At 45.8% G+C, this 285,180-nt stretch overlaps 8 protein-coding genes, 1 non-coding gene and 2 pseudogenes across 41 annotated transcripts; 5 read left to right on the forward strand and 6 right to left on the reverse strand.

Annotated features, from left to right (window-relative positions):
- The first annotated feature begins 12,748 nt into the window (after positions 1-12,748).
- Ppp1r13b (protein phosphatase 1 regulatory subunit 13B) lies at positions 12,749-101,117 on the forward strand. 3 transcript variants are annotated; one of them, XM_074067054.1, is made up of 18 exons: positions 12,749-12,948; positions 49,933-50,080; positions 58,699-58,818; positions 62,892-62,968; positions 80,171-80,272; positions 82,371-82,545; positions 83,591-83,787; positions 85,856-85,996; positions 88,421-88,601; positions 90,024-90,143; positions 92,397-92,566; positions 92,931-93,432; positions 94,459-95,222; positions 95,889-96,026; positions 96,094-96,227; positions 97,019-97,185; positions 98,747-98,946; positions 99,891-101,117. In XM_074067054.1, exons 1-18 carry the CDS (start codon positions 12,937-12,939, stop codon positions 99,930-99,932), a joined length of 3,390 nt encoding a protein of 1,129 aa, XP_073923155.1. In that variant the 5' UTR covers positions 12,749-12,936; the 3' UTR covers positions 99,933-101,117. The 3 variants fall into 3 exon arrangements, with proteins under 3 accessions (XP_073923155.1, XP_073923156.1, XP_073923157.1); XM_074067056.1 differs by lacking the exon at positions 12,749-12,948 and adding an exon at positions 13,698-13,901; XM_074067055.1 differs by lacking the exon at positions 90,024-90,143 and having other exon boundaries at positions 12,753-12,948.
- Positions 49,176-49,673, reverse strand: LOC109697515 (MORN repeat-containing protein 4 pseudogene; annotated as a pseudogene).
- On the reverse strand, positions 69,141-69,247 carry LOC141422003 (U6 spliceosomal RNA). Its single transcript, XR_012446672.1, has one exon. It is a non-coding gene; the product is annotated as a U6 spliceosomal RNA (small nuclear RNA).
- An 83-nt stretch (positions 101,118-101,200) lies between the features above and the next one.
- Zfyve21 (zinc finger FYVE-type containing 21) lies at positions 101,201-116,279 on the reverse strand. 6 transcript variants are annotated; one of them, XM_020181164.2, is made up of 8 exons: positions 116,078-116,279; positions 106,459-106,509; positions 105,812-105,980; positions 105,061-105,136; positions 104,880-104,971; positions 104,290-104,343; positions 102,026-102,174; positions 101,201-101,868 (listed from the first exon to the last, which is right to left on the reverse strand). In XM_020181164.2, exons 1-8 carry the CDS (start codon positions 116,213-116,215, stop codon positions 101,833-101,835), a joined length of 765 nt encoding a protein of 254 aa, XP_020036753.2. In that variant the 5' UTR covers positions 116,216-116,279; the 3' UTR covers positions 101,201-101,832. The 6 variants fall into 6 exon arrangements, with proteins under 6 accessions (XP_020036753.2, XP_073923158.1, XP_020036759.2 ...); XM_074067057.1 differs by having other exon boundaries at positions 102,035-102,174; positions 116,078-116,277; XM_020181170.2 differs by lacking the exon at positions 104,290-104,343 and having other exon boundaries at positions 116,078-116,277.
- Positions 116,280-116,594: 315 nt separating this feature from the next.
- On the forward strand, positions 116,595-130,672 carry Xrcc3 (X-ray repair cross complementing 3). Of its 4 annotated transcripts, XM_074067083.1 has the most exons (9): positions 116,595-117,001; positions 118,329-118,438; positions 118,706-118,858; positions 121,428-121,565; positions 121,924-122,136; positions 123,928-124,082; positions 126,833-127,045; positions 127,158-127,204; positions 127,281-130,672. In XM_074067083.1, the coding sequence occupies exons 3-9, from the start codon at positions 118,804-118,806 to the stop codon at positions 127,507-127,509; spliced, it is 1,050 nt and encodes a 349-aa protein (XP_073923184.1). In that variant the 5' UTR covers positions 116,595-117,001; positions 118,329-118,438; positions 118,706-118,803; the 3' UTR covers positions 127,510-130,672. The 4 variants fall into 4 exon arrangements, with proteins under 4 accessions (XP_073923184.1, XP_073923183.1, XP_073923182.1 ...); XM_074067082.1 differs by having other exon boundaries at positions 116,595-117,485; positions 126,833-127,472; XM_074067081.1 differs by having other exon boundaries at positions 126,833-127,472.
- Klc1 (kinesin light chain 1) lies at positions 125,319-190,463 on the reverse strand. Of its 23 annotated transcripts, none has more exons than XR_012445995.1 (18): positions 190,262-190,462; positions 163,565-163,826; positions 161,208-161,438; positions 158,064-158,142; positions 157,198-157,423; positions 155,864-155,951; positions 155,182-155,283; positions 152,446-152,619; positions 151,622-151,721; positions 149,113-149,162; positions 148,956-149,023; positions 147,099-147,207; positions 143,081-143,242; positions 136,693-136,823; positions 133,322-133,388; positions 130,409-130,531; positions 126,086-126,152; positions 125,319-125,734 (listed from the first exon to the last, which is right to left on the reverse strand). XR_012445995.1 is itself a non-coding variant. In XM_074067067.1 (17 exons), exons 2-16 carry the CDS (start codon positions 163,823-163,825, stop codon positions 126,093-126,095), a joined length of 1,881 nt encoding a protein of 626 aa, XP_073923168.1. In that variant the 5' UTR covers position 163,826; positions 190,262-190,462; the 3' UTR covers positions 125,319-125,734; positions 126,086-126,092. The 23 variants fall into 23 exon arrangements, 21 of the variants coding, with proteins under 21 accessions (XP_073923168.1, XP_073923166.1, XP_073923171.1 ...); XR_012445996.1 differs by lacking the exon at positions 130,409-130,531 and adding an exon at positions 130,736-131,424; XM_074067067.1 differs by lacking the exon at positions 130,409-130,531 and having other exon boundaries at positions 143,108-143,242.
- On the forward strand, positions 183,374-183,461 carry LOC141421800 (small nucleolar RNA SNORA51; annotated as a pseudogene).
- A 22,866-nt stretch (positions 190,464-213,329) lies between the features above and the next one.
- Coa8 (cytochrome c oxidase assembly factor 8) lies at positions 213,330-242,633 on the reverse strand. The gene is made up of 5 exons (XM_020157677.2): positions 242,499-242,633; positions 227,129-227,326; positions 226,310-226,373; positions 217,070-217,160; positions 213,330-213,627 (listed from the first exon to the last, which is right to left on the reverse strand). Exons 1-5 carry the CDS (start codon positions 242,619-242,621, stop codon positions 213,525-213,527), a joined length of 579 nt encoding a protein of 192 aa, XP_020013266.1. The 5' UTR covers positions 242,622-242,633; the 3' UTR covers positions 213,330-213,524.
- Trmt61a (tRNA methyltransferase 61A) lies at positions 227,128-273,681 on the reverse strand. Its single transcript, XM_020157673.2, has 5 exons — positions 273,534-273,681; positions 272,602-272,961; positions 270,156-270,422; positions 243,195-268,312; positions 227,128-227,326 (listed from the first exon to the last, which is right to left on the reverse strand). The coding sequence occupies exons 2-4, from the start codon at positions 272,930-272,932 to the stop codon at positions 268,026-268,028; spliced, it is 885 nt and encodes a 294-aa protein (XP_020013262.2). The 5' UTR covers positions 272,933-272,961; positions 273,534-273,681; the 3' UTR covers positions 227,128-227,326; positions 243,195-268,025.
- Bag5 (BAG cochaperone 5) lies at positions 243,285-248,121 on the forward strand. Its single transcript, XM_074067084.1, has 2 exons — positions 243,285-243,420; positions 243,953-248,121. Exons 1-2 carry the CDS (start codon positions 243,407-243,409, stop codon positions 245,322-245,324), a joined length of 1,386 nt encoding a protein of 461 aa, XP_073923185.1. The 5' UTR covers positions 243,285-243,406; the 3' UTR covers positions 245,325-248,121.
- A 5,142-nt stretch (positions 273,682-278,823) lies between the features above and the next one.
- Ckb (creatine kinase B) lies at positions 278,824-282,138 on the forward strand. Its single transcript, XM_020157675.2, has 8 exons — positions 278,824-278,947; positions 279,230-279,443; positions 279,632-279,786; positions 279,869-280,001; positions 280,323-280,494; positions 281,209-281,332; positions 281,482-281,671; positions 281,762-282,138. The coding sequence occupies exons 2-8, from the start codon at positions 279,251-279,253 to the stop codon at positions 281,938-281,940; spliced, it is 1,146 nt and encodes a 381-aa protein (XP_020013264.1). The 5' UTR covers positions 278,824-278,947; positions 279,230-279,250; the 3' UTR covers positions 281,941-282,138.
- Positions 282,139-285,180: the final 3,042 nt, after the last annotated feature.

Below are 285,180 nucleotides of genomic sequence, written 5' to 3' on the forward strand. Positions count from 1 at the left end.
GACTGAGGTTGGAGGCTAGTCTATCCAAAAATAAACCAGGTGTCCATGACGGTGTATGCCTGTAATCCTAGCTACTGGGAGGCATTAAGTAGGAGGATCATGGTCAGAGGTTGGCATTGGGAAAAAACTTGATACCCTATCAAAAAATTAAACAAAACAAAAAGGGCTGGGAGTGTGGCTCAAGTAGTAGAGCACCTGCCTAGCAAGCACGAGGCCCTGAGTTCAAATACCGCCAAGAAAATTAATAAAAAGAGTAAATAGCTAGAAGTGGGACTGTATGCAAACACACACACACACAATTTCATGAGAAAATACCTGACTGTTTTCCAAAGGGGCCAATGGTTTTACCTTCCCACCCACCAAGTGTCTCAGTGTCTGAGAGTTCAGGTGCCCAGCACCTTCACCAGCCCATGACATCAGAGTCTTACTCATTTCAGCATTTATTCCAAGAGTGACAATGATGAATGATTATTTCTCACGTGCATATATGTCATCCATCTCTCTGCTGAAGTATCTGTTCAAGTTTTTTGCTCATTTGTTTTGTTGGCGATTTGTCTTATTATTGAATTACAAATGTTCTTTATGTGTTCTGGATACAAGTTGTCTATTAGGTTTTTGTTTTGCATCTTGGAACTTTGTAACCAGAGCCCTAATGAAAACCACAATGATACCAATAAAAACACTAGCATTTCTCCTCAGGCTTCGGCCCAATTACTGCAACTGGTTCTCCCTTCCTAGGCTGAAACGTGGGGCTGGGGATGGAGATCCTGAAGACAGTTACCTCTAACAGACCAGTTCCACTGACATGAAAAATACAAACCAGGAGTAATTCGTTCTTGTTTAATCAATTAGAAAGCAAGTGTAATGTTTCAGCTTGGGAGTCCATCTTTACACCTTCTTCCTCTGCCCTCTCATCTTCCCCAGTGTGAAGGGGGGGTGGTGCTACCACACTTCACCCTCACTCAAAGAGAAGGCTTCTTTTTAGAGGTTTCAGCTTGCCTTTTTAGGGCCTTCATTTATTGCTAAGGTCATCTTTTTAATAGTTAGGATTCGTACCCCTGCTGGAAGGAGTATGGATGAATATCTCCACTTCCCAGTAGCATTGGCCTCATCCCCCGTTAACCAATCACTGTGGGCTAATTTGCATAAACAAAACCCTTGTTACAGCAGAGTGTCTGCACACAAATTGGATCAGTGAACAATATTTACTGAGCATAATATTGGAGTCCTGAAAAGTATTTTGAAAATGTATTTGGGAGGGAGAAGTAAGAGGACTAAATTCTTACCTGCCACAGTTAAGAGTCAGTCAATTATATCTCAAATGGAAAAATCAATAAATAGCAATGTAAGCATGATAATTAGAGATATGAAGATCAAACAAACAAAAAACCCTCAAAAGAACTGAAGGAGATTGTCCCTGGGGCATGACTCAGAGATGGGCCTAAGCTTATTATTTCTCATTGAAACTTGTATGTTATAGTTGTCTGGTTAAAAATCATATACATAAGGAAAAAAATCAAATACACCAGTGTAAAACTAAGCATACTGCATTGGGGGCGTGGCTTAGCAAGCACCCAATCACCAGCACTACAAAAAAGTAAAATGAAACAAACAAAAAACAACTAAGCATATTGTTACCATATAATCCAGCAATCTTACTCCTTAGTATCTACCCAAATGAATTGAAACTTGTGTTGGACCAAAAATCTGCACTAGGACCTTTACAGAAAAGCTTTATTTAATATTGCTCAAACTTGGGCTGGGGGGTATGGCTCAAGTGGTAGAGTTCCTGACTAGTGAGTGCAAGGCCCTGAGTTCAAACCCCAGTACTGAAAAAAACAAATCGCCAGACTTGGAAGCAATGAAGATGTCCTTAGTACATGAATGGGAAAATCAACTGTGACCCATCCAGACACTGGAATCTTACTCAGTGCTAAAGAGAAATGAGCTATCAAGCCATGAAAGTACGTGGAGGAACTTAAATGTCTACTATTAAATAAAAGAAGCCAGTCTGAATAAGACTACAGACTGATTCCAACTATGTGATATTCTGGGAAAGGCAAAACTATGGAGAAAGTAAAGGGATTAGTGTAATCGGGTTGACAGGAGAGAGATGAATAGGAGACTTTTAGAGCAGGATAAGCTACTCTGTATGATACTATGATGGTGGATAGAAGCCCATCTAAACCCGTAGAATTACACCACCAAGAGTGACTTGGATCATTACAGTGTCCCAACACTTCTTCATCAAGTGTAACAAATAACCACTGTGTTGGGAGTTGTTGATAATGGGGAGGCTGTGCCTTTGTAGGGACAGGGGGTATATTTAATTTTAATTTTTCTGTGAGCCTAAAACTGCTCTAGAAATAAGGTCTACTATAATTTTTTTTAAATCAAGTACATGGGCTATTTTGATTTTTAAAAATGAATTAATGCTAAATGCGAAAGAAAGGTATTTAGTCCAAACAGCTATTTTTGTATGTTTGGATTTTTTTAATTGGAATTTTAATCTAGGCCTTTCTGACTGAAATTACTAGAGAATTGAGTGCCAGACACTGGTAGCTCACACCTGTAATCCTAGCAACTTGGGAGGCTGAGATCTGGAGAATCAAGGTTTGAGACCAGCCCAGGTAAATAGTTCACTTAACCCTGTCTTTAAAATAACCAGAGCAAAATGGACTGGAGTTTGTGGCTCAAGTGGTAGAATGCTTGCTTTGCAAGCTCTAAACCCTGAGCTCAAATGTCAGTCCCACAAAAAAAAAAAAAATTACTGTGTTACAAGCAAAGAACATTAGAAGGCAATTTGGAGTTGACATGAAGCAAGTGAAACCCCATAACCTATACCAGAAGATGCGTGTGTGCAGGCCATGCATGTGTGTGTACACATGTGTGTAAATTCTGATCCATTGTTTAAGACCAACACTCTCAGCTGGGCGAGGTGGCTCAGACCTGTAATCCTAGCAACTCAGATGGTGGAGATCGGGAGGGTCAAGGTCAGCCAAGCAAGAAATTCCTGAGACTCATCTCAACCAATAAAAGCTGGTCATCTCAGCTACACGGGAAGCATAAATAGAAGGATCAAGGTCCAGACCAGCCAGGGAATAAAGCGAGATCCTATTTGAAAAATACCTAAAGCAAAAAGGGTTGGGGACATGGCTTACATGGTAGAGTGCCTGCCTAGCAAGTGCAAGGAGGCCTTGAGTTCAAATCCCAATACCACCAAAACAAAACAAAACCAAAAATAAAAAATCAACATTCTTCAACAAAGGTTCAGCATGGCCTTGACTGTGCTGCCCCTCACTCATATTCAGCTGAACGGTCCTTGCTGGATCAGGTAAGGTAAGGGGCAGTGACTACTTCAGTTCTGGGAGGTTAGCACAGCATCCTTCTGGCTGACTTCAGAGGAGATGGCTGACTTCTTCAGAAGCCTCTCAGGAACAGCACAGACTGCCACAGCCAGTTTCATTATCTCCAAACACCAATAGGGCCAACCGGCTGCCAGCTGCCTTCTCTGATGCTGGCAAAAGGGACAGATCACCCTGTTCTGGCTTGTGCCATGTCTGGGCCGGGGAGGAGGGTGTGGGCACAGAGGGACCCAATGCTGCTGTTCAGCTGGTGGAGGCATCTCAAGGTCAGGCTTGCAGCCCAGCACCCACAGCTGCCCATCAGTGGATAAATGGGGGACCTGAGACCTAGGACCCACTCTTCTGCAGCAGCTTCTCACATGGTGCAGGGGATCAGCAAATGTCTACAGGTTCTCACTGCAGGCCACACCCATCATTTTCTGTCATTCTGGCAAAAATCTTCTAGGTAGACACTGTTATTATCCTCACTTTATAGATGAGCAAATTGCAGCACAGAAAAGTTATGTAACTTGTCCAGAATAACACGGTCTGAACTCAGCAGTGGGTGGTCTAGCTCCCCGTCTCAGACCACAGGCACGCTGTGAAAACATGTCTTGATAACTCTTTCTCACGTTTATTCAACCAAATACTTACTGCAACATGGGTCCTGCTCTGAGCTCATAAAACAAGGCTGCCTGTGTGTACATGGTTGAGTGCAGGTCAGAGCTGAATTTGAATCTTGGCCTTCTGGCTCAGATTGGGCACCTCCATCTCCTCTCTGTTACAGGTCCAAAGGGAGACAGGAGAGAGTGAAAGAACTGAGAAGAGGGTCATTTTGGTCAGAGGACAGGGCTTAGAAGAGCGAAAGTCAAAATGCTATCTCCTTTACAGGGTCATAGTGACAGGCAAATAAGATAAAATCTGTTCAAACATCTAGGAGAAGTTCAATGACATTTTTTAAACTAAAGGTTAAATTTCAACATAAAAAAAATCAATTAAGGGGCACTGAGAAGTGGCCTTGATTCAGCTGTTTGGAAAGCTCACCCCAGACAGAGCAGGTAAGAAATCCTCAGGCTAGGAAATGCAGACAGGTCAGATAAGTTTTGAGGAGGGTTTTCTTTTAAGAGAGAGGATGGAATTAGCACTGCAGCTCAAGTTTGTGAAGGGACATTGTCCTCAGGAGTGGGAACCAAGGCTGATCTGGAAGCAGATGGCCAGTGAGAGTGGACAGAGCAGGGCTGTATGCTAGAGTACCAGCCTGGCCCCTTCTCCCAGGCTTCATTTTCTTCCCCAGCAGTGAGGACCTGTGACAGGGAGAACAGCAGGTCAGAGAGTTCCAGATGGGCCAGAAGGACAGGCAACTCCAATGGCAAGCTCTATGTGCCCACTCAGGGGATTACAGGCAGGCAGGGACCCAAAGCCTGGAAACAAGCAAAGGCACAAGAAGTACAAGTACAAGAAGGGAGTGGGCTGAGGACCAGAAACAATTGTCAGCAGTGTCATTGGCAGTGCTGGCAAAACCTCTCTGCTCCTTGATTACATGGGAAGGAGCCAGGAGATGGTCCCCCAGGATGTGGTCAGCCAGTTTAAGAGGTGTCCCCCCCACCGAAGGCCTCTCCACATCCTCTCCTTTAATTTTCTACTTGTCATCCTTGTCTCACGGACCCCTGCCAGCATTCATTAAACACCTATAGGTGCTGGGAAGGTTCCAAAGCTACCCAGCTCTGCTGGCTCATGCATTCATTCTTCACTCATTCACAGTGCCTTCTATGTGCCAGGTACTGTTCTAAGTGCCTGGGATACAGATATCCTTGTCCTCCTGGGACTTACATTCTAACAGGGGCAAAGGTAATAAGCAATACATATAATAAATGCGCAAACATAATGTTATTCTAAAAGGCTTTAAGTGTTAAGGAAAAAAGGAAAAAGTAGAGCAGAGTAGCCCCCTTCTCCTAGCAGCCTTTTGGCAGTACTGGGCTTTTCAACTCATGTTTGCTAGACAAGAACTCTACTACTTGAGCCATATCACCATCCCCTTTTTGCTTTAGTTATTTTTCAGGTAGGTTCTAACGTTTTTGCCTGGGGTTGGCCGCAGATCTTGATGATTCCTCTTAGCTGTGATTACACCAATGAGCTACCATGCCCAGCCCTCTAGGTAGTCTTGATGAGGACTGCTCCTCAGCCCACAGATGCTGCCAGTTGTATGGGATGGTGAAAACCTAGGGCAGTAGTTCTCAAAGTGTGGGTCCTGGATCACCTGGGAACTTGTTAGAAATGCAGATTCTTGGCTGGGATCTCCTGGATTAGACACTGAGGGCTGGGGCCTAGCATCTCCATGCTAGCCAGAGAAGCTTTGGCTCCAGGGATGAGGAGACACCACTGGCATCCTATGGTGTAGGGAGTTGGGCATGGGGGTGGGTGGAGGTGGAGGAGTGTCTTAGTTTGGGCTGCTATAACAAAGCACCATACACTGGATGGCTTACTAATAGCCGACATTTATTTCTCACAGTTCTGCATCTGGGAAATCCAAGATCAAGGTACCCACAGATTCGGTGTCAGTGTCTAGAGGGAGCCTGCTTTCTAGTTCACAGCATTTTTTCACTGTGTCCTTACTTAACAGAGGGTCCAGTGGTATCTCTCCAGCCTCTCCATTCATAAGGTCTTACAACTTAACCATCTTCCAAATGTCCCACCAGAAATACCATCACCTTGGAGGGTAGGATTTCAACACATGAATTTGGGGGACACAAACATTCAGTTCATAACAGGGGGGTGATTTTAAGTGTATTTGAGCTACCAGAGTAGAGGTATAACAGGCTTGTGTTATAGTCTGGGTCTGGAATGTCCCCTAAAGACCAGCCGAAGATCTGGCCCTCAGCCAGTGATGCTGGTGGTAGAAATGTTAGGGGTGGGACTAGTTGGAGAAAGTAAGTCATTGGAGGAGCCCTTCCATGGGTTGGCTGGCGCTCTCTCATCATTCTTCTCCCCCTCCCCCACCATGAGGTCAGCAACCTTCCTCCACCATGCCCTTCTGCCATGATGTACTGCCTTGCCACAAGCCTAAAACTAGCTCAGCCAAGGGATCATGGACTGAAACTTCTGAAATTATGAGCCAAAATAAGTCTTTCCTTCTTTCTGTTGTTTTTTCTCAGGTACTTGATTACAGCAACAAAAGCTAACACAGCCCAGCTTCAGTACAGAGAGAATACCGCAGTCTGGTTTGCCAGGTGTGGGGCAAGGCTGTCACGTGTGGGAAGCTGTAGGTAGGGCTACCAGGTGTGCCCACCACATGTCAGGGATTCATGATACCATGTATGGTCTTAGCAAAGAAGTAAAATGGTTAAAATTCAATTGTTCTTATGAATCAAGAAGACTCTGGTTCAGGAATGCACTGGTGGGAACAGTCTACAGAAATCCCCTACAAAGAAGAAAAAGGTCTGGGGCTTGTCTTTCCTCCTCAGGTGGGGGCTCTACTCTTCTCCCTGCTCTCTTGGACCCCTTGTCCTCCAAGCCAGAGGGGGTTCTGTCCAGTGAGGCACTCCAGTGGGAGGTCAGAGCAAGGCTAGAGAGCAATGTCAGGAAATCCATCTACCTTCTCCCTGTGGGGTGTCCTAAAACAGTCAGCCACTTGAACAAATGCCATTGCTCTCAAAGTCAGGCCTCCTCTTGATAGTCCCTCTATCAAGGATAGTCCCTTATCCTCTTGATAAGTCCCTCTTTCATTCACTGGAGACCTCCGCTCCCTTTTCCCTCCAGCTCCAGGGTGGGGATGGAAACAATCCCCCTAGTGCAGGTCACACAGACCTGTACAATCCCTGTGGTTCCTTCTTCTGTAGGCACCCCTCTTTGTAAATAAACCTCCTGGAATTTCCCTCATTTGCGGAAGCCATCTGTTTCCCTCGGGACCCTGATTGAAACAGAGTCATGAATAACAGTGGAAACTGGAGGCACCTGGCAGCTTCAGAGAGTGCAGGGCAGGGGCGGGTTAGGAGACTCGCACAGCTGCTGGTGGCAGGCGCAAAAGATGTTAGGAAAACCCGCAGTAGAGGCGGATGGTGGATGCTTAGGGTAGGATGCCTGTTGACACCAAAACCAAAGACCAGAGACTAAACTGTGTGTATGACAAACCTTTTGAAGGAAAGCTGCCTGTGGGCAGGGGATTTGGACTTACGTCTTTCAGTCTAGCACTGGGGCACAGGAAAGGTCAGATCATGAACAAACGAATAAATGAATGTGTCCGGGCCTAGCAATGGTCCTTTTTCTCTCCACAGGGGCCCGGGACAGATCCCAAGAGGAGGGGAGTGTGCGGTTTGGATCCCAGGGGGTGTGTGTGTGTGTGCTGACTCCAGGCACCCAACGCATCCTGGCAGGAGGGAGGCCTAACCCCGCAAGAGCCCCTGCCAGTTCCCAGTAGGTGTCAGCCGGGGGCTCCAGAGAGGGACGAAGCCCGCCCTGGGCTCCAGAGAGCACCTGGCCTTGCAGGGACGGGACGAGGCTGCTGCACGCTCGCTGCGTCCCGGGCACAGACGCTCCACCTCCCACCCCGGCATTGACCCCGCAGCTCCGGCACCCGGCGGCTGCGTCACAGGCCTGCCAATAAGAACGAGAACCTGCGGGTCGGCTTCCCAAACCCGGCCCCGAGGTCCGAGACTCCTGTGTGATCTCCCGACAGGAACGCCCTCCTGACTCTGAGGCCTGGAGTGGCGAGGGTAGGCTTTCAGTTGTATTTTCTTCTGTGGATGCAGCAATGCACTCCATCGGCGTTTGGTAGTGGACCCGGAGGCACAGCCCGGCACAAAACGCTCGAGACAGGCAGATCGCCAGCTGCTCTAACCTGGATAACAAAAACTCTTACTATTGCCCCAGAGGAGGGGTGGAGCCATGACTGGTTCACAGCCAACAGTTGTGAAAACAGGTTTCCCCGGGCAGCGTGGGGGCGGAAAGTGAGCCCAGCGTCCCCATTGTCCTTCTGCCCCACCTCCACACGAGGGGAAGGGGCTACCAGTGGGGCGGAGGCCGGTAGGAATTGGCTTGGTGCAGGTGAGGTGGGGAAGACTGTCCGCGCGGGGGTGGGGGGGAGAAAACATGATGCTGAAGAGAAGACCCAGTCCTTCAGGGGTTTAACTACCTTCTGGCCAAAGGTTTTGGGGAGGCACTCAGGGATCTCAGCTCAGAGTACCCGCGTTTGTTTTCCTCTTTAGAAGCTCCCTTATAGCAGAAGGGAGGCCAGCTTGGAAGCCAGGATGAGAGCTGAGGGGTGAGGACGGCTGGGATGGGATGAGAAACAGAGGTAGTTATGGGCGGTGGGTGGGCAGTGCCCTTGTTGGCTTCTGGCTGCAGCGTGAGATGGACTGCAGGGTGGGATGCAGGCCCAGGCTGGATAGAGGAAGGGGAGCATGACAACTCCAATTTCACCACCTGGACCCCAACCTCCAGCATTGGGCTGAAGCCTGGGCACCATCCTGAGTCCTTCCTTTCCCCTCTCCAAGTCTCATCCCAAATGGGACCCCCTCTATCTTGGTCGTCTAAGCGGCCTCCCTTCTCCACTCTTGTGACAGGCCAGCTGCCTTTCCATACTGGCCACTGGACCTTGAAAAACATAAATCAAATCTCATCTTTCCCCCTGGAAACTCACCAGGACAAAATCCAGACTGGCCATTGCACATAAATCTAAGCCTGAGTTCACCTCCACCCCTCCCCTTGTCCCTCCAGTGGGCCTCCCAGCACTGAGCAGATACTTTCCCTTCTGGCCTACCCTTCCTCTTCTTCATGCTTCCCCCGCTTCTAAAGGCTGCCTCCTCAGAATTCAGGTCTCAACTCAAACTTTGTACCTGCAAAATCAGCTGTCACACTATCTGACTTTATCATATTTAATACATTTGCCAACCTTTTTGTTCATGTTTACCATCTTCTCACCTCACCAGAACACAAACTCTGTGAGGACAGGAGGTCATCTGTCTTGCTAGAGATTCTGTCAGCAGGGCCTAGCATATAGGAGAAACCCAGTGGACACTAGTTAACTGAACTAGCCTACTGGTCCTTAGGGAACATTGACAGGTCTAAGAGGGCAGGTTGCAACTGGTGACCTGGGGCTCAGCAGTCTGGGAGGAGGCAGTAAGATGAGATCCCTGGGGAATCTGGAGAAACATGCAGAAGCATATGAACTGTGGCAAGAAAAGGAACATGGCAGAGTGTTTTTTCATACACAGAGAGGTAGATGAACAAGGACTTGGAAGAGGGCAGCTGAGGGTTTGGAGAGGCTGGGGTACACGATCTAGGTATTTGTTGTGGGGGCACTGGAGACAAACTTGAAGAGGTAGATTGGAGCCATGCTATGAAAGATCTTGCTATGCACTGAATTGTGCCCCCAGCAATGGGTATGTTGAGGTCCTAACCCCAGTGCATCTCAGAGAGCAACTGCATTCCCAGATACAGCCTGTAGGGAGGAAATTAAATTAAAATGAGGTCTTATGGCTGGGCCCCAATCCAAGATGACCAGTGCTCTATAAAAAGAGGGAGGTACCAGGGATATGCATACACAGAAAAAAAAAAAAAGACTATGGAAGAGCCAACAAGGGGCAGCCATCTGCAAGCCCAGGAGAGAGGCCTCTGAAGAACCCACACGGCCAGCATCTTCTTAGACTTCTAGCCTCCAACACTGAGAAATATCTGTGTTGTCTAAGCCACCCAATTTGTGGCATTTTGTTATAGCAGCCCTAGTAAATGATACAAGTGTTATGTTCTTTAAGTTTTGTTTTAATACAGTAAAATGTTCATATGATTCAAGAATCAAACATAAAATGTAACAGAAACCTAGTGACAAAGTCAGCATCAACAGGGATAACTCCTGTTGACAGAACGTGCACTTGACATGACGTGATGAGGATGATTCACCTCTGTGGTCTTCCTTCAAAATGCCTCTAACCTCAGCCTAATCACGAGAAAAACAACATGTATATCTAATAAGGAACATTCTACAGAACACCTGACCTGTACTCCTCAAAATTATCAAAGTCATAAAAAAACAAGGAATGTTCTGAGAAACTGTCATAGCCAAGACGAGCCTAGGGACACATGACTACATATGAGGTGGGGTCCTGGAACAAAGGTCATTAGATTAAAAAGTAGAAATCTGAAAAAAAAAGTATGGCCTTTAGTTCATAGGAATATTTAGATATTGGTTCATTATTTATACTATACAAATGTACGATGTTAATAATGAGAAGAAACTGGGTGGGAGGAGGTATACAGAGGCCCCCAACTTACAATGATTCCATTTAAGATTTTTTTTGACTTTATAGTGGTGTTAAAGTGATAAAAACACGGTAGAAACTGTATTTTTCCTGGAGTACCAATATTCAGTCCAAAGCTCTGTTGTAATTCTGGGCAGCAGAAGAGAGTTTCAACATGAGTCACCTATGTAATTGTCAGAGGAAACAGCCAACACTCTGGTATTATGCAGCGCGCTGCTAAGCTAGGATGCTTGTATGTTAGGGTTATAATGGCATTTTCCACTTAGGTATTTTTGACTTTGATAGGTATATTGAGTTACATCCCTATCCATCGTTAAATTGGGGAGTGTCACAATTATTCTGTAAATCTAAAACTGCTTTGAAATGAAGTTTATTTTATAAACAGTAACAGTGAAGCCTCACTCTAATTTCTGTCCCTTATCTACCCAGATCCCATTCCCACCTGCATTCATTACTTTATTAGTGAGAGTGGATCCTTCCAGAATTTCATTATGCAAATACGAATTCATACTGATATTCTCCCCCAAGGGACTTTTTATTTGCATTTAAGCATGTTTAATCATTATACTGTACAATACTTGAAACATACAGACAAGGAAGTGCAATGTACCCCCATAGACACATCACCCAGATTCAACAATTACTGAGAATTTGCCACTTATGCCTCAGCTATTCCTACATGCCTCACTCTATCTCTCTGCTGAATTGTTTTGAAGCACATCCCAGACCACTCTCATATGCTAGGATGTATCTCTAAACAACATGGCCATCTTACGTAACCCTAATTCCTGTATTCAATCAACACAGTTCCTGCCAGGCCTCTTGTGGATTTTGGTGTGGGTGATTGGGAGATACTGAGAGTTTTATGGGGTGAGAGTGTATGTGTCTGTGTATCCAAGTTCTGTTTGTGCTTAAAAGATTGAAGGCAGGAGTGTGTGTAGGATTGTTGGGGTGTGTAGGTTAGAGCAGGGGGGCCAATTATGAATGCCTTGGTGGAGGTTCAAGGTGATGTGACCTGCAGAATGGAGAGCAGAAGAAGGACCATCTGGAAAGGAGCCACTGGGCAGCCTGGCTTGAATGGACACCTGGTTGCAGGCTATCCTGGAGGATAAGGAGGGCCTTGCTGCCAGTTTGTATCTACAGGTCCTGCAGGCAAGAATGGGACCCTTGTGGCCAAGGCTTCCTTCTCTCATTTGAACCATCTTACCACAGATGGCACCTCTCTGCAGTTCCCTGAAAAGCTTGCCTGTGTCTGGCTTAGTGGGTACCCCTTCACAACTCATGGACATCAGTATGTCAGAGTCGGAAGGCACTTGGAGTTTGCAAAATCTAACTCTTCTGTTACAGATGGGGAAACGGAGGCCAAGAGAAACAGTGTAGTTGCCTGACGCCCCACAGGGAGGCAGAAGCAGAGCTGGAAATGGAGCCTAGGTCTCCTGATAGCAGGCCTAGAATCACTTATTACCTAAGCTTTCTCTTATCTCCAAGTCCTGCTCTCAAAAGAGATGTAAGAGATGTTCCAGTGTGAGGAAGTTTAAGAATCCCAGAGACATCTGTATGCTAAGCCTGCTTGCTAAGGATAGCATAACTACAGAATACAATTGATAGGACAGGTATCAAATGCCAGATTGTGCGAAGAGCTTTTCATACATCACATCTGAGCAGCCTCAGAGGCAGGCATTATTATCCCTACCATCTCCTCTTACAAAGACTAGCATCTGAGATACAGAGTGATGTGACTTGCCTAAGATCACACAGTGAGGGTGTGACAGAGGTGGTGCCGAACCAAGTCTGTCCAACTGGAAAGTCCACGCTGTCAACCACTAACCCCCATGGCCTCCAAAGCACAGGTGTGGCTCCCCACGAAGGGGGCTGGTGGTAACTCCCTGGTCTCCTCCTTCTATCTGCCCCCACTTAGAAGCCTCCAGCTTCTCTGAGAACCAGACAGGTTACCTGCCCTTGACCAACACCTGCTGCTCTCTCAAGTGGCTGGGCACTTCCCAAGGTGCTTTCTTCCTTCGGTGTTTGGGGCCATTCATAGGCCTCCATGTTCTGGATGCTCATGGAAGTTTAAGTGCTGCGGAGGGCAGTCCATCAGCCACTCGGTACCTTCTATCAGGGATCAGGCAAATGGAAAAATGTGGAGCGCTCAGAAAGGGTGCCTTCCCACTTGGCAGCCTTTCCTGAGAGTCTGCCCGGGGACCTGCCCTGGTGTGTGGCACTCAGGCTCCCAGGCTGGAGGGCGAGGTGACACAGAAGACAGGGCTGTAAGGAGTGACCTGGACCCTCGTGATGGGGACTGGACCCTGCCTTGGGACGTTCGAACCAGACCTCGAAGGATGTTGGCACAGGTGGGCACAGGCCTTCTAAGCGGGAGATCGCTCGCGTGAAGGGCCAAGGCTGAGAGCCGGCATGTGTACAGTAAGGCCGCCGTGGCCCAAGCAGGCCGCCAAGGACGCTGGGCGGGAGATCAAGGGCCCAGAAGCTGTGGGTGCTAAGCCTGTTCCTGGGTTTATCCTGAGCAATGCGGATCCGGATCACGTGGATACGTAAGGGGCACCCCGTACCCCTCCCCCCAGCCTCCGATGCACGGCCCCAAAGTGCGCTGGGAACCCCGGTGTCAGGCAGCGGTCACTTTACAGCTGCGTGTCCTACTATCCGCCCTCCACCTCCAGGCCTGCGATTCGAGTCCAAGCCTGTTGCGGGTTCGCTGCTGGACCAGGCCGGCCCTTCCCTCTCTGGGCCTCCGTCTTCTTTTCGTCCGAGGTGTCGTGGTCTCTCAGAGATTGGGCTCAGGATCCCGTAGCTACCTCACTCTCCCTGCAACTCCTCGTGGGGATGGGGGCGAGAGCCCGTGGTGCGCAGCGCGCACCCCTCCCCCGCCGCCTGGAGCGCGGACGCGCACGAGCGCGCTCGCACCTGGCCGCTGCCGGGGAAGCCCCGCCCACAGCCCCGCCCCATATGCGACTCGGCCTATCAGAGACGGCGCAGGTCGGCGGGGGGCGACGCGTGGGGCGGGGCCTGTGCAGCCTGCGGGGCGAGCCCGGCGGGCGGCGGGAGGCGGCCGGCTTCGGCGGAGGCGGCGGCGGCTGCCGGTCCGGGACGGCGACGCAGCGCGCCCGCCCGCGGCGCGACAGGGCGGACTAGACCTCCGCAGCCGGCCGCAGCCGCCGCCTCACCAAGGCCGGACCGAAGAGCGCAGCGGCGAGCGCGCGGCCTGTGAGGCGGCCGGAGCGACGGGCTCAGCGCCAGCGTCCTGTCAGGCGGCCGAGGGTCCGCCGCGGACCGAGCCAAGATGATGCCGGTGGGTGCGGGCGACGGCGGCGCTTCCTCCACGGGCCGCGCCTCCTTCCCCCGCGGCTCTCCGCCCCCGCGGGCCCGTGCGAGGCCGTGCGGGCGGGGAAGGAAGTGGCCTGGCGGGCGCGCCGGGCCTCGCGGGCCCCGGGCGAGCAGGTGGGGGCGGTGCCGGGCTGTCAGCGCAGGCTGGGGCGGGCTCCGGAGCTGGGTCCGAGGGCCGGGAGTCCGGGAGACAGGGGTCGGAGGATAGGGACGGTGGCCGGGGTTTCAAGGTCGGGAGGTCCTGCCGAGTCCCCGCGGGGCTGGCCGGGGAGAGAAAACCCGGGACGAATTAGGAGGTAGTGGTCAGCTTGGCCCGTGCCGGCGAGCGGCGAGACCGTGGGAGGTCTCGCGGCGCATCTGCGATCCTGCCTCGATTTCCTAGGGGCGCCTTCGGAGCCGGCGGCGAGGGCACCCCCGTGTGGTGTTCCCACGCTCGGAACCCACATTTCCCCTCGCTGATTTTGGAACTGGATTGTACTGAGGACTGCACTTTGTGCACGGATGCAGAGAGCCATCTTAGGAAACCCCTGTCTCGAGTCTTCCCCATCGGTACCTTTTGCTACAAATGGTGTGTCGTCCCTGTGTCCTGAGGTTGAGCGGGGTCGTTAGTGCTGCTGGCGCCTTTGTCCTGCCCTCCAAGATGGTTTCGGCAGGAAAGACATTGGCCCTTGGGGATGCCGCACTCCTCCGGCCTTATTTCTCTACCTGTGGTCCGAGTAGCTTTGGATGCTGAATTCTCCTTTTTTAAAATTTGGTTTTCGCGAAGAAAACGTTATGACTTATGAAAAAAATGTGGGACTGGTTGGATTCAGTTGGACGTATTCGTTTTTCTGAGTGCCTATTAAGTAAAATTTTCATTTATAGTAAAGTGACAACATTTTTCAGTCTAGAGCTACTACATTGAAAAATCACATTTCAGAAAGTACACTTTCTTTGCTTTTTTTTTTTTTTTACTTTAATACTGTTCTGCTATGCTGCACCCAAGGACATTTAGATTTTCTCTAAACCCCCCACTCTTTTTCAAGTAATTTCCTGATTCTTGATAGTCTCTGCTGTCTTTTTTGATTCCAATCTCTGCTGTTTTTGGAGTTTTACAGTTTGACCTAGTTGCTCCGTAGATCCTTCTTTGGCATTAATCTTGTAAGGATTCTAAACATGGTTTTAGATGAATGATTGTCTTGTAATAGAGAATTGGTTGCGCAACAGAAGATCTGGGGTCATAGAGTAGTTCGTACTTTTTAGCTATGTGACCTTGAACAAGTCAAGGTCTTTGAGCCTGGAATTACCTCTAAAGTAGGGATTAAAAACGAGCCAACATCTAAGAGCTGTCCTGAAGATCAAATAGGATGATGTGTCCAAAAGTGTTTGTCAAACATAATGCCATACAAATATTTATTGTTAATATGGCTTTGAACTTTCAATTTCTAATTTAAATCTCTACAAGATAAATTATTTGAAAACTGTTTCCTCCCTAATTCTCACTGGCTAGATTTTGAAAAGACGTTTGTGATATTTTGGAATTTTGAAAGCAGCTTTGGTTAAATCCTGTGATCAGTGTACTCATACTATAGTAATATTGAGGGATATTTATCAAAAGTTTGGCAGGTTTTATCATTGTATAGTGTTTAATTATAAATACCCTGCTAAGAAACTTGGCTACATTTTCCATATGGTAATTCAGATATTTTTACTTCTATTCCACGAGGTTAGAATTTCCAGTCTTCCTTAATAGGCTTTGTTTTTATGAAGTTTGTTTACCCAAATTACTCAAAATAATCAAATTAGTGCTTTCTTTTTAAAGCTCTGTTATCAACTGTTTAAAACTTTTTTTTGTTTTAAAATGACTTCTAGAAACAGGTGGTATTTCTCTTAATCACTCTTTTATGGCTATTACTTTTGTATTTCCTTTTTGATCCCTAAAAATACTAGTGGTAGAATTGAGTCCTTCCTCTCATAGCACAGTTGGAGGTGGTTGTAATTTTAATAGAAGTTTAAATACTTCTTACTTTATAATATCTTAAACTGTGTATCCAAAATGTCAATGAGATTTTTTGGGCTTTATTGTAATTTGGTGTTTGTCCTCATGATGAATCATCAAAGGAAGATAGGATCATATTTTGCCACTTGTATAAAGCAGCTCTGTGTGATAGAAATGTATTCTTTGAAATCTGGTGTGAATCCAGCGAAATTGTACATGTATAGCACACCTCAGTTCACATTAACACATTTCAAGTGCTCCAGGTTCCATGTAGATAATGGCTACCATGTTGAACAGTACACATTTAGAATATAGTTATTTATTTGAAAATTAGCAGTGTGTAGTATCTGTATGTACACACTGTATGGTAACTTTTAGTTGATCAAGTGGTTCAGTGTAGCACTGGGTCTCAGCCGTTGGAAATAAATGAAAATATCTGTCCAAGTTCTCGTCTGACACAATAAAGTCTTTGTAAAAGTCTTCTGGTTTGCTTGTTCAACAAAGTTCCATGGCTTTCTACTTTTAAACAGAATTATATTTTGGAATTTTCCCTTATGAAAATTTTCTCAGTATTGCATTCTGGTATCTGTGGTCACCTTTTTTATCATTGGATGTTACTTTAAAAATGTTTGCCCAAAGAAAAAAGGACTGTTTAAAATACTCTTCAGTCAGTTCCTAAGATCTGGGCCTTTGCCTACACAACTTTGATAGAAATAAGAGTTTGTTTTTTGTTTTTTGTTGTGTGTGTGTTGGGGATTGAACCAGGGCCTCTTCCATACTGGGCAAGTGCCAAAACACTGAACTGTATCCATAGCCCTAGAAATGGAAATTTTAATAAAAATGGAGTGCCTGATTCAGAGCATGGAAAGGATGAAATCTTCCTAGATTCAGCATCATTTTTTTTGGATGATAGTGGACTTTAGAAGTTGGTAAAATTTTGGGAAGAGATGAGACATATTTGGGAAGTGGGACTAAGTATACTTTTTTCTTTCCAAAAGAATGCTAACTTGAGCTGGGTGCCGGTGGCTTGTACCTGTAACTCACTCCTGTAATCCTAGCTACTCAGGGGGGCGAGGTCAGAAGGATCAAGGTTCGAAGCCAGCCTGGGCAGAGTTTGCAAGACCCTATCTTGAAAAAACCCATCACAAAAAGGGCTAGTGGAGTGACTGAAGGTGTAGGCCCTTAGTTCAAACCCTAGTTCCGGAAAGAAAAAAAAAAAATGCTGAATTGAGTCAAGGAAGACCTGTAGCTTTGAAGTGTTTTATTTATAAGGCACTCTGGTGGTCATGTTTTGGTAATGTAACTGTATAACTGGTCTCACTCAATTCTGTCCTAGAGCCCTTTCAGCATATTCACTTAGGATACGAGTTAACATTGATTTATGACCAATATTTAGCTTTCATTAAAAAACACTTATTTAGGTGTTTAAGTGAATGAATTTTCTTCCCAACTATGTAGAAACATTTTGAGGTTCAGAATAGGTCTTTCTTTTTTTAAACCATCAGCATTATATAGTTCACAAAATACTGAGCAGGAAATAGGGAGATTTTGATTGTGGTCCTCACTTATTATTAGTAACTGTGACCTTTGGGCTTAAACTCTTTGAGCCTCAGTTTCTCATCTGTAAAATTAGTTGGACCTCATGATTCCCAGGTGTTTGTAGTTGTCCTGTAGTTGATTTATAGCAGATACTTTCATGAAGGTCTCTGACATTCATATTGGCCCCATCAAAGGTTTAGGCAACCTGATCTTGTTTTGACAGCCTTTTGGTAAACTTATTACCCAAAGATCTTTGTATGATAGAATGAATAGTAAGAGCTCAGTGATTGTTTGCTCTTATTGTTAGTAATTCAGTTACTTGATAAGTTTCACTTTTTGCAGCCTAACTAAGAAAATAGAGCATCAAAGACTAAAGATTTTTTTTAAATTCTAGTTTATTTAAAGTAACAAGAACATATTACCATTTAAGATAATCAGTTTCCAGGCCTGGACTACCCAAAGATTTCTGAAGTGAAAGGCAAAACTTCAGTCATACAAAGATGTGAATATAAAAGCTTTTGTTACAGTTTTACTGAACTTTAAAATAGTCTAAATGAATAACTTCTTAAGACTTTAGTTCAGCCAAAAATCTTTGTGGCTATTAAACTTCCTACAATTCAATTTGGTAACAGTGAGCACTCAGTGCTAAGTGCTAAGGCAGTGTGTTATAGGCTTTAAGGTGGTGTCTCTGTATAGAGAACTGAAACTTAAGAGGTAAAGAAACTTGGCCAAGGTCCCCAGCTAGAAAACAAAGGGTCTGACTCAGATGCCTTTGTTCCTAGCCTTTGTACAGGCACTAGGGAGTTTGCTGTAGTCAAAGTATGTTGCTAGAGGTGCTGGTAAAATGAATTTGGCAAAAAGGGTTTTTCCTTTATGCTTGGGTTAAATGAAACTTAACATTTAAAAGAATCACAAGGTGAATCTCCCTGGTAAAAAGTGATAGTTTCATCCACTTTGCATTTACATTTAAATGTATCTTCTTTCCTATCTTAGCATACATCCTGTTTTTTTATTTTTTATTTATTTATTGGTGGAACTGGAGTTTGAACTCAAGACTTCACTCTTGCAAAGCAGGTGCTCTACCACTTGGACCACATCTCCGGTCTATCCTTAATGCTTTGAATGTTAAGCGTTGATGCTTAACAATTAGGATTTTTAGCATGATGGGAGCTTAAAATATCCCTGGGTTATTGTATTGAAGTTACATAACTGATTGTCAGCATGCATTTTTGTGTTTGCCCAGATGGAGAATAATTTTTCAGCAAAAATGTGGTGGGCTTTGGGTGCCTTGAAGTACTGTTGCCATAGTTATTTCATCACAGACTGTGCTTCTAGGGCTTAACCAAGGACTGGTGGTAATCAGGTTCTCTTGTGACATGTTCTTGGCTTGATTACTTTGCTTTATTTTGCTGCAAAGATAGCTGTATGACTGTTGTTCAGACTAATTGGTAAGCAAAAGCTGATGTTTCTAGATTTTGTAAAATAAAAATCTGCATGGTGACATCATGTAGAACAGTAAGAGGCCTGAAAAAATTAGGCAGTTTTCATTAAAATGATTAAATGGCATTTGAACTTATTGTACAGTTCAGTGTCAGATCTTATTCATGGCATTGTTGGTGTGTTAACAGAAAATGTTAACTGAAGGTTTGCCGGTGTCATGATTTATATCATATGTCACGATTTTCATCATCATAGCTTATGCAGGTGCAAGGGCCCTGTGGCAGGAGTATGCCCAGCATGTTGGCTACACAGAGAGACCTGTGTGGCTAAGCAGAATGAAAGAGCAAAGAATGGAGATGAGGTCAGAAAGGTAATGGGAGGGTATAATCTTATTAGACCTTAAAGCTACTATATAACACTAAAGAGGATGGAAAGAGACTTCCTTTTTAAGAAATGAAGTGCAGTGGTCTACTTATTGCATGTTAAGTAGTTCTAAGTAGCAGGCAGTACTTCAGTGATGTCACTGGAGCGACTAAGAGTGTGGACCCTGACATCACCATTTATTGGCTCTCTGATCTAGAGTAAAGTTATTCGACCCCTCAGTTCTTAAATTGAGGACAATAGTAATGTTTTAAGGATGATAGGAGGATTACCTGGACTATTACAGTGAATGGTACCTGGCATCTAGTAAGTGCTCAGTAAATGTTATTTGTAAAAGGTATCATTTTTTTTTTTTCTGGAAAGCTTTTTACCATCTCTGCCTTGGCCATATCCACCATTAGAAGCACTAATCCTGCTGAGTTTTTTTTTTTTCAGGCGGAAAGAAGTATAATTTACATATCACAAAGTATACTTTTTTATTGTCTTTTCTGCTTTCAAAAAAATTTGACCTTTTAATGAGTGTTCAGGTTTTTTTAGTGTATGTATAAGGTTGCACAGCCATTGTCACTACCTAATTTCATAATATTTTACTTGATGTATCTTTGCAGTATAGGTTGAATATCCCTTATCCATATCTCTGTAACCAGAAGTATTTTTAGATTTCACATTTTTTTTTATTTTGGAATATTTGCACATATATATATATATATATATATATATATGAATATATATATATGTATTTTGGGAACAGAACACAAGTCTAGACACATAATTCATTTTATGTTTCATATATCTCTTATATACAGAGCCTGAGGGTAATTTTACACGATATTTGTAGTGTACCTACATTTTGACTGTGACCTGTCACATGAATCAGGTGTGAAATTTTTCACTGTGGCTTCATGTTGGTGCTAAAAAAAGTTTTAGATTTGGAGAATTTTGCATCTCAGGTTTTTGGCTTGGGAGTCCTTAGCCTGTAGTTGTAGCTGTAGTCTTAATTTCTGTTTCTTGTCCTGTAAGTTTAATGAGAACAAGAGCTGGGTCTTTTTATTTTTCATTATACCACCACTTCCTAACCCAATGACTGGGCACATAGTTAGCACTCAGTAAATATTTGTTGAACACAAGAAGAAATGGCCTGCAAAGTAGTGTTGGACCTTATTGTAAATGTATGTGTGTGTGTGCACATGCGCCATGTCAGGGTTTAGACCTGATGCTACGGGTCAGAACCTCTAGAAATCACTGGGGTTTTTAGAAACTAGAGTGATACAGTCAGATTTGTACGGTAGAAAGACAATTTTGGAGACAGTAAAGGATAGAGGATCTGTGGAGAAAAAGAATAAAAGAAACAGGAAGAGCAGTTAGGAGACCAGCTGGTGCAGGTCTGCTTTGAGGACCTGAAGGAGTGGAAGTTCTAGCTGATAGGCAGTAAAATAGACCTAATGGACTAGGTATGAGTGTGAGTGCTATGGTGAGTGCATGTGTAACACGTGTGTGAGAAGAGAGGAAGGAAGTACAGTGACTGAAGTTGAGTATAACATTTATTGCTTCAGTGGCCGGACTTTAAGACAATAACTGAGAGTAACGAGAAGGAATAGGTTTAAAGAGCTTTGATAATACTGTATTTTATTCTGAGTGTTTGAGCTTGCAACTCCTGCCGTATCCACAAAGAAGTTACTCTTAAATCTGAAAGTAAAATAAAATATCAAGTAAACAAAAATCTTTTGCCATATATATATATATATATATATATTTTTTTTTTTTTTGGTGGTACTGGGGTTTGAACTCAGAGTCTCACACTTGCTAGGCAGGCTCTCTATCACATGAGCCATTTCGCCAGCCCTCTTTTGCCTTATATTAATTAGCTTTTAATGCTCTTTTTTGGGCATGGGGGTTGCTGCTTGAGCCTCTACAGTGCCCCACACACATTGCCTGATACTTGATAGGCTTCTCCTTCAGCCCACTGGCCCAAGCTTCCCAGGGCAGTGGCTGGTCTGGGCCTGTTTCTCTGTGTACCTTTTAAAGAGGTATAACTTGTGTCTACACTAAAACATTATGTCAGCCTTTTGTTCTATTGCTTTTGCTCTATTTAGTTTTTTGTTTGTTTGTTTGTTTGTGGGTTTTTTTGTTTTGTTTTTTTGAGTCAGGATCTCACCTGTTAGTCCCGGCTGGCCTGGTATCTTCCTGCCTCCACCTCCCAAGTGCTGCAATTAGAGGTGAGCACCACCATGCTTGGCTGTGTATTTACATTTTACTATCTAGTGATGTCCTTGAAAATATCAGTGGGTAATAGTTAACATCACAGATGACCAAAGCATAGGCAAAGGTTTTTGTGGTAGACCTAGAAGGAAGTGAGGACTAGTCAAAATGTGAAGAAAGATAAAGTAATAATAGGGAAAAAATAACAGTAGGAACAAAGAGCACTTTGTGATGGGAAATACAAAAAAAATTATTTTATTCTGTTTTTTTCTGAGACAATGTCTTGTGATGTAGCCCATGCTAACTTGGAACTATGTAGCCCAGGCTGGCCTTGAACTTGTGATCCTCTTGTCTCAGCATCTTTAGAGAACTAAAGATGAAACCACATAGAATAGTTATGAGGACAGCCTCTAAGAGCCAAGGCAGCTTCCAATTCTGGTTTTGCTACTCACTACTCTGTGAGTCCTTGTACAGATTATGTAACTAACCTCTTGGTGCCGTACCTTCTTCCTCTTTAAAATGGGTTAATAGCACATTTCATATGAGGTTTGTCAAGAGATTAGAGCATTGAGTATAAGCACTCAATAAACATTTGCTCTTCTTATATTTTCTGTGCAGCCATAAGCTTTCATGGTAGACAGGAATCTGTCAAAAAGAGTCTTATTTGTACTTATAACATGCTTATGTTCTTCCTGTTGAGAAAAGCTAGAATGGAATTGTGAAATCTATCATACTGATAGCACAGAGAGAATGGCTTACTTTTCTTAGAAATTAAAGTTTACCTTCCCTGACCAATACTTCTGTTATTTAGACCGAGCTCAGAACCAAAATGTGTTGCACTTCACCCAGTGTTCTACTAGTGAGCTAAAAAACAAACTCACTCCCTTTTGTTATAGTCAATATCTAGGTAGCACCTGATAGACCACCTTGTAGGACCCCTCCCCTTACTGTGCTTTACTTCTCTTTATAGTACTGTATCTGCTTGACATTTATTTGTGGATGCTGCATAAAAGCAGATTTTGTTTTCCCATTGTAGCATCCCCAGTGCTGAGGGCATTTCATGCGCCTAGTAGGCATTCAGTAGGTACTTGTTTACTTAATGAGCTCAACAAGCATCTAGGATGCATTAATTATATGTTGGGTCTGTACCTGCTCCCAGTGAGCTCACAGTGTAGGATGTAAACAAAAAATGCCATTTGAAAGATTAAAGTGGCAGAGGATCAGGAGCAGCAAAGTACAGAGGCAAGTGACATTGAGTAGGATTTGAAAGGATGAGGAAGAGGCTGAGTCAGGAGGCCAAATTGGGCTATAAATATAGTGAGACCCTGACTAAAAAAAAAAAAAAACAAAGTAAAACAAAACAAAGGATGAGGAAGAAATTGTGGATGGTGATTCCACAGGGCTGGTCGGTAGAGGGGTTGACATGGCAGAATACTGAGGTCTGAACTGGCATGGTGCCGTGAGGGAAGATATGTGGAGCATAAGGCCAAAGAGGCAGGAGGGAGGGAAATGAGGCTAGAAAACTAGGTGGAGTCAATCTGAGGAACATGTATAAGCTGCATTAAGAGTTTGAACTTGATCCTGAGGATAATATGAAACTGATGAAGGATTTTTTTATTATGGTAAAGTATTCATAATATAAAATTTACCATTTAAACATTCACATTATTTTGCACCCTTTACTACCATCCATCTGCAAAATTTTTTTGTCTTTATACTAAAACTACTGTTGAAGGACTTTAAGCTCAGTTGCAAAGTGCTCCAATTAAAGTTGGTGCTGGTGTATGGGGTTTGGGAGAAGAGTCCCTTATAGTTGTCGAGGCAGAATAAGGTCTCTGACCAGTCAAAATAGTTGTTAAAAAACCTGAGCATTGAAACTGAATTCAACTTGAAGGAGACGGCCTTAGATCCTCACAGGACCTTCATTTTTACATGTCACACAGCTTAGATTTATCTAGCTTCTTAGGCATGGGTGCTGCATGCAAGCGTGCTGGAGGGATGTAGCTGTGAGCAGACAGACAGTTGGAGAGTGCTGTCTCAGTCTGAAAGTCATACAGACACAGCTTCAAGCATGCCTGGAGACTGTTGTCTGAGGTGGGGAGGGCAGCCAGACCTGTCAACACCCGAGGCATCACAATTACAGATCACACACAGGGTGTAGTTAAAGTTCCTTGTGATACCTGAGTCATCAGAAAGAAGTAAGTAATATCAGTGATGTATACAGCTGCTGGGTGCATTTTAGATGAACTGTGTGCAGTAGAAACATGACTAGAACCACAAATGTAGTTTAAAAATTTCCAGGAGCCACATAGAAAGTCAAAAGATATAAGTAAAATTGGTTTTAATGTGTTTTATTTAACCCATTATATCAAAAATATTTCAACATGGCATTAGTATTAAAACATCAGTGATACATTTTTACATTCTTTTTCTTGTCTGTCTCAATTTTGATTAAGCACATTTTAGGTTCCCACTACATACATGTGGTTAGTGGCCATCTGATGGCCAGTGCAGTTTCAGATTTTGGCTAGCGGAAGGAGTTAAAGCCTCAGCTGTGCAAAGATGCTACCAATCCTAAGAGTTAATCCCTCAAGAATTATAAATGACTTGGGTCTTACTATAGTAGTTTTCAGTTACTGACATTTGCTTTGATGCTTGTAAAACTATTAAGAGGCAGTATAGAGCACTAGTGAGGGAGCACAGATGTGGGCTCAGACTGGGTTTGAATTCCAACTCTTGTCATTTACTAGCAGTGCGATCTTGGGTGAATAACTTAATTTCTGTGTGTCTTAGTTTCCTCATCTGTAAGATGAAGATCTTAGTACTACCTACCCTGAGTTTTATGCAGATTAAGTGAGTTGTTATTGTAGAAAGAACCTACAAGAAGACCTGGTATGTAGTAAGCACTATAGATGTGTGCCATTAACCCCAAAATACTTATCTTCAAAATGTTAATGGTTTTTATTTAGTACATGTTACATATTCTTACTTTGGAGACTGCTTAATTTCAGATAGGCATTTATAGTAAGCTGGATATGGTTGAACATGTCTGTAATCCCAGCTACTCAGGAGGTGGCGGCAAGAGGATCAAGGAGACCAGCTTGAAAAAGGTAGCTAGGCCCTATCTCAAAAACAAACAAAAGGATTGTGCGGGGGTGGGGTGTTGTGTGCATAGCTCAAGTGAGGCCCTGCATTCAATCCCCCATACCTAAAAAGTAAAACAATACAAAAACCCCCAAACCAAGCCCAGATAGACATTTATAAAAATGTTGGACTGTCGTCTCATAAGGATGCTTTCTAATTGATGCCTTTCGGCGATTAATTTTGTCTGCTGCAACATTTGAGTCCATCTAACAGCCATAGAAATAGTGTAATTAATGATTTAAAGAATTTAGGATTATAATTAAAAATAGCAAAATTTTGAAGAGATGATTTTAATCAACATTTAACTGCTAGTACTGTTATAATTAAGCTACTCAAGCTACTCTTTCTCTCTGAAATATTTTATTAGTCCTACTGTCTGGGGAGACTTTCTAGTTCTGTCCTACTTTTTACAATCACAGTATTCTAACACAGTGAATTATTTTGAGTTTCACTTTCTACTTTTTTTGTAAATAGAATAGAAAAGGGTAGCAGAAATAAAATCAGAGTATAAAAAGATTTCTGTTTAGTAGTTGGAAGACAGTGGAGAGGAGGTCCTGTACCACCTTGCAGAGTGAAACAGGCTAGACATGTAATCATATTGAAGTGTGCATGGTTGACCATCCAGTGTTTGTGTAGACTGCCATGCCAAATGGGGTCATCTAGTCAGACCATTTGCTGTCTGGCATTGCTTTCCAGTCTGCTGTCTCTACTAGAGCAGGTCTGCCCAACCTCTCATTCCCATCCATGGCTCCTTTCTGGTCCAGCCTACATGTTGCTTCCTTTAGGAAGTCTTTCCTGACCCTAGAGTCTAGAGCAGGGGCCCTCCTGTGGGAGCTCATGATGCTCTGCAGTTCCACACTGTAGTTTTCTGTGGTCTCTTACATTTCTGCTCCAAGTTCAGGGAGGGTAGGTTTGGGTCACTTTTATTGACCTTGTATGCCCAAGTTGGGCTTAGCAAAATTTTTCTAAATATATGAATGAGTAATCCTGTAACTGCATTCAGTTTATGTTTATAGACAAAATAGCTGTTGACTTTACACTGTGAATTTGGGTTTTTCCTTATATTGCAGTGTCTTGCCATAAAACAACAACAAATCAAACATAAGAGCTGAATTTTAATCTCTTTATGTTATTATTTGCCTCTGGAATTGAACAAACCCTCAAATATCCCTCTTAATAGAGAATAACTTGTGATCCATTTGGATTCTTGTCTTTTTTTGAGACAGGGTCTCACCATGTAGCCCAGGCTGGCTTCAGACTTGAACTCTGGATCCTTCTGCCTCCACTTCACTTCCCAAATGTTAGGATTATAGAAATGCTTCATAACACTTGGCTTTCTTGTTCTTTTTGAGAGTTGTTAGTAATTAGATACATACACTTACATAGGGTAATTAGGAGAACAGAATGGGATTTTTAAAATAATAGCAACAGTAGCTGCTCATGCTTTTGGTGTGAAGTCAAAAGTAGTTAAATTTGGACTAGGGGCTTGGCAGTAGAGTGCTTGCCTTAGCAAGATCGAGGCCCTGAGTTCAATTTGCAGTATTGCAGAAAAGAAAAGAAAAAGTAAAAAGTAAATTAAATTCCATGATGAAATTTAATGAAAAGTGAACTTTTGTATTTTGTCAGCTTTTTTCATTATGCAGTAACTAATTGTTTATCTCAAGCTTTATGCTTAATGACATTATAAAAACCTGTTTCTTAGCTGGGCACTGGTGGCTCTAGGTCTGTAATCCTAGCTTCTTGGGAGGATGAGATTGGAAAGAGTGAGGTTCAAGGCCAGTCCCAACAAATATTTTGAGAGCCTACATCTCAAATAATAACCAGAGCAAAATGGACTGGAGGTGTGGCTCAAGCAGTCCTGATTTGCAATCATGATGTCCTGAGTTCAAACCCCTGTCCCACCAAAAAAATAAAAAGAATAAAAAAGAAAAAAGATCCTGTTTCAAGCAATTTATGAGGTATTGACCAATATTCAAAGAAGTTTTGTACTAAAAATTACCAAAACCAAAATTGTGCAGTACAGTACCACTGAGTTGGCAGGACAAGACATAAACTGGAGATTCTCAATTTGGAGGCTCCAGTAAACATTTAGATCTTTACAAGTATCCCTACTTGTATATTCTACCTCCTATCCAAGTAGTACTGAGCATGATCTAAATTTACATGATTTATGCTTTTGTTTCACTGTATTTTTTGTGGCTGAAGCTTTATTAGCTTGTCATAAAACTATGGTTTATAATCTTTGTCCATATGAAATTAGGACTGTAGAGAAGGGCTTCTAAGATCTTTGGAGTGCTAACTTCTTGGGGTGTGCGAGTAGAACAGGGAGCTCTCCTGTGAAAGCTCCTTTAAACAGAGGTCCAAGTCTGAGTTGCATATGTTCCTAAGATCCAGGAAGGCCAGGAGGTGGTTCTATGCTAGGTACTGGCTCAACACTTGCTACAAATACAAACGTGTTTGTGTTTCACCTCTCTTACAGAGTACTGAGAAAGGTATGAATGGCCCGGTAGGGAAGATAAAGGTAGTACCCAAAAAGTGATGTACGGCCAATATTTAACTTTTGTTACGTGCTCACCTGGTGGTAGGCACTGGGACTTATGTCTTCAAGGCATTTGTAGTCTGCTTGACAGAAATATGCAAACCAAATACATGGTGGGGCAGGAGTATTTGAGAATGCAGTCTTGGGAATCAGGTAATCCTGGTTCCAGGCCTGGTTCTGCCACTTACTAGCTGTGTGACTTAGATAAATTACATACTTTTTGGAACTTATTTCCTCATCTGTAAAATGAAAGTAATAATGCCTATCTCCAAATTAATTATGGTGTGGTCATATGGAGATATAATATATAGTCTCAAAAATAATGAAGAAGAACTGTGTGTACTCCTGTGGGAAAATGCCCAAAATATACTGTTAGCTAAAAACCTAACACTGTACTTACCGTGGCCTCATTGTAAGAAAGAAAAATTTGTGGTGTAGAAAAAGGTGTGAAAAAATATATTCTAGCTTTAAAGTGTGGGTTGTGAGCAACTCTTATTTTTCTCTGTTGCTTAACACTTTAAAAAATTACATGCATTGTAACTTACAGTATATCTTAAAAAATCTCCTTCCCAGGATTTCTGGCAGGACTGAAAGATGTTCTACATGCAGAGTGCCCAGCACTAAGTCTGGCACACAAGAAGTGCCAGCAGATTAGCAGATTGGTACTGGACCAGCACAGTTATTGTTGGAGGTGGCAGCTGAGGAGGAAGACTGCTAGACTGCATGTGTAGTCCTTGACATCTGAAATTGCTGGGGCTTTGAATTTCCAAGGCTAGTTGATTCCCCAGATAGATGTAGGATCTTGGTTGTCAGGTAGGGACCAGATTCCATGAGCTTTATCTGGCCTCTGAAAGCCAGATGTAGGCTAGAGCTAGGTACGTGTGCTAAAAAAATGAATGAACACTGCCCTTCTTTCACTCTCTACCCATCATAACCCCCCATTCCCCTTTGAGAATAACACTAGTAACTCCATCGTACCTCAGAGGGAGGGAGGGAGAGTGGCCTGCCAAGTTGTGCCTGCTTTGAAAGATACCTGGGGTTCCTCATGGGCAATGCAGAGTTGCTCATGGGCTTTTGAAATCATCTCAGGATTTATTTTATTTTATTTTTAAATTTTATTGTAGGCACTGGAGTTTGAACTCAGGACCTCACACTTGCTAAGCAAGCACTCTCCTGGTTGAGCCACTCTGCCAGCCTTCATCTCAGGATTTAGATTCTGGTCCAAAGTGAGGTGTCAGGCCTCTGGAGCCTGCATCTCCATCCATGAGATGGGGCTGATATGACCCACCTGCATGTCATAAGTGGTTCTATTCCTTGTTCCTGTTGGATTAAGGAATTGATGAGATTTGTCTTTCGTTGGTGAAGTAGGTAGTTGGAATGAATTTTCATAAAAAGAGATATTCTTTTAGGTTTTTGATGTTTTCTCTTTAGACTTTTGTTTTTTTTTGGTTTTTGGCTTTTTTGGGTTTTTTGTTGTTGTTTTTGGTGGGACTGGGCTTTGAACCCAGGGCTTCACATTTGCAAAGCCAGTGCTCTACCGCTTGAGCCATACCTCCAGTCCTTTTTTTTTTTTAATTTGTTGCTTTGTGTTACTCATCTCTTGGGAGCATTTTGTTGTGGATGAAGCATTGTAGTTTTTCATACGTGTGATTATATTGGGTGACCATATATCCAGATGTGCAAAGGAAGGTCAAACCAAGACCTGTTGTCTTGGCAGTCTTATTATTATTAGCTCCTTTCTTTTCTTTCTTTTTAAATCAAAAGTGTCATGTTTGGTTCTTATTTATTGTCACCTCAATTATATCCCAACCAAATGTATTAGACTTAATTTATTTTTAATTAAATGTCACTTTCTAGAATCCCCTTGGTATTTATGGAGCCTTGTAATATTTTCAAGGCATATTTTTGGTATTTATTATAATCAGCTACCTTTTATTTATAATTTGTATTTGATTATATACTCCTGTGTTTATTTTGTTTCATGATTCTCTTGTGACAATATAATTTCATTTCTACAATTTTTAAAGTACTGGGGGAGGGGCAGTAGTTTAGCACCCAGAATTATTGTCAGGTACTAAAATAATTAAGAAAGGGAGGAAGTTAGATTGAGAGGATATTGTATGTCAAACTTTGTGCTAGACATTTCACAGACCTTGGCATTTTAATAGTAAGTAAACATTATAACCAAATGACTACTGAGAGGGAGGCTGCATGCTGGATTGAGAATCAAGACACCTAGATTGCTGGGTACTATTGCCCATGCCTGTAATCCTAGCTACTTAGGAGGCTGAGATTGGGAGGATCATGGATGGAGGCCAGCCCCAGGCAAATAGTTTGTGAGAACTCCATCTCCAAAATAATCAGAGCAACGTGGACTGGAGATGTGGCTCAAGTGGTAGAACATGCCTGCTATCCCTGAATTCAAATCCCAGCCCCACCAAAAAAAAAAAAGACCTAGATTTTAGTCTTGGTTTTGTTACTTAATAAGGTTTATTAGCTTTTGGGCTTCTGTTCCGTCTTTAATAAAATGGGAAAAGAGTGTTGCTAGATTAGGTTTTGTAATTTGGCTCTAAGATTTTATAGTTGATCTTTTTGACAGCCTAAATTTGAAGTTCTCAGCATATCCCTTTTAATTGAATTGAATACTTTTAAAAGATTGAGAAGCAGACCTACTTAATCACTAACTCAAATTACCAAAAATATTTTTCTATCATTTCTTCTTTCCCAAAAAACTTTAGTGACTATTGAAAAAAATTGAGGCACCCATATACTATAGTCTCAAATTTGCAGCTTAAAATTTATGCTTATCTTCTAATAAGACCAGTATGAATATACCTTAGGAAACAAATACTTATTTTTATGTTAAAATATGGATCCTTGTGAGAACATTCTGAGTGCCCAGCCAATAGTAACACATGAACTATTTTTGAGACCAGAGGAGAGAAAAAATTATTTTCTGGGGTGTGGAAAGACAAGACAAAAGGAAAGGTAACTTGCCACCCTCAGTCCCCTTTTCTCTCCTCTTCTGTATGGAAACAACAGAAGCTTTTAACTTGGTGGAGCTGGACTTCCCTGTGTTTGCTGAACAGAGGAGTGGAGGCTTTGACCTGGTGGGATGTGGGAAAAGGAAGGGTGTTCTCCATAATAGGACATGCCTGCCTTTGTAGTTGCTAGGAATGAAGCCAGGATTTTGTTGCCCTCTTCTCCCAGCTCCTCTCCTTGTTGTTAAACTCCATGCTGTTGGCAGGGCCTCTGAGGCAGTTGGTTTCATGGAACAAGCGCACCCTTTGAAGCCAGCCATACTTGTGTTCAGTTCTGAACTCTGCCATGAGTAGTTGTGGTGCCTGGGATAAGTGTGAACTTCTTTTTATACCTCAGGTTTCTTTTTGTAAAGTGATAATGGTAGTAGTAATGGTCATTTTGGATGCAAGTGGCAGAAACCAACTCTTGTGTAATAACCTCTTAGCAAAGAGGAGATTTACTGGAAGGATGTTGGATGGCTGAACAACCTAATCTTCAGATGGGGCAGGAATGGGATAGCCCTGGGGTCCTTGGCAGCAGGTGTGCTCGGGCCTTCTGTCTAGGGTCTGACCTCTTTCTCCTATAATCTTCATGGTACCATCAGCAAGGCTTGTCAGAGCTACCTTCACAGTCTACCACATGTTTCCCATGATATCCTTAGGGCCATCTCCTGGACTCTTACAGTGGCTTCTGAGAAGTTTTCGTATTTTATGCTTGTTCCTCTTTGGTCTGTTCTTAGCAATGCCAGAGTGAGCCTGAAAACCCCAGTGTCAAAATATGCCACTTCTTTGCTCAAAAACCTCTTAGGGCTTCTAATCTTGGAGAAAAAGCTCCTGGTTAGTAGTAGCTTTGTGTATCATCTTAACCTCTTTTCCCCTGGGTTTTTTTTAATCTGCCAAAGCTGGGCTCCCTTTCTCTGCCTTGGGGCGCTTTCAGCTGTTCCCTTTGCCTGAGTGCTCTTCATTCAGTCTGTTGCCATGGCCCACTGTTACCTCCTTCAGTGAAGCTTTTTCTAACAACCTTATTTAAAACTAAAATCACCCACACCCATCTCTTTTGTCTGCAATATGTTTCTCCATAGTATATATTACCATCCGCTATACTATATATTTTACCTATTTACTTAGTGTCTTTCCCAGTCTGTAGTAAAACTGCACAGGGACAGGAACCTGTCTGGTTTGTTAGTGCTGTCTTCAGCACATAATAGGCACTCACAATACTTGTGAAAGGAAGTATTTTTCACCAAGTATCTTAGTTGAGCCAGCAATGGCTAGAAGGATGGGCTATGTAAAATCAGGGTGATCCCTGGGAACTGATCCCAGAGAGGAGGGGAAGCAGTTGCCATGTTGAAGGCATCCCACTTGATGTCTTGGAGGTTGCTGGTAAGATGAAATCAGTTGGTATATGATTGTCTGGTAGGTGCTGAGAAAAAAATTGTTTTTTGCCCTTTTTGAAAACATACAACTGTCTGACTATTATTAACATTCAGAAATTCAACCGCATAATATAATTTTGTTTGGAAGAATAAAAATTATGGCCTAATCATAGGTAGCCTAATGTTTTACTAATTTATAAAATACATAATTCTCTGTTTAAAGCAAATGGTGGTAATTCTGCAGATTGTACATGTGTTTTTATAAGGGCCTGTGGTCCCTGAGCAGACCCAGACCTCAGGACCCAGGCCAGGTTCATACAGAGGTGAATTCACAGAGTGGGAAGGCACTGAAAGCTCACCTCTCATTTATGTTCTTTACTGGGGAGTTTTTTGCCTGAAGGCAGTCTGGGCTATCAAGTACGTTTGCCTTTGGATTTTACAATGATTATCTACTAATTTGCTCTTTTATAGTCATACATAGGATGCTTTGTTTTTCAAAGGTACATGTGCATTTATATGTTAAGTGAGTTCATTTTTAAAAAGTTTGATTTTATGTTCCTATATGATAACTTTTGGATAAAACTTATTTTTTTAAATATGAAATGAATAGCTTTATTCAATATTGTATTTTTCAAATTCTCCATATCTATAAATAATTTGAGAAATTGAATTGTCCCTTTTATATACCAAATTATTTTTCTTTTTTTAAAATTTTTAAATTTTTTATTGTATTAGTGTACTGAGGCTACACTGCGTCATTTACAAAATTTCTTACAATACATTATAGTTGACTTCACCCCTCCATCAACTGTCTTTATCCCCCCCCAATTCCTTGAATAGTTTCAACAGGTCTGTATAAAACTTATTTTCTAGTTTCCTTAAGATGAAGAGCTAGACTAATTTGGCTTTAAAGTGTCCATGAATCAGTGTGAATCAGTGTTTGTGTTTTTTTCAGAAATATTCAAGCAAAATGTAAGCTCTAGAGCAGACACTCTTGGGTTAGGTTCTTATCTCTGGTTGTTCCTTTTGTGACATTGGATAATCCAGTCTGCATGCAGGACGTGATCATCCCAGCACCGGACCCATAAGCTGTTGGAAAAGTTAAACAACATAATGTGAATAGAAGAAGGGGGCCTGACTCAATAAGCACTAAAATAATAAAAATAGTGGTTGTTTTTATTGTTAATAAGTGGCTAATGTCTTTTGTTGTTAGGTATTTTGTTATATATTTCATTCTGATTTTAAACACTAATGGATTTGAAAAAAAATAATTTTATGAGCATAAAATATTTATTCTGAGCACTTATTTTAGGACCTCGCACTTGCTAGGTAGGTGCACTGCTACTTGAACCACTCCGCCAGCCCTTTTTGCATTGGTTATTTTTGAGATAGGGTCTCACTCTTTCTCAAGGCTGGCCTGGACCGTGATCCTCTTATTTGTGCTTCCCCATGTATCTAGGATGACAAATATGTGCCACAGTGCTCAGCCATTGCTTGCTACCTCCCCACCCCCTTTTTTGATAACCAAGCTTAGATAAGACTTTGTGAATGAGATTAGCAAATTTAGTCTTTGTTTTGATAATGATTTCTAGGTCCTGGTCACAGTTGTTGAGCAATGCTAACACTAAATTCGTTCTTTCACGGAACTCACCTAATTAGGTGAAACTTTACCCCAAGTCACTCTGTTGTGACAATGGCAGTCTGTTTTGTTTCATTAGGCATTTTATCATGGTTCTGTCATTAGAGCCCACATTTAGATTCCACAGACCCACGAGACATGTGTTTAAGCATTTTCTCTTTGTAAATGACATAGATAATTTACAGGTAATGGTGCTTTTATTTTCCGCACTTAGCTTTTGCTTAGCTTTCTGGTGATGGGAAGCATTGTGAGAACAGCAACTCACAGTGTTAGAAGCAAATTCAAAGAAGCATGGCTTTCAAGAGCTGGCTCACATTGGAATGGGAAAATGGACAGGATTCTTTGTAAAAAGATGGGCACTTTGGGTTTTTCTTTTAGAAATTGTATTCTGATTTTGGTGTATCTGTATACATAACCATATGAAAGTTCTCTTCAGGGACATTATTTTGCTAATCGTCTTTATTTTAAGCTCAGTTTTCCTCCTGGCAAAAGGATCAGTAGTGAATTTTCACTACTTGTAAACACAAGAAAATGGAATTTGTGCAACTGTAAATGTTTATTATCGGAGAAAAAGATACGTATGAGGTAATAATACAATTTGTTGTAGTTTGAGAGTCTTCCTATGTAGCCCCAGCTGGCTTCTAACTCAAGATTTTCTTGCCTCAGTCTCCTGAGTGCTGGGATTACATACATGTGTACTGTATCTAGCTGTAAATAAAGTTATTTTCAGAGATAAAAATATTTTGCTGATTGTATAGACTGCACAGTTGGCAAAGCTAGATTCATTTTTTGTAAGTTTTATTGATATATAATTTAAATGCCATAACATTGATCCTTTCAATGTATACAATTCAGTGGTTTTTAGTATAGTCACAGAGTTGTGCAACGATCACCACTATCTAATTGCAGGATTTTCTTTTGGGTGATCCTGGAGTTTTGAACTCAGGGCTTTGTACTTGCTAGGCAGGTGCTCTACTGCTTAAGCCATGCCTCCAGTCCTTTTTGCTTTGGTTATTTTTGAGGTAGGGTTTCACTTTTTGCTCTGGACCAGCAGTCCTCCTGTTTTATGTATGCCAGTATATAGGAGGATGGCAGGCAGATGCCACCATGTCCAGTTTTTTCCTCATGAGATGGGGGGCAGGGTCTCACTAACTTATTTGCCAGGATTGGCTTGGAACCACAATTCTCTCAATCTTAGCCTCCTGTATAGCTGGAATCACAGGTGTGTGCAGTTATTGGTTGAACTGGGGTTTGAGGAACTTTCTTTTTGCCCAGCCTGGCCTAGAACTACAATCCTCCTGATTTTAGTCTGTAACGTAGCCAGGATTACAGGCTTGAGCCATTGTGCAAAATATTTTTAATACCTCCGAAAGAAGCACTGAACCTATAAGCTCATTATCTATCTCTCATTCCTCCCAGCTTCTGGTAACCACTAATCTACTTTGTCTTTCCATGGATTTGCTTGTTCTACACATTTCATGTAAAGGGAATCATTCAGTGTGTAACCTTTTGTATTTGACTTCTTTCACTTGACAAAATGTTTCCAAGGTTCATCCATGTTGTAACCTTTGCACTCTTCCTTTTTATGGCCAAGTAATATTCCACTGTTGTAAGTATACCTTATTTTGTTTAATCACTTATCAGTTTGGGTTGTTTTACTTTTTTTTTTTGGTACTTCTGGAGTTTTTAACTCAAGGCCTCAGGTGTTCTACCACTTGAGCCACATCTCTAGCCCATTGTGTTTTTGTAGTACTGGAGTTTGAATTTAGGGGTTCTGCTTGCTAGGCAGGTGCCCTACCACTTGAGCCACTGTGCTGGCCCTTTTGTGTTGGATATTTTCGAGATAAGGTCTTGTGAACTATTTGCCTGGGGCTTGCTTTAAACCACTGTGCTCTTGATCTCTGCCTCCTGAGTAGCTAGGATTACAGATATGAACATTGTACTTTTTGACTATTATGAATAATGCTATTATAAAGAGTTGTATACAAAATTTTGAGTAAGCATAGGTTTTTAATTCTCTTAGGAATATAATTAGTAGTGAATAGATAGTTTTAAAAAAAAATTGATATGGGGGCTTTGTGTTTGAGACCAGCCTGGGCAACACAAAGAGATGTTATCTCATCCAATACCCAGGAATATTTTTTGTGTGTAGAAAGAGGAAGTCTTGCTGGGTGCTGGTGGCTCACACCTATAATGCTAGCCACTCAGGAGGCAGAGATCAGGAGGATCACAGTTCAAAGCTAGCCCAGAAATAATTTGAGAGACCCTGTCTTGAAAATACCCAACACAAAAAAAAGTTGGTAGAATGGCTCAAGTAAGTTTGCCTGTCTGGCAAGTGTGAGGCCCTAAGTTCAAACCTCAGTACTACCAAAAAAAAAAAAATAGATAAAAAGAAAGAAAGAAAAGAAAGAGGAAGTCTTATTCTGAGAATTGGTAGCACACTTTATATAATTTTTTGAAAAATCAAAATTTGATTAGAGCATCTGTATGGTTTTAATCAAATAATTTTTTTTTTGGCTTTTTCAAGACAGTGTCTTGCCATATAGCCCAGACCTTGAACTTGCTATGTGGCACAGGCCAGCCTCAAACTCTCCATCCTTCTGCCTTAGCCTCCCAAGTGCTGGGATTACAGATATATACCACCATACCTGGTTGTAGTCAAAAAAAATTTTTTAAGTCATAGTTGATTAGTTAGGGAAAAAATACCCTGATTCTTTTTTCTGTTGCTCTCATGTAATGATTACATGAAAAAAGTTCTCAGTTTGCATTTGGTAGTTTTAAATATAAAGACTAGAGAAGACTTGGTTAAGTTGAGATGTTATCACATAAAGGAAGAGTATTTTATGCTTGGTGGTATGCTTATTAAAACTTTCACTGTCTTTATTTTGAAGCAGTTTGGAGTAGTGGTTCAGAGCAAAGCTTTGGAGTTAGATAGACTGGGGTTATATCCTGGCTCTGGTATTTATTAGCTCCGTAACCTTGAACAAGTTATTTAGCTTCTCCAAGCCTTTTTTCCTAATCTGTAAAATGATGAGTAGTACCTGTCTCACAAAGTTGGTATGGGAATTGAGAATGTACAGAATGTACACTGCAGTACCTAATAATAAGCACAGGAAATTAGTGATGAAAATGGTTTTTTTTCTAGTGCAGTGACTTTTTATTTAGTTTTATGAAATCCTGTTGGGTTTCATGCAATTTTTATAGTATTTTTCAAACTCTTTGGACCATGACCCATACTAAAAAATACCTTCTATAAGGTGACTCAGTTCTTATACATACCCACCCCCCACAAATATATTCATGTAGTTAAAAATGTCTACATGCATTCTTGCCAGGTAAAGTATACTGTTTTTAAAATTTTTTAAGTTAATAGACTTTTTAGAGCAGTTTCATACATAAAGAAAAATGGGACAGAAGGTAGTTTTCTATCACCGCTTCCTCCCCCAGGGTTTTTCCTGTTACTAGTATATTACACCCTTGTGGTAGGTGTGTTATACAGTTGATGGACCAATACTGACTTTTATGTTTTTTTTTTTTTTTGGGTGGGACTGCGGTTTTAACTTACTGCTTTGATCTTGCAAAGGAGGTGCTCTACCACTTGAACCATACCTCTAGTTCCATTTTGCTCTGGTTGCTTTGGAGATGGGGGTCTCTCAGACTAATTGCTCGGGCTGATCTCAAACTGTGGTCCTGATCTCAGTCTCCCAAGTAGCTAGGATTATAGATATGAACCACTGGTGCCTGGCTTGACATGTTGTTTACTAAAGCCCAGGCTTTATTCATAGTGTCATATAGGTGTGTATGTAAGCAGATGTATCCATCATTCTAGTGTCACATGGCATGACATCAGTGCCCCAAAAGCCCCTGCTCTTTGCTTGTGCATCTGTCCCTCCCTTCCTACCCCTGGAAGCCAGTGATCCTTTTACTGTTTCCATTGTTTTACTTTTCTAGAATCTCATAGAGTTGGAATCATATAGAATGCAGCCGTTTTGGACTGGTTTCTTTGACTTGGCAAAATTCCTTCAAGTGTCCTCTGTCATTTTGTGGCTTGATGGCCTGTTTCTTTTCATTGCTGAATAATATTCCATTGTTTGGATGTACCATAGTTTGTTGATTCATTCATCTGCTGAAGGACATCTTGGTTGCTTTCAAGTTTTGGCAGTTATGTGTAAAGCTGCTGTAACATTTGTGTGAAGGCTTTTGTGTGGGCCTAAGTGTCCTGCACCTTTGAATAAATACCAAGGTGCACTGTTGCTGGATTATGTGGTAGAAGGTATTTGGTTTTATAAGAAACCATCAAACTGTCTGCCAAAGTGGCATATAGCATTTTACACTTTCACTGGTAAGTTTCTCTTGCTCCATATCCTCACTAGCATTTGGTATGCCAGTGTTTTGGGTTTTGACCATTTTAAGTGAATAGTGGTATCTCATTGTTTTAATAGCAATTCCCTAATGAGCTGTGATGGTGAACATCTTTATGTATGCTTATATGCTCTGTGTATATCGTTTTTGAACAACTATTCAAATCATTTGCCCATTTCAAAAATTGGATTGTTTTCTTAGTTTTGAGACTTAGTTTTAAGACTTAGTCTTTCTATGTTTAGGATATAATTCCTTTATCAACTGTGTATTTTGCATATATTTTCTTCCAATCTGGGGCTAGCCTTTTCTCTTTTTTTCTTTCTTTTTTTTTTTTTTTTTTTTTTGTGGTACTGGTGTTTGAACTGAGGGCTTGGCAGTTGCTAAGCAGGCGCTCTATTGCTTAAGCCACACCTCTAGCTCTTTTTTCTCTGGTTATCTTTGAGATAGGGTCTTGCTTTTTGCCTAGGCCAGCCTGGACCTCCATCCTCCTATTTTAAACTTTCCACCATACCTGAGATGACAGGTGCATGTTACTGCACCCAGCTGTTGATTGAGATGGGGATCTTATAAACTTTTGCCTTGGCTGACCTCAAGTGGCTATCTGCTCAATGTCAGCCTCCCAAATAGCTAGGATGTCTTTTCATTCTTGTGTGTGTGTGTGTGTATTTGTGTTTGTGGTACTGTGACTTGATGCAGGGCCTACACCTTGAGGCACTCCACTAGCCCTTTTTTGTGATCAGTTTTTTCGAGATAGGGTCTAGAGAACTATTTGCTCTGACTGGCTTCAAACCACAATCCTCCTGATCTCTGCCTCTCAAGTAGCTAGGATTATAGGCAGGAGTTGCCAGTGCCTGGCTGTCTTTTAATTCTTTTTTTTTTTTTTGGCAGCACTGAGGTTTGAACTCAGGGCCTCGCGCTTGCTAGGCAGGCACTCTTACCGCTTGAGCCACTCCGCCAGCCTTGTCTTTTAATTCTTAATGCTACTTTATGTTTTTATGTTCTGTTCATTAAGAAATAAACTGGTTCTGATACACTGACACTGATTGATTTCACAGCCTACTGTAGGTCAGAACTTGTGGCTCGATACACAGTGTATGTTTTGCTTCTGTGACATTCATAATAGTGATGTCATTTTAGCAGAGATTCCCAACATTGATGAGCAGGGGATCACAATTGATACTGCCCTTTTTCATATTTTAGAATATTCTTTAACCTTTAGTGGAAAGGCTGGGAGTATGCCTCAAGTGGTAGAGTGCTTACCTAGCCAGTGCAAGACCCTGAGTTCAAGCCACAGTGCTGCCAAATAAAACGATTTAGAAACTATAACCTCAAAGCTTTAGTGGATAGATTGAATTCGTCCAGCTGAATCACCTCCATACCCTGTAGTCATAATATATCTTGGCATCATGAAAAACTTCATGAGTTTTGCATTCTTACAAGGTTTTAGATGATTCCCTCAAACTGAATATATTTTTAAACACTGAAAAAAACTAAGTGAGTAAGATGAAAGGAAGCTAAGATGTCAATATTACATTCCCAGGAATAATGTGTAACCAAATTTTGCCAGTTCAAATTGATGAAGGGGATCTTTATATGATGCAATATATTTTAATGTTACATTATTACAGAAAGTAAAATAGTGACTCAAACTATACAGAATTGATAAGATTATTGAGGGTCTCATGGCCATTTAACTTAGATTAGAAGCTGCTTAAGTATTTTATACCTGTCTTCTCAAGAGGGTTAAATATGTACCTCTACAGGCTTGTACTTCTCATTTATTTAAATTTTTTTACCACTCTCCCAAAGTCAATTCACTTTCCTTTCCAAAGTAATACAAATACCAATCATAGAAATTGAACTTAATTACCTCTTCTTTAAGTAATCTTTTTCCCCAGATTTGTAGCAGAGAGATACACCCCTGTTGCCTTGCAGCGCCACCTTGTGGAAAGAGGGAACGGTTTGGCAAGGGACATCCATTGTCTCTAGGTGTGAAATCTGTCAAGGATCATATACTTGTTTTGTTTAGGGCTTCTGACTTTCACACTAATGTTTTTCAGGATTTTTTTCTTCTGTCTGTGGAGTAACTCAATGGACAGAGTGGTAAAGTATTGGCTACCTTTTTTTTTAAACAGAAACCTTGAAAATGAAAAAGCAAGACAAACATCTACCCTTCAAGATTCAAAAAACCTACAAGGGAAAGACATTTTATATATAATTGCAGTAGTTTTTTTGAGTGCATAATATGTGCTATAGCAGTAGACTAACTAGAATTCCAGTTTTCAGGAAATGTCCTAGTGAGACAGGAAATAAGCAATTGAATATATAACATGTGTCAGTCATCGGTCTGGTGGTAGTGGGTGTGAAGGGTAAAAAGACAGTGATAGATTGGTGTTATTTTAGATAGATTGGTTAGGAAAAGCTTCCCTGATAAGATGGTGAAAGGAGAGGGTAATATGGCCATGTGAGTATCTGTGTGGAACAGACTAACAGAGAATAATAAATGCAAAGGCCCTGAGGCAGAAATTGACTTGTTCTGTTGAAAGAAGAGTAAAAAGGTCAGCATGGCTGGAGCAGGGGAAGGAAGAGTAAGGTAACTGGTAATATTAGAGCAGTGTGAATGTGTGTGTTGCAGGTTCTCAGGGCCCTATAGATAGTAGGTAGGACTTTGGAGTTTATTCTGAGACCAGAGGAAGCCACAAGAGGGTTTTCACCTCTTACCTCTTTTTTTTTTTTTTTTTTCCACTTCTGGGGTTTGAATTCAGGGCCTCATGCTTGCTGGTCAGGCGCTCTACCACTTGAGCTACTCTGCCAGCCCATGAGAGGGTTTTGAATGATGTTTTATGTCTGAAGGGCAAGAGTGGAAACAGAGACCAGTAAGGTTGTTCTTGTAAAAGCCCTGGCTTGGGGTAGGGGTCTTGGATGTGTTGTGGCTTGGGTAGGGCAGCGACAGTGAGACAAGTGATCAGGTTCTGGGTACATTTTGAAGTCAGAGTCAACAACATTCCTAATATGTGGCTGTGACATGTGAGAGGGAGAGAAGTCAAGCCAAGTCTGTTTTATGCTTCTTGCTCTGTGTGGATGTGCACAGACTCCCAGGTGTATGTTTCCATGTGTTTGAGAGGCTGATTCAGGGATGTGGGATAAAGCATTCAAGGTGATGTCTTAGACTTAGTTTTTCTTATAGCACTAATATTTCTGAGGTTTTAAATCAGTGAACAAAGTTGCAACATGTAAGACTAGAAGGAAGCTTACTGTCAATGCTCATATTGGGGCATATGACCCACTGGGAAGCTAAGAGGGTCTATGTGGTGTCCATCACTATCCTAATGGTATCCTTTCTATGACTTTTATGAGCTGCTTCCTTACTACCTACCAAATAAGCTATTATAAGTTACTAAAATTTGGCATAGCTTTTATCATCTTACATTGCATCAATTATGTTTGTCATCCCTTAGTTTCTTTTCCACTAAGAAGTAGAAGTAGGTGGTATAGGTAAGCTGGGAGAGTTAAAGGATTACTTGAATGGATCAGAAAATGATATGTCCTAAGAAGTATCATTCCTATTACCTACTGAGCACCTACTGAGAAACCAAGTCCCAGGGATAAAGGAAGGATCAGCTTCCCCCGACAGTTGTAGCAAATCAGTGGCATAGCCAAGGAGAGAACTTGAGTTCCTACTTGTAGGATTGTTCGTACTAAGTAGTAGAGTTATTTCATTTTCAGGAAGTCTTATAGGTCCCACTTTTTAAAAAACAGCTTTTCTAAGCTGGCTGTGTGGAAGAGCAGTCCTGTAGTCCCAGCATTAGGGAGGCTGAAGTAGCAGGATCATGAGTTCAAGTCCAGCTGGGCTACATAGTGAGACCCTACCTCAAAAAAAAGAACCAAAAAAAAAAACAAACCTTTTCTGAGATGTAATTTGTATACTATAAAATTTGCCTATTTTAAGGGGACAATTAAATGATCTTTTGTAAACTTACGATATTGTGTAACCATCACCACAATCTAATTTTAGAGCATTTCCGTCATCCAAAGAAGAAATCATGTGACTATTTGCAGTCATTTATCATTTCCATCCCCAGTCCCGGACAACTACTAATCTTTCCATATAAGTAGATTTTGACTGTTTTGGACACTTCATATAAGCAGAATCATATACCATGTAAGGTTTTTGTGTCTGGCATCTTTGACTTAGCACAGTGTGTTCAGAGTTCATCCATTGTACGATGTGCTGCATTTTCTTTATTGATGGATACAGAGTTGTTTCCTCTTTTTGGCTATTATGAACAAAGCTGCTGTGAACACATATATGCAGTGCTTTGTGTGAACAGATGTAATTAGGAGTGGGATTGCTGGGGCATGTGGTCCATTCATGTGTTACATTTTAAGAAACTGCTGAATTGAATAGTTTTCTATTAAAAACCAAGTTAGATATACCCACCTATGATGAGAAAAGTCAATGAATTCTAGAGCAATTTGAAAAACAAAACACACAAGAATGAAAATAAGACCAGTAAAAGTAAAAAGAAAAAGAGAAGGGAATTTGTTAGAAATAAAGTTAGTGATGGTCCATTTCCAAGGCAAGGCATTCAATCCTAGCCATTTATTTGCTTGCATATCAGCTTGTGGATGCTGGTGGAGGGGTAATTGAGATGGAACTTAAAAGGGGGAGGGGGTGAAATGAGAAAATAGGTAAAAACTGTACGTGCCAGGAGGCACATATCACAGGGGGACCTTCCTGCCACAGGAAAAGGCTAATACCACTTCTAAAATTTGACCAATCCAAGAGGGGCACATTTAAAAATAATCCAATAGGAAGTTAGGTGATTGGGGGCCGGTGGGGGGGGGGGATGAAAACTCATAGTACTCAGCCAGTGAGGAAGCTTCCAGTGTCTTCTTTTCCAGGCACCTAATCTTGCAAGATCACCATTAAAGTCTCACTCTCACTGTTAAAACAAAACAAAACAAGCAAACAAAAAACCTACTGAATCATTCAAAATGGCTGTACCATTGTACATTTCCAACACCAGTGTATAAGGGTTCCTGTTTCTCACATCCTTGTCAGCACTTGTTATCTGTCTTTTGATTATAGGATAGTTTCTACTTTTTAATGGCTTCTGTAGTCTTTTTTTTCTTTTTTTGTAGGACTGAGGTTTGAACTCAGGTCTTCATGCTTTGGAAGCAGGTGCTCTACTGCTTGAGCCACACCTCCAATCCATTTCTCTCTGGTTATTTTTGGAGATGGGAGTCTCAGAGTATTTGCCTGCTGGCCTGGAACTGTGATCCTCCCATTCTGACCCTCCCAAATAGCTAGGGTTATAGGCTTGAGCCACTGGTGCCTGTTTTGTACAGTCTTAATATGTATTTTCCTTTGATCAAGAACATTGTTTAAATAACAAGTTTGTAAAAAAAATTTTTTAAAGGATATATATGGATTACTTAAATTAGTGATTATTTGATTCTAATCAGTAATCACTTTTGTAGCTTGAATGTTCTTAAAAACAAGGACACGGGGACATCTTAAGTTCTTTATATGGTTATCTGGCTGTCCACCTGCCTTTGCCTCCCATCCTTTATTTCTGAGCACTACTGTGTGTCCAGGATTCTACTGAGGCACCAAGTTAGAGAACACGTCTTGCTCTCAGTGGCCTTAGAGTCTAGATCGTAGTTCTTTAAGCTGTTGTCAGTTACACACATGCACACAGGATGCAATACAGATGGTTTTAAGAAGTCACAACTTACTTTGGTGAGTCACACACTGTTCAAGTAAAGGATATAGTCAAAACTGTTGACAATTGAGTTAAGAATGTTGTGCTGGAGGTAGCCACAGTCTGTTACGGAGGAAGAGGGGGGCACAGCAGAGGACGCTGGGTCTCAGGTGAGTTGGGTGGGTGGACAGTGGTGTTTGAGCTGGATCGGTTTATGTGCTGTGTGTGTGGAGGGCATTAAGAGGGCAGCCTGTCATCATGTGTTGGATTGTTATGGCACATAGTGTAAGTCTTTGTTTTCTTATCTGAAGTGAAACATGTTCAGCATGCTAATCTTTTAGGGAAGGTAAACTTATTAGCCTCTTTTCTTTTTTCCTTTAAGCTCCCTAATCCTACTGGGCCTGCCCTATGTTTTATATGTATTATTAAAGAAAAAGTAACATTACTTATTAAATTGCTTCATGCCATCAATTGAGAAATATGTTGGAATTTCAAAGATGCTAAAATAGAAACAAAAACTGCTTCAAGAGTCAGTGCAATATGATATTTGTGCCTGGAGTCTTGTTCATTTTTTAAGCTAAAGAGACCTTGCTATAATGACATGTGCAGTCACGTGTCTTTTCAGTTTGGTGATGCTTTAGGGAAATGTGTGCTATCCAGGTCAACATCAGTTAATGTATTTTGAAAGCTTTAAAATCTGTCACAATTGTAATGAAATTAGCTTTGGATAATAGCAGTTAGGAAAATTGAATTTTGATAAAATTAGGAATGACAGGGTTTACTAAAGACTACAAAATGGAATTTGAAATACTGAAGTATTGTGTAGTGACTTTTAGATAAGTTATTTGGGAATTCTTAGCTTTTAAAAATAAGTGTTCAGACTTACAACCTTGCTGTTCTGCCTCTCCTCCCTCTCTCTTACCACATTGAACAAATTCATGAACTGAAAAATCTTGCCCCAAAAATAGCATCATGCCATCCTTCATTCTGACAGTATGTTCATAAAGATTTCTGCTTTTCAGAATAAGTGAGCACAAGCCCTGGTATTGCTTTATGCATGCCATGTGCATGAGACCCTGTCTTCCAGAGGCAGATGATTACATAAACATGTTACCAGCTCATATTACTAGGATGAGCCCTGAGATACCCTAGTGGGCAGAGGGGTAGGAGATAAGAGATACGGTCTGAAGAGAACCATGCATGGTGGTGTACATCTATAATCCCTTGGTTGGCAAAAGCAGAAGGATTGAGAGTTCGAGGCTAGTTTGAACTACATAGCAAGAAGGAGAGGGAAAAGAAGAGAGAGAGAAAGAACACTGAAGAACTGAGAGCAGTGGCATTTTTCTGGTTACTATAGTAGTAGCATTTAACTCTGATTTATAAAGCATCACTTGGGAAAGTACATTAGTAGGTCTTAAAAACCACAGGCTATGAAGTCACATTGAAAAATGTTTATAACACAACTGTAAAAATAAATGTACTTAGATAAGGAAGAGTATATTCTAGTTTCTTTTAAACAAAACTTTTTCAATTTTAATTTGTTTATCTTTGGGACACATAATTTGTAGCACTCACAAAATTGTATTCGTTATTGCACTATAGGCAAGTCAGTATCTTTTTTCCAGTTTTTTCCTTTTTTCTTTTCTGTGCAGTACTGGGGTTTGAATTCAAGTACTCTACCACTTGAACCATTCCACCACCAATCCTTTCCAGTTGTTTCTGATGAAATGGTTATAGCATTACTTCTGGACTTCTTTGATCTGATCTGGAATCACCTATTTTATTACAAATTCTATGGATTCTGTCTGTCTGTATGCAAAAGTCCCTACTTTAAAAATAAACCCTCTTAAGAGTTAGTGAACAAAAATGACTGTTTAATTTCTTTTTAAAAAATTGAGTGTGGGTGGCTGTAAAATAGAAGTGTGTAGGGGCTGGGGATGTAGCTCAGTGATAAAGTACATGCTTAGTATGCCCAAGGCTCTGGGTTTGGTTTCCAGCACTGCCTCTGGAACTGGTGAGGCACTAGGAAGGTCTCCAAAAGGGAGGAGACCTCTACTTGGCCCTTGGCTATAGGGTTTGTGATGTTGCTGCAAAAAGGAATTTTAGGATATGTTGAGGTTAGAGACCAAGAAAATTGATTAATAAAGCAAAGGAAAGGACAGTGCATACCCAGACATTGTATGGACACATGAAGATTGGTGTACTGAGTATTCTAACATTAGGGTTATTTATGAGGAAAAAGTGGGTTGGGTGTGGTTTAAACTTACCTGAGGGTAAGTACTCCCTTTGTTCTGGCACCACGTATACTGTTACACTGTTTGCTTGGGCTTTTTTTTTTTTTTTTTTTTGGCAGTATTGGGGCTTGAACTCAGCGTCTTCACCTTGAGCCACTCTACCAGTCCTATTTTTGCGAAGGGTTTTTCAAGATAGGGTCTCGCGGAACTACCCAAACCGCGATCCTCCTGATCTCTGCCTCCAGAGTAGCTAGGATTATAGGCGTGAGCCACTGGGCCCTTGTATTTTATACTGTTTTGACTATTACTTGGGCCCAGAGATACCAAGTCAGTTTACTAAATTTGGGTCATTGTGTCATAGATACCCATTTTCCTTGAGTATCCCTTTAAATAAAGGATGAGTTTCATCAGATGTTCCTTTCAAGACAGACGTGATTCCATTACTCTTTCTTTGCAAGCACTTCTATATCAAAGAAGTCATTTTACCATATATTTTGTTCCCTTCACAAGTATCTTTAAGTTACGCTAGTTTAGTTTGCAAAGCATAGTAATCATTTGGGTAAGTGGGTAAGATCACAGGGAGAGAGCTGCTTTTTTTTTTTTTTTAAATATATGTTGCAGCTCAGTGAGAGATTGTGAAGCATAAAGCAAAGAAAGTAATGCCTGTGTGCTTTTAATCAAGCTATTCACTAATAGAATGTTTATCTCTGAATTCCTGGCTTTTTCTCCATGCCTCTCTTTTTCTGGGGGGAGGGGGAGATTGTGTTTATGAAAGAGGGATAATGCTTTTTATTGAATAGTCTGGATGTATTGTGCTTTGATTATGTGCATATATTTTCTCAGTTCTAGGGAATGGTGGGGATTCTATCTTGTGTGTGTCATTTGTAGAGTCGAACAGATATTTGTGTGTCTACCACATGCCAGGTACTGACTAGGCAATAAGAAACTAAAGATTCAACAGCCAATTTCCTGGAAGGCATATCCAGGAAATGACATGTTAGTGTTCATTAAAATGATGTAATGATGTAATGATGAAATGATGGAAAAAGATACTAAATCACAAAGGAAGAAACTTTAGTCCTCCTGGAGAGAGGAGGAGGTAAAGGGATATTTTGTAGAGATGGTAGCTACAAGCTGAGTTTTGAAGAGTGAATAGGCATTTACGGCAAAAAGAAAGGAGACTTGGGCCAGAAAAAACTCCCTCAGAGTTGAGGGAGTAAGGTCTAGTGTGTGAGGGTCTAGGACCTGGCAGGCTAGGAGTATGTCTAGGTTTTCTCAGAGTGTGTTCTATGGAAATCCAAGCTCCATGAAATTCCCTGGGCACTGGAGGGGAGGGCACTTAGGGATTCATGTGAATACCACCACATTATAGTCAAAAAGAAAAGACCTGTTTCCTGTTTACATATACCAGAGACAATGTTTAGGGAAGGGCTACAGTTAGGAGTCAGGAGTCCCAAGGGTTTTAAGCCAGGAGATGACTTCACTTGCTTTCCTTGAGGACATGACCTGACAGTGAAGGAGGATAGGTTGGAGTGAGGGGATATCCCTAGAAGAAACCAGATCAAAACTGTTACTTAAAATCTGACCATCGTCATAAAGACATTAACCTAAAAATGTGGGCATTTTGGGTATTTCTAAGAAAAAAAAACAACAGCAATGAACTACAGTTGCATGTAGTTGACAGATTTTAAAGGAGAGGAGAGTTTTGGGACACAGGTCAGTTTTGTTTCTAACCTTGGAAAGATTAAATAGAAATACTTTGTAATACTTTCTGATTAAAGAAAACCTTTAGCTTAAATTGTGCTTTATGAGTATGGTTTTAAAAAAATCACTTCCAATATGATGTCTTGAAATAATAGTGAAATTTGGGGGGGGTGAATATTTTAAAAATAGCCAAGTAATATTTACTTTTTCCAGTGCATTATAATGTATTTTTATGATTAAGTCCATTTTTTTTTTTTACTGTGACATATTCATTTCATTGGCCATTTTTTCCTCCTTCTGGTGGTACTATGGTTTGAACTCAGGGCTTCCCACTTGCAAGGCAGGCACTCTACCTGACCTATGCCTTCAGCCCCAGTTTTTTAAAAATGGATTGGATTTTTAGTGTTTTGTTAGTAATTTTTAGGGACTCTTTATATATTGAGATTAGCCATTTATTTGTTTTATGAACTACAAATATTTTCCCCAGTTTGCTTTTTTTGAGGAGTGGGCCATATACTGGGGATTGAACTCAGGGCCTCACCCAGTTTGTCTTTTTTGCTTTGTAAAAGATTCTTACATTTAATATAATTGAATATGTCAGTCTTTTTATGAAACTGGTTTTTGAATTATAGTTAGAAAGGGCTTCTGGATTCTGGGGTCATAGAAAGGAATTTACCTAGGTTTTATTCTAGAATTTTTATTTATGTTTTTATGATTTACATCTAAATACTTGATTTATTAGGAACTTTTGCTAGTGTATGATGTATGATATGAATCCAGTGTTTTCCAGATGGGTGTTTTAATTGCTCAAACATCATTCATTCATTATGTAGTCTTTTTCCCTGCTTGATTTTGAGGCATTTGTTTTTCATTTGTCATTGTCTGTATATGGAATTGTGTCTAATTGTGGAGTGTCAGTTTGTCCTGTTATCTGTTTGTGCACTAGAGCAATGTGATGTTAAGGCTGTATAATATGTAACGATAGAGCTGGTTCTTTTCCAAAAGGCTTCCCTTTGGAATTTACTTATTTATTTATTTTACTTTTGTATCAGTTTCTTTCTTGACTATCCCATAAAAGGATCCTATGTGACATCTAAGGAGAGAGGCACAAATGGGGACTAGATTATCTGCCAAAACTCAGATGAGGAAGACAGCTTCTCAAGGGAGAAGAAAATAGCACTTTAGCAGAATCCTTCACAGGGGGAATAAGCAGAGACAGAGATCGGTCTGATTAGGTAAAGTGGGAGCCTAAAGCCAGGACTCCAACCGCAGTGAATGAGGGGTAACATAATGAAAAGCTCTGGCCTTCACTTTCACAGAGCTACTGTCCTAGCTAAGCCACCTCTATCTTTTTCCTTATTTTTCCAGGTCATTTTTATAAAGCACTGGCTGCAAATTGGGACTAGGATCATCTGCCCCAAATGTAGGCAGAATGTAGAGATTCTGAATCACTTAGCAGCAAATGGAGTGAAGGCTGCAGCAGGTTTGCACTGGGTAACCTAACCCAAGGCCTTAGGAACAAGGACTAAGAACAAATAAGAAAAGACAGCTCCTCTGTCCTCTAGCACATAAAGGGTCAGGGAAAGACAAAACTGCTAACAACTGCTGCAGGGTCTTTGGTCCAAAATCCTCAGTACTTTCCTGTGATTGAATTCCTAATTGGCAGGTTGTGGGGCACATCACAGTCTTCAGCTCCATAGTTATTCTCATGTCTGGTTCATTTGTTCACCTTTTTTTTTTATTCATATGTGCATACAATGTTTGGGTCATTTCTCCCCCCTTCCCCTACCCCCTCCTTTACCCCCCCACCCCTCCCTCTCCCCCCACCCCTTCAATACCCAGCAGAAACTATTTTGCCCTTATTTGTAATTTTGTTGAAGAGAGAGTATAAGCAATAATAGGAAGGACCAAGGGTTTTTGCTAGTTGAGATAAGGATAGCTATACAGGGAGTTGACTCGCATTGATTTCCTGTGCATCATTCATTCACCTTGAGTGAACAAGGGGACATTGGCTCTAACCGATATTTTTCTAGCTGGTGCTCAATGCCCCATCGGGCAGAAAGATTTCTGGCAGCTTAGAGGCACTCTGGGCCTGCTGAACCACAGCAGAACACTTCTCACGCTGCTGTTCTCAAACAGACCTTCAATGTGCGGTATTCCATGAGAACCATCAGGGAAAGTCAGCAGGCCAAAACCTCTACTCTGCCATTTTTAAATTCCCTCTCAAAGGTCATGTTAAATCAAATGAAGACTCCGACACCATTAAACTTGCCCTGGGCAAACTTCTCCTAATACCTTGAACCATCTGAGAAGGTCAGTACCCCAAAGCTATTAAAGAGCCCATTTTCAAAATGACCCAAGTAGATGCCACCATCTGCAAACATCAGTTGACCAAAACCATGTGTGCATCCTTCCTTCTCGCCACAAAATTCCTCCTCACTGGAGTATGTGAAGGAAACTTTTGTCAGGGTCATGGTGGCACCTTACAGAAGAAAAGGGTGAAAACTGGGTCCTTGCTTCCTAGGATTTCAGGTGTAAGCCACTTTCCCTTTGGGATTTTCCTGACTTGTCTTATGTTTTATTTTTCACGTGAACTCTAGAATCAGCTTACTTATTTCTAGAGGCTAATCCTGTAGCATTTGAGGAGGGAGGTGTTGGAGGGATCACTTTAAATTTATAATCTCTTTATGCTAAGGAATCTGAATTGTAGCTTTAATCTTTTTTTTTTTACAGATGATATTAACTGTGTTCTTGAGCAACAATGAACAGATTTTAACAGAAGTTCCTATAACACCAGAAACAACCTGTCGAGATGTTGTAGAATTTTGCAAGGAACCTGGAGAAGGCAGTTGCCATTTAGCTGAAGTATGGAGGGGAAACGGTATGTATTGGGTTCTCTAAAGATGACTATGTATAATTCAACATTTGTCAAATGGAAAATATTGCTTCTGGTTCTTAGTTGTTTGTGTTAATAAGGAATTGAGTAATAAAAATGAAAATGTATTACATGGGAGTAGGATTTTACAAAGTGGTATTTGTAAAAAAAGTAAATGTGCAATTTGACTCATACTATAGCTATTTAAGTTAAACAGGTAAGGTAGATCCAACTTCTATTTGAGGCTTCTCGTCTCATCACCACCTACCATATGAGAGCTCTGGGTCCTCTGAGGCCTTACTGTGTTTTCTCTAACTTGTGTTGAATTGGCAACGCTTACTTTTTTTGGATTTTTTGAGCTTTTTTTTTTTTTTTTTTTTCCCCAATGATTGGGGTAAAACCTAGAGCTTTACATGTACTAGGCACATATTCTACCACTACTCCACCCATGTTCAGGAACTCTTTTTTCTTTTTTCTTATAACATCATGAAGGCAGAAATATTATGTTCTCCCATATGCAAAACCCTGTAAAATTGCAACTTCTCCATAAATAGTATTAAATTGAGGAGAGTAAAATATGTCAGTGAACAGGGCAGAAAACATTGGAGGTAATAGGATTATAATACAGGAAATTCTGCAAAATAATTTGCACTCTTAAGAAGGGCTTGAATTTAGATAGGATAGGGTATCCTAAGTAAGGAAAGTTATGTGAACAAAGAAAAAATAAGGGAAACTGAACACAGAGTGCTGCTAAGACAGCTAAGGGACTACTGGGGTTGAGACCAGGTAGGCAGTAAAGCGGAGACTAGACTAGTTCATGTAAGATCTTCAGCACTATAGAGAGTTGTAGGTTTTGCTTGGCACATAGAATGAAGTTTGTATAGATTTTAAATCGGGAATGATACTCTGAAAACAATGGTTAGAGGAACTGTGATCAATTGGAACATGTTGTGTTTGAGGCAATAATGAGATAGGTATCCAAATAGGAATGTTAGTTTTTGTTTGTTTATGGTACTGGGTTTGAATTAGTGCCTCTACTTTCTAGACTAGCACTCTTCCACTTGAGCCATGCCCCCAAGCACCTAATGAAAGTGTTTAAAGGAGATAATCAAGTCTTTTAATCGAGTTTAGAGATAATCAAGTTTTTTAAAAGCCATTTCTGTCTCCTTGTTGAGAAATAATTCACAAACCATACAACTCACTCATTTACAGGGTGCAGTTCGGTAGTTTTAGTATATTCATGGAGTTGTGCAACTATCATCACAATCAATTTTAGATAATTTTCCTCGCTCCATAAGTAGTAGTGACTCCCTTTTCCCCTTAACTCTTTCAATCATAGTTAACCACTGTGATCTCTCTTGTTGGACTAAGATTCCTAAAGGCAGGAACTTGTCTGTTTTCTGGCCATCAAACTCTCAGTGCCCAGCCTAGGGCCCATAATAGGCATTTAGTAAGTACTTAAGTGAATGAGTCAGATGAGGAAGAAAAAGAATTTTCTAGTGGATATAATTCAAAAGGAGAGGGGAAAGTTCTGTAACAGACTTTCTCAATCTTTTCGCCCTGGAGGAACCTTCAAAGTGATTTTCAAGTTCCATAGAGTACTTACTGTATCTATAACTCATGGTATATTAGTGTGATCACTATGTCATAGATACAGTAATCCAATAGTAGTTATCCATACTTTTGAATAAGAATATTTCTTTTTAGATCCATGTATAAGTTTGCTAAAGCTGCCATACAAAGTACTATAGACTGGGTAACTTAATAAAAAATATTTTCTCACAATTCCAGAGGCTAGAAGTCTGAAGTCAGGGTATTAGCAACCTTGGTTTCTTCTGAGGCCTCTCTTAGTGACTTATAGATGTTGTCTTCTTCCACCTGTATCCTCATATGGTTCTCTTCATTTTATAAGGACACTAGACATTTTGGATGAGGGTCTACCTAGATGACCTCACTTAAACTTACTCTTTTTTTTTTTTTGCGGTAGTGGTGGTTAAACTCAAAGCCTACACCTTGAGCCACTCCACCAGCCCTTTTTTTTGTGAAGGGTTTTTCAAGATAGGGTCTCATGAAACTATTTTCCTGGGCTGGCTTCAAACCACCATTCTCCTGACCTCTGCCTCCTGAGTAGCTAGGATTACAGGCACGAGCCACCAGTGCCTGGCAACTTATTACTTCTTTAAAGACCTCATCTCCAAATACAGATCACATTCTGAGTTACTGGAGGTTAGGACTTCAACATAGGAATTTAGTGGGAACACAACTTAGTCTGCTAATAGTCTGTTAACTTGACCAGTTTGTCACCCTATTATTTTTGTGGTTCCCCTCCCCAAACAGGTGCCAATTCCAATATAAATTAATAGTGTAGGTAGACCCTTCAGTTTCCCCCATTTGTTAAATTTCCTATTTGATTTTTTCACCTTATCCAGTAATACCTAAAACTCTTACAGATTTCCATTACACATGATATGAATGACTTATATTGTATATTTCATCATATGTATAAGGTAGTTTTTTTCCACCTTAAAATGAAAATGGTGTTTAGTTAACCTTTCATACAATAAAATAGTGAAGCTTAGCTTACTTTTCTTGGTATTAATCTTTCCTTCTAAATATTTTATAAATTTGGTTTGGGGTGTGGCTCAAGTAGGAAATGTCTTGTCCAGCAAATATCAGGCCCTGAGTTCAACCACCCCCCCAAAAAAGAATCCCAAAAAAATTGTCAAAAAAAAATTCTTAAATGTTTTACAAATTCACTAATGGAGACAATAAATTTCTACTAAATAACTGGCTTAAGACAAATGGGATTTTATTTCTATTAAGTTATGTTCAGACTTTGGTAAATTTAATGGTTGTAAATTGATTTTAAATTAGCATAAAAAACATAAAAAATTGGTCAACACTGTCGATTAGTAAAGCAACTAAAATTAAAGCTACTAAAGCCATAAGCCAAGCAATATGAGTTAAAATATATGGCCTAATGGACCAGGAGTGTAGCTCAAGTAGTAAAATGGCTTGGCTACTGAGTGTGAGATCCTGAGTTCTAACCCCAGAACTGCAAAAAAAAAAGCCGAAGACACAATGCACAATATACAATATATAAAACCAAGGGGCGCAATTAGGTTGCATGTAGGTTTTGCAGTTTAAAAGGGCCAGTACACGTATTTTAAAAATCTTTTTTATCAGTTTGTACATATAAAAATACTACTTTTGAAACTAAAAAATATGGAACAAAATTCACTTCTTTAATATTCAACTTGTGCTTATGCTGTACAAATACTCAGTCCTGAGTTGAATTTGAGCTAAACAGACATGGATTTCATTTTCAATGAAGATATGAAGATAAAACCATCGATGTCCTTGCCCTTGGTATTTGTTAATAAGGCAGTACACATGTAAGACAATGACAACATCCTCATCACAACGTGTGTTGCATTTCTATCAATGGCAAGGTTTTCTCTAGGGAAATCTAGAACACATTTAGTAGAGGAGTGAGTCACACCTTGAATTTGTGAATAGATTGCAGCTCACAAAGTTTTTTTTCACAAAGGCTGTTTGTTTCATAGATGGTGCCTTCTTGCTGCATCCTCACATGCAGGAAGGGGCAAACAACTGTGATCAGTAAATTACTTAATCATAGTGCAAGTACTGTATATCAAAATGTGTGGGATGCCTGGGAATATGATGTCCTTATGTAATATTCCAACCAGGAGTAATCATCTGAATCTAATCATGAGAAGACATTAGATACACTTCAAGTTGAGGATGTTTTATGAAATATCTAGGCTATATTTGTTAAAAAATGCCAGTGTCATAAGAGACAAAGGCCAGGGAAATGTTTGAGATTAAAGGTAACTAAAGACATATCTCATAAGTGCTAGTTACATAACTCAAGTGGTAGAGAGCACTTGCCTAGGAATCGAGAAGTCCTGGGGTCAATCAATACTCAGTATTGTAATCAGTCAATCAATAAATAAATAAAATAAAGAAAAAAAAATCTCAAGTAAATGTAATGGGTGATCCTATACTGGAGAGCAGTGCTATAAGGATATTATTGGGGCAGTTGACAAACTTGACTGTAGAGTAGTTTAAATGTATTATATCTGTTGAATTTCCTGAATTTGATAACTGTACTATAGTTATATAGGAGAATTTTCTTTAGAAAACATTGGAAAATACACCAGGAATCATTAAGAGATAAAGAATTATAATATATGCAACTTAGTATCAGATGGTTTAGCAAAATTTATCATGTATATGTAAGTTATAGCTAAAATAGTACTTGCAGTAAAAATTACTTAAATCCATTCATTGAAAAATAAGCATCTGAAAGTAAACCAAAACACCCAATTTAAGAAGCTAGAAAAATAAAATAAATCTAAAGAAAATAGAAGGAAGGAAATAAATACTAAAGCAGGAAATGAAAAAAATGTGAGACTCAATAAAACTAAAAGTTGTTTCCTTGAAAGAATAAAATAGACGGATTAAGATTAAAAAGGAAAACAAAAAAAGCACAGATAAGAAAAAAGGACCTAACTGTAATTACAGCAGAGATTTAAAAAACAAATATAGTACTGTGAATAACATCAATAAATTTAATAAATTAGATGAAATATAAATGGAAATTACCAGGATTCATTCAATAAATACTTATTAAGCATCTGTTTTGTGCCAGGCACAGTCCTTGGCAGGGAGGGGTACTAGTCAATCAAGAGCCAAGATTCATGTTCCCATGGAATTTATATTTTAGAAGGGAAATAACAGAGTGTAAATGATAAATTAACTATGTAGTCTGTTGATGAGCAATAAATACTTTGAAAAGAAAATAATGGATAGGAATATTGTCTCTGCCCAAAATGAGTAAATAAAGAGGAAACAAGCATATAAAATGAATTGAATCTGTGATTGTCCCCAGAGACTTCAAACCCAGATGGGTTTACAGGCAATTTTCACACCTTCAAAGAACAGATCATCCCTATTTTTTATTAAAAAAAAAATTTCAAATGAAAAGAGAGATGACCACTCAATTCATTTTATGAGACCAGTGTAATTTCTGTACCCAAACTGAGCAAGAGTAGAAAAGTGTAAGCCAGCCTTACTTTGAACATGGATGCAAAAATCCTAAATAAAGTACCAGCTAATCCATTTCAACAGCATATTGAAAAATCATGGCCAAGTAAAATCTTTTCCTAGAAGACAATGCAAGAGATTCCAAGGTCTGTGAATAGGCTGCATGAGTGAAGAGCAGTATCACCATTTCAGTGTAATAAAAGAGAATGCCGTTCATGTTCATAATTATTAGCAAACTGGCAGAGAAGGGAGCACCCTTAATTCAATAAATTAGTGTTTTCAAAAAACCCTCAACTGTCAGCCTAGGCAAATAGTTCAAGAGACCCCCTTCACTAAAAGTAACCAGAGCAAAATGGACTGGAGATATGGCTCAAATGGTAGTGCACCTGCCTAGCAAGTATAAGGCTCTGAGTTCAAATTCCAGTATGGACCAAAAACAAAGAAACCTTCTCACTTGGTTCTGAACTATAGAAGCTTAACCATTAAAGCCAGGAACAAGAGGATACATACCTCAGTTTCTGTTCAACGTTGTGTTTGGAGGTTCTAAGCCAATACAACAAGATTAAAAAAAAAAAAGCAAGGTAAGAGATTAGAAAGGAAGAGCTGAACTGTCCAGATTTGGCAACCATTATTTTTGTCTGCATAAGAAAACCTGCAGATGAACTCATTAAATACAGTAGGCCACATACCTAGAATAGGAATATGGCAGTAATAATAATAACTATTATTATATAATTATAATAATTATTATTACACAATTATAATATATAACAAATATTTTATTACATATTATGTACAAATATTAATATTATATTATAATTATAATAATTATTATTATTTTGTGGTACTGGGGTTTAAACTCAGGGCCTGTACCTTGAGCCACTCCACCAGCCCTTTTTTGTGATAGGCTTTTTTGAGATAGGGCTTTGTAAACTGTTTGCCCAGGCTGGCTTTGAACCTCAATCCTCCTGATGTGTACCTCCTGAGTAGCTAGATCACAGGCATGAGCCACTGGCACCCACCAAGAGCCCATCCATCCCTACGCAGGGGAGACTTTGTAACTTTGGCTGACACCAGAGTCACCTGTGGAGTTTTTTTTCCAGTGGTACTGGAATTTGAACTCAGGGCCTCATGCTTGCTAGGTAGGCTCTCTACCACTTGAGCCACTCCACCAGCCCTGTAGTTATTAATACAATACAATAAATCACAATTTAAAAGACCATAGGATAAACAAAATGTGCCTGGAATATCCTAATTGTTCACCAGGGTAACAAAGTATTCAAAAGAAAAAAAAAGTCAAGGTCATGGTAAAGGAATACAGAAGCTAACCTGGAAGAGCTCCCAGTGATTTAAACTGGAACAAATTGAGCAATAAAGTAACATAATACTGAATTATAACTTAAAGCATATATTCATAAGTCCATGCTGATATAAACGTTGAATAAATAAATATACAGTTGGGGAGAAGGCACAAGTCTTCCTTTCAGAAATATTTCAAAGAACATATGTAGATACTCCCTCTTCCAGGAGGTGGAGCTCAGCTCTTCCCCACACTGGTCTGGGGTTAGTGACTTCCTTCCAAGGAACAGAGCAGGGCATGGAAAGACATAACTTCTGAGGAAGAGACCTGGCAGACACTACCTCCACCACCAAGGAAGCCTCATGCCATTGGAGACATACCTGTGTGATGCAGTGAGGAGGGCATTTCACCTCTGTGGGATTCTCCCCCCAGAAGCGAGGACTTCAGTCTCACCATGAGAAAAAGATCAGACAAATCCAAATTAGGGACATTTTACAAAATACTTGATCAGTTTTCAAAACCATGAAAGTCATGAAAAACAAGAACTGAGAAACTATTTTATCACAGATAGCAAGACTTATTTGTAATTGAGGGATTATGGGGCTGGCACAGGCATTGATCCATAGCCAACAGAATTGAAAAGACAACTCAGAAAGATCCTGTGCACATATGAAATCCTGTTCAATTCCTGTATCAGAGGTGGCTGTTACGTGTCTATGGGGAAGGGATAGATTATTTAATAAATGATGCTGGAAGAATTGATTATTCAAGCAAGAAAAAATAAAGCCAGATCTTTATTCTGTAAACAGAAATAAATTCTCTAAGGTGAACAGCAATACTTTAAAATTTATAGGCAGAAAAAGAGAGTATCTTTTTGACCTTAGAGTAGAGGAGGATTTAGTGTACAAAAAAACTAGCAGGGTGCGATAGTTCTCACCTATAATCCTAGTTACTCAGGAAGCTGAGGAGAGAGAATTGAGCCTGGAAGTTCAAGACCAGCTTGGGTAACATTATGAGGACCGCCCCCTTCCCCAGTCTCAAAAAATCAAAAGAAAACACACACCTCACACACAAAAACACCCTCAAACTAAAGTTGGACTGATAAATGTTTACATTTAAAATTTTAAAACTTTTGTACAAAAAAGATAACAAAATGAAAAATCTGTTGCCAAAAACTGTAACCATCTCAGGATTAGTGTCCAAAATATAAAGAACTCTTTCAAATAGCTAAGAAAGCTCAATGGTAGAGCACTTGACTAGCATGCACAAGGCCCTAGGTTTAACCCTCAGCACTGCCTAAAACAAAACAAAATCTCATATAGCTAAAAAAGAAGAAGAAAAAAGGTTTCAGAGTGCCTGCAATAACTTATAGGGAAGGAAAATGGTTGCATTATAAGCATAAAAATGGTACCTTAAAATGTATCAACTATATTAATGCTCTTCTCAAGTAATTGGTAAGGAGATATTTTGTTAATGAGCTTTGCTGTTTAAAACATTTTGAAATACAGTTAATTCCATAAAATTTAATTTTTAGTTGGGGACTGGCTCAAAGGGTAGAGTGCCTGCCTAGCAAGTGCAGGGCCCTGAATTCAAACCCCAGTACCACCAAAAAAATTAATTTTTATTATTAATTGGTAAATTTTGGTCTCTGAAAATGCTGACTAACTTCACAATAATGTTGTCTGGATTGCCAGGAAGTTCTCTGGTCAGCCTTTGCAATACCTCATTGCCACAAGTGACATTTTAATGAGTAACATGGTGTGGCCAGTTCATTTCATTTATTTAAGAGTGGGAGGCCCATCCTTTTCTGACAAGTTACATATCATTAAAGACTTGTTTTCCTTATTCCCTATTTAATGTTGCAAAATTACTTTTTTGTTTGTTTGTTTTGAGACAGGGTCTTGCTATATGTATCCCAGGTTGAAAGTTGGCTTCAAATTTTACAATCCTCCTGCCTCAACCCCTCGATTGTAGGAATTACAGTCATGCGCCACCCACGCTGGGTAAAATTACTTTTACATATACTTCTTGTGTTTATATGTTGCTATTTCCCATTAATATCCCTACTTTTGTTTATTAAAGTTAAAATTCTGTTCTTGGAGTGTCCTTGAATTCTAATATATGTGTGTGTGTGTGTGTGTGTGTGTGTGTGTGTATGCACAGTATAACTATTTAAGTTTACTTTTAGTTTTCACTTTTGGCTGGGGTCATTGTTTTTGTTTCTGAGTAAGTTAAGGTGTGGTCTTTTTCCTAGAGCGCCCCATACCCTTTGACCACATGATGTATGATCACCTGCAGAAGTGGGGGCCCCGCAGGGAAGAAGTGAAATTTTTCCTTCGACACGAGGACTCCCCAACTGAGAGCAGTGAACAAGGTAGATAAATGCTTTCTTTCCAATTTATTAACTTTTGCCATGCAAGTAGATTTAAGAAAAAATTGAAATAAATATCAAAGTAAGCTTTTCACACATTTTCCCTCTTCACTCACAAGTGGTGACAGAGAGAGTTGGTATTCCATGTTTCTTTGACTTCTGTTATTTCAGGTTATCTACAGGCATCAGCCCTTGCCTCCTTCTCAGAACCCCAAGTTGGTCAGATAATGTGCTCAAACACGTAAAGGGACTTGCTGTATAAAAGGATTGCTTTTGGTAAATACCAGATGGGTCAAATATTAGATCTTAAATAAAACCATGAAACAATTAGAAAAAAATTTTGGGAAATATTTTTTATTTAAAGAACAGACCATGCCTTTCTAAGTATAACATTAAACTATAAAAATCAAAATTGTTAAATGCATTATTTAAAACAAAAGCCAAGCACTGATGGCTCACACCTGCAACCCTACCTAGTTGTGAGGCTGAGATCGGGAGGATTGTGGTTTAAGGCTAGCCCAGGCAAATAGTTTGCAAGACCCCATCTCCAAAATAACCAGAGCAAAATGGACTGGAGTTGTGGCTCGGGTGATAGAGCACCTGCTTTTCAAGCGTGAAGCTAAAGACAAAACAAAACAAAAAAACACAACAAATTCTGTCTGCATGGCCATAAACGTCGTAACCAAAGTCTGCTTTCCTTCCTGTGTAAAAGGAATTCCTAAAAATTGTAAGAGAAAGAAGGTTGGTAGAAAAATGGGGAAAATGCTCATAGAAAAGGAAATATGTGTGGTCCTAGTGTTGGGTCTGGGGGATCAGAATACAAAAATGAGCCAGGGCCCCCACTGTCCATGAGAGCACTGTGAGCCCTACATCCTGTAAAGAGACATGTGGTTTCAAAAGTTGATGCCTCAAAATGCCACAAGGCTGATAAGCAGGAGGCTTTCACAGAACTGTGTATATGTTCCTGTAGAACACGTTAAGAGACCACTCCACTCCTGACTCCTGACTCCCCTCCCCAACAGAGTGTGTTCTTACTGAGATATGTCAAAAGACCACTCCACCCCTGACTCCTGACTCCCCTCCCCAACAAAAAGGACCAAATAAAAATCCCTCTTTGTAAACAACAGTGGCCACTGGTTTCAGGGCTCCACTGTACTGCTCTAGCTGCAGCCTTTTCCTTTCTCTCTAATAAATCCTACTTGTGTGCTGACCTTGCCGTCCCACAAGTCAGTTTGCTGCCTCACTGGCCAATTCTTTTGTTTAGTGAACACAAGGACCTTTGACACCAGTCTACAACACTAGGACATATGAAAAGATGCTGAACCTTACTCCTAATGAAAGAAATGCAGGGTCAACTGCACTGAGACGCTGTATTTCCTGTCATAGAGGCAAGAATCACACATTTGGTTACATAGTTGACAAAGGTGTTGCAACCCAGGCTCTGTCCAGCATTACTGGAGAATAGCAGTTGGCAGTAACTATCAAAAAAGCATAAAGCCTTTTACCCAGCAGGCTCTGCTTTACCCTGCCCTACCATGCCCTGTTCTGTTCTGCCCTGCTCTGTCCTGCCTGCTTTAAGCTGTCCTGTCCTGCTCTGCTCTCCCCTGTCCTGCTCTGCTCCTCCCTATACTGCCCTGCCCTGCTCTTCCTGCTCTGCTCTTCCTTGCCCTGATTTTCCCTGCTCTGCTCTTACGTGTCCTGTCCTGCTCTTCCCTGCTCTGCCCCTCCCCACCTCTGTTACTGGACTTCTACCTCTGGCTTATATTTTGGGGCCCAAGACTGCTGAGGGCAAGGCAGTTGTTAGCTATTGGTATTAAAAGAGATTACATTTGAATGTGTTGTATAGAACTGCAGGATATGGCAAGAAATAAGAGACATCCCTCAATTTAAAGGGTGGGAATTCTATTTACATGCCAGAGGATTGTGTAGAGGACAGTTATTTCAATACCCTTTTACACCTAGGAAGCAGAAACCTAGAGTTGAAGGTCATACAACCAGCTAATTGCAAAGCATAAACCAGGACTTGTGTGGGATGGAATTGGGGACAAGGCCACATGAATTCAGTCCTTGTCCTGCCATTCACTTAGGGTGGGACTTTGGTGGGTGACTTCACTTCCCTGTGCCTTGATTTCTGCATCTGTGGAGTGCTCAGTGCTTTGTGAAGTTATGTTGAGCAGTAATGAGGTGTACTGTGAAGTGCTTAGAGGTGGCTTGGAGCATAGTCACTGTATATTAAACGTTAGCTCATTATTCATTATTCTGACTTAAATGCAATATCATTAAGTTTCTTCTTTACCACCAGAGATTAAATGGTGCTTGGTATAATTTTAATGCTATGTGGTTTTAGTATTCTAGTTTCTTGATAGCTTGCTGCTTGGAAGAGACAATGATTGAATAATATTAACCAGCTGGTTCTGCTATAATTCTAGTACTGGGAAAATGTAGGATCAAAAGTTCAAGGCCAGCCTGGCTTATATAGTGAGACCCTATCTCAAAAAAAACCCCCAAAAAACAAAATAAACAAAAAATTAACCAGAATACCTTGTTCCTTAAAAATTCTGAGAATAACTAAGAAATTAACTTGCTCTGTAATCATATGTCATAGGCTTCATAATCTTTTCTTTTTCATTATTGCTTCCCCCAAAGAGGCTTTTTTTTAGTCCTTGTTTCTTGCTTGCCCCTAGTCCTTCCCTGGTCAGATACAGTGCATGCACCTTAATGTACTATGTATCTTCACTTGTACAGAAAAGATGAGGGTTATTTTTCTACCTTCTAAGAACTACCTTCTGGCACTATCAGTCTCTTTGAGAATGCATAATTTAAGATGAGGTAGTACATCCATAAAATAATTTTTTTCTTTAAACCTTTCAATGTAATAGGAAAAATAGCAAAAGATGTATGTTTTTCCTTCATTCTTCTCCCTCCTTTCCTTCCTTACTTTACTGTTCCAAGAATGTGATAGGATAAGCAGAAGTTTTCTCTAGTTTAAATTGATATCTTTTTCAAACAAAAATTTAATTTTTACAGAACAAAGAATTCATATGATCACCAAATTGAGAGGGTGTCCTGTCTCAGGTTTTTTTTTTTTCATTATTGTTGTGCTAGGGGTGCATTGTGGCATTTACAAAAGTTCTTACAATGTATCAAATATGTCATAGTTGGGTTTACCCCCTCCATCATTCTCCTTTATTCCCTCTCCCCCCATTCCTGGAAGTTTTAACAGGTCTCATTTTTTCCATTTACATACATGTGTACACAGTATTTGCACCATATTCATTCACCCTCCTACACCCTTTCCCTACCTCTTCTCCCTCCCACTGACTCCTATCTCAGTTTTAACCTTACTAATGAAGGTTAATTTTTTTTAATCTATTGCTTTCTTACTGGATAATAATAAACTCTATTTGAATCTCCTCTAAAATGTGAAAGCCTTTTTGGGGAAAAAAAAGTTTTCTAGAGACAAGGTCTTACTGTGTATCTCAGGCTGCCCTTGAACCCTCTATCCTCCTGCCTCAGCCTCCTGAGTGCAGGGATTACAGGCATGCATATGCACAACTACATCTAGCACAAAAAGTTAATTTTTAACTGTGGTAAACACATATAATGTAAAAGTTACCATCTTTGCCATTTTTAAGTGTTAAAAACCTTTTGATGACAAGTCAATTTCAAGATTCTGAGATAGAATGTAAAAAGGAAGATTTTTTTAAATGTTGGAGAATGCAAAATGTATTCAGTCTTGGATTTCTTGGTTTGGTTTTTTTTTTTTTTTTTTTTTGGAGGATGGGACTGAGGTTTGAACTCAGGGCTTTGTGCTTGCAAAGTAGGCGCTCTACCACTTGAGCCACACCTCCAGTTCATTTTGTTCTGGTTACCTTGGAGATGGGGTCTTAAGAACTGTTTGTCTCAGCTGGCCTCAAACTTCGATCCTCCTGATCTCAACCTCTCAAATAGCTAGGATTACAGGTGTGAGCCACTGGCACCTGGCTTGGCTTGATATTTTATACTTGTATGCAATAAATATTTGAATAATTGATGAAATGGGAGAATTAGTAAGCTTGGTCCTTTCATTTCTGTAGGTGGCCGTCAGACCCAAGAGCCAAGAACTCAGAGAAATATAATAAATGTACCTGGAGAAAAACGCACTGAAAATGGGGTAAGTCATGGTGAACTGAATTGAATTTTTAAAATTGCTTTTAGTAGTTCTAATATGTTTGGACTATAATTTATTTGTAAATAATTATTTGGGAGTAGAAATCATCATTTCTATTGAGTGTTTCAAACATTTTGTGAGGGCTAGAGGTATGGCCCAAGTGTAAGAGCTTCACTTACACTTGTACAAACTTCAGTACAACAAAAAAGAAAAGGGGAAAAAAAAGCATTTTATGAACTTATGAAAGAAGTAGTCCACTGGGTATGTTGACAACAATAATCCCAGCACTTGGGGAGCCGAGGCAGGAAATCTCAGTTTTGAATAGTGAAACTCTAAGTCAATCAGTTAATCAGTTGATTAGTCAAGCAAGCAAACAAGTGGTCCCTGAGTAGTTTTGCCAATCTACACTGTGGTCCCTGAACCAGGGATCTCCATTAGAGAAGGATCTTCTGACTGTGCAGCATGCGCTGCCCAATTCCTGTCCTGGGGCAGGGAATTGTGTGCCTTGTGCATATGTGGAAGCACAGAAGTCAGTGTCTGTCTGGACTAAATGTTGAACAGGCAAATAAACCTCACGTTTTCAAGTGTTGATGTTTGGATTGTTCTGTCAAGATTGAAAGAACAGTTGCTCAGTAGAAAAATAACTTCCTTTATCACTCCGTGCAGACGGGGAAAATAGGCTAAATGTTGTTATTGGTGAGGATGACACGGAGGTCTTCTTTTTTTAGGAATGTTGATGTGCACTGAAAGAATGCACAGAGAAATTTTTAGCCTGGTCTTTTCTAAGAATTTTAGTAATAACTTTTCCAAATAATTTTGAGACTAGAGGATTATTAGCTGGTTTCTTACTGTGGCTTTGTATGTATAGGTGTACTAACTAGGTATGTAACCTTGGGTAAGTTGCTTCCTAACCCAGTGCTTAGCCCAGTTTGATGCTGGTAAGGGCATGAAGTATGGAGTGTGAAGAGCCCATACACAGTTCCCTGGCTTCACAACTTCCTCATGAGCTAAATTTGAGCAAGTTACTTCACCAACTTATATTTGTTATTGTTCTTATTATTGAATAGTTATTTTAGTTCTTTTATTGGACACCTTTGTCACTCTAATCCAGAGTTTCTCACATTTTTGAAATGTTTGCTTAGACTTTCCTGGCCGATCATTCCAAATCCAAAAATCAGGTTGATGCTCAAAACATTTTGGATTTGAATTTTTGGATTAGGGAGGTTTAACCTACAATTAAATCTTTATTTCTTTGTACTATCAACTTTATTTTTTTTCTCTCCTTTTATTTTATTGTTTTTACATTTATTTACATGTATATACATTATTTGTGCCAACTCCCCCCTCCCCTCGTACTATTAACTTTAAGCAGAAATTCTGACCTCAGTCTTTTAAAATAAGGATATTAGTTTCCCCACCTTTTTTCTTCATCTTCCCTCCAACCAGATTTTTTTTTTCAGGTTAAGCCTGCAAATTTAACTTTCTTTTTTTAAAAAATTTTTATTTTATTCATATGTGCATACAATGTTTGGGTCATTTCTTCCCCCTTCCCCCTGCCCCTTCCCTTACCCCGCCTTACCCCTTGCTACCAGGCAGAAACTGTTCTGCCATTATCTCTAATTTTGTTGAAGAGAGAGTATAAGCAATAATAGGAAGGACCAAGGGCTTTTGCTACTTGAGATAAGGATAGCTATACAGGGAGTTGACTCGCATTGCTTTCCTGTACATGTGTGTTACCTTCTAGGTTAATTCTTCTGGAACTAACCTTTTCTCTAGTTCCTGGTCCCCTTCTCCTATTGGTCTCAGTTGCTTTAAAGTATCTGCTTTAGTTTCTCTGAGTTGAGGGCAGCAAATGCTATCTAGTTTTTTGGGTGTCTTACCTATCCTCATATCTCCCTTGTGTGCTCTCGCTTTATCATGTGATCAAAGTCCAATCCCCGTGTTGTGTTTGCCCTTGATCTAATGTCCACATATGAAGGAGAACATACGATTTTTGGTCTTTTGGGCCAGGCTAACCTCACTCAGAATGATGTTCTCCAATTCCATCCATTTACCTGAAGAACATTTCATTCTTCTTCATGGCTGCATAAAATTCCATTGTGTATAAATACTACATTTTCTTGATCCATTCGTCAGTGGTGGGGCATCTTGGTTGTTTCCATAACTTGGCTATTGTGAATAGTGCCGCGATAAACATGGGTGTGCAGGTGCCTCTGGAGTAACCTGTGTCACATTCTTTTGGGTATATCTCCAAGAGTGGTATTACTGGATCATATGGTAGATCAATGTTTAGATTTTTAAGTAGCCTCCAAATTTTCTTCCAGTCCAACCAGCTTTTTCAGCTGTACTAGGCTTATGTTGCCAAAGTTGACAGTATTTGTTTACTGTTACCTAAGTATAATTAAACCTTTTACACTTTGTCCATAGACTGGCTATAAGGTTGAAAACTGCTCAGTAGTTTCATTATTTTAGATTTTGCAGATATTAGCTACTATAGAGCCATGTGGTATGTATGCTAGATTATATTTTCTTCTTCGGTTTCAGTTCCATAATCTTTGTGCCACGCAGGGAGAAATACTCCTGGTGTCAAGATTGTAGATTCTCCTTCCTTACACTCCAGTCTCTAAAGATCATTCCACAAATCCTCATCTCATTCCTGCTATTTGACATATTCATCTGCTCCAAATCTAGAGCCCTGCAGAGGTCTGCCAAGTTTATCTGCTTCAAGACAGTATTAGGGATTAAACCTAAGGCTTCTGGGAAGTGCTCTACCTCTTTTTTTTTTTTTTAAGCTTTAACATTATTTGTTGTGCTAGGAACCAAACTCAGGGACTCATGTGTGCCTAGTAAGTGCTCTACCACTGAGGTACCTCCCAGTCCCAACACTCTACCCCTTGAACTACACCTCTAGCCCTTTTTGTGTTTTTATTAATTTTTTGGCAATACTAGAGTTTGAACTCAGGGTCTCACCCTTGCTAGGCCCATGCTGTACCACTTGAGCCACACCCACAACCCTTTTTTGCTTTAGTTACTTTTCAGGTAAAGTTTTGTATTTTTGATCAGGGACCAGCCTCCTACCTTTGGCCTCCCTTGTAGCTGGGTTGACAGGCATATGCTACCACATCTGTTTTATTGATTGAGATGGAATCTTGCTAACTTTTTGCCTGGGCTGACCTTAAATCATGATCTGTTCCCATCTTTTCCTCTTAAGTAGCTGGGATTACAGGCGTGAGCCACCATACCTGGCTTTGTTTTGTTTTTGAAATAAGGCCTTGCTAATTTTGCCTGGACTGGCCTCAAACTTGAGATTCTCCAGCCTCCACCTTCTGAGTTGAACAGAGGCATTGGTGAAAATTGTGACTCAGTAAATCAGCTAGACCAGGCGTTGGTGACTCACACCTATAATTGTAGCTACTTGGGAGGCTAAAATCCAGGAGATCATGGTTCAAATACTTCATGAGATCCCCATCTCCAAAATAACCAGAACAAAATGGATTAGAGGTGGGACTCAAAAGGTAGAGCAGGTGCCAGTGGCTGACGCCTGTAATCCTGGCTACTCAGGAGGCAAATAGTTTATGAGACCCTGTCTTGAAAAACCCTATCACAAAAAGGTGGGCTGGTGGAGTGGCTCAAGGTGAGGCCCTGTGTTCAAGCCCCAATACCACAAAAAAAAAAAAAAAGTAAATCAGGTGGGTTCTAGAACATCTCCCATGTGATCGTGTTGTCCTGCCAGCCAACATAACCTCCAGGCTACCAGGTATACACTAAAGTAAAAATTCAGAACTAACTTGTCCAACAGATTTTTGAAGATCCTTTTGAGATCTAAGATTTACCATGACCTGAAATTCAGGGATAGTGACACAAATACATTGAACTGGTGGTGTGTTGAGGTAACATGTATGTGTTTACATGCTATATGAAGAGTATTCAGAAACAAAGGATTCTAATGATACAATAAAGGAGAATGGTAGTTTTGATATGACAAACCTGTGATCGTTTCTTCCTTGATGAAATTGCTAACATGGAGATAATGTTACATTTTAAGATCAACAAAACTGAAACCTGAAACCAAAATTAAAAATGTGTTTGTACCCTTTATATGAGTTTGTAATTAGAGGAAGGTATGAGACCTCATCTAGAAGAATAATTTAGTGCTGGAAGCATCACATCAATGGCACTACTGTATTTTATGGAATACACACCTGCCTATTAAGCCCAATAGTACATTACTTTGTACAGTACTTTACTCTCTACCCAGCACTTTTATGTGATTTTTTTTTTTTTACAGTACTGAGGCTTGAACTCAGGGCCTTTTTGAGCCACTCCACCAGCCCGATTTTTTGTGATGGGTGTTTTTGAAATAAGGTCTCATGAACTATTTGCCCGGGCTGGCTTTGAACCGTGATGCACCTGACCTGATCTCTGCCTCCTGAATAGCTGGCTCACAGGCGTGATCCACCAGCACCCGGCAGAATTTTTTAATTAATACTATGTAAAAAACATATTTCCCCAAAAAGGTTTTTGTGTATATCCTGAATATAGAATAATGGCACTCTAAGCTTCTATCTCATGGACTGAGACAACTAAGAACAAATCAAGGGAAGGGCAGGATGCCAAGTTGGTGTGATTCATGCCCATTAACAGCTGCTGTGGCAAGAGACTAGAGAAGTTCTGCTGTCTGAAAATTGCAGGTCAGGAAGTCTAGCTAATCTGTGTGGCGGCTTGACTTTGTGCTGTAGGGACACACTGGTTTATTCTCATTCTATATTTCTGTTTTGGGGCTCCCAAGACCACCCCAGGTTTCATGATGTGCTAGCAGAACACACTGGTCTGATTTACCACAGCAAAAAAACACAGCCCAATCAACAAAGGAAAAAAGCATGCATGTTCTGCCTAGGAGTCCTGGAAGCACTTTGTCCTGTAGCTAACCTGACTTAAAATCAGTTTCTGCTTTGTTCTTGAACATCCTCCATGTTGCCAATGCCAGTTGGTTCTGCCTCCTGTATTTTCATCTAAGAATTTTATAGTTTCAGCTCTTACATTGAAGTCTGTGATCTGTTTTAAGTTAATTTTTGTGTGTGATGTGGGATAGAGATCTAGATTCATTCTTTTGCATGTAAATATTCAGTTAATCCAGCACCATTTGGTGAAAAGACTGTTCTTTCCCCCCACTGAATTGTCCTAACACCTTTATCAGTCATATATGTTGAGGATTTATTTTTGGGAGCATTTATTACTCATGTGGTCACTCAGTCCCTGTGTTTTCCACATGGTATCCAGGACTCAAATGTACCCGTCAGTTAACATTGTAATGGCCTAGAGAAAAACTTCTCGACTTTTGCTAGGGGAGGACGAACATGGAGTTAGGGAGGAGATTTAGGTATTTAGCTGCTTCTATTTCATTCCCCTTTCCAGAGGTACATGGTGTTGCCATGTACCTTCTTGGGCAACAGATGACTCTGTGATATGAATGAGTTGCTTACCCAGTTGTACTTCTGGCTAAGGTTTGTCTCAGATATCCTAGAGCACTTAACTTCTCATTCATTCCCCTGCTACTTACATATATTTTGATCATCTCCACTCCTATTACACCTACTTTGTGGGTCTATATTATACAGTATCAAACATCTCTTTAAATACTAAATTAGTGTTTAGGAACTGAATGAAATTAGAATTAAATAATCCTTCATTTTGAGTAAAATTATATGTAGGTTTCTTTTAAGTTCTCTTTTTGCTTTGTCACACTTATTGATTCTTAGGATTGGCATCTATTCTGGAACGTTCTTTAGAGGTATTTCATCTTTTTTTTCCTTTCCCTTTTTTTTTTGGTGGAATGAGTTTGAACACAGGGTTTTGCACTAGCAAAGCAGATACTGTACTGCTTGAGCCACTTGTCAGCCCTCATCTTTCTCATTCTTCCATTTTTTTTCTTTTGGATCTCTAATTAGTCATTTCATTATATTCTCCTGTCTCTTAATTTCTTTTTCATATTTTTACTTTTTTTTGTCTCTCTCTGCTCTGTTCTAGATGACTGCTTTTCTTTCTTCTTTTTATTTACTTAATTTGTGTGTGTGTGTGTGTGGTACTGGGTTTGAACTCTGGGCCTTGTGCTAGGCAGGCACTTTACCACTTGAGCCACACCCCAGCCCAAGGATGCTTTCTTTCTTTTTTTTTTTTTTTAATGGAACGCTTCACGAATTTGTGTGTCATCCTTGCGCAGGGGCCATGCTAATCTTCTCTATATTGTTCTAATTTTAGTATATGTGCTGCCGAAGCAAGCATGATACTTTCTTAAAATATACCTTTCAGGTAATGAATTCTGTCCTCGCCCATATCTGTTTGGTTGATTGGTACATACAAAGTGCTTTTAATGTTTATTATGAGGAAAAGACATAGTCTGAGAGAAAAATACTTGAAAATCTTATACTTGATAAAGGACTTATATAATGTTTGAGATCTTTTTTTCACCTACAAAGCTTTGCAAATATTCTAGTTTAAGTTGATAGATAGAACATAAATTAGATTTAAAGTACTGCAATTAAAAACAACAAAAATTCACTTCATTTGGGACAATTGAAATAAATCTTCCACTTTGTGAAGATCTGACATTAAAAAGGACAAAAATGCATATAAGATTATCATTCTATAATTGTTCTATTTTGCTGTTTTCATTCTAAAAATGTCTTTTTTAGAGAAAGACAGCTAGCCGGGCACATTCATGCCTAAGACATGTGTCCATACTGAACCAGAGGCTTCTACACCTCTGGTGTAGCTGATTAGGCTAATCCTTGGCAGAAAAGCAAGACCCTCTTCAAAAAAAAAAAAAAGAAAGAAAGAAAGAAAGAAAAAGGGCTGGGGGTGTGGCTCAAGTGGTAGAGTGCCTGCCTGCCTGGCAAGTACAAGGCCTTTACTTCAAACCTCAGTACCACAAGTAAATAAATAAATAAATAAAAAAGATTGTACCAAGTAAGGAAGGAAGAGAGAAGACTGGAACTCTCATACATTGCTGGTGGGAATTTAAAATGCTATAACCTGCAAAGTAATTTGGCAGTTTCTTTACATCTTAAACATAAATCTGTTATACAACCCAGCAGTTGTACTCATGAACGTCTATCCCAGAGAAAGCAAGCAAATGCCTGCAGGCTTGTGCATGAATGATCACAGTAGCTATCAGAGTGAGTTTTTAGGTAGTCAAAACCTTCAGGGCAGAAGCCAGCTTTGATGTTTCTTCATTGCCCAAGGTTCTGCTTTCTCTTTATTGTTGTGTTGGCTCAGTGATGCTTTTAAAAATATTTTCATGTTTTAGCCTAGTGCCAGTGACTCACACCTGTAATCCTAGCTACTCAGGAGGCAGAGATCAGGAGGATTGTGCTTTGAAGCCAGCCCAGGCAGATAGTTTGAGAAACCCTGTCTTGAAAATTCCCAACACAAAAACAGGGCTGGTGGAGTGACTCAAGTGGTAGAGTGCTTGTCTGGCAAGTGTGAGGCCCTGAATTCAAACCCTAAACATGTATGTATATGTCTTTTGTTGCATTTTAGATGCTGTTATCGTGAGTGTAGTTCAGGTGTCCTGTGGGAAACTTGAACCCCATGGTGTTTTGCTTGTAGTTCCCATGCGGCAGCATGTATTGTGTTTTTTCTTATTATTGTTCGGGAACTTTGACAGCTCTCTTTTCCTGCTGATATTTATGGCCCTGATTGTTCCAGTATTTTTACTTAAATGTGAACGTGTATTGAGCTGAACTGAATCGCTATGGGTGAGTTTTAATCATCAGAGTAGTTCACATTTATACAATAAAATAGCATTCTCTGGTAGCATTCTGTAATAGGGATGGAAAGACAGCATATACCATAGATAACTAATTGGCTCCATTTGTTGTTTTTTTTTTTTTTTTGGTGCTGCGAGTTCAAACCCTCATGCATGCTTACATGCTAGGCATGCATTCTACCACCAAGCTACACCCCCAACCCCTAATTTGCCCTTACTAGTTTATAGTACTTAGTAATTGTTGGAATATTAAATATTCTAGCTCCGGAACATAATGAGGTATTAGAGAGGCTCAATTTTATGGAACATCTTATATGATAAAAGTAAGCATACATGTTTAATGTATCTTAATGTTATTGTCATCTGCTTTTATTTGTAGAGTAAAAATGCTCTCCAAACCAGATTTATAACCTTGAAGCGGTAGGAAAAAGAGGAATGACTTAATATTCTAAAATATTTTATAAGCATAAATAGTTTATCCTAATTATTTTGCCAGAATTTTGTTTTAGATGTTTGCCATTTTTGAAGTTACGTATTTGAGAAGCCTATTTATAAAACTTTAAAAACTAGTTGAAAAAAAACCCTAGTCGTACTTTGTTTTGTTTTGTTTTTTTAACCCTTGTAATGATTAAATTCTGAAACTGGACATTTAGTCAAATTCTTAATTCCTTTTTTTATGTAAAATATCTATATAGAAGATATATAAAACATGTGCAATTTAAAGAATTACTAAGTTTACTAAGGTAAACTCAGGATTACCACCTAGGCATAGAATTTCTCTTATTGTTTTTAAAGCATTTTTTTTGTTTTGTTTTGTTTTGTTTTGTTTTCAGTTTTAGACAGACCAAAGATGTTTGGTGAAGGCCACTCTTAAGTCTCTTCTCAGATACCACAGGGAAAGAGAGAGTGTTTTTAAAAGATAAATGTATAAAATAAATCACAATTGTGTGAAAAGTATAGCAGAAAAAAAAATAAGTATAGCAGAAGTAGAACAGGCACCAAAGTAACTGGGTATGGTTCACTTAACTGTATTGAGGTAGATATCAGGAAAGATGTCCCAGAGAAAGGAATCAGATGCTTCTGTGAAGACACAGAGGAAAAGGCAGGGGATTCTATAGTGGCAGGATTATAAAAGGGGCATAACACAGTATACCAAGTGTGGGGGTAGAAAAGAAGGGGGAGACTGAAGGGAGGAAAGCTGGAGGATGAGTTAGGAAGGGACCATATCCTAACTGTGCTAAGAGCTTAGACTAAATCTTGTAGGATTTTAAACAAGCTGTGATTTTGGAGGGTCCCATGGTGCTGGAATGGTGGGGCAGGGTAGCAGGACTGGGATGGAAATGAAAATAAGCCTTGAGACCAGAGCCTCAGAACATCCTTTTTTGCTCTACTTTACAGTGGAGTCACCACTGCTTGAATCTCAGGAGGAGACTTAATTTCAAAGAAAACATTTGAAAATAAGATTTTCCAAGAGTATACTGATATAGGCACAAGTCATCCAGTTATGTATATATTACAATTTAGAAGAAAATATCATTTCTTGATATGATAGCAAACACCAGAGAAGTTATCAGCTTACAAAACAATCTTTCTTTATAGAAATCTTAAACGAAAAATTTGTTTATATGAGAATTGTTATGGTTCAAGAAAAGAAATTCTTTGAGATAAGTCTCTCAAGAAAAGTAGTCACATCAGAGGCTTTAAAATCAATTCACTTGCTCTCACAGTTCATTCTTATCTGCTTGAGTGAAATTGTTCTGAGGAAGGTAGGATGAAATTAGGCTCTTCTAGGCTTCCTCTGGAATGTGATCAGAGCAGTGGTAGACAAGCCACCTCACCTCTGCTTCCCTGCAAAGTCCTTTTGTGCCTCCAGGCTGGAGACATTAAGTCTATTTTGTCATTTCTCATAATCTTCTAAAAATAATCACCTACAGTCCTCATTATTCTCTTTATTTCATCATTATTTTACTCTTGAATTCAGGTTATCTTTAGTGTTTCCATTTTTCAAGCCTGTGAGGGGAATGAAAGACAGAGACAGAAAGAACACTAGTGTGTTCATATAATTAAACTAATAAGTCTCCCTGTATCTGATAGTGTTTACCTTTGATACAGTAAATGCTCTTTGTCAGGAGCAATCACAGGTGCCTGTGCTGCAACCTGGCAGGAAAGAGCATTTCTACCTATCATCAGGAGGCCGGGGAGGGACCCGCTGGTCACCAGATGCCCAGAGCTGCAGCTTTTTCATCCATAAAGTAAGCTTAAGAACAATCTTCTTAGGGTTTTTGTAAGCTACACCTAAGACAGGTATATATAAATGTCTGACATGCAATGGGCCCTTAATACACATTAATTGTTGAATCTCTAGAATTCAGAACTCAGAAAAAATACTGAGTTCTTCCCTTTTCTGGAAGTGGATAAATACCCTGATTATCAGAAGACTTGTACAATTGATTCCTTAGAGAATCAGGAAGAGCTTTAAGAAGCAGATGGCATTGCCACTATGTCTTAAAGGATAGGTCCAGTTTAGAAAGTAGGGAAGAGCACTGTAGACAACAGGAAGAACAGGAGCAAAATATGAACGTGAGAAAGAGTTGGTTCTAGAATAGAGGAACCAGCTCAGACATGAGAGGTCTAAGGAGCATTTGAGCAAGAACTCTTACGTAGGGCAAGTTAAGCTCAAGTCCAAGATGATATTGAGATTTCTGGAAAAACTTCTAAAGCCACAATAAAGAATTTAGGAGGAAGCCAGACCTGGAAGGAATAAAAGGAGTTGGATTGGGACAAAGCTAATTGGCAGCTGGGTATTAGCTCAGTGATAGACTTGCCTAGCATGCCTGAAACTCTGGATTCGATCCCCAGCATTGCCCCCCACCAACAAAAAAAAGAAGGAAACAGGTTCTCAGACCCCTTTCAAGCCTTAAAATGGCCACAGCCCTAGCTTGGTCTGTTCCTGAGTCCCCACCCACAGAATACTCTAAACAATAAGAGTACTTATCATGCCTTATGCAACTAAATTCAGGAGTGATTTGTTCCATGGCAATAGATTACTAATACATCTAATAGATAACTAAGGCCTGTGAGAATAAAGATGGGATGTTGATTCCATCATTTTGTTTTCTGTTTGTTTGTTTGTTTGTTTGTTTGTTTTTAGTGCTGCTAGGGATTGAACCCAGGGCTTTGACAGGCAAGGCAAGTGCTCTACCACTGAGCTATACCCAACTTCCCCCTCAAATCATTTTCACTAATATAAAAACATATGGCCACTGAAGGCATGAATAAAGAAGTTGTTGAGTGCCTGTAGCCCCAGCTACTCGGAGGCTGAGGCAGGAGGATTATGATCTTGAGTTCACAAGTTCCAGACCAGCCCGGGCAACATTGTGAACCCTCATCTTTAAAATAAAAATATGGACTATTCATACAGAAGCAAGTTTCACAAGTATAAAATACATGGGTTGAACAGTGAAAATGTTTAAACATGTAAGTAACAAACAACACATAAATACAGTTGGTACATAGAATGCAGTGTAGTGCAAGCTTGCTGTACTTGCAATGGAGGAAAGGATACTTCACAATAGGGTGGCTGGTGGAGATGGGATACAGGGAATCATTCTTTAGAATGGCTTCAAAATATGATTCATCCTTTTGCATTGTTTTCTTCACCAACTTTTCAACTTTGGGGGGATTGCACTCAAATTGGATTTAAAATAATTTTAGGACAAGAAAGCATCTTCAGGATAACAAAAACTAAACAAGAGAATACTTCAAAGCAGGGAGAACTAGCACATGTGCACAGTAGAACAGAGGCACCAAGGACCAGACACTGCCCACCTCCTGTTCACTTGGCATGTTACGCAAAGCCAAAACACCATCTAGATTCATCCAAGCATCATGCACAATTCCAACTTGTACCATAGTCTGTAACTAGGAACAACTGGGTTAACTAAACTGGTGAGTATGTTTATTTCCCTGAAATTATAATATCAGAATTTCACTTTTCTTTTAATAGCGGGACCTGTGGACATGCCTGCACCCAGGCAGGGTAAGGGGAGAGATTATCTGTGAGGGCCAGTGGGATGTTAATGGTATATAATGAGGAGAAACCAAGGAGACCCAGAGGCTCCTGGAGAACTCCTTGGGGATATCAGACCAACACTGCGGAAGTGTGGAGGCTACAGAGATACTGAGGGGACACAGCACTGATCCTGCAGCCCTTGTTACCAGCTCAGTGTGGACAGGCTGCTGACCTACTTCCTAAACAACTTCATCTACACAGAGAGGTTCTCTTGTAAGCTTGAAACTCAAATGCATGTGGGACACTAAAGATCAAATAGTAGGGTTTGTTTTGTTTGTTTTTTGGCAGTACTAGAGATTGAATGTAGGGCCTGGTGCTTGCTATGCAAATACAATTGCACCATGCCCCCACCCCTTTTGTTTTTATTTTATTTTGGTTTTGAGGTAGACTCCAGTTAACTTGACATGGGCCAGCCTCCAATTCCTACTCCTGCCTCCACTTCATGAGTAGCTGGTATTGTAGGCATGTACTACCATGTCTAGCTTCAAAATGCCACTGCTTACACAGCATTTATTTAGTACGTATTTGGATTAAAGAGTCATTATACAATAGCACCTTAAATAGAGTATAAAACTAGTCTTTCTAATACTTGGAAACACTAAAAAATTTACAAAACATATTATTAGTGGTTTAGGACGGAAGATGTATGATCATCCTGCATAGTTGTTGACAATGGTTTGTTTTGAGAAACTTCATGTTTTTAATATCTATTATTGTAGCACTGGTGTAAAAATTATATTTAAGACATTGCCTGAGAAAACCCAAAATGAGCATGATTAAAGACATATTACCAACTGACCTGTGATCAAAAGCCTCTACTGCAGTTATCAAGAGAGTTGTTTTTAATATCTGTAATGATCTGTTTTTCTAACATTTTATTTCAATAGTTTTCCAAGTCATGACTCACACATAATTAGCAAAGAAGAGAGATAAACACGGAAAAGAAGGCTCCAACTGTTAGCAAATCATGGAATAACTTACTTATTGAGAAATTGATACCAGTACATTTTCATTACTTATCAAAATACCATTCATATAGTACCTCTTCTTTAATAAGAAGTTACCATCTTATTTGAAAGAGGATAGTTTAAACTTAAAAAAAACTTAAACTTTGCCAACACCAAGTATTGGCAAGGATGTGGAGGATCTAGAACTCTTGACAGGTTGCTGATGGTAGTGTAAATTGATACTTCACTTTGGAAAATAGTTTGGCAGTTACTTTAGATTGAACACATACTTTCTGTACCATCCAACTGTTCAATTTCTTGACATAGGTTATCCAAAGAAATAAAAACCTTTGTCCACATAAATTTTGGTACATGACTGTTCATACCAGCTTTCCTTCTCACAGCCACAAAGTAGAAACAATCCCTTGTTATCCATCAATAGTAATGGGTAAGCAAGATGTGGTATCTTCATACAATGGAATACTACTCAGAAATCAATCAGAACGAGTAAATTAGTTATAACACTCAACAAAATGAATAAATAACAATGACATTAAACCAAGTGAAAGAAGCCAAATGCAAAGAAGTACACAACTGTATGATCCCACTCATGTGAAGTTCTAGAACAAACAGAGTAGGTCTGTCATGCCAAAACAACAGTAGCAACAAAGCCCCCTAGATCAAGGACTGCCTGAGGGTCAGGGATCAACTGGGAAGGGCAGAAGGACCTTCCCTTCTGGAATGATGAAGGTCTGCATCTAGACGGGATGGTGGTTACACTGGGAAGTGCAGTTGTTAAAACTCACTCAACAATGTATTTCAAATGCGTACATCTGAGTGCTGTAATTTCTGCCTAAAGTTGATTTTAAAAGTAAACACTAGGCTGGTTTGTAGCTCAGTGATAGAGTACTTTCTTAGCATGAGTGAGGCCCTGAGTTCCATTCCAGCACCACACACACAAAAAGAGTAAACATTGATTTCACTATGTATTTCTTAAATTAGCAAGTAGGTGAGAATATGTGCTTATCTTTTTTCCTTTCTTTTTTTAATGTTGCTGATTGTAAACTTACTGCCATAAAAAATTAGAAAATCATGTTTTAGTTTTTTTCATTTGGGGTGTTGTGAAATAATATTTTTATTTGGGATTTCTGTAAGGTCGAGAATGGTAATGTATATAGACATTTGGACTCACTATGTAGGGTGGGAGGTTTTAGGAGACATCTTTTTATCAGCCTCACAGTCCCCATTGTGAGTGAACCCAGGATGGCTGAGTGTTGTGCATTGGAAGGTCTACTTTCATGAGCTGTTCATGAGCTTTTTGAGGTGGACACCAACCTGAGCAGTACACTTTTGCAAAAGTGCATGAGATATTCTGTGCCCTCACTGCTACTCTGGAAATGCTGCTTTTATTTCACAATGGAAATACAAGTGTAAATAAAACCTGAGTTCAGTTTCTGATGTGCATAGTTGATTTTAATAGAACCTAATTACTTCCTATGTGAGACTCTTGCATTTAGAATAGAGGCTCATGGAAAACAGCAGGAGAATGCACTTTAATGTTGCCTGCAGATTCTAGGATTGCATCAGGTATATAGAAGATAAATGAATTATCACAGTATTGTGATATTGAGTACAGATAGTTCAGTACCAGAAAATAAGTGTTCCCCTGACACCTTATAGCCTTGGGTGTGGGGCTGGCACCAGCATCAGTCCTGCCCTGCTGCATTCTGGTGTCTTGACCTTGAGCCACATGGTTTATGAACTTTCATTGCACTACTGCTTATGGCCATGGTAGGAAGACAGGAATTAGATGTCATGATGAAGGGAGTATTGCAATAGGGCCAGAAGCAGTTTGGGTTAGTAAGGTGTTGGGCAATATCTGTAGGGTAGTTAAAATGGTGAGGAGGATGTACACTCTTCAGAGAAGGACAGAATGAAAGAAATAGAATGTGGTGGGGATCTGTGAGGGAAGAGGAAGCACTGAATCACTTAGGAAGAGATGTTGGTCACTGAGTGCTGTGGCCAGGCCTGTTTCTGCTGTGGCTCACAGCCACTAAGCCTGACATTAGCTAGCAGGTTCCTGGTATAGGTCTTCCCTCAGATTTGCACTGTATATGTAAAAATGTATATTTTAGAGACCAGAGTCTCTTAATTTTCTATTTCCACAGTAGGTTTGTAGGAGTTTGGAGAAGGAGGGAATGAAGTGATGAGATGAGCAATTTATACAGGCTGGGATGAGAGTCTCTAATGCTCTGCTTATGTTGGGGTTAGGTAGGAGCAGTTAGCCCTGAGTGGGGTGGAGTAGGAGGTGATGTCATTGTGAAACCATAGGGGGAACTGGGTTTATTGGTAACATAACTGCTTTCCTGGAATCCAGATTTCAGGTGGTAAAGATGGACCCTGATCTTTGGCCCAGGTAGTGGTCCTCACCATAGGATCCTTGGAGCAGGTGGAAGTCCCCAAGGCCATGAGTTTAATCCTCAGTACCACTAAAACAAAGTATTTAAAGCTGGCACTCAGGATGTAGAGGCAGGAAGATTGCAAGTTTGAGGCCAGCCTGAGCAGATAGAGAGACTGGTTTAAAAAAAAAAAAGTATTTAAGAAGTGAAAGTTCTGGGGATGGCAGAATGACTCAAATGGTAAAGCACCTGCCAAGTAAGAGTATGGTCCTGAGTTCAAACACCAGTACCAAAAAAATAATAAAATAAAATTAAATTAAAAAGCATAAAGAAGTGAAAGTTCTGAAGGTTTTTAGAAATAACCATTGAAAATCTTCTCTTCCAACTCAAAATTCAGCTGCCACCTCGGTTGGAGGGATGACTGAAAGGCAAGAACTCTATTTGGAAGAGGTATTCAACTTTCTGGTTAAAAAATTCTGTTTCAGAGCTAGGCATCTGTGGTTCACACCTGTAATTCTAGCTACTTGAGGACTGAGATTGGGAAGCTTACCATTCCAGTTAACTCTAGGCCAAAAAAAGGTTTGTGAGACCCCAATTCAGTGTAAAAAGACTGGACATGGAGGACATGCCTATTATCCCAGCTAAGGCAGGAAACATAAATAGGAGGATTGCAGTTCATACTAACCCTATTTCCAGAATAACCAGAGCAAAAAGGGATAGAGGCATGGCTTAAATGGTAGAGTGCTGGCCTAACAGGTGCAAAGTCCTGAGTTCAAAACTTCAGTAGCCACCCTGTGGAGGCAGATACACTTCCTTCCCAATCTTTGGTTTGGCTTCTAAGACAGATGATAACTCATGCACTCCAAGAGGATCTAATAACTGAACGCATCTTCCATCCAGGAGCTGTGCTACAGGAGCTAGACTACATCTGGATCCTACCAAGATGGTGGGATTCCAGACTTGGAGCTCTGCTCTTCCTTAATGTAGAGGTCCCATGTGGCATGGAACTGGGGACAGTCTCAGGCCAGCAGTGTGCTGTCCATGAGAAGCTGCAGTCTACCAACAGCCATAAGTTTGGTGATGAGCGGCTCCCTCAATGCACTGTGTGTAGCCAAATATTTCTTGGAGGCTCTGCATTCAGGAAACCCAACTAAAAACACCAGAAATTCCACTTGTGCACACTGTGTCATTCTTAGGGCACTTTGCCCAAATGGGAAATTGTGAAAAAAAAAAGGAAAGAACGAAATACCTTTTCTTTTGCTGATTCAGAAAGCCCAATTAGTGTTAAGGAAGAAATAAGTCTTTCAGTCATTTGGACTGTTCTGGCAGACTTCTTTATTTGGTAGACGGAACAAATTTCTTTTTAAATGGAAGCTTCTATAACTTTGAAGTTTAAGATACCTAGTTTTGAAGAGTCAGGCTCCACATTGCTCCCTTAAGATCTTTAGATAAACAGAATGGGAGTTTCAGGTAAGACTTAAGCAAATCCTGATTACAGTGGGTGACAAACGATGAGATGATATTTGTCTTGGGTATCATCTGCACATTTACTTTTTTGGTTATATGTCCTTAGACATTTGACCGCCCCATTTGCTCAAATATACATAGCTTTCAAACAGAAGAATGTCAGTTATAATACACATTTCAAGTATTTGCATAATATTGAGTCCCTTATTAAATATAGTATGCATTAGAAAAACTTAAGAGGTGTGAGGGCATGGCTCAAGTGGTAGAGCACTCACCTAGCAAGTGCAAGGTCCTGAGTTCAAACCCCAGTACCACCACAAAAAAAAAAGAAAGAAAAAGAAAAATTTATTTAGAAAAACTTTTAAACCTGTTATTTATGTACATTTAATTAAAGTAGTCAACAATTAGGAAAGTTCTTATGAGAAAATAAACTAAATTATGTTTTCCTAACTTTTAGAGAACCCATCTAAAATTTAGATGTGTGTGTGTTCTAATGAGAGATGATTATGCAGATGAATGTACATACTAGTGAATGCTTTTTATTGTCTTTAGGTTGGGAATTCACGTGTTGAACTTACCCTCTCAGAACTCCAAGACATGGCAGCTAGGCAACAGCAGCAAATTGAAAATCAGCAGCAAATGCTGGTTGCCAAGGTAAGTTATAAGAACAGAAGTAGGGAAACATGGTTCAAAACCGTTCTTCAGCTGTGCTTTCAAGCTGGGGCTATCTGCATGAGTGGGTGGTGCTTGTGAGATGAGGCCATGCCAGGGAAGTACTAAGCATAAGTCTTTCCCTCTGCATGATCCCTTCAGTAATAGCATGTGCCTGTAGCTCCATGATGTAACATTGTTAGGAAGTTATGTTAGAGAGGCATCAGAGCAAGAGCTCTGATTCTACACACACACACACACACACACACACAAACACACACACACACACACCCCACCCCACCCCCCACCCCCCCCACCCCCGAACAGGAACTAGTTGGCCCTGTCCACATTGTAAACAAAATAAGAAAAAAAAAGTGATTTCTGTTGTCACCTCTCTATTTCTCTGTTCCCTGGGCTAGCTGTTCTCTACCATGTGATTGGTGTTGGTGTCCTAAAGGAGACCAGCAGACTGTGATGAAAACTCTGGCAAGTACCCTAGAAGACTGACAGCTGCTTAACAGGCTTCTGGTGTGACATGCTGTGCTCAATGTGCCAGAGTTAGCACAGTGCATGGCATGGTTAATGATTTTTCTACCCACTGAATTCTACATTTGTGTTTGAAACTCTGTAGATTTGGAATTTTTCCAAATCATGATTAAGTCATACTTGATAGACAAAAAAGGACCTATTACCCATGCCTGCTGGAAAAAATTCATGTTGTGAATGATCCTAAAATGTTCAGAACCTGCTTTAAAAAGAACCTCTAAACATTACCAATTAGGTTATTGTTGCTTTGTTCTATAGAGAAATTTCCTTAATGACAAATGACCAGTCCAGTTTATTTCACTTATTGAATGACTATGTAGTTCATTGTATTATCTGCTTTTATTAGTAGCAATGTAAGTTGTACTTGTTTTTAAAAGTCTATTAATGTTTATTGGACTTACAAAAATAAAAAACAGGCTGGGTGTGATGGTGCAAACCTGTAATTCCAGTACTCAGGAAGCTGAGGCAGGAGGATCCTGAGTTCAAGGCCTGCCTGAGGCTACATAGGGAGTTTCAAGCCAGTCTGTACTATATGAAGAGATCATATCTCAAAACAAAACAAACAGCAACAAAAAGAATAAAAAATGATTAAAATTAGGAAGTGTTTCATCCCATTAGTAAGATTTTTAATATCAAATGTACATAATATTATGTACCTATAAAGTTTTCTAATTCTGCTTATTTCCTTTTCAAATATTGATCCAAGAATATTGCTGTTTAAAAAACTTTACAGATATTTTCAGTAATGTAAATCCCAAGTTAATGCTAAATCTGAAATATTTGAGCTCATTTTCCTTACCTTAGAGTGTAGCAGGTAATGCCTACATAATCATATCTAAGCTTCTCTTTATTTAGGAATATTTTATGAGTGCACATGGGACCATGTAGATTTAAGACTGACTGTTACCTTTGAGGTATGTTTTCACATTAATAGGGAAAAAACTATTGAAAGGTATTTCATATTTCTTTTTTTTTTTAGGATTGTCCTGTTATAAATGTTCCATTGTTTCTGAAGAAAGCAAACACTTCCTTGATTGTTCAGTGTCAGTTACAAATTGGAAGTTTATCTCCTTACTGATCACCTTTTGTCTTTTCATGTAAAACCCTCTGCTGGTGGGTGTTCATTTCATTTAGGAAGTTGAATAGGGATCTTGAAAGTATAGGAGGAAGCCATTTCCAACAGCTGGCAACAAAACTAGCTGGACATGGTAGATGTGAGGAAGTGAAGAAATTGTAGTAGTTAGGGCTTGCTCCCAGCTGTGAGCCTTTCTACAGAGTATGTGTAGTCAGGTTCCCTTTAAAAATCCCCAGATTCTTACCATCTCACACATATGTATGCCCAGTAATTTCAGTTTTTTCTGAATTGATATATGCAAGATTCCTCTAATGTTCTTTAATATTTATTAAGATAGGTGATAAATGTGAGATACATTTAATTTTTAGTGTATAAGATAATCATAAGTTTATTTTTATAAACTTTAAAAAATTATTTATAAAATAAAATTACTTTGCAAATCATTCAATTTGCAAAGTTAGGTTTTTCCTTCTTTATCAGGAACAACGTTTACATTTTCTAAAGCAACAAGAGCGCCGCCAGCAGCAATCTATTTCTGAAAATGAAAAACTTCAGAAATTGAAAGAACGAGTTGAAGCCCAGGAAAACAAGCTGAAGAAAATTCGTGCCATGAGAGGACAAGTTGACTACAGCAAAATTATGAACGGCAATCTGTGTATGTGCCCACTGAGCAAGATGACCCACTGTATTCACATTCCCCAGGCCTAGAAAAAGTCAGAGTCCATCGCCCATCAGTTTCAGTCACAAATTCAGGTGGACTTTTGCTACAACAAATGCACTAGAACTTTACACTGTTACATGATCTAAAAGGATGGGGTTGGTTAGGTTAAGTGATTTTTTTTAAAGCTATACATTTCCCCCATGCCCTGCAAACACGCACACAGACACACAAAACTAGTGAAATCCAAATTAGGTTGTGTTCCAGTTAATAATATTTACTAACATCAATTTCCTGTGTTCATTTTTGTATAATTTTAATTGCACATATTTACAGAGTACAGTGTGATGATTTGATATGTGTATACGGTATATATTGATCAGATCAGGGTAGCTGGCATTTCTGTCTCCTTAAAATTAAAAAAAATTTTGATTAACGCATCATAATTGTGCATATTTTTTTTTTCTTTTTAATTGTGCATATTTATAAGGTGCAGAATGGTATTCCAGTATAGCCCTAGAGAGACATTTGAGGGGCTGCTTCAGTTCTCAGTCATTATGAGTGTCTGTTTTCATTAAATGACTTAAATTTTATTTATGCATTAAAATACACTATATAGGTGCTCACTTTTGTTTCTTTATGGACTCTTCATATTTTTTCATCAGTGCAGTTAGTGCCTACTTTATGTTACAGTGATGAGTAAGCCCTTCACAAGGCCTTTGTTCTGCTGGTGCCTGAGATTCCTAAGTGGCTTGACCAAACAAAATTGTTTGTTCTGTGTCTAGTCACATTGCTCTGTGTGATCCAAAAGCTTGTTAATGTGTTTTGGGCAGGGTAGAGCACTTCCCTAGCATGCGTGAGGCCCTGAGTTCTATCTCCAGCACTGAAAGAGAGAGAGAAAAGAAATGTTTGAGATTATGCATACAATTTAATCAAAAGTCTAGCATTAAATATTACCACAATTAGGCACAATGTATAGAAATGAAGAAGATTGAATATCAATTGAATGACTTTGTTTCTTTGTTTTGGTGGATAATTACAGCTGCTGAAATAGAAAGATTCAGTGCCATGTTCCAGGAAAAGAAGCAGGAAGTACAGACTGCAATTTTAAGAGTTGATCAGCTAAGTCAGCAATTGGAAGATTTAAAGAAGGGAAAGCTGAATGGGTTCCAGTCTTATAATGGCAAGTTGACAGGACCAGCAGCGGTGGAGTTAAAAAGACTGTACCAAGAGCTACAGGTAACTTACCTGGGCCTGGGGAATGATTGTGTAAAAATCCCCTCTTCTTTCTGGCTTTCTTCTTAGTAAAAATGTCTATTTGTGAGCTGGAAACAAATAAATAGATTCTAATTTAATAGTAGAAACAAACTATATTCGATACAAAAGAAATTTAAATAGCTTTCTTGAGATGTAATTCACACAGTATACAATTCACCTAATGTGTGCATTTTATTGTCTCCACAGAGTTGTGCATTCTATACCATAATTAGTTTTAGAACATTTTCATTATCCCAAAAAGAAGTTCCTGTACCTCTTAACCATTGCCCCTCAACTCCTGACAACTCCCTGCCAGAACCTGGCAACCAGGATTCTACTTTCTGTCTATGAATTTGCCTATTCTGGACCTCTCATATGAATGGATTTACAATATGTGGTCCTTTGTGACTGGCTTCTTTCACTTAATGTGTTTTCAGTACAAAACAACTCAGTTGGCAAGATAATAAACTAGTGTAGCATTAAGCTTTAGATATTTGAGTCTCTGTGTACACTGTATTTTGTTGAGCTAGATGCCTTTTCTTAAATCCTTGTCTCTGTCAGCTCAGGCTGCTATAGCAAAATAATCATAAATTGGGTGGCTCAAAGAACAGATACTTATTTCTCACAGTTCTGGAGCCTAGAAGTCCAAGATCAGGAGAGTTGATAGATTAAATTTCTGATAAGAGGTGGCTTCTGACAGCTGACTTTTTGCTGTATCTTCACAAGGTGGAAAGCAAGCTCTGGTGTCTCTTGCTCTTTTTGTAAGTCACATATCCATCCCATTGTCGGGTCCTGCCCTCTGACCTCATCTAAACATAATTACCTTCTAAAGACCCCTCCCCCAAATACCTCACGCTAGGTAGGTTAGGGCTTCAATGTATAATTTTAGAGGGGAAACAAACATTCAGTCTATAACATTCTGGATTTCTGTTTCTCACAACTTTTCACTCAGTATGTGCCGTTTCAAGCCAGAGACAAGTTTTGTGTTTTTATTAGTACTTGCTGAGAAAAATGTTGCATCATTTTATGAAATGAAGGTATTTAGCTACAGAGAATAAAATTACTTCTTCCTAAGTTCTTTAACATTCTTTTTACCTTTTAAGCAATTATTAAATGAGTAGAATTTTAAGGATATTTTTGGTGAGGTATGAATATATGTGATTTATTTCTAACTTTGTGGGGTTTTTCTTTTTGGTGGGACTGGGGTTTGAACTCAGGGCTTCACACTTACAAAGCAGGTGCTCTATGCATTCCAAAGTGTATTTTGCCACTAGTCTGATGCATACATGCAGGTTGTGTGTGCATCTGGAGTTTACCAAGACAATACCTAATCTTCTGTGTAGAGTGCATTCTGGTATTGTCTTTTCTCTCCTGTTTCATTTTTTAAAATACTATTTACAACCCACTGAAATATGATTGCTCTTTTGGGCATTTTAGGTTATCTTTGAGTGAGCTTCCTACTGCCTGTGTGGTCTGGTTCCTCATTTGGTGGCTTGGTGTGGAAAGACTTGTTTTCTGAGTTCTGAGAGGACCCTTGCAGGGGCTTCCCCAGAGTAGTTTTCCCCAGGGATCCAGGCTTGATCTCATATATACTGTGGGCCCTGGCCCCTATATATGCTTTATTTAAAGCATGTAGTTGTAGGCATTTGTTCTTTGTTCTATCAGAACTCTGTTCTGGTTTGGACATGGTGGCACATCACTCAGGTGGCAGAAGCAGGAGAATCATGAGTTCAAGATTAGCCTGGGATATACAGCAAGAACCCTCTCTTAAAAAAACCAAAGGCCAGGGAGTTGACTCAGTGGCAAGTAGTGCATACTTGCCTAGTATGCACAATGCCCTGGGTTTGATCTCTAGTACCATAGTCTTATTTTGGCTTCCCCCTTGCCATACCTATAAAATACATAGCACACAGGTGGCAGTGCATGTGTGTAAGCACATGCAAACTTAAGGCTATTTTTTCTTTTCTTTCTTTTTTAAAAATCTCCCTGGTAATGAAGAATTTGACTTTTAATTAACACAGATCTTAAAGTTGTATATTCTGTTTTGCAGATTCGTAACCAGCTTAACCAGGAACAGAATTCAAAACTCCAGCAGCAGAAGGAACTCTTAAATAAGCGCAACATGGAGGTGGCCATGATGGACAAGCGAATCAGTGAACTGCGTGAACGACTTTATGGCAAGAAAATTCAGGTGTGTGAAAGGGAAAATGTCTGTGAGATAAACTGCTATCAGTGGTTCATCTGAAAGCAGATGACATCACTGCTTGCCATCACTAAATGGCATCGTGGTCTTTTAGTTTGTCACAGTTGACAAAACATAAATTGGCCATAAACCCCAAAAAACGACAGTAGGAGAAAGTTCACATTCCCAAAGACTCATTACTTCTTTGTGTGTGGGGTTGGAACTACACCCAGCCTGGGTTTGGCTTCCTGTCCCCTCCTTCCTGTGCATAGGGGTACTGTTGGCCCTGGAGTTGGAGCACTTGGCTTGTTCCATGTTTTCACAGTTTAAGCTGCCACTTTGGGCAAATTCTTTGACCTTTCTGGCCGCATGTCTTTGCTGTAAAGGAATCTGTTCTACCTACCCCAGGTGTTGTAAGGATTCTTAGAAATAACCCATCTGGAAGAGTTTTGAAAGCTGGAGCAAAAGGCCATATAAGGGATTATACTTCAAAAAATATTTAGAGCTGGGCACATGTGACTTTACCTGCAATCCTAGCTACTTGGGAGGCTGAGATCAGGAAGATTGTGGTTCAAGGCCAGCCCAGGCAAAAAATTCTTGAGACCCCATCTCAACCAATAGCTGGGCAGTGGCGCAAGCCTAATCCAAGCTATGCCTGAAGCTGAGATCAGGAGGATTGTAGTTTCAGATCAGTGAGACCCCATTATCCTTTCTCTTTAACCAGAGAGTTTGAAAGGTCAGTCAGTCAGCGACTTGTCGAACTATCGTTCAGATGATGGTTTTATTTTTCTCTCAAGATTAGCAACACAGGTCACAATAGAGATGATAATGCACCCAGTCTCTATGCTCATCTACATTACATTCTTTAAATGGTGTAGGGCTTAGAGCTTTCAGAGAAACAGAATCATTAGTGTGTGGGTGTGGGGGTAGAGAGACAGAAGGAAAGAGAGATACATGTTCAGTAATTGGCTTGTGTAACAATGGAAGGTGGCAAGTCTGAGCTGCAGGGCAGATCCACAGCCTGGGAACCCAGTGGGAGCTGATGTTGCAGCTCAAGTCCAAGGTCATGGGACTGCTACATAGTCCCCTCTTGCACACTGAGGGAACTCAGTCTTTTTCTCTTAAAGCCTTCCATTGATTTGATGAGATCCACCTACCCATGGACCCACCTACCTTTACTCAAGACTTTACTGATTTGAATGTTAATCTTATCCCAGAAATGCCTTCACAGGGCTGGGCCTTGTGATACATTCCTCTAATTCCAGCTACTCAGGAGGATGGTGGTTCAAGACCATCTGGGCAAAAAGTTAGCAAGACCCCATCTCAACCAATAAGTCAGGTATGGCAATGTATAGCTGTAGCTCCAGCTAGGTGAGACACAGTAGGAGGATCAAAGCCCAGGCTGGCCCAGGCAAAAACTCAAGACTCTATTCAGAAGATAAAACACAAAGGGCTGGTGGGTGTGGCTCAACTTGTAGAGCACCTTCCTCACAAGCATGAGGTCCTGAGTTCAAACCACAGTACCACCAAAAAAAATTAAAATGCCTTTACAGCAGTGTCTAGACAGGTATTTGACCAAATATCTGAGTACCATGACTTTGCCAAGTTGATGCATGAAATTAATTGTTACTAATTTGTTACTAATGGCTAGTTCTGTTCTACTGGCTACTTCAGAGATCTTCTTGAAGAACTTAGTGCCTCTGTAGAGATGTGATGCCACCAGAAGGTTCTAGGTACTTTTATGTTGTTGTGAAAGTTGTGCACATCTCCCCAAAATAAGATGTGCTTCTGTACCCAGAATCTTACAGATAGTTGCAGGAGGCCACAGATCCCCCTTGGGAGTCAGTAATTTTTAGTTAGAATCCCATTATAGACCCTTTTGTTCTTGGGCAGCATTGTGTGGCCAGTGTCCTTTGTCTGTGGCTGTGTCCTTGCTCATAAAGGTAGAGTTGTCCTCAGGCCAAGGGCATCATCAGGATCAGAGCTTTACCTGGGCACCTTGCCCTGCTTCCTGACAGCAACTCTTACCCTGACTTTATAGACATAGGCACAAAGGCTCAGAAAGGTCAAGTCACTGGCCCGTGGCAGAGCAGGATTTGAAGCTGTGCTCAGAGTGCAGCTGTGACCAGTGCCTCTGCCCACGCAGGGGAGGGAGAGCATCCCCAGTGAGAGGGAGGTAGTTCATCAGCAAGTGGGAGCTGTGCTGCATCTCATTGGCTCCTCCTTGTTTTCACCTGTGAGCAAGTGCTACTGGAGAGAGTGGTTCTGTGGACTATGGACCAAGTCTTTCTCTCTAGGCTCCCACTTCTAGATGCTGGTCTTTCAGGGTGACTGTCGAATGGGAGGTTTCTGTCTGAGCTAGCAGTCTGTCACTGGCCTAGCATTTCTTTTAATTTAGGAGAATCTTGACTCTCCTTTCTTCCTGATTTGCAGCTGAACCGTGTGAATGGTACATCATCGCCACAATCCCCCCTGAGCACATCTGGCAGGGTCGCTGCTGTAGGGCCTTACATCCAAGTTCCCAGTGCTGGGAGCTATCCTATCCCGGGAGACCCTGTAAAGCCCCAGTCTCTCACCATCACCTCAAGTGCTGCCCATGGAAGATCAAAATCTGGTGAGTGGCCCTGGCTGTCTTCTCTGAACAGTGTGTGGGAGGGGAAGAACCCTTGGAGGCAGTAGCAGCCCCACCCATGTCAGACTGCAGGCTCAGGTTCTCCCTGAGGCACCTGGTCTTTTGGGACGTTGTTTGGAGAGCCATGTGCCGTCACAAAAATAATGATCCTAAAATGAGAACAAATTCTCTTTACTATCTGAAGGTCTCTGTCTTGGGTTTTCAAAACAAATGATGAATTAAAACTGCTACCCCTCTCAGAACACAAGGTTTTTTTTCCCCTGAGGGCACTCAGCAGCCAGCAGTGGATGCCTCACTGTATTCTTCATAGGCCTGCTGCTTGTGGCCAGGTAGGGGCCACCTCTTTGTAGACAGAGCTCTGCAGCTGGTCTTTACTTTTTCCATTCTGCACAGTCTTTAATTGATCAGGATGTCCACAAACCTTGAACTGGGAGTGTAGCTCAATGCTAGTGCATGCACAAGGCCCTAGGTTCAATCCCCAGCAACATACACACACACACACACACACACACACGAAAATCCACAAGCCATTACTTTGGCTTTTGCACAGTTGTGCTGTGTGGTGATTTGGGCTTCCAGTAACATGCTTGGGCATAGCTTATTGCATAGTGTTCCAGCCAGACAGAGAGTGGCTATGCATGGCACATATGATTGTTTGTTAAACCAGCACATTAAAAGTCAGGACTTAACAGTAACTTTTCTTGTGACTGGGGTTGACTTATTTCCCTGTAACACAGTATCAGGAATCCATATCCTGACATATTGAGACAGTCTTTCATTTATGAAAACAATATTGCTGCTCTCCTGCTGTCATGCCTATCCTTTTTTCAGGATTGGTAACTGGTTTGTGCTGGTCTTTCCTTTGTGTCACTTTCTCTTGCTTGGCACTTACTGTTGCATAGTGACACATCTGTTGCTCCTACTGGGGCTCCTACCAAATTCAGCAAGAGGAGGACTTCCCCAGCCCTTATGGTCAAGTCCCAACTCAAATCTTTTTATGACCGACAACCTCTCAGCAACCACACAGGGCCTGATGTCAATGAGAAGCCCCTTGTCACAGTGGTTTTTGATGAGAAGGAGTAGTAGGACTGGATGTTGGTCTGTTACAATGGCAGGTAATTAGCACTGCCAGCATCTTTTCCTGTTGACGTCATTGTTAAAACTTAGAAGCTGAAAATGTCACTACTCTCTACTCCCCCTGTGCGGGTGTGTGCTGTGCTGCTCACAGAGTTGCCAGAAGAAGCCGCCTTTACAGAGCCCTCACCCAGCCCTTCCACTGTGGTTTAAAGAAACTGGACATAGGAAGCCTGTGTCAGCCCGAGATGGGGGCAGAATCTTACCTGTGGAACTAGGATGGGAAACCTCCTGATGGGGACACTAACCCCTCATTGTTGGCTGTCCTAGTTCTGTGTCACACAGATGGCCATGGTAGACCCAGAGTGAACAGCATGTGGACAGTGTCAGACCTGGACATCGGGCCTGACTGCAGCTCCTCACGGCACTCTGAAAGCCCACGTGTAAACCGTATGTTGGCTGACATACTTAGTGGGGCACTTTTGATCTCCTGTAACAACAATCATTTGAATCAAAAACAATCATTTGTTTTTTCCAAACTGACAAAGGGCTGTTCATCATACCTAGACTTGAAAAACAGCACCATCTAAATATACCTGCCCTTTCCTTTATAGACAGGTGTGGAGTTCAGCCCTCCCTTCCCACAAGCATCCACAGTAAGGGTATTTGTTTGTTCATTTGTTTGGTTTTCCAAAGTTAAGATGAACTGCTAGGTATGATGGTATATGCCTATAATTCTAGCAATTGGGAGGCTGAGACAGTAGGATCACAAGTTTGAGGCTAGTCAGGGCAACAGAGCAAAACCATGTCTAAAAAAGAATTAAGATTATTTTCGGAGTTCATTATGAGATGTTCAGCGGAAGCATTTTCCATCCATAACTGAAGGTAATTGTCCCTTTATAATAAAAGTAAGTGACCTTCTATACTTACCTTGTCCTGAAGAAAGGAAAAGAGTATTTCTTAGTCTCCCCATGGCTGTTTTCTGTAAAAACAGAAAACAGGGTTTCAGAAGCCAGGTGACCCAGAGATTGCACAGAAAATCCAGGTCTCTTGGCCTACCCCCTGGAGCTTCAGAGAGGCCTGCTTTTTCTGGTCATCCCAGAGTTTTCATCTTAATGTCTCTGGTGAGTTTCTTGGAGGCCACACATACTCCAAGGCTAAGAGTCAATTAAGAGAGGGTGAAAATGCACACATTTGTAGCTGAAGAAGACTTATTGGCCACATGGAGGAAGGTGACAGCTTGCGTTGGGTCTTGGAATGCATTGCCAGAGCTATGTGCCTAGGCTAGTACAGTCTTGGAGCCCTGCTTCCAGGAGTGACATTCATCACTGTAGTGATCAAGTAGCATTGCAGTGAGTACAGCCTATTTGTAGCAGGTCAGGTTGACTGTGAAGCAGGCTGTGTGTGGATGCCACAGATCAGACCAGCCAGGGCACCCAAAGGCAGCTCATCCTTACTGCACAGCGCTGACCTGGGGGTCCTGTGCCCTAGGGATTGTGCAGGAACTTGCCTGAGCAGCTTACACTTCAAATGATTTTTGGTTTTGCTCAAGCATTGTGTGAAGACAAATGACTTTTCTTTTTTGGAGGGAGGGGTAGCACTGGGGTTTGAACTCAGGGCTTTGCACTTGCAAAGCAGATACTACAGCTTGAACCACATCTTCAGCCCATTTTTTCTGATTATTTTGGAGGTGGGATTTTGTAGACTATTTGCCTAGGCTGGTTCAGAACCTCAGTCCTCCCTATCTCAGCCTTCCAAGTAGCTAGGATTACAGGTGAGTCACCAGCACCCATCAAGACAAATGATTTTTCTGATGTGGCTTAGTTTTCCCTCCTGCCTTTGCTGATTCCTGTCTGTCCCCAACTGTTGGTGGTAGGGAGTATACTATGTCAGGGCAGCTCCACACCTATGACTGTTGAAGAAAAGCAGGGGCCCAGTTTAGGGCATACAGCTGACTCACAGATGCCATATGATCTAGGGTCACTGCATGTGACCCTGTGTGACCAGGAAGCACCTCAGCACCTTTTTCAGTTTGGAAAAATCTCTGTTTAAATAAATAAATAAATAAACAAACAAACAAACCCTATATTTTCAGTGGCTTTCCTGGAAACTTGAGGTTGATGACTGGCTTTCTAATCACTGCAACAGAATGACAGCTGTTCCTCTTGCTGCCAAATCAGAGGGAGTTTGTACTGGCCTCCTGTGTTCACACACATTATTTCAGAGGCAAAGACTTCCTCACATGAAAGAAATTTTATTTTAATCATGGAAGTAGTACAGGTCAAACCTGTTATGAAGTCAAAAGATAAATCTTTTTATTGCTGTACATAATTGTGTTTATAAAGAGCATTTGAAAAGTAAGTGCAGTGCTTACTGTGTTCTGTGGTGTGTCTGTAATGGACTTGGCCTGTACTCCTTTGGACTGCAGCTTGTGCTGCACAGCTAAGCTTGTGGTCATGAGTTGCTGGCCACACTGGCCAGAAGGTGCCTGCAGAGTTTGCCCCTTGAGTTTGTAGCATGGTTCTGTGGATGCTGGAGCAAGTTAGTAGTGCATCACGCAGGTGGTGGTTGACTGTTTGGCTCATGGAGCTCCCTCCCAATGTGAAGTGCCATTGCTACTTTTGTTTCTGGCAGGGTGTTACTCTTAAGTTGGTTCAACTAATTTCAAGAGAAATTTTACCTAAATTCTGTGTTCTTTTCAAGCTAATGATGGAAGCTGGCCAACATTAAAGCAGAATTCTGGCTCTTCGATGAAGTCAGCGCAGATGGCCAGTACAGAGTGGAAGGACCCAGGCGTGGAGGGAGCCCTCAAGCAGGGTGCAATCTCAAGCCAACCTCTGCCCTTGTCAGCACTGGGAGCCACAGAAAAGCTGGTAGGATGTCATCCTTACCACAAAGCCCCAGCCAGACTAAAGACCCCTTCCACCTTAGTCTTAAGCTCAGGTATGAGACATCATGAGGTAAATTAATCTTGTTAGTGTCCACCATACACCCAGAGTCCTGGAGAGCTACTGGACCTTTGGAGCCTGAGTAGTGCACAAGTACAGGTGCCTGTGGTCAGGGCTTTTGCCTCAATTTTGCAGACAAATGATGAGTCCTACAGTGTGCCCCATGTCTCGGCCACAAGCTGATTTGAAGGATACAAATTCTAATGTGTATTCTCTTGCATCCGTAGGTGGGAATATGCTTAACTTTTCAAGGAATGACTTTGTTTTTCTTCTTAACATCTAAATTTAGGGCATCGAGATTGGGAAAGGGCCACCTCCCATGCCTGGCGTAGGCAAGCCACTGCCTCCTAGCTATGGGACTTACCCAAGTCCTACACCTCTGGGCCCTGGGTCAACAAGCTCCCTGGAGAGGAGAAAAGAGGGCAGTTTGCCCAGACCCAGTACAGGTGTGCCAAGTCGGCAGAAACCTGCCCCACTGCCCCCGGCAGGCAGCGCCCCCCAACCTGGCTCCTCGCAGCAGATTCAGCAGAGGATTTCGGTACCGCCAAGTCCCACCTACCCACCAGCGGGGCCACCTGCATTTCCAGCTGGAGACGGAAAACCTGAACTCCCACTGACGGTGGCTATTAGGCCCTTTCTGGCTGATAAAGGGTCAAGGCCACAGTCTCCCAGGAAAGGACCCCAAACAGTAAATTCAAGTTCCATATACTCCATGTACCTCCAGCAAGCCACACCACCTAAGAATTATCAGCCAGCCGTGCATGGCTCCTTAAATAAATCAGTTAAAGCAGGTACGTGGGGTTTATATTTTCCTTCTCAGGAAATTATACCTTAATTAAGAAAATATTGATCCTTGAATGCTACTTAAGATAAAACATAATTCTTACATAAAATATAGACTTGGTTGTCTGTGGATGGGAGAGACAGACAAATGCATGGAGCAATTTTGCAGATGGATCATAGCTCTGTGACTTCAAGCGCCCATGTCGCTTTACTACTTAGGAAATGCAACCTTGTAGAAGGGTGAGACTTCAGGAATTTCCTTTTTCCTCCTGCTTCACGGTAACTTGTACCAGTATCTATCCAGTGAGCAGAGGTGTGCTTTGCCGTCTGGCCCTCCAGACCTCCTGGCTGTGGCTGAGCCAGACTGTGTGAGAAGGACATCTACTGCTGAAGAGCCTTCCAGAGTCCTTGTGGAAGAGAGCCTGGTGTGGATGATGGAGCACAGGCTTTTCTAGGAAGGCAGATGAGAGAATGTAGCTTAGTTTCATACATCCCACAGATGCTGAAGGTATTTTGCACCCTGGCCAAAGGATCTGTGGGCCAGGTCTAGGTTATGGCCTCTTCAGACATCTTTGGGCATCAGCTGCAGCATCCAGACTTGTAGTTCAGGTTTTTGCAGGTGCACCAAGCCATCTCCTGCCAGGAATCACTCAGGCAGTGTGCAGTGTTACCTGTGCGCAGGGTTGTGGGCCATCAAGTCAAACCGTCCTGCTCTGAGAAGTCCCTTTCTGTTACCTCAGTCCAAGACTCAGATGCAGGTTTACTGGTTTTGCTTTTTCCTAGGCCAGAAAACAAGGCAGGCTTGTTTAGGGCAGGGAAATTTAGGCTAGCAACCTTTTCTTTTACAGTTTTGGAAACCCAAATAAAAAAACAGATACAAAAGGAGCTAGTAGAGAGTTTCCTTGGGGGTTTTAAAATCAGAACTCAGCAGCAAGAAGCAGAAGAGCCCAGGTCTTGTGGAGTCGGTGCCCAGGGACTAGACTCTAGTCCCAGCAGACAAGCTGAAATTGCTGTGTCTCTCATGTCTCCTACAGTGTATGGCAAGCCCGTCTTACCATCAGGGTCAACGTCTCCATCGCCCTTACCATTTCTTCACGGATCGTTGGGCACATCTCAGCCTCAACCATCCTCAGAATGTGCTGAAAAAGAGCCAGAGCAGGAGGGCCCCACTGCTACTGGAGAAGGCAGTGCAGTGGAGAGTCTGCCACGGCCACTCAGCCCCACCAAGCTCACACCCATTGTGCACTCGCCATTGCGCTACCAGAGTGATGCGGACCTGGAGGCCCTCCGCAGGAAGCTGGCAAATGCACCCCGGCCTCTGAAGAAGCGCAGCTCCATCACGGAGCCAGAGGGCCCTGGAGGGCCCAACATCCAAAAGCTGCTATACCAGCGCTTCAACACCTTGGCTGGTGGCATGGAAGGCACCCCTTTCTACCAGCCCAGCCCCTCACAGGACTTTGTGGGCACCTTGGCCGATGTAGATAATGGAAATACCAATGCCAACGGCAACCTGGATGAGTCCATTCCTGCCCAGCCCACAGCCCCACTCCCTGATGAGCCTGCCCCATCCTCAGATGCCAATGATAACGAGCTACCTTCTCCTGAACCAGAGGAGCTCATCTGTCCCCCAACCACCCATCAAACTGCTGAGCCTGCAGAGGACAATAACAACAATGTGGCCACAGTCCCTTCCACAGAACAGATTCCAAGCCCTGTGGCCGAGGCCCTGTCTCCAGGAGAGGAACAGATCCCTCCATCACCTCTTTCCCTTGTTGTCCACCCTCCAGCAGCCTCTGTGGTAGGTATCCTTGCTAGATCAAAGCCAGGCCTTCCTCAGCACCTGCGTGGTTAATCTGTGTAGGAGCAGGAAGAACCAGGCATATTCCTGCTTTCCACAACTAGGCCTTGGGGTGGGAATGAGGGGACACAAATCAAGGGGTACAAAGGATGGTGCACTGTGCCCTGATGAACTGTTACTGAAATCCAGAGAATAGGCAACTAGGAAGAATGGACCTTCTAGATAGAGGCCCCTGAAGAGGTCATGTTGATCTCTGAAGAGCAGAGAGGGATCAGGCTTGATGTCAGGGAATCCTCTGCAAGGCCGTCTTGGTGGATTCTCTGTGCCACAGTTGGAAAAGCCCCACAGCATGTCCCATAGGGATGAACTGCAGACTCTTGGGGTCGGCATCCAGCTCAGCAGCACAGCTGTTGCAGACTATACAGGTCTTCCCAGGAGTGGTACTGGCTCCTTCCATCCATTCCCGTTTGTGAGCATGAGCCAAGACTCAAACCCAGGTGGTGTTCTCCACAGATGGCCAGAACTTTGTAGGATGGCCACCAGGGCTGCTCTTGGAGAGCCACTGCCTTAGGGTTTAGTTCCTGCTGCTCTTTGCCACAGGAGTTGGTCTTGGACTGGGCCTTGCTTTGGTAGTGCACCTGTCACTGAAAGCTTCCTTCCCCACAGAGCAAACGGACCAACCTGAAGAAGCCCAACTCAGAGAGGACAGGGCATGGGCTGAGAGTACGTTTCAACCCCCTGGCACTGCTTCTAGATGCTTCTCTGGAAGGCGAGTTTGATCTAGTGCAGAGGATCATCTATGAGGTGAGTTATGCCCCTTTCATGTGCTGTATGTAGCGGGGAGCTGGCTTTCACATGCCCCATGTCCTAGGTGGAAGACCCCAGCAAGCCCAATGATGAAGGAATCACCCCTCTGCATAATGCTGTCTGTGCTGGCCACCATCACATCGTGAAGTTCTTGCTAGACTTTGGTGTCAATGTGAACGCTGCTGACAGTGATGGATGGTAAGAGCCCCCCAGAGATATGGAGTTCAGAGATTTACTTTCCCCTACCTTACAAGAGAAAAGCATGCATATTCTAGAAAATTGGGAAGCATAGGAGAAAGAAATAGCAAAAATACCCATTGTTTCATTCCTGAAAAAGCTAGGGTCCGTGTTTTGCTACATCTTTCCAGTCTTTTCTCTTGATTATTTTGTTAAAGACAGCTGTGTTTATGTTCTTCATATGCTTTATTATTAACATTGCAATTTAAGCATTTTGCTAATCATTTACTTTTCCTCTTTTCAGAAGAAATATATGAATTCTTTATTTATATATTGTATATGAAAAGTAACCTCAGAAGTCCCTTTTTTAGACAGGTGCCTGCATTTTTGTTTCTTTTTGCTTCAGGGTCAGGTGTAGGGCCCCTTGATCTACCATAGGATTATGTTGAACTTCCAGGCAGCACATTCTGTTGTATTGAACATCTGTTTTTTCAAATTGTGGTAAAATACAATAAGAAGTACCACCTTAGCCATTTATAACTGCATATGTCAGTATGTTATATACATTGACATTACTATGGCAATGAGCATCTGTCTATAGGCCATTCCTTAATTCACTCCCTGGCCTCTTTTCAAGAATTTGTATGTGGTCCAAAACAGTGTTGATAGAAATCATGCCTTTAGAAATACAGAAACTTGCCTGGAACAAAGGCATGGCACTTTTGTGATAATTCCTTGGAGGGTTGTGCCATGGAGGAGCCAGGCAGCCCTGAGTGGTACCAGACCCACATCTTCAGCCATTCTGGTTCCAGGACACCACTGCACTGCGCTGCCTCTTGCAACAGTGTGCACCTCTGCAAACAGCTGGTAGAGAGCGGTGCTGCCATCTTTGCCTCCACCATCAGCGACATTGAAACAGCTGCAGACAAGTGTGAAGAGATGGAAGAAGGCTACATTCAGTGCTCTCAGTTTTTATATGGTATGCAAGGAGGCCTGGTATGCCTCAGCTTCCATGGCCAAGCGACCCCATATATCATGGTGGTGACCCACGGTCCACCTCAGTGCAGCATGCAAGTGCTCACTGCCCTTACTCTTCAGATGCGTTTGAAAATCCATGCTTTTGGGAGTTAGGAGGATTCTGTGGCAGACTGCCCAAGAGCAAAAATGACCTTGCTCTCTGTAGATGTTCCCCTGAGGACGGAGGAGTGGAATGTGGGTGGCCAGGCAGCACTGGTCTGTACATTTGCTTCTAGAGTGCATCAGGACTTGAAGTAGGGCTACTCCATCCCTGTGCTGGCCTAGGGTTAGCCATTTGCCCCAAACCATTCCATGAGTGAAGTTCATGCCCTAATGAAGCTGCTGTCCTATGTCATTTTCCCAGAGCTGTGGGACGTCTTCTCTCACATATCAGTCATTCCACACATGACTTGAGAACCTGCTATGTACCCAGATCTATGATAGACATCCCCCTCCCCAGGCACAGTGATAAACACCCAGCCAGGCAGCACTCTGCACCCAGCTCCCACAGCAGAGCTAGGCAATAAGCTCTTGGTATGTGGTAGGGCAGGCCCAAGAGTCCTGAGGGAGCCCAGCCAATGTGGGGAAGCAACTGTAGTCACAGTGGCACCTGTTGAGGGAAGAAGTCTGCCAGACAGTGATCATACTGGCCTTTGGAAGCCAACTGTCCCCAGAAGGCCCTTTCTCAGAGCACCTCAAGTAGCTGTGGCTGCGGCGTAAGCCATTATGTTCAGCTAGTTCACTGTCAACCAGCAGCTGTCACAGCTCCTTACTTTCTGACCTCTGAAAGTTTGCTAGGTGGAAGTTTCAAGTTTCACCTTAAGAATTGCCTCTTAGTGTTAGAGGCATGGCAGTGTTAGAGGCATGGCTCAAGCAATAGAATACCTGCCTAGCAAGCATGAAGCCTTGAGTTCAAACCTCAGTACCACCCAAAAAAAAGAATTGTGTTTTAGAATACACCTTTATCTCTGGACCCAGGTTTCAGTAGTTCAGTCATCTCTCCATACCCATGGGTTCCAGCTCTGTGGATTAAACCTATTGCAAATGGAACTATTTGAAACAATACATCTATACTGAACAGTACATTCTTTTTTCTTGTTACTCCTTAAACAATACAGTGTACAATGTAACTATTTACACAGCATTTACACTTCATTGGATTTAAAAGTCTTCTAAAGATGATTTAAAGTATGCCAACCATCGGTTGTATACAAATACCAATGCCATATTGTAAAAGGGAATTGTGTATCTTAAGGATTTTGTGTATCTTAAGCAGGGTCCAGGAACTCATCCACCACAGGTACTGGAAGACAGCTATACTGTCTTGCAGGGACATAGAACGAGCTATGCACATTAAGCCAAGGGGTAGCCACTTGGACCTGGTGAAGCATCAGATAGAGTGGCCGTGGTCTCTGACCTTGACTACCATCCTTGGGCAGCAGCATGTCCATCTTGTTCCTTAGTGGGGCTCCTCTCTGTAGACCAGCCTCTGTGGAGACCTGACTGTTGCTCTTTGGTCCCAGGGGTGCAGGAGAAGTTAGGAGTGATGAACAAAGGCACAGTGTATGCCCTGTGGGACTATGAAGCCCAGAACAATGATGAGCTGTCCTTCCACGAAGGGGATGCTATCACCATCTTGAGGCGCAAGGATGAAAGTGAGACTGAATGGTGGTGGGCTCGCCTCGGAGACCGAGAGGGCTATGTGCCCAAAAATCTGCTGGGGGTAAGCATTTGGAGCATCAGAGGTTAAGTGTTGGGGAGTCAGCTGGCCTTGTTTACTTGTGCAAAAGCCACAGAACACCACTCATGGCATGGAGTCCAGTTCTGTGGGGGACCACCCGGCCTCAGCAGCCCACTCTGCACATGAGCAAACACCTGCTCTGCAGAGTTGGGAGTACAAGGTTCAGGCAGAGCCCCTGGCCTACCCATCCCTGGGAGCAGCTGGAACATGTGGAGGCAGAGAGAACCGGCTAGGGGCTGCTCAGTGTGCTTTGCTAATGAACTTTGACAAGCAACTAGGCCACCCCACCTAGACTTTCCCCAGTCTAGAATTGTCTGCAGCTGGGCATTATAGTACATGCCTGTGATCCCAGCACTCTGAAGACTGAGGTAGGAAGATCGATATAGTTCAGGCCAGTGTGGACTGCATAATGAGACCCTGTCTTAAAAAGTCTCTAGTGGGTAGGGGAGTCTGGACCTCACAGTTGTCAGCTGTGTTGCATTCATAATGGCATCTATCCTTTGGCAGAAGAGCTGCCTCCTCTCTTTTCTCAGTGGCATGGTGGGGCTGGAAGGTGCTCCTAGTTCATTTGGCAGTCCTTCCTGGACACTGTGCACCTGCCAGACACTGAGACATGAGCCAAGCAGAAATTCCTGCAGTTGGGATGCTTATATTCCCATGGGCCTAGCAGACAGTGATAGGTGTTTAGGTGGTATGAAGAGCTGTGAGGGCAATGGGATAATTTGGGATGGGACACCTTTTAAGATGGGGATTAAGGAGGGGCTCCATAGAGGGGACAACTGAGTTTAGGCCTAAGGGAAGTCAAGCCTCATGCCTCCTAGGCAGTGTGCTGAGGTAGAGCACTGGGGCAGGTGTGCCTGGCACCTAGCAGCCATTTTCTACTCAGAGGCATCTCTGTGCCCTAACTCATGTCCGTTGTTTCCCAGTTGTATCCACGGATCAAGCCCCGGCAGCGAACACTGGCCTGAATTTCCCTGGAGCATTACAGTCTCAACGGCTCCCAGGAATCACTGAAGATGATTCTGCAATCCCCAGAAAAGTCGGAGCTAGGATGGTTTCATGGTGCTCACTTTAGCAGACAGTGTCCACAATGTGAATTCTGCACTTCCCAGGTGAGGCCCTTTCTCCAGTCTGCCATAACTGGGAGAAGTACTTTTGCCTCCAGGAAGACTGAATTTTGCCAATTACTGTAAATCCAAATAAATACCCAGCTTCCAAAACACCCACCCTGTTGCCAATAAGAAGTCCTCTAATTATCATAATCTCTGATGGTTGCTAATGAAGACAAAGTTCTGACTGACTTGGCCCCAAGGTCACCTCTTGTGATAGATGTTCCCCCTCCCTGACTACAAAAGGCCAGCTGTTGCCAGGTTGTCCCCATTGCAGCCCTGCCCTCCTCTGAAGTCACAGAGACCATCCTTTTTCAACCCACATGATTTTTCTTTCACTACCAAAGGGGTGTAAAAACTGTCCAGTGTGGTTGCCCAATGTGCATGTCCCCCAGGGGCTCTTGCATGGGCAATTTGGGGTGCTCTGCTTCCTGCTGACTCCGTGCTACAGCTGGACTTCGTGCCTCAGCACACTACAGTCCTCTGATTCTTACAGCCTCTGGCTAACCGCGTGGTTCTTACCCCCTCACAGCTTGAATTTATTTATATTCAGTGTAGTCAAACACTGGAGTCTGGACAACCACAGGTCAATGTTGGGTTGGGGTGGGATGGGGTAGATTGGGCAGGGCCCAGTTTACACTAAGCTTCCCAGGCCAACTGGGATATAGTCACTTTGGCCCCAGTTCCAGACTCCAAGCAAGACAGGCTCTGACCCGGAGCTAGAACTGTGCAGACATTTTATACACCAAGATTATTTTTCAGCTAGACCATTTAAAACTACCAGAATTGTGTTGGTGATGTTTTGGTTTGTTTTTTTTCCTCATGAAAACACAGGCTCTAAGGCTTTATTTTTCATGTCAGTCTTGTGCATAACCTGTATATAATATAAATCCATGTGTAGACTCATGGGTGCAGTGCTGTGGTCATCACCTTTGAGCATCAGTTGTCCAGGATGGTGCTGAGAAGTGATGCCCTATGAAGCAGCCTCTTCCACCCCCACCACCACCATGCCGTGTAACGTGCACAATAAACCGCTGTCTCACATCTGGCCTGAGTCTCGTATTCTGGAGGAATGAGCTGGGGCAGCCACTTAGGATATCTGGACACAATGAGGTCAGAGCCTGGTGTGTACTTTCAAAATAGGTTTTAATCATATGCTTTATATACAAATTGCTGTACAGTCATTTTAATAAAGTGAAAGTTAGTGAAAAGTAGAACACACAAAACTGGTGCCTTCCACTTAGTGAAGTATCAAAGAATTGTTCATTGCCCCAAGTTAGCGACAAAGTTAATAAACAGTGTAAACAGGCTAAGGCAAATGCTGTAAACTGACTATTGAAGACAGGCAAGCTGCAATGCAAATCAGAGGCCTGAATTACCACCACCCAATTTGCTTCTGTGGAATAATTAATGAAATGAACACTTATGGGCCAAAGCCTTCTGATAAACTTGGGAACTCATAAAAACATGGTATACAGATTATACTAAAAATGGCTTAGCAGTAGTGGATTTCAGCTTCTTCCATTGCCAGTAAGTTAATAGACAAACTTTTTTAAAAGTAAAATAATATACAAACTTTTAAAATGTGAAGCTGTTGAAAGCGTTAATCTGTGTACATATTGCACTATGTAAGTGAACACTTCGCTCGTCCAGATACATTTTCCAGCACAAGTAGGATGAGGCCCTGGGGTGTTCAGGCAGGGGCAAGCAGCTCAGTCTTGGTAACCAGATGCACTGTGAGCTCAGCGCACATGTGGAGTTACTGGTCCCGAGATTCGTAGAGGAGCTTGGCAGCCTGAAGGATGACCAAAAATAAATACTGCGAAGCACAGTTGGTCCTATGCCTGATTATAGTTGAGCCTGCATGCCTTTTATGGCACCCCAGCTAGGTGACACATCTTCTGGGAAAGGCAAGTTTTTCTCAGCTCACAGGTCCAGCCTCCCCCACTCACCCAAGGTACCTTGTGCATGGCTGCCAGCCATGCTGCCGCCTGCCTCCTGCTGGCATTTGCATCCTCTCCAGCCATCAGCCTCAGCTGGGTCACACCCTCCACCCCTGGCACTGTGTACTGCAAGAACATGCCTGTGGCCCGAGCACTACCTGCTGGAGAGGGAAATGAGGTCAGGAGGCCCAGGGAGGACCCCAGTACAATGGTGGCCAGGGCACCCTCCTGACCCTGTGCTACTCAGGAGGTGGCCTTGTTGGGAGCATGCAGTGATGTGAGCTCCTGCCTCTACAGAGACCCCGAGTTCACAGGGAGCACACCATCTATGTAGCTATGTCACAGAGAGCTGCATGGGGTCCTGTTCTTAAACAATCCAGAAACTGCCCAGCTTCCAGAGTCCTACAGAATTCCCCACTTCTGCCTTCAGAGAATTTCCAAGTAACACATTGCCAGGGCTTGTGGGGGTGTGGATGCCACCTTAGATTCTTTCTGGCTATCAGAAGAGAAACCACATAGATGGCCACGTTCATGCTGGTTCCACACCTACAGGTCAGGGACCACAGTCAGGTCTCTGATACCAGAGAGATGCCACCCTGCCCTGTCAGGTACCATTCTCCCAGACCCCACAGGGTCCCATGTAGGCCCCATGTTGAGAGTTGGCCTGCCAGGACACAGCCTGTCTCTGGACTGTGACCAGATGCCCCAGTCACAATAACTAGACTTCTGCTTCTGGTCTAAGGACAAACCACTGCAGCCTTCTACCTGCTGACTGGGAGGGAAGTCCACTTGGAACAATGATCTGCCTCAGAAGACATGGCTTTGAAGCAAAATGGAGGGCCTGAGTCCCATCGGTTAGTGGGGTGAGCAGGCACACTGCAGACAAGAAAAGGCCTGACCACCCGTAAGAACCCCACCTCCACTACAGGCTATGCCTGCCTGAAGGCTTCCCAATCTGCTCTTTCATAGGCCAGGTTCTGTTTCAGAAGCCCGCCATGGACTTCAGGCTGTGCTTCCTGCCTGGGCTCTGTGGCAGGCAGATCTAGGCTCTGCCGAGCTCTTGCGTCTGTAAATGAAGACTTCCTGGAACATGGCCATAGCTGCCTGTTGTCTATGGCTGTTGTGCTTTGTGTGGCCAGCAAAGATTTAGTCTCTGGCCTTGGAAAGCACAAGTGTTGGGCTCCTGCTCTAGAAGGCCCAGACTGGTGGATGGTTTTTTTAGGCTGCTTCAGCTCAAGGAATTGCTCACACTGTCCCCACTCAGAACCACACAGGGTTCTAGGTGTTCAGGAGTCTAAGAAAACACAGGGTAAAAAGCAAGGGTCACTATTCCCAAAACCACCTGGAGCACATGGTGCCAGCAGCTCATGCCTGTCCATCAGAGCAGCTGAGAAGAGGCTACATGCTCAGAGGACCCAGCCAGAGGCCATCCCTGTGCTGGCTACCCTCTCCTTGGCCTTGGGAGGGGCTGCAGTGAGTGACATTCCTTAGCCTTAGGTTCTCCAGAGGAGGCAGGCATATGGGGACACATGGGTTGACCCCAGCTTCTCTCGCCTCTACCCTTGGCACCAGGGTATCTCCAACCAGCTTGATGCCCCCTGCACATTGTGTTTAGGAAGCAGAAGAGCACACCACTAGCCTGACTTTCCTTGCCGCCACTTTCAGGAGGCAAGGATAGAGCTGCATGAACTAGAGAACTCCACAGGCCACAGTGGGGCAGACAAGAGGCCATAAGGGGCAGTGATAGAAGGCTGCTGCCCACTTCCATACAACCCAAGCCTGGTGGTCCTGCGGCTACCCATGCCTCTGGCTTGGCCTGTTGGGGTGCTGGCAGACAAAAAGAGAAAGCTGTCAACTACCAGGTAATACCTGGGATAGAACTATAGAACTAAGCAAACATTTTATCAGGATGTTTTCTTTCTTCCTTTCCTTTTCTCTTTCTCCTCTCCTTCCCTTCCCTTCCTTCCCCCTCTCTTCTCTCTTCCTCTTTTTTTTTTCTTTTTGGCAGCACTGGTGTTTGAACTCAGGACCTCATACTTGCTAGGCAGGGGCTCTACCACTTGAGCCACACCACCAGCCCTAAGCCAGGATGTTTTCATTATACTTTATAGACCCATGTATGAGACCCATTATCTCTGTTAACCAAAAGAAGTGATCCTGAATTTCACATGGAGCCTTGACATGGACGACCCTCAAGGGCAGAAGCAACGTGCCCAGAAGAGGAGCAGAGCCTGCAGTATGCTGGGGATGCAATGGCAGAGGGTGAGGCTGACCTTCCAAGGTGGGCTGGATCCCCAGGAGGCTGGTGTGAGTGTAAGTGTCTTTTTCTACTTCAGGAAGGCAGGCAGGAGAGAGAAGGAACAGCCAAGAGCAAGTCAGAAAACAGAAAGCAAGATGGGTTAGGTCAGGTAGGTTTTTCAGTACCGCCTGCAGGTTCACAATGTGGAACATGCAGGCCAGCTGGAAAGGCAGCCTGGACTAACACCAGAAGCTCACAAGGGAGCCACACAAGGACCTCAGTTGTACGGGTGCCTGCAGGAGGCAGTGACAAGCAGGCCCAAGTGCTAGCACCCAATCAACCACCACTCCAGAGCTTTCCAGGAACCTTGGTTATTGCATTTGGAGAGCATCATCCAAGAGTCATGAAATATTCTGTACAATGGGAACCATTATGACATATTTGGGCAAATTCCCCTCATTATCTTAGGTCAACTCCACATTCACCAGTGTGTTCTAAAACCCCTGACTGAACACAAGCTCCCAGTGGGGGACAGCAGGGCACCTCAGGCTCAAGTATATGTGCCTCCTGACCCCCACAAGTGGCACCAGAACCCTCCTGCTCTAGAAGGACGTGGGCCTGTACCTCCAGGAGTGAAGCCTTCTGTGAGAATCTGCACAGTGGAGATGTGTGCAACTTCAATTTCATGGCGGTTGTCCCCGTCTAGGATCAAACATCTATAACCAAAGCAAAGGGTGAGTCATGTGACTGAGGTCTGTAGCCCATAACAGCACTGTCTAGTACCAACTAGGATTCTGGTATTTACCTCTGGTTGTTGGAAAGACGACAAACCACGGTTTCAGATTTCTCTGAGTTGCCAAAAGTTACGAGGAAGGTGGCTCCTTGGGAGACAAAACCAAACATGCACAGGTGACCTGCCACTTTTACCCCTTCACTCCCTAGACATTACTAGTTAGAAAGGACATGATGAAAGCAAATGGGAAACAGATTACAGCTCTGTGCTCTCCCTTCAGTTGAGCAAAGAGGCAGTCTGAGAAGTAAGCAAAGGCACTGCTTTGTACCTAGTTTTGCTTGCTTACAAGGCTATGAATTTCAAAGAAAGCAGGCAGGGGAATTCATCACAAAGGCCCAGACCAGAGAAAAACAACCATTGTGCTCTAAGAGCTGACCAAGACATGACCAGTGGTAAAGAAGAGGCTGGCCAGTGGCCCCACAGGGTGCACACAGGCCTTCCACATAGGCTTGTGTCTAGGAGAGAACACTTTGCTCATTCCTCAGAGCTCAGGGCAGACCCAACCCTCAGGAATACTCCCTTCTCCCATCCTCCCAGGACCTGGCTCAGAGATAGGACCTGCACCTGCACCTGCTATAGCTGCTGGGGACATCTGGCCCTCCCTCCTCCCTTCCTTCTGCTGCTTTTTTCTGATATGCAAATGTGTAAAATGTCGGTTCTGACTTTGCTAGGCATGGCCTTTCATGTCAGAGAGGAGCAGGATACCTTCTCCCGACCACAGTATGGACACAAAGCGAAGGAGTGTGTATGCCCGCATGCTTACCACTCAGAAGCACCTTGAGTTGCTTGTCATAGAACTCAGCTTCCCGGTGGGACACCAGGGCACACTCCGCACACTGCCGCACAGGGTCCACGAAGCACATGCGCCTAAGTGGCACCTTCTGGCTGCAGCACCTATCACAGAAGCACTTCCCACATCGGCGACAGTGGTGCTGGAGAGGGCAGAGGGTAGGCGGTGAGCAAGAGATGCTCCACGGACCTGCACTTCCAGGCCCACACTCCAAATATGCCTCATGCCTCATAAATACAGTGAGGGTCCTGCTCCCATACCAGGGCTTTGCCTCATGGGAGAAATGAGGCCTTTTTAAAACTAATGAATGGAAAGGGGGCTGCTTTTCAACTCTGAACTGTCAGATTCTGTTGCCCCAGATCTCTGCCTCTGTGTGTCTCTTGGAACAGGGAACCAGCCCTTGAAGGCAGACCTGTATGGTGGGAGGACAGCAGGGGCTCACAAGTACAGGAGCTATGCTGACTCAGACCAGACACACTGGAATAGGGTATTACTTGAGTTCAAAATGATACCCATCCCCTCCCAGATGAACCGTGCTCTTCCCAGAAATGGGCTCATCCTGTCCCCATGGGCCCAGCCTTTCAGTCTTCTTACTGCCCCACCTGATGGCCTCAGCTCACCTTTCTGGTGATAAAGTCAAACTTGGCATCACATTGCATACATCTTGGACACTAGGAGAGAACATGACAAAGTATTAAAATCCAGCTCTCTCACTGGGCTAATTGCTGAGGCAGGGCCAAGAGGCACTGAGAAAGGCTAGCTGAGAAAACCAACCTTTCATCTGCATGCAAAGGTGGCCTCCAGAAGGGCAGTTTCTGATGCATCAAGGTAGGATAGCATGCCACAACTCAGTGCCCAGTTCAGAAGCCACGCAGGCTGTGCAGGGCTGCAGCCCAACACCCCGGGTGAGGTCAGGTGGCTCCTAGGCCTGCAGGAGCCCCAGCTGGGGCCTGGCCTGAGTGCCTGGCTGCCCAGGTCCTGCAGGGTCCTGAGGGTACAGTTTGACTTTCCTGCAGCTGCCTTTGCATCACAGTGCTTTGGGTCATTCTGACTCTGGATCCAATGGCAGCTCATTCTAGCACCTTCTGTCTGGCCCCATTCCTTTTATAGGAGCCAAAGTTCAACACTGAAATGATGGTAACATTCCACAGCAGGACAATGAAGAACAGGAAGTCCACTAACACAGGAACTCTGAATGATAAGAGTCCAGACAGCTGAGACATAAAGTTCTGGGTGTTGGAGTCTTTGAGTACAGGTCCTAAACAGGGCCTGTGAGGGAGTATTTGGAAGAAGCTAGAGCAGATGCCAGGCCTGGAGGTGCCCTGAACATATGGCCTCAAACAGGAGCGAGAAGGGGGAAGTTCACAGACCAGGACTCACAGGTTGGAACTGGCTGGCTCACAGAATGACATGTGGAACTTGCATATGCAGAGAGGCAAGGGAACAGCTGGCTCAGGCAGACCAGGACCTCAGAGTTACCAGAAACCCAGGGATTGCGTTTCTATTCCAAGTTTAGTAGTGAGCAAACAGGGCCAAGGCCAAGCAGTGAAGATGGGCCGAATCTGTGGTCCAGCACTTGCTTTCCTGCCTCTGCTATGCTCCTTCCCAACAGCAACAGGACAGGGTGCCAACTCTGCTGAGTCTGAATCACACTAGAAGTTTCTTCAGGGCAAAACCTCAGAATCAAATTCAGTTATTCAGGACTGGACATATGGCTCAAGTGGTAGAGCACCTGCTTTGCAAGAATGAAGCCCTGAGTTCAAAACTCTAGTTCCATCAAAAAAAAAAAAAAAAAACATTTAATTGTCCAAGTCCTACTCAGAAGGACCATTTTCTAACAACACCCATAGCAGAAAGCAAACATCATCTTTTGTAAATGTCACAATGTACCCCTAGAACAACAATAATAACAATTTTTTTAAAGTCCTCTCTAGATGGCCCAGTGCCTCCAAAATCCAGGGACAAGTATTTCTCCAAATACCTTAGGACCCCAATTCCTTAGGGTGGCCATGACAAGTACATTCTCCTCATAAGCCTATGAGTAAACTACAAAGCAGCTACTGCCTAGGGCAAGGGAGAGCAGAGTGAGGCTCAGTGACTCAGCCAGCTGGGACATTCTGCATATTCCAAATTGACCAGAGCATTAAAGGACATCACCTTTTTTCTGAGTTGTCTAAAATAAATCACACAACCTACACATACAGAGCACACAAGCTCAGGACCTGGGGTGCCCCACTCAGGAAGGCTTATGGTGCTTAGGGGAGGCCTGAGCCTGCCACACGAAGACGACAGATGATACTATGCCTATACCTATGACAACAGACAAGCAGTGGGGGAGAGGATGGCTGAAAGGAAACATGGTAGAAAGACTGCCTGTGCTCAGACTGTCCAGTCTGCTGTGCAAATGAAACTGAAGCCAGTCAACAAAGAAGGTGAATTTAAAATGCTCACTAAACTGCTGGAGGTGTAGCTCAAATGACAGATCACTTGCCTAGCAAGGGCGAAGCTCTGAATTCAAACCCCACTACTGCCAAATACAAATAAATAAATGATAAAATGCTCACTAAAGTGTGGGACACATTTACCAAACACTTCACAATCACACACATGTGGTGACATGTGGCCATCTGCCTACGTCTCATGGAACTGAGGCCTGTCTAATCCTCACTGCTGGAGTCCCGGGCAGCTCTGGGCTGGGAGACCAAAAGCGGAGGCCACCGCACTGCAGCAGCCTTGGCTGCTCAAGACACCACCCTGTGAAGGGCAGCTGAAGATCCCCTTGGAGACTTGGTCACAGCCCAGCTTCTCAACTCATTTCTAGGTGAAAGTGCTGCCAAATGAACTTCCTGCTTGAGCACTCAGTTTTACCAACTCCAGCTTTCCTCACAGTCCCCACTTAAAGTAACACACTGGACACTGGAAGTGGGTTTCCTGGCACAAAACCCCTGGTGCCCACAGGGTGGTCTCTGTGAACAGGCTCACAGAGCTCCCAGATCCTGAGGGAAGGTTCTACCCTGAGCTGGCCTCCTGCTGGCTCCAAAGAAGGGAGGGTCCCTTGGGATGTGCCTGAGGGCAAGGGTGAATGATAACACTGATGGGAGTCCACACATCCCCTATGTAGCAGCAGGCAGTGCCTCCCTTCACACCAAGAGAAACATAGTGATACCCTGGCTGCAGAAGAATTCCAGCCACTGTTGTTCTTTGAATCCATGAAATAGCCTTTCACCATAAAAGATCCCTTAGTGTGACAAGCTGTGGCAGGCCTTCCCTAAATCCTATGCACTGGAGTTCTCTAGAGTATGCATGCAGCCTCAGAAAAGAACTCCTCTGGCTTCTGTGTCAGGATCAAACAAGAAGGCACCAGAGAGGCTGGGAGTCCTCACAGGACAGCCCCTCAGTGTGACAGGTGACAGGTAAACAGATAGCAGGTGGTGACTGGTAAACAACTGCAGAGTTAAAAACCAGTAAGTGACCAAACAGTGTGACCCAAAAAGGGCTCCTGGGAGATGGGCAGGGAGCTGGGGGAGGAGGGTGTGTGTTTTCCTTTTGGTGACCAAGGATTCAACTAAATTATTTATCAAGTAATCCACATTTGAAATGTAAGAGAAGACTGCCCTCACGGGTGAGCTTCCTTTCACTTCTAGTGGGAAGAAAGGAGGTCAGACAAGAACAGAAAGGCTTTGAGAGATCAAAAAGGAAGCTGGATGTGGTAGTGTGCTCCTATAATCCCAGCTACTGGGGAGGCTGAAGCCTCCCGAGTTTGAAGCCAGCCCAGGCAAAGTTAGACCCCATCTCAAAAGAAAATAAAAACAAGGGCTAGGGGCATGACTCGAGTGGTAGAGCACCTACCTAGTAAGCTCAGGGTCCTGAATTCAAACCCCAGTACCATAAAAATAAAATTCAAAAAAGGCTCGAGGTATATAGCTCAAGTGTTGAGGCCCTGGGTTCAGTCTCCAATACTGAAAAAACCAAACAAACAAAAAAACTCAAAAAGACAGGACTGGAATTGGCCACATGGTGACCAAGCCAAACAAAAGAGCCCAGACTCTTATCTCACAGTAGTTCCAGGTCTCTTTGCCATGCAGCCAGACAGGGCACGCCCAGGGTGAGATGGTTCAGCTGCTCCTCAGCACAACGGGGCTGAATCACAGGACTGACAGAAAAGTGCAGCCCCAGCCTTCCCAGCACAGGCTTGGCTTTCTGCCCCAGCAACAGTCAGGCGAGGAACACAGGATCCTGGCCACTGGGCACCTTCTGCAGCGCAGACCATCAGGTCTGGGAGGGAAAAGGGGCTGCACAGACTATGTCTCATCCCAAGTTATCTGCCTCCGTTGTCACCAGCCATCTTCACTCTGGTCAGCCAGAACACTCATGCTGCCCTACACGTCCTAGAGACTCTTCACTATCCTCTCCACTATACCAGCTAGCAAGCCTATAAACAAACCCCTGCTCCACACCCCTCCTCTGGCCCATCCTGAGCCTTGGCCTCACATGCACTGTGGGGTGCCTTATTCCTTGACTCCAGACACCCACCAGCCAGAGTCCACAAGGATCTGATAGAGGAAGATTCAGTGGCTATGAACTAGAGAGGTTAAACAAAAACAAGAAAGCCACAGCAGCACCAGTACTGTGAGAACAGCTGTTTTACAGTACTTCCACGGCCATCTGGCCTCCCATGCCCCAGTGCAGCTCAACTGGAATGGGAGGGCTCTGCCTAGGAGCACCACAGGCCTGGCCAGCAGACAGCCCCTGTGTACATACGTAGGATTCACATTCAGGCCAGCGGGAAGACAACCTCTAACACAAAACCAGGCTAGAATGTAAACCTGCTCTCTTAAAAATGGAAGTGGTTTATTATTCTAAAGAACTGGTAAGCTTATTCAGAAAATAGAAAGATTTTTAAACAAGGTAATTTCCTATCGATTTTATTAGTGAAAAGCCAAAATTCAAATTATCAACATAGCAATTTAACATGAAAAGAGAGTAAGGAAGTAAAGCAGTGGTTGAAGCTATGACAGTGAAAGTCCTGCAGTCCAGAGTCAGTGACAAGCCCTGTTAAGTGTGACAAGCCTTGCCAGGGGAAAGCAAGAGCACCAGATGAACTTGCCAGCTGGGCTGGCCCTTGAATGCTTTGCTGTGGGTGACAGGCCAAGAGGACCCTCCAAGGCCCAGAATATTGACCTGACTCATTGGTCTCACCGAGTGCAGCAAAGGGTATCTGCAAGGTGGCCTTACACTGCATTATGTGTCTGACTTCCACATGTCACATGTCACTGCTGGGCAGACTGTCACACCAGCAGACACTCACTCCCAGCAAAATGGAGGCCTTCAAGAGTAGACCCAGCAAGACACAGCCAGCAGCCTAGTGAGAGCCACTGGGCACGACAAACACAGGGATAGTGGGAGACCTGAGGAAAAGAGAAGCAGAGAGTTAACCTAGGCAGTGGTCCTAATGGGACACATCTGCATGATCCTGTTTCCAGGGCTGGACAAACTAGCCAAGGACAGACACTCCCACAGGATGGACAGCAGGGACATCTCCAGAACTCTCACTGCTGCTTTCTAGAGCTAGCAGAGACTGGGATGAGGCTCAGCTATAAGGAGCTGCCTTGAGGACAAGCTGGACAGTCAGTTACAGGACGGCAGAGGGAGGAGGAAGTAGGCAGGTACATAGATGCTTTAGTAAAATCTCCACGCAGACCCACCTTCCCTGGCACCAAGCCCCCAGGCCAACTCCCTGCTGGTCCAGTCACTGGGGCCCACCCTGGGTATGGGAGCTGTCAACTAAGCTTCCTGCCAGGTTAAGTGAGACAGCTGCAAGCAGCAAAGAATCTGGAAGGGCCATGAGCAAAGCTAGGCCTGGACCAAGTGTTCAGAAGGTCTGAATTCCACCTTCCTTCCATAGCACACAGACCTTTAGACACCCACTGCCCCACTGTCATGCAGTGAGGGGCAGCCCCAAAGTTCACACAACTAGCCCACCCAACCCCAAAGGACATCTGATAGCAAGGAGGAAAACAGAAAGTGAACCCAATCTGAAAATATAGTTTGGATGTTTAAAGAAAGTTACTATAAAAAGAAGGAGGGTTTAGGCCATCTCCCTACCTCCCTCTGAGGCTGAAGAGACACACAGGACAACCCTGCCCTCCACTGTCCTTTCTCTGTCAGTCACTGTGAAAACATTGCCTAACTGCTAACTGGCACAGTAGGGTCTCAGTCAACTATGTCTTAAGTTCTTAAAAGTCAATCAATTGATTAAAATAATTTTATATGTTTCAATGTACCTTTGTTGAAAGAAAATCATTTTTCAAAGACAAAACATAACTCTTACAAACATAAAATGAACTCATGTCAAAGACATGACTCATTAATTAATAAGGGAACCAACAGGATGTTAAAAGCCCAGTTCAAAGGCGGATCCAGTGAACAGACAAATCCATAGGCCTTGTGGATGAAGAAATGGATTTGGCAGTAGATGTGAAGCTGGCTTCCTTCACCTAAGTGGTATTGAGAGAAGAGGGGCAGGAGGGAGAAGGACCAAACTTCATTTGCATCTCATGGACTAGAACCATTTGCACTGTTACAGGTTTTGAGCAGTTTACCAAGTTGTCAAATGATGAAAGGTAGGAAACTGTAATCACTGCCTGAAAGGAACAGACACCCCCAGGCATCCTTCCTGCCATGTCAAAGTCATAGCTTCTAACAACATGACCAGCTCTCAGCCAGCTCCAGGATTGGGAAGCTCTATGAGCCCTGGTGGTTCACAGTGGAGTTTCAAAAGGACTGTTTCAATCAACAGAAATAACAGAATTCATAGCAGAGGGAGGGGAGTCCTCCGGGGCTGCTGGTTCTACAACACCTGGGGAGGCTCCAGCAGCCTTTGGCCCCTCACAAGGTTAACTTTACCCTGTGATCTTGAAAAACAATTGCAAGTTCTGGGCCCATCCCCCCGTGACCCAGCTAAGACTACAGGCGCCCCTGGCTTTAGCAGCAGGCCAGTTTTGGCACAAGCTTCAAATCCCCATTCTTTGTTCCAGAAAGCACTGGCTGAACTTGGGTCCTCAGTGACCAACTAGAGTAAAGGCCTGACTAGACTGCAAAGCAGCTTCTGTCCTTCCAGCAGGCCCTGGGGCAGGCATCCTGGCAGACCCCTCCTGTTTAATGTCAGAGCCTGCCACCTCCACTGGCCCATGCAAGTCTCTTCTATCCTAGTCCTCCTACAAGAGATAAGCCTTGTCCTACCTGACCCATGAGACAGCTGCAGAACTCCCAGTCCAACTGTTTCCCTTCTGTATGGGCCCTTCCCCTACCGCAGCCCTCCATCAACTCAAACCCTCTCCTCCCCTGAGCAGGGTAGCTTGCTGTTTGACACACAATCTCCTCTGGTCTGCCTCTATAGTATGGCACATCAAAATGACAGCACAGGTGGCCTGTCATGTTCTAGCCACTGCCACGGATGAGAAGGAAGAGGAGAGTGAGTTTTAAGGATAAAACACAAGATTTGGGGCTGCTTGTGAAAAGCCATATGGCAGCATGCCCAACAGCCCAGCCCAAGCCCTCTTCCATCACCAGCCCCTTGCAATCATGCATGGCTTTCTCCTGTAAATTGTGTGGCTGAAGGTGTGGCATGACCTCTGCCTCCCCTGCCCCACAAGCTCTGGAAGGCATAGCCTTCTTTACCCAAAGAAACAGCTCAGGTCTGTGTCATGGCACCTCTTTGGGGAGCACGTGCACCCACCAATTTCTTGTAGCATCTTTAAAGGGACACCCTGCATAGGCCACCTGATAACCTGGACCCAGACTGAGCCAGCTGAAGACAGGACCAGAATGAAACAAGCATCGGTTCGCAAGATGTGCTGATGGTACTAATGGGCACACAGCCTCCAGGCGGGAAGCGACAGTAGGCTGAGGAAGGTATGTGACCCTGCTGCCATGCCCCACCTATTCTCCAATTCCAAACAAATACAAATACACTGACTCTCCACAAATGGTCATTTCCATGTTTGGACAACCTCCTAGAGCATAATTACCCTTCGTCCATAAGCATGCTGCCAGCAGAGCACAGCTGAGTGCATCCTGTTCAGCCAGGTGCCAGGGCACTATTTCTAAAACCAAGTTTTAGTTCACCCAGATTCTAGGGTCTTCCTCAACTGCTCAGATAAGTTACTCATAATTCAGATGCAATGGGGAAGGGGATTCCTGGAGACCCCCTGCTGTCTTTCCAAAGCAGGAACAAAGCTTTTGTTATGGGACAGTCACCACACTATGACACCATTTCATCCCATCCAACTTTTCTGGCCACTCCACGGATTCTCAGGGTTCCTGAGACAGCCTGGGTAGACCCCTAGGCCTGCCTCACAGTGCAGCATCCTACACAAGCCCAGCCAGCAGCAAAGAAAAATGACTTAGAGGGAAAAAAAACAATTATTTCAGATAATATTGAAAGGGCTCTGTCACAACTGAAAATTGTGTTAAGTCAGGAAAAAAAACATGCTTCCCTGAAAAACTAACCTTATCCAGACCGCACACCCTCACACCATCTGCACAAGTCAGCTGCTATTGAGATTTACAGGGGCACATAAGTAAATATGTGCAGTTTCACTTGTCAATTTAAAATGTTTAAAGATTTCAGCAGGGGACAATTAGGAAAAAATGTCTTAAAAGGCTCCTGCTAGGGCAATAGGGGAAAATGGTGAGAAGCTCTAGTCTAGATCCACTGGTCTGAATCCCCTGGTCTAGACATGCTGAGAGGAACACTTTCCCACCAGCCCCCAAACTGTCCTGTCCCCAAGAGGTGTGGCTTCCCTCACCAAATGGGCTCCTCCACCTGCCCAGCGCTCAACCCATGTCAATCTGCTCTCTTGACCTCTCCTTGAGCCAGTTATTGTCTGCAGAGTTCCCTGAATGTAGTAATGACTCTGAAACACGTGTTCACTTCTATCTATATGAGAGTCATGCTACCTTTTTTAGAAAAATCTTTTCCCCCTAATTTTTTATTGTAGTAAAATACACATAACACAAATTTACCCCTTGCCAATTCAGGGTCTTACAATGTAGCCCAGGCTGGCCTTGATTTGAGTTCCTCCTGCCTCAGCCTCCCACCATCTCCAGCCTCCACCTTACCCATTTCTCAGCGCACAGTTCAGTGGTATGAACTGCTCAGTGTTATGCTCAATTACCTTTACAGTACCAGCCAGGCAGTGAAGGAAAGGAATGTACTGTGAACTCACAGCAAGCAAGTACCAAGGGTAAAAAGTGCAGAAAGAAAAGAGAACAAACCCCAGACAAGGACCGGAAGGAGGGTAAGGGGCAAAGCTCAGTGACCTCTTGGCCCAACATGTCCAGGAGTGGCCCCAGCTCCCTTTCTTGACCTCCCCAACTGAGAACATCATCTCCTTAGGATCTCTGATCTAACTTCAGCGCTGGAGGGTGGTGTAGGTGCAGGGCAAGGGCAGCCAGACTGGCAGCTTCTGGAGGCTTGGGTGGCTTCTCAAGGGGCCACCGACTGGCTGCATTAAGAACACCTGATACCACTCTTGTGCTGAGAAATCACTGATCCCATCTGCCCGCGGCAGACATCCCCAAGAAAAGGGAGGAAATGTAGGTGATCAGAACTCAGGGCAGGGTCTGCACCTTTAAAAAAAAAAAATCAACAAAAGTCACCAGTACTTTTCCTGGCATGGGATTTACTCTTAAGACTGCAAGGAATGCGTGTGGTGCTTCTATTTTCTTAGTAGTGGCCTGGCTTTGCGGAGTCCTGAACTCCTGAGTACGACTCGCTAGCACAGCGCGAAGGGCCTACAGAGCGCCGCACCCCGCGCGGGCAGCACCGCTCTGGGCGGCCCGTCCCTCCTCCCACCTGGGCAGGTGAAGTCGGGCCTCCCTTACCTGGGTAGTCCCCCTGGAGCCCGCTCGCTCAGGTACACACTACGGGTAACTTCTTCCCTCCCCCCCGCGCTGGGGACACCCGCGCAGCCAATGACCGCGGCGGAGTCGCAGACGCGCCGCAGGTCCAAGAGGAGGCGAGTTCGAGAGCGGAAGAAGGATAAGGGGTCCCGGGAAGGGAGCCGGGGTCGCGAGGCCGAGCACCTGGAGGGTGTGGGCGGTAGGAGGCCCACGAGAGTTCGGGGGGCGAGGGGCCAGGGCGAGGGGAGGGCCGAGGGATCAGGACACTGGAAGTGGGACTGGATCCCGGTACTGACGGGTCCGAGGGGACGGGCGCGGGCGGCCAGGACGCACCTCCTTGTCCGGGACCCACTGCGGCTCCTCCAGGCCGAACGGGCTTCCGAAGGCGCGGTGCTCCGGCACCATGCGCAGGCCGCTGGGGGAGCGCACCAGCTTCTTGGCGTCGCGGCGGGCTGCCACTCCCGACGACATTCCGCCTCCTCGACCCTCGCGCCACCACTCGCACTCTGCCCCGCACCCAGCCGAGAGACACCGTCCCACCCCACCCGTGGCAACTGACAGCGCCAGGGCCCAATCGCCAACCACGATTCGGCTCGGAGCCCAATCAAATCTCTGGATCCGCCCCAGGGCAGCACTCTCCAATCCGCACAAGGGCCCCACCCCTGCCACCGTGCGGTCGGCCACCAATTGGAGGTGAGGGCCGGTCTGGAGATACGCTCCGCCCCGCTTGGGGCGACTGAGACTTTGGATTGGTCAGTTAGTCAGCCGCTTCGTTTCTGATTGGTGTGAACCACCCCAGGGCTCCAGGCGCTCATTGGAAGAGAAGGACCAGCGAGGTGGGACGGCGCGAAGAGGCGAGAGGAGCGCGCGGGACCTGAGAGCCGCTGGAGCAGCGGGCCTGCGGTCGCTCCCCGCGGCCCGCGGACAGGCGTGGGTCCGCGGCACCGGGTGAAACGGAAGGAACGTGCGTCTTTACTGCGCAGCCGCTACCCCAGAACCGAGACTCCGGCCCTGCGAGAGCGGCAAAAAGGACGCGCGCGCAGCCGCGGGAGAGGGCCTCCCAGGCGGCGCGGGTCCTGACGTCCGCCGGGGAAAGTGGGCCGCCGCGGGGACAGTGTGTGCACGTGTCGGTTCCCGGCGGCCGAGGCGGGTCCGCAGGGCGCCCTGCGAGACCGAGGTGGACCTCGTGGCCAGGGGCCGCGCGGTTCCGGAGAAGCCACAGCAGCGGCAGTGGCGGACGAGGCGAAGAGCGCCCGGGTGAGAAGGAGGGAGCCGACCGAGACCAGGGGTCTGGGACGCCACGCCTCCAGCGCCAACTTTGCCGAGGCCGCAGGGAATCGGAGGCCAGGCTGGGTTCCTGCAGGTCGAGCGCTTGGAGCAGGCCGGGAACGTGCTGCCTGCGCCCGAGGCCAAGACCAGTCGTTGTGGGAGCTGGCCTTGTGACCTGACCGCTCTGTGCCTTCATTTTTCCTCTTCGTCGTCAGGCTTGCTGAGTTGATGCAGGCCGAGGGCTTAAAACGGCCCGTGGAACTTCTCAGCGCTCACACTTCGCCACCTCCCACAACTTCTCAGAGATGGCCGTGGACTCGCCGTACCTGAGCTTAGCTCTGAACTTGGCGACAGAAAGAAAAGTATCAGTTCTGGTCTTGTGGGTGAGGCGGCCCTGAGTGAGCAGGCAGAGCGGGAGTGGCACCCCTCTGTCCCCCACAATCTGGTTTCTTTGGGGAACTGGCACCTCACGGTACGGTAGCTCACTCCTACTTGAGGCTTAGCTTCAGTGAGCCACGATGCACCTGCACTTTGCTCAATCCCTGTGCACAGCTTGCTCCCCAGTTGAAGAGACACCTGGCCCTAATGATGTGCTCTTCTGCAGCTGCTGGACCACCTTCTCAGATCTGCTGTCCAGTTCCCTGGGCCACCTTCAGGGGGACCCAAACCTCTGCATGTCTCCTGGGCAACCTTAGTCGTGCTTGCCATCAGCACAGCCCTCAATAGCCAGACCATGGGGACCTCCTTGTGTGCTGCTCCAGGGTGCTAGAGGGCAGGGCCAGCTGCTAGGAGTCCTGTGACCCCACCCTGAAACCTGCCCTCCTGCCTGGCAGCTGCCTGACAGGACTGTGGCCAACACACCCTGGGTTCTACTCTCAGCCTAAGGCCATTCTTGGCCATGGCCATCGTGCTAGTGCTGGCCTCTGTCTCCCTGTCCAGCCTGGGAGGGTGCCTGCACCTGAATGCAGTACTGTCCAGGCAGCATCATACTCTAACCAGTGCCAGGGATGCCTCAGCCACAGCACCAGTTACCCCAGAGTGTGAGCCTCAGACAGGACACCAGCCCAGAATGCAGTTTCCAACATGCCTTGCACAGTCTCAGCCATGCTGATTGGAAGGCTACAAGGGAGTGAAGTGGTTTGCAGGACAGGGCTCTTGTGACCCTCAGTCAAGTCCCTGTGCAGCTAGCCCAGGTTGCCAGGGTGAGGAGCAGCCCTGTGCCTCCGCTGGCCCTGGTCTTCCATTGTCCTCTGCTGAGGTTTGGATTTCCCCAGCACCCTGCAAAATCCCACTCTCACTTTTCCCCTCTTTCCAGAGTTCCTGTAGAGGCACACTTGAAGGACATTGAACTAGAGAATGCCAAACACACCTTGGTTGAGTGAGCCCCACACAAGTGGATCTGGCACCGTCCACATCCTAAGATAGGTGAGTGGGCACCCTGAGGACTTGCACACAAAGCACTAGTTTTCTTCTCACTCTTCGGGATGAGCGGGGATGGCTGGCACTTTTAAGGTGTGGGGGTGCTGGAATTTTTCAGGCACCTGCGCTGCCATGATCCCTAGACTTCTGAGCTGCCAGGTCACGCTTAGAACTCAGTGGCATGGACAAAGATGCCCTTGGGCTTATGAGATGGTCCTTCCTGCCCTCAGTGAGAGACAGCCACACTGAGGGTGAGCACTCGCTTCCCCACAGGTGGTCTGAGTTGACAGCAAGCACCTTGGAATTTGTGACCATTGTCTCGTCTGTCCCTGGGAAATTATGAACATCCTGGTGGTCAACCCATTGAGGAAATGGATTTGGATCAGCTGGACCTTAATCCCAGAATTATTGCTGTGGTCAAGAAAGGTATATTTATTTTCACTTATATAAGACAGGTGTGCTGTGTAAAATGAGTGGGTGTATATAGACAATTTAAGGAAAAACAAGTTACAGAATGCTGGTTGTCCAAGCCTGTTCCATAGAGAGCCCCTTCCTAATTGTGCAGTGTTGGAATATGCTGTGGGCTTTTCAGTTGCGTGTATGTTAACTGAAAGGAATTTTACAGTTAATTTTATTTCTGTCAAAGTAATACATGTGCCTCATGTACAAACGAGAATAAGTGTAGGTTGATGGGTCTGATTTGTCATGTGTGAGCTATCAGGCTTTCTGCTGGGCTGAAGGTGAGCTTGCTTACACTCCACCTGCCCCTCTTCCTCTGCATACCTCTTGGAAATTGTGAAACTGGGGGTGGGAGGCATTTCTGACTGTTTGCTGTCTTGGAACATCTTTGTTTTGTTTTTTTCCTGTAAGTTAGTAGTTTCTCCTCTTTTTTATATGCTGAGTTTTCTATGTACTTCTCACTGACTTCCCCACATGAGTGCTCAAGGGGCTGGACAGCTCACCCATTGTGTTTATGTCCCGGGCACCTCCATCCCAGGCATACCCCACCCCTGCTCCAGTCTGTGCTAGCTGCCTCCCAATCCTGCCACATAGCAGGATGTCCTCCTTGTCTCCTGGGATGTCTGTTATGGATGCTTGCACATCAGGATGCTTGTGGATTACACCGTGAAGAACTCCAGATATACCCAGGTGACTGGGGCAGGGTTTTGCTGTCCTGCCTGGTCTCCCACACCCCCATTCTCATCTGTTGGTTTCCTGTCTTCTTATATATGGCCTCATGATCAAACATCATCCTAGAGACAAAATGGGGAAGCCACTGTGCCAGGGAGTTGTTCTTGCTCATCTGCATCTTATGAGAAAATGAATTTTCTTTGAGGCACCAGCCAAGGGCCCACTGTGCCTGCAGGAGCCTTGGTTGCCCAGAATGTTCCTCTCAAGCACTGCTTTTTGCCTGAAAGCCTATTTTGTTTTATTTTAAAGCACTATACAGGCCAGGTGCTGGTGGCTTATACCTGTAATCCTACCACTTGGGAGGCTGAGATCAGGAGGCCAGCCCAGGTAAATAGTTTGCGAGGCCCTGTCTCCAAAATAACTAGAGCAAAATGGACTGAATATGTGGCTCAAGCAGTAGAGCACTTGCTTTGCAAGTTCAAAGCCCTCAGTTCAAACACCAGTCCCACAAAAAAACAAAAAGCTGGGCTCACACATGTAATCCTAGCCACTTGGGAGGATAAGATCAGGAGGATCATGGTTTGAGGCCAGCCCAGGCACATAGTTTGTGAGACCCCCATCTCCAAAATAACCAGGGCAAAATGTACTGAAGGTGTGGCTCAAGTGGTAGAGCACCTGCTTTGCAAATGCAAAGCCCTGAGTTCAAACCTCAGTCCAACCAAAAAGATTTTAAAAGTGCTACACAGACTTTCTTTACTTCTAGCCTTTCTGTCTTCTGTATCTTTTTCAAAGAGCACTTCAGGAGTTCTGTTTTTCCAGTCATGCATTCTAACAATGTCCATTTTGTAACTGGAGACTTCAATACATGTAAGGTAGCCACACAGTACTACAGGTTTCAATTTCCCTTCTCATGCTGAGACACTTGTCCTTCTTCATGATGTTGTTTTCTTTTTTTTGCTGCTTTCTGAATTGGTTTGGATATATTTGCAACATTTTTTTTCTTTCTACTAGTTTGAAAGTAGAGAGTAAATCCAAGTCCAGATGTAATTACCTCCTCCTAAAATAGCAGGCCCTGGCGTGCTTTACTCTGTGGACCCACCAGCACTCCATCCTGATTCTCAGTGCCAGTTCTCGCCACCTGACTTGGATCCAAGCTCTGCTCTCCCTCCAGCACTTCCCTGGGTGGGTCTGAGGCTGTACCTTAAGCTTAGCCTAGCACACAGACCTGAGTGTGGCTTGGTGATGCTGTGTTGCCTTTTATGTTGTTCCTTCCTGCCTCTCTCCCTCCCTCTCTTCTTTCTTAAATATTCTTTTGTGATGCCAGGATTAACCCTGGGGCTTTGCACATGCTAGACAGTGTTCTCTTGCTAAGCTGTACCCATAGACCCAGATACATGCTTTTTTTTTGAGATGAGTCCTGCTATCTTGCCCCAGGTTGGCTTGGAATTTCTGGGTTCAAGTGATCCTCCTGTCTCTGCCTCCCAAGTAGCTGGGATTACAGGTGTGTACCACCATGCCTGCAGCATTGCGTTTCTTGAGAGACTTTTGGAAGATGGAACATAATAACAGTCACCTCCTCTCAGTGTCTGGGTCTTGTCCTCCATCTCTGGCTCCTGCTGCTGCTGACACAAGATCCCAAGGCTCAGGTGACAAAGATGCAGAGCAATTGCAGCTAGTACCTCCATCAGGCCCTTCCTTTGTCACACTATCTAAGATGTCCTGGGGGCTTTAAGAGGCAAGTGGCTCCAGACCCTGCCTCTAGTTCCCCAGGCCTGGGGTACAACTCTCACTAACACCGTCATTGCTGTCTCCCCTCAAGTTAACATGGTCTGACTTTTCCTGTGGTTGATCTGTGTCATTTCAGCCAAACTGAAATCAGTAAAGGACATTCTGCACTTTTCTGTACCAGACTTGCAAAGACTGACCAACCTGTCTAGCTCTGATGTCCACCACTTGCTAAAAGCAGCCTCCTCACATCTTCGGGGCAGACACATACTTACAGGTGAGCAGAGAGCGACTGCTACCTGGGGTTCCTGCTGGAGGCAGATGGGGTGGACCTGACATCAGGCCTGGTGGACATCACACTCCAGGCTCCACTTAAGGAATAACCTTGCAGCAGCTGCCCAAGCCCAGGTGTTCTTGCCTCACTAGTCCTGTACTAGTGGGATCATGATCATAGTTTCTGACCAGATATATTAGGTGGCAATGGAAAAGACTAAAGGGCCTCAGGGACCCTTGCTCATTGGGTCACTTTCTTGGGCCCGAGAAGGGATGAGACCATAGGATTAGGAGCAGACTAGATAGTGGCATTGAGGTGCTACAGTGCTTGATATACCTCCTGACCCTGGCCCACCCTGCAGCGCTGCACCTGCTCCAGCAGAGGGATCACTTCCCTGCACAACACCAGCACCTGAGCCTAGGTTGCCCTGTTCTGGACGGCCTGCTGGGAGGTGGCCTGCCCCTGGAGGGCATTACAGAGCTGGCTGGCCGCAGCTCAGCAGGGAAGACCCAACTGGCACTACAGCTCTGCCTGGCTGTTCAGTTCCCACGATGGCATGGAGGCCTGGAGGCCGGTGAGTGGCTGCCCTTCTATGGCGGCGGGGGGTGGGGGGTTCGAGGTAGCTCTCAGGATTCCCTACCCTGTTGTTGGGTGGCTTTCTGCTGAGGTGGGCTAGCAGTCACCTCTCAGGCTATTTTCTTTGATACCTACCTTCCTCCTTCCAAAAGAATGAAAAGGAAGTAAGGTTGTGCTTGCTGTAGGAAGGAGGGGGTAACACTGTAGGCAAAGCTGGCTCAGGTCACTGCTAGCACAAAGGTGCTGACCCTCAGGGTTACCCCATAATGTGAGCTGAGCCCTACACCTATGCTACAGGCTGATAGGGCCTGCCAATAACTTGGCCCATAATACTGAAACATAGCATGTGACATTTTCCTCAAGTGAGGGCCAGTGGTCTGAGGATGACAAAGGCAGCCACACCACCCATGCGTGTGAAGTGAGCAGCATGTAGAACAGCTCAGTTAAGTTCTCAGAACTGCCTATACAATGGGCCAAGATCTCTGTACCTGTGCCTTCTGCCCTGTGCTGACGATGGCAAGCAGGACTGAGCTGGACCGACCCATGCCAGCCTGGCCCCCACCCTAGCACCACCTTACACTCCAGCAGCCACATATGGAGGCTCCTCCCATTCCCCCTTGTCAGTACTGTCCTCTCTAGACAGCTGCTCCTGATGGGTGCGAGGTGGAATCTCATGGTTTTGACTACATTTTCCCTGATCCTTAGTGATGTGAATGTCTTTCACGTGTTTACTGGCTGTACTTTGAAGATGTGTCTACTTGATTCCATGCCATTTTAAAATTGCCTTTTTATTACTGAGTTTTAAGAATCCGTTTTGTATTCTGGATACAAATCCCTCATCAGGCATGCTTTCTTTCTTTGGGAAATTGTCTTTATTTTCTCAGTGCACAAACATTCGTTTATTTTATGAAGTCCAATTTATCTATTTTTCTTTGGTCACTTGTGGCTTTGGTGTCATTTAAGAACCATTGCCCACTCTAAGGTTAGGAAGATCTACCTGTGTTTTCTTCTAAGACGTCAAGGGCTTTAGCACTCATGTCTGATCCATTTTGAGTTAATTTTTGCATGTGGTATAAGGATCCAGTCTCAGTCTTTTGCTATCTGGTTGTCTGAGCACCATCTATGGAAAACTGTTCCCCTCCCCCATTGAATCATCCTGGCATCTTTACTGAAAACCCATCACACACATACACAGGGAAGCCCGGCTCTTAGTTGCAGAGCTCTCTTCCTGCTCTGGTGCGGGTTCTGGGCTTGGCAGTGCATGTTGCCTAGGGGCTGTTCAGGCTCCAGTGACCCATTCACTAGATCCTCACTTGGTTTACTGGCTCTTCAGATCATTGTAAAGACAAAGGCATCACTACATAGCAGGAGCTGCAGGAGGAGCCTTGCAAGTAGAACAGAGGAAACTTTGGCTCAGTGAAACCTTTGAGAGTGTCCCTGGACAAGAGAGGGATGTTTCCAAAAGCTCCTTAGCCCTGGTGATCAACTCACTCCCCTGCCCAGCCAGGGAGGAAAAGCAGGGCAAGTGAGGCAGTTCATTTGTGGCCATTCTAGCCCAGGACAGGCCTAGTGTCAGAACTGAAGACCCAGCCAGTGTTCCAGTGGGGCCATCTGGCCACAGGTAGAATGAGAGCCAGCTCTAGCCGGCTACCTTCCTCAAGTCAGAGATGAAAAACCATGAGGGTCAGAGTGGGAAACATGCAGCCGTGTCTGTATTTGGTGTGTGTGGTAGCCATGGAGGCATTTTGGGTCCTCAGACATTTGGGTCCCTGGTGCTCTGGCTCTCCAGGGGCTGTCTACATCTGCACCGAGGACATCTTCCCCAGCAAGCGACTGCAGCAGCTCATCTCACAGCAGCAGCAACTGCGCACAGACGTTCCAGGAGAGGTGGTTGAGAAGATCAAGTTCAGTAATCAGATCTTTATCGAGCATGCAGCTGATGTGGTGAGCATGTCTGCTCTGCCCGCTAAGGCAAGGCACAGCCAGCTGACTTGACCACAGCAGTAACAGGCACAGGGGACACACAGGAAGTAGGGACTCATGGGAAAGGCGCAGGCAGGGCCAGAGGGTGAGGGATCCATGGAGAAGGCCAGCCAGAGTGAGCACATTCCACCTGGGATGGTGGACAATGAACCAATCACATGTCCAGGGTGGGAGGATGGGGAGGGGGGATCCCTGGCTAAACTTAGGGAGAGCTTGCTACACCTAGGTTTTATAAGGATGAACCCAGGTAGGGCGGGGAGCAGGCCTAGGAACCTGACTACATTTTGGCTAAAGGTCTTGATCAGAAGCTGCCTATGGGCCAAATAGGCAGGGCTGCTGGGCAAGCATATCCCAGTCACCTGACACAATGTGAATTTCCCTTAGCATCAAGTCTCATTCAGGTATGAGTCTAGTTCAGGTATACATGTGCCCCATGTTCAGATCAACAACACTATTTGTTACCTGAAATTTAGATTTAACTGGGCCTGTAAACAGTCAACTCATCCAAAAAAAAATGGTAGGGAGGGTGTCTTCTGGGCTGAGGGCCCCTAACCTGTAGCTTCTATCCCGTGAAGAGCCTTCCTGGGCCAGCTCCTTCTGCCCCATTACCAGGTCACCAGGGCCAAGAAAAAGGCTATTCCCCAGTGTGAGAAGCCTATGGGAGCCTCTGGTGGAAGTCTACTCTAATGGTAGACCCGGGACTCACACACATCAGGGAAACCCAGCCTGGATGAGCTACCTCAGCCTCTCCTGGCTGGCTGGGGCCTGGTCCATCCTGCTGCCAGGAAGAAGACTGGAGAGGCTGGCTAGGCCAGACGGGTCCCAGAAGCAGAAGGCAGGGCAGGGCCCTGGGCAGCTTAGAGAAGTCTTTAAACTATGCAGGGATGAGTGATGAGTGGGAATGATTCAGAAAGAGAAGGGAAATCCAGGTGGGAATAAACCTGACTGCCAAATATAAATACACAAATAACAACTCAGGTGCAGGGAGTGCCCTCCATACACAACCTACTCAGGGCATTGCTGTGGCAGAGTCCAACTTCTTTTTTGGCAGGCAGAGGGGAAGTGGGCATACTGGGGTTTGAACTCAGGGCCTCACACTTGCTAGGCAGGAGCTCTACCACTTGAGCCATCCCCCCAGACCCAGAGCCCACTTTTAAGAGTTGTTCTATAAAGATTTTCATTCATTCAAGTCAAGGATAAAGCATATAAACTTTTAATTTTAAAAAATTTACAATAAAATACAATATCACACACAACGTGGGGAACTAAAACAAATGGCACAGGGAGGCCCAAGTAGATATAGGACACATGTGTCCCATCCACATGGGGCTCCCAGGAAGAGGGCAGGGTCACGCTCATCTGCTGTCCCTTCAGGGATGCTGGGGCACCCTAGGCCCCCAGCATAACTGGCTGAGCAGTGCTCTCCTAGGCCTTGCTAGTGGTACGGTTATCAGTATTGTGCTCCACAGCACATGGTCAGGAGAAATTAAATTAGCGCTGCAGGCTCCCGGCCAAGGGCCCTCCCAGCCTCGCCCTGACCGTCACAGGGCCAGCTCCGGGGTCACACACAGCAGCAGTGTCCTGGCGTCCTAAAGCAAGCCAGGCCTGGGTCACTGCAAAAGAAGATTGTAGGTCAGGCCAGACCTGCACTCTAGAAGCAGCTCTGGGAAGGCCTCTGCCTCCCGCACAGGGTCTGTCTAGATAAGGGGGTGGCTCACTGACAGCCTCCCTGGGGCCCCAGGCCACAGGGGACCTACGCGTTCAATATTGGAAAATAGAGAGGCAAGGGAGTAGAGTGAACGTAGAACCTTCCTTCTGCATAAGCAGAGCCTTGGAGTCACACCTGTCCCACATGCACCTCTTCTGTGGCCCTAAGGCCCCAACCTGAAGTGAGCAGGTGCAATGGCCACTTGCCTTCCCCCAGCCACCCAGGCCCTGGCTGAGGGGATGGTACAGACACTCACGTTAGTGCTAGCGTCTTCTAGGCTGCTGCTGTCGTTTTCCACACACACAAGCTCTGCTGGGGATGCCCTGGAGAGAAGCACAGACTGTCACTCCAGGCTGCACACCAGGCCCTCAGCAGCCAGAGCTATAAACACCTCAGCCAGTGTTCAGCAGCCTGCTGGCTGGCCCAGGCCACTTCAGTAGACACTGAACATCGAGGCAGCAGAGAGGCCTCTCAGCTGCATCCTCAGGCCTGCCTGCCTCTCTCAGGCGACACAGCAAGTCTCCACTCTGTGCACAGCAGCCACCTCACCTTCCCCATACACTCCTACCCATCACCTTAGCCAAGCAAAGCTCTACAGTCAGAGACTACTTCCACCTCATAGCCCACTGAGCCTTGGTGTCAACAGGCACACTGGCAGGAAGGCAGCCCAGGATACCTGCTTTGGGGGAGGGGAGGTGTCTCCACCCATCTAGGGCTGCCTGAAAAGTGACACCTCCAAAGACTGGAAATGACAGCCATAGAGCAGAGAGTGGCTTGGGCTCACAAAGAAAGGTGCCAGAAGGGGTTAGTGCTGAAAGGCCTTAAGTTCATTGGAGCCCTGTGAGAAAAGTGTGAGATCAGGCTTAAGGTGCAGGCCCAATGTCCCATCCCTCAGCTAAGCAGGAGGCAGCCAATAGGACAGTGCCATTAAAACCGCAAGTTAGAGGGTCACCTAAGGAGCCACTGGCCAGTAAAAACCATGATGCCATCCCCTCTCTTGCAGGACACCTTGTTGGAGTGTGTGAGTAAGAAGGTCCCTGTCCTGCTGTCAAGGGGCATGGCCCGCCTGGTGATCATTGACTCAGTGGCAGCCCCGTTCCGCTGTGAATTTGATAGCCAGACCTCAGTCCTCCGGGCCAGGCATCTGCAGTCTCTGGGGGCTGCACTACGCCAGCTGAGCAGCACCTTCCGGAGCCCTGTGCTGTGCATCAACCAGGTGGGAGAAGCCAGCAGTGGTCAAGAGCTCAGGCCCAGAAACCCAGGGAAAACAGACAGATGGGTAGCAGCTGTGAGGTTCACTGCAGCTGACCACCACTTGGCATTTCCAGGTGACAGAGGCTGTGGAGGAACGAGGCTCAGAGCTTGGGCCACCAGGGTGAGTGCAGGCACCAGGAGGTGGGGGAGGATACGCAATGTGTTTGTGAGCAACAGCAGCATTTCTCATGTCTTAGACCCCTGGACCAGCATCTCTCTCCAGCCCTCGGCATCACCTGGGCCAACCAGCTCCTGATGAGACTGATGGTCGACAGGTCCCATGAGGAGGGGGCCACCCTGGGCTGGCCCAGCAGCCCAGCCCGGACCCTGCGGGTGCTCTTTGCCCCTCACCTGCCCCCCTCTTCCTGCTCCTACACAGTTAACTCAGAAGGGGTGCGAGGGATGCCAGGGACCACATCCAGCTAACACAGCAACACCTGTGGAGCAACTTAACCAGACCCTGTGGAGCTGTGATCTGGCCAAGCCCTTAAAACCATCCTTGTGGGCACTCAGCAATATGCTTCCAGGAACTCTGGTGGTACCTGGCGACCTGGGGTGCTCTGCTCGGGCTTTCTGTCCCCTCCCTGGGTTTTGTCCAACCAGCTTGCCAGGCCTTGACACTTATCTCCATAGTCTGTCACTCAGAAGACAGATGACTTGCCAGGCACTGACAGCTCCTGGAGATGTCTCCACAGTGGCTCCCACAAGGGTCTCTTGCTCTATCCTCGGCTTTCCCCACAAACCTCCTGGGCAAAGACTGGGCTCAGCAGCTTGCCCAATGGGGTATCCCTTCCAAAGACACCCTCCCCACTGTTCAGGCCATAGTGGGCTACAGTGAGGCCCCTCAGCATACACTTTATCCCCAAAGATGGTGCAGAGCAGAAGAAACACGTCAAGCAGACCTCAGGCTGTGGGCTCAGAAGAATCAAGGTAGGAATAGGACTGACCTGACCTTTGCTCACCTCAGGCACCCCTAGAACACAAGCAATTTTGTGCAGCTTATAAAAAAGGACATAAGGAAATGGGAAGCAGTATCTAGCTCATGTGCCCCCTTCCCTATCCCCCAAGCCTAGGCCTGTGGTGAGGAGATCCAGCAACTCTGGTCCAGCACACTGAAGGAAAACATGCAGGATGCCTGGTGTGGCCACCTGCACAGACCCAGCTAGAAGCAGAGCTGCCTGGAAACATCTGGCTGTGGACTCCAGAATCTGACCACATCATTGTGGATGTGAGGCCCAGTGCTGTGGCTGTCTTGATTCCCACCTCCCCCCTCATGCTTCCACTTCCAGAGCCTTCAGTAAGGAGACCTGTCTGCAGATGCCCTACAGCTCGTGATGTGTGCCCTCTTCATGACTCTGGGTCAGACACTGTCACTTGTCCCCTCCCCCCTAGGTAGGGAAACAGACACAGACCAGCCAAGTGGCAGATACCATGACCCCCCTGTAGGGGAGGAAGGGTCACCCTAGGGCAGCACAGGCCCTGCAGCCATGCAGACTGGTTGCCAGGGCGGGACCACTCCATGTGGAGTACATCAGGTTTTTCAGAGCCACCTATGGCTCTGAAAGGTTAAGAACCTAGCAGAGGCTGGCGCAGTGGCTCAACTGGTAGAGTGCTGAGTTCAAACCCTGTACCAACAAAAAAAAAGAACCTGGCATAAAGATGAGACAAAGCTGTTTGGGGTTGGTTGGTTGGTTGGTTACAAAACAGCTTTTCTGCAAACATGCAGGGAATTCACACCAGAAAATAAAACTTTATTTTTATAATTACATATAAACAATTCCAAATGACTTTTCTAGGTAAACTGTACTGACAATTAGAGAACAAATTATAGATCAAAGGTGGAGAAACATTTAATAGTGGCCTCACTCCTGGAGGTGCAGAAGTGACCACATCCACCTGCTGAGCTGAGGGGCTACCCCACCAGGCTGTCCCCTGGGAGCCCCTGATCCTACTGGGGTCTTTGGCTAGAGACCCTCCCTCCTGTCCCCTAGGTAAGGTGATTAATCAGGGACCAGACAGCCGAGCCCCTCAGGGCCATTTCTTCATCACCTTATAAAACACTAGAGACACTTGAGTTCTTCCCCAGGGTTGGGAAGCCACTTACAGTCTCCGATGGATCAGACTGGGGTGGCTGTGCTGTGTGCTATGCTGTATGAGTTGACCACTCGCCTTCACTCCATGCATCAAGTACGTCTTACAGTTTTAGAACCAATCACGGGCTCACACTGCTTAAAAGTAAATGCACACATGGAACATAGCAGGCACTAGTGCACAGTCTGCTTCCCAAGGAGGTTCCAGGAAGTTATGACCACAGAAAGTATTCTACAGCTTATAAACATTTATCTCTAGCAATTGTTTAATATAAATTACTATATAGATTTCTAATTACATGACATTCCCAGAGCTTTCTGACCAAATGGATTTTTTTTTTATTCCAGAAAATTACCTGACACCCCCACCCACCACACACACATACACACACACTGTAAAATCCTGGAACCAGGTGCTGCCTAGCGCCCCCAACCACTTACATGCTTTCCTGCCACTTACACCTCCCACAGAAAGTCTCTAGGGATGGTTACTGCATATGAAGCCACTGTGGAGTGACCTCTGCTCTGTGTGCCACTGGTAGGGGACTCACATTTGACAAACTATGAAGAAACAGGTATAGCTTTGACTTAGGTCCCCTCACCATACGGGAGACACTGAGAAGGAACACTGGCCACCATTTCTCTTCTGGGAATACTTAGGTACAGCCCACGGGGGCTGTGGCATGGCTCACATGATAGAACACTCAAGGCCCTGGGTTCAATCCCCAGCACCACACAAACACGAAAAGTGCAAAGAGAAACAGGTTACAACCACCTGGTGAGATTACCAATGGTTCCATCTAGCTGCACTCAGTACTGAAGTATCCATCTATGTGCCCTAGCTTCTTCCACCCCCAACACTTCCCCACCAAAGGTAACTGACCCACACAGCACTGGGCTAGTGGCTGAAGCCAGTGTCCACAGGTCCACCACACAAAATGGGCTGTTCCATGCAACCTGGGGGGCCTAAAATTCAGTCCTATAGTTAGCCCTAGATTCATTCCTCCCCATGGCATCTGTCTTTCCAGAGAACCAAGTGCACGTTTTGATGTAGTAGTAGCTTCCCTGTGGAGAAGCAGGCCAGGACTAGAGTGGTAGGCACTGTGTTCTTGCTGGGTTGTGGACATAGCAGCACCTGAAACCCACTCTGCCCAGAGGACTGCATGAATATGCAGAGCCGAGGCACCTTCTGAAAGGATGGAGTTTAAATTTCTGATTCTTAATTTACATGGTACCTATGCAGGGGTGGGGGAATAGTGGCTTCTCACTCCTGGCCCACCAGCAGCTGCAGAATTCAAACAACCAGGAGCTTCAGGAAAGCAGTGAAGACGGTGATGGCTGGAAGCCCTTCCCCAGCACTGCATTTGTGATAGAAAATGACACTAAGTTACAAGAAATAGGAAAGGATGCATCTCGGCATTCTAGCTTATTGGTATGGATTACACACCTTGCCATTTGTATTTTCTTAGCCTACAAGTTAGTCTTATACATTGCCTTGGGGTTGGTCTAAAAAATTCTTGTCAAAATCCACCCTATGAGAAAGCTTTTTTTAAGACACCTACCTACATGCTTAGCGTACAGGGGCCACCAGGAGAGAAAACACACTGCAAGGACATGGGCTGGAACATCAGGCACAGAGCCCAACACCACAGCAGCCTGAGAGCAAACAGCTGGAGATCTGCCCGTTTTCTCTCAACCTCTTCTTCTCTGGCTCAGACTGTACTGACAGACTACTGCCTGCTTGTCATTCTGAAAGGATGGCGTTTAAGTTTCTGACTCTTTAATTTACAGCCTTATTACAGTATTAAGATTTTAAATAGATTTTGGTGTCATGGAGAAGGGTGGCAGCCAGAAGTACGCGAGTATCCATGTGCACAGTGTTCATTCCAAATGAGCCTCGGCCACCTGCTGGTACCACATCTGCCTTCCTGGGCCATAGCACCTGCCAGCCTTCAAGCATCAGCAGGTACTAGATACAGACCGATTAACAGAATTCTGGAGCACAGCTGCCCAGCACTTTTTAAACAGCAGCCTCCAGATGTTGGTGGACGTCACCATCTAGAAAGGAAGCTCAACTGCCAAGGAGGGCGAGCTACCCTTCCAGGAAGGCTGGAGGGGCTGGCGGGGCTGCGAGGGTCTCAGTGCTCCATTAGTCTCAGGGATTCTATCTAGCTCTTCCCAACCCTCAGTGGGCCAGGTCAGTGTGGCTGGCACTCAGAGTTCTCGAGTCTGCTAGACAATTATTTCGTTCCTGTGTGAAAAAACAAATGGGAAAATTATACTTAACCAGTACCTCCAAGGATGCCAGCTTCGAGTGCTCTTAGCCTCTTGACACTAGCTGCACCCGCTATGCCCCAGTGCTCAAGTATGCACATGAAAAACCCCATGTCTGTAAAAAACGCTGCCTTTGGCTAGAGTATAGCTCTATGGTAATGAATATGCTTGGCAGGTGCAAAACCCTCAGTTTGATCCCCAGCACCAAAAACCACAGAAACCCCACCATCTTTGACTCCTGGTGCCAGGTGTGCTGAAAACACACCACCCAGTGTCCTACCAGTGTCCTCAGCTCCCTTCCTAGAGATGAGCTCTTGGGCAATGTCCCTGGGTGCTGCCAGGCCTGTCCTGTCACATAGCTGACATTCTGTTAGTTGGATTTAGGCTTCACCAGGTGTGGTGACCAGGAAGTCCACTACCACCAGATGAGCTGTAAGTGCCAGCACAGAGAGCAGCCAGCACAGCAAGTCTCAGCTGCTCCACATGTTGAGTCTGCTTGGGGCACCTGAGCAACAGGGCCAGGTTCTAAGGTCACCAAGGGAACAGCCACACCCGACAGCCACAATAGATGTTTCAGAGAGAGGAAAACTGGAAAGGCCATGCTTTACACATATGTAAAGATAAGCATGGCTCATCTGTGTGAGACGGCCAGTGGGGCAAGTGCTGAAGACATCGGTGTCAGAGTGACAATAGTAGTTACCATGTTAGTCAGTTTTAACACTTAAAACACTGGACAGCAGCTTAACTGGACAACAGCTTTGTTATAAACTTATTAGAGACTAATACACAAACTGATCATACAGGCTTTCATATTTATCAGAAGAAATTAATTAAATCAAATTCTTTCTTTTTTATTTTTTTTTTTTTGCAATCCTGAGGGTGGAACCCAGAACCTTGCACATTCTAGGCAAACGTTCTACCATAAGCTTAGTCATCTGCCTTAAGTCAAACTATTCTTAAAGATATCAAGCCAGGTGCCGGTAGCTCATACCTATAGTCCTAGCTACTCAGGAGGCAGAGATCAGGAGGATCGTGGTTCAAAGCCAGCCTGAGTAAATAGTTCACGAGACCCTATCTTGAAAACCCTTCACAAAAATAGGGCTGGTGGAGTGGCTCAAGATGAAGGCCCCAAGTTCAAGCCCCAGTACCGCAAAAGAAAAAAAAAGAAAAAACTTCATGAAAAAGGGCTGGTGAAGTGGCTTAAGGTGTAGGCCCTGAGTTCAAACCCCAGTACTGCCAAAAAAAAAAAAAGAAAGATTAGTATATCAGAGCCTGGCATGGTGGTTCACACTTGTAAATCCCAGCTATGTTGAGGATAGGTAGGAGGATCTGGTCTGGGGCCATTCCTGAGCAAAAAACTCAAAACCCTATCCAAAAAATTGGGTTGGCAGAGTGACTAAAGTAAGCACAACACCCCAAGTTCAAGCCCCAGCACCACCAAAAATAAATAAATAAATAAATAAATAAATAAATAAATAAAGCAAAAAGGGGCTGGGGGAGTGGCTCAAGTAATAGAGCATCTACCTAGGAAGCATGAGGCCCTGGGGTTCAAACCCCAGTGCTGCCAAAAAAAAAAAAAACACAAGCTCAGTAACTGATCAATAACTGGCACCTCATAATTCCCATGGTTAGTACTGGCAGAGTGGCTCAAGTGGTAGAGCACCTGCCTAGCAAGCATGAGGTCCTAAGTTCAAACCCCAGCACTGGAAAAAAAAACCTCACTCTATAACTCCCACAGTCCACAATGACCCAAGACAGTAAGTCACTGCCAGCACACATCTCTAAGTTTCAGCCTCTGCTGAGGACCAGTGTGGGCCTGTGGCAGGACTGCTCAGCACCTGACGGCCAGAGCACCAACGGGGTAGGCTCCTTACTTGGAAATGATCTTCTGTAGCCTTGCCACCCGCGTTAAGAACATTCAGAGAACTGGCACGCTTCATGCTGCAACCCGGACACAGACATGCAAGGACAAACGGATGAGCACATCGGTCAACAGCAATAAAAAACATGCTAAGCCCTCCATCCCCTCAAAGGCTCTGATGCAACCAGCAGGTCCTGGAGGCCGGGGACCTGAGGTACCAGGAGGTCTTTCTCTCACTTGGCCTCAATATTCATGTCTGTGCTCTCTATGTTTAGTGCCCAGGAGAAAAATCCCCGTCTCACAGGGAAATGCCTGTGTTAGCATAATGTGGGGAAATGCTAAGTGTGGCTCCCCCTCCACATATGAACCTGCTCAGCCTCCAAAGAGCCACCCCTGCTCTGCCAGGTATCTGGGGCAGGGTTCATGCAGGGCTCAGCACACACAGGAGACAAAGCTCATTGTGAAGACCAGTTCATAACTATATTCTGTATTTCATGGTTTTGTAAATTTATAGTAAAGAAAAACAATTTTATCATTTGTAAGATAAACTTTGAAGCCAGTATTTCTCTCCTTAGAAAACTAAAATTTAAAACAGATCTCATGGTTTTACATACAAAGAAATAACGGATTTATAAATATATTTACTTTTTCTCCCCTTTGATATCTTTAAAATACTTGATGGAATGGCCTGCTTACAAATTACCTGTCGCCTAAATTTAAATTATGAATTTAATTGTTTACTGTGACCACAGTGCTTCCAAATGTAAGATCCCCACAGCTGTTACAGCCAAAACCACCCAGGCCTGGGCTACTGAAGGTCCCCACAGGATGCGAGATTCTGAATGTGTGCTGTATGCCACACCCAATGGGCACTGGCACATACAGGGACCATGGGCAGTGGCTGAAGGACTGGCACAGCAGGCACAGGGCCTGGCCCACATCACAGCATCCAACCAATGGCTGACTCAGCCAGTTCTCATGGAATCAACTACACCAAAAGCAAAGGCCTTCCTTTACCTTTCCCCAAGCAAAACTCACCCCAAACTGTCCAAACCAAGACAAAACAAAAACATCTCAATGAAGCCCAGCCAGTTATGTTGTTTAGAATAAACAAATTTTTCTCTACCTAGAACTACTCAGGTGCAAAGTGTAAAATCAAACCAAATCACAGTTATATCCTGATGTATTCAATTATTCTCAGTCTTACCTAATTGGCCAGTTAAGAAGGCTACACAACCTTCTCTCTCAAGCTCCCTTTACCTCACAAGGCAAAAGCAACAATGTGACCTCTCACAAGGAGTTTGTCTTGAACTCTTAAGGCATCAAAACTAATAGGACAATGACAGTTCTGGGACCAGCTTGCAGCAAGCTGCAAGTGTCTTGCTCCTGGTGCATCCAGGTCAGCTATTCTCATAGGATCCCCAGTCCAACCCAGTCCGGCAGGCCCAGCTCTACCCAAGAACCTAGGGTTCCCCTAGGAGCTGATGAATCAGACATTTAGGAGGGCCAGGAAGTCTGTGGGAGGCCCAAGAACCATTGGTCCAGAACCATTGGTCCAGCAGACACAAAAGGGGAAAGACTACATGGTTTTATGTGTCCTATGGGAAGAGATCCAGAGTCACTGAGAAAACAGCTTTCATGTGTGAATGCAGATGTGTGGCTCATGTCAGATTAGACTGGACAAGGGGCCATAGCACTGGACTCACCACAACTCCAACACCAGGGATGGCTATACGCAGCCACCTGATGTTTTATCCTGGTAAGTCCGAAGGAAAATAAGGAAGCCATAGGAAAATCCCAAGCGCTCTCACATGGGAGGCACAGTTTATGTTGCACGGCTCAGAACCAGAACTGGACTTTGCACATAAAAACTTCAAAACATTCAAGGCCTCAAATGATCAGTGTGCCTTCCTCTGGTCAGGGTGTTCTGACACACAGAGCTTTCCACTCAAAAGATCAGCCAGAGAGAGGGAAGCCCAGCAGCCATGGAGCTCTGTTCAGGCTTTCTCAATGATGTGAGAAATGCAAGCCATCAATCCTTCAAAATGCACAAAGAGCAGACAGTGACCTCACATTGTAGTTCTGGAAATCTCTAAGGCAGACTAGCACTTATCTCCCATCACAGGCAGTTAACACTGCATCTGACCAGTAGGAAGCAGTTTGCTGCTAGCTCCCCACATTTCCAGAAGCCCAGGCAATCTTCAAACACTGGACCTTCCAGAAGGTTTTTACAAAATCACAAGCCTTCCCAACCTGTCTCTACAGCAGCAGGCTGGCAAGCAGTTGTGAGGAGACAACAGTACTTTAAAAAAAAAAAATCATTTCTCTTTCCACCTCCCAAAATCCACTGAAACAATTTTTCATCTACAAGAAGAGGCACACACATCACAAGACAGCCTGGACCCATCACGGCTCTCCACCCAGATGAGGAGCCAGGCGGTGAGCGATAGCAGGGTCCTCCCCGAAGTGGCACTGAGGGGAGTGAGAGTAAACATACTTTTAAAAGGCAGAGTCACAAACAAAACAACTGAAAGACACACAACTTTACTAAGTCCAACATATGCTTCAAAGGCTCTTGGTGAATTCACAGCTCTGAGCCAATTAGAATTGTAACTAGCAGAACATTTGAAGTGGGATCACTTTTAAAACAGGATTTACTAAGACCCAATCTCTAATGAGTAGGAACTATGCAGGAAGTAAGGCACACAGAATGGCTGACAAGATGGCCATACAGAATGTCTCCAAGGCAGTCAGGATCCAAAAGAAACAGGTGGCTGGCTCATAGCACAGCAGTGAAGGACAAAGGGCCCTACTGTGACCCACCTTGTGGAAATCCCTTTGACAACGTGGATGTCATTGCTGAGGAAACTCCAAGACCCATGACTTACACCTTTCTTTAAACACATGGAAATCTAAGGTTTTGAAAATCTAAAGTAACTCCTTATAACAAAGTTGTAAAATCATGCCCTTCTTCTTGAAAACCCTTTTTCTCCCCACAATACCTGAATGAGATTTGATATAATTGTAGCTGACACCTGACTTAAAAAAAAAATTTAAAGCATTTAAATTAATGCTACTTTAAGAAAGAATGCCTGTCTAGTGTAAACAAGTCTCAAATGCTCAGTGGGGATTAGTAAATTCCCACCATTCACAGTGAAAGCTCTCTATGAACATGTAACAAAACCACAGAATTCCATAAACTTTTGAAGGCATCGCTCTGTTAGCCACTAAACAGCAGTTTACCAGTTATTTCTCAACCCACTGAAAATCATCAGACAGAACCTATTCCACCACCCCACTGCTGAATCTGGGCCCACCAGGAAGGTCTTCTCTGAGGTCGCGCAGGGTGTGCTGGCAGGGAGGGCGGGCTGGGGAGATAGTTACCCAGGGTTCCTTGGCTCACTGTCCCGTGAACTTCCTCCCTTCAGCTTCCTAACCAGCTTCTCACTGCTGCGTCTAATGGAAGCCCGGAGTTTGCTAAAGGAACCACTGCGTTTTAAAGATCCAGTGCCATCCTGAAAAAAATGTGAACAAGTGTGAAGCTGCAACGTGTCTCCCTCCCACCCCCGAGGCACAGCTGGATACAAGCAAAAACTCCCAGCCCTACAACCCAACTTGCTGCCAGGGACTCACTGGTGATTCGAGTCCTGCTGGAACCACCAGTTTGCCATGCACATAAATACTGTCACATAGGAATATACCCATCTTTAATTTTGTCAAAGAAACCCAATGATCATGGAAGCCCTTGAACAGGAGGAAGCTCATTCAAACAAGTCATCATATCCCCAAAGAAGAATTAATTAGATTGCTGCTTTGAGACAAAGGACAAAACTGAGAAAACTGAGACAGTTTATAGGACTATCGCCAAAATCAATAAACCTGTGAGCATGCACCAGCCCAGGGCCCACAATGCTCAGACCTAACAAAGACAACTTCCTCTTGACCATTTCATCTAAGGCAATACTTAGATGAATTGCTTCCTCAATTTTACAGAGTGCTTTTATTACTGTTGATTATAAATGTGGCTGGAAAAATTAAATAAAATGTTCACTTTATACAAATAACTAGAAATCCTCAGGCACCTTATAGGAAGCAAGTAAAGAGCAGCAGCTTTCATAACGAATTTGAACATTAGAAATGAAGCACCTGGGAGAATCCAGGCAAGAAAATCAAAAACAGAGTGAAAAATGTGTGCAGCAGCAATGTTCATTCTCAGAAGCGATCCCTCAGGAAGGCTGCAGGAACTGGTCCTCCTAGAGGCTACCCAGCGCTGTATTCCAAGGAAGAGGGAGCAGTGCACAGAGCAGACAGACACAGACGCAGGTCAGTTGAAGTGAGTTTATTAGAAGTTAGAAAGACACAAATACACACATCACTGAGCACTTGAAGATTAGTAGAGAAAAGCAGAATTGCCAAAATTTCACACAAAGACTACACAGCAGATCTACTTCAGCGTGTCCTGGGAAGGCCTCGGTGCAGGGCGCTGGCCAGGTCTCTAAGTACACTGGGAACGTGCAGCACATGCCTTACTCCTACAGCTCAGCAACTGTCCACAGGTCACCGTCATGCCAATATAACAAACCTGTGTGACACTTCTAACTACCTGCTACCAGAATAAACAGCTAATCGCTCTTAACTGTTAAACTTGTGTGTTACATAGTAAATGGATTTATTAATACAGTTGATATTACTAAGTACATATCTGGCAAAGCTACATGTATACAGAAATCAGGAACCCCCAACAGGTCAGCAGCACCGAAAGGAATAACCAGTCCCAGAGGTGCAGCTCTGACAAGCTCCTAGGGGGCTGCTAGACACAGCGGGCAGCACTGAAGAGGGGGAGTCGGAGGAGGCGCTGCCCGTCATGCAGGAGCAGTGCGGGAGGCACCCGGGCGGCTAGGCCTGTCAGACAGAAAGGAGAGAGAACCATGTGAGCCCATGGTGAGGACAGAGTGGCAGGCCCCGCTCCACACAGCCTGGTCTACAGTATTTCTAGGTCACAGATCTCAGCGACGCGATGCACAGCTTCGGTCCTGGGCCTCCCCTTCCTACCATCGTGCTTCACCAGGCCGGCTCAGGGAAGCTGGACACGGTGTGTCTTAGAGAATCTAGGCTGGTTCACTCCCAATAGTCATCAGAGTGAAAGGCAACATTTTTATACATGCTAGCATCCTTCTAGAAATCTCCTTAATTCTTAAATGTAAAAGATTACACTAGTAACTCTACATAAAGGAGATTCAGCAATGAAAAACACTGGGACCAAAATAAAGGCTACACGCATAAGACACGTTCATTTAAGCTTCTCCTGTCCTGGTGTATCCCTCAACTGAAAAATTCTCCCAAAAATCACATGACTTTCATTTTCTTAAAATACTAACATCTAGGACATTTCAGAAACTTTAAGACCCACTGACTTTAAAGGGTGACAGCACATTTTTAAACATGCAGTTGACAATCCAAATAAAATTAATTTCCACAGGCAACAATGCCTCCTGGGTCCTGCACGAGTGGCAGCTGACGTCTCGGCAGGAGCACAGTCAGGGGCTTTGTCCCTGCCCGCTCGGACTCACCATGGACGCTGAGCAAGTCATTTAACCAGCCCGAGCTTCATCTTTCTCATCTTTAAAATGGAAAAATAAAACTTGTTACCAACGCCTCATGAATGCTGAGAGGACAAGAAAACATCAGATTTCACTGCTCCTCAAGAAAGATACTAAGTGCTACATGGTTCCCGCATCTCGAGATCCTACAGCCCACCACCATCTTTTTCACTCCCACCACAGGGTGCTCACCTGCCCCAAGCAGGAAGTCTTACCTCCCTCTCCCAGGTTCCAAAAGGACCTCACTGACATGCACACAAATTCAGAGCCACAGGGGTGGTAAGTGACAAGGGCAAAGGGGCAAGGAGGCCTAGGCTCAGCCTGGGCCAGCCACCGTCTCCCTCAGGCCAGGGGATCCAGGTAAGCCCATATCCAGCTGCATCTAACAGGTCTAACATCTCAGGCTCGGTCTGTCCTGCCCTACACTTAACACCTGAGCACCTACCCCCATCCTACCTCCCAGGACCTGAGGGAAGGACAGCGGCCACCAAGAACCCAGGCAAACATCCACTGATGTGGGCTCAGGGCTTAGGAGGTTCACTGCATCCTGACAAATCTTTATGTCAATCTTTATGTCATAAAAGACATTCACATTACAAAGTGAATTCTGAACAGCAATTAATTTGATCACATATTGAATGTAAAATATACAGTGATAATTTTTCAATGTATAATAAGATTACAGATGCTGTGGCATTTTTAAAATTTATTTTTTAGCATATTCTAGTTGTCTTTCTACTATAATTTTTCAAAATAAAAATAATCCATTCCTAATACATCCCATTCCCCAATAATCCTGGGTTAAGAATTTAGTGCCTTATTAAAAACATGTAAAACTCTCAGCATGGGAGCAGTGTAAAAGAAGGTGAAACAGCCGGGGGGCTGCCTCTGCAAGACCCCAGAAGACCCCCAGCACCTGAACACACAACACAAAAAGGACAGCAGAAACGAGAGGCTGCCCTCAGGAGCTTAGGGTCCATGGACATCTAAGTCATGTGTTGCTGTATATGTCCCTCAGGACCACTGTCAACACAGTGACTTCACATCCTGCGAGGACCTGGCGCCCATGGCTGATGTGTGCTTCACACAGTGAACACAAAGCCGTGTGGGCCAGAGCTGAGGAAATCCAGTTTCACCCAGGAAAGACAACAAGGCATAAGGCGTCTGCCTTCTCAGAAGCAGAACCCTACATGGAAGGGGCTCAGCGACTATGGTAGTGCCTGCCTGACCCCTGCCTCACACCTAAGCGAGCCTAAGGAGCTGTGTTTCCAAGTAGTGTGGCCATGATCTTTACCACACAGCTGAAGGGGACAGACTGTACTCTCTGAGAAGTGACCTGCCAGGGCAATAATCTGCCTCATAAACTGCCTGTGAATCCCCAGCACCTGATGACCTTCTTTCCTCTACCTCCATTCTGGTGGACACAGACCCAGTGTCTGCAGGGCAATCGTTGGTACCTAGTCAGCCTTCTCTTAACCATACTACCCTGTTTTAAATGCTATTTCTGAATATTGAGAGAAAGCCTAACATCCTATGTGAATAGCTACTGTGGTTTAGTCAAAAGCCAGCATTCATCCCTGTACTCAGTCATCTCTGCTGAAGCTATGACTGCCCAAGATATCAAATGTTCTTTCTAATGTAGAAGTCCTCAAGGTCTTAAAAAGCACTCCAGTCTTTTTTAAAAACTTAAAACCTCATGCAGAACCCCAATATAAAATAAAATTCAAGTGGTATTTCCTCACTACAAATGGGTGTGCTGGTGCACACCTGTAATCACAGCACTCGGGAGGCTGAGGTGGGAAGATCTTGAGTGTCAGGCCAGACTTCAGACTGGCTATATAGCAAGACCCTGTCTCAAAAAGAAAAGAAATATATAACAAATTCTTATTATAATAAAGTAAAGCAATAAGAATAATGAAGGTACCTTTATAAAACTTGAAATCTGAAGCTAAGAGAGACAATCGGTCTTGACATCTATACTTCAATTTTATCTGTATTACATATAATACCAGAAAAAAAATTTTTTTTCAGTGCTGGGATCAAACTTAGAGCCTCATGCATGCTGGGCAAGCACTCTACCACTGAACTATTCCCCTGAGGCCTAAAAAAAATCTTGGTACACACTAAGTGATTGCCAACAGTAACTATCTTTAAACTGTTTACTGTGCAATCTCAAGCAACTGCACTTAAACAGAAACAGCAGGAGAAATACTCTGTGGCAGAAGAGACAAGTCAGCTTGCTAAACCAAACTTGACACTTAAAATGGACTTTTTATGTATCGCATACAGTCAATACCTCAATACAGCTGATGAAAAAGAAACACCTCCATGTTTACTCAGGGCCTTGTGGTTGCTAGGCGTACAGCTCTATCGCTTGAGCCATGCCCCAGGCCCTATACTGCCTTTTTAAAATAATACAAGTATGCTCTGAAGCTGGGCATGGTGTAATCTCAGTGCTTGGAAGGCTGAGGCAGGAAGATCACGAGTTTGAGGCCAGCCTGGGCTACATAGCTAGACCCTGTCTCAAAATAAAAGTTTAAAAAGCTGGGGATATAGCTCGTGGTAGAGCATTTGTCTAACATGGATGAGGTCCTGGGTCCCATTCCCAGATAGCACTAACAACAAAAAGAAAAAGAAAAAGGAAAAAGAGGAAGAAGCGGTCTCCACTGAGAGGAGCATTGCTGCCCCTTACTATAGTCTGCTGAGAAAGCACCACACACCCTCTGGTAGGTAAAAGCAGTGCTCTTTCTCCCCAAGTACATCTTCAAGACATGGGTGGATCTGGGCTGTTGACAATTTTACTGTCACAGGACTGATGTGAATACGGACCTAGAAATACTGTCTCAAGAAAAAGTTCCTCCAGAACTTCACCCAGGAGTGTTAAAAACCTGCAAGCAGGCCTCTGAAGGCCAAGCAGGGAGGGCCTTTCTGGACAAAGCATGCAGGTGCCAGAGAAAAGAGTACAGTACACAGCTCTGACAGCACGGCCCAGGCAGGAGGACTTTGGGCCTCACTGTAGTTTGGGACCACTGCCCAACTGGGCTTAAGCGGTCAAAGCGTATGCTGATTGGTTGTCTTGGCATAGAAAGAACCAAAGCAAGAAAGCTGCTGGATAAAGACAGTTAAGAAAATGTTCTCCCTGAAATTTGGCTACTAATATTTTTTACAATATGTTTAGTCAGGATGCTAGCTCCTCCCAAACTGATACAGCTATAGCAAATTCTAAAAAATAAATCAATTCAAAAAGTAAGACAAACTTAAGGAAGCCCCAAAGTACACTCTGAAAAACCACACAGTGACAACTGGTCAAACTGCAGTGCTATAGTATCTTCAGAACACCCAGGGGCACCTGGGGGTGAAATCCTGCATCCAGCTCTCCCTGAGGAGGGTATATTTCCAGATTCCAGCCCAGCACACAAAGACTTTGGCCACCTATTATGGAAATCCACTAGAGGAAGCATCCAGAAGCCATATGGTCTCTGTGACACTGGGTGAGCAGCAGCAAAGGGAACTTCCTCAGAGCAAGCTGGTGGGAGCAGGCAGGGCCTGTGCAGCCCCTCAGGGTTCTGCCTGTTCCAAATACAGGCAGGTGGTCCTGACCCAAAAAGCTCCAGCAGACAAAGTGAAGAATGGAGCTCCTCAAGTACACACAATGTTTAAGACTGAGGCAGGAGAGGGAGAGAAGCAGCCACCCTAACGTTTTTTAAGTTGTTCTCTTCTAAAAAGAAATTCCAATTAAACAGCATCTCCCTTTAAGGCAATCTAATTAATTCTAAAAAATCCAGAGCAGCCTGCTCAGTGAAGTTAGGAGCACTGAGTTAGCAATGAAATGGACAAGTTAGAGAAGCAAGTTAGTTGTCTGCCACACTGATCCCTGGAGCATCGTGAAACCAGACTATGGCTTAGGCTTTACACAGCCAGGACACTCAATCAGCATAAGTGCTCAAAGGGAAGCCAGACAGCTTTCATGGGTTCCTAAGCAGAAGAAAATGACTACTTCAAGCAACAGCCTTCAGTGTTAGCAGAAGTTAGGAACTTATAGAAAGCTTCCCTGGCACTTAATTTGAGAAAAGTAGAAGATCTAGCACATGAAACAGAGAAGGGCCAGTGAGCGCAGCCGGTGGGCGAGCCAGCAGCTCCCCTAGTGCGGGCCAGCTGTGTACTGTACTTACCCCATTCCACTCTACGCTCATACTCACTTCCTCCCCTCCGTCAGGACCACTCTCGTACTTGACCACGTCCGTGTTGAGGCTCTCCCGGCTCCTCCGCTTCTCCATGTTCTCAGGATCATTTAGTACTTCAGCCACTCTCTGTTTGTGAACAGTGTCAAGACCCTGTGAGCCAGGTGGGGGAAAATGGTTTTGACCCATTAGCACTTACATCTTAGAAGGGAGTTCCAAGATATGTGAACTTCACGAGGGACTTTTTAAGACCAGTTGTTAATCACCAGAGGGAAAAAAATTAGATCAATGGTTCCACAGGTGTGGAGTAGAAGTTAGGGGGCTTCCTAAGGTGACAATGATGTGTTTGGGTTTCATGGTATCTTCTACACTGCCAAAACTTATAAACATATATATAGAGCTGTGTTGCACTCTATGTAACTGTTTACCTCAAAAAAGCTGTAAAGAAAATTATATATATTAGTTCTAGTTAATGATTTGTAAAGAAGAGTACTGATGTCTGCAGATTATCTGATATGCTTTTAAAAAAGGACTGGCAGATGGATACTCCTGTCCATCTTTATGTGATAAAGTATCTAACATGTTCACAACACAGTCTAGGTGGCAGGTACAGAAGCATAGAAGTCATTCATCTCTTCTATGTGTTTGAGAAGCTTCATAAGATGCTGGCAAAGTCCCAGTTTTAACACCTAGAACCCTGGTGTTTTAGGCTTCCAAAATAAGTACATAGCTCAAAACTCACAGATTACTTTATTCTTGCTATAACGTTTTTTAAACTAGCCACTAACTTACAAAGACATCTTACAAGTACACTTTTACTCCTCACAGAGCGACATTTGGAGCAAGCACATGCCCTAGGCTTTGATGGCTCCTTCTCTCATGTTCAAGTGAAAACCTAAGCACATCAAGACCTAGGGGGACCATTCCCTGTATCTTTCCCTAACATGCACAACCACGATGCAGAAGGTCTGACATCCTTCTGTGGATGCTGCATATTTTCTGCTTTTTGCATTCTTCCTCAGAAGGCACAGGCCACAAACAGAAGGCAGCTGACCTCCTCTCACAACAGGAAGTGACCCTCCTCAGTAAGGCATCCCTGAGTCCTTTGTCAGGACCTTTGCAATTCTAGCTGCTGCACTCTGCTCACTGTATAACACAACTTGGATTCTAAAGGAAGGCCTGGACCTTCTAGCCCATACATGGTGACAGCCCCACTCCCCACAGCACATGCCACACATCACCTGTCCCACCTGCCACCCAGCATCACAGAAACAACACTGAGAGCACAGCCTGTGCTTCAGTCCATATGTCCCAGCAGAGCCGGTCCCACCCAGAAATTGTTCTGCACACCAGCTATAAGTTGGAGGGCCCAGGTAGGTGTCTGAATTTAAGGGAGGGGCTAAGAGCTTCTCCTTGCCTTCAGGTAAGAATGTTGCCATGTGAGGAAAGGATGCTGGGAAGGACACAGCCACCCTGGAAGAAGAAAAGGCTAAGGTATATATGGGCAATTCTAATCCCAGCCAAAAAGTGGCCCACCTGTACTCCAGACAGGGAGAAACGCCCCACCCTAGATATACAAAAGGAACCCACCACTGTCACATAGCCACATGTACATATGTGTAAAAATACATCACTCTTTCTTCTAAAACTGATCATTAAACTATAAGAATTAAGCATTTTCTTTCTCTCCCTCTGTCCCGCCCTCCTTCCTTCCCTCCTTTCCTTTTTTTGGTGGGACTGGGATTTGATCTCAGAACTTCACACTTGCAAAGCAGGCACTTTACCACTTGAGCCATACCTCCAAGTGCCCTATATTTTCTTTATACACCATATTTCAGGGCAGGAGGCATGGCTCAAGCAGTAGAGGACCTGCCTAGCAAGCACAAAGCCTTGAGTTCAAACCCCAGTACTGCCATAAATAAATACAGATAAATAACTAAAAACTATATTTCAGTATACCTGACATATCCCTAGATGAGAAGGAAAGAGCTTCTTTATAGAATCCAGCTAATAAACTAAGAATAAATCCTAACCAGTAATTGACAGAATTGAATTAGTAAACTACATACGCAGCCTTCTGACAAAACAGTGACTTGACAACAGTGACAAGGACCTGGTGGCATAGGTAGACAGGAAGCCACCCTAGCATCTGTACTACAGCAAAGGGAAGCCAGCTCCAAGGAGGGAGGATGGTTGGTTGGTGGGGGAAAGACAAACACCGAGCCTGTACACGGCACTGCATGATGGCCAAATCCAGGTGAGGTACAGATAAGCACAGCCCCTCAACTGCCATCTCGTCTCTACTTTTATGAAGTTTGGGACTTTCCAAGATAAAATGTTGTAAAAAGGCCATTTTGACCCAAAAGTCTTCCTCATTTTTTATCTAAGTATTTCTTTAAACTGATGAAACTCAAATAACACAATTAAGCGCTTTAAGATATACATTAGTGAATTTCAGTGTACTTTTGGACTATGCAATCACTCCCCTAGCTCCAGGACATTTTGCCACCTCCAAAAGGAGCCCTCTTATCTACTGAGTAGTCACTCCCCATTTCTCCCTCCCAAGCCTACCAATCTGCTTTTGGTCTGTTATGAGTATTTCATGCAAGTAGAACCACACAATAGTTGTCTGCATTTGTGTCTAGCTCCTGTCACATACTGGAGTTTTCAGTGTCAGTCTTGCTATAGCATGCATCAGTACTTCATTCCTCTTTACAACCTAGCAATGCTCTACCACACAGCACCATTCACCCTGTGATGGACACTCAGGGCTTTTGGACCTCCTGGACACGTGGTAATGCTGCTGTGAACACTGGCAATACAAACACAGCCAATCCTAATCACTAAGAGCCAGTGCTGTGGTCATCTGCAGACATGCACAGAGTGGAGAAAGCATGGTGCACTGCCTTCTTGTCTCAGCTCCCACCCTGCAAAAGAGCATCCTATTCTGGGTCCACTTAGTGCCTCGCTTCTGGGCTCTGTGGTAGTGTTTCAGCTGCTTTAGACAGCCCCATGCGCAGTGCTGAAGTGCCTGTGTGTGAAGGGCACACAAAGCTGTGCCCTGCCTCATAGAGCACATGTGTGTGTTACAGGAGCTTCGCTACTGGCTATGACCTCAGTGTTAATAAATCAGTAATATGCACTACACAAGGTATCTATAAAGAAAAACACTTAAACAAGGCCCAAAGGAACCTAGCCCCATACTATCCCCTAAGATTAATGGCTCAGTGTTTGCAAATTCAATGTTTATGGCAACTTTATAGAATACAACTACCTCAGCTAGTGAAAATAGACAGTTTTGAGTAGCTATGTTCAATTCCTTTGGATATTGCTACAGTGGGGAGGTCCCCTCAAAGGCCCATGTTTTAGAGGTTTAGTCCCCAGATAGTACACTTGAGAAGTTGTGGGGCCTAGTGAGAGTTCTGCCAGTAGCTGGAAGCATGCCCTCAAAGGGGTTATTAAGACTCTGGTCCCTTCCTCTTCATTTCTTTCACTCCCTCTACCATGAGCACCCCACCACAGGCCCAAAAGCAACAGGGCCAATCGATACTACACAGAAACCTCTAAAACTATGAGACAAATAACCCTTTTCTCTTCATAGGTTGGTTATCGCAGATTATTTGCTATAGCAATAGAAAGCTGATTATACAGGTATATACCTAGGAGTGGAACTGCTGGGTAATAGTAATTAGCGTTTATCTTTTGGAGGAACCACTAAACTCTATTTTAAACTGACTGCACCACTTTACATTTCCACTAGCAATTTGAGGGTTCTACTTTTTCTATTTACTCAACACTGAGCTTTATTTCCAGTCCAAAAATTTCTTCCTATAATTTTTTTTCTCTTTTGGTGCCACTGGGATTTGAACTCAGGTCCTCATGCTTGCTAGGCAGGAGCTCTTATCACTTGAGCCATTCCACCAGACCCAAATTTTCTTTCTAAATCATGAAAGCCATATAAAAAACAATCTCCCAGTTTTAACAGGTAAGTTAGAGGTGTCAAACTCACCTGTTTACGTGATCTCATGGCAGCTTCTTCTAATGTTTCTGCAGCTTCAAATTTCCCTTGACGTCTGTAAAGTGCTCCAAGGTTTTTCAAAGTAGTTGTAACAGTCGGACTGTAGCAAAGCATACAATAACAGAACTATGATGTTTAAACCTAGGGCAACCACCATCAAAAACACATAATCTAAAGGTCGGTCAGATGTGTATTCTGGTGAAAATGTGTTAACTTTCCATTCCTGCTTCAGTGCCAACAGGCACAGAGGCCAGGAAATGGCTCAAGGCTACAGTTTGCTCTAGTAGGAGATACCATGAGAAGACAGTCCTTGTTTTAGTTGCAATGTTCTACAGAGTTCTTCCAGCTCAAGCTTCTCTGCTATACAGAGCTCTCCTATCCATGCTCCCTGCAGAAGTCCCTGCAGCAGGTGGACACTGCATCTATTTGGGGCCTGGTCACTCTCACAGACCTCTGGCCACTGTCCACAAGAGCATGAGTCTGATCTATCCAGAGGTCAGCATACTCCCTCTGCAGGCAGAGCTTCTTGGCCCATGGCAGGCAGGAATAAGGACAAATCATTGTGTTGTTGCTAACAGCCTCTTGCCTATCACCAGAGCAAGCCAGGGTCTCCCGCTCTGATGTCAGTGTGTTTGAAGAAAGGAAGAGACTGGATGGAGTGTGGCTGCATTCCTGACAGAGAAGTTTTACTAAAAACTTAGAAACAGCCTGGCACTAGTGGCTTACACTGTAATCCTAGCTGCTCAGGAGGTGGAGATCCAGGGGATGGTAGCTTGAGTCCTGCCTGAGCAAAAAAATTCAGATGATCCCAAATCAAGAGAAAAATCTGGACGTGGTAGTGCGTGCCTGTCATTCCAGCTGCTATGAGAAGTATAAGTAGGAGGATCACCATCCAGGCAGTCCAAGCAAAAAGTAAGACTGTCTCAAAAAATAGCTAGAGCAAAAAGGGTTGGAGATATGGCTCAAGTGGTAGAGTGCCTGCCTAGCAAGCAGAAAGCCCTGACTTCAAACCCCAGAAACATGAAAAAAAGGAAAAAGTTAGAAATAAACCTAGATTCATTTTGGTACAGATCTGTACTTTGAGAGGTGTTTTTTCCTATCACTAACATTAGGCATCTCGGGTACAAAAACAAAGAAGGCAATCTGCATGTCTTAAGAGACAACTACACAGCAATGGGAAAAAGAAAATACATAAATTTTATGTATTATGGTAAGTGATATGGGGACCCAGAGGAGAATTTATTCTAAACTAGGGTCCAGCAAGTTTTTCCGAAACAGATGAGTGGGGAGCTGAATCCTAAAGAAAGGAAATTAAAACAAAAGAACCACAGCTGAATAGGAAACACGTGCTGCTTAGATGGGGCCAGGGCAGCCCTGAGTGCAGGAGGTGAGCACAGACTCAGGAGACACCAGGGCAAGCCTGGTAGGGCTCATACTCATCCCCAGAGCTGCAAAAGGGGGTAAGGGAGAGTGTCAGCATCGCCCTGTGTAGCTAGGGAAGATTTGCTAAGGGCTGGCTCTGCAAGGCCTGCTTGCATGTTAGCCCTGAGTGTGCTATGCAGCTGCCTTCAACACTGTTTTCATCATATAAGTATCTCCATTTCCTTCTATTAGGTGGTTATCCTTGGCAAACCAGTGTTAATGGACAAACCCATTCTACTGCAGATGGGTTCTGCGTATGCAAATGATCTCATTTACAAAAACTGTGGGGCATTAAAATCAGAATTTGGGGGAAATATGAGACAACATAACTACAACACTAGGAAAGTTTACCATTGGCCCTTTGCAAGCTGCCCCTAGAGTCATTACTGTCCCAGGCTTTCTAATTTTTCAGATCAACCCACCTACCTATCAACTTTGCAGGCTTTGTACCAGCCACCATACTCTCCGAACGATGTCCCATCCTTCTGCTTTCCCTAAATTATGAGAAACAATTTCAAGTGAGTAATGACTGTGAATACAGTGCATACAATTTAGAAAATTCCTCAAAATAGTACAGCCTTACTTTGCACTCTTCTCTTTCTTCAGCGTGCATCCAAATAGGCTTATTTTCATCTAGGAAATTAAAAATAACATTCCTTAAGCTGAAGAATAAGAACCCACTAAGCAAAAGAAAGTTGTTAGTTCTCAGTGATTGCAAAGGTTTTCTTCTTTTTTTTTTTTTTTTTGTATGCTCCTTCTTAGGTATCACCTTGGACAGATCAAGAAGAAAGTCCATGGAGGGCACAGGTAGGTGACAGTCATTCACCTTGTAATGTAACTTTGCTCACACAGGACCTGAAAGCATTTAAAATTTGAGAAACCTAGCACTAAATAAAAGTTAAAGAAAAGTAAGAGGATTTAGGAGCAAAAGCAGAAAAGATACAAATCAATATTCCTTTAAATCTTAACTTCTCAGAACATTAATATATCCCACTAGACAATGAACAGACTCATGTCATGGAGGAAATGAATCTTAAAAATTATGTTTATGAAAAATATTTTTTGATATGAAAAGTGCTCTTACCCAAGGGAAAAAAAGGCCTTTTAGCATCTGCATGGAGGATACACCCAGTACAGAAAACTCAGTTAACTGGACTTCCACATTTTGAGCAAGAAAAAGCTAACAAATAACAAGGAAACCAAATGACACACTTTTTGTGGACGGGTGGGGGTGACGAGGGATGGAACCCAGGATCCTGTGCATACTAGGAAAGTACTCTAGCAATGAACTACACTCCCAGCCCCCCAAGAGTAAAAAATGTTTAAAGAAGTATTAGGAGAGGGGCCTGGCACCTCTACAAAGTCAGCAAGCTTCTGAGGCCGAGCAGGCTGAGAACTCTCTCTGCCTCTCTACGCGGAAGCAGCTGATCCTACCGTGTCACACAGCTCCACTGTCCCCACAGCGGCAAATTGCAGGCCTACTGCATCTTCAGAGTAGGAGGTTTACTACTCCACTTACTGGCAAATAAGTGAAGTGCATGTTTGGTTTTTTTTTTTTGCCAATACAGGAGTTTGAACTCGGGTCTTCAACCTCTCTACCACTTAAGCCATGCCCCAATTCTTCATTCTTCACTTTTTAGATAGAGTCTTGCTCTTTGGCCAGAGCCAGTCTCAGACCACAATCCTCCTACCTCCACCTCCACCTCCCCAATTAGCTGGGATTACAGGTATGTACCACCAATCCCAGCACCAAAGTATACTTTTGAAAGATGTTTCCAAAGTGGTTTCTAGGAACTCTGTAACAGAAAAAAATTAACCCACTCTGGTTGCCATTCTGTGCCACATTGGTGGAACACATGCATGTCCTGGCTGATGTCCCCAACGGCATTAATGACACCAGAAAGGAACATCTATTTCCAATGTCATTTCCCACTGGGGCTGTGAGACACAGTTACACTCCTGAGTCTGAAGTGAGCAGTGACCACAGAGCTGGGAAAAGCGCTGCAAACATCACAGGCAGACTACACATGTGGAGTAACTGGCCCCAGATTTGACATGGAACTCAGAAATCCCCAAAAATGGCAGATCAGTCGACTCCTAGCTGTCAATTGGGTTTCATTGCTCTAACCTCAGCAGGCACTGTGGACCATGAGGGAGCAAGACAGAAACACACAGGAGGGAAAATTCTGGGATTTCTTTTTCCTAGGGATATAACACAGTGATGTACATAAAATGCTTCAGTGGACTAACATATACATGTTATTAAATAAAACACCCCTTTCCCTTCATATTCTGAGGTTCCCTTCACAATAATAATAACTGAATTTCCCTCATTCTGAATGCTTTATGGACAACCTGAAGAAGGAAAAAACCCACACACAAATATTTTTAATTGGCCAACTTTTTTTTTTTTTTTTTTTGGTCCTGGGATCAAACCCAAGACTTCATACATGCTAGGCAAGCATTCCCCTTTACTGAGAAATTTAAATTCTATAAAAGATTTCATAACTGTGTAGTAAGCATTTATAATGTCTGAAGAAATATAAAGGAGATACGGCTTTGGCTCTTCAAGACAAACAACCCAGCAAATCAGGGTATGGTGGAGAATTTTTTATTTCCAACAGGTTCCCAAGGGTACTGAGTTGCTAGAGCCTGGCCACACTTGGAGAACCACTGGATTACACAACTATCCTAGACAGGATGAATAGCTAAGAAGGGGTTCTGGAGTTAGTAGGCTTATGTTGTGCCTGAAGCAAACATGGACTCTGAGAGAGGCAGCATGAAAAGGTGTGAGGATTAGGTAGCCCTGAGCTCTCACTGCAGGGGGGTTTATCCCTCACTGAGTGCTCACTAATGGCCAGGCACAGTATACTCAGGACATGTCTGCTAAGCAATGGATAAGTGAATGATCAGCCTGTGCCATATCCTCTTTTCTAAGTGCCACTTAGAAAAGCATTTATAAAATTCAAATCGACTTCTATCTAAAAAGTATTATGAGGTCTTGGGTGTTACTGCCAAGTTCAAATTGGAAATCCCTCTTTTAAATACATTATACAGTAACATACACTTAGAAGTAGGAGCATATTCCTTACCATCCACAGAACCAAACTCCCGTTCATGTGCACGAGTGAGAATCTCTTTGTACAGTGTTTCTGCTTGCTTGAACTTTCCTTGTTTCAGATAGCAGGATGCCTTGAAATAAAATAAAGGCAAAAATCCCACTGACCAATGAACAGACACCAAAACAACAAAGGACAAGACTGAAAAACAGGTTACACTAAGGGGACAGCACTAACAGGAGAGGGAAGGTAAAAAAGAAGCAAGTAAATGAGGTGTATATGGATGATATACTTTCTATACAAGAATGAATACAGAATTTTTAAACCTGTTGAAATCACCATAAGATGGAGAATATGGTAGAAAGGAGAAAAATGGGAGGAGGAACCAATTCGGGATATAATACATATACAAATGGAAATGTGATAATGAAACTCTCTGTACAAATATCTTAAACAAAAATGTCTTTTCTTTTTCAAAAGCAGAAGACGAAAAGGTAAAATAGGTTCTGTCTGGGTGCTGGTACCAGTGGGAGAGGGAAGTAACAGAAGGAAAAGGTGCAGGAGGGTATAAATATGGTGGAAATATTATATACTCATGGATGAAATGGAAAAATAAGACCTTCTGAAACTATTCTAAGAATGGGGGGAGATACAGGAGAACAATAGGGAGGTGAATTCAACTATAACATATTGTAAGAAATGTCACAGTGTACTCCCCAGCATAACAATATCGTAAATATTTTTCTAAATATTTAGTATATTTTGTTCCTTTCAAATGTAAATAAGGCATACATTTCCATCTACAGGTTAAAAAAACCTTTAGAAAGAAAATGATCCTGGCCACATCCATAACATACCAGGTTATTTTTTGTCTTGGCTACATTGGGGTCATCAGGTCCCAGTTTTGTCTGGTAGATCTCAAGGGCTCTTTGATAGTAATATTCTACTTCTTCATACTTGCCCTGGTTCTGGCACAGTAAGGCCAAGTTATTTAACTGCTTGGCAACATCAGGGTGATCCTTTCCCAGAACCTGAGGATAAAAAATAATGAATCAAAAACTCTGCGTCATCACCACCATCAATCCACTCTGCACCCTCCTGCCAGAAGGATCCTTCTAAAACATAAACACGACTGTGCTCCACATTCAGCTTTAAAATCCTCAAATGGCTTCCATGCCATATAACAATAGAAATAACCAGAATCAGCCTGGTATGGTGGGGCAAGCATATAATCCCAGCTTCTCAAGAGGCAAAGGCAGGAGGATGAAGAGTTCAAAACCGGCCCAGGCAAGATTAGTAAGACCCTATCTCGAAAACAAAATAAAGGGATGTGGTTCAAGTGGTAGAGTGCCTACCTCTCATGGGCAAGGCCCTGAGTTTAAACCCTACTACCACCAAAAAAAGAGAGAGAAAAACAGAACCAGAATCTATTGATTCTTATTCTTGTGAGGAAGAAAGGGAATGTGCTAATGTTCCTTAGCTGCTTTAAGTTGTTTAATTCCTGTGATAATTCTGCACCATTTGTAGGGGTGGGGAATGTTGAGACAGGGTTTGCCCAGGCTGTCCTCAAATCCTGATCCTCCTTCTTCAACCTCCCAAGTGTGGGTACTTGCACTACTAATAGTTGTAGGTACCATCACCATGTACACTGTGAAGATAAGGAAGCTGGGCTTTATTTGTTTGAGCCCACCACACCATCCCAGCTGCTGAGCTGCTCTTCTCCTACCTTTCCAGCTATCAAGAACTCATCCCGTGGGGTCCTCTTTAGGTCCCCTCAAAGGGAACATCCCTTCATCCAAAGTCAGGCAGTCCTCACCCAACCCCCAGTTGCCTCACAAGCACATGGCTCTTCTTTCTTTCTTGACCTCAACTATTACAGCACAAGCCCAAGAATGCAAGGGCTTTGCACGCTACCAAATGACCTCATCGCCCTCACTAGAAAGGTGCCTGGTACAGAGGGAGGGACAGACATGTGCCACTCCCTCCACACCTGGGCCAAGCATTGTTCCTTTCAACTCTGTGCCTTACTAACCTAATCACCAGCACTCCACCCCTGCACCCTTTCCACATTCCCTGCCTCCCCTTCCTAGGAAGGCGTGAACTCAGCTACCCACTGATGGACTCTGGGAAGCCAACCCCAACACCTGCATGCCCTGGGGCTGGAGGAGCTCCTGCTCCCTCTTCTCCCACAGCTCTACCCTACAGGTGATGCGCTCTGCTGTCCCACATCTGCCTGTGCACCGTGCTCCTGGAGAGGGACTCCAGCAAGCAAGGGAGTCCGAATAAATGAAATCACAAGTATTTGAACAATTTGGCAATATTTGAACAATAAATTTTTTTTTTTTTTGAGATAGGGTCTCGCTTAAGTTGCCCAGGCCAGCCTCTAACTCCTAGGCTCTTCTCACCTCAGACTCCCAAGTAGCTGAGACAAAAGGTGTAAACTACCGCACCTAGCTTAATTGGCAGATCCTTTTATTGGGGGGGCTGGGGGGAATGAACTCAGGACCTTGCCCTTGCAAAGCTGCACTCTACCACTTGAACCACTCCCCTAGCCAGTCTGATCACATTATAAAGCTCATCATCTTTTTTTTTTTTTGGTGGAACTGGGGTTTGAATTCAGGGCGCTCTACTGCATGAACCACACTCCAGTCCATTTTGCTCTAGTTATTTTGGAGATGGAGTCTCCAGAACTATTTGTCTGGGCTAACCTTGAACCTTGATCCTCCTAATCTCAGCCTCCCAAATAGCTAGGATTATAGGCATAAAACACCAGCACCTGGCCTAATTCTTAATACTTTTGTGCTTTCCAATTTAACCAAAGCACATGCACATCTGACCACTTCATTTCATAATTACCATGCAGATGACAACATAAATAAAATATTACCTATATAGTTTGAGAATGAGCCCCTTTACATTTTCTCTCTCCCAATACCTTACCATAAAGGTCAGAATTAAATGCTTAATCTCTCCATATCACTGATAATAAACAACCACTAGACACCCCAAATTGAACCAAGATCTTCAGTCACACATGGGATGGACCTGACATCTGACTGTCACATCTGCATGTGGTCACACTGTGCTGCTGAGACAATCACAGCACATTTTTCAACACCTAGTTATCCTAAATTGTAGCAGCTGCCATTAAAGATCAATGACATTGACTTGACTTATAGCTGAGTTAATCTTACGTTCTGAAAATAATTATCTGTTCTTTTTAAGTTTCATAAAGCCTGAAGCATCTTCTTTAATAACAAGCACACACTACTGTCAAATGCAGTGTTCCAACATTGTCCGCCTGCAGCTCAGGGACTCCCTATTTCTGAGCCACAGTAGGCACCATAAGTCCTGCACACTGGGCCCTGCCCATCCATAACATGCCCTCCCTTAAGGCCTCCACACTGATTGGGCAGGGCAGGCAGACTGGGTTTTGTTTTGGGGACTATCAGCCTTTTCAAAAGAATTATTTTCAGTAAATGATCAGTAATAATATATCATAGTGTTCATGTCTTAAGACTTAAAATTGAAATTTTTTTCAAAACATAAAAATCTTAAATCTCAGAGAACAAGAATCCTTCATTATTTCATACCTTTTCTCTGATTTCCAGGGCTCTTTTACACAAAGGCTCAGCTTCTTTATACTTCCCTCGTTTACCGTACAGCACAGCAAGGTTGTTCAGAGTTGCTGCCACCTGCCAACACAGAAGGCCACAAAAAACCAATGTGAGAGGTATCACACAGGGCAATCCACATCCCAGACCCATACATTCTCTACACATATGGTGAACCCTCTTCACGGAATTAAAGAATGGACTGTAGGTCAGAGGAACAGGGAAATTCACTATGAGAGAGACCACACCACAAATCAACACTAACATGATCTTGATTTCTTTTTAATTTCCCTGGAAACCACAAAGTCAACCAAAACAGACAGATCTCTGCAAAACTGACCAGATTCTAATAAAAAGACAATATAATTTCTTGAGAAAAATCTAGAGAAGGACATGCAATTTCATTTAGGATAAAAAAATACAGTCAGTGATCCATTTGAGGTGGTAGCTAGCAACAAATCAGGAGTGACTGCCATGTGTGAGTATCAGAGCTGCCACCCAAGAAGCTTGTCACTACCTGCGCAGGCAAAGCCCTACCTGTGCCATCTGGGACAAGACAGTTCTCAGATCATCCCTGTTGAGCTTGACATTGGGATGAGCTGGACAAAAATGTACTGGGGAAAATAAAACGTAAAAGATTGAAAGAATCAGATATACAAACCGCGGGATGATCTTTGCCCAGAGTTTTCTCACGGATAGCCAAAGCATCATTCAGTAGATTAGCTGCATCTTTGTATTTGTTCTGGTCCCTAAATTGAAAAACACACATTAAGTGTTTAGATGTAGGTTACTATAATCAACAATCAATATAACTATTATTGTTTGGTGGTGGAGTTGAACCCAGGGTTCATACATGCCGAGCACATGCTCTACCACTAAGCTGTACCCAGTCCCCTACATCTTTTTCAAATGCCAATTCTGGAAGTAGAGAGATAAAAGTTAAACTCTGACTATAATAAATAAATAAATAAACCCTGTGAGAGGAAAAAATTAATTAGAAGAAAATCCATCAGTAAATGTATCAGCAAGGTGAGTTCTGGATCAGACCTGATCAGTTTCTGCACTTGGCCCTCCCACAAGGACAATGGTGCCACCCTGCAGTGCTGTTAGCTGCCCTGTACAGAATTAGGAAGGCAGTCTAGGACACTGTACAGAGCTTGTGTTCCTTGTATCAGAAGGAACACCATGTCTGAGCTGAGCCCTCTGAGCAGCAATCAACCTAAGCTAGAACTTGTTAGAAGCCTGGACGTATCCCAGACCTGCTCAACTAGGAGCTCTGGGAGAGGGGAACTTAACAAGCATACTAGGAAATTCAGAGTCAAAATTAAAACAAAGTGTAACACTATATACACTGAAATCCTGAGAGAAGAAATGGGCAAGACATTAGAAAATTCACAAGAAGATACAGATGACTAAAAATATCCAAAGAAATGTGAATTAAAACACATCCCACTCATCTACTGACAAAAGGGGAGAGGTGACTAACATTGCCCAGGTAGGGGATAGTGGGGCAAGAGCGTGGAGAGTGCCAACCCCCTAAAGAGCAGTTTGGCAATATGTACCAAGACCGTTACATGCTAACCCATCTTAGATTAAAAACATCCAAATTTTTAGACAACACTTAGAAAAATGTTCACTGATATATTAAAGTGGCCCAAAAAAGCTTAAAATTAAATGCCCCTTAGTACTAAAATGGTGAAATCATTTGGGAGGAAGAGGCAGGAGGATCTCAAGTTAAGGCCAGCCTGAGCTACAAGAGAATCTCACAGAAAAAAGTTAAAATAGCTGAGTATGTGTGGGCTGTTCTAGAAAGTCTGGCCTGGCAATGCCTTCTCCAGCTCGGTGAGACCCTTGCCATATAGCTGGCTAAATATTTTGGTTTGAGCCCTGGGCATCTGAAGCTAAGTAGATGATAAAGCTAAAACATATTTCATGGGACAAGCTGGGGAAGAGTTGTCTCCAAGTACGAGTCAGTGCAGAAAGTGAAGGACTGGCCTGTACACCAGGGCCAGGATGTTGAGCATGGTGGCTACGTCAGGGTGGTCATGGCCTGAGGTCTTCTCCAGGTCTTCAAGGGCCTGCTTGCAAAGTGGAACAGCCACCTCGTAGCGCCCCTGCGAAGCATACTGGATCACCAGGTTGTGGAGCGTGCGCAGCCGGGCAGGGATCTCGTAGCCACCCTGCTGGGCAGCAGCGGCAGCGCTGCTGTGTTGCTGCTGGACTGCACAGAGAAGGCACACTTCAGAGAGGTTATTAGGACAACTGTGCAGTTAATTTAACAGTTCACTTAACACCTTCCCAGCTAGCTCTCATTCAAGTTAACCCCTACACTAATTCACTGTTTTTCGAGCACTCTCTGGTATCCACAATGTGACTTATCTATTAGAGATGGTGTCCCATCAGCTAACAATGCCATGACACTTCCTCTGGGTGTGAAACTAAGGAAGCAGTCACTCTGACCTCTTCCACCCTGCAAGAACCCACAGGTCATGACTGCACAGTGCATGCACATCTATTTACCAACGTGTGTCCTACACACTACTATATCCTAACACAAATAAACTATTTTAGATTCTTGGGGAAACAAAGGTAATCCTGCCGGGCATAGTGGTACATGCCTATAATCCCAATCCTTGAGAGGCTGAGGTAGAGGATCTTGAGTTTGAAGTCAGCCTGTGCTATATACAGTGAGACCATGTCTTGAGGGAAAAAAGAAAAAAGGCAATCTGCTGTCCTGCTGTACTTTCGTACAGCAGGCTACTGTGCTAAGGTTCCACTAACTATGACAAATACGTCCTCGGAGGGAAAGAACGCACCACTCTGCCATATATAATCATACAGCCACACCACTAGCCACTCACTTCCTTGACCTGGGTCGTCCTCATCGTTTGGGAAGAGATCATCCAGAGGCTCTTTGGTAGAATCAGTGTCTTTGTCCTCCTATAAAAGAGAACCAAAGCATCTTTCATTCTACAGTATTACATATCCTGCCTGAAAAATCTTTTTTTTTTTCATTCAAGAAATATTTATTGGTAGATACTATGGGAGTAACAAAGAAGACTCAGACAAACATCCTACCCATAAAGAGCTTACAGTCTAGAAGGGGAGATTGAATACATACATGGGCTACATGGTCAGCGGTCTGTGTAAGATGAATCTGACATTGCGTAAAAACACAAGCAGGAGTAAGAAGAGGTAATGTGACACTGAGAGGGTGCTGAATTATCTAGGTGAAGAAGAAAGAGATGTGGAAGAGTATGAGGTAAAACAACAGGACTGAGCTGGAGACTAGATGTGGGGAGTGACAAGATGAGAAGTAGGTGACTTCCTTCTAGCTAGCATAGCTGATATTATCAAGACCAACAAAGAAAATTATTCTGCATAAAAACAAAATGCCTGGGATATACCTGCTACAATCAAAGAAATCTGCCTGAAAATCTTAAACATAAAATTTACTTTAAAAATCTCACAAAAAATTGCCTGTTTTTAAGATCAAGTATAGAATCATCCACAATGTGGCCTATCCATCAGTTTAACAAAGAGTAATAAAATATGCTTGCCTATGTGCAAGGTCCTGAAAAAGAAAAAAAAAAGTATGAACCACTTGCTAGATTGGAACTCAGAATACTTAAATGCAGGCTACGGTGTAACAAGACACCATGACTGCATTTCTATGCCTTGGATTTTGCCTGTGTTCTGAGCATTCATGCAAAGCAGGGAAAGCCTTACTTGAAATGAAACCTTATTTGCAAACAAATCACCACAGAAATGGAGGGGCTGGACTCCCCTGCTCTTGAGTCTACAACAGACTTACTGCAGGAGTTCTAAGAGCAGCTAGAAACCTGCCAGCATTACATCTGTGAGTCATGCTTCCCTATAGATCGCTGAGCAGTACAAAGGGTAAAAATAGTGAGCACACAGTGGACATAACAGACAATAGCTTAACCAGTTAAGAAATTAGCATCAACACAGGGTGCATAAGGTAATGGGCCTGCATTCTTCAAAGATACAAAGGTCATGAAACACAAAAACTGAGGACTACTCCAGGTGAAAGGCAACTAAAGAACAGGACAAGAGCTGGGGTTTGGCTCTAGACCATTTGCCTAGGTGCTTGGTTCCAACCCAGTACCACCTGCCCCCAGAAAAAAAAAAAAGATGATGGAACAGCTACATGCAATTTACAATCATGAACTGTATCCAAGTGAAAAGTGCTATGAGGGCTACTGCTGAAACAATCAATGAGAAAACAAAGTGCTGTGCCATGGCAAATTCCCTCAGTCTACCTGGGGCCTGGGACTCCATGGGAGGGACATCCTTGGCCCAGTGAACCTCACCTGGCAGCAGGAGGGGAGTAGCATGTGGTACATGCCTCCTATTTGAACACAGTCCAGAAGAAACAATCACTCAAAAGGAATTAGTTCCAAGTATGGCTTCTCCAATTTTGACATTTTTTCAAAATAGAAAGCTTAAAAAACACTTGGTTCTATGGAGTTAGGTCTCCCCTTTTCTCATGTTCCAGGTAAATCCCTGGCTGGCAACAACATCTCCAAGTATTGTTACTCACAGCAGTCTCCTGCTCTAGAGGAGATGTGCAGAAGAAACAGGGTAAGCCTCATGAATCAAGAGTGCTACCATCTGAACTGCCCCACCTCCCAAAATCCACACGATTAGACCCAACCCCAAGGGGGTGGCACTTGGAGACGGAACCTTAGGAGGTGATTAGGGTTAGATAAGGTCAAAGGGTGGGGCTCAGGATGGCACTGTGTCCTCATAAAAGGAGATACAAGAGAGTACACTCATGCTCTCCACATCAAGTCAGGAAGCAAGTCTCCACCACAACCAACTCTGCTGACAGCCTGCTCTGATCTTAAAGTTCCACAGTCCAGACTATGGAAAAGTAAGTGTTGCTCAAGCTGCCCCGCCTGTGGCATTTGTTATGGTGGCCCTAGCAGAAAAGGCAAAGGGTAAGTGCAGGTCTCCTGCAGCTACACACAAGACTGTTCCAGGGGCTTCAGCATAGGGGCTTGGACTAGAAACACAAATGTGGAACTCCCTAGAATAATGATTATGCATGTACACAAACATGCTTGGCACCAAGGAAGCATTAAAAAAAAAAAAAAAAGCCCTAAATCCTCTGTTCCTGAACTGAATCCTCGAACAGAAAAGGGCTTACTGGAAGGACTAGTGACATCCAAAGAAAGTCTATGGTTTAGTTAATTGTTACACAACCGTGTTACTTTCTTAGTTTTAACATGTATTCTTTGGATACATAAGATGGTAACATTAGGAAAAAGTAAACTCTCCTGTCAATCTAAAATTATTCCAAAATAAAAAAAGTTTACTTAAAAAAGCTAACCGAATCAGAGATAAACAGCTCAACAGTTGCACACCTGCCTAGCAAGTGTGAGGACCTAAGTTCAAACCCCAGTGCTGCCAAAAAAAAATAATTGAGACTAGAATAAACATCTTAAGACAATCAAAAGAAAAAGAAAAAGAAAACCCTTTGGCAATCCCTACATTCCAGGAACAAAAAGATAAGCTGGTAAGGAGACCAAGGAGGCATGGGAGAGACAGCAGGCGAGTCAAATGGTAGCCTGGGGGAAAAAAGATAAAAGTCAAGGGCACCGTTAGCTGCAGAGCAATGGGAGAGTTGGGATTACAGATGACAGGACTGGGCCCTGCCAATCCAATAGCTGATGAGTATGGAGGTCTGAAGGGTAGGGAGGGGTAGGGAAGCTCAGCAGCATTCAAACTGTGGCAGGGCTTGCCAATGAGGATGGTGGAGCCTTGTACTTACAAAGCATCTTTACATTTTCTGATCACTGTTCTAAAAATCACATATGAAAATACACTGCAGCTATGCCTTGTAGGCAAGGGGGGCCTCCACTGCCCCACCTCCAGCCATGGTCCTGCTAAATGCAACAATCCCTTCAGGGGAGAAGACACTCACAGTTCTACAGTAGGACCTACCTCCTGAGCACCACACTGAGGAAGGAGCCACTCACCGAGGGGGAGATGTCATCATCGTATTTCTTTAGCTGGTTCATGAATTCCAGGTGCTTCTTTTCTTCCTCCAGCTGAGCCACAGACTGTTCACTCTTCTGTAACTTCTGCTGTGTGTTGGCCAGTTCATCCCGCAGCCACTGATTCTCCTGGCACAGACGACGAACCTGTGCACGCAGTTTCTGTTTCTCCGACTCAACAGCATTCAGGTGATTTGACAAAGCCATCATCACCTAAGCAGAAGAGACATTTCCACACTGAAGATGCCATCCCACAAGAGCCCTTCCCATCCACATGAGCAGTGTGACGCTCTAGCTTGTATTTACAGATGTTTTGCCCACAGTACATGTAACTCCAATCTGCTGTTTATTTCTCCTTTCACCCTTCAGCCACACACTGTATACTGTGATGTGACAAAAAGTATCATGTTGCTCAGAACAGCTACAAAATACATCCATTCTTTCTATGTGAGAGCACAGAATGGCTAGCAATGGACATCTGTGTCCTCTTCTGATGCATCTGACTTTCTATGCAGGCAGCCCTAACATAACTTTGCACCAGCCCTTTTCCATGTGAGGGTGTGTGTACACACATGTGCAGAGCACAGGAAGGTGATGGGGTAGGATCTGCTTCCACATTGAAGGCAAGAGAAGACTCTCTATAGCTACCACAAAGAATCCAAAGGCACCAGTGTATTCAGTCTATTTCTGTCACAGAACCTACTGGCTGCTCCAGTGCTCGACCTGTGGTGCGCTTGTGGCTCCTGGGGAAAACCTGCTCAAGGCTACAAGAAGTTCCCAGGGGTGTAAGTACAGAAGGAGGGAAAATATTAGGTTCACCTGTTCCCTCTATAGATCATATAACTGCCCTTCCCCTCATAACAGTAACTGTGTCACCATCCTCTTACGTCTAAAATCTCAAAGTCCAAAAGGTAGGCTTTTTGTCCTTTTTAAAAAACCTATCAACTGCCAAACTGAAAAAGGAAATTCACACTCATTTCACCTTTCAACAGAACCTGGGAAATAATAGGTTTACAACATCCAAACAAAATTTTAAGGTCTAAAGGCTTGGGGTGTAGCTCAGTGGTAGGCACTTTGCCTAACACATGTGAGACCCTGTGTTCCATTCCAGCACCCAAAAAAAAATTTTTTTCTTTAAAGGAAAACAGTTAAAGTTCTAGTATCTGTACCCAGATCTGAATGGTCACTTCCTTCATGAAAGCAAAACTGGTGATGCAACAACCCCTCTTCTCTCTCATTCTTCCACTACACAAGCAAAAATCTAAGAAAAGAGCCACTTCAGCATGTTGAATTTTACCAAAGATCTGCTGGCAGAGCCAGGAGTTATCAGGAGGGAAAAAACCCACGTGTCCAGTGTTTCCATCTCTACGTCAAACATAATAGAAACGAAGCTTTAGACAAAAACATAAAACAGCCAGGCACAGGTGGCTCATACCTGTAATCCTAGCTACTCAGGAAGCAAAGATCAAGAGGGTCACGGATCGAAGCCAGCCTGGGCAAATAGTTCAAGAGATGCTATCTTGGAAAAAAAACCTTCACAAAAAAATGGGCTAGGGCTGGGGATATAGCTCAGTGGTTTAGTGTTTGCCTCGCATGCATGAGACCCTGAGTTCAATCCCCAGTACCAAAAAAAAAACAAAAAACAAAAAACAAAAGGGCTGGTGGAGTGGCTCAAGATATAGGCCCTGGGTTCAAGCCCCAGTACCTCCACCTCAAAAAAATAATGAGACACCCTGGCCCTGGGGTGTACTACAGAGTTTACAAGTTGCTGGCCAATACCAATTCTCTTCTCCTTAGGTGTAAGGTTCTAAACTGTAAGTGGACAAAACATCAGTCCTCAGCCCCCTCATACAAGGTGCAGTCATGGAAGAAGGTTATGGCCAATGAAATGTAAACAGTGTTGTACACAATGTTGAGGAAGCAGCCTTAAGAGGAAGAAGCATGCCCTTCCTCTCCTGTCCCCTGTTCCTGGAGACAAGCTGCCAGTGTGTAGTGTGGCAGGTGACAGGAACACAAGCAGCCCTGATGACCAGGCAGCTGTGGAATCTGGCCAGGATAGCCTATCTCTGTGCACATTCACACATGTCTGTGTTACTTAAGCAGTTTGTTTTTTGTTTGTTTGTTTTTTTTTGACACAGGGCCAAATCAAATACTAAATGATGCAGAGGGGTAGATGTGGTTAAAGTTCAGTTAGCAAGTCAATAGTCATATAACAGATACAACCCATATGTAAGTGGTTCTTTACTTCCCTCCACATTAGTTAAGTGCACATTTCAAATGGGGTCTCCACCTCTCCAAAGCATTGCATTCAGTCACAACTGAGCCAGCCCCAGTCGCACCTGCGCCTCGCTCAGGCCAAGCTCCAGCATTTCCAAGGACTTGCGGATCATGTTGGATTTCTCCTCCACCAGGTTGCTCTCGTCATCCTTCTTCAAGCACTTTAGCGTCTCCAGCAAACTCTGTAAAATGGAGTTGTGCTCATTCTTCAGCGCTTCCAGCCCCTGAATTACTTGTTTTGTCTTAGAAATGATTTCATCTTGAGTAAGCTTCTCCAATTTGTCTTCCTTTATGTACACCATTGTGGACATGCTGTCATACATTCTAGAACAGAAAAAGAAAAATATTAGAGCCAGTCACTGGTGGCTCACACCTATAATCCTAGCTACTCAGGAGGCAGAGATCAGGAGGAGCTCAGTTTGAAGCCAGCCCAGGCAAACAGTTCGAAAGACCCTATCTCAAAAATATCCATCACAAAAAAAAGAGGAGTGGGGGACTGGCAGAGTGTCTCAAGGTGAAGGCTCTGAGTTCAAGCCTCAGTACAGCCAAAAAAAAAAAATTAGACATCTCATTACAGGTTTCATCACTGTTACATCTTTAAACAGTAAACACTTGTGAAAACTTTTAAATTACACTTTATAGGTAAACAATAAATACATGTATTTATGATTTTCAATCTTGAATACTATATTCAGTACTGTTTCTATTTTTCCTTTGCAGACCCACTGAATTACATTTCTGGTTTGCATCTGAATTCTTCTTTTGCAGATGAAATAACAGAAGCTAAAATTAATGTCAATTATTAAAAGCAACAAAACATCCAAATGGCATTTCCAAAACATACTACCTCAGTGGACATTTTCTAGAAACGTTTTCAAGCTTTATTTTCTCAATGAAATGAAGGGACACTAAATTCTTCTTTTTTTTTAAACAAATCGAGTTGGTATTTACTTATTTATTTTGCAGTACTGGGGATCAAATCCAGAGCCTTGTACATGCTATGCAAACACTTCACCACTGAGGTACATCCCGAGCATTATTATTTTTTAAGAGATGGTGACACTGTATCTGTATGTAGTCCAGGCTGGCCTCGAACTCATGATCCTCCTGCCTTAGTCTTTTTTTTTTTTAATATTTTTATCATTAAATTCACTACCTCCATCAATCTCCTTTATTTCCACCTCTCTCCATTCTCAGAATAGATTCAACAGGTCTCATTTTTCCATTTTCGTACATTCATACATATTTCCACCATATTTACCCTTCTACACCCTTTCCTCATGTCCTTCCCCCTCCCACTGGTGCCAACATCCAGAGAGGACTTGTTTTACCCTCCTGTTCTCCATTTTTGAAAAAAGACACTTGTTTAAGATATCTATACAGGGAGTTACATTATGATATTTCCACGTAATATTTATTATATCCCAAATTGGTTCATCCCTCCATTTTTCTCCTTTCTACCTAGGTCCCCTTCTTTTGGTGACTTCAACAGGTATAAAATTTCTGTTTTCTTGTATAGAAAGTATATCAACCATATTCATCTTCTTAACTTCCCTCTCCCCCATTAGTGACCTCCCCTTAGTGTGACCTGTTTTTCATTCTTGTCTGTGTTTTAGGTGTCTGTTCATTGTTCAGTGGGATTTTTGCCTTGGTATTATACCAGTACATGCATTGTGGGTAAGTCAATGTAAACCCCTTCTACTGCGCTTCCTCGCCCTTTTCCTGGACACTGAATTCTTGGTAACATATTTAAGCAGCCAAAGCCTTGAGAAGTGGTCATGCAATTAGAAGAAGGAAGAAAAACCAACAGAGACCGGGCACTGATAACTCATGTCTATAATCCTAGTTACTGAGGAGGCAGAGATCAGGAGGATCTTGGTTCAAAGCCAGCCCAGGATATATAATAATTTGCAACACCCTATCTTGAAAATGCTCAACACAAAAAAGAGGGGGGTGGCTCAAGTGGTAGAGCACCTGCCTAGCAACTGAGAGATCCTGAGTTCAAATCCTAGTGCCACCAAAAAGAAAAGAAAACCAACAGAGGTGCACAGAATCAGTAAGAATGATGGGAAAGGGCAGCGTGACAAGGCAGAAATGGTTCACGAAGCAAAGAACCCAAGAAGGACACAGCCAATTAACTGGAGTGACTGATGGTAGGACTGCTTTCCAACCACCACAGTCCCAAAGAAAAAGAGGGGAGGGAAAGGGCATATAAATCGAAATCAGCAAAATGGTGACTGCTGGCACTAAGCAACAACTCCTTGCACTATCTTTGTATACATCATAAAATCTTGTAATTAAGTTCAAAAACCAGAGGATCACTAACAGTGATCATGAAAGTTTTTGTAGTCATGATGGGGATGGACATCGGATTACTCATCCAAGTTAGTTCCTTCATGGCCCTTGCTACCTCTGAAACTGCATGTGTCTTCATGAACTGTCTCCCCCACTAGAGCTTGTGCTCTAGGACAAAGGCTAGGAGTTCACCTGGTACCTTATGGAATGCACAGCACCCAGGACAGCTCCTAGTGCTGGCACCCTCTGGTAAGTGGATAAACAGACAGACTAGAAGAAGGGAAGAAAGAGAAGCAGTGGATACAGGCCACAATAGGGATCTAGGGGTGAAAGCTAGGAGTATTTGGTAATAGGACTACTTTAGTTTCTGTATCACTAATTTCACTGAAAATAAAATGACTTGGGCATAGATAAGAAAACTGAATTCCTTTTGAAAAGGAGAGATTGCCTGAATAGGACTATTGAGAAGTCCACCTCCTCCTCACCACTAACAGAGCCCAGAAAACAATAAAAGAACAAAGACAAGTACTCCACTTAATAGCATGTTATTTGTGTTTATATTTATTGTGCATTTATTTGGCATATGACTCTCCAACTCCACTGCAGCAAACACATACCATTGGCAGGCTGGGAATACAGTATGCTGCTAGGAAATGGTTATACACAGCGCCATTAAAGCACGGACACTATCTGCCCTGTTCAGCATATATTCTCAGCCCAGCACACAGAATGTATTTGCTAAATGACTGAATGAGACATTTTAGGACCAGCTTTCAATGAAGATGATCTAATTACTGGTCTAACATTTCTGAGATTCCTATGGCAGAGAAGGGGCCTCCAGGATTGGTATCCCTGTAAGAAGGAAGAAAGTTAAAATCAAGGCCTCTTTTTCTCCTCATGTTCCACCCTTTTCAGCAAAGTATTTACATATTAATTCCAAAAGATGCAACATATTATTATTTTATCTTTCCCATACAAAATGATGCAAGAGTTTTACTAAAATTCACTCTGAGGCTTTGGGATACAGTTTGATAAGGGCTTTGCCCTCAGGGACCTGCAGGCTAGAAAACAAGCTACACAAGCAGATCTACCAAGAACTCCAAGTCCTGGGACAATGACTGGACAGGGGAGCACCACGGGGTAAGGGGCAGCAGTTAGTGTTATCAAATAGTTTGCTTCAGGACAGGACAGTTGAGGGCACTGCCAGCCAACGGGAGGTCTGACTGAAGCAGCTGGATGAACACAGGGAGCAAGAATATGGATCCTGTCTTTAGGTACAGACAGACTTGGGCTGTGCTCTGAAGGCAACTCAGAATCCAGGGTTCCTTCCCCAGCATTCAAAAAAAATTCATGAGAATCCAAATATTCTTGGGGGGCTATAACTCTCCTGAGAACTGAGATGGCAAGTGCCTTGACAAAGCATGAGCTATGAATCCAGAGTCTCTCCCAGTACTCAGTGGTCAGCAGACCTCTCAGACTCTTAGGAGTATGTTCTCAGAGTGTCCATGGGGTACAACACACAACAGGCACCACACACAGGAGTCACCCAGTATTCAGACCAATCTCCCAGACCAGAAAAAGGACTGAGGCACATCTCTAATACTTTTTTTTCTTTTTCTTTTTTTTTTTTTTTTTTGTGGTACTGGGGATTGAATTCAGGGCTCGTGCATGCAAGGAAAACACTAAACCACTAAGCTATATTCCCCAGCCCAGAGGCACATTTCTGATAAGCAGACATACTTCTACTGGGCTTGCTACTTTCGAAAATGGTTCCTGACTTGTCAGACTGCCCCAGTATTTAGTTAGAAAGTTATTCCTTTTACTGAGATAAAATCTGCCTCCTTACAACCTTCACCCCTTGAGCTAGTTTCTTTCCCCTAAAATAAGCACAAAATATTTTCTGCTTTGTCCATGTAACATTTCAAATATTGAATTCCAGGACAGGGTTCACTAAGTCTTCTATTCTCAAGCTCATACCTCTCACTACCTGGAGGCACCCCCTAATCAGAACAACTTCCATATCTCCCATCCCTGCCACCATCATATAAATATAGACATGCATGCCATTTGAGAGAAGGCAACAGATAGTGGCATACTTATTTACGCTGCTAGATCTCACTCTTCATTTCTGGGCTAAGTCATTATAACCAAAGGTAGATTACATAATAAGCAGTGCTCGGGCGCCGGTGGCTCAAGCCCGTAATCCTAGTTGCTCAGGAAACAGAGACCAGAAGGATTTCAGTTCAAAGCCAGCCCCAGGCAATTAGTTCGCAAGACCTTATCTGGAAAAAAATCACCACAAAAAAAGAGTTGACACAACTAGCAAAAACCCTTGTTCCTTCCTATTATTGCTTATACTCTCTCTTCAACAAAATTAGAGATAAGGGCAAATAGTTTCTGCCAGGTATTGAGGGGGTGGGGGGAGGAGGAAGGGGGCGGGGTGGGTAGTAAGGGAGGGGGTGTGGGGAGGGGGGAGAAATGACCCAAGCATTGTATGCACATATGAATAATAAAAAAAATTAAAAAAAAAAAAAAGAGTTAACAGAGTGGCTCAACTGGTAAGAGCGCCTGCTTAGCAAGCGTGACTGTCTGAGTTCAACCCCGAGTTCAAACCCCAGTGCCACCAAAAAAAAAAAAAAAAAAAAAAAACCATAATAAGCAGTGCTAAAGCCAGGCACCAGTGGCTCACCCCTGTAATCCTAGCTACTTAGAAGGCTGAGATCGGGAGGATGGTGGTTCAAGGCCAGACCAGGCAAGAATTCACAAGACTCCATCTCCAAAAAACCAGAGCAAAATGGACTGAAGGTATGGCTCAACAGCAGAGCAGCTGCTTTGCAAGTGTGAAGCCAAGTTCAAACCCCAGTCCCACCAAAAAGAAAACAAAACAAAAACAGTGCAAGATTCTGGCTATTTGGAAAAAAAAAAGTAGTACTCCTACCCTCACTACACACTAAAATAAATTCCAGTCTAATTAAAGAATTAAATGTGGGAGAGTTTTGGGGTTTTGTGGGTATTTTTTGGCAATACTGGGGTTTGGACTCAGGGAGTCACGCTTACTAGGCAGGCGCTCTAACACTCCGCCAGCCCTTTTTTGTCTCAGGTATTTTTGAGCTAGGGTCTCTCCAACTATTTGCTGGGGCTGGCTTTGAATCAGTCCTCCTGATCACTGCCTCCTGAGTAGCTGGAGATATAGGTATGAGCACCAGCTAAACGTGAGTTTTGTTTGCTTGTTTGCAATGATGGGGATAGAACCCAGAGACTTGCACAGGCCAGGCAAGCAGTCTACACTGAGCTACAGCCCTAAATATGTTTGATTTTGCAATGACAAAAAAATTTTAAAAGACTGACCAGAGCCTTCTTAAAATAAGAAATTTTTAGCTTATGCTGGAAATGGTGGAACACACTTGTAATTCAAACACTTTGGAGGCTGAGGCAGGAACGCTGCAAGTTTAAGGCCAACCTGGGCTACCATTCAAGGCCAGCACAGGCAAAAAGTTCATGAGACCCCCATCTCAACAGAAAAAGTTGGGTGTCATGGTGCACATGCGACAGCAGGAAGCTTAAAATACAGGATCACAGTCCAGGCTGGCCTAGGCAAAAAGTGAGACCCTTCTCCAAACTAAAGAGGCTAGAGTCATTGCTCAAGTGATAGAGCATCTGCCTAGCAAGCACGAGGCAAATCCCAGTACCATCAAAAAAAAAGGAATTTCTTGATTAATGTAGAAACTAAACACATCTCTAAGGAAACACTAATTTGCAGCCTATCACTGTGAAGCGTTCAAAAGTACACAGGCATGGCTGGCGGAGTGGCTCAAGTAGTAAGAGTGCCTACCTAGCAAGCATTAAGCCCTGAGTTCTAACCCCAGGAAAAAGTAGATAGATTCCCAGCTCAAAGGGCTAAGTGAGGCTAACAGATTTCTGAAAGGTAAAACTTAATAGAAGTCTAAGTCAACTCAAACATTCTACTTTGTCCCCAGACTTTCTTCCAACTCTTGTATGAATGAGTTCTTTAGGTGACGCAGTCAAACACAGAACCAGCCAGACCCATGCCATAGAGGTGTGTTCAGTGAATGAGGACAGCTATGCATCTTCCTCCCACCTGTCACATGACTGGTGGATCCTCAATCTCCAGTATGTCAAATAGCTTTGATGCCTCTTACCCCCCCACAACCTGGAACATACTGCAGGCCCAAAAATGTTATGCATTTTTCTCCTCTGAGAGACACACAAGATAGCTGACCCCAAGTTATTATAATTACCATAGAAAACTTTTTTTTGTGGGAGGGGGTTTGAACTCATACTTTGTAAGCAGGAGTTCTACCACTTGAGTCAATCCTCCAGTCCATTTTTGCTCTGGTTATTTTGGAGATGGAGTCTCTTGAATTGATTGCCTGGGCAGGCCTCGAGCCACACAATCCCCCTGATCTCAGCCTCCCAAGTAGCTAGGATTACAGGAGTGATCCATGGGTGCCCAGTACCATGGCAAAGTTTTCATTATGCTTTTATTTCCAAAAAAGAAAAGAGTTCTTAAAAGGCTATTATTTGCTTTGCAACAGCAAAGGAACTCAACCTCCTCCAGTGTATGAGACTAGGGACATGGCTCAAGTGATAGAGCACCTGCCTAGCAAGCACAAAGCCCTGAGTTTAAACCCCAGTACTGCCAATCTAAAACAAGCAAAAAAAAGATCTCCAGTATGGAACCTGACAAATCTAATATCTAAATCAAGCACCTTGGGCAAACCTCTGAGAGACATTGTTCACTGGATAAAGCTGTTGTGGCTGAAGTTCAAGCCTTGGGATCAAAGCAAACCCAACAAATCTTGTTCCATGTCTGCAGACTGTTAAAAAAAAAAAAGTCAGTACTCTAAAAACTGAAGACAGAAGTTACCCTAAAGCAATTTTTACTTTATCTAATTTTAGAACTTGTTTTGTCTCCATTATTTTAGTAACTCAATCTTTACAATTTTTACTGTTTTTTTTGGTGGTACTCCCTCTATTACACTGGTGAACAGAAGAGAAAGCCTTCAGGGTGATAGCTAACTGCCCAACAGCAATAATGCTTAAACTGAGACGTGTGCTGCCTTGTGCACTACAGCAGGGAAAGCGGCTGCACCAGGAGCTCGGCCTGGCGGCACAGGAAGAGCCTGAAAACCCTGGTGAAAGCTATCAGGTTCAAAAGGAGTCACCTGGGTCAAATCCCATCAAGTGGGCCAGGGAAGACGCTCAGGCACAAGTGGCCTGACAGCAGAAGTACCATAGAACAACTGGTCGCGCACACAAGAACATTTGCCTGACTATCTCAGAGCCCAATCCACAGGACTGCCTTCACGACTTTTATCAGTGACTGCTGCGCCCAATCAGCTTTCTGTCATGACTGTGGCTTTTCCCTTTCCCAAAAAACCCAACCTTCCCTTGTCCTTTGATACACAGAGACCCAGTCTCTCTGTGCCTGTGTCCAGGCAGACCACCCTTTTGTGTGGAGATGCATCTCTATTGTCTGTTTTTATACCCCCTGCCCTCAACAGGGCCTGGTTTATAGAACACAGGCAGCCAGACTTTCGCCTTCAAAGAGGAAAAGGGCAGATTCCCCTTTGTAAAACCTAACCAGTCCATTCAATAAACATTTAGTGAGCCTGACTCTATGCCAGGCATTTCTAGTCATACAGGTAGAACATCATATACACACATATATATATATATATATATATATGTATTTGGTGGTACTGGGGTTTGAACTAGGGGCCTTGCACTTGCTAGGCAGGTACTCTACCACTTGGACCACACCCCCAACCCTTTGTGCTTTAGCTATTTTTTCAGGTAGGGGTCACATTTTTGCCCCAGCTGGCCTGAACTTTGATCCTTCATACCTCCTACGTAGCTGGGATTACAGACAGAAACCACCATACCAGCTTTTTTGTTGAGATGGGGGGTCTCCTGAACTTTTTTCTTGCCTGAGCTGGCCTTGAACCACAATCCTCCAGATCTCCACCTCTCGAATAGCTAGGATTACAGGTGTGAGTCACCATGCCTGGCTTTAAAAAAAAATCAAGAAAATAAAAATATTATAGTAACAAAAGAGTACCTTCCCTGCCCCCACAGGAGGGGAAATCACAAGTCACATAGAAAGAACACTTCTCAAGAGCAACACTGCAACAGGAGGCAACTTAAACAAATGCCTTCAAAATTCTGAAGGGAAATTATTCCTAATCTAGAATTCTAGAGTCAGCCAAACTCTCAACCAAGTATAAATGTATAGTAACTAATCTACAGACAGACCAGAGCCCAAAATATTTTTACCTCACAAGTACCCTTATCAAGCTACCTTTGTTCTGTGCTCATTCAGAACAAAGAGAAAAGATGAGAAGGAGGACACCCCGGGACAGGAGAGGGCTAGGCAGGCAGGATGGGTTCTTCCAAGGTTAAAGGGGATCCAGGCTAAAGACTCCAGGGCTCAATGTGTGCCAGGTCTACAAAGTAAGGAAATAAAAACCAGACAATGACTAGCTCCAAAGGGGGAAAAAAAAAAAGACTCAACAGAAAGTCACAGCTTATTAAATGACTCAGTTATGGCATGCACAGTCACAAAGACAAATGGTAAAAGTGGATCTAACCCAAATGACAACCTAATTACTTTGGGAGATTGTAGAGACCCAGAATGCACAGGTATGGAGAGAAGGTGCAGAGAAAGGGATGGACCCCAACACCTAGCACAGAAAGCCAAAAACTGAAGAATCAGGTAGCAAAATAAGCATGGTATTTCAAAATGGTGGTGACTACAAGAATCACAATTTCACTTAGAAGAAGTTACATGAGTTACTTTTAGAAGACAGAAAGGGGAACCCAAATCTTACAACACCCTAAGCACTGCACATGTGCCATTCCCTCACTTGGTACATCCAGGTCAGCCTGCTGCCTAAGAGTCTCCCACTGCACAGATGCCCCTTTTACACACACACAGGCCATCTAAGCTACACTGAGGAAGTAAGTCACTCAGCACAGCCCACACCCAGGGGGTACGAGGTAGTGGGTGGGAGGTGGGGCATGGGAGGTGGGAGCACAGCTCGGGGGCTCCAAAAGTCAAGAGTATCTACAACTGCTTGGAACGGGTCCACATGCCAATTTATCTCTCCTCTATCTCGGCCCTCACTTGTTTATTTAATTATTTACATCAATATGGACTGTGGGATTTATTTTTAATTTAGGTTCTATTTAAGCTACTAATTATTAAAAAAAAAATAGTGTTCCAGCTGCTCGTCTTTTTTTTTTTTTTTGATGACGTGGTTCAAACCAGAGCTTTGTTCCTGCTAGACATGCACTCTACCATTGAGCTACATCCTCAGCCCCTGTGACATGCGCCCATCCTCTGTGTTTCACATTTGTTCTTATTCTCAGCACTACAAGAAATTCCAGGCTCATCTTGTATTTTCCCTATTCCAACCCTGGAATTCGCCATTTTTCTCAAGGAGCTCTGATTCATTTTATGGAAGAATGAAATGGTATTAGAATCCAAAATTGGGCTCAGCATCTTCCTCCCAAAATAATACTGACCTAGCCACGAGAAAAACAGCAGACAAACCAAACTGAAGGACATTCCACAAAATGTCATTGTCAAGGTCTCTGGAATAAACTAAATGTGATTCCTGGTACAGTTTGGATCTTAAATGCGCCCAAAAGACCCAAATGTTAAAGGTATAGACCTCAGCTTAGCACAACTGAGAGATGCTGAGGCCTACAAGAGGTCTTCGGATCATGAGGGGAAAGCCCTCAAAGGGGCTGTAGGACGCTGGTCTCTTCCTCTCACTTGCTTTTTTCACATCGTACTTTTAAGATGAACAACCCCGCTTGGCTATATGCTATCCGCCAGGATGTGCTGCCTCACCAAAGGTTCAAATGCAATGGGACCAACCAACCCACCTTGAACTAAAACCTCCAAACCGTGAGCCAAAGTAAACCTTTGGTCTTTTTAAGTTTGTTGTCTTGTTTATTTGTTACAGTAACAGAAAGCTAACTAACATCCCTGAAATTCACTTTCTTTTTCTTTTTTTTTTTGACCATATGGGGTTTGAACTCAGGGCCTCACACTTGCTAGGCAGCCACTCTACCACATGAACCACTCCACCAGCACTCCTGAAATTCATATGTTGAAATTTTAACCCCCAGTGTTATGATGTGAGGCAGTGGGGCCTTTGGGAGTGACTAGATCATAAGGGGAGACCTTGTGATGAGATCAGTGTTCTTATAAAAGGGATCCAGAGTTCTTCAACTCCTTTCTACCATGGCAACAAGAAGGCAGCTGCCTGCAACTGGAAGAGGGACCTCACCAGAACCCAACTATGCTGGCACCTGATCTCAGACATCCAGTCTCCACAGTTGTGAGAGACAAATTTCTCTGGTTCATAAGCCACTCTGTGGTACTGTGTTCTACCAGTTTAAGCAAACTCAGTCATCAAAAACAGGAGAATTCTAAGAAACTCTTACAGGCCAGGAGGCAAGATGACTAAACAGGATGTGGTGTCACGGGGAGGATCCTGAGACAGAACAAGAACACGAGGGAAAACCGGATGGCCCCAAATAAAGTTCCTATTTGTTCCATGGTTGTCCCAAATGTACCACATCCATGCAGATGTTAAGCATTGGGGGAAACTTAAGTGCAAGTTATGTGGGAACTCTGTACTAGATATTTTTATCTACATACAAAGAATACTAAAATAAGTATATAACTCAATTAAAAACAAAACCAATTGTATTCACATATGAAAATAGAAGAATGGAACCTGTTGAAATTGTTCTAAGAAAGGGGAGGAAGGGGAACGATGGAGTAAACCTAAGATATACTGTAAGCAGACAAAGTATACACACAACATGTACATTACAAATTTACATCTAAGCCAGGCATGGTGAAACACACTTATAGTCCCAGGACTCAGCTGGCTGAGGCAGGAGGAGGGCAAGTCAGCCTGGGCTACACTCAAAATAACAAAACAAAACAAAAAAAGACTGGATGTGGTGGTACACACCTACAATCCCAGCTATAGAGGAAGATCAGGAGGACTGAGGTTCAAGCCAGCCCAGGCAAAAAGTTAGCAAGACACATCTCAACCAACAAGCTGGGCTATTGGGAGGCATAGGTGGGCCTTGGGCCAAAAACAAAGCAATTAAAAAAAAAAAAGAAAGATTCTGTCTGAAAAATAACTAAAACAAAAGGGGCTGGAGGCATGCATGGCTCAAGTGGCAGAGCACCTGCCTGGCAAGTGGGACAAGCCCCAGTACTGCAATAATAATAGTAATAGTTCACATGCATCCAATATCTTAGTTTTCAGAGCATTTTCATGTGTATTTTTTACAGGAACAACAAAAAGTCTGTAGATAATTTAGCCAACTATCATTTAACTTCTACTTAGAACAAGGAACCCTAAGCTCACATTACGCAGAACAGACAGAGTCCATGCTCCCTCCTGATGGAGGGCTCCTCCACCTCAGGAACCGCACGGCCCAGCGCATACATGTTCGCAAACACACACTCCACATGTGCACACGCACTTGGTGTTTCTGACAGCTCGAAATACAAAAAACAATACCTGACTGGCCAGGACAAGTCCACAGGCTCCTCCAATACAGAAAGGACTTAACACTTCTGCCACAATAAAAACAGACCAACACAACACTGAGCCAAGAACAGAACTGCTTTTTCTTGTTTTGTTTTTTGTTTCTGATTTCTTTTGGTTACTAGGGCACTATAACACTCGAGCCACTCCAGCAGCCCTTTTTGTTGTTGCTCTGGGAAAGGGTCTCGCTACATGTAAGCCCAAGCTGGCCTCAAGCTCGAGCTCCTCCTGCCTCATCCTTCTGAGCACTGGATCATAGGTGTGCACCACCATGCCCAATGTGAATTCATTATTAGACAAAAAAAGTAAGGCAGAAGTGACTAAGACTCTGCAGATCAGGATCTACACGTTGGAATTTTTTTTGGAATTTTTTTTGTTCCAGTGGAGAACTCAGTGCTTGCACTTCCTAGGCAGGCCTGTACCACCTGAGCCATGCCCCTGGCAAGGTTTAATTTTGTCATGGCAGATTATCAGAGTTACAGGTCCCTTTGTTTCTGTAGTGATCTATTTTCCATCTCCACAGCTGATCATTTAGTATAGTTAGCCTCCTCTCAGACCACACAATCAGGCAATACAAATCTCAGCGGTCTAATTTTACCACAACTTAACCCTTCTCAAAAATTAGTGAGAAAAAGGCTAAGGCCACAGAAGGAAAGGGCACCATCTTGGTCACTTACCCTCTGGTTTTATGACGTGCCATTCAGCCAGGAAGCTCATGCAGTAAAGAGGGTTAGAAAAAACAAGTGCTGGGCTTGGCAGAATGGCTCAGGTGGTAGAGTGCCTGCCTAGCAAGTATGGGGCTCTGAATTCAAACCTAAGTACCGCAAAAAAAAAAAAAAAGAAAAGAGTGCTCACAGGGAATGTATGGAATGATATGGGGGTGGGTGGTGACACAACACAGAGAATTATATTAAGAATTACTGAATTCAACACTTTAAGACAGCAAATTTTATATAATGTGCCTTATAGCCAAATTTTAAAAAACAGAGAATGTTATAGAAAAATCACCAGGGCTGGGGTTGTAGCTCAGTGTTACGTAAAGCACTTACCTAGCATGTGTGAAGCCCTGGTTCAATCCCCAGCACCACACACAAAAAAAATTATATATATATGTGTATTAAAATCATCTGATCTGAGTGACAGGCAAAGGACAAAACATATGAGCTGACCTGATGTCCTGACAGTTTGTTTTTTTTTGGGGGGGTACTGGGGCTTGAACTAAGGCCCTCACACTTGCTATTCATATGCTCTACATCTTGTGCCATGCCGCCAGTCCTCCTGACAGTTCTTTATTATTGGACAAAGTCCCCATAAATACAATAAAGAGGTACACACTGAGGAAAAACACAGACGCTCTGCCTTGCACGGTTGCTGGGGCACATCACAATGGAGATGTTTTCCGAGAGCTCTGTTATGTGAGCTAAGCCAGCAGGAACTGGCAGTGTCAGCAAGGCTGGTGAGGTCACAGATGACCCGTTACACCATGCACATGCAGTCACCCTGAAGAACACCAGGCACATGTTGAGGGACCAGTCTGCAGAGGGAAGTCCATGCTATGTTAAGGATAAATGCCCACAATCTTGGAACTCAAGATTATAGAGTATGCTATAGATTCAATGAGATAAATGTCAAAACTCACAAAATTAAATGAACAAACTGGCATGCCCATGGAATATACCTGACAAAACTGAAAACATGCTCACACAAAAACCTGCATACAAGAGCTCCAAAAAACAAAATACTGGAGAAATGTAAAACTTGTGCAGCAATGGTTTGGCACTAGCAAAATGTGGAAACCACCCAAAGGTCCATCAACTGATAAACAGATAAACAAAATGTGTTCAATTCATACAACAAAATATTATTTGACTATAAAAAGAGAACAAAGTACTGATACATACAACAAAGGTACTATGGTAACTGAAAGAAGCCAGATACAAAGGCCACGTACCACATAATTCCACTTCTAGCCCAGAGATATAAAGCAGATTAATGGCTGACAAAGGGGACGGAGAGTGACTGCTAATGGGCAGGAGGTAATGGAAATACTCTAGAATTCAATGATGGCAATGGCTGCACAGCTCTGTGAATTTTATCAAATATGATTTATAGCTTAACACAACAAACAGTCACATTGTTGTTACTGTTTTGTTTTGCTTTTTTGCAGTCCTGGGAATCAAACCCAGGCCTCATGCATGCTAGGCAAGTGCTCTGCCCTCAGAATTTTTTTTCTTTTCTTTTTTTTTTTTGGTGGAACTGGGGTTTGAACTCAGGCCTACACCTTGAGCCACTCCACCAGCACTTTTTTTGTGATAGGTTTTTTTCAAGTATTTGCCCAGGCTGGCTTTGAACTGCTGAGTAACTAGGATTACAGGCGTGAGCTACTGTGACAAGCTTATAAATTAAATTATATAGATCAAAGAAAATAAAAGTAAATACCCATATTGTGACCTAATCTTTTTGGCTTTGTCAAGGAGTTGAAAAAAAGTTTCCTTTCTCAATCTTTTTATCCTATCTTCCCTTCTTAATAAGTGACATCAACAAAACAATCTTAACGCTGTTTTTAATGTATTTAGAAATTTCCAAATCCACTAACTATAATGATTTTTTTTTTAATTCCTAAGCGGTATCTCTTTTTTTGGTGGTACTGGGGCTTGAACTCAGGTCCTCACACTTGCAAAGCAGGTGCTTTACTACTTGAGCCACTCCACCAGCCCACTATCATGATTAAAAAGCAGAGTAAGGATCAAGCATGGTGGTGCAAACTTGTAATCCCAGCACTAGGGAGGCTGAGACAGGAGAACTGCAAGTTCAAAGCCACCCTGGGTTATGTACTGAGACCCTGACCAAAACAACAAAAAAAAAGCAGAGTAAACAATAGCAGTATCAGTAGTACAACTGCATACTTTTTTTAGCTCTGAAATTTCAGAACAAAAATTATATAATAAAGACTCAAAGGGGGCCAGGTGTAGTGGTGCATACCTGTAATCCCAGCATTCAGAAGGCTTAGGCAGGTGGATTACAAACTTCAGGCCAGCCTGGGTTGCATGGCGAGACCATGTCTCAACCAAAAAAACAAAAAAAGGAGCCAGGCACACTAGTTCACATAGCTATTTAGGAGGATTAAGATTTGAGGCCAGTCAGTCCAGGCAAAAAGTTTGCAAGATTCCATCTCAACAAATAAAAAGCTGGACCTAGTGGTGCACACCTATCATCCCAGTAAGGTGGGAAGTAGATTGTGGTCCAGGGGAGCCCAGGGGAAAAAACGTGAGACCAAGCCAGGCGCCACTGGCTCACACCTATAATACTGGTAACTTGGGAGGCTGAGATAGAAAGGACTGCCATTTGAGGCCAGCTGAAGCAAATAATTTACAAGACCCTATATCCAAAATACCAGAGCAAAATGGACTGGAGATGTGGCTCAAGCAGTAGAGCACCTGCTTTGTAAGCACAAAGCTCTGAGTTCAAATTCCATTCCCACCAAAAAATAAGAAAAAAAAGAGAGACTCTCCAAGGGAAGGGGGCCCAGTCGGTTACTCACTGGGCAAGAGGTGGGCGCCGGGCTCCCTCTGGGCTTTTACGTTCAGCACCTGCAGAACTACTGGCTGATTGTCCTTTGCAATGGCCAAGGTAGCTGCCTCCTTGCCTCTGGGTCTGGAGCTACAGGAGCCAGAGGCTGCGCGCCTGCAGAGGACCATGGTTGCCCAGAGCAGAAAAGGTTCCTTGACACATCTTAACCTACAGTGAGACTGCAGGTAACTGAGCTGAGCTCCCTGTGGCTTTTCGTGGAGAGTATGTGGAGGGCAGCTCCCCACCTACAGCCTGCACAATGCCAACCCTGTCCACAGGATCTGCTGGTTGACACAGGATCTGCTCTGCCAGCTCAGCTGGAGCCACATGTGGATAGCCAGGAAGATGTGACCTTCCTCTGGGATATGTTTGTTGAAAAAAGCCTGCATTCACTAGTAAAGATGACCAGTGCATGAACATCACGCATGTGCAAGAGCCATGTAGAAGGAGCAAGCACTGACCGTGCTGTATAGAGTGTGGACGGCTTGATGAGACCGCTGGAGTCCTCAGTGCAGCTCACCGCTGAGAAACTAGCACCTGAACAGCTCTGGTGAAGATCTGCAATGAGCTAACAAAGCTACTAAAATATTTCTCCTTCCAACTACAAGTCTCTGTGAGGTCTCATTTCCTCCACATATTTCAGCCACATCAACATACACCAAGTTGAATACAGAAGCAGACAGGAGAACCCAGCTGGGGTTTTTTTTTGTTGTTGTTGCTTATTTGTTTTTAATTTTAGCTAGAAAAAATGGATATTTTCAAATTTGTAAAGCATTGTAACTCTTCTGAAATTTTATTTTTATATCATCCTGGAAATTTTTATTTTACTTATCTTAAAATAAAATTTATTTTATTTTGAAGAAAAAAAAGAGGTAGAGGAAGGGAGAAAGAAAAAAGATATTTAGGTAGGTAGCTAGATAGACAGATAGATCGATCAATCAAGGTTCATACTCCAACAAACCCAAAAAAAGTTTTGGAAGGTCTGAAACTTTTTCAAACCAGGACATCTATGAAAAAACAAACAAACACTGCACATCTCTGTAGTCTGTACTACCACAGTGAGTTATTTCATTTTATAAACATAAAACCATATTATAACAGTAAATATGTTCTATCCAGCTACCTGTTGCTTATCCTTTACCAGTTAAGAATCACTGTAGGGCTGGGGACAGAGTTCCTAGGTAGCTTAGCATGCCCGAGGTCCTGTGTTCAATCCCCAGCACCATTTAAAAAAAAAAAAATGGGAGGGGAGAAGAATCCCTGTATTTCTACCATCCATCACTACCTAATGTTTACAGAGTTTCATCTCCAGAGCTTCCCCAAAAGAGCACTTAGAGCTGAAAGTGTACTAACACATCACTTTATACTTGTCACATAGCACCTCCTCTATCTAATTTTTTTCTCTAATCTAACCTAACCTAATCCCTTTATTTCCCCTACTAAACTTGAATCACAAAAATGAACCACAAAAACCTATAAAGTGGAGTGTTCAAATGAAAGATTTCATAATAACAGTAGCTATTCTGAGTGTTTCCATCCTAAACAAAAACACTCTACTAGATACAACAAAAACCTTTGTTTGCCTTGAGGATTTTGTTGAGCAGATGCTTTCAGAACTAAAGAAATGGGGGCAAACACCTTCGGATGCTTCTCCACAGCAACTCCCAAGGCCAGAAGCAGCTTCTAAGTGCTCAGGTCCTCCAGTTTACAACACCCTAACCTCACCTGTTTCCAGGAGTTGCACATATTTCTACATAAGCTTACTTTGCTTCCAGAAATCCAAAGAAGGCTGTCTCTAACCATGGCTATACCTGAGGAAACAGATTTTGCCAGAGGCTGCTTCCCTGATCAGCTGTCAGGAACTGTCCCTCAGCGGTCATTGAATTCGCCACAGGACCATGGGCCCATCTTCCTCAAAAGCAAATTTTAAGCACAAGAAATAAAAGGGAAAGGGACTACATGAAAATGTAGAATGTGCTTTTTCCTAATATAAGAATAAGTCAATGATGCAACTATCCCCATTGTGAGCTGTTGGTTGAGCTGTAGGTAGAGCGCCTGCCTAGCAAGCACAAAGCCCTGAGTTCAAACCCCAGTGCTGCAAAAAAAAAAAAAAAAAAAGAAAAAGAAAAAGAAAAAAAGAGCTCTCTCAGGATTGGAAATGTGACAACTCTCACCAACACACTTTGCATCCTGAGTCTCCAATACAGCATACGTCTTAAAACTATTTTAAAAAGCAAGTAAGACAACAGAAAGCAGGAACCATAAAAAAAAAAAACTGAAAAGTTGGACTTCATCAAAATTTAAAGCTACTAAAAAATTAAACTACTTATTTATTAAAAAATAACGAAAAAAGAGTTAAGAGACAGACTGGGGAGAAATATATGCAACACATGTATCTAGCAAAGAACTTCTATCCAAAATATGTAAAGAAGTCCTATACTCAATAATAAAAAGACAAGCTTTTTTTTTTTTTTTTTTTTTGCAGTACTGGGGTTTGAACTCAGGGCTTCACACTTGCTAGGCAAATACTCTATCACCTGAGCCACGCTCCCAGTCCTTTGTGCTTTAGTTATTTTTTGGAAAGGGTCTTGCGTAAGGGATGGCATAGATCATGATTCTCACACCTATGCCTCCTGTGTAGCTGGGGTCACAGACACAACCCATCATGCCTGGCTTATTGGTTGAGATGGAGTCTTGGTAACTTTATCCAGGCTAACTTCAAACTGCTATCCTCCTGATCTTTGCCTCCTGAGTAGTTGGGGTTACAGGTGTGCAACACCATACCCTGCCTCCCTTTTTTTTTTTTTTTATAAGGAAAAGAGGGCTGGAGGCATGGCTCAAGCATTAGAGTGTTTGCCTCAAAGTGCTAAGACCTGAGTTCAAATGCCATTACCAGAGAGAATAAAAGGAAAAGATAGTGTTTTTGGTTTGCTGTGTTGGGGATCAAACCCAGGGGCCTTGCAAACACTAGGCAATCACTCTACCACTGACCACATTCTCCAGACCTAAGAGGTTTATTTTGGCTCATGATTTTGAGACTTAAAGGTCAAATCTGGGCAGCTTCATCTGATGAGGCCTTATGTTGCATAGTAACATTCAGATGCATCACTGGCCAACCCAATTTCTCAACTGGGCAACAGCCTTGAACAGGCACTTCACAAAACAGATACAAAAACAAGCACATACCTTCCAAATGCGGGAGACATGTGGATTAACCAGAACACACGTAGCTGGTGGAAAACTAGCTGTTTCTTTGAAAAAGTGAATCACACATCTGCCCTATAAGCAATTATACTCCTGGGTATTTATCAAAAAAAGGAAAGAAAAGTGTACACCCATGTGCCTTACACAAGGAGGAGCAGGCCCGCCCCCAGATGCACATCAAAAGAACAGCTGTGGCAGAGTCACACAGCAGAACAGAACTCACTCAGGAGCAGGAAGGAACACTTACCGCGGATTCATGCAACAATACAAGCGAATTTCACAAATGTGTGCTAAACAAAGAACTGGATGGAAAGACACATAGTATATAATCTTATTTATACAGAATGCTAGACTAGGAAAGCTAAACCTACTGTGACAGGAACCAAATTTGAGTTGCTTGGAGGAGAAAAGATTAATTATTAGAAGGAACTTTCTGGGCAAGTATCTTGATACAAATTAATCAAACTGACTGCATAGCATACTTAAAATCTTGGCATTCTACTCTATGTAAATGATATCCCAATTTTTCAGTGTTTTCTAATATTTAAGGCTGTATGTATTTGGAAGCCGTCATTCTGCTGTTAACTGAAAGGTGGTTACAAAAGGGTTTTTTCTTTGGTTGGTTGGCTGGTGTTTTGTCCTTTTTTTTTTTTTTTTGAGACAGGGTCTCACTACATAGCCCAGGCTGGCCTAGAACTCCTCCTGTCTTGGCTTCCCAAGTGCTTAGACAACAGGTATGCACATCTATGCCCAACTATGAATGGTTTTTTTTTTTGAGAACACAATAAAATTATGAGATACAGTGCTGGGTTAAGAAACTCCCTCTCCTCAAGATTCCTGGTGTACATACACCTTCTCTCCTCGTTATTCCATCAAATACTAAGACAGGAACTCCCGAAAAGGGGATTTCACATATGTATGAAGGTTCCAAGTCAGCTGACCTTATGATGGGGCACAGACCTTTTAAAAAGTGGGTCTGAGCTGGGTGCCAGTGGCTCACGCCTGTAATCCTAGCTACGCAGGAGGCAGAGATCAGGAGGTTCGAGGTTCGAAGCCAACCTGGGCAAATAGTTCGAGAGACCCTATCTTGAAAAAAAAAAATCCATCACAAAAATAGGGTTGGTGGAGTGGCCCAAGTTGAAGGCCCTGAGCTCAAACCCCAGTAACACACACACACAAAAAAGTGGATCTGCCACAGGCTGTAGAGGAGGCAAAGTAAACCTACCAAATATATACCTCAGCCCAGGCCCTATGCCTGCTCTATATTTTGAATGGGGAGATGTGGGGAAGACAACAAAAAGAAAAAGTGGGTCTGGTGGTCAGAGGCAAAAAGGCAGACACTCGAAGTGGGAAAGAAATTCAGTGACACAGAGTCTTCACAGCTGGCTTAGGACAGGAGCTAGGAACAGCCCCCGGCTGACAGCCAGCCAGCAAGAGAAGACCCCAGTCTAAACCTCCATAAGAACTGGATTCTAGCTGAATGCAGTGTACACACCTGTAATCCCAGCACTCGGGAGGCCAAGGCAGGAGAATATGGCATTCCAGACCAGTCTGGGCTACCAAGAAAGATCCTGTTACAAAACACAAACAAAAAGAACAGAATTCTGTCATAACCAAAGAGCACTCTGAGCTCCAGAAGAGCTCAGGATTCCAGACTGCAGAGCACCTGACTCCTGATGGTCTCAGGACTGAGACCTAAGCAGAGCACCCAGCAAAAACAAGTAAAAATAGCACACTAAAAGCTTTAAGAATCACTTCTCAGCCTTTTGGCTAAGATCAAGTGTAAAAGCTTTAGGACTTAAGACTGGAAGTGTGGCTCAAGTGGTAGAGTGCCTGTTTTTCTAACATGAAGCCCAAGTTAAAACACCCCAGCCCCACCAAAGGTTAAAAAAAAAAGTTTAGGACTTAAAAGACTTTTTAATTAAAAAGAATAGAATTGTGAACTTTTTTTTTTTTGTGGTACTGGGGTTTGATCTCAGGGTCTCACACTTCCTAGACAGGCGCTCTACCACTTGAGCCACTCCACCAGCTCTTTTTGCGTTAAGTATTTTTGAAATAGGGTCTCACAAACTATTTGCCTGGGGTTGGCTTCGAACAATGATCCTCCTGATCTCTGACTCCCAAGTAGCTAGGATTACAGGCGCAAGCCACAAGCACCCAGTTGTGAACAAACCTTTGAACACACTATGGTGAATAAAATAAACCAGTCACATAGTGAAAAACATGGTAGGATTTCACTCCTATGAAATATCTAAGAAGTCAGAACCATATTAAAGGAAGTAGAAAGGGGAGGCTGAGGGGAGGAAGGAAGAAGTGCTAGGATCAGAGTTCCACAGGTGCTGTACAACAATTCGAATACCCTCAACATTACTGAACCCCTTAAATGGTTAATATAATTTTTTTAATGTCAGAAGTAGGGCAAAGTCTTCCCTAGTAAGGGCAATTACAGGACTAACATGGCATTATCACAACTCATGTGAGGCTGTGGCTTCAAGACTTGCAAGGTGGTTCAAAGCCTGGCATGTGGAAGCAGATACTAGGGTCAGAATGCCGACTTCACAGACTATAACCTGCCCTCTCCAACCTCACACTTCTTGCCAGGAGGACAGCAAGAAGTGTCCCTATTTTGCCAAGAGCAGTGTAGTGGCAGTACAGTGACCTCCTGAAGGACCTGGACATAAATGTCTACATTATGCAGGAGTCAGGGAACAGCCTATGGTTTAAATTGAGGTAACAAGAGTACTTTAAAATTAAGGAAATAACTTCTACTTTACGTACGCACATAACTCAGCTTAAAACGTTTACTACAGAAGCTGAGCACTGGTGGCTCATGCCTATAATCCTAGTTATCTGAGAGGCCGAGATCAGGAGGGTTGCAATTTGAGGCCAGCTCAGGTGAACAGTTCTTGAGACCCCATCTCCAAAATAAACAGAGAAAAATGTACTGGAGGTGTGTTCAAGTGGCAGAATGTCTACTTTGCAAGCATGAAGCCCTGAATTCAAACCCCAATCCCACAAAAAAGAAAAAAAAAAGTTTGCTCCATTGGCATTCATTTATCCGCTTAATATTTTTCTTTCTTTTTGTGAGATTGAGGTTTGAACTCAGGGCCTCATGCATGCTAGGCAGATGCTCTACCACTTGAGCCATTCCACCATTCCTTTTTTGTATGGGTATTTTTGAGATAGGGAGTCTCACAAGCTATTTACCCAGGCAAACCTCAAACTTAATACTCCTGATATCTGCCTCCCGAATAGCCACCAGAGCCCAGCTCCACTTTGTAAGTGTGGATATCACACTAAGCATACTCAAAAAGCACAAAGTTAAACTGCTCTCCTTTCCCTCCAAACAATTAAAAACTAAACAAAATCACAATTCATTTTTGTTTTTTGCTTTGTTTTGGTTTTGAGACATGGTCTTGTGATATAACCCAGGCTGGCTTTGAACTCAAGATCCTCCTGCCTCAGCCTCCTAAGGGCTGGAATTCCAGGCATAAACCATCACATGCAGCCACAATTCATTTTTTTTGTTTTTGGTAGCCCTAGGGATTGAACTCAAGGCCCTACAATTGCTACGTAGGCACTCTACCACTTGATCCGCACCCCCAACAGCCCTTTTGCTTGAGTCTCTTTTTTGGGGGAGTAGAGTCTAATGTAGACTGGTCTCTCAAATAGAGATACTCTTACCTATGTCTCTCTGGTAGCAGGGACCACAAGTGAGCACCACCATACCCAGCTTATTAGTTAAGATGGGGTCTTCATAACTGTGCCAAGGCTAGCCTTGAACCTCAATCCTCCCATCTCTGCCTCCCCAGAGCTAGAACTACACCCAGCCACAATTTATTTTTGATCCATGAATATACTAACTAGGAAGCCATAGGGTAGAAAGACACACGGATGACCTGGGAGAAAGAATATAGGCCATCTCCAACTTGGCCTCCTGCCTTATGAGTGAATGTCCTCTGGAAAAACTTGAAAGATTATTAGCAACCTCCTAGAGGCCAAGTCCAGCAAACTTTTTAGTCCAACTCTCCCTTGGCTTCTCAGCCAATTGGACAGTGACCGCCCCCTCTCCTTACCCCAGTCCCAGGGTACTCTCCCCTTAGGGCTCTCTGCTGTCTACACCAGGTAATCACTATAGGACACCACGGCATGGCCCACATGATGTGATCTCTAAGATCTTCACCTCCAGTTTCAACCTTTGTCTTGACTCCAGACCTGCATCTCCAGCTCCCTACTAATCTACTGGGCCTCCCACAAGCACTGAGGATTTCTCATATCCAAAAGCAAACACCATCTTATCCTCTTCCTACTTTCCCTATCTGGGTGAGTGTCATGGCCAGTGAGTCACCAAGAGGTGAGGAAATCACTCTAGATGCATTCTTTCAACAAACATTTACCAAGTGCCTGTAATGAACCAAGCAGTGATATGGATAAATACAATGGACAGAATTCTGCCCTTGTGGAGATGAGAAATGCATGAGGAAACACAAACAAAACAAGAAAATGATAAAGCGAAGTGACCTGGCACTTTAGGTAGTCAGGGGTGCTAAAGAGCAAAGTCAGACAGGGCAGGGGGTGCAGAGCTATGCATTTTATGGCTCAAAGTAGACAGATGGCTGTGCCTGAGTGGGGCTGGAACAGTGCAAGGGAGAAAGGGAGAGAACTTTAGTAGAGTGACATGGTCCACTGGAGTCTACACAGACTTGCTGGAGTCCTCTGACCCTGTCCCTCCTTCCTGCAGCCCCTCCCCAAAATCCCTGATACAGCTGCTCTTCTGTGCCTCCTGCCACTGCTCTAATTCCACGGCTCACAGGCCTCACCTGGGATGGACAGCTTCCTGACCTGCTCATCCCAGTCACAGCACCACCTACACCACTGCCTCAGTCCTTTCTAAATGCAACTTGGCTTCTCTGACTTCACACGTAAGGATGAAAGCAGCTACCCTCAGCTTTCCCTCTCACCTCCACCCCTGTGGGACACTCAATGGCAGCCCACCCTCAGGCCTTATTTCCTCTATCAGGACCGCAGCTTCAGAGCCACCTCTGACACCTGGCCAGTCTAGACTTTCCTTCTAGTGCCTGAGAGGAATGGCCTCTTCAGTGCTCCTCAGATTAGGTCTCTAACCTCTTCTATGGGACCTGTCCACAGCTTTATTTCTGAATCTCCAGTAGCATAGAGGCTTTCGACATCACAGTCACTTAATGCCACACTTCCACAAAAGTTTTGTTTTTTGTAGGTACTAGGGTTGGAACTCAAGTCAGTTGCTCTACCACTTGGGCCTCGAACCCACACACCCAACAAACTTCCCTGTTCTTGTTTAGATGGGGCTGAAGCAGTAACTGCCTGACTAGCAAGTAAGTAACTGAGTTCAAACCCCAGTTCCACCAAAAAAGAAAAAGATCTCTTCTAGCTGGGTGCCAGTGGCTCAGGCCTATAATCCTAGCTACTCAAGAGGCAGAGATTAGGAGGTTCTCAGTTGGAAGCTGGACCGGGGAAATAGTTTGATAGACCCTATCTTGAACAAACCCATCAGAAAAAAGGGCTAGTGGAGTGGCTCAAGGTGAAGGCCCTGAGTTCAAGCCCCCCCCCCCAAAAAAAAAAAAGTCTCTTCTTGTTCTTAGGCTGGGAGCGTTGCTCAAGTAATAGAGTAGCTGTCTAAAAAAAGACAAAACACTTCTTTGTTCTATAAACTTCATCTACTAAGAACTCATCTTATTGTCACTTAGCTTTTTTTTTGGTTGGACTAGAGTTTGAAATCAGGGCTTCACAACTGCAAAAAGATGCTCTACCACTTGAGTCATACCTCTAGTCCATTTTGCTCTGGTTATTTTTTTGGAGATGGGGTTTCAGGAACTATTTGCCCTGGCTGGCCTCAAACTAGATCCTCCGGATCGCAGGCTCCAAAGTAGATAGAATTACAGAAGTGAGTGAAAACTAGAATTATTTCTAGTTTTCTTTTCAGATAATCATGTTTCAAGACAGTTTCTATGGCTGGTGGAATGGCTCAAGTGGAAGAGCACCTGCCTAGCAAGGCTGAGGCCTGGAGTTCAAATCCCCAGTACCACAAAAAGAAAAAAAAAAAAGACAGTTTGTGACCCTTTAGAGAGTCATACATTGATTTTTTTTTCCCAATATAAGGAAACACACGTAACAATATATAAATTTTTTTAATGTAAACATTTAAACAGCTGCAGTTAAGTTGTTGTTTTGGGGGGTTTGGTGGTGGTAGGTATTTGGGGGATTTTTGGTTGCTTTTTTTTTATTTTGCCTTTCTGGTGATCCATCTCAGGACCTTGTGCCCTTGTGCATGGTAGGGAAGCACCTACTACTGAGCTAAATCCCTAGATGGCAGGTTGTTTTGTTTTTTATGGTGCCGGAATTTGAACTCAAGGCCTACATCTTGACTTACTCCACCAGCCCTTTTTTGTGATGGATTTTTTTTTGGAGGTAGAGACTCGAGAACTATTTGCCTAGGCTGGCTTCCAATGGAGAGCCTCCTGATCTCTGCCTCTGTAGTTAGGATTACAGGAGTAAGCCACCAGTCCCTGACAGCAGGTTAAGTTTTGCCAGCCTGGAATTCTCAGTCTTCCTGTGCCAGTCTCCAATTGCTAGGGTTACAGGCATGAGCCACCACACCCTAGGTTTTATGCTTTTATTAGATACTGCAGAGCCAGGTGAATGAGCCAAGGCTGCAATGAGGTTACAGCCTGGTTCAACCTCACTGCCACCACAGGCTCAACTGCAACATGATGTTGCTTTCTTTGGTGACTTTCTTTGATGACTTGGAGAGTGCACGCCCTCCCACATATAACTTCACACAATTTAAAATATTAAATATGTAGCATCACTGTATTCTTAAATACTTAGGAAAGAGAACAGTGAGTCAAATTTCCCACAGTAACTGAGGCTTGTGGCCAATCTCAAAAAGAAGCAAACTCCTAACAGTAATAGGATTAGGGGACTAAAAGAAGCCCTTCCATTTCCTAATGGGCTTTTCAGTGACCTACCACAATGCATTCAGAGCTGATTCTGATCAAAGGCTTAGTCATGCTGTACCAAAGAAAAAAAAGCCTTGGTGTTTAATGCAAAGAATCAAAGATGCAATCACCCTTTTACACATCAATTTAAATAGTATATATCTCAAATATTTTGTTCCCATACTTTTTAAAAACATTATTTTTGCAAGTACTCCTAATCATCGCTTAATATGCAAATTCTTAATGGTGTTTAAATAAAACAATAGCAAGCGGCCACAATTCTCACACAATACACCTGGAACTGGTCTATCAACCTTATATTACAAAACCATCCACTCCATCACGCATTTGTTTTACTTTTTTAACGCTTTAATTATTTTTTTTTTTTTAAGGGAAAGGGAGCATCACATGTGACACGGGAAAGCACTCCAGGAAGGGCTGCTGCACGTTCGGCAGGCACGGTCGCCTGGGAAGTTCCACACCCGGCCACTGAAAGCCCTGAGAAAGCGACCGCCCCGCAGCGAAGAGGCCGCCGGCCGCAGATGACAGCATGACAGCGCGTCGCCCAGGGCGGTGCCGGGGGGGGGGGGGGCCGGAAGGAAGGGGAGGCCTCGGACAAAGCCGCCGGCCGCCCCCCAGGGGCAGCCGCAGCCCCTCCGCGACGCACAGGGTCCGCAGCTGTCACGGAAACGGCCGCCCCCGCCCGCCAGGGACACGGAGCCCAGTCGGGGACGCGGGGCCGGGCGGAGCCCTGAACCCGGGTGGGACCCGAGCCTGCAGGGACGCGGGAGGGCAGACAACAGGGGCTGGAGCCTGGATGAGGAGAGGACCGGGGCGGGGGCCTGGACTGGGGCAGAGGACCGGGGATGCGGGCAGAAAGACGAGGATGCAGGACCCCGGGCTGGGAAGGAGGCGAGCGCACAGGTGCCTCAGCTGGAAGGACGAGGATGGGAGGCGGACAGGAGGTCCAGCCAGGAAGGATGCGGAACAGAAGGCGTTCGGGACCTGGACGTGGACCAGGGCGGGGGACAGGGACCCGAGCCTGGAAGGCCGCGGAGGGCAGTGTCAGGCGCCCGGGCGTCCCGGGGCGGCCGGGCCGCGCACTCACCGTCCGGTCCGGCGGGCCGCGCTCGCTCGCGCTGTCACTACGGAGCGGCCGCTGCGCAGAGCCCGGCCGCCTGGGGCGCGGCACCGCGGTCACGAGCGAGGAGCGCCTCCGAGGCCGCCCAGCAGCATCCTCGGCCGCCCGGCCTCGCGCTCTCGCAGCTTAGCAGCCGACCGCTCCGCAGCGCCCGCCCCACCGCCGAAAATGGCGTCGCCGGCGCCGCGCCCGCCCCACAATGCCGCGCGCTGTGATGTCACCCGCCCTCGCGCCGCTGGGCGGGGCCCGGGAGAAACTAAACCCCAGTCTCTGCAGGCTAGGGGGCAGATGGGTGTCGGACGGACAGCGGTGGCTGAGCTCCATCGTCATGCCCTCCGCCCTGCTCGGTCCCCACGTCCGCAGCGGCGCTCAGGGCCATCCCGCTTGAGCTCGGCGCGTTCACCCGAACCTCCCGAGAACTGCAAATAAGGTCGAGCGCGGCCCTCGGAAGGAGCGGTCCCTCCTCGCAGCCTGCGGTGTGCTAGATCCACACCCAGGAGGCCTCTGCCCTTCTGCAGGGAAGTCCAGTGTCTAGGCAAGACCCTGACCCCAAGCCTTCCCCAGGACCATTGGACCCTCCAGAGTGGAGCACAAGACGGCAAGGCCCCCCTCAAGCCCAGAGGCCTCGGGCAAACTGCATCTCAGGCCTTGGAGGAAGAGACAGCATGCCCAGCGACCAGGGGCCTGGCGAGGGAGGCATTCTCGACCTCCATCCTGGCCTGAAGCTCTTCAACCTCACATGGCATATGGCATCGCACTCCAGCTGCAGGCCTGACTCAGCGGCCAGCTGGAGGCTATGCTGAGTCAGTAGCAAGGTTCAGCTTGTCTGCCACCGGCTTGGGAACCCTCCAGGTGCCTGTAGACGTCTAGGGGAGTAGCCTCTGTGATGTCCCTGGAGGGGCGCCTGCACCAGCCACCCCTAGCCCCCACCTCAGGAACTGTAGCCCTCTTCAGACCGCATCTCTGAGCTCCTGCAACCCTAGGCCCACCTGCTGACACTAGCAAGGCAGGTGCTCCTGGTTTTAAAAGGGAGGTCCAGGTATTGATCTCTCTTACAATGCAAAGGTGGGCTAACAAGGGGAACACAGCAGGTCAGGTTGGCCCGAGGAAAGGCAGTGGGTCATCGTCAAACAACCCTCTTCACACTGCCCTCAGTGATTCCAGCTGAACTGTGACTGGAATGTCACCGGTTCTTCAACAGGCATCTGAGAAGCAAAGCATCTAGCAGCTTATGGCCAGGTGCAAGAAAAGAGCAGGCTGAACCATTTCTGTGCCTTGCACTCAGTAGCTGCCCTCCTAATCCCCATCACCCCATCTGGAAAACTGGAGTGCCTGTGCGCCTCTTGATGGGAGCTCTTTGGTATTTCTTTTGTTCATCCCCACTGCCACTGCTTTGTTCAGGCTTTATCATTTTGTTCCTCTGTCCCCTCAACCAATGTCTGTTGAGCTGCCATGATCCTCATGCAACAGCAGAATGCACTGATGAACAGAACAGATGAGATCCCTGCTCTCCAGGAGTGCACAGTGCAGTGAGGAGAGACCAACATAGACCGACACAAGGAAGTATCTGACCTTGCTGAGGAAGTTATGATGGCTGCATGGGGAAGCTTCACAAAGCCAGATGGACTCCAGCAAAAGTTCTCAGGCAGGGAGCCTGGAGTACTGTGAGAAGAGAAAAGACCATGTCACCTACCACTTCCGTCGGTCCTGCCACGTGTATGCTCAGTGCCAAGTTCAAACTCCTTATCTTTTTCTCTCCTTTTATTTACTTACATGTATATACATTGTTTGTGCCACCTCCCCCTCAAATGCCCCCCAAACTCCTTATCTTGGTCTACAAGGCCCACAGGACTGACCTAGTGCTGCTGGCATCCTGTGAATACCTTTGCCTGTCCCTGAGTTCACCTGCTCTCCCACACCACATTGTACAGTGTCCATTCTGCCTAGAATGTTCTGCCTCTGCCTTGTCCCCAGGTATTCCAAGATTCAGCCAAGAGTCACTTTCTCCAAGAAGCCTTCCCTAACCATGCCAGCCTGGCCAAGGCCTCCTCTAAGCATCCATCTGTTTCTTCTAATATGCATTGTGGTTGGCGTACACAGCTGCCTTGCCCCTTGGCCTGAGAACAGGAGGGGCCTGTCCTCCTAGTCCCCACAGCCCTGCCTAGCACCTGCACAGAGCTGCAAGACGTAGCTGAAGCTGAATAGGAATAAGGAAGAGGAAGGTCAGGCTGACCCTTTTCCAGATATCCTTCGCCTTGCCCCTCAAGGCTCCCCTTGAGTCCCTGACTTCGGCCATAATCCTCAAGATTTCCTACCCGCCAGTCCTTAAGACCATTAATGGCTGAAGTTGGGCCCCCAAGGGGAGGGGCTGTCCAGGATGTCCTACTCTACTGCTCTGAATGTTCAGTAGCTCCAGCAAGGGTCACCATGGGTCCCTCAATGAGACTAGCAAGTGCCCACCCTCACTGAGTATTCTAAGTCCCTTCTAATCCTGTGACCCTCACAGAAACTCAGAGATGAGGCCCGTTGACCCCATTTTACAGATGCTGAAGCTGAGGCCCTGCAAGTTCCAGGGTTTACTTGCAGCGTTCTAGAGATAAGTAGGGGTCAGGTGCCGATGGCTCATGGCTGTAATCCTAGCCACTCAGGAGGCAGAGATCAGGAGGATTGCGGTTCAAAGCCAGCCCAGGCAAATAGTTCTGCAAGAACATATCTCAAAAAAAAACCTTCACCAAAAAGGGCTGGTGGGGTGGCTCAAGGTGTAGACCCTGAGTTCAAGCCCCAGTACCACAAAAAAAAAAAAAATGGTGGAGTGGCTCAAGTGGTAAAGTGCCTGCCTAGCAAGCATAAGGCCCTGAGTTCAAAACCCCAGTGCATCCAAAAAAATTAAATAAAGTTAAGGCAGATATTTAAAAAAAACCAAAACCTACTTTTGGGGCTGGTGGAGTGACTCAAGTGGCAGAGTACCTGCCTAGAGACAAGTAGGGTCTCTTAGGAATCAAACTGGAGCCCCTCTGTGCTTCCTAAGAAGGTACCAGCAAAGCCAAGGAGTTATGACCAGTAGAAGCTCTGCTTTTGTGGTGGGAAAACCTCAGCAGGCCACTCTGGGCCACAGGCCCTGTAGGACTAGAGGAACAGGGCCCTATGGGCAAACATTGGGGGCTATAGGGTGCAGCCTAAACTCCTGTTATGGGGATCCTGGTGGACTCTGAGCATCCCTGGGGCTGCAAATGACCAGAGTTGGGGAGGCTTTGCCATAAGTGAGCAGCAACAAGGCCAGCCCCAAGGCTAACCCCACATGGCAAGACTAGCAGATGCGAGCAGATTCTCTTTGCTCTTTTGAAAGTGACTTCTGTCTGGCAGAGGCAACCTATGTGGTGGCACTGCCTCCTCTTCCTTGCCTGTCCTGCTTCCCCTTTCCTAGGGCAGAGACACCTGTCCCTCTCCCTCATCTGTTTCCATCTCCTTCCTGCCTCCAGCCCGTTCACTTCCCAGCCCTGAAACCTGGAGAGATCAACAAGCCACCTGGAAATCTAAACAGAGGCTAGGCTGGAGCTTTAGAGTCAGAGGCAGGCTACAATGCAGGTCCTGTCCACCTGCATCCGTTAATCAGTGGTAACCACCTCCTGCAATTTGCCTGGTGCCTGGGGCATCAGAGATAAGCCAGGAGCATATAGTTTCATACTCATTCCATTCCCAATTTGTGTTGAGAACTACTAGTTTCAGGTGTGAGACTGGGCAACCAGAGAACAAGGTGCTTGAGCTGGTGAACTAACAATCTGCAGGACCTGGGTCCCAGAGAAGAACGCCTAGTAGGTAGGAAGGATCCCCAAACAGAACAAACCTCAAGCCTCTCTCGTGTCCCAACTGAAAAACGGAACTGGAATTTACTATTTTTTTAAAAAAGCATTCATCTTTTTCATGTAAATGTTTGTGGACATCTGTCTTTGGGGACAGCCATTTGGAAGGGACAGGAGGCTGAGAGTCACCTTTGATCCTGAGGGATCAGTGGGCAGCCCCAGTCCACAAATGCCTGAAGAAGGGAGGGAGAGAGAGAACAAAGAGGAGAAGTGAAGAGGAACAGAGAGGAGGAGGAAGAGAGAACATGGAGAGGGACAGAAGAGAGGAAGGGCAGGAAGGAGGTGGGACTGGGAAGCAGTGCTCAGGGTCTGTCCTCAGGGTGGCTGGAAAGGCAGGCAGAAGTCGGGGAAGCATGGACCAGCTTAAGGGCACTAGACTCCCCTCCCCACAGCCCTCAGGGCCCCTCCCTGCCTGGGCAGGGCTGGACTGTGCGAGCCTTGGGGACGAGTCATGGGGCGCACCCAGCCTGGCATCCGGACCCAGGGCAATTCTGGCTCTGTCTTGCCTTGCTCTGGACTGCAGGTCACACCCTTTCTAGTCTCAGACTTTCGTTCTAAAAATGGAATTTGTTCAATCTCCAGGATGCTTCTCCTTTGCAGTGCAGGAGCTGCCCAGCACAAAACTCCAGGGGCTGCTTCCTTCAGAACAAAGTGGGAAACAGAGCAGGCAGCATTTGGATGAGAGTCAGCTGGTATGAGGGAGTGGCACAAAGCAGTTCTCCTGAGAATGGTATGTCTGTACATGTAGAGGGGTGTTTGAGGTTTGGAGCCTGCATGGGGAAATCCTGTTCCAGCCCCAACACCCAGGGTCCCCTGAGAGAATGACTCCTGAGGTTCTCTTAGGGGCTGCAGGCCACCATGTCACTTCCTCCGTGCCTGGATCCCATCTCAGGAAGCCCAGGTTCATGGTAGCTGGCCTTCTCACGTGACCCTGGTGACTCAAGCCCCTGCATGCATGTCCTAAAGGCCCCTCTCTTGCTCAGGCTCTGCCCTGAGTACAGCTAGATGAGGAGGCCCAGCTGCCCTGCCCATGTGGTCCCTTGGGCTTATAGTGGACAGGCAGGAGCTCTGCCACACAAAGATGGTTCTGGCTGTGTGAGCATTTGTACATACATCACACACTTACTGAGCCCCAGTGTTTCTGTGGACTTGAGCCAGGAGCTAGGAACCCGGGCACTCCAAGTGGCCAGGACAATGTTCGTTTGTCCTACTTCACTCAGAATCACCAGACATCTCGGGGAAGTGCTGACCTTCCCACATATATGCCATGGAGACTTGCCCCGCTTTATGTGGTTATCTAGAAAGGTCCCTGCCAGAAACAGAGAGGGGCAGACATCTGTGATCCAAAATAATTTCAGCATGGCTTAATAAACATTGTGACAGATAAACACCAGATTTGAGTCAGGGACATGGGAAACAGATTCCACACACAGGTTTCCCCCAACATCTTAGTATGAAAATACATTATCAGAAGAGGTGAAAAAAAAAAAAAAAAGTCCAGGGAGTTGGGCACTGTGGCTCATACCTATAATCCTAAGTACTCAGGAGGTAGTGATCAGGAGGATCCAGGTTCAAAGGCAGCCAGGGAAAATAGTTCACAAGACCCTATCTCAAAAAACTCTTCACAAAAATATGGTAGAGTGACTCAAGGTGAAAGCCCCGAGTTCAAGCTCCAGTACAGCAAAAAAAAAAAAAAAACCAGAGCGGACCCCTACTGCCTCACCAAGAGTCTACCATTAACCTCTTACACTACTTGCTTATCTCATTCCTCTTATCTTCTCATCTATCTGTCCATCAACCCATCTTTTTAAACACATTTCAAAGGAAGTTTCAAACATCAGTTCCCTCACCCCTTAATGGAGTTCAATATTTGTTTGCTTAGAGAACATTTACATAAAGTAGAAAACATGAATCTTAAGAATGTCATTCAAAGAGTTTTGTTTTACATCACATTTACCTTTATTTCAGAAACTAAACAGCGGTTTGTTTTTTAATAAATAGAGTTTCCTTTTTAGAATTATTTTTATTTTATTTTTTGACAGTACTGGGGGTTGAACTCAGAGCCTTGTGCTTGCCAGGCAGGTGCTCTACCAATTGAACCACATCCCCACCCAGAACCATTTTAGATTCACAGAAAAATTGAGCAGAAAGTATGAAGAGTTTCCACGTACTTCCTTCTCCTACTCCCATTATTAAATTAACACCTTGCATTACCGCCTTACATTTGTTACAACTGATGCGCCCATACTGATACATTACCAAAGCTCCAGAGTTGACATGAGGCTTTACTCTGAATGATATTGTATATTACTTGGATTTTGACGCATGGATAGAAATCTGGAGTTTTGAGAAAACTTTCAGCCATGTGATGGAAACCCGCACCAAGAAATGGGATGTTTCCATCACATTCCAGGCTTGCCTTGAACCCCTTCCCAACCAGTGCCCCCACCACAAAGGCAGCCATGATTTGGGTTTCTTTTGTTCCATAACCATAGGCTAGTTCTGCCTGCTCTAGCACTTTATAACAAGGGAATCGTACAGTATCCACCTCTTGTGTCATATTTTTCACTCAACTCATATTGCAACATTCATCCGCCAGGGTCCTCCACATCTGTTTGTCACTTGCCTGCTGATGGAAACCTAGGCTGCTTCCACTTTAATTAACATGATTAACTTTCTCTACAAGTCTTTTGGGGACATGTTTTTTCATCTCTCTTGGGTGAACACCTAAGAATGGAATTGCTAGGTCATAGATAGGTGTATGCTCAGTTTCATCAGGAACTTCCTCACCTGTTTCCTAAGTGACTGACCATTGCACACCCACAGGCAATGGGCAGGCATTCCAGTTGCTCCATGTCCTCACCAACATCAGGTGATGTGTCAGACTTTTGAATTTGAGTCATTCTGGTGAATGTGCAGTATCTCTGCAGATTTTGTTCTGTTTTTAAGGTACTACAGAATGGACCCAGACTCTTGTTCAAAGGCTCTGAGCACTTCGTGGTTTGGTTTTTGTTTTTGTTTGTTTGTTTGTTCTTGTTTTTGCACGATGCAGCCCAGGCTGGCCTTGATCTTTGCTCTTCCTTCCTGCCTTAGCCTTCTGACTACTGGCAATATGAGTGTGAGCCAACACACCCAGCTTGGGTTGTTTCATTATTACTGAACTGCAGGAATCCTTTATATAGCATAGATGCCTCTCCTCTGTCAGCTACATATTTTGTGATCATCTCAGCCTGAGATTTGCCTATTTGTGTGTGTGTGTGGTACGGGTAGGGTTTGAACTCAGGGTTTATGCTTGCTTTGAGCCATACACGCACACCCTTTTTCCTTACCTTTTTTTTTGTGCTGGGGTTTGAACTCAGGGCCTCATGCTTGCTAGGCAGGAGTTCTACCACTTAAGCCACTCCACCTGCCCAAGATTTGCCATCTTTTTGTTTGTTTTTTGCAGTTCTGTGGTTTAAGCGCAGGGCTAACCCCTTGAGCCACTCCACCAGCCCCTTTTTTGTGTTGGGTTTTTTCAAGATGGGGTCTCATGAACTATTTGCTCAGGCCTGCCTTCAAACTGTGAACCTCCTGATCTCTGCCTGCTGAGTAGTAGGATTATAGGTGTGAGCCACTGGCACCCGGCTTGCCATCTTAACCCATTGTGTGCATTCAGTGTGGTTAAATACTTTCACAATGCTACATAACCATCATCACCATCCATCCCTATCATTCTCATCTTGTCAGATTGCAACTGTCCTGGCTGTAAGTGTGGCTCAGTGGTAGAATACTTGCTGAGCATACAAGAGCCCCTAGGTTCCATTCTCAGCCCTGGGGAAAAGAAAAATGGAACTCTGCAGGGGTTATCTCTAGAAACACCATTCTACTGTCTCTGTGATTTTTTTTTTTTTTTTGCGGTACTAGAGCTTGAACTCAGGGCCTAAACCTTGAGCCACTCCACCAGCCCTTTTAGTGTGAGGTATTTTCAAGATAGGGTCTCGTGAACTATTTGCCCTGGCTAGCTTTGAACCGTAATCCTCCTGATCTCTGCCTCCTGAGTAGCCAGGATCACAGGCGTGAGCCACCAGAGCCCTGTGATCTTCACTATTCTAGGGATCTCATATAGTAGAGAGATTGTACTATACGCCTACTCTTTTTGTTTTTCCTTTTAGGAGCTGGGAATGAACCCAGAGCCTGGAGCATGCTAACCAAGCACTCTACCACTGAGGTACATCCTTAGTCCTCTCTCTCTCTCTTTTTTCTTTTCTTTTCTTTCTTTTTTTTTTTTTTGTCATACTGGGGTTTAAACTCAGAGCCTACAACTTGAGCCACTCCACCAGCACTTTTTTGTGTTTTTTTTTAGATAGGGTCTTGCAAAGTATTTCCCCAGGCTGTCTTCAAACCTCAACCCTCCCGATCTCTGCCTCCTGAGTAGCTAGGATTACAGATGTGAGCCAGCAGCATCCTCTCATTTTTTTCCTGTTACACAGTAGAACTTGCTGATTATAATGGGAAGGGTTTCTCACCCCACAAAATGCCAAAGTACATAAAGAAAAAGAGAGTTCCTCTCATCAGTCCCAGTGTGAACAGTGAAGTGGTGAAGTATGTGTTTTTCCAGGCTTCTTTAACTTCGTGTATACTTACTATACATAATTCTCAATATTGCTTTTTTTTTTAAATTGGTAATCACACTTTGATTTTTAATTAAAATATCTTCTGTTTCACAGAAAGACATTCATGCTAAATGAGTTTCATAAAGATTTTTAGGAAAGAAATGTCAATTCAATCAGGTGGAGTCAAAAGAGAAATATCCAAAGGATATTTGGATAAGTGTGAACAACAAAGAGACCAGAAAATAAACTAGGAGAAAATGAAAGAAAAGGCTAAAGATACCAGTGAATGAAGAATTAAAGGAAGATGTCACTATGGCTCAGAGTATTAAACAGAAGCAACAAAAATGATATAAAAAATTTAAAATGTTTATTTTATTCTCAGCAGTGGGCCCAGTGCATAGCATAGGAGAAGTGTTTAAAAACAGCTATTAGGAAAAAAAAAAAAAAAAAGCTGTCAGCTGGGTGCCTGTAGCTCACACTTCCCAAACAGCAATCCTAGCTATTTGGGAGGCTGAGATCAGGAGGATCATGGTGAGAGACCAGCCTGAGCAAAAAAATTCATGAGACCCCCAACTCGACAGAAAAAGGGTGGGTATGCTGGTGCATGCCTATCATCCTAGCTATGGTGGGAAGAATAGGAAGATGGTAGTCCAGGCTGGTCGGGCAAAAAGGAAGACTGTATCTCCAAAATAACCAGAGCAAAAAGGGGCTGGAGGCCTGGCTCAAGTGGTAGAGCACCTGCCTAGCAAGTGTGAGGTCTTGAGTTCAAACTCTAGTACTACAAAAATTTTTTTAAAAATAGCTGTTTACTAAATGAACACCATGCAATCTCATTGCATTATAAGTCCTAGATCAAATTAGAATAGAGGAAAGCAGAGACAAATTTATTTTTTTTCTTTTATTCATATATGAATACAATGTTTGGGTCATTTCTCCCCCTTTTCCCCCACTGCCTCCCTCTCCCCCCAACCCCTTCGATACCGGGAAGAAACTATTTTGCCCTTATCTCTAATTTTGTGAAGAGAGAGTATAAGCAATAATAGGAAGGAACAAGGGTTTTTGCTAGTTGAGATAAGGATAGCTATACAGGGAGTTGACTCGCATTGATTTCCTGTGCGTGTGTGTTACCTTCTAAGTTAATTCTTCTTGATCTAACCTTTTCTCTAGTTCCTGGTTCCCTTCTCCTATTGGCCTCTGTCGCTTTAAAGTATCTGCATTAGTTTCTAGGCAGAGACAAATTTATAACAGTTAAGACAAGAAATTACTCAAGAAAAGCATTTTGATTTTGAGGGAAAAAAACTGACATTTAATGCTAACTTCTATATATGGAAGAGAAAGAATTACATGAAAAAGTAAAATTCTACAAAAAAGCCAAGATAGATAAATAGGTGGTGACTATGACCATTACAGAGGGAAACTGTAAAGTGTTTATTAAAGAAGATAGCCCAGTGGCTCATGCCTGTAATCCTAGCTACCTGGGAGACAGAGATTAAGAGGATCACAGTTAGAAGCCAGCCCAGGCAAATAGTGAGCAAGACCCTATCTCAAAAATAGAGAAAACAAACAGGGCTGATGGAGTGACTCAATTGGAGTCTCATGGCCTGCCTAGGAAGCTTGAGACCCTGAGTTCAAACCCCAGTACCACAAAAAAAAAAAAAAAAAAAGATTTCCCAACAGACTGAACTGAGGAGTCAGGAATGAACGCACATTTATGGAGCCCCAGCACTGCCAGTCTCTTCAAACTGGGTGGTTTACTTAACCACAAAATAATCTAAGAGGAAGAAATTAATTATCTCCATGCATTCATTGCTTTAATTTATTTTTAATTAACACACTATTGTTAATAGTGTTTGTACCTATGTACAGGAGGCCATATGATAACACATGTCCACCATGTGCAGTGTTCAAATGGTGTTTCCCTTTCCTCAAACACTCATCATTTCTGTGTGCTGGGAACCTTGGGGCTTTTCTTATTATTTAGCTTTTTTTTTGGTGGTATTGGGATTTGAACTTAAGACCCTGTACTTGCCGGGTAGGCACACTACAACTTGAACCATGCTCCTAGCCCTCTTCTCGTTATTTTGAAGTACATCATAGCTTGCTGTAGATGGTAGTTTCCCCCTTGTGCTATAGAACACCAGAGCTCACTAGTTCCTCTTGTCTAACTGTATTTTCATACATATGGAAATGCCTTTGGGGGGCTGGGAGTTTAGCTCAGTGATAGAGCACATACTTAGCATGCAGGAGGCCCTGGGTTCAATTCCCAGCACCCCCCCATACACACACAAAAACAGTTAAAATGGTAAATTTTATGTTACCATGTATTTTGCTGAAAAAAAAAATAGAAAAACAGCAACAAACAAAGTCAAGCACAAGGCTGAGCGTGGTACACACCTGTCACCCAGCACTAAGGACGAGGGGCAGAGGAGAGCAAGTTCAAGGACAGCCTGGACTATATAGCAAGACTGTGTTGCAAAAAAAAAAAAAAAAAAAAAAAAAACTCAACCACAAGGCCAATATTATATTTCACAAAATATGCTCCAGTATCACCTACTATGGGACATGTTCAAGTTTCCCCAATTGCTTCATGCATGATTTTTTGAAGGTGATTTTTTTCCAATAAGAATTCCAAAGGAGCTGGGCACCAGTGGCTCACATCTGTAATGCTAGCTATTCAGGAGGTAGAGATCAGGAGGGCTGTAGTTCAAAGCTAGCCCCAGGCAAATAGTTCTTGTGACCCTATCTCAAAAAAAGCCATCACAAAAAAGGGCTGCTGGAGTGGCTCAAGAGCTAAGAGCACTTGTCTAGCAATCATGAGACCCTAGTGCAAACCTCAGTGCTGCCAAAAAAAAAAAATTCCAAAGGGCAGCTGGGCATGGAGGTGCATACCTATATGTGGTAGGCTGAGGCAAGAGGAGATCTTGTGTCTAGTGTTCAAGACCAGCTTGGTCTACATAAAGAGATGCTGTCTTTAAAAAAAAAAAAAAAAAGGAGGGCTGGTGGAGTGGCTCAAAAGATAGAGTGCCTACCTAGCAAGTGTGAGGCCCTGAGTTCAAATCCCAGTGCTGCTGGAAACAAATAAATGAGTGATGGCAAGTTGCAGTTACCTGTCATGTGGCCCTTTAAACACCTCTCTACTCAATAAACCACCTTGGTAACTGGCTTCAGATTTAAAAATAGATGAATAAGTAAATAAAGGAAAAAATAAGAGAGAGCAAAGGAAAAAAGAAAAGAGAATCCCAAGGCGCAAATTCTAAAATACTGTATGATTCTGCTTACATGAGGTCCCTGATCTCACCGTGTATTTTGTCATATGCCTCCTGAATCTCTGGGGTCCCCTTCTTAATTTTTTCTGACTGAAGAGCCCAGGGTGTTAGTCCCACAGACTCCCAAGTCCTGGGCTTGCTGTCCCTGTCCCCAAGGGGTCTTCTACTGTGATCCCCTACCCCATGTTCCTGGCTGACTTAGAGGTGGGTCAGATCCCAGTCAGTAAGCGTTTGGTGAGAATACTTCACAGGCATACTGTGCTATCATTTCTGTTTCATTTGTAAACTTCATTTTGGAATAACTCGAGGGCAGTACGGAGACCAGCTTCTCTCATACAGCACCCTCCATTACCGAGGTGCCAAAACTAAGAAACCTGCCCTGGAGGGGAGTGGAGGCGGAAGGCAGTGCTTCCCAATACTCAGTGTGACTGCTTTATGAGGTGCAGAAAACCCAACACTAACTGGCCTAAGAATGGGGCCCCATGGCCAGTGTGACCAGCAGGTCCCAGCTATGTCTGAACCATGGGCTCCAGGGGCTGACAAAACCAGCCTGGGCTGCATTGGGTGGGAAGGACCTGTGAAGGCAAGAAGATTGTCACCAGCTGCTGTCCCTTCTCTTAAGATATGGGGGGGGGGGGAAGAGTCAGATTGGGAGAGGCAGAGTGAGACTGAGGGGCATGGAGAGACAGACAATGAGAGACAGAGAAACACAGAACAGCAGGCATAGACAGTCAGACACTGAGAAAGAGAAAGACAGAGACCAGAAGCAGAGAGACGGTGAGCATGCTTCTGGCCTGGGGCAATCCTCCAGGGCAAGCTCTGTTCCATCTGGACTTACCTTTTCTTGCTCCCTTTTTAATGCAAGCTTGAATGGCACAGAGCATGCAGCAGAGAAGTGTACCTGTCACCAGTGCGCACCATGGAATGGCACCAGAGGCCACCATAGGTTGTGGCCACAGCAGGTGTGAGAGGCCAAAGTTAGGCCAGCTCCTGGGCCTAACCCCTTCTCAGCTTGGGAGCCTGGGCTCCTCCTTCCATTCTGCGCCTTAGCGTAGCCCAGGCCCCATGTTAATCATTTTACTTGTGACACCCCACTCCAGGCACCAAATTCCGTATCTGTTTGGAGATTTGGTATCAGTAATAGAAAACCCAACCTACCTGGCATTCTGGCTGTCTGTGTCATGTTTCTTCCACCCCACCACCGTGCTGCTTCATGCTATCCCAGGCTCCTTCCATGCCTGGCTTCTGGTTAGGCTTGCCCAAAAGGAGGGCAGTAATCTGGAGGGCTGCTGTACCAAAGAATCCATCTCCAGCAGAGGGGGCATTTGTCTCTCCAGACTGCTGCTGCCACAAGGAAGTTCCTCAGGAGCTGCTCCACTCTTGTCCCAGAAGCCTTGGTTCCTCTGGGCCAGCTGACATCCTCAGTTGCTTCCCAAGTCTCTGCTCATCCCTTGTGTTAGTCAGATTTCTGTCACTCTAACAAAATGTCTGAGATAATCAACTTATAAAGAGAAAAGGTTTATCTTTGACTCATAGTTTTAGAGGTTCCAGTCATGATTGGTTGGCTCTGTAGCTTTAGGCCTGTGGTGGCACTTGAGGGCACACCCCCAATCTTTGAAAGTCCTCTTACTAGGCCCCACCTCTCAGAAGTTCCACCATCTCCCTGGGGAGGCCCACTTAGGGAACAATTCTTTCCCTAAGTGAACATCCACACTTGTCTTTTCAGCTTCATCTTTTGGTATGTCTGGGGTGAACCCCACTTCCTGCTGGACTCTTGGGAGATGCAACAGGTTAAATGACACAGGGGTTATGAACTCATACAGGTAATGGGGGAGGGCAAGCTGCAGATGCCCTTGAACATCTCGGTCCCACTCTCGGAGTCTCCATGTTGCTGTGTCCTTCTTGGCCCTACACCTGTGACTGGGCCTCAACCTGGCTTCCTTTGTGGGAACAGAAATGGCTACACAGTGCTGGATATCCCCACTAACACCTCCCCATCCAGCAAGGAGCTCGTCACCTCCCAGATGCTAATCAGTGCCCCAGGGCCAAGCGATTGCCCACAAGCTTTAACACCTGGGTTCCATCCCCAGCATCACCATGACTCTTTTGAAATGATGAGCAATAAATCCTTCAGGACTCCCTTTGGATCTAACTTCCCCTGGTAGCAGGAATCCCTGGATCCATGTCTGTAGCCGGGTCCAGGCCTAGGGAGACCCACCTTGGGAACAGGCTGCTGCAGGATGGGGAACAGAAAATGTGGGTGGGGATAGCCTCCATCTCTCTAGAAACCCTCTGAGTTCACAGCTCCCTGTGGGCAGCACCTCTGCCCTCTGGCCGTCCAGCTTTATGAGGGTCCAGCTTACCCAGTCAGTCCTTTCAGAGCTCCCTGGGGTGAGTGCTCCAGGCACCCACAAACGCCTCTGAGAGCTGGCCTTCCTTTTGTTCCCCAGCAGCCGTATTTGCCAGACACATCCGTCTACTTGCGCAGTGTAACAGCTGTGGACACTGTGCACACCGGGCTGTTCTCTCTCGGCAGGTTTTGAGGCCCCTGCATAACTGGTGGATTCAGTCACATGAGGACCATGCACCTCCTCCAGCTGGACTCATGCCGAGTGGGCTCAGGACCACAGGCTCTGGAAATGCCCAGACCTGTACAGACTGAGGAGGCAGTGGCCTTCCTGTCTGCGTCTCCTTTCTAAAGTCAATGCCATTTGGACTCAGGGATGGTCTAAATCCAGGTTGATCTCCTGAGAGATCAAAAACAACCACAAAGACCTTGTTTCCAAATAAGATCACACTCAGGTACTGGCATTAGGATGTGGACACACCTCCTGGGCCACCTCTTAATAGCCAGGCCAGCCACTTCATAGACTAGGTGGCCCAGCCTCATCCCAGGGAGCAAGCTGCCATTGTCCTCCTAGACGGAGGAGGCAAATGCAGCTCTGAAGGATCAGTCACTGCTTTGTTCTGAGCACAGCTCCATCCCAGGGCCTATTCTACATTTTGTGTGTGTGTGTCTGTGTGTGGTACTGGGGTTTGAATTCTGGGCCTCATACTTGCTGGGCAGGCACTCTTACTGCTTGAACCACTCTCTAGCCCTGTTTTATGTTGGATATTTTCAAGAGAGGGTCTCTCAAACTATTTCCCTAGGTTGGCTTTGAACTGTGATCCTCCTGATCTCTGCCTCCTGAATAGCTAGGATTACAGATGTGACCAACCAGCACTCATTTAATTTTAAGTGTGCAGTTTGCCACCGTTAAGTACATTCATATTGTCGTGAGAACTTCACTACACTTTTTTGTCTTCCCAAATGGAAACTCTGCCCACATTAAACCATAACTCTCACACACACACACCCTCCTCTAGTCCCTCACAAGTCCCATTCTTCCTTCTGTGTCTGCAAGTTTGACTATTCTAGGGACCTCAAGAAAGTGGAACCACACAGGGTATGTCCTGTGACTAGAGGATTTCACTCAGCATAAGGCCCTCAAGGCAAGGTTCATCGGTGCTATAGCATGTGTTGCATTTTCACTCCTTTTTAAAGCTGTTTAATAATATATTCTGGGGCTGTAGCTTAGTAGTACAGTGCCTGCTTTGCATGGGCAAGGCCCTGGGTTCCATCCCCAGCACAAAAATAAAAATAAAAAATAACAGTATGTCTTACTGAACTACACAGATCCAAAATAACATCATTTCAACATGTGATCAATACAGGAAATGGGAGGCCAGCTCACGCTCCTCACGTGCAGCCTCAGACTCCAGCTTGTGTTCTTCATGTGCAGCACTTCTTGGCTCTGACAGGCCACGTTCCAAGTGCTAACCTGCCACAAGGTCAAGCAGCCACAGCCTAGACAACAGTGTCCTCCTCACCAGATGTCCCAGGAAAAGTCACAGCAGCCCTGCCTGGCTCAGGAACATCTCATCTCCTCCCTCCTCAGTTGGGTCCTGGACTTTCCTGCTGCATGGCCCACCTGTCCATGTGAGGTCACAGCCAGCCTCTCCCATCCCCTCCTGTCCTATCTGCTGCTGAGCTTCAAGCCAGGACCCACCCCAACCTGGGTTCAGCATCCCAGGACTTGATGGGGTAGTGGACAGTCTCTTTGTCCCCTGTGCCTACAGGGCCTTTCTTATGAGAAAGGTTACACAGATTAAGTGACCACTGGCTGAAGAAGGAACAGCAAGCTTTATGGTACCTCCTAGGCCAGTGCTGCCCATGTGGCTCTATGATATAGAAGTGTTCTACACTCGTGATATCTAGTAAGGACCACTGTCCCAGCTCCCTGATGGAGTCACCAGGGTCCTGACAGTATCGTCTATGGGGCTTCTTGTCCTGCTCTGAGTGATCAGGTCATAGCCCACACATGTACAGACCCCTTGGTGCTCCCCAGGGCACTCAGGGTGAAAGTCAAGCTCTAACCATCTGTTTGTCCACCTGGACCTGTCTCCTCCCAGACGCCTCCTCTTGGCTCCTACTACCTGCACCATTCTGGTCACTGTTGGAGGCCTTACTCTGCCAGGCAGCACGTGGAGGTAGGGGCAGGGGTAGGATGGGGATCAAAATGGTCATTTCTCTTCAAGGCTTTGCATCCATAACCAGAGTAACAGATTCCAAAGTCTGCAGGCAGATATGTTGCCAAGAAGCCCTATGTCCCAGTTGGAAGGCCAGCCAGTGACAGTATGGGGGGCTGGGTCCATGCAGGTGGACTTGCCGCATCCTGCAGTGAGAAGTGTAGCAGCCCAGGGTTGCTTAATGCTCCAGCCAGGCTTGGGGAGGCTCTGAGGACAAGCTGGACACTGCTTTCTGTTTAAAGTCAGATGTCCCTTTGCTCAGAACTATTCCTGAGCCCACTGACCATCTATCATAAGCCAGCCCCCTCAGCTGCCTCATGGCTGCATGTGCGCCTTCCTAGCCCAGGTGCAGCTGGGGGCGGGTAGATAAGAACAAACCAACAGTCCTCTTCCAGGGCCTCTGATACCCACTCCAGCTTTCTCTGTGCTCATCTTTCCACCCTGCATCAAACTGTGGGCCTCTCTCAATGACAGACTGATTCTTGGGTATGAGTGTGTGGTTGGGTTGCAGGTTTGTCAACCTGGTGGGCCTGAGAACAGAGTGAGTTCCCTTGGCCATCTATTCACCTCCTCTGGCCACCCTGCCTTCCTCTGGCTGATCCCCCTGTACTTTTCCACCAAAGGACTGACTCAGGGCAAAGGAGAGACAATTACAGCAGTCGATAGTAAGTGGAGCAAGCGGCTCAGAGTGCAGCTGGAAGCAGCCAGAGCATTTCTGGAAGATGGATCAATCCATTTTGACAACATAAAAATAAAGAAATGACTTTTCTGGCAGATTCCCATAGTGAACCATGTCTGTCCTAAGAGAAGGGCACCATGAATCACGTGAGGACAGGGCCTGGGGGGCAAGAAGGGCAGGGGCCCTTGAGAGCCAGGGCCTGTCCCGTGTGCTGTTCTATTCCCAGGGCCTGCAATAGGCCTGGTCCGCATGCACCAAGTGCTCATGAACTGAGGACACTTTGCTGTGAATTCGGCCAATCACAGAAGGATGAACACAGAAAGGGCCTCACTTGGGTGAGGCCCCTGGAGCAGTTGTAGGATGGGGCTGCTAAGGGCCTGGGGAGGTCATGGGGAGACGGGCTTAATGAAGGGAAATTTATTTGGAGAAGATCAAAGAGTTCCAGATTTGGTGTCATGTGATGGTGGCATGTGCACAGCACCCCTGACCTGTGCACTTAAGACAGTTAGAATGGCTGGTTTTATGCTATGTGTATCTTAACACACACACACACACACACACACACACACACACACACACACACACCATCTTCATTCCATTTGGCTTCTGGACCTCATGGCATGTTTGCAGTGAGGCTCGCTGACTGAGGCAGGGGAGATAATGTGCCAGGTGGGGTGGAGAGGCTGTGAGAGAGGGGCACCTCCTCTACGAAGGTCAGATGCGCTTCCTAAGAGGGATGCCACCCCTAGAACTCCCAGCAAGGTGTGGTAGACAGTCCCCATCATCCACCAACACTTACCCTCACTTCCCCCCTGATGGCCAGGCTGTTGGCACCCCTGCTGTGAGCTCTGCTCCATCTGCAAGCACCTGTCTACCTGCTGGCTGGTCCTCTGCACAGCCAAGAGTGTGGGTCTTGCCAGTCCCTTGGGGGTCTCCAGGTCTCAGGCACAGCTGGAGCTTCCAAGGCCCTGAGAGGGAAGCCCCACACACATGGCATCAGCTGCTGAGAAAAGGGAGACCAGTGCTGGGGGCCATGATAGCTGGGAGCCAGCAGGAAGAAAAGGGGCACGTGGGTGCCAAGTACCTACTGGGCTGCCAAGTACAGCTGAGAATGCCCAGCAAATGGCAAAGTGTGTGTATGTGGGGGTGGGGGTGCTGAGGACACTGGCCCCATGGGGAAGTGGCTAAGTGACTCTTTCAGAGGGTACTTTGCCATCCAAAGACCTGACAGAATAGAGACCCACCTGAGAGCAGGGGTAGGGTGGGAGGTACGGACTAGGTGGCAAGATGGTAGGTCAAGGCTGGTGCCATCCCTGGGGATGTCTAGACTGAGACAAGAGGTGCTAACTTTGGCTCCCAGTGAAGCTGGAGGCCAGCAGCTGGTGGAGGCGGTACAGGAGGCCAGCAGCTGGTGGAGGTGGTACAGGCTGGGCCCTCCTGTCTGTGACCTGACTGCAGAGAGCCTAGCAGCAGACACTGGAGCACTGAGCCTGGCACATCCCAAGATGCTCAAGTAATGACAGTTAAAGATTTTCTCATTTGCAACCAACAATAGCAGAAAGGGTGAGAGGCAAATGAGGTGGTGCTGGGATTTGCTGTGTCCACAGCAATACCTGTGAGGGAACCACCATTGGGATGCAAAGCTGCGGAGGAGGGATGGCCACTGAGTATCCCTCAGGGAACAAAACCATGGGGGTTGCAGAGGACAGCATGGGCTAGCTTCCAGCAGCAATAGCGGAGGAGGAAACCGATTGCTAAGTAGAAAAGAAGAGAGCAGCAGGACAGGAAGGACCTGCTGTTCAGGTCAGGAGGTTGTGGCAGTTGGCTCAGGAGAAAGGTAGGGGATACTGCAGGACCCAAGGGATTGGGGAGGGACACTCTTGGCACTTTGGTGGAGACGTAGCCAGGCTCCACCTCCTGTGGTCCAGGTGCTCAGGGAGACACATCCATTTTTAAATAGGATTATTTTTTAGAGCAGTTTTTGGCTCATAGCAGGATTAAGCAGAAGGTACAGAGCTCCCGTGTGCTCTCCTGTTCCCACCCACGCTGCCTCCCACTTCAGCTCTCCACAGTGGGACATCTGACGCACATCCCCAAGTCCATGGTGGACATGAGGGTGGCTCTCCTTCCCTTCGTGGCTACCACTGATCTTTTTTTCTGTGGGGCTGGAGATTGACCCCAGAGCCTCACACATTCTAAGCAAGCACTCTCCACTACTGAGCCATGCTCCCAGCCCAATATTCCTGTCTGGATTCTTCCTTTTTCCATTTCTCAGCTCTGCTTTGAAGAGCTGACTTCATCCACCAGCAGGATTACCACTGGAAATCCCAGGTGCACACACTAGACTTGAAACCCCCAAGGAGGCAAGCACAGAGTACAGGATCTTGTTCCCTCATTGCTCTGAAGGGCCCTGGACCTGGTTGGAGTGGCCTGGCTTGTCTTGTGCTACAGAGGGGCATAAGCCACTCCCCTACAGAGTGGCTCATGCCCCTCTGATCATGCAGGCAGAGAATGGGGGAGGCCTGGGTCCCCAGAAATGCAGGGCAGGCAGAAGCTTATCTTTGGCACAAGCATATTGCATTGGTCCTCTGCATGCCTCACTGAGCAAATTATTTTGAGTGGGAGGTTCCTGGAGAGGTGGGTGTAGCAGATAATAACACTGATGAGCAAATGAAATTGTCCAGAGCACTGGAGCACAGGGCAGGGACACCTCTCCAACCAGGGGAGACCTGGAAGGTTCCCTGGAGAGCCAAGCCTTATGCTGGGAACTATTTTGCTGACTGGCTTGAAAGAGAGGAGAGACAGAGAGGTTTAATGTTGTGTTGTGTGACTATGAGGACATTCCAGGATGCATCTGAGGCCCCAGGTAATCAGGCAAGACAGGGGTTTTCTACAGGGGGCAGATGGGAGCCACAGAAGGCAGCAGGGCCCAAGAAGGGCTCACATAATCGTGAATACATCCCTACTTAAAAGTTTTAAAGTTTGGCCATTGGTTTCATCATGCTACCTTTTCTCTCTTAGTGAAAGAAAGCATTTTATTAACCATCACTTAGATATAACTGCTATACATTTGAGCACAGACGCTTCTGCAGTTGGAAGTTAAGAATATGTAATGGAGTGGAGGGGAGGCATAGTGGCCAGTGTTCGTAATCCCAGCTACTCAGGGGTTGGAGGCAGAAAGATCGAGTCTGGGGTCTGCCAGGGCAAAGGTAGGGCCAAGACCCTGTCTCAAAAACGAAACAAAACAAAAAAAGGTGGGATGCAGTGGCTCATGTCTATAACCCCAGCTACCTGGGAGGTGAAGATTGGGAGGGTATCAGTTCAAGGCCAGTTAGGGAAACCAACAGTTAAGTGGCGTGTGCCTGTCATCCCAGCTATGCAGGAAACGTAAATAGGAGGATCAAGGTCCAGGCCAACCTGGACAAAAACTGGAGACCCTACCCCAAAAATAAAGCAAAAAAAAAAAATGGGGGATTGGGATGGGGCAGCCAGGAGCTGGTGTCTCAAACCTGTAATCCTAGCTACTCAAGAGGTAGAGATCAGGAGGATCGAGGTTCGAAACCGGCCCAGGGCAAATAGTTCATGAGACCCTATCTCGAAAACACCTAAACACCCTTCACAAAAAAATGCTGGTGGAGTAGCTCAAGGTGAAGGCCCTGAGTTCAAACCCCAGTGCCATTAAAAAAAAAAAAAAGTGGGGGGAAGATGTCATTCCTTCCTGTGCTATTCATTTTTAAAACAGAAGCCTATTAAACTTTAACTCAGAAAATGTCAGCAGAATGTGGGTATTTTTATGTCTTTAAAAGCATAAAAAAACCAATGCTGGTAGCAAAAAAAAAAAAAAAATTAGCAACACAAAACTGGGTCACACCATTTCCCACATGATTTCCTCTATAACTGGAGGTCTAAGATAGCCACTACAAGTGTACAGAGCTGCTGACTGGGCTGTTTGTGGCTCACTGCCCCCTGCCTTGGAAGGCTGGGAAGAGCTGGGCACAGAGGCTGGGAAGCAGCCACTTCTCTGCAAAGGAAACAGCTTACAGGGCAGGTAGGAGAGTGCTCACAGCCTTGCCCTCAAGGGACCAAGGGGTAAAATACAGGACTTGATGAGCAGACCCTGGATGCACAGCCCATCACAGGAGTAGGGATATCATGTGGGTTGAGGCACTGCCAGGCAGACAACGCAGAGACCTCCAATACTCCACAGATAGCAGTGCATGACTAGCATGCCTCAGACCTTCCAGTCTACAGAGGTCTTTTTGGAAAACACTGCTGAAGAGCCTGGGAAGTACCAGATGCTCTACCTAGGGCCACTCAGAGACCTGGCCAGGGCTGTGCAGCATGGGCACTGCTCCAGTCAAGGAAGCTGAGGCAGAGGCTTCCTGAATACTATTAGGATTAAGTAAAGACCAGACAGCCAGACATCCTGTGTCGCTGACCTGAGCTGCCCAGGGCTCTTTATGAGGGCCACACCAGTCTCCTTTCTGAATGAATGTAAGCAGCTGAAATGTTTGTCTACAAACACCATGCAACACAGAGGGGCAGAGAGGGGAGAGCCAATGTTTTTATCCTTTCAATTTAGGACTTTTTTTTTAATTGGTACCAGAATTTGAATTCAGAGCTTATATGCTTACTTGGCGCACTGCCACTTGAGCTATACACCCAGTCCAATTTAAGACTTTCAAATGCACACATAGTCTAAACATAAAAAATATCTAAGGGCTGGTGGAGTGCCTCAAGTGGTAGAGCCCTGTGTAACAAGTGTAAAGCCCTGGGTTCAAACCCCAGTACCGCCAAAAAAAAAAAAAAATTAGGGTCAAAATAGCCTCAATTACCATTTACTTGCATTTATTTGTGACCTAAAATAACATTTACCACAGAAATGTTTAAGAATCCTGGCTGGGTCTGGGTGTTCGGGCTCCTCTGCTGTGGGGCCTGGATGGTCTGGCTCCAGAGACCTGTGGTTCTAACACTACTGACATTGCCTCCTCCCCCAACTTGGAGCTCACTTGACCTTCTCTTCCGTAAGGCCTCAAGCAGCTCAACTCCAGGATTGTGAATGTGATGAGGAGAGCCATGGACAGGACAAGCCGTATACCATGAACTTGTACTGGTCACCTGTCAGCAGCTGAAGGACAGAGCCCATTTGCTCAGTGATGGAACCACTCTGGCGGACAACTCAGGGACAAATGAGTACAGTGTGGGTGATGCAGGATCTGTTGGGGCTGACAAGGCCCCCAGCAGTAGCATATCTGGGTACCTGTGTTAGTCAGCTTCCTGTCAGTGGGACAGAATACCTGGAAAACCAACTTAAAGGAGGAAAGTTGTATTTGCGCTCATGGTTTCAGAGGTTTCAGTCCATGGACGCTTGGCCCTGTTGCCTGTTCTGTGGCAAGGCAGATCATGGCAGGGGGCATATGGCGGAGGAGGCTACTCACTTCAAGGAAACCGAGAAGCAAAGAGAGAAAGGGACTGGGCTCTCAACATCCCCTTTGAGGTTCCACCACCTCTCAATAGTGCTTCAACACAAGGAACTTTGGAGGACATTCAAGATCCAAACCATAACAGTGATCATTCAACATCACCACAGATGGGACACGCACTTCTGTATTTTCTCTGCCCTCACAGGTACCTTTAACAGTTTGTGATATTAAGCACAAAAAGTATCTTTGGAAGTTGAGGCTCCACTCTACTGAAATGGAGAAAAGTCCTCTGGCATCTCTTTCCCACTGCTGGCCTTGGACACAGGTGCTGAGCCTGCTCACGTTTCAGGACAACCATGTTGCAGTTGGGTCTCAGATCTGGCAGATCCTCTGTGACTCACTACTAACTCATCATGGAGCCATGGTGGCAGTACCACAGCCAGCTGACAGTTCACTTAGCAGCACCTTCCAAATTATTCTCCTTATTGGAATCTATGTTCTTTTTGTTTGTTTGTTTGTTTTGTGACAGTTGGATTTGAATGCAGGGCCTCACTTGAGCCACACCTCCAGCCCTGGAGTCTCACTTCACAAACATGTTTACGTGGCTCGATTTCGAATTGCTGATTCAACACACAGGACACAGGCACACAGTGCTTGGACTTTATTTACATCACAGCTGGGGATCCACAGTCTGTGGAGGGGAGGGTTGGGCAGGTGACCCTGTCCCGACACACAGGCCAGTGCCCCACAAAAAGATGTGGGGCTTGGGGTCACTTAAAGAGTTTCCGTGGTCCTCGTAAGTGCAACCTGGGCGCTGGGGGGACGGGGCCAGCGTAGGCTCCTAAATGCTCCTCTTTTGCTTCTGTCTCAGCTTGTTCCAAATCCTCTCCAGGGCCACTTTCCCCATGAAGAAGGTGATGGCAAAATTACGCTTGTACCAGTCTCTACAGAGAAACAGGAGAGGCACAATGTGACACAGCACCAGGGCTGGGCCTGACTAAGAAGTTTCTGCCATAGCAGTTCACCTGACTATCCTCTGCCCTCCTCCTGCGGGCCTTCTCTCCCTCACTAAAGCTGTTACACAAGCCTGCCTTCCTTTCCTCCAGGTAGGGTGTGATGAGACCCTTTCTGCTGACCCTTTCCTGGAGGTCTCCAATCTTCCTCTGGTCTTTACTAAAGAACTCCTAAAGGAGTCCTCCCTGTGTGCAATGGCATTCCTTGAGAAACATGGCAGAGGGAGGAGAGGCAGGAGTAACCACTGATGACAGGTTTGATAGGCTCTGAAGGGAATGTGGGCATGACCTGCTTTTGTACCTGACTGCATGACAGGCGCCTGGCAAAGGTGATAACTTGTGAGAGTTATCACAAGTGGCAACATAAAGCTCCACATCCTCTTCTCCTGGGTGACTTGAGCTCTTGTTGACTTTTCTGAGGAGATCACCCCAGACCTTCTCATACCAACATGGGAAGAGCTTGCATGCATGAACTATGCTCAGGCTGGCTGGCTGGAAGTCACTCCACAAAAGCCTGCCTGCTGTGGGAAGTTTCAAACTGAACAGGGGAAGCCTAAAGAGTTTGCTTTAGTGAAGCTACAAGTCCAGACCCTGGATGCGAGCCCCTGACAGCTGCAAGGCCAACATTACCAGTGCTTTCCAGGCCCCTGAGCTACTGAGCCACTTCTGCCCAGATCACACTCTAATGATTTCCTGGCTCTCAGTATGGAAGGAAGTACAGTAACCAAGGACTCCAAGAAGGCTTTCTGCAGGAAACCTGTCTGAGTGAGAGTGGCTCTACTTTCTGAACTGAGATGATGCTCCAGTGGGAATCAGTGCCCTAAGTAAAGATGAAAGGCACTGGGCCTGTTATGCCAGTTACTTGGAAGGCAGAGATCAGCAGGATCGCAGTTCAAGCCAACCCTGAGCAAATAGTTCATGAGACTCTATCTCGAAAACACCAGCATCAAGTGGTAGAGTGCCTGCCTGCCTATCAAGCTGAAGCCCTGAGTTCAGACCCCAGTACCATCAAAAAAAAAGACAAAAAGCTTTGGGAAAACAAACCCACACTCCATCAGGATCTAGTTCTTAGGTGAAGGAAAGCTAGATTCCTTCAAGGATACAGATGACCTGATCTGACAACATACGTGGAAAAGCAAGAAAAGTTTCTCTGTTTCCATGGGGAAGCAGAGGGTGGGAGCGGGGTGCTCAGGGATGCTTCTTGACCTCCCAGCATGACCGTCCCATGTGTGTCAGTAGGGAGCCTGTGGAGATCAGCCATGGGGGAGACAGGCTCTGTATCCACACAATCATGTACTTAATTAGGTCAGAGTAATACATAGAACCAAGATGTTCTGGGACTAATCTCTGGCTAAATGCTCGCACATGAACTCATCCAGCCTCCACCATCATCCACATCTTCCAGGTCTTGCCTCCTTTATCCCATTCATCTCTGTTACTGTTGTATCAACAAGTATCAAATGTCATATCCTATCATTTCACCTGTAAGTACAGGTCATTATGATGCATCTAGATCCAGCTAAACTCTTTTTTAAAAAACATAAAATCACAATACCATCAATGCATCTGATAGGATGAGTAATTCATGAATACAGCTTAGTGTACAGTCACCAACCAAACTTCTCTGACTACCTGTCCCCTATCTCAACACAGGTGGTTTTTCTCAGACAGGAACCAAGAAGGTCTGAACATCACAAGCCTTTTTCAGTCTATAACAGCTCCCCCATAATCTTTTGTTATTGTTTTTCTAATAACTTGTTGAAGAGAGTGGGTAATTTGTAGAACTTCCAACATTTTGGGTTTAGCTGATGGCACCTTCAGACTTTCATTTCAAACATCATCCTCTACTCCCAGCCCCATACAGCTATAAACTGGTACTTGGATTTGGAGGCCTGATTTACAGTTCCACCTTCTACAGGAACATCTCAAAAGGGCATGATCTGTGCCTTTTCTTGCACCACACTGAGGAAGCCCCAGTTCACAAAGTATAGATATGTTCTGGGCCCCAAGTGTGTCATCCTGACCTGTCATGGTTCTGTCTCCATCAGTTTTCCTGCCCAGCAGTCTCAGCAGCCAGGACATCTGTTGCCTAGATCCGTTATTCCATTAAGAAAATGGTACCTTTCTAACCCATCACTCTTTTCAACAGAGGAAAATGCTCCTTTGTGTGATTATCTTAAGATACCACTGGTGCAGGAAAGGCAGGGGAGTTGCCTGGGTGAAACGCATGATTCCTTCCATTTATCAATTTTCAGAATAATGACTTGGTAACCTTGCTATAACCAGGGGCAACCCATGGGATTTTATCACTTTTATCATGAACACAAAGATGTGTGTATATGTGATATCTTTTTATTTCCCTGTCATCACTTTTATTTAGGAGAAAAGTGGCTCCACCTGACTGGTTCCACCTTGGGCTGAGGCCCCAAGTTGGTCCCTATGATCTCTGCTGGCTGCCTTGTTTCCAGTCAGACAACGTCTCAATTCACCCTGTTCTCTTTCTGCCCCAGACAGAAGGTTCTCCAAGGAAAGACACTAAACAGAAGTGTTCAGAACCTACTCCCCAAGAAGTAGGGGCAAGGATTGGTGGGGATGCCTTGTAAATGCCAGAAACTACCAATTTTATTTAAAAATGCAAAGTGAGGTTGATAAAACCATGTAACTTCAAATTCTGATTTAAACATCAATGCTATTAAATTCAGGTAAGAAAGCAGCCCCTTGTTGAAAAACGTGGCTTTGGGAGACTTACTGGATTGCCAGCAGCACAGATGTGAAGGACATGAGACTAAGAGAAAAGTTCAAACTCTATAAAGAAACTTTTGAAAAAATGTACAAGAAGAATGTGCCCTCTCCAAATCAAGGATCTTTTGGACCTGGCTAATCAATCAAGTGTTTGAAAACTGACATCAGATTTCTTAATGTCTGTCAGAAGACACTAATTCCTTAAATGAACACCTGCTATTTTTTTTTAAATCAAAAACTTTTCATTTCAGATTTTAAAAAGGGTAACTTGTTTTTATTGCATTTGCTGTTGTTGTTTCTATAAAAGACTATTGTAATGCCAATATGACACAGCTTGTGAATGTTTAGTGTGCTGCTGTTCTGTGTACATAAACAGTCATCAAAGTGGGGACAGTAAAGAGGCTTCCAAGCATTACTTTAACCTCCCTCTCAACAAAGTATACCTCAGTTCTACGGTTGCTAAATTATAAAAATTGAAAACACTAACAAAATTTGAATAATAAATTGATCCATGTTTTATAACAAAAAAAAAATGCTATTAAATTCAGGTAAGAAAATAATCCCTATACAATGTGGATATGATATTTGAACTTTTAAGAAAGAAGTTAAAAAAAAAAAAGTAAATAGTTACCTGTTATAATACATGTGCTTCTGAAAGTTTTTACTTAAAAATTCCTTGTAAAAGTCAGCCATTTCTTCTGCAGTCAGTGTTGCTCTTTGACCTGAAAATAAATTGCAACTTAAACATTAAAACTGAAGAAGGGATTAAATAAACTATTACAGCTAATAAAATTCAGTGAGCTTACAGGATGTAAATCACAAATATCAACTACATACTAGCAATGAACAATCTAGAAAATAACTCCATTTATTATAGCATCAAAAATAACAGATTTAAGAATAAATTTGACAGCTAGAGGCACAAAGCTCAAGAGGTAGAGTACCTGTCTAGCAAGCATGAAGCCCTGAGTTCAAACCCCAGTACACCCAAAAAAACAAAACAAAACAATAATAAAGAATAAATTTGAAAGAGGATATGTAAGTCTTACATACTTGAAAACTACAAAATTTAATGGGAAGAAATGAAAGACTGGGCTGGAGGTGTGGCTCAAGTGGTAAGAGTGCCTGCCTAGCAAGGATGAGGCCCTGAGTTCAAACCCCAGTGCTGCCAAAAAAAGAGAGATGAAAGACTTAAGTAAGAACAATGACATCTTGTACAAGATTTGGAATACTTACTATTTAATGGACCTACAGATTCAGATTCAACACAATCCCTACCAAAATACTAGCTGGCTTTTTTTCCCAGCAGCAATTTTTTTTTTTTTTTTTTTTGCAGAAATTAACAAACATCCTAAAATTCTCATGAAAACGCAAATAACCAACAGCCAAAAACAATCTGAAAAAAGAATATTTCTCAATTTCAAAACTTACTATGAAACTACATTCATCAAGACAGTGTAGTACTGGTAAAGAATAGGCATAGACCCATCCATTTATGGGCAAGTGATTTTCAATGAATGGCAAGACAATTCAATGGGGGAAGAAATTGTGTTTAAAATAACTGGTGTTGGGACAATTAAATATCCACATGCAAAAGGCTAAGTTGAACCCCTACCTCATACCATATATAAAAATCAATTCAAAATAGACTTTAAAGACCATAAATCTTCAAGCTAAAACTATAAAACCATTCAAGAAAACATCACTGTGAATTAGGCAATATTTTTTAGCTATGACATATAAAGCACAAAGAAACAGTTGAGAAACCAGACTTCATCAAAATACATTTCTGTGCTCCAAAAAGCATTGTCAAGGAAGTGAGGAGATCTAAGGAATGAGAGAAGACATTTGCAAGACAGCTATTTAATATGCGTTTAGTATCCAAAATATGTAAATCATTGAAATAAAAATGACAATGGGGTACTACTTACACCCACCACGATGGGATAATCAGACAGATAATAACAAGTATTGAGGAAGACTTAGAGAAACTGAAACTCTTGTGCTTCGTTGGTGGGAATGTAAAATACAGTATCCAGCTTGGAAAATAACTTAGCTGTTCTTCCAAGAGTTAAACGTGAAGTTTAACTTATCATAAGGCCCATGCCGTATCACAGAAAGGAAGCCTGGTCCCTGGTTCCTGGCATGAAGTTTCTAAAACACTTAGAATTCCCTGAGTGATAAGGGTAATGGAGCTTCTTTTGTGATACTTGGAAGGCTTTCAGACAGTGTCAGGATGGAGACTAAATAGTGTACCACTGGATGCCAGATAGACCAAGCCTTCATTAGAAGTTTAATTCAATCACTTGGGAAGGGAAATGGGCTGAAGCTACAGCTAGTCACAGATGGCCAATTAATCAATCACACCTGTCGAATGAATCCTCCATAAAACTGCTACACCGTGAGGCTCAAGACTTCCAGGGTGTTGTATACTTCAGTGCTGGGATAAGGCACTGCATCTCCATGGTCCCCATACCTTCCCCTGCACAATTCTTCCAGTGGCTGTTCCTGAGTGATATCCTTTGTAATAACCACTAACAGGAAGTAAGGGCTCTTCTGACTTCTCTTCTAGCACATTATGAAGCTTTCTGAGGGTATCAGGGATTCCAATATATAGTCAATCAGTCAGAAGTACAAGTGTCCCAGGATGTGCTATTGGCATCTGAAGTGGGAGCAGTCGTGAAGTCTTTTAACTTGTGGGATCTGATACTAACTCCAGACAGTCAGTGCCAGAACTGAACTGAATCACTGAACACTCAATTGGTGTTGGACAAATGTGGTTGGGAAAGACACCATGTGCTGGGTGTCAGAAGAAAAAGAAACCTCTCAACCCAGCAAACTCACTTATAGGTATACATTGCACACAACTGTTCAAAGTAGCATAATTTGTAATTCATCAAAAAAGGGAAACAAAGTGGTATATTTATAATCCCAGTTTCTCAGAAGGCGGGAGGAGGAAGATCTCACGTTCAAGGCCAGCCTGGGTTACATAGTAGTGAGACTGTCTCCAAAAACCGAAAAAAAAAAAAAATCCAAACCCAAATGTCTATTAACTCATGAGGGGATAGAGAAAATGTGGGCTCTCTGTACAGTGGAATATTATTCAGCCGTAAGAAGGAATCTTTGATTCCTGATGCTGCAACATGCACGAAGCTTGAACACATCATGAACTTAAGTAAAAGAAGCCGGACACAAAGGACCATGGGGGAGAGGGGGGGAGGGAAGGGGGAGGTGGCCCAAACAATGTATACACATGTAAGTAAATGTAAAAACAATAAAAAAATGTAAAATAAAAGAAAGAAAATAAAAAGACCATGTGTCGTATGATACCACTTGCCTACAAATGTCGGGCTAGATAAATCTATAGAGACTCAATATAGATTAGAGGTTGCCAGGGCCTGAAACTGCCAATGAGCAGCAGGGGTTTCTTTGGTGGAAACTTCCTGAAATTAGAGAGTGGTGATGGCTGCACAATCTTTTTTTTTTGCAGTACTGGGGTTTGAACTCAGGGCCTACATACACCTTGAGCCACTTTGCGAGCCCCTTTTTGTGAAGGGTTTTGTTCAAAATAGGGTCTCATGAACTATTTGCCCTGGCTGCCTTCGAACCTCAATCCTCCTGATCTCTGTCTTCTGAGTAGCTGGGAATACAGGCGTGAGCCACTGGCACCCAGAATGGCTGCACAATCTTGTGAATACTAAAACCCACTGAATTACATACTTTCAATTTTAATTTGAAGGTACCTGAATTATATCTCTATAGAGAAAAGAAGACTTCAGGGCAAAAAAAGCATCTGCTGAATCACTAGACCCTAATGATTCCAAGGTCATCTTCTCCAGAACTGTGCAGCCCATAGGGTGCCCTATCCTTCACCAGCCTCCAGCGGTGCACCGTGATGTTTCTACAGAGGAGCAGAGTACCCCTGTAAGGCTAACAAAATGGTGAGCTTGAGCACACCTGGTTCAACAGCTGTCATCCTTGGGGAAAGTAGGATCAACTGTTCTGCCTGAGTCAGTGAACACATACTGAGCCAGGGAGCACATTGGGCACTGGCAGAGACAGCTGACATGGGGACATGTCAGCTCCCTCCAAGGTAGTCCCAATGGTGGGTGGGGCCCTCTCTCAGGGCTCACCCACTCTCAAACCCTAAAAGGCCCTGGAGCTAGTCGGCAGAGCAGTCCAGAGATGGTGAGAGAATGAAGCCACATTAGGGATGGAGAGTGTGAGGGGAGCACTTTGGCTTAGAAACCCAAGCCCTGAACAGGAGCCGGGCACTGCACCCAGAGCACCTGGCAGAGGCAGAGGCCACACTCCAACTCCCTTCCTGTGGGGGTGCAGCACACACATCCCCTGCAGACCCTCCTCCAGCCTAGGGGCTGACTGCCAATGGGAGGTGATCCCAGAACACGTTCTCATAGAGGGAAGGTGTTTGCTTGACCCTTTACTCACACTGACAGAACAAGCATGGCTAGCTGTCATGAGCATGACAGAAATAAGAGGCATGACAGAAATAAGGGCTCTGGGATGTGACAGGCCTAGTGCCTAGGACAACTCAGCATGGCTTGGGTAGATGGCAGTTCACTCCACAGCCACACCACTCAGTTCAACCTCAGCTCTTGCCTCCTACTGGCAGCTAGGATGACTTAGCATATTCTGTGCCTCAATATATTCAACTACAAAATGCAGGCAATGATTGCTGGGGGGTGGCTGGGAGGGCACCAAAGCTGAGCTAGGGGATGAAGGATGGCCCAGGGCAGCAGCAGTGCTCAGGGTGGCAATTTTGGCAGCTGGTCCTTAAGGAGAGGTGTATATGCCTCCAGTCAGCTTCTAGCAGCATCTCTTGGCCTTTCATGGCCACTGTAGGAGCTGAAGAAGTGGGAAACGCTGTCACCAGGTAGCAGCTGTCAGCTATTCTACTGGATGGGCACAGTGAGGCTCTGTCCCCAGTTGGCTGCATGGCTGAGCTGACTTTCCTATGCTTATTTCATCTGTAGCATATGATCACCACAGCACAGCCTCATAAGGCTGTTCCCAGACCGAGTGCTAGTCAGAGAGGCATGAGAAGGGCTTGAACAGGGGCCCACTTGTCATCTCCACCATCAGTGCAGGTAGGGGAGAAACCAAGGGGCAGGTGCAAGCAGAGCTGCCCACACCTGATGCCCTCCCCTCCAGAGGGGCTCTCAGACACCTGGGACCACCTCACTCAGACACCTGCAGGCCAGTGCTCAGCAGAAAGCAAGAAAACACAAATGCTATGTCATCCGTGAGCTACACCTGTCAACACTGCCTGTTGTTACTGAACAACAAGAAGCTTGAGCAAGAGGGATGAGGAGGAGGGAGAAGAAGAGAAGAAGAGGAAGAGAATATGGAGGAGGGACAGAGAGAGAGGGAAAAAAACCGTAATTCATTGCCCCATTACTGAAACCATGTGGGTGTCTCACAAATGCCAGCTGACAAAGTGGATGCGTCTCTATGGAACCCTCTTTTTCCAAATGCACAAACACTTGAGTAATTAAAGAAATGAGAGGAAAGAATTCTCTCCCCTACCACACCGCCTTCTCAACTAGTGCTATTTGACTTGAGGTCAAGCAGAACTGAAATCAGGGCGTTCTGCTTGGTGCAATGAAATCATTAATTTTTCCATCCTCCTGCAGAGTTTCCAGAGTTTGGCAACTCAACCCCTTTCCACAATTATTGCATATGGAGACACTTTCCCCTTTGCAATTAAAGAAAGTGTGCGAGGAACACTGCAAAATTTAACAGTTTCTGCTAATAATAAGTTCTGAGAGAGACATTTCATGGCCAGCACTTTCCTGCTTCTTTGTGTTGTGTGTAACATGTGCAGCTAGATCCTTCTAGAAAAGGGATAGGAATTCCATGTTGCCACCTGCCATCAAGGTGGCTACATCAGCACTGAGTTTTGACTGAAAACCTTTCCCATGAATTCAGAAAGCATGCTTGATGAATGATGCCTGGCTGCTTAAGATACACTATAAAATTTAGAGTTTCAGCAACTGTTTCTTTGCATAATGCTGCCATTATCTATAGGTGTTGTTAGTAATACAAATTTGTTGCAGCTTGTTTACAAGTCCAGATGGCCCATGTCACCTTTGCTGCAAGCACTGGTCCATCTGCTGTTCATGGCATATTTCCTGGACACTGGCCCCTTTGTCTGGCCAGCACTTCCTGGCCTCCTCCTCCACCCTGCGTTTCCATGGCAGCAGCCAGACTAATTCAATACCTCCGCCTGCTGATTCCAGCCCATCATGGTGATACAAACCTGCCTGGGGAAAGACCAGCCTTAGGCTGGCTTCACTGAACACAGGAGGGATTAACTGGGAGGAGAGAAAGAAGAGTGGAGCAAGAGAAGGGTGAAACAGTAGAGGAAAGAAGTTTAAAATGGAAAGGAAGGTTCGCATCCCACCGCTGCCACCAAAATAAATAAATAAATAAATAAAATGGAAAGGAAGAAGTCCTGAGTCCTCCCTAGTTCCACTGTCTAAGGACAAACCATGGCTGGGCTCCTACACCACCCACCCCTGGGTTCTCAGCCTCTTCTGCATGATCACAAGCTCCTGCCCAGAGTCAGATCAAAGGAGTCCTAACAGCTCAGGATGCATTCGGGGTCCATGTTGCTATAATTTGGATCTGGAGTGTCCCCTAAAGGCCCACGTGGAAAAGGCTTGGTCCCCAGGTCACTGGGAATGTGCCCTCAAAGGAGATTGTGGGACCCTAGCCCCTTCCCCTATCTCTTTTGCTTCTTGGCCAGGAGGTGGTCAGTTTGAGGCTTTGTTTGTTTATTTGTGGTTCTGGGGTTTTAAACTCAGGGCCTTATGCTTGCTAGGCAGGCACTCTACCACTGTAGCCACCCTACCAGCCTTTTTTTGTGTTGGGTATTTTCAAGATAGGGTCTCAGGAACTACTTGCTTGGGCTGCAATCCTCCTGATCTTGCCTCCCGAGTAACTAAAATTACAGGTGTAAGCCACTGGCACCCAGCTAGTTTGAGGGTTTATTTAGAGAGCTTTAAATAAACCTCCTCTCTTCCTAAGTTAGTTGTCTCAGCTATTTCATTATAGGACAGAAATGTGATGAACACACATGTTCTTGAATCTCTGTCCTCACTGTCAAACCTTGGGAATTATAGTTTCTTCAGATAATGGAGTCAGTTTTACTCTGGTAGACTTTCTATTGCTAGGAGCTATGTATTTAACTCCTCAATCTATAAGCAACTGATTCCTAATAATTAATTTTGACCTATTTGGAAAGTACATTGTAGAGAATAAATAAAAATTTACTCTTTTAGGCCCAATGTAATTAGCATCTCCAACGCTGTTTACAAAGCGAACCTCTTCTTTCCTCGGCTCTGGGGGACTTCTAGCCTCATGTTAAGTGCATGCAGGTGTAAGATGTGCATTCTGGTCACAGACGTGACACAGCCCCCATTTCATTCACTGCAGCCTGGTAACTTATTTTTTTTTAACTCTGACAGATAAAATTGTATGTGCTTACCATGTAGAACATGGTGCTTTAAGTATATACATAATGTAGAATGACTATATCCAGCTAGCTAGCATGCATCACTCCACCCAGATGTCATTTTTGTGATGAGAGCACTTTTTATCACCTCTTACCATTGTCCAAGAATATAACCCATTATGAGCCATGGTCACCGCCATGTCCAATAGATCTCCTGAACTGTTCCTCCCATCTAATTGAGACTTTTATGTCCTCTGACCACCAGCTCCCCAGCCCTCCCCACAGCTGTCTTAATAGTTGCCAGAATGGGCAGCTCCCTCATGCTCCCCCTCCTCCTTACATTCTGTTATGTTTCATTACCACTGTAATTGTAAAACCTGATTTAAGGCCAGTCTTTAATATTCAGCAGAGCCACCAATAGAATTCTGTGATATTAAGTAAGGCTTAAAACAAACTTTCCTTTTGTTAAGAAAGGCTAGTCTCCCAGGCACTTCCACAGCATTACCTGACTGATACTACCTGATAGAACATACACACATGCATGCATGCACACACACAGACACGTGCACAACACACACATGCTGAGCTGAGAACTGCTGAGAGTTAACAGGCCCTATGAACTCCGCTCCCTAGGGCGGAATCTAGGCCGCACTCCTCACTGTGTGATCTCAGGTTGGCTGCCCTCCCTAAGGCTCAGGTTCCTCATATTTGTTAAATAGCAAAGACAACAGTACTTCCTTCCTTTGGTCACTGTGGGTGATACATGCAAAGGACTTAGCACAGTTCCCAGTATACAGTCAGGACCCTAAATTGGGAGTTACCATCCCTATGCTAACTGTTAGGATGCAGTACCCTGAGACCCCAGCTGGCAGCACACAGGAAATGAAGTAGGGGTCTGGTGTCCAGATCACTCCTTCTCCCCAGCCCTTTCTTCTAAAGAAATCCTAGTCATGCTAGAGATTAGCAGGGAGAGTGACAGTACTTTAGCCCAATGACAGACTTGACTCTTGGGATCAAAGGTTCTGGAGTTTTCCATCAGAATGTTTTACCAGTAGCCATTTGTTTAATGAACAGTATGAAAAGTTATTAAGAACTAACATCAACACCAAGAGAAAATGACAAAAGCTATTTTGAACATTAGACTTTCAAGACAAAAGGAAATGACAACATGATAGATTGAGGGAACCGAGGCAGTTTGGTTTCCCTAGCACATCAAGGGCCTGGCTTGGAAGGCAAAACAGAAAACAAGTGAGAGGGGTCAGACAGGTAGGCTGCGCCAGGCAGGCCTCCTGTCCAGAGGAGTGGCAGAGCTGTAGTAAATAGAGGGTCTAAGAACTGACACTGAGCTGGTGGAGTGGCTTAAGCAGTAAGAATGCTTGCCTAGCAAGTGTGAGGCCTTGAGTTCAAACTCCAGTGCTTCCAAGAAAAGAAAGAATGGACACTGAGCAGAAACAATCAGATTTGCATTTTGGGTAGAATAGTCTGGCCATGGTGCAAAGAATGAATTTGAAGCAAATTCAAATGGGTTGACAAATTTGTTTACAGGCCAATTGTAACCCACTACCTGTTTTTGTAAATAAAGTTTTATTGAACACACCCAATCCCATTTATTTATTCTTTACTCAACAGCAGAGTTGAGTAGTTCCAACAGACACCTCTAATGGCCCACAAAGACTAAACTATTTACTATCTAGCCCTTTCTAGAAAAAGTACACTGACCTCTCATTTAAAGATTAAAAGCTGGAAAAAAAAAAAAAAGTTACTGCAATAGGCAGAGCATTAACAGGATCCTAAACTTCAACTGTGGGTAAAGGACAGGGAGGCAAAAGTGTTAAGAGATGTTCCAGAGATCAGCCTGAAGTAGCGAGGAGGGGTGAGGGACAGCCCTCTGCTTTCCACCTTGTAAAATTAACTCAGAGATCCAGGAAGATGAGCTGGTGAAAGTATGTGTACCATGGGGGAGAGAAGGGGATTGCAGAGGCCTGGGATTTCAAACTAGAAGTCATTGATCAGAGGACCTAGGCTTATGGACTTAGCTCAAGAGGTAGAGCATTTGCCTAGTATGCACAGGCCCCAGATTCATCCCTAGTATTGAAGGAGAAAAAGAATAGGGAGGGACCTAAAATCCTGAGAGGATATGATACCACCAAGGAGAAAAACGGGAACCATGGCCCTGTGGGAAATCCCAACGGTGAGGGGTATACAAAGGAAAAGTCATCCCTGGAGACAAGTGAGAAAAAGAGACCTGGCAGGAGTGAAGGGCACAGAAAGGTACAGTCTGCTCCCAAGAGGCTGGGACATGCCCTTGAACTTTCTTCCTTTATTCAACATTCCTTCTTTCTACCTGGTCATGCCAAAACAGTATTAGCCAAAACAAAGCATAAATGCACTAACCTGATTCAGTTTGTAGGCCCAGTCCTTTAGCTTTCAGTCTGGAGTGAATAAATTCTTCTTTTTCCTAAAAGAAGATGACCATCAGAACTCCCTGCTCCATCGTTCCACTTCTTTGGCTAGAGCACAGCTTGAAGTGTTCTGAAGAGATCTGATGTGGATTTCCTGAGCAACGGACCATCTCAAAACCTGTTTTAAACCATCAACCTGGTAAAAGTTTCATGGTTGAAACAGGATTTGAAAACAAGACATTTAACAAACTTTGGGAGGCAGTTTGTTTATAAATCCACAGAATACAATAAATATCCAAGGGGATAAACAAAGTCTGAATGTTTTTCCTCTCTGTTAGGATATTTATACTTCTTTCTCATATAGCTCATTTATGAGTAAGTCATTAAGAATTTTGAAGAATTTTGAAGTCTCAGGAATAATGATGACACATCACACTGAATGTTCATAAACACACAAACACACAAAGTAGGACAGGCACTTCTAGTTATGGCTCACCTTCATACCTTGAAAACCTCAAGGTCTGTGATTTACAAATGGCCAATGCTTCTTGTGTACAGCTACATAATGGCTTAAAAAGTTACACACACACACACACACACACACACACTCTCTCTCTCTCTCTCTCTCTCTGTCTCTCTTTCTCTCTCTCTGTCTCTCTCTCTCTCTCTCTCTCTCTCTCTCTCTCTCTCTCTCTCTCTCTCTCTCTGGGGGAATGAAGCACCAAACAAATACAATGCAAATGCCAGAGATTTAGCACCCCCAAGTGGCTAAACGTATTATTTCTCATTCTGATCTGAAACCCACACTGACCTTAATAAAAGTCAAATTCTGGTTAGCCCAGAACTGTTGATTCCATTCTTGTGTTTCTTGTCTTAACTCTCTAAGCTTTTGCTCCAATGGTGATTCATTCTCAGGGATGTAAAAGTGAACAGGTCGAAGGTTTGAATATTTATCTGGAGGTCCTATCCAATCACGGCAAGATTTTCTTGGAGGGCAGAACCTTGAGACCTTCAACAAAACACATGAGATTAACACACAATTAAATAAGCCTCTAGTGCCATAAAATAAACAATCTGTACTTATTAAAGCCCCTCCTCATCTTATTCTTTGTAATACTACAATGTGCCGAGATTTCAAAATTAAAATAAGTTCAATTGGGGTAATTCTACAAAGAAGAGGAGAAGGAAGAATCATCATCATCATCCCCATCTCATTCAACCTGCACCATGTGGGAAAATTGACTCAAGGACTGGAGGAGTGGCTCAAGTGGACAGCTCCTGCCTAGCAAGCACAAGGCCCTGAATTCAAGTCCCAGCACCAACATAAAATCTAAAATTATAAAACTAAAAGAAAACATATGAGAAAACTTTTGCAACCTTATATTAGGCAAAGGTTTCTTAGATACAGTGAAAGCATAATCCATAAAACAAAATAGACAAACTGGACTTCACCAAAGTCAAGATGTTTTGCAATTCAGAAAATGAGATGATAAGCCACAGAAAATGAGATGATATGTATGCCCCGCAAAAAAAGGCTTGTTTCCAGAATAAATAAAGATCATTCTAAACTCAGTAATAAGAAGGCCAATGGAGTGGCTCAGGTGAAAGAGCACCTGCCTTGCAAGAGTGAGTCCTTGAGTTCAAGAGTTCAACTCCCAGTACTGAGAAAAAAAACAAAAAACAAAAACCCTCAATAAGAAAGAGATAACCCGGTTTAAAAATGGGCAAAATATCTGAACAAAAATTTCGCCAAAGGCTGGGCACTGGTGGCTCACGCCTATAATCCTAGCTACTCATGAGGCAGAGATCAGGAGGACTGAGGTTTGAAGTCAGCCCAGGCAAATAGTAAGACCCTATCTCAAAAATACCCATCACAAACAAGGGCTGGCAGAATGGCTCAAGGTGAAGGCTTTGAGTTCAAGACTCAGCACTACAAAAAAAACAAAAAATTCACCAAGGGCTGGGGGAGTGGCTCAAGTGGTAGAATGTCTGCCTAGCAAGGGTGAGATCCTGAGTTCAAAACCCAGTACCACCAAAAAATAAATAAATAAAGGACAATTTTTTATCAAGAAGATAAACAGGTGGCAAATACAAATAAAAACATGTTCAACTAGGCAGGGCATGTTGATGCATGTTTGTAATCCCAACATTAGGAAGGCAGAGGCAGGAGGATTGCAAGTTCGAAGCCAGCCTAGGCTACATAGTAAGACCCTGTCTCAAAAACACCACCACCACAAAAACCATGCTCAACATCATCGTCCTTAGGGAAATGTAAATCAAAACCACAATGAGCTACACTAAACCCATTAGAATGGTTAAAGCAAAAATTACTGCATCCCAAGTGCTCTCAAGGCTAAAAAACAACTCAGCCCTTATCCTTTGCTGGTGGGAAGGTAAGAGGCACATCTACTTTGGAAACAAGTCGGCAGATCATCCCAAAGTCAGACACACATAACATAGGACCCAGTAACCCTCTTCCTAGGTGTTTACCAAGAAGAATGGATATACATGTTCACATAAAAACCTGTATGTGATTGTCAGAAAAGTCTCTAATATTATAAAGGTTATAAATATAACTGTTCAAATCTGGAAGCAGCCCAAATGTCCTTCCCTGGTAAATAGAAAAGTCAAAGCATGGTGGGTCTACACCATGGCCACTACAGTGTGAATCTCAAACATACTATGCTAGAGCAGGGGATGTGGCTAAAGTGGTAGAGCACCTACTTAGCAAGTTAACTCAAACCCTAATATCACCACCAAAAAACCAAAAATGCACTTTGCTAGTAACTGTAAAAGATGCACATTGTGTGATTCTACTTATACGACATCCTGGAAAGAAGAGGTACCAGGTGGAGGGGAGGAAGACTGCAAAGAATGTGGGTGATGAAAACGTTCTGTACCTTGACTTGTGTACACATTTGTCAGGAGTGAATTCTACTGTAATTAAATGGGACTTCAATTAACCTGACATACAAAAAAAAATAATAATCTCTTGAAAATCAAAAGACTAACTTCCATTTGTCAGTGTAACTGAAATTGAGGGGGAAAAAAACAAATGTTATGCAATTTAGAAGCCTCTTAGGAGAGGCTTATTTTGTAAAATCCAAACCTTTGGATCTACCACCAACAGAGCAGCTCCCATGAGCCCTCCCTCCACAGATAGCTAGGAAAGCACTTAGCCACAGAAAAGCCCACTGAGGCACTCAACAGGGAGGAACTTCAAAACACATGGAGGAAAGAGCGGGGCACAAGAGGGGAAACACTGCAATTTCACTTGTATGACATTCAGAACTTTCAAGAGTGATGTTCTAGATCTCAGTGGGATGGTGAGTGCTCAGATTAATAATTTTATTTCACAAGTCACTGAAGCACAGTAAAAATGGATATACTCACTTTATTATATATAAATTAGACCTTAGTAAAGTTAATTTTAAAAATGGAAAAATGTATAATCCCCTAATATTATACCAAATAGTGACCATTTCTTTTTCTTTTTTTTCTGGTGGTTTTGGGGTTTTAACATAGGACCTCATGCTTGCTGGGCAGGTGCTCTACCACTTGAGCCATTCCACCATCCCCCCTCAAGCGACCATTCAAACCCCAGTTCCGCCATAAAAAAAAAAAAAAAAAGAAAAGAGAGAGTAAGCTATATAGTAATGAGTTTAAAATTTGGTGACAATTATTACCACAAAATGCATGCAATCTGCATTTACAGAGCAATCATGAGCCTAAACTCTTAAGGCCCCCATGGGAAGGTGGGGGCTATAAGAATGAGCCACTCGCTGTGAGCAGTGGAGATAACCATGGGGGCTGTAGAGACGGGAACAGAGAGCAGGCATGGGGACAGAGCTGAGGAGCTTGGTGAAGACCACTCTAGCAGCAGTATATCAGAAAATGCTAGCAGATGCATGCTGTTGCAGAACTTTTACTGATACAGGGATGCACAGCATACAATTTTCACATAATAATAAAGTACATCTTTACTTATAAATTCCACATGGCCAAATGAAGTTCATATAAACTACCTTTATTAATTCTTTTTTTGGAGGCAGGTCTCACTAAATAGGCCAGGATGGCTTCAAACTCACTATGCAGCCCAGGTTGGCCTCAAATTTTATGCTCCTCCTACCTCCACTTCCCAAGTGCTGGGATTACAAGTACATACCACCATGCCAGGCTCATTAACTTTTTTGTGTGTGCGATACTGAGATTTGAACTCAGGGCTTCATGCTAGGCAGGCTACCACTTGAGCCATGCCTTCATCCCTTTTTGCTCTGGTTATTTTGAAGACAGGGCCCGCTTTTTGCCCCAGGCCAGCAAAGACCACAGTCCTCCCAATCTCAGCCTCCCAAGTAAATAGGATTACAGGTATGAGCCACTGACGCTGAGCTCATTGTCTAATTTTTTTTTTCATTTACTTATATATTTTTTCTTTTTTTTGGTTTATTTATTCATTTATTCTTATATGCATACATTATTTGGGCCATCTCTCCCCACTTAATTTTTTTATTATTATTATTACAACCACCCTAGTAGATTTGTAGTGCTATTTCACTGACTTCTGCCAAATTCTTGCACTATTGGTCATGGGTTCATGAACACAACTGATTAACCAATAGAGACCAGAAACAAATGTCACTTGATATTAAAAAGTGGGATGAAAGTGAAAAAACGGGGAGAGCAATATAGTTCAGTGGTAGAACATATGCTTAGCATGTACAAGGAACTGGGTTTGATGCCAGCACCAAATACAAGAGTAATGTTGGGCCTTCAGTTACTTGTCATTGGCATAAGCAATTTCTCTGCTGTTTGGAGGAAAAGGCAGTCTTATGTGCGAAGTCTACCGACCCTTCTTGGCCCCCTAAACGAGAAACTCTTCCTTACCAAAGTGAGTGTGCTCACCACCTGCGCAGGGATTATGATTATCCCCCTGGGTGGAAAAACCTGTCCCTGTTTCAGACCTGATGTGTATTCCTTGGTGGTGCTTAAATGTGTTTGACACAGGGCACCTGCCAACCCTACAAAACAGGGAGGGGAGGGAGGGGAACTTGCACCAATACCAAAAAGATGCATGCATCAGCGGCCCCGCCGGAAGGACCTGCTGGCCATGGGGACCAACGCCTGCCCCTGCAGCTGGTCTTGTCTCATCCCATGTCTGTACTTGACTACTCGTGGTATTCTTGGCCACTCCCACAGGGAGGAAGCAGCGGCTTGGACTTGGGCTCCGAGGATCAGCCACAGATGCCATTTGCATGACAGAACTGGATAATGGCTTTGACTACTTGAAGAATATTTTCTCCAGTTTCAATTTCTGAGTTATTCACAATGTAACGGCAATAGATAAAACATGTCCAGGCTGGCTTCAAACCACAATCTCCTGATTTCTGCCTCCCGAGTACCTAGGAGTAAGTCACCAGCGCCCAGCCAATACTTCTTAAATTAATCTGCATTAACATTTTCTCCTTTACTGGAAATAATCTAGACAATCAATAAAACCATAACTCAAGCCTAATGTCAATGTCCATGGTTCAACTACTCCTACCACATACAACTATAAGCCAGCAACATGATGCCACTAGAAGAGCTGTCTCATCAGATTCTACTACATTCTCTTCTTTCTGGACCCAACCATAAGAGGTATCACTGTCAGTTACCTGAGTTCACTATGGTATCTGGAAATAAGGTAGTCAAAAAAGAAGTAGCTTAACACAAAGTTACTTATGAAGAAATCAATGAAATTTAATAGAAGGTTCAAAAATATTGAAGTAATAAGGTTTAATATTTTCCTTCTAGAAGCAAGCAAATATACATATGTATATTAGAAAAACAGTAAGGAAAAAATTTAAAGAAAACCTATCTAAAATTCACTAAATATAGTTTTTGCTGTAAGAACTGTCCAACTAGCCAGGTGTAATGGCACATACCTCACCTGTAACCCCAGCACTGGAGAGGCTAAGGCAGGAAAATGGCAACTCCCAGGCCAGCCTGGGCTACACAGCAAGACCATGTCATAAAAAACAAACAACAGGGAGCCACTGGTGGCTTACACCTGTAATCCCAGCATCCTAGCTTCTCAGTAGGCAGAGATCAGGAGGATAGTGGTTTGAAGCCAGACCTAGGCAAATAGTTTGGAAGACTCAATCTCAAAAACCCATCTGGCAGACTGGTTCAAGTGGTAGAGCACCTGCCTAGCAAGCATGAGGCCCTGAGTTCAAACCCATGTTGCCACGAAAAAAAAAAGTCTTCTTAGATCCTTATTTTCTGAGCACTGAAAACTAACAGGCTCTGCTCCTGAGACTTTACTTTTCCCCTCCCTCAAACTTCTGAGGATGAAGCTGATGGAATTACAACTTCCTACCCATTTTGCTTTAGTTGGGTTCATGATTGCGTATTTTCATTTGGATAGGTTCCTCCCTCAGCTGCAGAGGATGTAGGAGCCCAGGCTGATGACAGTTGCAGGGTGTAATTGCTGTCTTGATGTGGACTTCAGTGTGGACTGAAGGAATAAGCCTTGTAGAATCACTGTTTGAGTTCCACCCAGTGCCGGGCCACATCTGGCTCTGGTACACTCACACACAGACCCAACCTATTCAGCTCTGTTGAGAATTCAGGTGTACTGAGCTCTTCCTGCATGGAACAGGAGGACATGGCATGGCATGGTTGCACCAAGACCTGTAGCAGGTGAGCCACACAGTCCAATTCTCCCTCTAACTGCTACTACCACCACTACATGGCCCATCTACACTGCCCCCTTGACACTCTGTCCCTACCCACCAGTCCTCCAGATTTCAGCCAAAGCACCTGCTCCAAAACACCCAATCTAATCACGCTACTCCTCCCCTGAAAAACCTTCAGTGACTTCTCATAACCCTCAGGATAGAGTCTAAAATCTGGACAGTGGTCTAACAGCCTCCTCCCAGCAGCTTTTTTACTAAGGAACACAGCACCTGCTCCTACCTCCCAGGGCCACTGCTTCTGTCCCTTTCTGAATCCCATTCCCATCTCTTCCCTCCACGGCTGCATCCTGAAGGCCCTTGCTGGATGCCAGGTGCACATGCCCTGCACAGAATTCACTGGCCATGCCTGTTTCTCCTGTTGGACTGACTATGGGCTCCAGAGGGCGCCAACCACATCTGTCCCTTCACTGGTGGTAACAAACACATTGGAAGGAATGAGACATTGGGGTTCCCAGTTCTTAGAAACTTCTTATGCACATGTATGGAAAACTACTTATCTTCAAAAGGTGTTTTTATTGTTTTGCTTTGCTTTTTGGTGGGACTGGTGTTTGAATTCAGGGCTTTGTGCTTGCAGAACAAGCCCTCTACCACTTGAGCCACACCTCCAGCCAATTTTGCTGTGGTTATTTTGGAGATGGAGTCTTGTGAGTTATTTGACTAGGCTGGACTCAAACCTCAGATCCTCTCAATCTCAGCCTCCCAAGTAGCTAGGATTACAGATGTAGCCACTAGCACCTGGCTTGTTTTGCTTTTTTGCAGTGCTGGGGATCAAATTCAGGGCCTCACATATGCTAAGCAAATACTGTATTACTGAGTTACAAACCTCCAGCCCCAAAAGGCTTAATTTTTTTTTTCCAGTGGTACTAAGGTTTTGATCAAAGGGCCTCTACCACTTGAGCCACACCCCTAGCCCAGAGGGCTTAATTTTTATGGACTAGCAACATCTAAATTTAGCTGGGTGTGGCAATGCAGATGAACTAGCATCAGAGTGTTCGGAAGTTCAAGTGAGTCAAGAGTCATTGTCAAGCACGTTTTCACAATTTAGGTTGCTTGGGATCCTTAACTACTAGTTCTAGAGTTTCTCTAGGTCTTCACATAATTCTCCAAGACTGTACCGCCAAAATGTAACTGTCTGCAGGATCTTCATATGGTGATCAGAAACCGCTTAGAATATACTGGTTGACATTAGACCAGTGAAAAGAATAAAGGCAGAATTGTAATACATAGATGGCAATATACAGGCACCAAATCTTCCATTTAAAAAAAAAAAAGAAAAAGCCTTAAATTTCTGCAAATGTTTCTGGACGTCTCCCCCATAGCCTCTGCCAACTATGATATTCAGATGCTGGTAGAAACTGAATGGGGGGCCTCAGCAGGTGGACAAGTGCCAGGGCCACATCTGTGCACTGTCACCTCGGCATGGAGGTTCCTTCCCCTCCTTCAAGAGAGAAAGCCTCACCTCCTTCCAAGACTGCACCCCTCTTTTCTTCTTACAGGCTCCCCATCAGGAAATGTTTAGGGAGCCAATCAACAATTACTCACCTTCCTAGCTGCCCACCCATAAGGAAGTGAGCCCCAGAAGGGGCCAGCAGAGAGGTCACCTTTTTATATTTATCTCCTGCTTTTTACTTAGGGAAAACCTGCTTGAGTAACAACTTTTCCAGTTGCTCTCTGCTTTTTCATGTAATTTGAGAGATTTTTATCATCAATTGGGACAGGTTAGTGCCTTAGTTCCTCTGCTTTCCTGTACAAGCAAAGATTTCAGTCTTTGTTCACCAAGCAGTTGCTATTAGGAAGGAAGGCAAGAGGCTGGGGGAGGAAGAAATCCTTTTGCAAAGGAAGCCTCCCTTTGTAGTGTGAATAATCACTGCAATTATGGTTCTTACAGTAAAATGCCTGATTTCCTGAAACTTGGACAGGCTGTGCTAGGAAGGGAGCACTCTAGTGTGGGTCACACCCTGGGCATGCCAGAACCTAACATTCTGTGGAGAGGCGGCCTGTCAGCCCCACCCTTTTCAGAGGAAACATGCATGCTCTCCCTTGTCAGACTGAATTTTCATTACTGGGTCTGGGAAGGGAGCTCAGCTTCCAGTTGTTGAAACCTTTTTTTTTTTTTTTTTTTAAACCTTAACTTGCCAGGCTGAGCAGCCCCACACTGAGCTTCCCCCACCTGGCTCTGTTCTCAGCCAGACTCCCTACCAAGGAACACTCCCACCCAGTGGAAGCAAGAGGTGTTGAGAGGATTCCAGCATCCTCTTTCCTGTCCTTGTCAATGCCACAATGGGGAAGCCGACAGGGAACAACAGGCACGCACTGGGCAGTGCTCACATCTTTCCAGGAAAGGGCGCTTCCAGCTCTCTAGTTCCGGACTCCTCTGAGACAGAACTCCAAGCTTTCCCTCAGTGAGGGTTAGGGTCACCAGTTCCTACTCCATACAGGTGCTACCCAAATAAACAAACCAAATTTAGCAAGACATGATAACACATCAGGAGTACAAAGTCGGATTGATACTAGAAAACAGTTAGGGAGTGTGCTGATCTCAGAAATGCCAAGTGCATGGGAGAGCCACCAGACTAGGGAACACCTTTCCCTTCCTCACAGGAAATGATCATAACAGGAGCCTGCCCTCCCAGATGACATCCTTGTCACTGGGTTTTTTTTGTTGTTGTTGTGGTTGTTGTTGTTTTTTTCTGTGGAGGAGTTTATCAATAATCTCTTGCCATCACCTCCAGACCCAAGGTCTAATTCACAGGCCCTCACCCCAGTGCTGTCTAAGGATGTTATTTGTGGCCTTGTCCCAACTCTCTACTCCTCTCAAAAGTTAGGCACTCTGACTGGGTGCCAGTGGCTCACGCCTGTAATCCTAGCTACTTGAGAAGCTGAGATCAGAAGGATCAGGTTCAAGGCCAGCCCAGAGAAATAGATCATGAGACTCATCTCCAAAACAGACTGAAGGTGTGGTTCAAGCAGTAGAGCAGCTGCTTTGTAAGCTTGAAGCCCTGAATTTGAACCCCAGTTCCATCAAAAAAATTAAAAAGTTAGGTTCTCTGAGATCTGGCCTTGGGGTGCTACCCTGCATGCTCGGGGGCCTAATATCAAGCTGCAGACTTAATAAACTCCCCGTGCATTCTCTAGAGTTGTGGGCAGAGTCCCCATCTCTTCAGTAAACATCTGCCTGCTTTGCATGCGTGGCCATCTGTAGGCACTGGGGGGCATGTGTTAACATGAAAACTCTCACCTACCCAGCTCTCTGTACCTGAAAGGAATACTTATTCTGTACTCTTGGCACCTCATGAACCCATTCAAGGAAATGCTAGCCACCACTAGACAAATGCTTTCAGCACCACTGATGTTTCAGTAACAGATGTCAGGGTGTGATTTTTCAAAACTGCTGGAGAGGCTTCGTCAGGTGTCTTGCTTAAGTCAGCGTGCAATGCTTCAGTCCCCCTTTACTATCAGTTTAGTAACTCTACACCTCTAACCAAAAAGATGAAATAAAAAATGACCTGTTATAAAAACTCAGGTCCAAAGGGCTCCACAAGGTTCTACCAATCACAGAACAGAGTTCAAACTTCAGTAAACTTCCAGGAATGGAAAAAGATACCCATTGCAACTCATTTTATAAAGCTAAAAGTGACTTTGACAGCAAAATTTGGGAGACAGCGCCAAAAAGGAAAATTAAAGGCCAGTCGCACTTACAAATTATAGATGCTATACAAATCAGCAAACCAAATCCAGCAACACCCCAAAAGGATAATCCACCAGCACCACCTTGAACTTATACCAGGAGTACAAGAGTGGTCTAACATCAAAATCACTGAGGCCTGGTAGAAGATCACAGCACTGGCAAGTGTCCTCTCCTCTCCCATGAGGATTCACTCTGAATGCTGTGGGGACTCCAGAAGACAGCTGTCAGGTAACATTAAACCACACCAGGGGTGCACACAGCACAGTCCAGGCTGTAGAGACATAATTCTCTCTTCAGATAAACTGCTTTTTTAGAAAAGGGGGAAAGAGGCTGGAGGTATGGTCCAACCAGTAGAGTGGCTGCCTAGCAAGCACAAAGCCCTGCAATTAAGAAAAACTAGAAAAACCTGAGGACATTCATATTTAAAGAAAAAAAAAAAAAAGGGAAGGGAGATGGAGGCAGGACTTGTAAAGAAGACCAGTCGCAGTGTGTGGACTTTATTTGGATCCCAATACATACAAACTATTAAAAAAAAAAAAAGTACATTTCTAAGATAATTGAGGCGATTTGAACACTGACTAGACATTTATTGAAATTAAGGAATTATTATGTTTTTAACATGCAAAAATGATACATTTATGTTTTTTAAAACGTCTGTATCTTTTAAATGAATATACTGAAATATTATGTCTATTATTTGCCACAAAAAAAACTGGAAGAAGGATCTGGATAGGGCAGAGATGAAATAAGTAACCATGAGTGAGTGACTGCAGAAGCAGGGTATGGGACACAAAACAATTCATCATACTCTTCTATCTTTTCTTCTTTTTTCTTTTTAGGTACTGGGGATCGAACCCAGGACCTTTTACATATTAGACGAGTGCTCTACCACTGAGCTACATCCCAGACCTATTCTTCTACCTTTAGTATGACTTAAATTTCCCATTAGCAGGGCGCTGGTGGCTCATGGCTGTAATCCTAGCTACTCAGGAGGCAGAGATCAGGAAAATTATGTTTCAAAGCCAGCCCTAGGCAAATAGTTCCCCTATTTCAACCAACCAACAACAAAAAAAAATCACAAAAAAAGGGCTGGAGTGGCTCAGGTGGTAAAAGCGTCTGCCTGGCAAGCATGAGCCCCTGAGTTCAAATCCCAGTACCACCAAAAAAAATAAAAATACCCAACACAAAAAAAGGGCTGATGGAGTGGCTCAAGTGGTAGAGTACCTGCCTTGTAAGCATGAGGCGTGAATTCAAATCTCATACTGTCAAAAAAGTAACAAAAAGAAAAAGAAAGAAAATTAACAAATATAATTCTCCCCATGAACAAGGTAAGGGGGAAACCATGTAATCATTCCAGTGAATGAAAAAAACACATTTGATCCTATCAGAGAACTAGACCCAGAATGGGAAAACCTAAGTTTTAGTCCTGACTTTACTATGTGGTACCAGGCAAGTCACTTTACCTCTCTGGGCCCCAATTTCCTCCCCTATAAAATAATGGGGCTGAGGGTGTTGCTCAGTGATAGAAGGTCTGCTTAGCATGCACAAGGCCCTGGGTCCAATCTCTAGCACCACCAAACAGCAGTAAGATATGATTAGCACAGTGGTGTGCACCTGTAGTCCCAGCTACTCTAGAAACTGAGACTGAAGAATCATTTGAGCCCGGGAGTTTGAGGCCAGCTTAGTCAATATAGCAAGACCTTATCTCTTGATTTAAAAAATAAAGTAAAATAAAATAATGGAGTCAACTATACGCTTGTTAAAACGCTCCCACTCTTTTATTTTCTCTAATTATGTAGTGAAAGCCTTTAAGCATCAGAATATCTGCGTGGGCTTTAAAGTTCACAAGTTTCTTCAGCTTGAATTCCAATTTCTTTCTTTTTTTCTTTTTCTTTTTTTTCCTTTTTGCAGTACTGGAGCTTAAACTCAGGGCCTTCACCTTGAGCCTCTCCACCAGCCTTATTTTCATGAAGGGTTTTTTCGAGATAGGGTCTCAAGCAAACTATTTGCCCGGGCTAGCTTCAAAGCTCGATCCTCCTGATCTCAGCCTCCTGAGTAGCTAAGATTACTGGAGTGAACCACCAGTGCCCGGCCCAATTTCTTCCTAATGATGCTTATTCTGTATCTGCATTTTAGGGTTTAAAAATCTCTTCCAAACTGAGCACCGGTGGCTCATGCCTTGTAATTCTAGCTATGTGGGTTTAAATAGTTTGCGAGACCCCCATCTCCAAAACAACCAGACCAAAATGGACTAGAGGGATGGCTCAAGCAGTAGAGTGCCTATGTAGCAGGGAGGAGTACAAGAAGAGAAACAGACAGGCTGTGTTCTGATAATGAGGCAGGGAAAGGGTTGGCAAAGCAGAGAGATAAAACTTAAAGAACTGAAACATGAAGAACACATAGTACTGGGGGAATAAAATAACCAATGAAGTCACATACAGCCATATGTGGGTTGAGCTTTGCTTTTTGCTTCTGTAACCTGCTTGCAAGGGTACATAAGGTAAGACCTATTTGTTCCTGGGGCTCAGCCTTTGGACACCAGTCCTCTGAGTCTGTGCTGGCACTTGCTTTCTGCTAAACTGCCTCAGTGTCCTGTATCTTAGCTTGAGATTCCCACAACACCTACTCTGCAAGCTCAAAGTTCTGAGGTCAAACTCTGATCCCACAAAAAAAAATCCTAGTCAGGTTCAGTAGCTCACAGCTGTAATCCCAGCTACTTGGGAGATCAAGACCAAGGTTTGAGGTCCCACCTCAACCAATAGCTGGGCATGGAGGCCTGATTATCTCAGTTATGCAGGAAGCATAAATAGGAGGATTGTGGTCCAGGCCTGCCTGCCAGGGGGGAAAACATGAGACTATCCCAAAAAAATAACCAAAGAAAAAAGGGCTAGGGTCCTGGCTCAAGTGGTAGAGTACCTGCCTAGCAGTTCGAGGCCCTGAGTTCAAACAGTACCACCAAAAAAAAAAAAATTCATTCTCCTTAGTGAAAACATAAGCAAAACAGGCAGAAGACTAGCAGTTCCATTATTTATTATATGTAAATATTAAATTATCCTCTATATATAGGATATGGATATGTACATTTCTTACATATAAGCCTTAAGGCCATGAGAACATTATTCAGTCTTACCATGCATTAAATTTCCTCATCGTAAAATTGGAGATGATAAAAGCCCCTACTTGGTAGAACACTGGGGATTAAATAAGTTAAAATATGTTAACTTAGAATAGTGTATACAAACTCTCAATAAACATTTATTATACATGCTAATAAAATTCAGGACTATAAGCTAAAGCATATAATGAAACCAGTGGTGCTCAAACTTGCACCACCCAAGTCACATCAAGAATGCTGAAGCTGGGCTCATACCTATAATCCTAGCTACTCAGGAGGCAGAGATCAGGAGGATCAAGTTTCAAAACTAGCCTGGAAATTAGTTTATGAGACCCTACCTCAAAAAAAACCCATGACAAAAAAAAAGGGAGGGGAGAGCCTGGTGGAGTGGTTCAAGGTGTAGACCCTGAGTTTATTAAACCCCAGTACTGCAAAAAAAAAAAAAAAAAAAAAAAAAAAATGCTGATGCAAGGGCTGCCGGAGTGGCTCAGGTGGTAAGAGCACCTGCCTAGCAAGCATGAAGCTCTGAGTTCAAACCCCCGTGCTCACACAAGACAACAACACAAAAGAATGCTGATGCAAGTCGGGCACTAGTGGCCTATAATCCTCAGTACTCCTGAGGCAGAGATCAGGAGGATCACAGTTTGAAGCCAGCCACTGGCAAACAGTTTGCTTGAGAAACTGTCTTGAAAAAACCCATCACAAAAAAGGGCTGGTGAAATGGCTCAAGTGATAAAAACGCCTGACTATCACACAAGGCCCTGGGTTCAAACCCCAGTACCGCCAAAACCAACCTGGAGGGCTGGAAGTGGGACTCAGGTGGTAGAGTACCTGCTTAACAAGTGTGTAGGCCCTAAGTTCAAACCCCAGTACAGACAAAAAAAAAAAAAAAAAGAATGCTGATGTAGTTGGGAACCAGGCATGGTATAGTCCCAGCTATTTGGGAAGTTGAGGTGGGAGGATTACTTGAGTCCACAAGTTCAAGAACAAACTGGGACCATAGCAAGACCCCAGTATTTAAAAAAAAAAAAAAATGCTGGGGTGTAGCTCAGTGGTAGCACTTGCCCAGCATGTGCAAGGCTCTGGCTGTGCTCTCCAGCATGGAGGGAAAAAAAAAAAAAACAAAAACCTGTACCCAGAGATGAAATATAGGAGTAAACTGTGCTGTGAACACTGAAAACAGGTCTCCTTAACTCAAGTGAAGGACAAAGAATTAATGAAAAATATGCAGAGTAAAATAGATTAGATTAAAACAAAAATAACATCTATTTGAGTAAAACAAAACAAAAACTTTGCAATCTGTTACTTTTAAGACATGATACAATCAAAGTCCCAAAGACAACAATCTCTCCCTGTTGCAAAAATTTAATTACTTAGGAAGCAACAAAGATGGTAACAAACACAAAGAAAATACAAATTGCCCTGACTGTAAAAATTGTTCTCTTATGAGCCATCCAATGCCTAGGATAATGGGCGTTCAGATTCTAAAACAAAACAAACAAACAAACAAACAAAAAACAAAAGAAAACAGAAACACTGCTCTAGCTGTGTGGGTAGAATTGGGCAAGTTGTGACTCACTGCCAGCTGCCCCCCAGCTGTCGTCATCAGATTATCACCTTCCACAGGACAGGCAGTCCAACAGTAAGCAGTTTCGGCTTAGCAGTCACCTGGACTACAAGAGGCAGAGGTCTCACTCTAAAGACCAGATCCCAGGTAAGGCTTTACTTTAAAAAGGACCTCTGTATAACCATAGAGAAAAACATACTAAAGTAAGGTGCTATTCTGTTTCCAGCACTAGTTCACCGAATAAACTAGGGAAAGCCCTTGCCCTGAGAAAGCTCTCGGCTGAGTTCCATTTTGGCCTCGCACAGCATATCCGCTACCTGTTGTATCTTTCTGCCCAAAGACTGAAGTGCTGGGGCAGGGGGGTTGCTATGTTCTAGTCAGGACTGTGGCCCCTGTGCCAGGAAACTGAGCCCTGTCTTAAACTAGACAGAACTTCAAAACCACAGCACAACAGAAATGAAAATTTACAAGGCAGACACATTTTGCAATTCTTAATTGGCTTTTAAAAAAATCTTCTCTTATTGTTTAAACCAAGTTTTCCAGTTCTCCTTCATTAGCCCGTTGGTAAATCTGTGTGTCTTGTATAAATGTTTTCTCTGCAGTCATTCCGCAGGGTTAGTCAACACTGTCATCTGACAGATGTAATCGAGACCTAAGCCTCCCTAAAACAAAACATCCTCCCCCAAAGAATTGCAATTTACAAGCGCCGCTTGCCATTCTTTTCTCGTTACAGACATTCCTTGTGGCTGACCAGTTACACGCATGCTTGCACACAAGAGCACCTACACGACGCGAAGTCCTACAAAGTAGGGTGACAAAATTATCACTTGAAGGCGAGCACCAATAATCTTATGGGGGAGGCCAAAGCAGAAACACAAAAGGAAAAAAATATACGCGCTGTCCACATCGACAGCTCTGTAAACATAAAAGTCATTACCGAGGAATAAACAAGGTAAGTACACACTTGCTAGCTGGTCTGTTAACAATGGACGGTTCCGATTGTCAGACCCGCAGGCGGTCCGGCGCCCACCCGGTCCCGGGCACAGGCTTAGCCTCCCCAGGCTACCCGCTTACCCGGATCGGCGCCGCCTCCCTGCGCTCTGCACCTCGCTCGGGGGCAAGCCGACGACCGTAGCCAGCGAAGGCACGGCACAGAAGCGGGCGAAAGGCCTTTTCGCCCGGCTGCAAGGCCGCCATGGCCGTCACCGACTGGAGGCCGCGGCGCACGGCAGAATCGCGACAGTTCGAAGCGTTGCTTTACGGCAAGGCCGCAAAACCTGACGCAGGGAGCAGTGCGGCCGACCGTGCGCAGTACACGCTGTGGGCTGGCTCTGCGGCCGGAGCGGCCTCTTTGGAAGTGAGGCGCCAACGCCTACCGCGGCTTTTCAGGGGTTGGGGGTTGCTCGGCTTGGGGCGCGGCGGGGGACTGCAACGCTGCGGAAATCCAGGCGGCAGACAGAGCGCGATGGCGTGGGCTGTACAGGTGAGCGCGGCGGGGCGCGGGCCTGCCTCCTACCGGCGCGGGCGCGGCCTCCTTTGGCGCGGGGCTCCTGGTCTACAGCCCTTCCGGGCCGCCCCGTTCCCACCCCGCGTCCATTGTGAGGTCAGGCGGCGGCGCGTCGTGCCCGGCCGAGACGCCGGGAGCGGCCGCCGCCGCCGCCGGCCCCTCCTTCACCGGCTGCCTGGGTCAGACCTAGCCGGGAAGGGCGAGGGGGATGCAGCTGGGGGCCCCGCTCCGGTACCGCTCCCCGTGAAGAGCCGATCTCCCACCTCGACGCCCTGCTGCGGCAGCCAAGACCGCCGCTGCCCAGACCTTTCCGGGGTAAAGCGCTGCGAGGACAGGGCAAGCCAGGGAGGAAGGACGGAGGCGGCCCCGGAGGCGTGCGCTGGGCTCAGACACCTGCAGGGGCTGGTCTCGGCTGAGTGTCCACCCCGAGTGAGCCGTTCGATAGAAACTCAAGAGCGTGGGAAATGCGCTAAGCATGCTTAATGGGAGGCGAGTGACCGAATTATTCATAGTTGTCTGGTTTTTGCGGGGGATGCTTGGGGCAGGGGTGGGGCTAGTTCTCCAGAGCCCCAGGCATATCCTTCCTGCTTCTCCTCTCCCTTGGACGGTGTGTGAAGGAAGGGTGTGTGGGCAGCCGAAAGACTGGGCTGGAGATGCTGAGAGGAATTGAAAAGGAACGTAAAAATGAGGATTTCCGGTACCTCAGTTTTCACTGCTTGCTTCCTCTGTGGAAAGTAGGGGTAGCTGTGTGGCAGGATGTGGTTCTGTGAGCATTTGGAAGGTTTAGAAGAGCTATTCCACAAAGGTGCTTTGCCAGTTCCCAAAAATAGCTTACAGTGTTAATGTATGTGCTGTTTGTAAGCTGTTCAGCTTCTTTTGAAGGCATATGCTGCTCTCTGTGGTTGAAGAAATTCATAATTGATGCTGTAAAAAAAAGTGTAAAAATGAGGATTTTAGAATATGATTGTCATTCTGCAGAGACTTTATGCTGTAATAAGTTATCGTTCTTGTCATCCTTTAGTGTTTGTGAAACTGAACACAACAAAAGTATGGATATGGGAAACCAACATCCTTCTATTAGTAGGCTTCAGGAAATCCAAAAGGAAGTAAAAAGTATTGAACAGCAAGTAATTGGCTTCAGTGGTCTGTCAGATGACAAGAATTACAAAAAACTGGAGAGGATTCTAACAAAACAACTTTTTGAAATAGACTCTGTAGATACAGAAGGAAAAGGAGACATTCAGCAAGCTAGGAAGAGGGCAGCACAGGAGACAGAACGCCTTCTCAAAGAGTTGGAGCAGAATGCAAACCACCCACACCGGCTGGAAATACAGAACATCTTTAAGGAAGCCCAGGCCCTTGTGAAAGAGAAGATTGAGCCCTTTTCCAGCGGAGGTAGCTGTGTAACTGATGAGTTTGAGGAAGGCATCCAGGACATCATTCTGAGGCTGACACATGTTAAAACTGGAGGAAAGATCTCCTTGCGGAAAGCAAGGTATCACACACTAACCAAGATCTGTGCGGTGCAAGAGATTATCGAAGACTGTATGAAGAAGCAGCCTTCCCTGCCACTCTCTGAGGATGCACATCCTTCCGTTGCCAAAATCAACTGTGTCATGTGCGAGGTGAACAAGGCCAGAGGCACTCTGATCGCACTTCTGATGGGAGTGAACAGCAGTGAGACTTGCAGGCACTTATCATGCGTGCTCTCAGGGTTGATTGCCGATCTGGATGCTTTAGATGTGTGCGGGCGTACAGAAATCAGAAATTATCGGAGGGAGGTAGTTGAAGATATCAATAAGTTGTTGAAGTATCTAGATTTAGAAGAGGAAGCTGACACCACGCATGCATTTGACCTGAGACAGAACCATTCCATTCTTAAAATAGAAAAGGTCCTTAAGAGGATGAGAGAAATAAAAAATGAACTTCTCCAAGCACAAAGTCCTCCTGAGCTGTATTTGAGCTCCAAGACAGAACTGCAGGGTTTGATTGGACAGTTAGATGAAGTGAGTCTTGAAAAAAACCCCTGCATCCGGGAAGCCAGGAGAAGAGCAGTGATTGAAGTTCAAACCCTGATCACTTACTTGGACCTGAAGGAAGCCCTGGAAAAGAGGAAGCTGTTCACTGGCGAGGAGCACCCATCACATAAGGCAGTCTGGAACGTCCTTGGAAATCTGTCAGAGATCCAGGGAGAAGTTCTCTCGTTTGACGGAAATCGAACCGATAAGAACTACATCCGGCTGGAGGAGCTGCTGACCAAGCAGTTGCTGGCCCTGGATGCTGTTGACCCACAAGGAGAAGAGAAGTGTAAAGCTGCCAGGAAGCAGGCCGTGAAGCTGGCACAGAACATCCTCAGCTACCTCGACCTGAAATCCGACGAGTGGGAGTACTAAATACCAGAGCTCACGCTCATCTTGCTTGTTTTGCACTTTATATATACTTCTATGTATTTATAGAGAGCTTTCAGTTCATGGAGCCTAAATGTGATTTATACATACCTATTTCATTCTCAGTATTTATGATTTTAGCAAATTATATTCAGAATCCGCTGCTTTTGATGTTGCAAAACAAATATCATTACAGCACATTAACTTTTCCATTTGGATCATTATCCATACGATGTGGTGTGGTTTGTTTAGTTTGTGTTTTTTGTGTTTATTTTGTGCGTTTTTAATCAGAACATGAAATAGAGGCAGCATTTGTAATTTTTAAGTGGGTTGTACAAGCTTTAAGTGTAGAAGTTTCAGTATCTAGAGATAGACCCACCTTACATAAAGGAAATTATGAGAAAAAGGGGATTAATTTGGGAGCTAATCAGGAGTAAACTCCAAGCACAAAAGCATACAAGGGTATGTTTTATTATGCAAAATAGAGCAACAAGATTTTTTTTCCCCTTATAAAGCCTGATTGGTCCCATCTAGTTAATGGGGTAGTGGGTTTTTTGTCTGTTTGGATGTCCTGCTCTTTCATGGACATTTTTATTTGAAAAAAACTGTGTATGTTTTTCCCCCATACTCTGCATTTTAGAGGGGGAATCTTATTTTTGTGTACAACCCAAGAAAATTATGGAAACTAATAGCCAAAAACCCCTTGAAACTACACTGAAAAAGGGGTAAAACATCAACTATTCTATACCTTCAAGTTGTTTTTATGTGTGAGATCACAACTTAAAATATTTCTTACTAATCAGTAAGAATGGGAACATTTAAATGAAGTCAGTGGACCTTTTAAAAAAAAAAAGATACCTGAAAAGTGGATTAGTTTGCCAGTGTCTGGTTACACTGCAGCAGAGCAGAATTGTCTGACTAGCATGTGATGGATTTCTTCTGTTGGTCAAGGCTGTAAAGTAGACAAGCTTGTTAAAACATATCCTGTACTATTTTATGAGAGCAGAAACTGTCAGTAGCCCAGAGGACCAGGTCTCTCTGTCTTGTCAGAGGAAGTTAACTTTCCACTGCTGACACCCTAAGTACTACCTGCTCTGCTTAGAATTAAGGCTGCTCCATACCTGGACTCTAGCTTGTGTCACTGACAAGGGGATTTCTCTTTTGCACATGAAGTTATGTTTTTCTCCTGCTAAAGTGCATCTATATTTCTGCTAATACTTGAGGATTCTACTAATACTAACAAAAAAATTCCCCTAAATTCTTCGGTGCCTTCATAGTGTGGATCCCACTGTGAGACCCCTTTTGGTAGTCACCGTTCATAACCTGATCCTGTTGAGAACACATCTTTTTTAACTCTGGTAAACTTTTTTTTCCAGAAAGATTAATTCAGTATCTTTGCATTGAGAAATTGTCCCTTTAAATAGCTAAAATATGGCATAAAGGAATAACCTTACATATCTAAAAGATGGTAAGAAAAGATAGCCCTAAACTAATTACTTCGTCTGTTTAAAATCCCCTAAGAAGTCTTTTCTACTGGAAATGTGCTAGAACCCTTGGATCTCATTGGATCCTGGGTCTTGAGGCAGTGAGCCCATTGCTCTATAACTTCAGCTCCAGGCAGCTGCAGGCTTGGTGAAAGACATTAGAACTCTTGGCCAAAGACAGTTTTAGGATTGCTTTTCTGTATCATAATTTTAGAATGTTCTTAAAATCTTGAAGAGTTTTTAAATTGTATGCACTGGGAAATCAAGGTTATACTAAAATGACTATAAAGACATATCCTTTACCAGGCTACTAAAATTTTCATTTTTGTGAGTTAGATGCTTTCCTTTCCTTCCGAAGCATCCATTGTCCTGTGAAAGCTGATTCCTTCTCTTAGAATAGTGTTTTCTGTGACTTGTGACCTGCAGAGATGCCTCACTGCTACGCTCTGAGTGGGCCTGAGCACAGGGTGTCCCTTCATCTCCAGGCCAGTTGAGTTTTTCATATGCGTTCTTTTGGTCATGGAAATGATCACATGACCTTGTCTGATTGTGGTACCTGCCTTTGTTTCCTGTTTCAATCTGTTCCAGTTCTTTTACCTGCTTACCTCCCATAGCAAGTCCTAGCAAACACCAAACTCAGCTCTTGGGAGCTGTGTGTGAATATGGGCTGCAGAATGTAATTTTCAAGTCGGGCTCACATTGTATTCTACTTTTGTGATCCTATGTGAAGAGACTCTGTACTGCAAGTTAAGCCTGCTCCCCAAAGATGTGTGGTCCTGGTCTGCATTAAACTACATCACCCATGTTCATGTGAAAACTGGCTGGGAATGTTTGCTTTCTTCACCTTCATTCATCTCTGCTTTCGATTATCCTTTGTCCAAGTAGATGAAAGCCACTCCTATGATGAAGTAGTTATTGCAATAAATGTGTCTACTAAGCTTTCGGTTTAATGCTTTATTTTGCTAAAATGCCTATATATTTGCTATAATGAAGTATAACCAGTTTTTCTCATTTGTTTTACTTTGCCCATTTCTTCATGGTTTTTGAGGGTCTAAGATCATTATGTAACATAAAGGTTTTGATAACGCTCCACAGCTTTTAACTAGTTGGGTATCTTTCCCTTACTAATTGGAGAAATAGTTGCCTTTTATTTTGTTGTGTAATGCAGGCATGTCTCCCAGTGTGTTGGTACCTGGTCTGACCCTATTAATTGTATGACCACTGTATTAATGTGTCTGAAATCATTCAGTATTATTTTGACATAGACATATTAGTATACCCCTGAATTATTACTGAAATAAAACAAATCTCTTTCTCTTCTTGGTGGTGAAGAAAGGATGTTGAGTCCAAGGTGTGTGTGTCTGCTCGCCGCATGTTCCTTCCATATTGTCACTTCCACCTTCGGTCTGACTTGGCCCCTGTGGGCCAGGCATGGGGAAAGGGAGTTCCTTGCTGCAGCTGACCATGATGTAAGGAGGTAGTGGCTAGGGTAGATCTCCAAGCACCTTTTCAACAACCCAGGGAGTGTGTATGGGAGGGCTGACTTTGTTCCCTCGAATGCTTCTCAGGGTCCCACAGTACAGGAGTTGAATCAATTTGTAGGAAGGAGGAGCAGCTCTGGATGTGGTTCTGAAAAGATGGTCTCCCAGATAAGAGGGTTGGAGCCTTGGTTTTGCTGTGCTGAGAATCCACCTCAGTGGAGGTGTGGGATCTGGCCACTTGGACCCCTTCAGTGTCAGTGAGGTGTTCACCCATGGACCAGACTAGGGACACCTGCATGCCTGGAATGAAGACTGAAGACATTGGGTCCCTTTGGATAGCTGTCTATTGGAAATCTATTACATGATAGTATTAACGTTGTTATTTCTATTTCTAGCCCTTTCTTCTGTGTACTTTTGCTTGTTTTAGCTGCCTGCTACAGTCTTCCTAGTAATCCAAACAGAAGCAAAGGCAGCCTTTCCAGGTGTATAATTTCTGGTAGGCCAGAAGCAAACAGAAACAAGTTGTACAGGCTAAAAATACTGTGGGGGGCCAGGCACTGGTGGCTCATATCTGTAATTCTAGCTACTGAGTAGGCAGAGATCAGGAGGATAGCAGTACGAAGCCAGACCCAGGCAAATAGCTCATTAGACCCTATCTTGAAAAAAACCAACACAAAAAAGGGTTGGTAGAGTGCCTCACTCAAGGTGCAGGCCCTGAGTTCAAGCCCCAATACTAAAAAAAAAAAAAAATACTGTGGAGGGGATTTGGAATTTACACACAGATGACTGAATGTTACTGGGCTGCTTCTTACAGGCTCCACTGTGTGCTTAGTGTTATGCTAAGACTGAACACCACCCACTGCACTATTGTCTTCAGAGAAGTGACACGAGAGAAAAAGGACACAAGGAATCAGCCACCCTATGTATCAGGTGGGGGGAGCGGCAGACTGAAGAGCCTGGGAGGTCAGGAGCAGGACTGGGCTCTGCTGTTAGGACGGCAGCCACCAACAGGTTTTAACCTGCGGAGCACCTGGCCATACTTCAGGGACAAGCTGAGCAGCCCACTGGCAGTCTGTGTGAGCTGGGGCTGGCTGCCCACTGTCTATGAGGCCACCTCACACCTTTCCACTGCCCCTGCTCCTCCAGGGGTTGCCATAGCCACATGGACGAGCCCTGTGCCTCTCATCCTCCCAGGATGCTTGGTGCCTGTGCTCTTTGGCGCTCTTAATACCCGGCCCAGCTCTGCCCTGACACAGGTTCCTGATTAGAGGGCATAGGACTGGGCCCCACCTGGCCTCACCCCAACCCCACTTGAAGCCCTCACAGATGACAGTGATAGCAGCAGGAGACACTCCCACCATGCCACTGCCCTGTTACTGGGTGCTCACCTCATGTGACTCATGAGCCCTGACCCACTAGTCCCAGAGGCCTGGGCTGGCAGCCAGGCCTTGGTAAGGCTGTCCTCATTAGGAGCCCTGGCTCCACCCACAGGTGCAGAGGGAGCTGCCCATCTGCCACTGCCTGGCAGAAGGATGCAGATGGCTGTCTTAAGGTCCTTGAGCAGACTGCTGGGAGGGAGGGGCCAGCCATGATCTGTCCAGAACCTTCCTGGAGATGGGGAGGGGAGGTGGCAAAATGGCAGTGTAAACAGGTTCATGAGACCGCTGAAAGCCCACGATGGTATGGGCGTCTGCTAGCTGGGGCTTGCACTCTACCTTCATGACAGCCAAGGCTCCAGCCTCTACCTCCCCCCTCCCTCTGCTCCCATGCCTCCCTGTGTCATTCCTCTGTCCTTGTGGCTGCTAATAAAAGGCCCAGGGTACACTGCTTTCCCCTCTGCTGACTGGACCCTAGAGACTTTAGGCTGAGGGCTGCACCAAAGAGCAGTGGTCAATGCTCCTAGCCACACAGAGGCCTGTACCTCAGGGTGACTGGGAAGTGCTTCAGGGGATTCAATGCTCTCAGCCTGGCACACTACACCTGCCTGCCTCCCTCTCTTGAGGACACACTCAGAGCTGCACTTGCTGAGGAGCCTTCAGAGGGCTGACACTGGAGGCTCTAGTCTCTTTTTATTTTTTAGCAGCACTGGGGTTTGAACTCAGGGCCTCATGCTTAGGCAGGTGATCTACCCCTTGAGCCATTCCACCAGCCCACTGGAGGCTCTAGAGCAGCAGTGGCTACAGAAGCTTATATCTCGTGGACAAGACAGGTCAGGCTGCTTCTTTGCCTGGGGCTGTGTCATAGTGAGGTCCACCCTGTGCTGGCTCCTCTTGCTACCACCTAAGTGAGACCCCACAAGTACCCTGTTTCCTGTCCAGGGTCATCTCGAGCGGGTAGCTGGATGGTCAGGTGCATGAGGAGCTGGGGCAGTGCCAGGCTTAGGAAAAACTGGCCATCTGGCCTCTCCCTGCCAGGGACACCTGCGAGACACCTGCCTGCCTGTCCACCTCCCTACTGTCTCTGAGTAGCAAGGCCATTGTCTTCTATCCATGTATGTGCTTCCTTCACTAGTTCAGCATCTGTCTTCCTGGTCCCTTCCCCATGGAACATGGGCTTGTGGGTGCAGGAACTGTGGCTCTGTGTGTCCTCAGGCCCACACTGTATGAGTAGGGATTGGTAGATGAGTGGGTGAGGTGTTGGAAGGACAGATCCACACATGGCCACTGCCATGTTGGATGGAGAGAGGTACACCCAGGGTGGGCAGGAGGCCCAGGTCCAGCCTCAGAGAGAATAGGATTGACCAGAAGGGATCAGGAGACTCCAGGAGAGGGCAAAAAGCTGAGGAAGCCCATGTTCCAGCAGAATCAGAGGTGCTTGGTCAGCCCTGCAGTTCACAGAGGCCACAGTGGGGAATGAGGCCAGCAGGGTTGGGAGCTAGCTGTAGAGGCACCAGGGTGAGACCAAAGTGGGTGGGGGTAGGTGAGAAGCAGAATGGCCCCCTAGGAGTGCACACAGGTCAGGCCTGGGACAGAGAAGGTACCCTACAAGTATCCAAGGCCCAGTGTGGCAAGCTGAAAGCAGGAACAGAGAGCCATTTGCAACCAGTGGGCCCTGGGCAGTCTTTCCATAGCTCTGCAGATCAGATCAAGAGGGGCCTCAATGCCCTCGCTCATGGAGGCAGAGGCCGCCATGTAGGGTTGACCAGGGTCCCTGAGGTCCCTCCCTTTCTGCTGTCTCCAGATGCTCTGGTCTCCCAGGGAGGGTGGAATATGTCACAGGCAGCTTCTGTGCTGTGTGCCAGCTCCTCAGCAGGTCAGGTCAGACTGAGCTCTGATGGAGCCCCCAGCTCTCGATTTGAGAGAGAGCCAAAGAGCCCCAAGGCCAGTGAGCCCCTACAGGCAGCCTCCACAGCAGCGCCTGCGCTCGGCCCAGGGTGCACCCTCAGCCCCGGATGAGGTTTTGTTCCTGCTGCATCCCCAGCACATGAGTCATGGGTTATCTGTGGAATGAATACTTGCTTGCAGCCAGGAAGTGCCACAGAAAAACCGGGGGAGCAAGGGTGACCTGGGGAGAAGGCAGACATGGGTCCTGATCTCACAGCCCAGGTACAACAAGTGTACCTCAGGAAAGAGGGTGTGCATGTGCCCTGTACATGTGCCTCAAGAGTCATGGAAGGGGCTACCAGTGCAGTGGTCAGAGATTGATTTAGGGGCATTCCTTTAAAAAGACCAACAGGAGGGAGGCCCTCTGGGCAGGGAGCAGCACTGGGGGGGCCCAGAGCCAATGCCAGCCCTCATACCTGAGGGCCTGGGAGAACTGGGGCGGGGTGGGGGCAGAGCCAGAAGGGAGAATTTGGGAGTTTTAAGACTGGGCGCTGGGTTGACGCTCCCCCTGGTGGCAGCAGGGACCAGGAGAGTTGGGGGAAAGAGAAGAGGTAGAGTAGGGATTCAGGGAAGAGGATCTGGGGGCAGTGAGGGTGACATCAGAGGATTGGGGCTCCCAGGGCCTTGCCTACCTAACAGTAGGAGGAGCTAGTTATGGGGACAAGGTCACATAAGCAGGTGCAAGTGACTATTCTCTCCATGACCTATGTTCTGGTCTGTTAATTGACTATAGCAGGCCCAGGCCCCTAGGTGACCCTCAGGCCCAGGGTGCATTGTGTTCCTCTGGGGATCCCAGGTTCCATATTCCCAGGGGGAGAGCATCTTCTGGCCCTCACCTCCTGACATCCAAAGGAAAGAAAGATGTCCTGGGACTTACATGGATACTGAGGTAGCTCCTAGCAGGGGCCACTGGAGTCCTGGAGAAGAGCATACAAGCAGAAGGAACAGCAAGTGCAAAGGCCGAGGTGGTCAGGGGACTCCACAGAGCAGGATCCCTGGAACCTGCGAACCTTGGAGGTTCTGAGGAAGTGAGATTCCAGCCTGGACCAGACTGCCACTGAGAACACGGCACCCCCTGGGGTTGGGTGCTGTCCAGAGTGATACCCGCTCCCCAGGTCTGGCCCATAGCAGCTCACTAAGCCTTACCTGGTGACTTTTGCTGTGGACATCCATAGAGGCTCTGAGAGGGCACCCCAGGGGATACCTCTAGGTGGCAGTGTGAGAGGCTTACCCTTGCCACAGATAGGGACCACAGCCAAGGCTCCTACCTGGTTCCAGCTCTGTCTGCCTGAGTCCCATAACCAGGGGCCTGCAGAGAGCCAAGTGTCAGCCATAGCCAGGCTGTGTGGACAGAGGAGTGTGGGCAGACCTACCACACCATACCCTCCTCACAGCTCTGGCCTGCAGGGTCTCTCATCTGCATAGTGCATAGCACTGAGATCCTTTGACCTTGGCACTCCCCTAAACACTGCCCCTCCAAGTCCCTACCAGCTTGACGTGTTCTTTCACAAGTGGCCACAAGGTGGCGCCAAAAGCCTGGTTTTGCCGAGCCAAGGACACAGGAAGCAGGATGGGGCCAGCCAGCCAGTGCAGCTGTCATGATTGGGCCACCACCAAGTGCACCTGCCCTGGCTGATGTTGGACACGTGGTACCACCTGGGCTGCAGCTTCTGTGCCCAGGAGTTGGGCTCCCAGCAGTCACCTAGCATGATCCCAGGTTGGCATAGAGCTCCGCCCATCAGCAGCTTCTAACTCACCCAGCCCCTAACCTGGTCACAGGGTCAGGCCCTGGCCCTGCCTGGTCCATTCTTCCACAGCTCCAGGTGGTTTCCCACTGCCATCAGGGTGGCACAGCTCAAAGCATGGGGTAAGGGCACCTCTCTTCCCCAAAGTGGAGCCTGTGTCTTTGCACAGGCTGGTCCTTTGCTTGGCCTCTTACCTTCTCCCTTCTGGATAATTCATGTTCATCCTCCATGGTCCAAGTCAAATGCCACTCCCTGCAAGAAGCCTTTGGTGACCTCCCCAGCCCAGCCCTAGCCATCATGTGCTTAGCTACATGATACTCCACCCTTGGCAGACATTTGGACTTATCTCATCTAATCCTGTATCCTTGGGGCCAGGGAGCTTGCCATGTCCCTACTGGAAGTCCTGCTCTGGGCAGGAAGGCCAAGAGAGTCGTTGAAACTAGAGGGAGGGAAGGAGCTGGAAGACTTAGAGCACATGGGACGGTGTGGGCCTGGCCGGGGAGTCAGAAAGGTCTGCCTACAGAGATGGAGGAGGGGAGTGTTGGTCCCCATCTCCAGTGTTCTGTCCCAGGCCTCAGTTCTCCCCCTGGCAGATGTGGGACCATCAAGCCTTAGAGGGCCGTCACCATGCCAACACAGTCCCCACCCTGCACAGTGGGGTTGACAGCTCAGGACAGTACACCAGGCAGCGGTCACTTACTCTGTATGGCACACTCTGGAGGCCAGCTCCATGTCATGAAGGGCAGCTGGGTGGGGCAGGGTGGGGGACAATGGCACTGGCCCTGGCCTTGCTTGATCCCCAGGGGCCTGGGTTGTGGCCCAAGGTCAGGGATGGAGCCTAACCTCCCGCCTCCTGGCCTCACGGTGCCAGCGAACCTCGGTGCCTGTCACTGCAGCTGCTGAAGCAGGCCAGGCCTCATATGGCCTGTGTCACCCAAGTTCTCACCTCCTCCCCGCCTTGCCCTCTCCATTATTACCTGGAAACACAACCCCAGATCCAGTCCATCCACCTGCCACAAGTTGACATGGACAGCTGCCTCGCCGGGGAGCCCTTCCCTCTGCCCGCTCCTCTGCAGTGCTACTGCTGAGGGAAGCCTGCTGGGGCCTCTCGGCACCCACCTGCCTAAACCCAGCCTGCCTTGGGAGAGCACCTTGCACACCTCATGCCGCAGAATGACTGCAGAGTCCAGGGAGGCCACCCTTGGAAGCCTCACTTGCCTCAGCACTCTGCAGCCTCCACTGAAGGATCAACAAGGCCAGGAGCCCTGCCCGCTCCCAGGGGCCTTGAATTCTAGCGACAAGTGTTCACCCCAAAGGCAGATGTGGTGCAGCAAAAATCACATTGGCTCACCTATTGGAAAGGAGGGCATCTGTTCCCACACATGTCCGGTGTAATACACCTGCTGCTTAGAGCCAGCATCTGTGCACTCATGGGGGACTGAGGGCCTCTGGCCAGCCCCATGTTGTCCCATGAGGCAGGGGACCAAAGGGGTTCCAGCCATGTCTTCAAAGAGGGTCTGGGTGTTCTTCCTCCAGGAGAGGACCCTAGCCTTCCCACGTTGCCCCTTCCCCAGGGCACCAGCAGGAGGGAGACCACCCTGCCTAATTCCCTTCCTTGCCCACCCTCAGTGAAAACCTCATTAGCAGGAATTTGAGGACAGGGACCTTGGGACCTTCTCCCTCCCCAAATGGCCAGACTTCAACCACTGATGTCAGCTGACAAGGGAATAGGGTCAGCCTGGGCCATCCAGGGCCTCTGGTGTGCCTCCAATCCTGCTGCTCTGCCAAGCCTTGGGATAGCTCCCATGCTGCCACCCTGCCACAGCACCATTTCTGGGTCACTGCATACTGAATGTGATGAGGTGAGGACATCCACGGCATTGTGGAGCTGAGGATCAAATGAGGCGACTCCTGTCTGGTGCTAGGTGTGTCACAGCATTGTTCTAGGAGGTGCCCAGATTCACCCCTCCAGCCCAGCAGACCCCAAGTTTCCCACAGTGGCAAGGCATTCACTTACCTTCCCATTTAGGCTCCTTGTCCTTTGACACCTAGGTCCCTCCCCCGTCTCCTGCTCAGTTACAACCCCTGTGTGGACTGCTAAGGTGAAGTGGCCTGGACAAGGCCTCTGAGACCTCACACTGGCCACTGGCCAGAGACCATGGCACTCATGGGGCAACCTGGACAGCTTTCAGCAGGACCCCTGCTGGCTGGGCAGCCCCCATGGAGCCCAGTAGGTGTAGCTCAGTAGGTGACTGCCCTAGGGACCCAAGCCTTTAAAGAACCTGCAGCTCCCCAGCTCCACAGAGCACGTGTGTGTGACTGTGTGCAAGTATGCATACACGTAGATACATGCTGAGGCATGTGTGTATGCACAAGGATGTGTGTGGCTCATGCCAGTGTGCAAGTATGCAAATATATGTGAGCACGCGTGTGCACTGTGCTGTGTGCATGTGAATACGGAGGTATGAGCATGTGTGTGCTTAAGTGTGTGTTGTGTGCATGTGCGTATATGTGTGTGTGGAGGAGTGTGTGCTAGCATTTGTGCTCCTGCCCCAATTCCAGGAGCAGACTGGGGATGAGGCTGGGCAGGGGCTGGGGAGGGCTGGCAGTTGGGGCTGGCTGAGGTGTCCTGGGAATGGGCCCAGAAGGAAGCTTGCACAGGCAAGCGACAGCACCATAGCAACACTGCACAAAGCACTGGCCTACTTACACCCCTCCCCCATCCAGCTAGCTCTGCTCAGGGAGGGGGCATAGGGCCTTTCAGGGTTCTTGGGGGGCTCTGTGCCCTAGCCTTTGGGTACTGGGTGCCCTGGAAGCCCTGACCCCCAGGTCTGCAGACTCATTTTCCTTGCCATCTGTGGTGGTGCTGGATGGGATGTGGGGCCCAGCATCCAGTATGTCCTCCCCTGCCCCTGGGCGGCTATAGACCTAGTGGTTTAAGGTCTTTGGAAGTTTTCCACCATCAAAATCTCAGGGCTTGTGGGTGGTTCTAGGTGATTGCGGTGCCTAAGATATCTGTTACCCTGAGCCCAGGCCTCAGGCCTCCCAGGTCAGGGTGACATCAGGCCAGGAGCAACCTGCCTGTTCTCCCAGGATAGAGTCCTTAGTGCCCTTGGACACCCTTAGTATGTCCAGGACACCAGGATTGGACTGGTGGCAGGGAAGACCTGGACCTGACAGAAAGTTAGCACCAGCACACCAGGGCATGCCTGCTGAACCAGGCTCACTGCCTCCTCCTGCAGGAAGCCCACCTGGCCTGGCCTTGGTATGCTCAGACCTTCAGGGATGGGATAAGTGTCCAGTACCTGGGAAGGCTGAGGCACCAGGCCTAGGGAGCCAGGGCCAGTGGGCCTCATACTGGACACTGACAGAGACCTGGCACTGAACAGCTTTCAGCAGGACCCCTGCTGGCTGGGCCCTCTCACCCTGGACCACCCCTGGCCCCCTGGGTCTCCAGCAGGGGTTGTTGACAGTGCCTTACGGGGTGGGGGGGGAAGAGGGCCAGCAAACTGTGAGGAGGCTTTGTGGAGCGCCCTGGGGATAGGAAGCCCTCCTGGGCCCCACATGGGGACAAGGGTGTCACTTGACACTACACATATAAAAGCAAATATTTTCCTGATCTCCTGGGAGCCTCCAGAGGCCTGTGTATGACCTCAGTCTGAGCAGCTGTGGCCCCTTGTGCTACAGTTGCTCAAGACGGTGTTTGCGCCAGTGACAGGATCTCCCCAACTTGCCTGAGCCTTGGGGACAGCTGTGACTTGCCTGTCCTAATTCCCCCTCCAGCCTTTGAGGCCCCTGCTCATCATCACCAGAGGTGTCCCCTTCTGCCTAGACCAGGACCCAGCAGCCCTGTGGAACGAATGAAGGAATGTTATAATGAGTGAATGAGACTTAGAAGGTAGCAGCTCCTTGCACCCTGAGTGTGAGTTGGGGGTGTGTCTGCCCAAGCACAAATATATGCCCCTTCCTAGGTGCCAGCTGCAACTGCCTCCCCTCCCCCATCTGGCCCCCCTTAATTTATGCCATGAGGGGGGCTAGCCACTTGCTGGTCCCCCGCCTGGCAGCGGCTTTGTCCCCAGGCGGATTCCCAACGGCTGCCTTTGGGAAGAAAGGGCCCTTTTCTGGGCGGTGGTGAGGTCATCAGGAGGGGCCAGGCAAGCACAAAGGCCATGGGGCCCCCCATCCCGCCCACTGGCAGCTGCCTCTTTGTCCCCAGCTCCTGGCCTAAAAGAGACCCCGCAGGGCCCCAGCTCAGCCTTGGTGAAACCTGGGCCTCCTTCCTGGGAAGTGCATGGAATGGAGGAGGGGACAAGGCCTTGTTCCAGATCAAGTGACAGCACCTGCTGAGGGCAGACCCCACCCCTCTTACACAGCCAGGCCGGAGGCCTGCTGAAGGGCCTGGTCTAGCTGTCTGACCAGGGCTCCAGACAGGCAGGCCAGCTCTGGGGAAAGGGAGGGGGCTGTAGGAAGGGGAGTCTGAGGTATTAGGAGGTGGTCAGGGCAGCTGGCCCTCTGACCTTGGGGTGGGCTTTGAAGCAGTGATCTAGACAATGCTGACCAGCTTCCCAAACCAGATCTCCCTGGTCTGTGGTACTGGTCTGCCTGTGTGTGTGCCCATGCGGGTGAGGATGGCAGGCCTGGAGGGAGGGGGCTGGACATCTCCCTGGCAGCTCTCCAGCAGCCTCACAAGCCCAGTGGTGGAAGCCCTGAATGTACCCCACTCCACACAGGTGTGTGTGGGGGGCTAAGGTTCAGAGAGGGCAAATCCTTTGCCCAAAGTCCCCCTGTCCCAGCAAAGCCAGAACCACAGTAACTGCCCTCTCCTCTTTCTTGCTTTTCCCACTCTCTTGTACACAGTGAAGAGAGTCCCCTTCTTCCCTGGGCTGTGCTGACACCCCAGTACAGGAATGGGGGGCAGGGCCAGCCCAGAAGGAGATGGGGTGGGGGATGAAAGGGGCTCAGGGAGCATATAAGGGTGGTGACATCATATGGTGCTCTATTGAGCACCTACTGCATGCCTAGCCCAGGACATGTTAGAACTGTATGCCAGAAACATGCAATCCAGCAGGGACCCAGATGCCTCCCCATGATGCTGAGATGGCAGTGTTTTGGGTCTTGGACATGTCTCAGGGCTATGGGAAGAGGTGGGGCAGCCCTGAAGGATGTGCCTGGGGTGGGGGAGGCTGGGGTAAAGGCCTGGTGGCCTGACCTAGAAACAAGAACAGTCTATGGGGGGGAGGGCCAGCCATATGGGGGTAGGCCCTGGACAAGGAGGCAGTGCACAATGACCCCCCCCCACTCGCTGCCACCAGCTGGCGGCACTCAAGCCCCAGTGCTCCTTAGCAGTCTCTCCACGGAAAGAGGAAGTGGTGCCTGAAGGGAGCAAAACAAACCCCTCCTCTGTCCCAGGCCAGAAAAGACTGCAGGACACTGGGCCAGCCTTGGCCTCACTTTGCCTGCAGGGTGGGGTGCTGAGTCCAAAATCTCCACATGGGGGCTCCAAGTGTGGACTCCATGAGAGCCTCATTTCATGCCTGGCCACGGGGGAGTGGGGGGGATGGAAGGTTCCATCCCCTCACCAGCAGCCTCAGGAAGGGATGGGCAAGGGATAGAGGCAGGGAGGAGGGAGTGAGGACAGGCCTAAGTCAAGACAGGAGGAAGCTGGCAGGCAGGATGGTCTGAGTGACAGGACCCTTAACTGGTGGGCCTGGGGAGTTGGGGGTGGGGGGCGCACTTCACCTGAGGAGCCCAGCGGCCAATGTGTCTGGACCCCATGCTTAATGCACACACAACAGATCTGGACGTGAGTGACCTGGGCCCTCAGGTCTTCCCCCGCCAAGAAATTTCTCGTTGCCTGGTGTCCTGAACGTCCATTGAGCATGTAGCTTAGCAACAAGCCTCTGTCACCCCCACTGACCCCTCCCCACCACTCACACTGGGCTCGCATTCCTCAGCAGGGCCCAGGCCTCTGGGCAGAAGGCCGACTCAGTACCTTTTTTACTCTGTGCGTGCCAAGCAGTTCAGAGAGGCCAGTGTCCTGCAAGTCTAGTGCTCTGGGTGACAGAAGCTGCAGCACTGGTGGCCAGGGCACTGCTGACTGCCATGGGCTGACTGCTAACCGCAGCAGTGCTTCCTGTGGAGGCCACACAGGGTCTCTGTTTAAAAGCCTCTGTCACATTCCTGCTTCCCAGTAAAACCCTTTTACATAGTTGCTCTCTGGGAAAATGTGACTGATGTGACAGGAAGTGGTCCTGATGGGGCTGGGAGAGAGCTGGCCAGGGGCCAAGGTAGTCTCATAGTGCACACGCAGGTCAGGACTCTTGGAGCAGCAGTTTGATGGGCACATTGCACGGTCCACAAATTAGACTGCAAGATGAGGTACTGGCACACGCCTGGGATCCCAGCCAGCAAATAGGAGGCTGAGGCAGGCTCTCAACAACAAAGCCTTCCCTCAAGGGAAGGGAAGGAGAGGGGGGAGGAAGGAAGCGAAGGGAGGAAAAAGCAACAAAAAACATGGGGGTTCTGAACCATCTTCCAGGAAAACGGGCAGCAATCTGAGAGGGTCTGGAAGGAGACAGAAAGTCTTTGGCACTGGAGCAAGAATTGCTGGGGGAGGAGACCTCCTTGGGGCAGTAGGTGGAGCAGCCCAGAACCCCAAGCCATGCCCATGCTCTCTCCTCCCTCCCTGTGGTGATGGGCCGCTAGCAGACACACATCTCTCTCTTTTTTTTTTTTTTTGCAGTAATGGGGTTTGAACTCAGGACCTCACACTCGCTAGGCAGGTGCTCTACCACTTAAGTCACTGTACCACCAAGCAGACCCATCTCAACTCACTGCAAACTTGCTCCTGGGGCTGTACAGCACACCTGGAGGAGCAGAGGACAGATAAATACAGTAGCATCTGCTGGGGCAAGACCATGCCCCCTCCCCCACCTGTCTTGAAGCATGTGACCCACTGCTCAGCCCCCACCCACAGACAATGCTACCTGTTGCCATTTCAATGCTGCAAAAAGGTAACAGGAGTCCTCCGACTTCAGGGAACACTGTTGGAGATGAGGCTGGGGGCAGTGAATGCCAGGGACATTTGAGAACAGAAATGCCACAGGCCAAGAGAATGGCAGAAGGTCCTGGCTAGGCTCTCTGCAGCATGAGGTCTGCCTTGCTTTGTCTCTACCTCCTCCCCTTTCCCCCTGCGCCGGCCCATCCCACAAAGCCCAGCCACCCTATCTTTTCACAATATCATCAGCACCTTTTGGTCAGGTGCCCTGGCTCAAGCCTGTAATTCTAGTTATTTGGAAGGCTGAGATCAGGAGGATCGTGGTTTGAGGCCAGCCTAGGTAAATAGTTACACCAGATCACCCAAAAATAAATAAATAAATAAATAAATAAATAACCAGAGCAAAATGGGCTGGAAGTGTGGCTCAAGCACACTTTGCAAGTCTGCTTTTCAAGTGTTCAAGTATCAGTCCCACAAAAAAAAAATAGCATCAGCACCTCTAAAGTCATCCTTCTTTACACTGAAGAAATCCACCAAATTTCCCAGGTGCCCCATTACATGAAATAAAATATCTAGTTTGCTCAGATCAGGACCAGTATTGTTCTGTGGACTCCTTGTGGTCTCTCAGGAATCCTAGGGCAATTGAGAGATGGGGCAGCAGCAATTTCCAGAAGGATTTGAGGACTGTGAGGTCAACATTCAAACAGAGAGCTGAGCTCTTAAATGACAACAGTGCAGCTCCGCTAGGAAGCATGACCACTCCCTGTGTGAGCTCCCAAGCTAATAAAGGTGTTTCTGGTTGTTTGAAAAAATAAAGATGGGGAAAGCAGAACAGTGTGAGTGATCCAGGCCCACTGGGCGGGTGCTTTAGACCTGAGATTCATGATGGCTTGCAGGGCCCATGGAGGATCCTGGACTCACCTGGGGTCCCAATGCAGTGGGCCTGGAGTGGGGCCAAGAATTTTTCTGCATTTCCACTGAGCTCCCAGGTGGTGCTGAGCAACTGACCTAAGGACCCATTTGGAGACACTTAACTTCACATTTCAGGAACACAACAGTGGCTGAGGCTGAGGCCAGTTCTGTCACTTGGAAGGTGAGAAGACTTACCTTGTGGCTTGTGACTACTAAAGAACACAAAACACTGTGCCTGGCACAAAGTAGTGGCAAATCTATCTGGATGCCTAAGGACCATGCAAGCCCATGGACATGGGCTCCAAGGGCCTGTGACATCACCTGCCTCAGTCCTCTCAAGGCTGCTCTGGGAGGAGGGCAAGACACAGGAAAAACCAGGTAGAAAATAAGATGAAATGGGGTGGCATTCTGTACATCTTGCTAGGTACAGAGAAAATTTGGTTAAAGCAAGGAGGGAACCAAGATTAACAAAACAAGCATTTTTCTTTTAGAGGCACTGGGGTTTGAACTCAGGGACTCATGTTGCTAAGCAGGCACTTTTACCACTTGAACCACTCCTACCACTTGAGCCACTCCACCAGCCTTTTTTATGATGTTTTTTTTTTCGAAATAGGGTCTCAGGAACTATTTGCCTGGGCTGGCTTCGAACCACAATCCTCCTGATCTCTGCCTCCCAAGAAGCTACAATTATAGGTGTGAGCCACTGATGTCCAGCTTCCAACTAGGAACTTCAATGTTGTTCTGATCACCTGGGAACCGTCTAAAATGTGCCTGACTGGGGACTGGAGGTATAGCTCAAGCAGTAGAGCGCCTGTTTTGCAAGCCTGAAGCCCTGAGTTCAAACCCCAGTCCCAAATAAAACAAATAAAAATGAAAAAATAAAATGTGCCTGATGTGTATTCTGATTAATAGGGCATGGGTGGGGCCTGAGTTGTTGCTTTACCTCCCAGTAGGTGTAGGTGCTGCCACAGTGCACACATACTCGGTCATACCTGGAGAAGAGGTCAAAGGCCCCTCCTCAGGAGCTCAGCCTGGATCAGCCAGCAGACAGGGCTGAAGTCCAGGCCATGGGAGGACCCTTCTGTCCATGAGGCAGTGTGGCGGAACTTATACTGGGCAGAATATGCCTTGATATTGCCAGAGACAGGAGGGGGACCGAACTCACATCAAAGGAAAGTGCCCCTTCTCCCATCAAAAAACACATCTGGGTCCAGACCCTGAAGGACACAGCAGCCTCAGGACGCCATCTGCCCATCCCTGGGGCTAAAGATCAAGAGGTGCCTGGGACCTACTGCTCCCGATGGGCTGCATGGGGTGGGCCATTATATGGGGGAGAAGCAGAGGTTTTAGGACCTGGACAGAGAGGTGGCAAGGCCTTGGCCCTGGAGTCACCCATGCTAACTGCTGGAGACTGGCCTGTGTGGCCCGGAGCCATGTGGCATGTGGATGGGAGACTCAGACAAACAAGTTGAATTCCACGTTGGGTTCAGTGGGGAAAGGGGCCACCTCAGAGCAGAACACTGGGGCTCAGAGTCCTTGAGAGGGAAGGGTCCTCTCACCATTGTCCTTTCATCCACAGTAGAAGGAAGAGCCCAGGAGGGACTGGCAGGGGTTAGAGGACTTTAGGGCAGTTGCATGTGACCAAACAACTCTCAGGAGACAAAGGGCCAGGCTGACCAGAGTGCAGAAGGGTAGGGCCTAGGCTCTAGCTTCCTGTGAAACCCCTTCCCATATCCTCATCTACGAGGGACCCTGAGGCTGCTTTGCTCCTACCACTGGCTCTGTACTGGGGGTCTGGGAGTGGAAGGAGGCGTGGGGTGGGCAGGGGCAGAGGTGGCCTGATTGGGGTCAGTGTGGGAGGGGGATGCTAGGTGCAAGGGGGTAAGAGCCCCACTAAAAATAGCCTCCTCTCTCATCCCCAGCTCCTTTCTTCTTCTGAAAATGTGCCCACACCCGCCTCCCCCTTTGAAGGGACAGATGTCAGGGGGAAAAAGCTGATTATTGTCAAAGGCTGGAGGCTGTGACCGGAGCTCTCGGTGAGCGTGACCCAATTCCAAGCTATTCTCAGCCTGGTGGGAGCAGAGTTATTCCCTTCCGCCAACAATCCTGCCTTGGAGGCAGCCTGACTTTGAAACGCCCTCGTCCCAGCACCCGGCTTACACAGACACTCACGCGGGAAGGCCAGGCTACCATTCAGGCAAGACCAGCCGCAGCCCCATAGTTCCTGCTTGCTGACAATCCTCTGCAGAGCCCACTGCCCAAACTGGCCAGGCCAGACCCCCCTGGCTCTACCCAAAGGCTCTGCAGCCAACACACCAGCTCTGAACCTCTTTACCACGCCTGCCTGGCTACCATGGGAAATGACTTCTGAGGCTGCACTCCAAGGTCAGGAAAGGTCAGGAAGGCCATGTCCTTTCACCCTCCCGGCACCCCTCCCCAGGCCTCCGGCGTGCACTTCTCCCCACACTGCAGGCTCTCTGCACCCTTGACTCAAGGTCAGGCATGGGATATGCTCTGACCAGCAGAGTAACACAATGCAGCCAAAGGCTTGAAAAGTGCCCGTGCAACCAGGCTGGGCCCTACTGCATCTGAGCTCATGACGCAGGCCACAGATCCCAGGGGAGAAGAGGCAGTGAGTAGCGCCAGGCCCACATCAGCTCAGCTCCACAGAATAAGCCCAGCTGAGACTGCCCAAATGCAGCCAAGTTGCAGATCTGGGAGAACAGACTGGCCCAAGTTGTGGAATTATCTGATACGGCATGTCTATGGTATTGGTTAAGTGACACATCCACCTGGTAAATTGTGGAGGTCAGGTGAGGTGAGACCTATCCAGGCCCAGCCCAAGCAGAGTTCTTAGTTGCTGGTTCCAGTCCACAAGTAACCATAAGCAGAGACCTGGGTTTCCAGAAAATTCTTTTGTTGTTGTTTTTGGCGGCACTGGGGTTTGAACTTGGCCTCATGCTTGCTAGGCAGGCGCTCTTACTGCTTGATCCACTCCACCAGTCTCCCCTGCCCTTTTGACTGAGGTTTGAACTCAGAACTTCGTGAATGGGTCACATCTCAGTCCATTTGGCTCTGGTTATTTTGGAGATGGCGTCTTGATGCTCCCAGTAGGAACAATAATTACAAAGGCATTTTGTGAGTTGAAGGTCCTGACCACTGACAGACAGAACCTCAGGGCTTGGGATGAGGCAGTCTCATCCTGAGGGAAGCAACTCACCACCAGCTCTGAGCTGGGGGCACCAGAGGTTAAGCCTCATGGTGCCCAAATGCTCCTGAGGATAGGCTGCCTGCAGGAGCTCCACTGCCCTCAGGATCAAGTCTAAATTCCTGGCCCCTCTGTGAACCTGGGGCCCCTTCCTTGAAGACCCTCCTGACCCTGACCCACATCAGTCAAGCCCCTGCTCTGCTGCATTGGCCTCGTCTCCCTCATGTGTGCCCAGCTCTTAGGAGCCCCTCTAGGCAACCCCAGCTGCCCTGCATGAGTCCTCATGCCCAAAGATTCTGGAATATGGCAGGTACTCAAACTATACCTGGTGGATGGAGCCCCCCTAGGCTGGTGGGGGAACAGCCATGAGAAATGGGCAGACATACCCTGCCACACTCCCACCTGGAGAGAGATGCCTCCCTGGGGACCCTCTCACCAGACCTACCAGGCAGCAGGGACACACCCAGGCTGGCATGCATTCACAGCTCCTGCTTAAAGCAGCCCCTTTGGCTTGTGATGTGCAGTCAGGGGTGGGCAGAGGCAGGGGGCCCAAGACCAGTGGTCCCCACTCTAGTCGTTTCTCTGCCTGTGTAGCAGGCCACAATGGGATACAGGAACTGTCTCTCAGGGATTGGGGTCCCCTGGTAGCCTACCTGCTCCCAAGCACACAGGCCAGGCTGAGGTTGCAGAGGCCATAAAATAAGAGAGGAAGGTGAAATGGCAGCACCAAAGGAAGACCCCAAGAGACCTACAGCAGGTAAGGGGCAGGGGTACCCTCCAGTGGCCTGGCATACCTTGTATCACCGAGTCCCAGCCGGTTCTCTGGGCCCTTATTGAGATAGGGCCCTCAGAGGCAGGTAAGGGTTGGCTGTCTGGAGGCCTAGAAGCAGCTCATGGGGGAAGGAAGATGGAAAGAGGGAACTATGCCCACAGAGGTGGACCCCTCCTACCCCTAGGGCAGCTAAGCCAGGGTGTACAACTGGGGTGGACAGGGCCTTCCAGCTCTTGGCACTGGGAGCTGGGAGCTGGGCTGCCTAGGAGCCAAGTGTGCTCCTGGTCATGCAGGCAAGAGAGTGGTACAGCAGCAGGCTAGGTGGAAGAACTTCCAGGGAAAATCTGAGGGCCAGAGTCTAGTGTGAGCTGGTCAGGGAGTTTCCCTTATCTTATCCTCTGATGAGTCCTAAGTTGCTGACTGGAGGAGGTGACTGTCAGAGACCTGCTGATGGGTCACCAGCTGTGGTTCCAGTATTGCCTCTGTGTTGGGCTCTTTTTGCAGAACCAGAATGCCACATGGCCTCCACTCCTCAGCAACATGGGATGGTCAGTGTGGGATGTAGACAGAGGATGACTACAGAGGACCCTCCTGCCTGGACATGGGCAGGCCTGGGAAAGCAACACTGAGAAAGGGGCACTTGAGCAGGACCTTAGATACACAGGGGTTCACTGCAGGCTCAGGGGAGGGGAACTCCAGCTAAGCAAACAGGACAGAGAGATGGCATAGTAGAGTAGTATAAAGTTGAGCTGTATGTAGAGGCAGCCGGGGTAGGGAGAACTTCCAAGCCATAGGAAAGGAGGCCATAGGGCTTATGTGCAGGGCTTGGTAGAATAGCTGAGGGGCTGGAGCAGGCAGGAAGCCAGGATTCAGCTGCAGCTGTCCAATGGGACAGGTAGGCTGGGCCGTGCCTCTTCATAGGCCCTGGCAACTAACCCAGGGCTTTCAGCTTCAATGAGCCCCACTCTGGAAAATGGGCATGACCTGGGCCCTGCAGCTCCTGAGACCTGTGTGCTCTGCAACCATGCAGAGCTCCACCCAAATGAGATACCCATCTCCTGACCCTTACTTGTTGTACAGGCCTTTCCTTAAGGATAGGAAGCCCAGGTTAGATAGGGCTGGAGCAGTCTTGGGGCAACAGGGCACCTTAAGTGTGCATGGTTCATCCAGTTCCTGGCTCTCTCAGACTCCTTAACATTGGGGTCACCTATGTTCAGGTTAAATCTGGCCAGGAGACCCCTCTGTCCCCAAGCTAAGCATGAGATTAGAGGTCAGATCAGGTCCTAGAAAAAGGAATTAACCCCCAGAATCAGGGCTAGTGGTTCTTAGGACCCTGAGTAACTGAAGGGACACAGGCCTCCCAGGCTATGGAAGCTTCAGCCAGAAGTAACCTACAGTGACGTTCCACAGGGACCAGGCAGAATGGGATGCCACCACCAGGAAGGCCGGGGTGGATCCTTCAGGGGAGCATGGGAGGGAACCCAGGACATGGGCCATGGAAGGCTGGCACTCTAAGAGAAAAAGACACTACCCTCCAACTCCAGAGACAAGGGGCCCTTTCTGGAGCTGGATGGGGGTGGCCACACACTCATTCCTTTGTTCACTGAATCCCAGGCCACTGTCCTGGAGTTTGGAGCCCCCGCTGCACCTACCCCAGGATGGAGAGAAAGGAGGAAGGAGGAGGGGGTCAAGTGTGGGGTGGCCTGGCTCCTTGGGCAGCTGAGGAGAGCAGTCAGCACAGCAGGGCAGCACGTTTATTGCTGTCAGGCACATGGGTGTCGGTCCCATGGCAGTACGACATAGCAGACTCCTGATGGCTGCTCCTGAGCTCCAGCGGCAGCTATAGGACATCCCCATGGCCTGACCCGGGCGCTGGGTTTTCCTTATGCTAGTTACCAGGCCGAAGGCTACACAGCAGGCAGCTGCCCAATGCCCTCTTAGGAAATGCCCCCTCAAGCCTTCAAGAGATGATGACAAAAGTGCTGTCTAGGATGCACCTCCCAACCCAATACCAACTGTCCCTGTAGAGGGGCTTCCATCACCACCCCAGAGGCCCCATGAGGGACAGGGAGGTCTGGTGCTGTACAGGCTGGGGCTCAAGCCCGGCCCCAACATGGAGCCATCAGGTCACTGCAAGCACATACCCATCCTGCTGGGCTTCCTCTATGAGATGTAGCATCATCTCAGACTCTTAACGGTCTGAGGGTTCTGGCTGGGCAGCAGCTGCACCCTGCCTTGTGGACAAGAGAGGCCACCAAAGGTCTGGGTGCAGGGACATTCACACATGGCCTATGCAACACCCTAGGCGGTGGGGTCACCTTCCAAGGAGGCTAGGCCAAAGCAGGGCTCTCTGGGTCAGCTCACCCATGGCTTCTGGCCAAGCCTGGGGACCACTAGTACCTGGAGCTTTGGCACAGAGATACGATAGTCCCCAGTGCAGGCCTCGGGCACAGTGCCCCTATCCTCGTCCACCCTCACCCTGTGTCCCTTGGCCTCAATACCCAGGAGAGTCTGTGGCAGTAGAGATTTCATGTTGGCAACAAACAGCAGCTAGGCCAGAGCCTGAGCTCAGCAGTGACGCAGGCAGATGGGAATGGCCACTGCTCTTCACCAGGACCACCCCTCCTAGCCCTCCCTTTCAGCACCCAGAAGGCCCTAAGGCCCACCCTACTGTCTGTTTCTAAACACAAACCCCAGCAGGCATCTGCTGACCATATAAGGCAGCCTCTGGTCTCACTGTCTGCAGGGGATGCTCCCAGATCCCTGGTGCTCCTGCCCAGGCCCACTAGCCTGGGGTCTTGGTGGCAAAAGTCAGGTAGCCAGTGTGGCCCACGGCCTCTTTCATGGGTGTGCCGCTGCGGAAGGGGCTGGCTTCGGGGCTCCCAGGGACGCCTGTGCTGGCCCCCAGGTCATTGGCCCCCAGGTCAGGCAAGGGGAGGCTGACAGTGCGCACGTTGTAGACCTGTGGCAGCACCTCCAGGGTGCTCACCTCTGTGAAGCCTCGGGCTGCCAGTGCCTGACATGTACGCTGGACCTGCTCGATGCACGGTGAGAAGGAGCAGAAGCGCCCACCTATGGGGAGGAGGACTTACAATTAGAGGATGGGAGCCACTGGAACCCATGGAGACCCACTCTGAGGCCTGAGGGTGACCTGAGACTCCCTGCACAGAAGCCTTTTGCCCCCCACCTGTGGACCCACCCTGGGGCAGATGCGTCTGTACACCAGCCCAGCTCAGTCACCCCTTCCAAGCCTGAAATGCCCACAACTCACTGGCCACCAACAGGCACTGTCATCTTCCTCCCAGGAGGCAACAGAAGGCTGGGACCAGGGCGGGGCCAGGCCAGCACAGCTGTCAGAGCCGGGCCCAAGAATAGCTTTAACAATAGGGCAGCATGGGGAGGTGCGTGGGCCAAGGCTGTCATAGGAAATTAGAGGCTGTCGCTGGCTCCTGGGAACAGGAGGCGCTCACCCCAGCACAGTCTGAGCCACTCCCTGTGTCGCCCACCAGGGCAGCCCACAGGCTTCACTCAGCTTACCCAGAGTGGGTGAAAGTCCACTCCATGTCCCCATCCTGGCAGGGGACCATGGGGGAACCCAGGGCAGGGTGTCTGTGGCCTGGTCAAGTACACAAAAGTTCCTAGGCCTGGTGCCTTCAGCTACAACCCGACAGAGGGCTGTGGGAGGTCTATGGTAGGAGGAGCTGCCAACAGCTTAAGGCCAATCCACAGGGCACAGTGTCACAAATGAGGCAGAGCACACTACACACCTTGCTGCCAGAGGCCTCAGAAAAGTGTGCCTTTGGAAAACACCAGAGCCCCAGGACTCAGAAAACAGATCCAGGTAAAGAACCCAGAGAAGGGAGACCTGGACAGGGGAGGGGACAACAGATGGGTACAGATGCCCCAAGTCACTACTGAGCGAAGACCTGAGGGACTCTGCCTACCTAGGCCTGGAGCCTGGGCCCACCTGGGCCCCTGCAGCAGGGGACCTACAGGTTACAGGGCAAAGCTGGAGGGGTAAAGGTGTGTTGATATCATGGGCCCTGGGTGGAACCATGAGCTGTACCCCTCCTCAGTCCCAGGCCACAGCAGCAAAGACTAGGAACAGGGGACCAGGGCAGAGCCTGAGCAGGCCTCAGCTGCTGTCTTGGAGGCAGCCATTCTGCCCTTCTGCCTCCCCACCCTCTGCACTATGCTCTCAGTTGGGGGGTGGGGGAACGGCCCTGGCTGCCAAGCCAGCTCCTTCTCCAGAAAAGGCAAAATCAATGGGACTTACCAACTGCCTTTGGCTTCATGCCAACTTTCCCTAGGCCTCCCCAGTGCTCCGCCTCCACACTCAATATCTTCCCTAAAAGGGGCCAGCTGCCTGGCTCCACAGCAGGAGTGGTGCTGGAAAGTGCTGGGGGCAGAGGGTAGCCCTGTGACCTCCACCATGGATTCAGGCTCACCCTATCCAATAGATCCTGCCTACATGGTCTCAGGGGCCTCAATTGTCTCCTACCTCAGGTGGGGAACAGGGCCTATCCTCCCCAGCCTCAACCAGCCTGATCTACTTTTTTTTTTGCTGTACTGGGGTTTGAACTCAGGGTCTACATCTTGAGCCACTTCACCAGCCCTTTTTTTGTAATAGGTATTTTTGAGATAGAGTCTTGTGAACTATTTGTCCAGGCTGGCTTTGAACTGCAACCCTCCTGATCTCTGCTGCCTAAGTAGCTAAGATTACAGGCGTGAGCCACAAACACCCTACTCTATCTCATGCAAAAAGAAGCCTCAAGTCTGGCTACTACAACTGGGTAGCCGGGTGGTATCTGGACCTCCCTGGGCTCCAGAGAACCCAGAGCTTTAGATAGACCCCCAGAATTCAGCCCCCACCTTCCACCCTCCAGGCCACACCCTCCCAGCACCCCAAATGCACCTTCAACCTTGAGGGCATCCCAGGCATGGCCCACAGCCTCCCAGGGTGAAGGGATGTCCAGGAAGACAGCATCGGCCACATGGCTCACGCCGAAGCCGCTGCGGCATACGTCCTGGGTGCGCACAGTCACCCAGTGGCCCACGCGATGCTCCTGGAACTCCTCCCGGGCCTTGTCTGCCCGCTGCTGGTGGAACTCCACTGTGTGCAGGTGGCCCGTGGGGGCAATGCTGCGGATAATGGCATGGGACACAGAACCGCTGCCGGTGCCTGGTGGGATGAAACAGGACAGGCACCAGGGAGTCACTTAGGGCTCACAGTCCCCCAGGAAACAGTTTCCTTGTCATCTGGAGGAGCACATAAAGGGCCCAAGAGGTCAGCTGATCCCAGGGGCACAGTTGGGCTTCACTCCACAAGTCACCTGTCTGTTCCTCGCAGCCTTGGTACTGGGTTTGGGATGCTGGGCTGGAGCTGATTGGCCAAACAGGAAGAGATCTGGGCAGAGATAACTTTGGCCTGTCCTACTCTCAGCCCTGACACCTTCCCTGCAGTGGTTGATCCCTGGGTCCTGTTGACAGCTGCCCACCTTGTTCCCTACCTACTCCCTCAAGCAACTTGGTTCCCTCAGGTCACTCTATCCACCTAACTCTCCCGAATCCACCCCTACCCTATGCAGAGGGTTGCTCTGCCCTGGCTTTGGTCAACCTCCTGTGGCATGCAGCCCACCTGCCACTCAGCCTTACTCTTCCCCCAGTGTCACCTATTTCCCCCACCAGGCTGCCACTCTTAATCAGCTTCCCTCAGCACCATCCTTCACTTGACTTCATATCCCACATCCTCCTTCACCTTCACAACCACCCTACCACTGCTCCATATACCACCTACTTGATGGCGACTCGCAGCCCTGTGTCCCACCCCCCAGACTCCTGCTGTAGCATCCACTGCACTCGCCAACCCAACAACCAACGGCACCCAACACTAAGTATAAAACCCAGCCCTGGTCCACTCCCTGTGAAGGCTTCCAGAACCCAAGCAATGACACCCAGTGCTTGGACCAAATACATGGAGGTACCCTCACTTCCCACTTTGACACCCCATCTCTAATCCACCAGGGACTCCTGCCACCTGCTTCCCAATCTTGCTAAGGCCAACCCTTCTTCTATCAGTACCCCTTGTCTGCCAGACCCCTTCCTCTGGATTCCCTGCAGCAGCTGCCTTCAGTCCTGTCTCCACACAGCTATTATTGCCTTTTCCACCCTCAGTCAGACACCTCCCCTTCCACTCAGGGGAGAGTCAGACTCCTGACAGTCCTCCAAAGGCATCCCTGTTACCTCTCAACCTTATTTCAGGCTCCTCTGCTCTCCCTCCCTGCTCCAGCCATACTGATCTCCTTGCTGATCTGACCTGATAGCATGCTCCCACCCCAGGTCATTTGCCTGGCTCTCCCTTGGCTCTGAGTACCTTCTCATTTTCAGCTCAAACATCATCTCCTTAAAGGTCTTCCCTGACAACCCTAGCTTGGGAGACTCTTATAAGGTCTTGGGGACCCCTCAAACATTGCAGCCCTATCTTACAAGAGTCCCCACAACTGACAGCATTAAAATGGCCACCCAGGCTCAGTGCCCATTCTGTTTCTCAAAGGCGGGAACCTGATCCTGCATGAGTATAAAAGCTGCTCACTGACCCAGAAGGGTGAAGGCCTGAGGTAGGGGGCACCTAGCTCAGGGTGCACACAGGGAGATGATGGAGCCAGCTCCACACTCCTGTACCCCTGTAGAAGAAGGCTGGGTACTCTTTATGACCCCAGATCCCAGCAGCCTAGTCCATGAGGAATATGCCACCAGGAATGTACCCACATGTGGGTGGGCTTGGAGTAATTTTTGGCAGGGCTGCAGGGCTTGATCACCACCCCAAGCAGCCCTAGCATCTGTAAGGGTGGAGTGAAAACAGCTAGCTCTCCAACACTGTTGCTCCTAGGCCCTGGCTCAGCAACAATGGAGTCAGTTTCTTGGAGGTAGGCGAGGGCCTGGCTGGGATGAGTGTGGGGCAGTCTCCCCACTATAATGAGCTCCTATCCCTCCCTTCAAGAAGGGACAACTCTCCACCGCTCCAGCAGCACAGGGATAAGGGAGGAGCAGTCAGCACCTTGGCCAGCACCAAGCAACACTTGCCCCGCCCCACCATGGCAGGCAGGACCCTCTCTGGGGTGCCACTCCCTCCTCCTCCTGAGGTACTACAGGTCCAGTTCCCAACACCTGTCACTCCACCAGCCAGCCAGGCTTCTCTGCTTTCACCCTCACTCTCTTCGGTCACCCATAGAGCAGTTACTAATAGAAACTGAGTAATGCACAAATGTATGCAAAAAGGGTAGGTTTCAGATTGTCTGGAACTTGGGGCTGACCTTCAAGTCAGTTTTTCAGTTAGAATTAAAGCAGCCTGAAGAACTCACCAGACTCACAGACCACAGAGCCAGGCCGCAGCTCCAGCATCATTGTGAGAAGGGCAATGTCGGTGGAGTAGAGAATCTGTGTGCGGTGTGGCAGGTTCAGCGTCCAGAGCTCAGGTGTGGGGTGCAGCACGTACACCCAGCCACCACGACTGCAGATCACTTTAGAGCCGAAGGGGCGCCCGATGAGATCCACTGAGTGCCGCAAGACGCCATGCCGGGTCTGGGTCTGTGCCCCACGCTGCACACGCACTGCCACCATTGAACCATGGCCCAGAGACAGAATGGCCGTGTCGCCCTCCTTGATCAGTTCCTCATATGCCACAAAGCTCATGGTATTAACGTCTGCCAAGTGCCAGGGACCTGGAGAGGGGTGTACGGGCATGAGGTCAGGGGACCAGGAGATAGGATGTGGATCTGGCGTCTGTGCGGCCCGGATACTGGGCAGTGGGGGTAAGAGTGACTGGCTGGCTGAAGCCCACTGGCCCTGCTTAGCAGGCAGCTCAACAGGCCTGCACTCTAGCCTAACATTTGAAGACCTTGGTTTGGAAGGAGAGACGGGATATGAGCCCAAATCAGAGATTGAAATACTGAAGCTAGGCAATGGCAGAGGCGGGACCCAAGAATTCCCACATGAGGAATCCTTCTGAGGAAAGAGCCTAGTTCCATTCCCCAACTGTGTGATAAATAGGCGGCCTTTGTGAGGCGGCCACCAGTGGTGGGACAGGCAAATTGTCAGTGAGGACACCTCCAAGCCCGGTCTGATTCGCGGAGCCCCTCCCCAATATCCCCAAAGCGAGCTCTGAGCGGGTACGCGGCAGTGGAATGCACCAGGGGAAAGGGCTCGCAAGCAGGTCAGGTCTGGGGCCGCGAGCGGAAATGTAGGGCAGCCTGAGGAAAGTTCGGAAGACCCGAACCCACGCTCCAAGCCTCACCCGCTGCTCGCCGGCTCCCGGGGCTCCACACGTGGCTTCGCGGCGCTCAGTAGCGAAGGCCACCACACTTCCGGTGCGCGCTGATGACGTCACGACACGCCCCGGCGCGGGGCATCCTGGGAGTGGCCGCGCTGCCCTTCTCGCGCTCCGAGAGGACGTTTCCTAGTCAGCATCTCCGCGGCTGCGGTCCTCTGTGCATACTTGAGCGTTGCCTAAGAGAAGCGAGGACAGGGCAAAATAAAAGTCCCCGCCCCGCCTGCAGCGACGTGCGGCCTTTTATGTTTGCCCGGTACACGGGCTTTTGCCGGAGGGGCCGGCCTGGTCCTGAAGCCCCCTTTCACATCACTGCGACCCTATTATCAGGGCTCAGCAGGTCACTTTGCTGTAGACATTTTGTTCTTGCAAACAACTCCGGAAACTCCAAGGGCCCCAGGATGAAGCCACAAAGTGGAATTGCAGGGCTGAGGGGGGTTGGGTGTCCAAGTGTTATGCCAGAGTCAGCCGGAGTGCAGGGGAGGGTGGTCTAGAACTGCCTGCACGGCGGCCCCTAGGCTGGACCCTGCCTCCCTCGCGCGCAGGGCAGCTGGGGCGGAGGGGAGGAGAGGGGGCTGGGGTCCCCTCCTGGGACCCCAGGCACACCGTGAGAGCTGGGTAAGCTGGGTTCACTTGGGGCCTGAGCAGGGGCCTGGGGGAGGGGTGACTGGAGGAAGGGCAGAAAAGAGAAGCGGGAGTGGTGCGTTCTGTCTTAGCAGGGCTGATTCAGAGCCCGTGAGCTCCTCGTGGAGGTTCCTCGGAAGTGAATGTGCAGGCCGAGGGTGGGGGCAGGGAGGTGCATGGAGTGTCTTCTTCTAGCCCTCAGCTCCCAGGAATAGAGTGGGTAAAGGCCTCCCAGACTACCCAACTACCCCAGGAACCCAGACCAGCTAGGAAGTCCCCTGATCCACACTCCCAAGCCCCCAGGCTACTTTAGCCTGGTATGATGAGGTTGGCCAGGCTCCTTGCAGAGCCAGCTCCTTCTCAGAGCCCTGCCGGCCTGTGAGGCACCCTGAACTCTCCCTCCTCTGGGGCCAGACTAGGCCAGATGCGCAGTGCCTTTGCCATAGGATCCTCAGGGTCCCATCTTGGAAACTCAGAAGTCTGACCCCAGCACTCTTCATATCCTTGTCCCCGCGGGCCTCGTATCTGCGGACCCCAGGAGTTTAGACAGCAAGGAAATGTCAGTGGTCTCCCACTCTGTGGGCTCATGTTCCTGTGGGATCCCAGCTCTCAACCCTGAGACACTTCAGTCCCATGCACAGCCCTCCCACCTCTTCTAATAGGCTGCTTCACTCCCTTGATTGCTGCTTGCCTGAATCACCTCCTAATTGCTCCCCTGTGGGGGGTGGGGGAGTGGGGATGTTAGACTTTCCATTCCTTCTGGGGGTTCCTTCCTCTTCCCCAGCCTCTCACTTCTGCTAGAAAGGTGGGAGCCCTGCACCTGCTCTGCTCTGAGCCTGTTAGGACTTGGTGACTCAGTGGGGATTTCCCTGGGTCCCAACTTTAACTTGACTCTGTGTCCACTACTGGCTGACCAACCCCTCCAAGCTTCCTTCTCAGAGCTGCCCATCCATCCTGTATGAGCCTGCCCCAGTCAACAGCCTAAGTCCTCCAGCAGACCAGTCTTCTCCACACCCCAGCAGATCACCTGGGTGGGCCCCTTTCCCTGAGCACAGTTTATACATTGGAGTTCTCCTAACAAAAACTGATGCCATATATGCCCAGCTAAGTGGCAGCTTACTGAATTCCCCCACAATCCTATGGTGGGGGACATTTTTTTTTTTTTTTTGGCGGCACTGGGTTTGAACTTAGAACCTCACGGTTGCTAGGCAGGTACTCTTACTGCTTGAGCCACTCCACCATCACTTTTTTGGGGGTGGGTTTTTCTTCCAGATAGGGTCTTGCAAACTATTTGCTCAGGGCTGCCATCCTCCTGATCTTTGTCTCCTGACCAGCTAGGATTATAGATTGGGCCGCTGTGCCAGGCTCAGTGGGGGAACTTCATAGATGGGGAAACAGATTAGGAAATTGGCCTAATATCACACAGCTAACATGGTCAAAATGAGATTGGGATTTAAAACTATAAACCTGGCTTCAGATAACTGATAGCACACGCGAAGAAAGAGGGAACAGAAAAGGAGGCCTTGGAGAAAGAAGTTAGGGAGGCCACTAGAGGAAGCTGCTTCACTTGCACCCCTCGCGGGGACTGTGCGACTGAGGTTCCTCCTGCCTGACCCACAGGCCTCCTACTGCATCCTTTCCTGCAACCATAAGCCAGCCCCTGCTCCTCCTCCTGACCCCAACAGACTTCCTCTTTGCATTCTACAGAGCTCAGGAACAAGGGCACAGTGAGGAAGCACTGCATGCAGGCTTTTTCTGAGGATGACCTTGGTGCGTGGCCTGGAGCCTGGTCCTGTTTGTGCCTGCCTCTGCTCCATTCAGCTGGGCCATACTCTGAATAAAAGGCCTGTAACTCTTTGAGGCCCCTTCCAGGCCTTGTGGTTAATGTGTTACTAGGTGTGATCTCTAAGGAACCTGGGCCACAAACTGGCTGGGTGATGTCACCCAGCTTCTAGCCTAGACCTGCCAAACCAGCTCCTGTGCACCCCGGGGATGGAAGAGGGCCAGCAGCGGAGGGCCACTCTGGTCTCCAGCTGAGGGGAGGCCTCCTCCAGTACTCTGCCTTGTCCCCCTGCTCTGGGAACCACCAAGGTTCCATCCACCGGAGGGGAAGGGGAGGGTTCATCCTGACAATTTGGTGCCAAGCCGCAAAGACCTCTTCCCTCTTCCTCCCTGTTGCTACCCCCATCATAGCTGTGTGACCACCCTGCACCATGGGTCTGCATGAGTACCAAGGGTGGGCACCCTGACATCATTGAAGGACAGCTGAACCTGTCACCTCATTGCTGATTTTCCTCTGTGTATTTGTAGAATGGAACAAAAATACCTGTTGCAGAAGGCTGAGAGCTGAGGGTTTCAGAGGCCTCAGGCAAGAGGTCTTCCTGTGCTGGGCGGGTGCTCACTGCTGGGGTAGGCAGCCCTGCTGTTCTGCCCTCTGACCCTACCTCTGCTACCCCCACCTTGCTTGTGGAGGGAGGGGTGGCCCAGGAAGAGGGAAGGGAATGAGTGGCTCAGAAGCTGCCAGGGCTCACCCTGGGTGCTAAGCCTCCTCATGGCAGGGGCTCATTGTGCAATGGGTGGAAGGATTTTTCTGACATACACAGAGAAATGAAGGTCTCCTTTGTCCAAGCAGAAACTTGAGTGCTCCAGGCTGGGATGTAGCTCAATGGTGCTTGCCTAGCATGCACAAGGCCCTGGATTAAATCCTCAGCACCAAAACAGAAAAGATCACACACACACACACACACACACACACACACACACACACACACACACACACACACAGAAAGAGAGAGAGAGAGAGAGAGAGAAACTTGAGCACTCCAAGCCTTTGGAGGCAGTGACAGGGTGGGCAGCTGCAAATATTTCTAAAATGGGAAAGGGGCTACAAGGGGCACAGAGTGCAGGAATTCTAGGCTTAAGGGACACCTGCTGTCTGGCCAGCCGGATGAGCCATTTGCCTTTCACATTGGTTTTATTGCTCTTAGAAATGCTGACTTGGAACAGGTTGAAGCAGACCAAGGTAGTGATCAAGGAGGCAGAGTCCCTCTGTGGTAACTACGCAGACGGGACAGTGGGCAGCCCAACCCTTCCACGCACACACAGGCAGAGGCCAAGGGCTGCCTGCCCTTTGTGTCCTTGTTCCAGTATGTCCTTGCTCTCCTCAGAGACACCTGTCTATTGTTTCTTGAGCCTGGAATTCCTGTGTTTTTACCCCAACCCAAGCATTTATGTCCTGCTGTTATTTGACTCATTTGGCCACTTGTTCACTTGCAATCTGCCTCCAGTAGCAGAGCTAGGACCCTTTCCCCTTGCTTTCTCTATCCCCCTAATGCCTGGTACTTAGCAGTGACTCATTGTACAATGGTTGGAGGGATTTTACCAAATACACAGAGATGAGGATGGTCCCTTCTCCTTGCTTTAGTCAGACAGCAACTTGTGAGGGGCTGGGTATGGACATTAATCACACAACCTCTTTTTAACAACTGAATAATATTCCACAGTAGGGAGTGAGATGCCTTTCTACCAGTGGCCAGCCCTCCAGCGATGAGCACTGGGTCCTATCTGGGTTTCTGCCTGTTTTCCCCTCTACATATCTCTTGGTCTATCCGCAGAGATAATGGACACTGTCTTCTACAGGTTAGATTCCTAGAAATGGGATTGCTGGGTCATGGAGTTTGAACATTTTAAATTTTAATAGATACTGCCAAATTACTTTCCAAAAATGATGTAGCGACTCACAGCTACAGGCAGGGTGTGAAAAGCGGTCTCCATGCCTTCCAACTCACAGCCAGCACTGGCTGGGGTCAGTCTTTCACACTTTGCTAACCTGGGTGTGCGGGGTAGGTGAAGATGTATTCATTGCTTTAATTTGCATGATTTGATTAGTGAGATAATCATTTTAAAATCTAGCATATGCTGTGGTTGATTAGCCTTCCCTCCTATCTTTGCCAGGTGTCTCTGGGTACTGCCTTTGGGGGGTGGGGCGATAGGACCCTTCCCTCGAGGAGAGGGCTCCAGGGTTGGAGTTTGGAAACTCGCCAGCAACCTCTTAGGGAATACTATCCCGTTAGCTATCAGGAGGGACTGGGCCTGAGGGTCCTGGCAGGGTTCCCTAGAGCCCCAGGGCTCGCCCAAGGTCAGGCACCGTGGGTGCTGCTAGGCTAGGCTGGGCAGAAGCCAGACTGCACCTCCTGCGCTGCACCAAGAACACCCAGGAAATGCCCGCGGGCACCTTGAGGAAGGTCGGTGGCTCTGTGCCAGTCCGGCGGGCCGGGGTGGGGTGGGTGGAGGCAGTTCTTGCTGCGGAAGGTCCTAAAGCTATCGCCTGGGCTCTCGCCACTGCCCCCTGGGGCACTAGCCACACTAGAGACGTCTGAAAGTGCCGGGTGGTTTCCAGGCCTCAGTTTCCCTCCTGGAGACAGTATGTGTCAGGCGGGTCTAGAGTGTCCAAGGATCTGGGGTTCTGACTTCGGGGTCCCGGGTGGGCGCTCGGCAGGTGGTAGGGCTGAGCTAGGTCCGGACAAGGGGCTCGTGGGGTGGGCAGCCGGGGGTGTCTCGGGCTGTTGGTGAGGGACAAAGCGGCTGCACCACCCCGAAGCGCGGGCCAATGGAATGAATGGGCTATAAATAGCAGCCAATAGGCAGTCCGCGAAGCGCCCCTTAAGAGCCCCGGGAGCGCCGAGCGGCCGCTGTTCGCCTGCGCCGCATCGGGAGCTGCCGATCGATCCAGCGGTCCCTCCCTGCCTGGCCTCCCGGTGAGCGGGCCCCAGGGCCGGGGGTGACCGCGCGGGGCGCGGGGCGCGGGCGCTGCGGGAGGGTGCCAGACCGCGGCGTTACGCGCTGGCGCGCCTCCTGGAACGCGCCGCGGACCCGCTGTGCTGTGGTCCTGGGATACCCGGGCGCCCCGCCCCCCCCCCCGCGCGCTGAAGACCCCACTGACCTTGGCCGCATCCCGGGGTCGCCGCGGGGCCCTGAGCGGGTCTGCAGGACCCCGGATGCTGGTGACAGAGCTTCGCTGACCCCGCGCCTCTCCACAGCCCGCCGCCGCTGTCGCCGCCATGCCCTTCTCCAACAGCCATAACGCGCTGAAGCTGCGTTTCCCGGCCGAGGACGAGTTCCCCGACTTGAGCGCCCATAACAACCACATGGCCAAGGTGCTGACCCCCGAGCTGTACGCCGAGCTGCGCGCCAAGAGCACGCCTAGCGGCTTCACGCTGGACGACGTCATCCAGACCGGCGTGGACAATCCTGGTACGCGCACCCCTCTCGGGGTCAGGGTTCGACCCTCCCTAGCAAGAGTCCCCTTGGGCTGTGGGTCCCACTGCCCCTCCTCCAGCCTCTCCCGGACCGGGGGCCCCTTCCCAGGTGCAGTCGCGGGGTCCTCAACAGCTCGGTCCAGCCTGGCGGTGACGTCACTGTCCCCCGCACCCCTCCCCCAGGCCACCCGTACATCATGACTGTAGGCTGCGTGGCGGGCGACGAGGAGTCATACGACGTGTTCAAGGCACTCTTCGACCCCATCATTGAGGACCGACATGGGGGCTACCAACCCAGCGATGAGCACAAGACTGACCTCAACCCCGACAACCTGCAGGTGCGGGTCGTCCAGGGGCTGGGTGGGTTGGAGAGGGGGTCCCTTGGCGTTCACTTCCTCCCTCACCTTGCTGCGTCCCCAGGGTGGCGACGACCTGGACCCCAACTACGTGCTGAGCTCGCGGGTGCGCACCGGCCGCAGCATCCGCGGCTTCTGCCTCCCCCCGCACTGCAGCCGCGGGGAGCGACGCGCCATCGAGAAGCTTGCTGTGGAAGGTAGGTGTCGGGGCCGGCCATCCCCGCCCGGGTCCCTGCCTACCGCCTTGTTTTTACCAGCCACGCGAGCTGCCGCGCTCTTACGTGCGCGTGTGTGGACCCAGTTTCTCCGAGGGACCGAGGGACGAAGTCCTAGCCCTGCGTCCACAGCCGCCTGGGGCCCAGGGAGGGCGGGTCCTGGTGCCCGGTCACTGCCTGGGACCACTACCCCGACTGCGAGGCCTTGGCGGTTGGCGCCCACCAGGGGCGGGCGTCGGAGGTGGGGGGCCTGGGCGGTGGGAGTTGAGAGCCTGTCGGGGTCCTGAACGCGCCCCTCTGCAGCCCTGTCTAGCCTGGACGGCGACCTGACGGGTAGGTACTACGCGCTCAAGAGCATGACCGAGGCGGAGCAGCAGCAACTCATCGACGACCACTTCCTCTTCGACAAGCCTGTGTCGCCCCTGCTGCTGGCTTCAGGCATGGCCCGCGACTGGCCCGACGCCCGCGGCATCTGGTACGTGCCCCCTTCTTCCTCCCGCAAGCGCCTTCTTCCTCCCCGCCCCCTTCGGGATGGGGCCAGCCCGGCTCAGGAGGAAGAAGGAGGGGCCGCTCGCTCCTGGTCTGTGCGGTGCCACCCCAAACATCAGCTCAGGTGACCTTGGACGTGCAGGTGCGAGTAGGGCCTTCAGCTGCTGGAGGCCTGCCTCCTGAGATCTCGGGTAGGGAGGGGACCGGTCTCGTTGGCGTCTTTCCTCCGCCCTCCCCTTGGGAGCCAGAGCTTCTTGTTTTCTCTCTCCTTTCTCGCCCTCTTCCCCCGCCGGGATTGTGCCAGGTGCCAGTGACGCAGGAGCCTCTCCCGAGTCCGGGCGGGCTCCTACCCGCGCTGTCTGTGCTGGGCGGGCGGAGGCGCAGATACCGCTTCACCTGGTGGGCTGACCTGGCTGCCCACTCTCACTCTTAACCTCCTACATAGATGGGGCCTGGGCCTACCTCAGGTCACATAGCAGGTGATTTGAGGTTGGGGTATGATCAGGGTGCCTTGATTACCCTGCTTTCCCTCACCGTTGATGGAAATATGGGGGTTTTGGCGGCAGTCCACGTTCCTGGGTCCAGCTGGAACCAGCCTTGGGAAGTTCCTTTGGTTTGAGGACACCTAGAATGTTTTTCTGGATGTGCTTTGAGACCACATTCCAGGAGGAGCTTTGGCTTGACTGTGTCCCTCCCCCAGGCACAATGACAATAAGACCTTCCTTGTTTGGATCAATGAGGAGGACCACCTGCGAGTCATCTCTATGCAGAAGGGTGGCAACATGAAGGAGGTGTTTACCCGTTTCTGCACTGGCCTCACCCAGGTCAGACCCTGTGCCCATATCCTGGGTCTGCAAGCTGGGGCCTTTGTGTCAGAAAGGGGGCAGGACCAGAGCTCAGGGTCCCATCTCACCCTTTTCAGTTGGTCTGATGGAGCTCTTGACCAGGCCTCCCTCTGACACTGCCTCTACAGATTGAAACTCTCTTCAAGTCTAAGAACTATGAGTTCATGTGGAACCCTCACCTGGGCTACATCCTCACCTGCCCATCCAACCTGGGCACAGGACTACGGGCAGGTGTGCACATCAAATTGCCCCACCTGGGCAAGCACGAGAAGTTCTCGGAAGTGCTCAAGCGGCTGCGGCTTCAAAAGCGAGGCACAGGTGAGGGGCAGGTGGCAGTGGTGCCCTTAGGCAGCCCCCTTTCACCTCCAGATTTCCTCGGCCCTGCTGACCTAATCTTCCTATCCCTAGGTGGTGTGGACACAGCAGCTGTGGGTGGGGTCTTTGACGTCTCCAATGCAGATCGCCTGGGCTTTTCTGAGGTGGAGCTGGTACAGATGGTGGTGGACGGGGTGAAGCTGCTCATTGAGATGGAGCAGCGACTTGAGCAGGGCCAGGCCATCGATGACCTCATGCCCGCCCAGAAGTGAAGCCTGGCTACACTGCCACCAGCCTGCTGCTTCCTAACTTATTGCCTGGGCAGTGCCCATCACGCACCCCTGATGTTCGCCGCCTGGCGGCTGAGCCCTTAGCCTCGCTGTAGAGACTTCTGTCACCCTGGGTAGAGTTTTATTTTTTTGATGGCTAAGCTGTTGCTGATGGCTGAAATAAACTAGGGTTTGGCCTGACCTGTGTCTCTTGAGTGGTACCTGTCTGTTTACAGGGAAGCTGGAGGCGAGGTGAGGGATTCTGTGCTGCCTCATCTTCTGGGGACTCTCCTGTGCCTGTTCTGCCTCCCTCTGTGAACCAGAGATCTGGGGATAGGAAGGGAGGAGCTCCAAGGCCCTGAGCCCCAACCTGAGCATCTAAGGGCATTCAGGCCTGGGGGGTGGAGCCTGGCACCTTCCTCAACCCCATAGGGGAGGGGCAGAAACTTGATATCTTTCCAGTTCCCTCCCCAGTCTGTCTTCGTGGCAGCTCTCATCCAGGCATCCTTGCCTCTTCTTCCCTCCCCAACACCTACTCCATCGCCTAAATAATCTTCCATCCAGATTCCTTCTTCCAAGCTTCCACCCTCAGGCTGAGCCACCCCCTTCCTGGCCCCCAGGCCCAGCCCTCTAGCCCCTTCCAGGCAGAACGAGGTCCTTTAAGTCCTTCCCCCTTCACTTGGAGCCGCCTTGCCAAAGCTCTGGAGGGCATTCCCTTGGCCTCCTTTTGGAGTCTCTACAATAGGGACCCTGGAACAAAAGAGTATTAGGCTGAAACAAAAGGGTTGGTTTGTTTAAGGACCCATCTTCCCCATCCACCTGAGAACAATCTTTGGCTCTTGTGACCTCCCATGGGCCCCTGAGGGGGTTCAGCCAGGGACCACTCCTCACTGAAGACAGTCTGCTGCCACCTGCTGGCAAGGTCCAACTCTACTCCACCTCCTGGAGATTAGGGTGTGGGAACACCACTCCTTCCGTGTACTTCTGCCTGCACATGTCACTCCTAAACCCTATGCTCACTGCGTTCTTGCCCACTAAAGATCATGGCTTAGCACATTCTCGTCACCCGTGGGCCTGTCAACCCAGGCTCTGGGTGCAGGACCAGCAGGTTGAGAGGCAGCAGGGGCTTATGAGCTGTAGAGTTGCATCCTCATCTCTGCCTCAGTGGCCGGACTTCATCTGGGGGGTGGGGTTCCGTCCAAGTGGTGTCTAGGCTGGGGAGGGCCCCAAGGGGCCTTGACCAGGAGAAGGGCATGGGCACATACGGTAGATAGGTTTGGCATTTAGGGACCCTCCGGGTCCAATGTAGAGAGGTGTCCACCTCACTGAGTGAATGGAGGCGAGGAAGGCTGGGAATCTCCGTCCATTTTTGGGTCCTGGGATTCCTGGCTATTCAGGCAAGTTCCCTGTTTGCCCTTTGCCAGGCAGGTCTGCAGCCAGGCCAGGATGGGGGACAGCACCTTTCCCTGGGCTTTAGTGTCCTCGGCCAGCAGGCGCTGGGCTAGTCAGTCTGTAGACTTCAGTCTGTTGACTCAGGAAAGAAGAGTGACAGGAGTCAGCCCTGTGGGCACAGAGCTCTGGAGGGGAGAGACAGTAGGTGCAATGGGACACGGCCGGTCAAGCCCTTGGGGCTTGTCATTGCCACACAAAGTTCCTTGTGAATGGCATATGAGTGGCACTGTCAGAGCAACAGAAGGGGCGAGGATGAGACGTCCCTGCAGTGAGGCCAGGGTTTTCCTGCCTGCACCCACCTGGGCCCGTGTCCACATGGTCCTCCCACCAGGTACCACCCCTCCTCCTGCCTCCTGACACTGGAAGACCCTCTCATTGGCTCAAGTCCCCTTACCACCTGCTTGGTTAGGTCCAGCTCAGAACCCAACTGTCACTAGAGTAGTGCAGAACTCCAGCTCAAGGTGGGCATACAGTGCTGAGGTGCAGACCTTCACTTGATAGCATTTCATGTCTGCACCCTCGGGCTGGGATACCCCTAGAACCACAAGGGTCCAATGAGCTGCAACCTCAAATCCCACCGCTCTGCCCATGCAGGCCTCACCATGCATTCCAGACTGTTCTGTGGGCAGGGCCTAGCCTTGGAAGATTTCTTCTTGGCAGTGAAGTTCCTGAGGCCAAATTTTCACTCACCTAAACCAGTCAGGCAGGTGCAGTCTTTCCCACTCTCCCTAGATGGGCCAGGTACCCCCCTCCTCCAGGGGACTGGGTAGGGTGCCCACCAAGGGCACCTCATCCCCAAGGCCCTGTGGGGGAAGCTGCTTCAGAGCTGAGCTGCCCCCTGACTGCAGATCACTTCCTGGCCTGTGCTCAGAACCACAGGGGCTCTTCTGTCCCTGGGTTTTTCTATCCAAAATTCTCCCTGCCTCATTTTTTTTTTTTTTTAAACTTTGCTGTGTTGCATGTGCTCGAGGAAGCTACACTGATGCTGCTCAGTTGGAAAGCAACTGTTCCACCTGCCCATGCTCAGCAGTTTTGCAGACTTTCTGCACTCAGTTCGGACAACCTCCCTCCCTCCTCTGGATTCCAGAGGCTTAAATGGGTGCATTCAATTCTCCTTCAAATCACTTAAATTAACTTGTGTGGTGAAAGAGCCCTGCCCCCCATCTTGGTGGGGGGTGTTTCAAAGGAGGCAGGAAGGCATTGTATCCAGTCAGGGTCTGGGTGGGGTACAGATCTCCCTGTGGGGAGTCAGGAAGCACTGAATACCATATACAGTGTTCACACACGATTGTGGCAGGAACATGACGCTGAGCTGGGTGATTCTGTGGTGGGGATGGGAACTCTGGGTGTTACGGACTCCCAGCAGTCTGTGGTCTCCAACCTCCACAGCCAGTGGGACTGTCACCTGTGACTGCCAGCATTCAGACACTGACATTTGAGTACCACCGCTCTACAGAAACAATTAAGAGACACAATTACTTAGAACAGGGAAGAACTGGCCAAGACTGCTTGCCAACAATGAAAGGCTGGCAAACCCCACCTCTCCATGGGGACCAGGCAAACTTTACAATTGTGTGGAGAATTCAGCGAAAGGATGACAGGCTGAGAAAGCTGACAGCAAAAGCAGGTTATAAAACAGCTTGTACCCTGAGATCCCACACAGAATATGTATGGAAAAACCCCCAGAACAGTCTTAGACTGTGGGTGGGTAGGGTAACAGGTGATTTCCTTCTTTATACTTCCAAATTTTCTACAGTGAACATGTATTACTTATGTAAGGCAAAGTAATTT

The sequence above is a fragment of the Castor canadensis genome, chromosome 3 (genome assembly GCF_047511655.1).
Source record: "Castor canadensis chromosome 3, mCasCan1.hap1v2, whole genome shotgun sequence".
In the NCBI taxonomy this organism is placed as follows: domain Eukaryota; kingdom Metazoa; phylum Chordata; class Mammalia; order Rodentia; family Castoridae; genus Castor; species Castor canadensis.

Excerpts from the sequence above, each read along its gene's own strand:
- Klc1 (XM_074067060.1), bottom strand. The coding sequence starts at position 163,825 with ATGTATGACAGCATGTCCACAATGGTGTACATAAAGGAAGACAAATTG. Across the intron at positions 161,439-163,564 it reads TTGGCCTGAGCGAGGCGCAG|GTGATGATGGCTTTGTCAAA; the intron begins GTGCGACTGGGG and ends TCTTCTGCTTAG. Across the intron at positions 149,163-151,621 it reads GGAGTTTGGTTCTGTGGATG|ATGAAAATAAGCCTATTTGG; the intron begins GTAAGGAATATG and ends TTAATTTCCTAG.
- Zfyve21 (XM_020181164.2), bottom strand. The coding sequence starts at position 116,215 with ATGTCGTCGGGAGTGGCAGCCCGCCGCGACGCCAAGAAGCTGGTGCGC. Across the intron at positions 105,981-106,458 it reads TTGACTTTATCACCAGAAAG|CACCACTGTCGCCGATGTGG; the intron begins GTGAGCTGAGGC and ends TGCCCTCTCCAG. Across the intron at positions 104,344-104,879 it reads AGAAGGCTTCACTCCTGGAG|AAAAAGACACTTACACTCAC; the intron begins GTACAGGCCCAC and ends TTCCTGAAGTAG.
- Xrcc3 (XM_020181157.2), top strand. The coding sequence starts at position 118,804 with ATGGATTTGGATCAGCTGGACCTTAATCCCAGAATTATTGCTGTGGTC. Across the intron at positions 121,566-121,923 it reads GGGCAGACACATACTTACAG|CGCTGCACCTGCTCCAGCAG; the intron begins GTGAGCAGAGAG and ends CCCACCCTGCAG. Across the intron at positions 122,137-123,927 it reads GCATGGAGGCCTGGAGGCCG|GGGCTGTCTACATCTGCACC; the intron begins GTGAGTGGCTGC and ends CTGGCTCTCCAG.
- Ckb (XM_020157675.2), top strand. The coding sequence starts at position 279,251 with ATGCCCTTCTCCAACAGCCATAACGCGCTGAAGCTGCGTTTCCCGGCC. Across the intron at positions 280,495-281,208 it reads CCCGACGCCCGCGGCATCTG|GCACAATGACAATAAGACCT; the intron begins GTACGTGCCCCC and ends TCCCTCCCCCAG. Across the intron at positions 281,333-281,481 it reads TCTGCACTGGCCTCACCCAG|ATTGAAACTCTCTTCAAGTC; the intron begins GTCAGACCCTGT and ends CTGCCTCTACAG.
- Ppp1r13b (XM_074067054.1), top strand. Across the intron at positions 90,144-92,396 it reads TGAAAGCCCACGTGTAAACC|CTAATGATGGAAGCTGGCCA; the intron begins GTATGTTGGCTG and ends GTTCTTTTCAAG. Across the intron at positions 95,223-95,888 it reads ACCCTCCAGCAGCCTCTGTG|AGCAAACGGACCAACCTGAA; the intron begins GTAGGTATCCTT and ends CCTTCCCCACAG.
- Trmt61a (XM_020157673.2), bottom strand. The coding sequence starts at position 272,932 with ATGAGCTTTGTGGCATATGAGGAACTGATCAAGGAGGGCGACACGGCC. Across the intron at positions 270,423-272,601 it reads CTCTGTGGTCTGTGAGTCTG|GCACCGGCAGCGGTTCTGTG; the intron begins GTGAGTTCTTCA and ends TCATCCCACCAG. Across the intron at positions 268,313-270,155 it reads GGATGCCCTCAAGGTTGAAG|GTGGGCGCTTCTGCTCCTTC; the intron begins GTGCATTTGGGG and ends TCCTCCCCATAG.
- Coa8 (XM_020157677.2), bottom strand. The coding sequence starts at position 242,621 with ATGGCGGCCTTGCAGCCGGGCGAAAAGGCCTTTCGCCCGCTTCTGTGC. Across the intron at positions 227,327-242,498 it reads GGGAGGCGGCGCCGATCCGG|GTCTCAAGGTTCTGCCCTCC; the intron begins GTAAGCGGGTAG and ends GTTTTGTTGAAG. Across the intron at positions 226,374-227,128 it reads AGAATTTGACTTTTATTAAG|GAAAAAGAAGAATTTATTCA; the intron begins GTCAGTGTGGGT and ends ATCTTCTTTTAG.